The sequence below is a fragment of the Castor canadensis genome, chromosome 14 (assembly GCF_047511655.1).
Source record: "Castor canadensis chromosome 14, mCasCan1.hap1v2, whole genome shotgun sequence".
Lineage (NCBI taxonomy): Eukaryota > Metazoa > Chordata > Mammalia > Rodentia > Castoridae > Castor > Castor canadensis.
The window spans coordinates 114,241,995-114,488,247 of NC_133399.1; the positions used below are offsets into that span (position 1 = coordinate 114,241,995).

At 47.5% G+C, this 246,253-nt stretch overlaps 2 protein-coding genes and 2 long non-coding RNA genes across 13 annotated transcripts; 1 reads left to right on the forward strand and 3 right to left on the reverse strand.

Annotated features, from left to right (window-relative positions):
- The first annotated feature begins 62,273 nt into the window (after positions 1 to 62,273).
- LOC141416476 (uncharacterized) lies at positions 62,274 to 64,916 on the forward strand. 2 transcript variants are annotated; one of them, XR_012441196.1, is made up of 3 exons: positions 62,274 to 62,406; positions 63,709 to 63,897; positions 64,627 to 64,916. It is a non-coding gene; the product is annotated as an uncharacterized lncRNA (long non-coding RNA). The 2 variants fall into 2 exon arrangements; XR_012441197.1 differs by lacking the exon at positions 62,274 to 62,406 and adding an exon at positions 62,762 to 63,018.
- Positions 64,917 to 68,020: 3,104 nt separating this feature from the next.
- Positions 68,021 to 96,693, reverse strand: LOC141416948 (uncharacterized). Its single transcript, XR_012441593.1, has 4 exons — positions 96,096 to 96,693; positions 72,817 to 73,530; positions 72,422 to 72,514; positions 68,021 to 69,033 (listed from the first exon to the last, which is right to left on the reverse strand). It is a non-coding gene; the product is annotated as an uncharacterized lncRNA (long non-coding RNA).
- Positions 96,694 to 102,863: 6,170 nt separating this feature from the next.
- Positions 102,864 to 184,157, reverse strand: Myom2 (myomesin 2). Of its 2 annotated transcripts, none has more exons than XM_074055301.1 (37): positions 183,493 to 184,157; positions 177,857 to 177,974; positions 176,715 to 176,870; positions 172,836 to 172,974; positions 172,152 to 172,309; positions 171,203 to 171,295; positions 162,670 to 162,758; positions 162,523 to 162,573; positions 160,641 to 160,805; positions 156,893 to 157,054; positions 154,730 to 154,871; positions 152,226 to 152,425; positions 151,026 to 151,079; positions 146,452 to 146,579; positions 143,361 to 143,544; positions 142,100 to 142,274; positions 140,464 to 140,585; positions 138,096 to 138,283; positions 137,012 to 137,138; positions 135,436 to 135,614; positions 133,048 to 133,162; positions 131,666 to 131,822; positions 131,479 to 131,585; positions 129,130 to 129,174; positions 128,527 to 128,663; positions 123,677 to 123,821; positions 123,504 to 123,563; positions 122,037 to 122,104; positions 118,495 to 118,608; positions 118,219 to 118,306; positions 117,718 to 117,756; positions 113,317 to 113,422; positions 106,547 to 106,710; positions 106,327 to 106,363; positions 105,251 to 105,273; positions 104,693 to 104,748; positions 102,864 to 103,885 (listed from the first exon to the last, which is right to left on the reverse strand). In XM_074055301.1, the coding sequence occupies exons 2-37, from the start codon at positions 177,961 to 177,963 to the stop codon at positions 103,571 to 103,573; spliced, it is 4,395 nt and encodes a 1,464-aa protein (XP_073911402.1). In that variant the 5' UTR covers positions 177,964 to 177,974; positions 183,493 to 184,157; the 3' UTR covers positions 102,864 to 103,570. The 2 variants fall into 2 exon arrangements, with proteins under 2 accessions (XP_073911402.1, XP_073911403.1); XM_074055302.1 differs by lacking the exon at positions 183,493 to 184,157 and adding an exon at positions 178,136 to 178,236.
- Positions 184,158 to 211,208: 27,051 nt separating this feature from the next.
- Positions 211,209 to 233,762, reverse strand: Kbtbd11 (kelch repeat and BTB domain containing 11). Of its 8 annotated transcripts, none has more exons than XM_074055307.1 (4): positions 224,828 to 232,820; positions 222,552 to 223,518; positions 219,862 to 221,139; positions 211,209 to 217,864 (listed from the first exon to the last, which is right to left on the reverse strand). In XM_074055307.1, exon 4 carries the CDS (start codon positions 217,156 to 217,158, stop codon positions 215,206 to 215,208), a length of 1,953 nt encoding a protein of 650 aa, XP_073911408.1. In that variant the 5' UTR covers positions 217,159 to 217,864; positions 219,862 to 221,139; positions 222,552 to 223,518; positions 224,828 to 232,820; the 3' UTR covers positions 211,209 to 215,205. The 8 variants fall into 8 exon arrangements, with proteins under 8 accessions (XP_073911408.1, XP_073911407.1, XP_073911411.1 ...); XM_074055306.1 differs by having other exon boundaries at positions 222,552 to 222,664; positions 223,364 to 232,820; XM_074055310.1 differs by lacking the exon at positions 219,862 to 221,139 and having other exon boundaries at positions 222,552 to 222,664; positions 223,364 to 232,820.
- Positions 233,763 to 246,253: the final 12,491 nt, after the last annotated feature.

Sequence of the window (246,253 nt, forward strand, 5' to 3'; positions counted from 1 at the left end):
TTCAGATTGGCCACGTCTGGCTTGGGGACCACCCTGACCTGGCCAGGAACCACCCACACCCCTCCCCACTTATTGATTATTGGGCGGGAATCACCGGGTTCTGCCCTTTCAATGGGTTACTGTAGGTTTTAAAAGTAAAGGGGGAAGGGAAGCAAGCTCTCTCGCCCTCCAGATTCCACCTGTGCCCACCATGCTCCCCTTTGAATTTCCTTTCCCTGACTTTTAATAAACTCCATTTATACCCACATGTCCTACCATGGATTCCCTGCAGGACACAAGGAATTTGGAAGTCTTCTAGTTGCAGACTCCACCCCACTGCCAACATCTTCAGTAGATACAAGAAAGTCCATATAAGTAGCAAGACCCATTGAAATAGTCCTAATAGCTGTCATCTATGGTGTGCTGCTATTGATTTTAAAAACAAACAAAAACACTCCAGAGTTTGTAACTCATTAAACCTTGTCAGGGTCAACAACAGACAACCCAAAGAAAGTGAGTTAGACACAAAGAGCCCAGCACAGTGCATGCCCTGAGTGCACTGCTGGGCCTGGAAATTGTCAGACTGGCAACTGGGGTGAAATGATGCAATCAGGAATTGTTGAATGACATCTCTGGGTTCCAGCCTCAGCTCTCTTCCCTCCTCCTCTACTTAAAACACAGGTCCACTGGGGGAGGTCCTTCCTCATGCCAGCAAGCCCACTGTCCCTGTGCACAGCAAGAGTTCAAGACATCCACCTGGATGTAACCAGCCAGGAGTGCGTCCCCTCCACCCAGAGGACAGTGAAGACAGTGACCCACAAGGCCAACAGATGTGCCATGGGCAAAGAGCAGTCCACCCCAAGAACATGACATGCAAGGGTTGAAACCAAAGGGAACACTACCAAGGAGCAAACAGCAACCATCAGTCTTCTGAATTACTCCCCAAGAAAGCCATCTTACTTTCACTAATGCAAAACTGAGTTTTGTGGCTATGGAGGAACACCTCTTCAATTCAGACAAACATTAACAACAGTCAGTATTCAAAGCCGAGTGTCCTGATGTGTCCATGGCACAATTCTTTGTTAGCAGGGCAGACCTAGGAGATCCTTGCCACAGAGGGGGCCCTGTGACTTCTGGGGACCCTTCCCACCCCAGTCCTGCTGGCAGTTCCTCATGGTGTCATCACCCCTGTGCTTACTCTGGGGCTGAAAGAATCTTCATGACTTGGTTGCTGGAGGTCGTTGATCTCATATGGAGAAACAGGACATTTTATCCATCTTTGTCATTAATTTGGAAACAAAATGAATCACCAAAGTGAAAAGTGGAATGTAGTTATCTACTTCCATTAAGCAAGCAAGTGGTTTGTGGGGGAGGGGGTTGTCACTGCCCAGCAGGGGTTAAACCTTGACCCTGCTCTGGGAAGCAGTGAGCCTTCCTCGCCTTCTGCTCAGAGTCCACAGGCCACAGGGATGCGAATTCCTGCATCCACACGCAGAATAATCTCTGAGCACCTGTCCGTGGTTCAGGATGACAGAGAGAAAAACAGCAGGTTTTGTCCTGTGGGCAGTGACAGGCCAGGGCCACTGAGACAGAATGACTGCTCTCCTTCAACCTCCCCTCAGTGGTCAAGACAAGGACTGACAAAAGCTGTCCCGAGCGAGGACAGGGATACACGATGGGGTTGCCAGCTCCCTAGGCTCCTTGCCCACCTGTTCCAGGATGACACATCCAAGTGTCCAACGTCTCCACACTGAGGTGGCCTGACTTCCTGCTTTGAAATTTTTCTGTGTAAAACAACTTACTGTGATGTAGAAGTACAATTTTGTAGGTAGAACATACATATAATTTTGAGGTTTCCACAAAACTTATTGTCACTTGACTTGCATGTCACTTACTTATTCATTCATTCATTCATTTTTGTCAGAGACCAAATGTTGTCCAATTCCATGAGGAAACATATCTACAGGACCAGAATTTAGGACGCAGGAGTTTCCACCTCACAACTATCATGTGTCCTGGAAAAGAGTTGTTTCCATGGCCAGACATGGTGGCTCATGCCTGTAATCCTGATCACTTGGGAGGCAGAGATAGGGAGGATAACAGTTCAAAACTAGCCTGGGCAAAAAGTCGGCAAGACCCCACGTCTTGGTGCGGCTGCATGCACCTGTCATCCCAGCCACGAGAGGGAGCACAAATGGGAGGGTCATGGTTCTGGCCAGCCTGGACATAAAGTGAGACCCTATCTCAAAAATAACCAAAGCAGAAAAGGCTGATGAAGTGGAACAAGTGGTAGAGCACCTACCCAGCAAGGGCCCTGAGTTCAAACACCACACCACCAATAATAAAAGAGTCATTTCCTGTTTAGAACGATGCACAGAACTGAAGTCCTAAAATCTGAGGAGGCCATCAGCTTTCGGAGAACAGGGAGGAGAAAGTTGGTAAAAAGATTCATGTGGTCCATCTACACCCTTCAGAGGCAGACGCACCAAAATTACCTGAAATAAGAGAGCTGATATTTTAATACTATTTCTTTGAAAGCAGACATTTTAAATCCACTGGAATTGCATGCATTTGCTATCATTTCCACTTTCTTGAGCAGGGATGAGACCCCTCTTCGTAACTGGTACAAACGTATCCTGAGTCCTAACTCCAGATGTCATGCCTGGTACTCGGAACCTTTCCAGTGTAACTGGCTTCTGCTTCCATAGGTAGATATTCGTTCAGCCAGGTGCGTAGGAAATCAGTGTAAAGAAGCAAGTAAACACAGAGTGCCTGCAGCAGCAGCCATTCCACCCTCCCTCCCCAGGGACTGGACACCCACAGCAGGTGGGCGGGCAAAGGAGGAGCAGCGACCCACCTACTGGGCAGAAGGCGCCATCCATGGGGACCTGTCCAATACTCAAGGATGCTCAAGCAGTAAGGATCAAATGTTTTTGGCTCCCAAAGCAAACTCTTTCCCTAGAACAAAGAGGAAGTGGACAATTCTGGAAGAACTCAACAAACATTTAACAAACCCCCGCTGTAGGAAAGTTGTCATGGATAGAGATAAATAAAAGTCACTCTCTCTTTTGATAAATGGAAACCAGCCTGTCTTCACATTCCAACCCCAGGACAGCAAGAACCAGACTGCATCAGACACACAAACCCTGTGGGACAAGAGTCAAAAGAGAACCCACATCATGACAGAGACAGAGAAAGACCAAGGGGCCATGTACAGAAATCTGAATTTCTCACTTCTACTCTTTGCTCAGCCAACTAAGCTACTCGGGCTGAGTGGTGAGCGTCCCATTAGTGGAGACAGACTCATAATGGCGAGCTTCCAAGTCCAAGTGAGAGAATTGCAGACCACGCTATTTATTGGTAATGCAACCCTTGCAACTTAATTAAATATGCATTTCTTAATGACCGAGAAATCTCCAAAATTCCACAAGACCGGCATGTTCAGCAATCTTTGGGACATTTCCCTTTCAACTCGGTGTCAGGGAACACAGTCAGGTGACACTCATGCATTAAAACACCTATAATCACCTCACTCAGAATAACGACAGGACTGAGAGCTGGACGTCACACTTGGGTTCTGAGCCATGATCTCCAGCAACAGGCCACAGGAGGTTTAGAACTTTCTTCTGCTGCTGTGTAGAGCAAAGTCCCAGCAAGTCCACTCTGCATCTCTACCGTGGGGAATTATTATGTATACTGCTGTTTGGGGGGATTTCTTATAAAATGCAAAGACTCTGGTAAAATGTGGGGTTTGGGGGGAGTGACTGGCACCTGGAACACCAGGTCTGTTGCACCAGGCTAATGGGGGAAGCAGCTGGTCACAGGCCTCTGACCCCAGAGTCACACCTGTGGCCTCTGAAATGTTGCCTTGAGCAACTGTGTTTTGTCCTCTGTGAGGCACATTTGATGACAGCAGGCGGGGTCAGCTTCCAGGGCCTGGGACACTTAGTGCTTGATCCCCTCTTCTAATGTTGCCATCTTGACATTCTCAATCATTTTTGAGCAAGTGGACCCCCCGGACCCCTCCAAATATGGTCCACTTCTGTCTTTCAGGATTGTAAGTACTAGACTGTGAGCACTGACTAAATGCCAGACCTGGGGTAAATACTCAGTAAATGGATATCTGTTATCATTGTTTCGATAGGCGACTCCTGGGTGACGCCAGGTTCAGGGAGGAGAACGTCACTAAACCAGTCTGTACTGGCCAGGCGCGTGTCGTGCCTGTCCCTGATGGCACTCCCAGGCTGCACAGTTCCTATAAGAAGCTGTTTACTGGCAGAAGCGGGTAACAGCACTAGGACTTTTACAAGGCTCGGCAGAGAAGGGATTGTGCGCTGTGATCCAAAATGAGCACTGACCTTGCTGAGCCATTGCAGGGCTGCAACTTTCCACTGTGTGTTGACCTTAATTCCCAGCGGGAAAATCATTTCCTCCAGTGATCCCACACAAGGCTGGACATGGCCTACTCAGCAGCTTTCACTCCACAAACTCTCCCTCTTTCAGCATGGAAAGCCACTATGGCCATCTGCCTAGGTGGACAGCTCTGCAGGACCATGGGGACCACAGCCAGGCTCTGGAAGGTGGCTTGCCCTGGAAGGCCAGCACCTGTGTCCACAGCTGGCTCTGACATTGTACCATGAACAGCCCCAGGAGAGGGAGGACAGGAGGTCCCTGCCATAGACCTGCGGCAGCAGAGAGGACAGAGGTGTTTGCTGCCCGAGCATTCATCCTTCAAGTCACTGCCAGCCTTGAGGATTTTCTTACCTGGGAACCTGCTAGCGCTGCTTTTCACACCAGTGTGAGGCTGGGCTCTTCGTGCCACATTTCATCAATGACATGACACAAAGCCAAGTGTGTCCTTCTAGAACACGAGGCCCAAGTGGCCATCTCACTGCCTCCGCCCATGGCCAGGTGAAGAAGCCCCACAGTAGGGTCCCCACATCAGTGTGCGTCAGCAGAGGCCCTGCCACCCAAGCCTGACATGGAGACTTGGGAGACTCTGCTACCAGACTTCCAGAGGCCCAAAGAGGAGAGTTGCAGGGTCTTGGAATCAGAGGTGGGCCTTGACCAGGGGATTCCATTACTAAGCAGGAGAGTCTAATGCAGGACTTAATTAACACTTGATCCACACGAGGGTTTTCATGATAGATCTTTCAGGATAAAAATGCTAACATTCACCATTTCCTGAGTTCTGTGGAGAAATCCGCTGACTCTGCCTTGGCCAGCACTGAGCTGACAACATTCTCTTTCATTTCTGTGTCCTCACAAAGGGGAAGGAGAGTTAATCAAGAGCCAGCCTGCTGTGGTTCAGGCGTTACAGACAACAAGGAACAAAACTGCCACCTTTCGGGCAGGTTCCATGAGTTAAGTGTTCACAGGTGCGGGAAGACTTTGCAAGGGGCTCGAGGACTGTCTCAGAAGCATCACAGTTCCCTGACACACTAATGTGGTTTAAATTTCACCAGAGAACATAGACCTAATACAAAAACAGCAATATTACGAACAACAGGTCACGCTAAGGGAAGGTCACATATGGCGGGAAGTAAAAGAAGGATACTTCCTATACAAGAATGAACACAGAATTTTTTAAACCTGTTGAAATCACCATAAGAAGAAGACTAAGGTAGAAAGAAGAAAAATAAAGGAGGTGAACCAATTAGGGTTATAACACATGTATACATGGAAATGTCACAAGGAAACTCCCTGTATAGCTATCTTTAACAAGCAAAAATGTCATTTTTTTTTCTCTTTTACAAAATCAGAGAACAGGAGGGTGAAAAAGGTCCTATGGGGGTGGGGGGGGGTACTAGTGGGAGGACAATGATGTGAAGAAAGGTGCAGACAGGTGAATATGGTGCAAATACTGTGTACACATGCATGTAAATAGAAAAATCACACCTGTTGAACCTATTCCAGGAATGAGAAGGGATAAAGGAAAATGATGGAGGGAGAGGGTGAATTCAAGTATGATATATTTGATACATTGTAAGAACTTTTGTAAGTGCCACAATGTATCCCGAGCACAACAATAAATAAATAAATAAGCTTCACCACAGAACTTCTTCCTTAAAGGTATTAACTAGAGGGAGGAGTATTATTTAATATGCATAAAGCAAAAAAAAAAAAAAGCCACGCCTCTCCTCACACACCCAAGCACCTCAAAGCAGTGACCCACCCGCCCACGCGGGTGCTGGCGCTGATCCGGAACAGGGTCACTCTGCTCACCTCCATGGACCGCGCAGGACACGGCCCAGCGTGGAGCAATGGCGCCACCTGCTGGCTGCAGAAGTTGTTGCGGCTGGGTTTTGTGGGGCTTTTGGGTTTTACCTGATTTTGCCTACTCTCTGTTTCTGTTCGTGGTCTCATCATTTCTTTCCCATTTGGAAGACATGAGAAGAGATTTATCTCCACTAGGTGTACTTCTGGGAAGGGTGCAGGGCTGTAGTGCCCGGGCACAGCCATGATGTCCCATAAGACATCCATCCAGGACGGGTAGCAGAATGTAGAGTTACCTGTTTTCGTGTTCTTTTAGCATTTGCATGGTAAGAAAATATGCTTTAATGACTTCCTTTATTCATATAAAATTGAATGTCCTAACAAAGCACCAATGTGTTAAAGTTCATGATAACTGCATCAATTTACCCTTATGTAAATATTTCTAGACACTCTGCTTTGTTCCCAACAGTATGTCAAGGAATGCCAGCCTAAAGCTGAAGGTCTAATTCTAAGACTACAGAAGTTCTTAAGCACTCCACCCAGGGTGTGGAGACACAGGTTTCATCTTCTCTTCTAAGCCAAGTAGAAAAACATCAGTCTAAGTTTTTGTGCATTCTGTGTTAGAAATTGTGTCTGGTAATCGTGTCCTGTTTTGTCTTGTGCCACACCTTACAACAATTTGTTTAATAAGAAAATATCTTATTTCCTAGAATTAAGGACCTGAGGATTGGGAAGTGCCCACCTTCTCCTGGGAGTGACACACATCCCCTTGGGACCACGGCTGTGCCACTATGCTCTGTGTCCTTGCTTGGACTTTGATGTTGGAACCTGGAAGAGTTCTAGCCAGAATGGATACACATTACGACAGGACTGGCCCTTCCTGCAAAGCTCCATGAGACAAACAACTGGGCTGTGCATGGATGTGCGTGTGTGCGTGCTATGTGCATCTGTTGTGTAAAGGTGTTACATGGTTGTAGTGTGTTTGCACAGGTGTGTTCTGTGTGTGCATTTGTGTGTGTGCACACATGCTTATGTGTTCCTGTTAATGACTGCATTTCATCGAGAACATGCCTACTGTATAAATCTTTATCAAGCATCACTGTAGGCATTGGATATAACTTTATTTCTTCTTCTACTGCATTCTAGATCAGGCTCACACCTGTAATCCCAGCTACTCCAGAGGCAGAGATGTAAAGCATCACCTTCAAGGCCAGCCAGGGCAAAAGGTAATGAGACCCCATCTCAATCAATAAACTGGACATGGTGGTTCACACTTGCCATCCCAGCCATGCAGGAGGCCAGAAGTAGGAGGATCGGGGTCTGAAGCTGGCCCTGGCAAAAATGCAAGACTACTTGAAAATAACTAAAACCCAAAAAGAGCAGGGGGTGTGGCTCACGCGGTGAAGTGAATACCTAGGGAGCAAAAAGCCTTAAGTTCGAACCCCAGTACTACAGAAAAAGAAACAGATACACTCTTCAATACAAGGTCAGGCGATGGTGCAAAATTAAAGAGGCAGAAGCCCTCTGAGTATCTCTCCTCTGCTCCCGTAACTGTGCCATTCAGAATGGACGTGCACTGTGCTTCCATTCAAGCCACAGTGAGCCTTGGACTGGGTGGCCGTGTGCATGAGATACTACATACATGGTGGCACGAGGGTGAGGACACATGGGCTCCATAGGTGCAGTTGCTGACAGACAGCAGCGGGCACTGCCTGCCTAGGAGTCACACACGGTTCTGATGGCTGCATGGTGGCACCTGCTCCCTCATCCCTGCTGCAAACCCGCAATCCCAGCAACTCACTGTCTCCCGCTCACATCAGGCGTCCCCTCAACACGCTTGGGTTTTTATTTGCTCCGAGCAAACTTTACTTGCCTCATGCTACATGTCGGGCCAGTGTCACAATGAGGAACAAAATGTGTGTGGTCTCTGCACTTTTTGTGCTTATGAGCCAGTGGGTAAACTCAGACAGACAACTTGTGGTGTCTTGTCTTGTACTGACACTTAATTGCTCCCTGTCTGGTGACTGTCACCCTGAATATGGAAGGCGTCAGGGGACAATCACATCCTGCGTTTTCATATCCTTCACGGGCACAGGGCTGCTCCTTATTCAATAAGTGCCGAGCATCTAGTAACATGGCAGGCCTCGGGGATGAAGCAGTGAACAAAACTAGGTTTCTTTCCCTGTGTAGTGGGAGATTCCAACGACTACACAGTGATAATGGAACAGAAAAGAACCCTCAAAGCACAGGACGAACAGGGCTAAGGGAAAAAGTAGACGGGCCCGGATCCCATGAGAGGAATGCTGGAGCCGTGGAGCGTGCAGGAGGACACGCGGAGCCCAGAGAGGAGGAGGAAGGAAGGGACCATGTGTTCTAGACAAGGAGAAACGAAGCAGAGACTGCCATGCCTGTTAAAGAAATACTGCGGAAAGACAGCGCACTTAGAGCTGAGTCCTGCCACCAGCCACTGACCCTGTGCTCTGTTCGATGAGCCACGAATGAGCAAGTGGTTGTAGCGTTGACGACCTGGGCCTTGGAGTGGTAAAGGCACCAGAGGCCCATGGATTGGATCCCAGCCCTCAGAACGATGGGCCCAGGCCTGGAAGCCAGAGGTTTGTAGCTCTAAGGGCTCGAGTTGGTGGCTCACTGCCCTGGGTTCCAATGACAGTGGCCTAGCATTCCATGGCCAGTGAAATCCTTGGCTCCAGGTGGCAGGAGTGACAGCAGCAGCAGGCTAGTGTTACAGATCCTGGCTGGGTCCAGACACAGGGATCCTCAGCTCCTACAGCAGCTCCTGTGGCAGTCCAGGGCCTAGGGCATTGGGACCGGGCCTGCAAGTTATACCAGCTCCATGGACCTGCAGTTTCTCTTCTCTGGCTTCCCAGCCTCTCTTGCCTTGGTTGTATGAGCACGACCCCTGGTCCCTCAGCATCTCTTCTCCCCATCCCTTCTACCCTAGCCACTCTCTGCAGCCCACTAGCTGCCCACTCAAGCCACAGCCACTCATTCTCACCCCTGCTCCTGCCCTTCTTCACTCTGTCCCCCTTCATGTTAGCAGCTCAGCCCACACCACCTAGAATCAGGAGCAGGCAAAAAATAAAAAAACACTTGGGGGAAGCCTTTTATTAGGCCTGATGTTGCAAAACCTAGAGGCAGCACAGGCGGGTGTCTCCTGGCTGACTCCAAAACTGAGCCTAAAAGCCTCAGTGTGACAAAGGTGTTTTATACCAATCACCGCAGAACCCTTCATGCAAACGAAGGGCTATGTTTGCACTAATCACAAAAGTCCCTCATGCAAATGAAGTACTATGTTTCTATCAATCAGAGGCCTTCTGATGGGTCATCAGGAAGTGCCCATCCCCAGTCTGGATGGAAATGGCTATAGAGGCATCAGAGCTCACCAAGGCTTCTGTTGGCACAAAGTCTAGCACAGGTTGTATGAAATAGTCATGACTTAGGACAGAGCCTTTGGGACCTGGACTTGTCCCTTGGGAACAAGCAGCTGGGGTAGGGAGGCTGACTGGGGGTTCAGCTGGGCCCTGTCCACCTGGGCCTGCAGATGCTTTCCCAGTATGGAGGCCTCCGTCCTCAGCTTAAGTGCAACTGAGGTGGTGTTGCAGTGAAGGAGACAAAGCAGGGCCTGGTAGGCCTTTAGGGTCACCACTGGCCATCCTCTCCTGTCCAAAGTCATTCCCTGCCCAGGTTCCAGGGAAAGGAGAGGCACAGATGCCACCACAAATGGAAACCATGAATAAGCCCACCCAGAGCCTCACAACAGGCCCAGCCAGCTCTGCAGAGGAGCAGCCCAGAGATGTACAGGCACCCAGCTTGCTCAGAGCCATCCCTGAAATGATGGCTGTCCATGAGCTGTGAGGGTTCCAGCAGGGGGAGAGGTGGCCAGCATCACATGAGGTGTACAGGTGCCTGCACTGCAGAGGTCAGCGGGCTCTCAGTGACCCGGCACTTTGGGAGGATTGGAGTGTCCTGCAGCCCAGGAAGGAGCCAACAGAGCTCCAAGCAGAAAAGCAAGGCTGACCCTGGCCTCCCATCTCTCACCTCTGATTAATCAGATGTCTGAAAAACACGAGACTCGGGGAAGATGTAGATGACTACTTGTGAACCACTGGGAGTGAAACAGCGACCTGAACTCCCAGCTGGAGGGGACGCTCTTCCTCCACCAAGCAGGGAAACGCTGACTTCGCAGCCCCAGGTTTCTGAGGAGAAACTCAAGAGACTTGCTACGGAACCAAGAAAAGGGGCTGTGGGTGCCACAGCCTCTACAAACAGGGCCGTGGTTGGGGTCCTGTGTGTCCTCCAGAAGGTCATGTGCTGAAGGTTTTGTCCCCACGGAGTTGTCATTAGGAGGTCTGTAGACCCTTAGGACATGTCTTAAACACCAGCTACATGCCCTGGGAGGAGACTGTGGGACCCAGGCCTGTCCTCTCTCTTCTCCTTCCTGGCCAAGAAGTGAGCAGTCTTGATCCGTTACACACTCCCCACCGTTTGCCATCCGACACCCTACCAGAGGCCTAAAATCCCTAAAAATCAATGGACCTTCTGAAAACCACAAGCCATAACAAACCTTTTCTCTCTGTCCTTTAATTGTTGTGGTTCTTTGTTATGCTGATGGGAAACGACTGACACACAGGTAGGTCAGTTTTCTCTGTGTCAGGTGCTGTAACACCTAGCACAGCCCTGGGCTGGGCAGGTCTCCCTCACTGTGCCCACAGGGGACCCTGTAGATTTCTTTTTATGGCACTAGCCACACAGTCCTCAGGGGCACCCATGTATCTCGTCACTAGCTCCTGAAGGCTCACAGTTGCCTCTTGTATACCTCTGTGCTCAGAGTCACATTCATTTATCCATTCAACCAGCTGTGCAAAAAGGACAGGCTGCACCTGCTCCCTTTGTCTAAGTGGAGAGTCTCCTGGGCCACCCCCCGGGTAAGTAGCTACTCCCCGTCATGACCTACCCGTGTGTCACCAACTTCATGGAGACTCAGGGTCCTTTCTTCTCAAACCTGCAGAATCTTCATTGTCAGCAATCTGGTCAGTCGGGACTAGGACTAGGTCTGACTCATGTAGAAAAATGGCTGTGGCTGAAACAAGATGGGGCTTTACTCTCACTCACATAACAAGGCCTGTCGGGAGGCCACCACAGCTGGCTTGGCCACTCCTTGTGGTCTTCAGAGACCCAGGACTCTTCCAGTCTTGGCTGTGCCCATGTCGAGCATCCTTGTGGCTCAGGATAGGATCCAGAGCCTTGCTAACCACTATGAGCTACACGTAGACCCCAAGGAGAGGTCTCTCACAAAGCGTTAGAAATGCCTGCTTACCCATCAAGTCCAAGGGTGACCCTTCTTTTAAAATAAGATGAAACAAAACATCAGGTTCCGCTACTAAGCAATAAGGTTAAATCCGCCCCTCCAAATCCAGGTTTCCCAGTGTGACAGCACCAAGTGGTGGCTGGACCAGGAGGGTCCTTGTGCACTGATGGGGCTAAGACCTGTAAAAGGAGCTTCTCCATGTGGTCAGCCAGTCTCCAGCTTGCTTTACCGGACTCCTTTGCCCTCCACCTTCCACCTCTGAGGACAAGACAGCAAGAAGCCCCTTGCCAGACACCAGCACCTTGAACTTGGACTTCCACCTCCAGAAGACAGAGAAAATAAAGTTCTTTGTAAGCTACCCATACTCAGGTGTCATGCTATAGCAACACAAAAGGACTAAGACCAAAGGATATTGACTTGACGGCCACCGAAAGTCCCAACCAGGCACGTTCCATACTCAGTCAACACCCCTAACCTCATTCTCACTCTTGCATGGCTGAGACTCTGTCCACTCACCATCCTGACGTCCTGCCCAGGGTCCCAGGCAGAGTGGGTGTCGGTAACCACCCAGCACACGCAGTATGGGTGTCCTTAATCCCATACTGAATTGGGTGAGTGGCCAGGCTATCCAGGCTTCCACAGAGCCTTAACTAAGCATTCTGTCCACAGAAACCCTGTATCATGTCCATGTGGTGTAGACAGACTTTACGTCAATGTCCTGTCTTGTTTCCTGTGGTTTCCTTTGACAAACAGTTTTATGACCACGAAGGCTACTCGGTTTGAGACTGACGATGCTGTAAGTCTTCTTCGCTGTGCCTTTGCCTCGGTGATTTCCTTCCTGAGCCTTGTGCTTATCAAACAACTGGGTATTTCCCAGACATTCCCAAAGCCATGTGCCAGGGTTACCACAAAGCTGAATTTGCTAGCAAGGGAACCAGAAACGTATTTTATGAGAGTAATTAAACAGGCTTCATTTATAAGTCTCACACAACCTCTAAAAATTTGATGGTCAGTGCCCTTACCAATTAATCAATAAAAACTTGCATTTGTTATTAATTTAGGCAGGATTTACTGGTGGAAATAAATAATTTTAATTAGAAAAACATTTTAAAGAACTAACTAGAGCACTGAAGTACCTTGGTTGTAGGAAAGACTTCTATGTATTTTCTTTCTTTATAAGTTGCTTTGACTCCCCAACAGCTAGAAACTGATATTTCAGTGTATGCTGGTCCTTCACTTCTCGACATACAAACCACCCCAAAACCCATGCTCTGAGACCCACCTTTGGCCATGGAGTCAACAGTGCAGGTCAGCTGACCCAGTCAGGCCCAGCTGACCTCAGCTGCCCATTTGTGCCTCTGTGGTCATCTCTCGGCTCACTGTGGGACTGGGCAGTCAGGCTGCCTAACTCATAGTCTGCAGCTAGCTGCTGGGGACAATGGGGTATCCAGGATGCAGGACTTAGTTCCAGCCAGCTGGTCTGGCCTGTGCACACTGCCACATAGCCCCAGCCAATGAGAGAAGCATTTCTCAATGTCTGAAGGCCCAGCCTTCAGACAGAGCAGGCACAGAGTCACCTCTTCCCGACTCCACTAAGCCAAACACCTCTCAAGACACCCAGGACTTGAGGATTGGAGAAATAGACTCCAGCTCTCCAAGACCTGCAAGGAGCCTGAATACAGGGTCAGGAGAGTAGAGGCCACCCTTGCACTCTGCCTTTGTCCACACAGCATCCATTGCTGCTCCCATTTCTTCAATATGCAAAACACACTCAAAACCCACTGACACACCACAAACTCATCCAACTGTACCTCTGCCTCGAAGCCAGAAATTTACCATGTGCCCCAGGCCAGGTGAAACTGCCCTAATCCTCAGACCTAACAATTGCCAAGAAAAGGCATCAGGGCTTCCAGAAAATAGAAGAGTGTCACTGGGAGGTGAGTGACGAGATGCTTCTCAGATAGGATGGTTTTTAAATTGTTTGTTTGTTTGAGATAAGGTCTTGCTGTGCCACCCCTGCTGGTCTCAAACTCCTGGGCTCAGGTAAGTTTGAACCATCCTCCTGCCTGAACCTCCTGCTGGCTGTGACTATCAGTGTATGTCACCGTGTCTGGCTGGGACTTTTTAAAAAAGCATTAATCATAAAACAAAGGAAGCAAATTAATAACCTCTGCCCAGGAACAGATGGATTTAGAAAACAAAAACAGAAGACAAGCCATGGACGTGAATTAACAATCCCTGCAAATAAAACCAAAAGTAGACATATGTCTATAGTATAAAAATATTCCTACAAATCAATAATAAGCAGAGTGACTAGCTATTGTTGTGTAATGGACAAAATATTTGAATGGATGCTTCAAAAAAAACAGAAGAAAAGGCATAAATTGACAATGATTCAACCACATTCTCATTAGGGAAATGCGAATTACAGCTGCACTGGGGTACCATGTCTTCTAACAGCCAGGATTGGAATGGTTGGCAACACTGATCCAGTGACAAGAATTTGTGACAACTACAGCTTCCCACGGGGCTGGTGGGTGTGCAAAGTGGTACAGCCACCTGGAAGCACTTGTCAGTGAACTTTGGAAACACAGCTTCCCTGTAAGTTGACAGCTGTACACCTACACAAGAGGAAGAAAAGTTGTGTCCACACAGAGCCTTGTATGACAGTGTTCATAAGAGTAGAAATTTTCGGGGGATGTCCATGAACTGTGTACACGTCCCATCAAATGTGTGCATTCATACAGGAGAGTACCACTCAGGAGTGAAGGAAACACAGCTGTTAATGCAGAGGACGCTCAAAGCATGACATTCAAAGAAGAAAGACACGAAAGGTGTGCGAATCTATACAGCGTTAAAGAACAGAACCGGGCATGTCACCATGTCATGTGACAGACATGGTGCACGTCTGTCATCCCGGCGCTGGGGAGGCAAGGCAAAGGTGATCAGGATTTTGCAGTCAGTCTGGGCCACCGAGCGAGACGCTGCCCCCCCAGTAAAGAACAGGTGAATATAATGCGTTGTGACATGAGTAAAAAAGCTGCATAAATCGCAGTGACTAATTATGGGTGAAGGAGCTGAAGCAGAAAGCAAGAGTGAGCGATCAGGAAGGAAACTGGGGATTTCACGGGATTCACACTCGGCCTTATCCGTTACAGTTCTTAGGGATATGCCCCACACCCTGGGTTGGATTTATGCCCTACCAGATTTTGCTTTGCTTTGCTTTGTAGCTTCTTAGGCTATTTTACTGGGTGAAGAGGCTGATAGCGCATTCTCCCACGCCCCAGCAAGCTCTGGCTGCCCTCAGTCCCTCTGAGCTCTGGTTGTTGCTGAAGCCCAGCTCCTCGGAGGTTGTCACGCCACTGAGGTACTCGCCTGGGACATGAGCGTCTGTCTGGGGCCCCTTGTGCTGTACTGAGCTCTCCAGCCTGCTCTCACCTTCCCCATTCCACAATGACAGTTCTGTCCCCTGCCGAGGATCTGGGCCACATCACTCCACCTCTCCCAGGTTCCCACAATGATTGATCTGAAGCTGGCCATTCCTGGGCTTCCTGCTCTTCCCATCACTCCTGACCACACTGCCTGAAAGCCCATCAATAAGACATGTTACAGGCTGTCCAGTGCAGTGACAATCTTTACATCCTTTCAGCATGGCTGTCATTCAACAGGAGTGTGTGCTTCTGAATAGTCAAGACCTTATCTGAGAACAGGGATTATGGTGGCTTCTCACCTGCTCCTTCATCACCTGCTGAGATGCCCGCCATACTGAGGTGCCCAGTAAATACCCCAAGCATTAGAGGAACGACCCACTCAGGACTGCACATGTGGAAATAAGCCTCAAGCGTGTTCACGATCTGCCTTAACCCACTAAGATCAGCAGGTACCGTGCCACGATTCAGATTGGCAAATGTCTTGTGAGATGAAAGTCAAAGAACCCAAGTGTTTCTTTTCATGTGCTTAGCTCTTAGCACGGGGGAAAGGATGGAGTTGTGACCAAGCATCTCCCAATAGCCTCCCAAAGGAATAAACATCATCACCCTGACATGTACTCAAGCCATGCCTTAAGATAAAAACCCTCCAGTAAATCAGTGAGAAGGAGAGAGAATGAAACCTCTTACACACAGTAATTTTCAAAAAAGGGTTTGTAGAGTTGTGTGTGTGTGTGCGTGCGTGTAAGGATGGTCACAGGAGGAGACTTAGGAACAGGTGATCTTTAACAGGAGACAGGAATTAATGATTAAATCAAGAGAATAGATTCCATCCCATAAAACAAGTATAACTCAGCAATCCTTGGGAAAACTCCAATATACTTAATGCAGACACGCAAATCCTTGCTATATAAAGATTAAAAATGTCCCGATTCTGCCTCGTGTCTAATCTTGCTAAGGGACATTTAAACCAGCCAAAGTTGGCTTAGCAGCAGGGAGCATCCTGGTGTTGTAGGGTCAGGGTGTCAGCCTGTGCATCCAGGACAGGGAAGGCACAGGTGAGTGACATGGGCAAGGGTGAGGGGCACATCCATTGTAAGTCTACCTTGATACCTCGATCATGAGGGATGTAATTGAGTATCTACAATCATGGCATTTGCTTAAGTCAGAAAATTGCAAGAATGTTGACTAAGACGACATACAAAATTCCTAACTTTCTGCAAGTCTGTCATTAATTTTCAATGAGTATAAAGGGAAACTTGTCTACAAAATTGAATGAAGAGTAGAAATACACACATGGAGACTTTCCAGTCTCTCAAGTCTGCTCTGTTCAGTAACTCAGAATACAGGCAGCACTGTCAATATAATTCTAACTCCCAATCTGAGCCATAAATTCCCATTTTGAATGTGTTCATTAGAAAGAGAATGAACCAGAACCACAGCAGAAGACATGTCATGGTGACAATCACCAAAAGTCAGAATGCTTGAAAATAAAGAATTCAGATTGCCACTGGAAACAGTCTCTCAGAAATGCCACGTCCCACAAATGCACTTTTTCTACTGGAACTACTGTATCTGTGCAAATTTTTTTATCCCATTTTCATGAATAAATATGTGCTTAAGAACTGTTAATATAGCTGACCACACTTAAACTCCAATTTTACTCTACCCATGCCAGGACACGATGTTAATCAGAACAGTAAGTGAATTTCAATGTTTGCCTGGGGTGAAATTTATTTTCCTAAGAAATATAGCATTTCTATTTAAATGGGCCATCTGTTACAGACTTCTTACAGAATTAAAAGTTGAGTACCACATTTTATCATTCCGTCTCTGTCCTTCATTTTCCTTCTCTCTTGGTAAAGAGTGCATGAGAACGTTAGAGATGACAGTCACCGTAAGCCGTGCATTCTGTATTGATAATTCTTAAATATGGAAAAGTAGTAGAAAATATTTCGAAGTAAATATTGGTAGTACTGGATCTGACCCTCAGTCTAGCTGGTTATGTCGCAGGCATGTTGACTGTGAAAGATGTCAAGGAAGCATTAATCCTGTCATCTCACACATAGTCACTCTTAGTGACTTGGGAATGAGGACTACCCTCCATCAATTCCACAGTCATCCATCCACTGAGCCCTGTTCACTTGAGCCTGGGTTTACTACCTCTGTCATGCAAATCACCACAACCTGGTAGTTTCCAAAACATCCTGGAAGCACAGGATGGAGGTATGGCAGGAGGACAGATTTTCAGAAGCCCACAGCTCAGCCCACCAAAGTCACTGCTCTGATCAGCAAAGACAAAGAGAAAAATTTGACAGCAATGGAGATCCCTCAAGGAGCTCAGCATGGAGGGAATCCCCCCACCCTCATCCAAATATACGTATGTCCAATCTGCAGACAGAGCCTGATCACCATGGAACTTCCTGTGGGTCTGAAAGTCCTCCTGCAGCCTGACACCTGAGTGCTGCATCACAGATAACCCCAGAAAGTAGAAGCTGTTAGGATAACTCTGTTCCTTAGGATGGAGACTATGTTCAGAAATAAAAGCATTGCAGTGGCACATTGCTGCTTGGCCATCCCCAAGGTGCCATGATTCTGACATTTGTGCTTTGGAGTCCACCTAGAACCCCGCAGTGTTCCTGCAACCTGTCCAAGTAAAGAGAGCACAGGGCCATTCGGGGCCAACTCTGGATCACCCTAGAGGACAGTGGGAAGCCATTTGCCCTCCAAGGGAGGACAGCCATCATGGAGAATCCAACAACCCTGGAACTGAATCACGAAGAAGACCACAGGCACTGCCATAGACCCAGCTAAGCTCCAGCCCCCTCAGCCCCAACACGGCAGTACTAGGAGGAGCCATCCAGGAAAGGACCCCAGCCCCAGCCAGCCCAACCTGGAGCAGTGAGTAGGAAACCAGTGGTTATTGATAAAGCATGGAGTGTGGGAGAAGACAAGAGACAACCTAGGCAAATGTTATGGAAGCAGAGAGGTGTATTAAGGAAGCTCACTGACTAAAGGGATGGCAAAGTCAAAGCCAAGTTGTGACCAAAAAAAGCAATGCTTCTGATGTGCGAAGGTTTGTGAAAGATCCACACTGATAGCTGATATTCATCAATTCTTAATTGGGGCATTTTAACACCTGCTGTCATTTCTAATTCTGCAGGGCAGTGGGGTGTCCTCATCTGCTGTGATACACACTGGTCCTTTGTTTGTTTGTTTTTCTCTTTTTTATTGGTGTATATTAATCATACAAAGGAGTTTCATGGTGATATTTACACATGTACAAATAATGTACTTTGATAAAATTTACCACCTCTATTGCTTTTTTGTATCCCCTGTCTCCCTTTTTTGAGTTTAGCAAATTTCATTATTCTGTTTTCAAACATGTGTATGAAGTACTTTGGTCATATTCTCTCTCCCCACTGCCCTCTCCTTTCACCTCCCTCCCACACACACACATACCCCTGTCCCTGTACTCCTTTGGATAGAGACGATCTGTGTTCAGGCATCATGACTGGAGTTTTCTAAACCCCTATTAATCTGGGTGAGGGGTTTGCTTAGTAGTCCAAAATATCATCTTTAAAGGGAACTCAGTGAGTATGCAAAGTCCCCAAGCAGCCTGTGTCACAAAAGCCTGTGCTCAGGGCACAGGGGAGCCTAAAGCACATGAATCCCAGAAGAACCTTCAGGGGATTTGCAGGGCCCCATTTCTTATAACCTCCACTAACCCCAGCTTCACCTTCACATTCTTAGTAGAAGCAGTGGAGGAGAAATTGCCCAGAGTCCTTCGGTAGCATTTTGCTCCCAATGTCACAGATGCAGCATTAACCTGCGAGGGCATATCGCCACATAGGTCACTGCTGACTCCACCGTGGCCTTCCTCACTGCACATGTCACTCTTGGTCCTCCTGTCCACACACAGCGTGGCTGCCACTGATGCAGAAACACATGTCTCACATCTCTTCACTGTCGTGGAGCCAGCCATTTCCATCAGCTAAGCAAGGAAGTCACTGAACCAAATGTGTGTTGGGGTTGGTGACAAGTTTTCGAGGACAGACCTCTGGCCATGGTAAGGACACAGCCTCTGACTTTGAGGCAGAAGCTGTCTCGGAGCTTTGACCAGAAGCACCACTTGCACCACACCATACCCTGCAGGCTCCAGGCTGCTGCTGGAGGGCAAGCCATTGAGAGCAACAGGGGACAAAAAGGACAACCACCCGGGGTGGGGGATACTGGACACATGGCTGGAATTTGAACATGTCAAAGGTAAAGAGGGCAGGATTTGCTGTGGAAGCCACTGAAAGAGAACAGAAGTCAAATATGGCTGTTAGGTTTTGGCTGAGTGACAGGAAGAGTTCTGTCACTGTCATTGAGGAAGGTGGGAAGAGCAGGTTAGTAGAGGGAGAGCATCTAGAGGGGGTCTGGACTGTCCAATGGGAGACAGATTCAGCCCCTGGAAGCAGAGCCACACTTGTGCATTTGATGAGCACACGTGCTCTCAGCATACCCCAAAGGCAAAAGCTTTGTGAGGTCACCGCTATGCCAATAAAAAAAGAAAGTTCTCAGAACAGTCTGGATTCCAAGATGGCGGCTAGAGGGAGGAAGCAGAAAGAGAGCCTCCTATAGTGAAATCTTGGAGAGACGCTGGAGACACACTTGCAGGCATAATCACTGAGAAGAGGCAAAACTTTGACCCCTCCACACCTCCAGCCAGCACAGAGAATCTCCACTTCACGTTCAACGGAGAAACAAGGAGGGCCCCCAGGCTGCCAGTCATCCGCCCCCAGACGGCTTGGGAAGACACGTACAGGGTGAGCTTCATGGTACGCGGTACTCCCACAGAAAAGCCTGGGCCAGAGCAGCATAGCCCCCTGGACAGACTGACCTCCACCCGGGGAAAAAAAAAGAAACTGAGTAATAAGCAATAAGAGCAATAAAGACACGCAGGAAAGAGGGTGGGGCACCCTGAGCGCTGAAGATTGGGGGAAGGGAATTCTTCCTGGGACTGTAAATAAACAAGCTGGGTGGGCCGGAGAGGCTCTGGCAGGAGTGGGGGCGCACGCCCAGCAACCAGGAGCAGGAAAGCTGGTGAGAGTGGCAGAAGGAGGAAAACTCCACAGGAGAGGAGGGAAGACCCACTTCCCACGTGAGCTGTAAACAAACATGGCGGCTGGCAGGAGCAGCAGCACCGCCCAGTAATCAGGAGCAGGAAAGCTTGTAAAAGTGGCGGTGGGAGGAAAACTCCACAGGAGAGGGGGGAAGACCCACCTCCCACATGAACTGTAAATAAACAGCAGGCCTGAGAACGCGGGTGCAGTGTCACCTTTCCCAGTGCTTGGAAAGGGGAAAGCCTGTAGCAGCCTGGTATCCCGCACAGGAGAACTGAGCAAACAAAGCCTGCAGGGCCAGGTGAGTGCTAAACTCACCCCAGAGATCTGCATAAATAACGCCGCCAGCAACAGCAGGCTGACAGCAGTGGGCAAGCAAGCTACAGCCACAGATACCATTCTCAGAACTGTCTCCAGACTCTTTTTCTTTCTTTTTCTCCCTACCTTTGATGAGAGAACAACCGAATTACACCTGCTTGCTGAAAAACTTACTGAAACTGTATTGCATTTGACTTGGAACACTTGGTGGGGTTTTTTTTGTGCATGTGTGTGTAGTTTTGTTCTACTTTATGCATCTCCTTTGATGAGACAACTACAGAACAACATCTGAGGCACCATCTCCAGGATTGGAGACTGAGACTGACACCCAAATTATTAAGACTGAAACTTCATTGCATTTGAACTTGGAGGTTTTTTGGTTTTTTGGTGTTTTGGTTTTTTTTTTTTTAATTTTCTATTTTCCATTTTATTTTAATTCATTTTTATATATAGATATTTCTTTCATTTACTTATTTTTTATTTTTATTCTTATCTTTATTTTTTTTTTTTGATTTTCAATCCTCTCTCTATCTTTCTAATGCCTGTTCAGCTTACTGTCAATTAGTACACTAAAGCTTCCTGTTTCTACCTTTGAAACCTTCTTGTCTGAAACCTTGTTCTGTTTTCTCCTTCTTGTCTGTGTATTTGTTTTTCCCTTTTCTTTAACTTCTTGCTTTCCATCTCAGCTCACCCTTCCATTCTAAATATTACCATTGTTATTATTACAAGCTAGAAAATACTTAATTGCACACAGTACAGGGACAGTAAAAACACCAAAGACAATGACGGGAAGACAGAAAAAACAGGGAAACCAGTTTCTCCACAGCAAAAAATTAGTACAGGAACCAGAGGGGAATGAAGAACACAGATACTCAGATCCAGACTCCAACAAAATGAAGATAAACTATGCCAAAGGACCCAATGAAGCCCACAAGAATAATTTAAAAGAAGACATACTACAGGTACTCAATGAGAATTTTATAGAGATGATACTGGATAGGGCCAACCAAAATGTACAGGAGACACTCAAGAAATTCCAAGACAACAAAAATAGAGAATTTGAAAAAGCAAAAGAAGAAATAAAGGAAACCATGGAAGCACTGTATAAACACCAAAGTGAAACAGAGAACACAATGAATAAATGGATAAATGAACTCAGGACCAAAATAGACAACATTAAAGAGGAAACCACCCAGGATATGGAAATCCTCAGAGAAAAGAACGAAACAGAACTGCAAAAAAAAACAGAAGGCCAATCCAGCAGAATAGAACAAACAGAAGACAGAATCTCAGAACTTGAAGATGAAATGGTAATTAAAGGAAAAATGGAAGAACTATTAGTTAAACAACTCAAGACTTGTGAAAAGAAAATGCAAGAACTCATCAACTCCATCAAAAGACCAAACTTGAGAATCATGGCATCGAAGAAGGAGAAGAAGTGCAAGCGAAGGGAATGCGTAATATATTCAACAAAATAATAACGGAAAATTTCCCAAATCGAGAGAAAGATATTCCCATACAGATGCAAGAGGCCTCCAGGACACCAAACAGACCAGATCAAAATAGAACTACTCCATGACATATCATCATTAAAACAACCAGTACAGAAACTAAGGAAAGAATATTGAAGGCTGTAAGAGAGAAAAAACAAGTAACATACAAAGGTAAACCCATCAAAATCACAGCAGACTTCTCAACAGAAACATTAAAAGCAAGAAGAGCGTGGGGTGAGATCTTCCGGGCACTGAATGAAAATAACTTCAACCCCAGGATACTCTACCCAGCAAAGCTATCATTCAAAATAGATGGAGCAATAAAAGTCGTCCATGATAAGCAGAAACTAAAACAATATGTGACCACAAAGCCACCATTACAAAAGATTCTGCAAGGGATTCTGAACACAGAAAGTGAAACCCAACTTAACCATGGAAAGACAGGCAGCACCAAACCACAGGAAAAGAAAAAGCAAGAAAGTAGAGAGTAACATCAAGTTAGGTAAACACAATCAAACCTTCAAACAACTAAGACAACTAAATGACAGGAATCACCACATACCTATCAGTACTAACACTTAATGTTAACAGACTTAATTCACCCATCAAAAGGCACCGTTTGATGAAATGGATTAAAAAGGAAGATCCAACAATTTGTTGCTTACAGGAGACTCATCTCACTAACAGAAATAAGCATAGGCTAAGGGTGAAAGGCTAGAAGAAGATTTACCAAGCCAATGGCCCCCGAAAACAGGCAGGAGTAGCAATACTTATCTCTGACAAAGTAGACTTCAAACCTACATTGATCAAACGAGATAAAGAAGGACATTCCATACTAATAAAAGGGGAAATAGACCAAAAGGAAATAATAATCATCAATCTGTATGCACCCAATGTCAACACACCCAATTTCATCAAACATACCCTGAAAGACCTAAAAGCATATATAAATGCCAAACAGTGGTCATGGGAGACTTTAACACCCCATTATCATCAATAGATAGGTCATCCAAACAAATAATCAATAAAGAAATCCAAGATCTAAAATATGCAATAGATCAAATGGACCTAGTAGATGTCTACGGAACATTTCATCCAACTTCTACACATATACATTTTTCTCAGAAGCCCAGGGAACCTTCTCCAAAATAGATCATATCCTAGGGCACAAAGCAAGTCTCAGCAAATATAAGAAAATAGAAATTATACCGTGCATACTATCTGATCACAATGCAGTAAAAGTAGAACTCAACAATAAAAGTAAAGACAAAAAACATGCAAACAGCTGGAAACTAAGTAACTCATTACTTAATGAAGAATGTATCATTGATGAAATAAAAGAGGAAATTGAAAAGTTTCTGGAAGTCAATGAAAATGAAAACACAACCTACCAGAACCTATGGGACACAGCTAAGGCAGTCCTGACAGGAAAGTTTATAGCCATGAGTGCATATATTAAAAAGATTGAAAGATCCCAAATCAATGACCTAATGATACATCTCAAACTCCTAGAAAAACAAGAACAAGCAAATCCCAAAACAAATAGAAGGAGAGAAATAATAAAAACAAGAGCTGAAATCAACGAAATAGAAACCAAAAAAACCATACAAAGAATTAATGAAACAAAAAGTTGGTCAAAATGTCCTTATTTGCAGACAACATGATCCTATACCTTAAAGACCCAAAAAACTCTACTCAGAAGCTTCTAGACATCATCAATAGCTGCAGCAAGGTAGCAGGATATAAAATCAACATAGAAAAATCATTAGCATTTCTATACACTAACAATAAGCAAATGGAAAAAGAATGTATGAAAACAATTCCATTTACAATAGCCTCAAAAAAAATCAAATACCTAGGTGTAAACCTAACAAAAGATGTGAAAGACCTCTACAAGGAAAACTATACACTTCTGAAGAAAGAGATTGAGGAAGACTATAGAAAGTGGAGAGATCTCTCATGCTCATGGATTGGTAGAATCAACATAGTAAAAATGTCGATACTCCCCAAAGTAATCTACATGTTTAATGCAATTCCCATCAAAATTCCAATGACATTCATTAAAGAGATTGAAAAATCTACTGTTAAATTTATATGGAAACACAAGAGGCCACGAATAGCCAAGGCAATACTCAGTCAAAAGAACAATGCAGGAGGTATCACAATACCTGACTTCAAACTATATTACAAAGCAATAACAATAAAAACAGCATGGTACTGGCACAAAAACAGACATGAAGACCAGTGGAACAGAATAGAGGACCCAGATATGAAGCCACACAACTATAACCTACTTGTCTTTGACAAAGGAGCTAAAAATATATGATGGAGAAATAGCAGCCTCTTCAACAAAAACTGCTGGGAAAACTGGTTAGCAGTCTGCAAAAAACTGAAACTAGATCCATGTATATCACCCTATACCAAGATTAACTCAAAATGGATCAAGGATCTTAATATCAGACCCCAAACTCTTAAGTTGATACAGGAAAGAGTAGGAAATACTCTGGAGTTAGTAGGTATAGGTAAGAACTTTCTCAACGAAACCCCAGCAGCACAGCAACTAAGAGATAGCATAGATAAATGGGACTTCATATAACTAAAAAGCTTCTGTTCATCAAAAGAAATGGTCTCTAAACTGAAGAGAACACCCACAGAGTGGGAGAAAATATTTGCCAATTATACATCAGACAAAGGACTGATAACCAGAATATATAGGGAACTCAAAAAACTAAATTCTCCCAAAACTAATGAACCAATAAAGAAATGGGCAAGTGAACTAAACAGAACTTTCTCAAAAGAAGAAATTCGAATGGCCAAAAAACACATGAAAAAATGCTCACCATCTCTAGCAATAAAGGAAATGCAATTAAAACCACACTAAGATCCCACCTCACCCCTGTTAGAACAGCCATCATTAGCAACACCACCAACAACAGGTGTTGGTGAGGATGTGGGGAAAAAGGAACCCTCTTACACTGTTGGTGGGAATGTAGACTAGTACAACCACTCTGGAAAAAAATTTGGAGGCTACTGAAAAAGCTAGACATTGATCTACCATTTGATCCAGCAATACCACTCTTGGGGATAAACCCAAAAGACTGTGACACAGGTTACTCCAGAGGCACCTGCACATCCATGTTTATTGCGGCACTATTCACAATAGCCAAGTTATGGAAACAGCCAAGATGCCCCACCACTGACGAATGGATCAAGAAAATGAGGTATCTATACACAATGGAATTTTATGCAGCCATGAAGAAGAACAAAATGTTATCATTCACTGGTAAATGGATGGAATTGGAGAACATCATTCTGAGTGAGGTTAGCCTGGCCCAAAAGACCAAAAATCGTATGTTCTCCCTCATATGTGGACATTAGATCAAGGGCAAACACAACAAGGGGATTGGACTTTGAGCACATGATAAAAGCGAGAGCACACAAGGGAGGGGTGGGGATAGGTAAGACACCTAAAAAACAAGATAGCATTTGTTGCCCTCAACGCAGAGAAACTAAAGCAAATACCTTAAAAGCAACTGAGGCCAATAGGAAAAGGGGAACAGGAACTAGAGAAAAGGTGAGATCAAAAAGAATTAACGTAGAAGGTAACACCCACTCACAGGAAATCAATGTGAGTCAATTCCCTGTATAGCTATCCTTATCTCAACCAGCAAAAACCCTTGTTCCTTCCTATTATTGCTTATACTCTCTCTTCAACAAAATTAGAGATAAGGACAAAATAGTTTCTGCTGGGTATTGAGGGGGTGGGGAGGAGGGGGAGGGGGCGGAGTGGGTGGTAAGGGAGGGGGTGGGGGCAGGGGGGAGAAATGACCCAAGCCTTGTATGCACATATGAATAATAAAAGAAAAAAAAAGAGCAGTCTGGAGCGTTAAGGCTGTGCATGTGAGAAGGCTGAGCAAGGAGGAAGGAGTTCTCCAGCTTTCAAGTGCCATGGGGAACTCTGGTCCCCTCAAGACCACCAATGGTTCCAGGGAAACCCTTGCAGGATGGGACTCCAGGAGGAACACTGATCAGTAGAGTTTAGGGGAATTCAGAGAGTATGATCTTTCACCACAGGAAAAACCTCCTTTAGAAAGAAAAAAGAATGTTTTCCCAAGAAAGCCAAAGGCTCAAATTTCCAACGGCCATTTTCCAAGATGGAACTTTTGTCACACTTATAACGGGAGACTGTAACCCTGAGGAGCACCACGAAGTGGCCAGACAATGGGTCACGAGCTAAATGGAAGTCCTTGGCGATGGCCAGGAAATAGAGGGAAGCTGAGACCGTGAGGATAATTCTGCCTGGATGTGACGGGATAGGAGGCTGATGTCAACGATGATGATAAAATTCTGCAATTAACCCTCGCCTTCTGTTGTGTTCAAGACCGCATTCTTGTTCTCCAACCAAAATGTGTAGAATGAACACTGGTTGGGGGAAGAGGAGATGAAGAAGGACCCTTGCCTGTAGTGACCTGGGCATCATAAAGGACATGAAAGGACACTCCAGGAAATCACAGAGACACACAGCTGATGAAATCCTTGGAGAACTGGCAGCTTTGCCCTTCTAACGCCCTCCAGAGATTCAAATTCACCTTGATGCCAGCAATGGACACTGTGCTGTCCACCTGGCAGATTTGTGACAGCGTTTCACCCAGGAATGTCAAGACTGCTAATTCCTGAGCCAGGGACATAGGGTTTGGAGAGCACCCCAAGGCTCCCAGTGCAGGGATTGCATAATGAACTTTGGAGCAGCTCTTTGACAACTCGGCCCTATAGAAACAGTCAGAATGCAACATTGGTGCTGACCACCCCATGTCCTCCCTGGTGCTCAGAGACCACAAGTGGCTGCAGACTCCCCTCGTTGGTACCGCAACAGCTCCTGCAAGGTACTGCAGCAGGCCACAGAGTCCTGACAGAAAGTGGTAAACACTTTCACTCCAGAACTCCAGGACCTTTCAAGAGAATCAAAATAGCAGCACATAGCCAGACAGGACAGCATCTCTCCTCACAAAATGTCCACGACCCTCCTATACCTGCTGACACACAAATTGGTCTCATCAGCTTCTAATTGATGTCATATTTTAATTAAATTCAAATCTGACTGCAAACAAAATTCAGAGTAGTCTTAAAATTATCACAGTATGACTGACAGTGATTCTTTCATGTGTGTTCTAAAATACTTTGTGGTGTTGTGTAAGGGTTGCTGTTTTTGTTGCTTGGGTTTTGTTGTTTTTGTTGGAAAAGCAGAACTATGGGACGTGGAGTAAGGTTGAAGGGGTAAAACTCTCTACTAGAAATCCTGGTTTAAAATACCGACTCTGCCTCCTATTTTCTTGTGCAAATACTTACCTGTCTGTGGCTTCCCCTTACCTTCCATGTCTGTACGGCAGGATGCTCCCGGCCTCACATCACACAGGAAGTCCTGAGTGCCAGGACTCGATGTGACAAGGAGTCTGGCAGGGTCACCAGCTCATTGCCAGCATGACGGGCCCAGGCCAGCAGAAAGGACGGTCTAGCTCTCGTGCAGAGGGGTGGGCACCCTGTGAGTCCTGCCTGGACTCTGCAGAGTCTGTGACAGGCTTCCACCGTCCATGTGCACCTGGACATGTGTTCAACAGGAAAACGAAGTGGCACTCTTCTACTGCTCACTGAAAATTCACTCTAAAACTGCACAAAGTGGCTTCTTTTCAAATTGTACAAATGTGAAAAATGACTCCTGGGACAGGGGGCAAGAAGAATTAAATAAGAATTAAAACACCTGCTCTTAGAGAAGTTGAATGTGGTCCCCAATACACACACACTTACACACACATACACCAAAACACGTAAAACACACCACACTAGGCACACACACACATACAAGACATGTACCACAAAGACACTAGGCACACACCACACGTGCACACATACTATGCACACATACCACATCACTGCCACTGTCCTGCAGAGAGTAGGAGTGGGGCCCATGACCAGAGGACGACTCCAGGATGCTTGGCCACTGGAACTGATGCATTCGTGAGAGGAACACCCAGGAGTCACATTCTTCCAAACCCTGTGGAAGAGCTGAGCTGTCTGACCCACCATCCCCCACTTCTTGCCAATATTGGCTTCAGCCAGAACAGAGCCATGGCCCTCAACAGCCCAGCTCCACACAGCAGTGAGTGCCTGGTTCCTGAGGTCAAAGTCAAGCCCACAAGGTTGTGCTTCCTACAGCCTTAAGGCAGCACACCCCAAGGTCAACAGACCACCTGAATTCCTCCTAATAGTCACAATGGATCCCTAACTGTCCCAGGGTCATCTCCCTGCATGAACAAGAAATCATACCATCAATGACACTTGCTACCGTGTGTTGAGTTGACTCAGCCAGATAGGTGGGTTGATTGCCGGGCACCATAAGCAGGAGGCCAAACATGCTGGAATAAAGTCCCCAGTCCCCTCTGCCACATGTTCAGCAGGCTAGGGCTAGGCACTGGGCTCAGGTCAGGAATGTAGCCAGCTGTAGCCCCACTGTGGTGCTTCTGTTGTCAACAGCATTCATCAACGGTGAGTTGAATGGATGGGTCCCGGACCCCATAGGAATGGAAATGCAGACTGGAGCACAGTCATGCATCAGTGTTCTGCTGAGAACACATGTGGCTGAAGGGGTCACTGGCAGAGACAGTCCTCCTCGGGCCTCAGGTATCCTGTCCATCATGGCCTGAAGGAGGGCACCCAACCTCAAGCCTTGGCTGTCCTCGGACCCGAACCAGTCTCCAGCACATCCTACAAGGCCCCAAGGGGCTAAAACAACCCTGTGACTGTTCGCTCTCAGGTAGCAGGGCTGGCTGCTGAGAAAACCAATTCAGGGACACTTAGCTGCATGCAGCCCACTCCATAGGGAGCAACGAGCATGGGGCACCCCGTATTCCCGCTCCTGGACTGGCCCTGGTGCACCGTGAGAAGCGGTGAGCTGTGCTCAGGCCCCTTGTCTGCTGCTCCTGTCCCCGCAGCTGCGCAAGGCAACTGCCTGCTTGCTTCCCCCTCTTTGGAGTCTGGTCTCCCTTTGCCACCTCCACTGAGGCCACAGATTCAAATGGTATTCTTGCATTCTTAACCTTGCAAGTCAGAGAACCAGGTTTACATATGCTTTAAATGGATTTGAAAACCATTGTCATTTCAGATAGATCAAAGATTAAAAATTGGGGCCAACCAAAATTAAGACAAGATAACTTATTTCTACCCATTTTGAGGGGGTTGTTTTGGGTTTTTTTTATGTTGTTTTTCTGGCCTGCTTGGACATGCATCAATTTAGCACATAAAAGCACTTAGTGGCCCTCTCTCTCTCGTAAGTCTCTGGAGTTTTGTTTTCAAGATTTTCCTAGAAGTTTGTGAAGAAGTTGCCTGAAATATGTCCAGAACCGTAAGCTTATCGTGGGTAGTTTGGTCATTCTTCCAATTCCAGTAGCAGGGTAACAGGCTTTCTGAAATATGTCTTCTCTCAGGCTCCACACAGTCTGCTCTCGTTTCTAAAATGTGTGTTTCTCTTCCATTCCTTTTCTGAGTTCTCAGTTCCCATCTGACATCTATCTGCTGTTTGGAGATCATGCCGGCTGCCTGGGTGCCTATCTCTGCTTTCTTTACTCCTGCCTCATGACATGTTCCTGTATCTGCAAGTTTCCACTTAAGCTTCTTCTGTGCTGTTTTGGTTTGGGCTTGGGATTTTTGCTTTCTTGGTGTTTTATTTTTCAGACAGGGTGGCACTACAGAACCCAAGCTGCCCTGGTCTGTTGATCTTCCTGCCTCAGCCTCCCTACTGCTTAGATTCTATTTTTGATTAATGGCAGAATGGTGGGCTTGCCTCCTAGAACACTGATCTCCTAAAACACCAGCCCTGAGAACACCTTCCTCCTGGTCACCTGTCTCCCGACACTGCACTGAGGCTTCCTCGAATGTCTACCAGCCAGCCATTTGGTCTTAAGGCAGGAAATCGAGTGGAACTTTTATTTGCAAAGAAGACAAGGAGTTGCCTAGAACTCTTTGAGGTAATTCTTCTGAACATCCCTGAACATCACAGGGGGTATGTGGTCCCAGTGAAGCCACAGATCCTTGTAGAAATAAGAGATCCACTTGCTTCTAAGATCAAGGGACAAAGCTCTCTCGCTCTCGCTCTCGCTCTCTCTGTCTCTCTCTCTCTCTCTCTGTGTCTCTCTCTCTCTCTCTCTCCCCGCTTCCCTCCTCCTTCTCCCCACACTCAAAGCCTTCCATTACTGATTCAGTAGGATTGGGCTTGAACTCACGTATGGAAGACCCTTTCCCAAAGAGGTCGAGTACATGGTGTGGTTATTTCTAAGTAATAGAATCCAGTCCGTATGGCTTGTCTTCACTTTAAGCCTGGAGTCTCAGACATTCTGATGGTGTAGGTGGCCCTAGAATCCTCACGAATCTACCTTCCACCCACTCTGATGCGTGTGCCTCACCAGGCATCCAGGACACCAGCCACTTGTTACTCATCAGGTCCTATCCATGGGAAGACACCCCAGAGTGGAGTAGAACAAGTTCCTGCAGACAATCAGATTGTCTGCACATTAAATTCTAGCACAGGCCTGAAGAGCTGAAATATGTGTGAAACAAAAGGGAAACCATCCCTGCCAGGTGAAGCCAACCCTTCAGGTAGTCACTGCCTACAGAAGTAAGAAGCTCCACGTAGAGAGGAGTTACTTTGCACAGGACCATGTCAATCATCCAGAAAAGACCGAACCTAGAACCACAGATGACTGTGCCCTGAGATCCACCTGCTCCTGCACAACCCAAAATTTGGGTGGGGAATTAAGAGATGTGACAAAAGCCACCAGCCATGCCCTTTGCAGTCTTCAATGGCAGCATGGGGCCTGTGAATATCCAGGTGAGCTGCATCTGGCTGTGAGTCTGTTTCCTGTTGTAACATGCAGCATCCTCCTTCTGTCACCAGCACAGGTGAGAATGCATCCATCAACCAGCACCAGGAGCAGAGGAGACCTGCATGGCAGTGCTGGACACTGTGGCCTCATGAAGTTGAGCTTGGCAAAAACTCTACTAATCGCCTATGGGATCCAAGACCCCATAAGAGGGACGGTGGAAACTTCCATGTCACACAGAGTCCATTGTAGAGCTGGAATCACAGCACGGTCTGGAAGATATAAAGGAGTATATTTGGGAGTTCGTGCCAATGACTGCTTTGGTGTTAATACTTCCAAAATGGCATAAATTATTCACTTTGAATTTCTGCACAGTACTGTCCTTCTACACATGACAGCAGCAAAGTAGATCAAATAGAAAATGTTGGATATAAAAATGCAATTAATGAAATTCAATTTGCAACTCACTACTTCTTGACTACGCTGAATAATTTTTGTTTCATGATGAACAGTGGGGTCATGTGAGTAAACAAGGCATAGCTAGGATTGCAGTTTTTCATAGGTCACTATTTAAAACCCTCTGGGCCCTGTAGTCTGAGACAATGTCCGAAATCATGCAGACTGATGCTATTCTACCTTAAGGGGGATTCCACTGCATCTGTGCGCTTATTTTACTTTGTTTTGAATTGTGAGTATTAAGTCAGGAAACATATGTCCCATGGATAACAGTTTTGTGAGACAAACTTCAGCTGAGAAGCTAGAGTGTGCTACTGGAGTACCTGAAATCCCAGAGGAAATTACTGCTGGGATCATATTTAGAAAGTTAATTTAAACTGCACTATTCACAATAGCCAAGCTTTGGAAACACCCCAGATGCCCCACAGCTGACAAAATGTGGTATATATACACAACTAAGAAAATGTGGTCTTTGTGCACAATGAAGTATTACCCATCCATAAAGAAGAATGACATGATGTCACTTGCAGGTAAATGGATGGAACTGGAAAACATAAAGTTAAGCAAAGTAAGTCAGGCTCAGAAGGACAAAGGTGGCACGTTTTCCCTCATATGTGGACGCTAGACCTAAAAGATCAGCACACACATGAAGTCGGTGCTGCTTCTGTTTGCCCACCCATTCTCACTTGCATGTCTTCACGTCTTTGCCAACTATTTCCTACTGATGCTGATGCGGTTGTGTTCCATGGGTCAATCCATGAGATGTCATCAGGCTTGAGTTTGTGCTTGGAGAAACTAGGCACGATTGTGGCTCTTGGCATCTAACTTGGCTTGTCTGCCTGAGCGCCTTTTCTGCCCATTAACTCATGTAATTTAAGTTTCCTTCCTGTCTCCTCATTGCTGTGGCACAGCAGGGTGCTTTATAAATTAGGCAAGAAAGGAACAGTTCATCCACATGCACAAGTTGCAGAACTTTCTGTTTGCTTTCTCATTCACAAGTCCCATTTTGGTGAGCATGTGTGCATCGAGGTGGAAAAATAGGCTTCAAAGAACAGGGTAAAGCAAGGGTGCTTCCTACTTCACTTGCTCCATCAAAAGTCCTTCGTGGGCTTCTGTGTGCTGGGAGCATACTCCTTACTGTCACTGTCACCATCCCACCCTCTCGGTACACATGCACACACGCACACACATGCACACACACATGCACACACACATGCACGTGCACACACACATGCACACATGCACGCACATGCACACACGCACACACGCACATGCACACACGCATGCACACACACATGCACACACGCACGCACACACATGCACACACTCACGCACACAAATGCACACACGCATGCACACACACATGCACGTGCACACACATGCATGCACATACACACACATGCACGTGCACAGATGCACACACATGCACACACATGCATGTGTGCGCACACACATGCATGCACACACACATGCACGTGCACACACATGCACACATGCACACACACACACAAATGCACACACATGCACGTGCACACACACATGCACACACGCACACACATGTACACACACATGCACGTGCACACACACATGCACATGCACACACACACATGCACGTGCACACACACACATGCACACACGCACACACACATGCACACACGCATGCACACACACATGCACACACACACACATGCACGTGCACAAATGCGCACACATGCGCACATGCATGCACATGCACGTGCACACACACATGCACACACGCACACACACACATGCGCACACACACGTGCACCTGCACACACACACATGCACGCATCCACATGCAGACACTCCTGGAGGATAGAGGAGCTTCCAGTCCCCATGGAATTAAGGAATTTGGGAGCATGGTGTCGGGAATCAGAACTAGAAAGGCACTGGGTGTCTCAGCTATAAAAGGCTCTTGTGGACACCACCCTCACCTTGTGTGGGGTGGCAGGGCCATCACTGGGCCACCATCACCACCACCACCCCCAGCACCTGCCTCAGTAAATGTTGATCAAACTGTTTACAAGTAACAGTTAGGCCTGGCAATTTCAACACAGTGTACTGACAGATGGAAACTAAGATTTAATCACAACAGCTGGATGAAGAACACGTTAGACAGTTCTTCAAATTATTCCCCTTTGGCCCTGAGTAGGGAACAAGGCCGGTGAAGACATGAGGTTTCTGGTTTCACTGCAATCTAACTTTCCACTCTGAAAATGGAAAGCTTTCTGGGTTTTAAGATTTGCCAGGAGGAGGTGGACAAATGGGACGGAGAGTCTTACCTAACTATGTCTTCCCTTGTCTGAAGAGCAGACTTCTGAGGAAGCTTGGGATCGCTGGACATTGGACAACTGCTCTCTATTCATTTAGTTATGAGAAAAGAATGGAGCAGGCGGGCTGGCCACAGACACCCATGGAAGAGATCCTTCTGTGACATATTTGAGACTCAGAAATGTGGAGGGAAATCCTGCACAACAGGAAACTGGGAATCCAACAGAGGTTACTGCTCAGGTCCTCTAAGGGACCTATGGCTGTCTCTGCTTCTGAGTCCCCACAGCAATGTGTACCTCTGCCTCTGAGCTCCTCTCATTAAATCCTTGAGAATTGAATGTGCTATAATAATATTGGGACTGGACATAACCATGGCAGAATCTGTTTGTTCACTCAACACTTCTCTCTTTAAAAAGAAGCCATGATACTTATCTCTGACAAAGTAGACTTCAAACCTACATTGATCAAATGAGATAAAGAAGGACATTCCACACTAATAAAAGGGGAAATAGACCAAAAGGAAATAATAATTATCAACCTGTATGTACCCAATGTCAACACACCCAATTTCACCAAACATACCCTGAAAGACCTAAAAGCATATATTAACGCCAACACAGTGGTTGTGGGAGACTTTAACACCCCATTATCATCAATAGATAGGTCATCCAAACAAAAACTCAATAAAGAAATCCAAGATCTAAAATATGCAATAGATCAAGTGGACCTAGTAGATGTCTACAGAACATTTCATCCAACCTCTACACAATATACATTCTTCTCAGCAGCCCATGGAACCTTCTCCAAAATAGATCATATCCTAGAGCACAAAGCAAGCCTCAGCAAATATAAGAAAATAGAAATTATACCATGCATTCTATCTGATCACAATGCAGTAAAACTAGGACTCAACAACAAAAGTAAAGACAAAAAACATGCAAACAGCTGGAAACTAAATAACTCATTACTTAATGAAGAATGGACCATCGATGAAATAAAAGAGGAAATTAAAAGTTCCTGGAAGTCAATGAAAATGAAAACACAACCTACCGGAACCTATGGGACACAGCTAAGGCAGTCCTGAGAGGAAAGTTTATAGCCATGAGTGCATATATTAAAAAGATTGAAAGATCCCAAATCAATGACTTAATGATACATCTCAAACTCCTAGAAAAACAAGAACAAGCAAATCCCAAAACAAATAGAAGGAGAGAAATAATAAAAATAAGAGCTGAAATCCACAAAATAGAAACCAAAAAAACCATACAAAGAATTACTGAAACAAAAAGTTGGTTCTTTGAAAAAATAAACAAGATCGATAGACCCCTAGCAAACCTGACTAAAATGAGGAGAGAAAAAACCCAAATTAGTAGAATCAGTAATGCAAAAGGGGAGATAACAACAAATACCATGCAGTCCAGGAAATCATCAGAGACTACTTTGAGAACCTATATTCAAATAAATTTGAAAATCTTAAAGAAATGGACAGATTTCTAGATACATATGATCATCCAAAACTGAATCAAGAGGAAATTAATCACCTGAATAGATCTATAACACAAAATGAAATTGAAGCAGCAATCAAGAGTCTCCCCAAAAAGAAAAGTCCAGGACCTGATGGATTCTCTGCTGAATTCTATCAGACCTTTAAAGAAGAACTGATACCAACCCTCCTTAAACTGTTCCACAAAATAGAAAGGGAAGGAAAACTGCCAAACACATTTTATGAAACCAGTATTACACTTATCCCAAAACCAGGCAAAGACACCTCCAAAAAGGAGAACTATAGGCCAATCTCCTTAATGAACATTGACACAAAAATCCTCAACAAAATAATGGCAAACCGAATTCAACAACACATCAAAAAGATTATTCACCATGACCAAGTAGGCTTCATCCCAGGGATGCAGGGGTGGTTCAACATACGAAAATCAATAAACGTAATAAACCACATTAACAGAAGCAAAGACAAAAACCACTTGATCATCTCAATAGATGCAGAAAAAGCCTTTGATAAGATCCAACACCATTTCATGATAAAAGCTCTAAGAAAACTAGGAATAGAAGGAAAGTTCCTCAACATTATAAAAGCTATATATGACAAACCTACAGCCAGCATTATACTTAACGGAGAAAAACTGAAACCATTCCCTCTAAAATCAGGAACCAGACAAGGATGCCCACTATCTCCACTCCTATTCAACATAGTACTGGAATTCCTAGCCAGAGCAATTAGGCAAGAAGAAGGAATAAAAGGAATACAAATAGGTAAAGAAACTGTCAAAATATCCCTATTTGCAGACGACATGATCCTATACCTTACAGACCCAAAAAACTCTACTCAGAAGCTTCTAGACATCATCAATAGCTATAGCAAGGTAGCAGGATATAAAATCAACATAGAAAAATCATTAGCATTTCTATACACTAACAATGAGCAAACTGAAAAAAAATATATGAAAACAATTTCATTTACAAAAGCCTCAAACAAAATCAAATACCTAGGTGTAAACCTAACAAAAGATGTGAAAGACCTCTACAAGGAAAACTATACACTTCTGAAGAAAGAGATTGAGGAAGACTATAGAAAGTGGAGAGATCTCCCATGCTCATGGATTGGTAGAACCAACATAGTAAAAATGTCGATACTCCCCAAAGTAATCTACATGTTTAATGCAATTCCCATCAAAATTCCAATGACATTCATTAAAGAGATCAAAAAATCTACTGTTAAATTTATATGGAAACACAAGAGGCCACGAATAGCCAAGGCAACACTCAGTCAAAAGAACAATGCAGGAGGTATCACAATACCTGACTTCAAACTATATTACAAAGCAGTAGCAATAAAAACAGCATGGTACTGGCACAAAAACAGACATGAAGACCAGTGGAACAGAATAGAGGACCCAGATATGAACCCACACAACTATAACCAACTTGTCTTTGACAAAGGAGCTAAAAATATACGATGGAGAAATAGCAGCCTCTTCAACAAAAACTGCTGGGAAAACTGGTTAGCAGTCTGCAAAAAACTGAAACTAGATCCATGTATATCACCCTATACCAAGATTAACTCAAAATGGATCAAGGATCTTAATATCAGACCCCAAACTCTTAAGTTGATACAGGAAAGAGTAGGAAATACTCTGGAGTTAGTAGGTATAGGTAAGAACTTTCTCAATGAAACCCCAGCAGCACAGCAACTAAGAGATAGCATAGATAAATGGGACCTCATAAAACTAAAAAGCTTCTGTTCATCAAAAGAAATGGTCTCTAAACTGAAGAGAACACCCACAGAGTGGGAGAAAATATTTGCCAACTATACATCAGACAAAGGACTGATAACTAGAATATATAGGGAACTTAAAAATCTAAATTCTCCCAAAACTAATGAACCAATAAAGAAATGGGCAAGTGAACTAAACAGAACTTTCTCAAAAGAAGAAATTCAAATGGCCAAAAAACACATGAAAAAATGCTCACCATCTCTAGCAATAAAGAAAATGCAAATTAAAACCACGCTAAGATTCCACCTCACCCCTGTTAGAACAGCCATCATCAGCAACACCACCAACAACAGGTGTTGGCGAGGATGCGGGGAAAAAGGAACCCTCTTACACTGTTGGTGGGAATGTAAACTAGTACAACCACTCTGGAAAAAAATTTGGAGGCTACTTAAAAAGTTAGACATTGATCTACCATTTGATCCAGCAATCCCACTCTTGGGGATAAACCCAAAAGACTGTGACACAGGTTACTCCAGAAGCACCTGCACACCCATGTTTATTGCGGCACTATTCACAATAGCCAAGTTATGGAAACAGCCAAGATGCCCCAGCACTGACGAATGGATTAAGAAAATGTGGTATCTATACACAATGGAATTTTATGCAGCCATGAAGAAGAACGAAATGTTATCATTCGCTGGTAAATGGATGGAATTGGAGAACATCATTCTGAGTGAGGTTAGCCTGGCCCAAAAGACCAAAAATCGTATGTTCTCCCTCATATGTGGACATTAGATCAAGGGCAAACACAACAAGGGGATTGGACTTTGAGCACATGATAAAAACGAGAGCACACAAGGGAGGGGTGAGGATAGGTAAGACACCAAAAAATTAGCTAGCATTTGTTGCCCTTAACACAGAAAAACTAATGCAGATACCTTAAAAGCAACTGAGGCCAATAGGAAAAGGGGACTAGGAACTAGAGAAAAGGTTAGATCAAAAAGAATTAACCTAGAAGGTAACACCCACGCACAGGAAATCAATGTGAGTCAATGCCCTGTATAGCTACCCTTATCTCAACCAGCAAAAACCCTTGTTCCTTCCTATTATTGCTTATACTCTCTCTTCAACAAAATTAGAAATAAGGGCAAAATAGTTTCTGCTGGGTATTGAGGGGGTGGGGGGGAGCGGGAGGGGGTGGAGTGGGTGGTAAGGGAGGGGGTGGGGGCAGGGGGAGAAGTGACCCAAGCCTTGTATGCACATATGAATAATAAAAGAAAAAAAAAAGAAGCCATGTCTTTATGTCCTTTCTTTCCTACTCATTTCTTTCATCATTTTCCTGAGCTGCCCTCCTTTATTCATTCCAATTTGTCCTGAAGAAGAGGTGCAGAGCACTTGATCTCCACCCTGACATGATTACATGGGTCATCGTGGGAGAGCAGCTGGAGGAGTGACTGAGGTCACTCAGGAAGGTGGAACAGCACCTTCCTGCCAGGATCTAATTTCCCACCAGCTAAGGAAGGGCTGAGTGGGAGCAGAAAGGTGAGCAGGTGAAGGACGAGGTTCAAGGGGACTGAGGCGGTGAAAATTGCAACCAGGGTTATAGTTGAGTGTACTTGTGGTCACCAAGTCAGACTTCACTGCAGATGAAAGTCTGTGTTCAGGTGAGTGTCAGTAAGTGAAAGACTCCACTGAGGTTGACTGGTGTTGGTAAGTCCCCACTCATTCTCAAAGGCTCCACCAATCCGATGTCCTGTAAATCAGTGAACCACAGAACTGAAAGCATCAACGCTCTGTTACCAGAAGAGTGCAGCCTTCCCTGGTCCCTGGACAGCGGGATGACAGAGCTTGGGGGCTGCAATGTAACACCAGGCCTGTAAGATTCAGGGCTTGCCTAGTGGTAAGACAAGCCAGCCCACCTGGACCCAGGCCTCAGAAACATGCTGCCCTGGTGAAGTAAGATAAGGTAACATAGTCTAACAGGACTACCAAAATCCTTTTCATGTAGATTTAGATTATGGTCTCAGTATTTTGTACATGGATAAGACAGAGGAGAAAAAGCCCACTCCTGTAAACACAAGGTATTAAAATGAAAGTTAGAGACAGGGTGCTGCCAAAACAAACAAGACAAGGTTCAGTTGATGGGTGCCCCATGTGACTTCAGACCCAGATGAGAGAAGTCACAGGCTCCATAACGAATGCTGACCTACTTGACTGGCCACATTCAATTCAGCACTACTGGTGAAGGAAGGTCACAGCCTCTGCAGTCAGGGTGGGATTTACCAGGCTTTGTTTCTGTGACTACACAGACCAAGGAGCAGAGAGAGCACAGGCCATGCATCCCCAGAACCGGACCTTGTGTCCATTCATGTTTACGTCTTAAGGCCAGTTCCTCAAAGTAGCCCATGGTGTGCACCACAGTTTATGTGCAAGGTCAAGCCATGCTATACTATTTATAATAGAAAAATAAACAAGGAAAATCAACCTAAATACCCAACACTAAGGCCTGAGCCAAAAGCTGTCAAAATGATTCTGAGGAAATAGAATAAATAAAAGCCAAAAAAGGAAAGCAAGTGAAAAAAATGACCACAAGACTTTTATTTTGGAGGAGAGAAAGTCCTTAGAGATACCCAACACTTTCCTGTATCTCCACAAGACTGAAACAAAACAAAAACACACAGATGCAAGGAGAGGTTGGGGGCATGGAAAGGAAAGGAACGGAGTACTACAGTAAATGGTTAGAGACCAGGTGAAATCCAGAAATATCGAACTTTAGATTTGCAAAAGAAGCAAAGGATCCTGACACTGGGCTCTGGGCAACACAGCATGGAAATAGGAAAATCCTCTGCAGTGGAGCTTTAAACAAAAAAAAACAAAATAAACAAGCATGACCACAATTTAAACAACTCTGGAACATGGCTAACAGATAAAGTCTATGAATCTTTGGTGCAGACAAAAATCTGACATACAAATTGAATACATAGAAACAATAACTGTGCATGTAAATGGTCATAACTCTCCAGTTAGCACATGAGGACCAGCTATGGGATTAAAGAAATAATACCCAACTGCAAAGCTCACTTCGCTGGCAAGGACAGAAGATGGTATTGAGAACAAACAGAACTGACAAGCTGGAGTAGCTACATTCACATCTGACTAGGCAGACATCAAGCCAAAACTTCAGAAGAGATGAAGAAGGTCATGACATACTACATATTACATCAAGAAGATATAATTATTGTGAATATATATACACTGAAAATTGGTTCATACAACTTTAAAAAAAAAAAGCCACCATGGGACATAAAGGGACACTAAGTCCAGATACAATAATAGTCTGTGATTTCAGTACCGCACTGTCATCACTAGGTAGATTAGCCAGACAAAAATGGAAAAAGAAAGTTCAGAGTTCAAGTGCACAGCAGATCAAAAAGAATTAACAGACATCTACAGATTACTCCATCACCGGCTGTGGAATACAAATTCTCAGGAGCCCCTGGAACTTTCTCCAAAATAGACCATATTTCAGAACATAAAGCAAGCCTTTTAAAAATACTAAACAATTAAATAATTTATTATATGTTATCATGTAATGAAATAAAACTGGGAGTCAACAGTAAGAGAAATCACAGCAACTCTAAAAACACATGGATGTTGAACAAAACTTTGGAATGATCAGTGAGTCACTGAAGATACCAGGAGAAAAATTTTAAATCCTAAATCAAATGAAAATGAAAACACCACTTACCAGACCATGTGGCAAACAGCAAAGTCAGTTCTAAGAGGGAATTATGTAGCTATAAGTACCCAGAATAAAAAATAAGAGAGATTAACCTGACATGGTAGCTCAAGAATGTAATCCTAGGTAATTGGGAGGCGAAGATCAGGATTGTGGTTTGAGGCCAGCCTGGGTTAAAAGTTTGCAAAACCGTATCTCAACAAACGGCTGGGTGCAAAGGCACAAGCCTGTCATCCAGCTACGTGAGTAAGCAGAAATAGGAAGGTCACATTCCAGGTCAACCCGGAAATGAAGTGAGACACTATCTCAAAAACAACCAACACAAACAAGATGGCAGCATGGCTTGAGCAGGAGCACACCTGTGTAGCAAGTGTGAGGCCCTGAGTTCAACCCCCAGTACTTCCAAAAAAATAACAAACAAAGAGAGATCTCAAATAAATAACAATTCGCCTCAAGGTCTTAGAAAAACAAGATCCAACCAAATCCAAAATTAGTAGTAAGAAAGAAATAACAAAGATTAGAACTGAAATTAATGAAACAGAACAATACAAAGGATCAATGGAAAGATAAACAAGATTGACAAACCACTAGCCAAACTAATCAAAGGAAAGAGAAGGGAGACACAAATTAATAAAATTGCAAAGTGAAGTAAGCCAGACTCAGAAAAACAAGTATCAAATGTTTTTCTCTCAAATGTGGAGTTAGGGGAGGGGTAGGACATTAACATAAAAGTGGGAAGATCAGGGATGTGGACAGGGACCAGTGGGAGGAGGAAGGGGCTGTAAATGGGTAATGGAGGGAGCCAACAAGATCCAAGTACGGATCCTGTACAGAAAGGTTAAAATAACATCCATTACTCTCCACCCTCAATACATTAATATGAAAATAATGTCTAAAAATTTCCTCTTTGTTGATTCTCTTGTGTTTGATAAATGAGGACTAGAACAGAGTCTGGTGATATCTAATTGTGTTACAGTCAAGGGCAGGGCCTCCACATCTAGGATGTGAGCCCTGTCTGCATAATATCATGCCTAGATTTACTTTTTTTGTAGACTTACTTTTATTATGAGAAGTTGGACATGTGGTTTTTCTGTGCTTTTTTCCCCATTTGGTTTGGTCCAGAGAGCATCCTTCTAGTCTAGCACTGTGAAACCCTCCTCCTGAAAGTAAGATTTTTCCAATTCACTTCCAGTTCATCCATATGTTGATAGCCACTGGAGTACACAGTAGAGAGTTGTCTGAGGTTTTCAAACCCCAGGAGATTGTAGGAATTGTGAGGCAGAGGGTGAGGATGTGGGTATTTATATAGGTATTATTAGATGACAGATAGATGATAGATGATAGATAGATAGATAGATAGATAGATAAAGTAGACAGACAGACAGTGGTGGATAGGCACAGATATGTATGGTTTTGCTCATGGCAAATCTGTGGAGTTTAAGTTCTGTACATAGGTTCTCTCACTTCTTTCGGGACATAGGCTGCAGTTAGTTTTGTATTGTTTTCAAGGCTTCAACATTTCTGTACTGAAATGGAATACTAAGAGGATCAACAGAGGTACAGCTTGTCAGATGCTGATTCGAAATCCATGACAGTCATGACATGTGGTCCTACCTGCCTCCCTGGGAAAGAGAAGCTCTGAGAAGAACCAAGAGTGTCAACTGGGGGATTCTCCCTGAACTCGCTCTGGAAACAGCACACCCATAAGAAAGACATTGCCTGGAGAGGAGCACAGGGAAACCATGGGAGTCAAAGTCCTCTTTCCTTCAGTGTTGGATGAGCAGGGCATTCGAGGCACAGCTCTGGCAGAACCAAGGCTCTAGAATAGACTTAGGCTCCCCTAAGATGGGGAGAGGGAAGTAAGTCTGTGTTCACTCCATGGGGTCCCAGCTCCGCAGCACATGGTCACATTGGGTTTCTGATGGGATTCGGATTGAATCAGTAGACTGCGTAGAGCAGATGGCCTCCCCATTGTGAGTGAACTTTGTCCCCACAGTTGAAGGAAAAGATCAACAGGGTCAACAGGCTGGCCTCCCATGCAAGAGCGACACTACCCACCTGCTTGCTTGAGCAGAAACACGTTCTTTCCTGCCTTTGAACTTGAACTGAAACATCAAGCTCGGGCCTACTGCCTTCAGACTGGAATGACGCCATTGGGTCTCCCAGTTCTCCAACTGGCAGTCATCCTCCACCACCATGTGGGCTTGTGTGTGTGTCTGTGTGTCTATGTCTGTGTCTGTGTTTCTGTGTGTGTCTGTGTGTCTATGCCTGTGTGTCTGTGTCTCTGTGTGTGTCTGTGTGTGTGTCTGTGTGTGTCTGTGTGTGTCCGTATCTGTGTATCTGTGTGTGTCTGTGTGTGTGTCTGTATCTGTGTGTGTGTCTGTGTGTCTGCGACTGTGTGTGTGTCTGTGTGTGTCTGTATCTGTGTGTGTGTGTCTGTCTGTATCTGTGTATGTGTCTGTGTGTCTGTGTGTGTGTCTGTGTGTGTCTGTGTGTCTGTGTGTGTCTGTGTGTGTGTGTGTCTGTATCTGTGTGTGTGTGTGTCTGTGTCTGTGTCTCTGTGTGTGTGTCTGCATCTGTGTGTGTCTGTGTGTGTCTGTGTGTGTGTGTCTGCATCTGTGTATCTGTGTGTGTCTGTGTGTGTCTGTATCTGTGTGTGTGTCTGTGTGTCTGCCAGGCAGATGTCTTTACTGTCTGCTCATCATGTTTGCCGTTAATTCTGCAACTGTCATTTCACAGTCATTGCTTCGTCTTCTGCACATCACACGTTTAGTCCCAGAGTGCATCTTCATGGCTTATGACTACTAGAAGCACATTTAGAAAATGGAGTGCTCAGCCATGTTTGCCTTCTGCTATGGATTTTATGAACTGCTAAGCCTCACTCTGCCTTGTTCTGGAATGAAGCATCTCATCTAAGTTTGATTTTGACAGTGTGAATCCACGGAAAACCTTCCCCAGTCTCATTGGGATTATTGGGGTCAAGAGTGTCCATGTCTTCATTCCTCTGCAAGGTTTCTATCCTTGGGGCCAGGACTTCAGAAACAACAACCAGGACCAAGTTCAACCCTCGACCAGTGCAGACGGAGGGCACTTAACCATATCAGGCCAGTTCAAGTTAATGGGTTTAGCACTTGCCACAGTAGAGGCTGCCTGACAGACACACAGTGGAAACTGATGTCATTCTGTCCTGTCCTCTCTTGCAGCCTAAACAAGCTGGCAAGGCATGTGCTCGCCACTCCTTGATGCCTCCTCATTTCTGATTAAAATCTCAGCAAGCAATAGCAGCAGTTTAGTGAAAACAAGCATCTGATCCAACCCTGCTGTTCTGTGGCTGAGGTGACTCAGGAACAGAAAGTCAAAGATCGCTCAGCCAGGGCTGCCAGTCACAGACCAGGGACCAGGGCCAGGCCTCAGGTCACTTGGTTCCAACGAGAGTCTGGGAAGAAAGAGACCACACAGGCCCTGGCCTTGGATTCCTGCACCCAGTGAGAAACCACAGGTGCTTTTTTTATCTTAATTATTTTTGTTCCTAAGCAAATAATTAACTATTAATCTTTTTTTGACCAATTAAGCTGCATTTTCTCATTTTAAGAATTCTCATTAGCTGTAATGGTCTAGCCTGCTGGAACTTAATGTTGCTTTCTTTATTAAAATGTTTATTTTGAATGCCTAAAGACAGCTTGACAGGGAGAGGAAACAGCTCCCATCAGATCTGGGTAATTTGTTGCTGCACACCACGATCGTAGGTGCTATTCCAATATCTTCTTTATGAAACGGCAATTTTTCCACATTTCGCAAACTTGGAAGAGATATGACCTGAGAAATTTCAAGCTACAGGGTATGAAATGGTGTCTGAAAGTGTTTTCCAAGTTTAAGTGCTCCGCCCAGGCTTTATTGAGGCACAATAAAAGCCTGTGTTTCTCTCCCCTGGAGCAGCAGGGGACCCAGCCCTGTATAAGTAGGTGACATCTCACCTTTCCTTTGTGCTCGTATAACAGGGCAGAGAGAGTAGAGGCCAGGCCTGTCCCAGGACAGCTAAGCCGTGACTTTGGCTTCACGACACTTCATATCTTTCTTTGTTCACAGCAGCAGGTCACCATCTTCAAATCCTAACTTACTTGAAGGCACTAACACCGTAAGAGCTAGATCTCGACCTGCTTTGGTGTGCCCACCATGTCAAAGGCCATTCTAGCCACCACCCCCACCTCCGCCCCCACCCCCACCCCAGCAGAACAAAAACGTCTCTAAGCCTCAGGATGTGACTATACAGCACACTGAAATGGCAGACAGAATTCACAATCTTCGTTCAGCAGATGAGTTGCCACCCAGCTGGCTCAGAGCCACCCTAGAACTGTTTTCAGGGGTGGAACTGTGGTGCAGAACACTGCGTGCTGCCCCCGGCCCAGTGGACAAGCAGGAGCTGTCAGTGCTACCCACTGTCCCTCACCCCAGTGTCCTAGCTCTGCTGGAGAAGTGGAGCAGGAATGGGAGCTACCTCATCTGGACCTGATCTTGGAAAGAGGACAAATAGCCCCCTGAGACTCCATCACTGAAATGTGAGACCCTCAGCCCAGGTCAGTGTGGGGCTCCTCCCAGCACCACAGTTTCCTGGTGTTATCCAGGCTTTCAGTAAGAAAAGCCAGGGAGTTTTCTCTTTTTTTGCACTACTGGGGCTTGAACTCAAGGCCTTCACCTTGAGCCACTCCACCAGCCTTCACCTTGAGCCACTCCACCAGCCTTTTTTTTTTTTATAATCGGAATTTTTGAGATAGGATCTCATGAACTATTTACCAGGCTGGCTTCAACCCACAATCCTCCTTATTTCTGCCTCCTGAGTAGCTAGGATTCCAGGTGTGAGCCACCAACACCTGGCTTGGGAGTTTTTTATGATAAAATCGGAGCTAGCAATGATTTCTCCTGCACAGGTGTTTTACCATCAGAATGCATCTTTCTGCTCACTGGAGTGGATAGACAGAGCCTTGCTGCACACCAGGATGAGTGTCAGGTACACACACCCAAAAGTGAATCTGTAACATAGAATAATTCTAACTAAAAATCAGAAAAGCCTCTATTGTAGCTTTTCTGACCCCAATATGGTAAAGCCATGATTACTTTATCCACCAAATGTTTCTGATCCATCACCTCTGAATAAGGAATCTAGAAGACAGGTCATAGAACTAAAGAAAGAAAGGCAAATGAGGGGAATTAAAGAAAACAATAAAAATAAGAGCCATTCAAAGATGCTTACACATGAGCAGGTTGATTTTTGCTAGGCAACTGCAGAATAAGTCCTTCTTTAATAACCACAGGTAACACACCGTATACACCATGTAGCAAGTGTTGTTACAATGAAGCCATTTTTAATGCAACACTACTCTTACAATTGTTCCCTGGGCAAACTTTGAGACTTTCCACAACACAGAAATAAAAACTCACTCTTAGCTCTCAAGGGACTGAGTAACCCATAGGAGAGATATCTTATTACCTACGTAGGTGATGCTTGATATTGAGTGAGATGAAAAGGTTGCATTAAAATACAGAGATGCCATGGGACTGAGGTCACCTCCCCCCAGGGACATCATCCTCTTACCATTGGAAACTGGAAACTGAACCATGAAGTTTCACATTTACCATACAGCATAAGCAGCCCATGTGAGATGTGGGGATTCTTACCAAGAAATGCAGTAAAAATGATAATTTTTCCAAGAACGGAGTCCTCAGAAATGCAGTGTCCCAAAATAAAACATTGAATTGTCTTTCTAGAAATTCTGTTCACACCAGAAACAAATCCATACTGCAGAGGAACTGAAAGAGCATAAGCGAACTTTTACTTGAATTAGCTGAAGATTCTTAGTACAGAAAAATGTTCTAGCTAACAACAGATGGCAGAAAAGGCAAATTCCCCTTTAAGAGAGCAAACATTTTAAAGTTCTGATTTACACAAGAGCAATTAATATACTAATTATAAACACAAGCCCTCCATCTTTTAGGTTGAGCCTTACCCACAGTTAGCCTTCGTCACCTCCACATTCTGTGGAATCTGACACTACAACTTGCCCCAAAAAGTGTCTGTGCACACCAATGGCAGCAACACTGGCATTAGCCAATGGAGGGCATGCTCTCCACCACCTCGGTCCTCCAACAGCCTTACCAGTCTTTCACTGTTTACTGAGCTCCTTACTCTGTCCTCAGGGCGAAGCAGAGCTGGTCCATCCCTCGTGGGGCTTAACTATAAGGAAGATGAGTACACAACAAAATGTATCACCTAGGAAGAATGATGAACAGTAAGTGGGTGTCCCTCATAAAAGTAGTTATTGGGGGAAGGAGGGAGCGGGGAGGTGGCACAAACAATGTATACACATGTAAGTAAATGTAAAAAACACAAAATAAAAGGAGAAAAGAAAGAAACAAACAAAAAAGTACAGTACTTGGAGATGGCATGATGGTACATACCTGTGATCCCAGCACTTAATAGAGATCATGAGTTGGAGGCCAGCCTGAGCTATAGTGAGACCCTGTCTCAAAAAAGCAACACAAGGAAGGAAGGAAGGAGGGAAGGAGGGAGGGAGGGAGATTGTCCCCATTCTATAAAGGAAGGACCTAGGCACAAAGTAACTTCCTTGAGGACAGAGGTCCTGAGATGCAGCCAGGGAGCCAGAACTTGCTTCATAGTTGGTCAGATTCTACAGCTGAACTCCTGACATTGGGACTTCATGCTTCACCACGAGGCAATCTGTATGACATCCTATGACTTAGGATCAGTTACTAATCAACTCTTTCAAGAGCATGTATCGAGCACCTCTCATAGGTCAAACATTGGAATACAGAAATGGATAAACATGGGCTTTGCCTCCTTGTGACTTCAGAAGAAGAAGAAGGAAAACAGTCAGGCAGGCTGATGGCAGCAGGTCTAGCAGGCCTGAGGTGCTGGGCACTGTGCTGCTGTCTGACCGACACTGCTCATTGCACATTGGAGCCATTTTTGCAAGAATAAACTAAAGGGATGAACGTCCATTACAAAGGGACATAGCAGGCACATAGACAACCTCTTAGTGGACATGCCAGTGGGAGGTACCATGTCTGTGACCAGCCTCCTCTCTGTTTTCATCAAATGACCTCAGCCAGCTCATCTCTGAAGCCACCAATTCTCTACCTTAAAAAGACACTGATTGGGGGGAGATTCCAAGATGGTAACTAGATGGAGGAACCAGAAAGTGTGCTTCCTAAAGTAAACCTTGGGAGAGATGCTGGAGATACACCTGGCAGGAAAAACTACCAAGAAGAAGCAAAATTCAACACCTCCACACCCCCAGCCCACACATAGCATCCCCACTCCACATTAAACAGAGAAACCAGGAGGGCTCTCACGCCACCAGAAGCTAGCGCCTAACCTGCTTGGGAGATGAAGACCACCAGGAACCAGAGGGAAATGAAGAAAACAGATGCCCAGATCCAGACACCAACAAAACGAAGATAAACTATGCCAAAGAACCCAATGAAGCCCACAAGAACAGTCTAAAAGAAGAAATCCTGCAAGTAATCAATGAGAATTTAATGGAGATTATACTGATGGTCAACCGAAATGTACAGGAGGCACTCAAGGAACTCCAAGACAACAAAAATAGAGAATTTGAGAAAGCACAAGAGCAAATAAAAGAAACTACAGAAGCACAGTATAAACACTAAAGTGAAACAAGGAACACAATAAATAAAGAGATAAATGAACTCAGGACGAAAATAGACAATATTAAAGAGGAAAAAACTCAGGATATGGAAAACCTCAGATAAAAGAATGAAACAGAAATGCAAAACAAAATGGAAGGCCAATCCAGCAGACTAGAACAAACAGAAGACAGAATCTCAGAACTTGAAGATGAAATGGTAATTAAAGGAAAAACCAAAGAACTATTAGTTAAATAACTAAAGACCTGGGAAAAGAAAATTCAAGAACTTACGACAAAGCTAAATCAATTCTATCAATTTTACAGGCTTTTATGACCAACATATTTGTGGTATTCTTTTTTGATCAGAACATTTCTCCCTTGTTTTTATTTTTTACCTTATCCCAATTACTTGTTTCTATTTTATAGTTACTATATTTTATGAATTCTAGTCATAAACTGTCTTAAATTCTTTATACAAGGATGCAGGTAGTAAAATCAACATATGAAAAAAAAACATAGTAAATATTTCAAAATTAAAATAATAAATCTTGAAATGTTAGCATTCGTTCATGGTGGGGATTGTCAAACAAGGTATATCAGTTGTCTGTTGCTGTGTAACAAACCACTCCAACCTAAAATAAAAACATTATGTTATTTCTAAAAAAAAAAAAAAAAAAAAAGAACTCACCGACTCCATCAAAAGACCAAACCTGAGAATCATGGGCATCAAAGAAGGAGAAGAGGTGCAAGCAAAAGAAATGCACAATATATTCAACAAAATAATAACAGAAAATTGCACAAATCTTGAGAAAACTATGCCCATACAGGTACAGGAGGCCTCCAGAACACCAAGCAGACCTGACCAAAGCAGAACCACCACATGGCATATTATCATGAAAACAACAAGTTCAGACACTAGGGAAAGAATATTGAAGGCTGTAAGAGAGAAAAAACAAGTAACGCACAAAGGTAAACCCATCAAAATCACAGCAGACTTCTCAACAGAAACATTAAAAGCAAGAAGAGCGTGGGGTGAGATCTTCCAGGTACTGAATGAAAATAACTTCAACCCCAGGATACTCTACCCAGCAAAACTATCATTCAAAATAGATGGAGCAATAAAAGTCTTCCATGATAAGCAGAAACTAAAACAATATGTGTCCACAAAGCCACCACTACAAAGGATTCTTCAAGGGATTCTGCACATGGAAAGTGAAACCCAACTTAACCATGAAAAGGCAGGCAGCACAAAACCACAGGAAAAGAAAAAGCAAGACAGTAGAGAGTAACATCAAGTTAGGTACACACAATCAAAGCTTCAAACAGCTAAGACAACTAAATGACACGAATCACCACACACCTATCATTACTAACGCTTAATGTTAACAGACTTAATTCCCCCATCAAAAGGCACCGCTTGACAAAGTGGATTAAAAAGGAAGATCCAACAATTTGTTGCTTACAGGAGACCCATCTCACTGACAGAAATAAGCATAGGCTTAGGATGAAAGGCTGGAAGAAGATTTACCAAGCCAATGGCCCCCGAAAGCAGGCAGGAGTAGCAATACTTATCTCTGACAAAGTAGACTTCAAACCTACATTGATCAAACGAGATAAAGAAGGACATTCCATACTAATAAAAGGAGAAATAGACCAAAAGGAAATAATAATCATCAATCTGTACGCACCCAATGTCAACGCACCCAATTTCATCAAACATACCCTGAAAGACCTAAAAGCATATATAAACGCCACACAGTGGTTGTGGGAGACTTGAACACCCCATTATCATCATAGATAGGTCATCCCAAAAAAAAAATCAATAGAGAAATCCAAGATCTAAAATATACAATAGATCAAATGGACCTAGTTGATGTCTACAGAACATTTCATCCAACTTAAAGAAATGGACAGATTTCTAGATACATCTGACCATCCAAAACTGAACCAAGTGGAAATTGATCACCTGAATAGATCTATAACACAAAATGAAATTGAAGCAGCAATCAAGAGTCTCCCAAAAGAGAAAAGTCCAGGACCTGATGGATTCTCTGCTGAATTCTATCAGACCTTTAAGGAAGAACTGATACCAACCCTCCTTAAACTGTTCCACGAAATAGAAAGGGAAGGAAAACTGCCGAACACATTTTATGAAGCCAGTATTACACTTATCCCAAAACCAGGCAAAAACACCTCCAAAAAGGAGAACAATAGGCCAATCTCCTTAATGAACTTTGACACAAAAATCCTCAACAAAATAATGGCAAACCGAATTCAGCAACACATCAAAAAGATTATTCACCACGACAAAGTAGGCTTCATCCCAGGGATGCATGGGTGGTTCAACATACGAAAATCAATAAACGTAATAAACCACATTAACAGAAGCAAAGACAAAAACCACTTGATCATCTCAATAGATGCAGAGAAAGCCTTTGATAAGATCCAACACCATTTCATGATAAAAGCTCTAAGAAAACTAGAAATAGAAGGAAAGTACCTCAACATTATAAAAGCTATATATGACAAACCTACAGCCAGCATTATACTTAATGGAGAAAAATTAAAACCATTCCCTCTAAAATCAGGAACCAGACAAGGATGCCCACTATCTCCACTGCTATTCAACATAGTACTGGAATTCCTAGCCAGAGCAATTAGGCAAGAAGAAGGAATAAAAGGAGTACAAATAGGTAAAGAAACTGTCAAAATATCCCTATTTGCAGACAAAATGATCCTATACCTTAAAGACCCAAAAACTCTACTCAGAAGCTTCAGGACATCATCAATAGCTACAGCAAGGTAGCAGGTATAAAATCAACATAGATAAATCATTAGCATTTCTATACACTAACAATGAGCAAACTGAAAAAGAATGTATGAAAACAATTCCATTTACAATAGCCTCAAAAAAATTCAAATACCAAGGTGTAAACCTAACAAAAGATGTGAAAGACCTCTACAAGGAAAACTATAAACTTCTGAAGAAAGAGATTGAGGAAGACTATAGAAAGTGGAGAGATCTCCCATGCTCATGGATTGGTAGAATCAACATAGTAAAAATGTCGATACTCCCAAAAGTAATCTACATGTTTAATGCAATTCCCATCAAAATTCCAATGACATTCATTAAAGAGATCAAAAAATCTACTGTTAAATTTATATGGAAACACAAGAGGCCACGAATAGCCAAGGCAATACTCAGTCAAAAGAACAATGCAGGAGGTATCACAATACCTGACTTCAAACTATATTACAAAGCAATAACAATAAAAACAGCATGGTACTGGCACAAAAACAGACATGAAGACCAGTGGAACAGAATAGAGGACCCAGATATGAACCCACACAACTATAACCAACTTGTCTTTGACAAAGGAGCTAAAAATATATGATGGAGAAATAGCAGCCTCTTCAACAAAAACTGCTGGGAAAACTGGTTAGCAGTCTGCAAAAAACTGAAACTAGATCCACATATATCACCCTATACCAAGATTAACTCAAAATGGATCAAGGATCTTAATATCAGACCCCAAACTCTTAAGTTGATACAAGAAAGAGTAGGAAATACTCTGGAGTTAGTAGGTATAGGTAAGAACTTTCTCAACGAAACCCCAGCAGCATAGCAACTAAGAGATAACATAGATAAATGGGACCTCATAAAGCTAAAAAGCTTCTGTTCATCAAAAGAAATGGTCTCTAAACTGAAGAGAACACCCACAGAGTGGGAGAAAATATTTGTCAGCTACACATCAGACAAAGGACTGATAACCAGAATATACAGGGAACTTAAAAAACTAAATTCTCCCAAAACTAATGAACCAATAAAGAAATGGGCAAGTGAACTAAACAGAACTTTCTCAAAAGAAGAAATTCAAATGGCCAAAAAACACATGAAAAAATGCTCACCATCTCTAGCAATAAAGAAAATGCAAATTAAAACCACACTAAGATTCCACCTCACCCCTGTTAGAATAGCCATCATCAGCAACACCACCAACAACAGGTGTTGGTGAGGATGCGGGGAAAAAGGAACCCTCTTACACTGCTGGTGGAAATGTAAACTAGTACAACCACTCTGGAAAAAAATTTGGAGGCTACTTAAAAAGCTGGACATCGATCTACCATTTGATCCAGCAATACCACTCTTAGGGATATACCCAAAAGACTGTGACACAGGTTACTCCAGAGGCACCTGCACACCCATGTTGATTGCGGCACTATTCACAATAGCCAAGTTATGGAAACAGCCAAGATGCCCCAGCACTGACGAATGGATTAAGAAAATGTGGTATCTATACACAATGGAATTCTATGCAGCCATGAAGAAGAACGAAATGTTATCATTCGCTGGTAAATGGATGGAATTGGAGAACATCATTCTGAGTGAGGTTAGCCTGGCCCAAAAGACCAAAAATCGTATGTTCTCCCTCATATGTGGACATTAGATCAAGGGCAAACACAACAAGGGGATTGGACTTTGATCACATGATAAAGCAAGAGCACACAAGGGAGGGGTGAGGATAGGCAAGAAACCAAAAAAAAAACAAACTAGCTAGCATTTGTTGCCCTCAGTGCAGAGAAATTAAAGCAGATACCTTAAAAGCAACTGAGGCCAATAGGAAAAGGGACCAGGAACTAGAGAAAAGGTAAGATCAAAAAGAATTAACCTAGAAGGTAACACACGCGCACAGGAAATCAATGTGAGTCAACTCCCTGTATAGCTATCCTTATCTCAACCAGCAAAAACCCTTGTTCCTTCCTATTATTGCTTATACTCTCTCTTCAACAAAATTAGGGATAAGGGCAAAATAGTTTCTGCCTGGTAGCGAGGGGGAGAGGAAGGGGGTGGGGGGAAGGGGGAAGAAATGACCCAAACATTTTATGCACATATGAATAAAAGAAAAAAAAAGGCACTGATTAAATATGAAATTTTAAACCAATCCTTTCCATGATTGGCCCTGAGAGCACAAAGCGGTTCCCAGGTCTATCCAAACAGATTACTTTGAGGTCAATTTTTCATTTGTCCTTTTTGCTTCATTGAATCCTAATAATTATTTAAGAAGAAAACACAACATAGCAGTTTACAAACACACTCTAAGTTCCCACCTGGCCGAGCTTTTTAATTAATCCTCTTCCTTCTGCTCAACCTCTCAGCTCTGTCTCCTGAGATGGGCTTCTCAGCCCGTGCTGGGGATGTGGGAGCATCCTTCTCAGTTTAATCTCCTTCCTCCCAGCTCTCTACTCACACTGTCGGGATAAATAACTTCAACTTGCAGACGATGATAAACATAGATCAAAAACAACAAAGGAAGCAAATTACTTCCCACCTTCCATGCAGCATGGTAGAACTCTTCACTCCACGACAGCCTGATTTACAGGTGCACAGCACCCACCTCGGGACACGATGACTGCCACAATGCGGGCTGTGGGCACTGAACACAGAGGAAATTAACCAGGTGCCCGGTTTGAATAAAGTCCTTTAAAATGCAGCACCTGCCCAGGTGGGTCTGTGGGGAATTTGGGAACAGTGAGCCATGGGTGGGGTGACACAGAAGAGTCCTCGACTCAAGCCTTTTGGCCCCACCTGACAGCACACAGAGTACTGCACTTCCACTCCTGGTGAAGCTCCTTCGGTTTCTCTCCTGCCTCTCTGCAACCTGCATAGGGACAGCAGTTTTTAATATAAAGCAACTTGTGCTCATTTCCCCTCAATGTCCCCAAACCTAGGGGCCATCAGAGCAGCCAGGCAAGCTTCCCATCTCAGTTAACACCTGAAGCATCACACAGACCCAAGCAGTTTGCAGAAGGAATCTGTGATCAGACTGCCTGGCCAGCGTGCAGGCAGCACAGGTGGCCTCAGGGCCTGTCTGCCTCTCACCTGGCTCCGGCACAGCTTGCACAGCACACAGCCCAGGGAAGAGCCTTCCTTGAGCCACCTGTGCCTCCCTTCTGCTCTGGCTGGCCTGGGAGCCCCTCAAACTTGTCTAAAGAGAGAGCCTGTGGGGTCTGAGGTCTGCTTCACCGCCCTCCAGCCAAGTCTCTGTGACCACAGGGAAGCCAAGAAGTCTGCCACATTGAGGACCAGGAATGTCTGACTCATTTAAGATCCAACTCCTGAGTGTTCTGTGTGCTGTTTCTTTGTGGATTTTCTAAGCTGATCAGTTGAACGTTAAACTTCTGAGAGAAGGGAATCTTACTCAAGACTCTGTTCACAGATTCTGAAGAGCATCAGCATTTTTAAAATACTTACTGAAAGAAAGAAGTATTGGCCCTTACGTTTATTACAAAAGGAATCCCCGTACACCACTGGTGGGAATGTAAATTACTGCAACCACTATGGAACTCAAAACCCTAAAATTAGACCTACCACGTGATCCAGCCATACAATCCTAAGCATATACCCAAAGGAATGTAAGTCTGCATAGGATGCAGACACCTGCACACCCATGTGTACAGCCGTTCAGTTCACCATAGCCAAGCCAGGGAATCTGCCCTTCGACTGACAAGGGGACAAGGAAAATGTGGCATATGTAGACAATGGAGTGTTCAGCCTTACGAAGAATGAGATGACGTCATTTTCAGGAACATGGGTGGAAGTGGAGATCATCACATGAAGTGAAATACACAGTCAGACAAGTGTCACATGATCACATTTTCTTCATATGCAGAATCTAGGTGGGGAGAAGGACAACGTGAAAGCAGAAGGTAGATTTTAGGGAAGAAGAAGAAGTTTGGGAATGAGGGGCAGATCGGGGAACTAACAGGATCAAAGCACATAACATGCCTGTATGAATGTCACAATAAAACTCATTATTTCACAAGATTAATATATGCTAATAAAAAAGAAATTCCCTGGGGGAAAAAAGAAGTTAACCCCAATGGCCTGAAATGAAAAGGTACTCACTTTACCCGTTTCTCAGTAACGGTAAGAATTACTCACTGGGGTGGATGAAGTCACATGCATGCAAAGAAGACCCAAAGTGCCTGTGCTTGCATCACACAAAGTTAAGGTAAAATCTGCGTGTTCCTCATGACAACTTCTGCTCGTCCATCTGGTAAGTCACCAGACCCTCTGGGTTAATCTCAGTGCTGCCAGAAGTCTGGGATCCAGCATGTGCTCGGTGTGCTCATCCCACTGAGGAGGGGAAGGGTGTGAGCATGGTGCCTTGTGCCGTCCTCCACGGTGTGACAGAGCCTCCAGTGCACAGGGTTTGGAAACGCTACCTGGATGCTGGGTTGACTATGGAATTCTACGAGTCGCTTCTCCTTGGGCGTTACCTGTCCAGAGCAGGGGCAAGAGCTCTGATTACACAGGAGTGCTAGCTGACAGGCAATTCGAACCTCATGTTTTGAAAGAAAGTTTAATATACATTACAGCAACTACACAACCAAGTCTGGTGACAACGTTCACTGACAGCTGTGGGACGTGAGAGGACATCTGCCTTCAGGAAGGTGCAGAGAGACAGTCAAAGGGCCCCTTTCTGATGTTTTTGTTTTGTTTTTATGTGCTGCAGATCAAACCCAGGGCCTTGCACAGCCTAGGCAAGTGTTCTACCACTGAGCTACTCCCCAGCCCTTAAGTGGCTACACTGTGTGTCTGTGTTGATCCAGAGTGGAAACAGACTGACAGTTTCACAGGAAAACGTGGACATAGAAGAAACTATTCAGCAGCGTGGGACACCCGTTTTCTTTTATTTCTGTTGTAAGTATTATGAGCTTCCCAACAGAAAAGGTTTAAGTTAAAATTTTATTCCTGTGAGGAAAGTCAGAGTCAGTGTTGCTGAGTTTATGTAGAGAATAAACAACCTCCACTGTCCTCTTTAACTCTAATTACTCATGAACTTTGACCTTCTCCAAGAAATGGGATACATCCAGGCCTTGGTTCTCTGCAATAATGATTTTTACCCTTCCCCGTTTATCAAGAGCCATCTATATGTCGCACACAAGAAACCTGAAACCTGAAAACTGCTATGCGACAGCACAAGCCATTGTCACCGTGGTTAAACTCCAAGAGTTTAGTGAGCAAGGGAGAGAATGAAGAAAGACAGGGAGCAGTGAGGAGGTTAATGAGGCACCCGATCCAGGGTGTACCTTGTGCTCTTAAGGACCCGCCAGGAGCCAACCTGAATGGAGTTCAGGGAAAAATTTCTCACTAATTGGTTTGCTACGTACTTTTCGGGGTTGTTACCTTTCAGCCTCTCTGAAAGCAATGGGGCAGATCCTCTGGTTTGCAGTTACCATGCAACAGTGCCTCCTAAGAGGAGCTTCTCACATGGTGGACCCCACCAGACTGTACATGTGAGTTTGTGGCATTTAAGGAGCTCTTTTTGCTGGTCTATATTTTGAATAGATCCAAAAAATACTTAAAACAAAACAGGCTGGGGGCATGGCTCAAGTAATAGAGCACCTGCCTAGCAAGCTTAAGGCCCTGAGTTCAAACCCCACTGCTACTAAATATATATATACATATTGATAGGACAGGAATTAATCTGAAGTGCTAAGAGATTATCTCTGTGTGTTGGGAATTGGGTCAATTTTGTTCTCCCTTTTTGCTTATCTGTACTTCAAGTTTTCATCTATAATTAAAAGTACAAAAATAAATAAATAAATAAATAAAATAGGAGCTCTTTAGAATATGGGAGCCTATTATATAAAAGGGAACAGTATGTATATATCCTGTAAGCCCTGTACTATGTTTGCTGCAGAATAGTATAAGCACACATACAATTTTACTTAATAGGAACCTAAGATGTAATAGGAAATAATAGGCGTCTCTTCTCTTCTGCCTCCACTGGGTTAAAGCAGTTACAACAGCTAGTTGTAATAATGAAATATTTACACACATAAACAGAATGACTATTTTCATAGAATTTGGAAGCAAAGTCAGACGTGCAATGGAGCCAGGTAGTACCGTTCTTAGTGATTAAAACACATTTGAAATACTGAATTGTCAAAGCTAAATAATTTCCAACTCAGAGTTTCATGCCTGAAAATGCCTCATTTTATGAATCACTAGCAAGAGCTAGTGATTCATCTCTCATGGATGCTGGAGACAAGAGACAGCTGGCTCAGAGACAGGTAAGAGCTTCGGTGGGGCAATCATCAAGCCGTCAGCATGCATGATGGTTCCTTGAGACACGATTCCCACAGAACATGCACAGGTGGCCAGGGCACCCCTGCACACTCAGAGGGTCACAGACAGGAGCCCTGAGCTCATATGGCCAGCCTGCCTGAGCTTGGCACTGGTGTAAGTCATGATTTTTACTGTTGCAGATATCGATCCTGCTCCTTCCTCCAAAGGTAAGCCCTGGCTTTATCCTCCATAATGTTAAAAAATGTGTGCATCTTATAAAACAGCTTAGAACAAAATGCCGCTGAAGCATTTCCTGCAAATGTGAAGATGTACGAAAGACCCATCAAAACCACATCCCAACAACCACAACAACCCAAAATTCAGTACAAATTCCTGGTAGTAAAAATATTCACTTGTCGATTGCTTCCTAAGAGCCAGGTGACATACAAACATTTTAAATACTTAATAGATGTGGCCAACTGTAACAGCACAGCAGTGTAGATTCTATTAATTACTTTGTTCCAGTGAGGGGCAGGAGGCTGGCTAGAGGGAAATAACCTGCTGAGCGGGACCTGCTTAATAAGACTCACCCAAGACTGGGCGTGCATATGGCGTCATGTGCTATTTGGGACACACTTGCACAAACGGTGCCTGACATTGTAGAAGTTTGTTAAATGCCTATTGGGTGAAGACACATTCACAACATAGTCAAGCAGATAGAACGAGAATGATACTATTTGCAGAGCAAGTATCAGACATGGATGAGAAAAATACTTTGTAGAGTTCGTAACAGTAAGCTTCATCTGTGAGCCTCTAGATGTATTTTTAGGTTGTTACAATCCGTACCAAGTGCTGTTAAAGGATCAAAACAAACACAAAATCTGTCACCTTTGGATTTTAATCAGCTTTGAAATGTGGTCTTGTACTGCACAGAGCACACAAAAAAAAAGCCACCCCTGGACCTCCTGACACTCTCCTCATCATTGTCCTTTGAATCAAGCCATTACAAGGCCTGTAGACATTCTCAGGTCTCCTTTGTGCAGAGAAATACATTGTAAGTGTGGGGTTTCACCCACAAGCTTCCCACTCATCTCCTGCCATTTGAAAATGAAGGGAAGTGACGATTAGGAGATAAGAGCCCTTATTTTGGAATCATATTACTGAGTGTGCCTTTCTGAATTCAAGGAATTGTTAGCATCTCAAAATGGGGGTTAAGATGTGTGTGCTTATTGAACTAGTATGGGAATTAAGTAAGACAGTATCGACAAGTAACTCAGTAGACTTCCCAGCATGTATATTAAGTGTTCAATAAATGTTTAAAGTAAGAAATACAAAGGACCTCCAGCTGCCACATTTGAAGGTTCAGCCACAACCTCCTGTTTTCCTCCTTGACTCTTTTACCCTCCTCTTTGCCATTTTAAGTGATCTGACCTCCCTACTTCCTCAAGTTTCTCTTGAACCGGGCACCCCACCAATCATGGAATAAGGAAGTCTAAATTTAAATAACATGAACCAGTGCTAAACCTCAATGTGAGGCTTCAAGGAGAAACAAGCCCTCCTCAACAGGGAACAAGAGAAGTGGAAATTTTAGCACAATGCTAAATCAGACCCATAGTAAAAGGCCAAGAGCAAAAAATAAAAAGTTCTGAAAACACAGTATATTTAGGCTACAAATTTACCACAAAAAAAAGAGTATACACTGAAATGGTATAGATGTACAGGCACAGTGGAAACATTGCCACCAGACAAGCAAAGGGTTAAATTATGTGACTGTGAGACACTGTGACACGACTGGTTTTGTACAATGGGTTTGATGTGTAATAGGGAGATTGTCTGGTAGAGAGAATAACAAACAGATTTTCTCATCAGCCCAACTCTGACCTTAGCAACAGTCTGTTTGGTGCAAGTCTGACTAATAGATTTTAAATCCAACTTGGGTATATAGCACAAGAGGGCAATTACTCCAGGATGGGGCTTCTGGTTGGGGGATTAGCCATGCAGCTTACTTCCCCCTCATCCTCCTGTTTGACTTTGGGATGTTCCTTAGCCCTGCTTTGAAGGATGGAGAGGAGATGGAATCCAAGTCGGACACTGCTGCTCCTTGTTAGTAGTACTTGTCAAAAGTTTGCTGGGGTGGGGGTGGAAATGAGTGGGGAAAATCTAACTCTATGGTTTCAGTGCTCCAAGTCACCCTGCCCCCACTAGCATGGATAAGGAGAGGTGGCTGCATTTATTCCTATTAGTCATAATCTGTAGGGAAGGAGATTTGATGGCCGAGTATGGTTTAAAAGAGCATCCTCAGAAGAATCACACTGCTCACTCCTGAGCCCACGAGAGTAAGAGCACTAATGACAATATTTGTTAGTTCATAATGAGGGAAACTCAATTATCACAGAGTCGGAAGCAAGCAATTTTCCAGATCTCAGGGAAGACCCCAGGAGAACACAAATGCATTTGAAATCTAAGTAAGGAGACATTAAAAACATAAATTAAGTATGAGGTTCAGACACTGCCTACTCAAAAGCATTTAATATGGTAGAAATCCAAACTTCCTCACCTTGCAGGAAGCACATGAAGACGTATGATGCCTCATGTCGGGTGGCTTGGTAAATTAAAATGCACTGTATTTGTGATTTCAGACTCTGCCTGAGAAGTCATTCTAAGCTATTTTAAGGCATGACTATTGTCATCTGTTGGAGTCTTGGGACCTTCTCTCCGTTCTCAGCATCTGTGGTTGGGAATACAGTGATATAGAAGGCATACTGCATCTTTTCCCAGGTGTGGGTCCCTTCTCAGAAGCATCGGGAAGGCTCTTGAAACCCTGTGGACATGGTGCTGAACACTACACTGAAAACCTTCTCCCTCCACAGCTACATCAATAGGCAAGAAGACTCCGTTCCACCTGGGCTCACATCTTCAAGCCACCTCAGCACACACAGATGTAGAATGCCTGTGCGCCTGGAAACACAGGCCTTGGAACAGGCAGTACGGTCCAGAGATAACCCCAGCCAACAAAGCAGCAGCAGGTTCATGTCAGTGGTCTGAGAATGTTTTTAAGTGGGATTAAATAATGATCATATTTAAATCACAAGAGAACTTGATGTTTAACACGTGGGCCAAATAATCATCTACTTCTCATTGGGCAAGTCTATCATCATTCTGTTTGAAAGTTGATGGATTGGATAAAACTCCCCTACAGCATGCTTTAACATGGGAGAGGATGTCAGGGAAGCCCTCAATGGAAAATCCATTTTCCTGAAAAGGTTCAGAGACCCTGAGATCCCCAAAGGGCCTGATCAGGACCACAGAGCTCTGTCACCCTCCTTGGCTTCATTTGAGCACCAGCTTGATTCCTCCTTCAAGAAAAAGGATGACTGGGAAGCAAGCCCTCAGCTCTCGCTCAGCTGCCTGCCATCCTGAGCCTGGGGCTGAGGTGATGGAGCTTCAGGCTGGCACTGGGTGGAGGAACCTGAGTCACACCAACAAGAGTGCTCTGTAGAGTGGTAACAACCAGCCCCACGAGCAGGAAACACACCCTCATGGTGCTAACCCGCTGGCAGCTCAGGGTTGCTTGGTACTTGAGAATATGTTGGCATTACACAGATAATAAAGCAGAAGCTTATTTGCTTTTATTTTATCAAATCTCATGTATTTATCAGATTCCTGTATTTACATGATTTGTATTTAGGTCAGTGAAAGCACTCCATAAGATACTGAAATGGTGCATGGATACAAGTCATTGTCCAAACCTATAGAAAGTCCAATGCCAAGACTGAACCTAAGGTAGACTATGGATTCTGGGTGATGGCAAATGTCAATGTGGGTTCATTGATTGCAACAAATGTACCACATCAAGGTGATGTTGAAAATGGGGTGTAGAGAAATTCTCTGTACCTCCAGCAATTTCACTGTGGACCCAACACTTCTCTAAGGAATAAAATCTTTTTAAAGATTGGGTAAGTGCACAAGTCAGAAGTGTGCAACTCTATGTTATTGCAAAATGAACACAGCCAAGTAGCCACCATTTGCATCCAGAAATAAACTCTGACTGGATGTCTACATATAGACCTCACGTTGCTCTTCCTCTTTCCATGGCCTCTGGGTCCAGCTCTGTCCTGGGTGATGAGTATACAGTGTTAGGACTGCAATAGGAACCCAGGAGTGAACCTGGGGTCAAGTGGGGGAGGCTTCAAAAACTGCTGTCTCTCCAGAATGAAATGGCTCTATGTCATGAGTGAGCTATGACAGAAACATGGACAGACATGCTTGTGTCTTTCCACAATGTCAGAATTTATTGAATAACAACAAATTCACAAACTACATCAATTTTGTAGCATTTGATTTGCCAATTACTACTGATGTCACTTGATGATAGCCATGGACAATTGGCAAACAGTTTCTTTTATTCCAATCTTAATTACTAATATTAACTCTCAGATCAAACATTACACCCTATGCAATGATACATAGGTTACAGAATGGCTAAGAAAGAGTTAAAGCAGCTATAGTGTTCAAAGAGACCTTGCCTAAAGCAAGAGCAGAGATCTCACACAGATGCACAGTTGATGCAGGTAGTTAGATTAGATATTAACCCAGTGACTGAGCGGTGAGACCTGGTGTGTCCAAATGCAGAGCTAATTCTAGGTGCAATGTTGATTCAAGGTAGAGCTGCTCCCAAGCTTACTGGATCAGGACTCTGGGTGTGTAGATTCAAGTAGGTCATGTCAAACAAAGGGACTGAGTTTAGCTGAAGCGTGGGAACAGAGTCAGGAGTTCATCAGATGTCAGTCCTTGAAGTGTGCACCAGAGGGTCTGGTGACAGCTCACCGTGTGCCACCATACCACAGAGTCGGGTGGCCCTCCATGCCCCAGGTGAAGATGCAGCATTATTCTTGGGAGTTGGTGGGCCTGGTTTTTCTGATATGGCTTTATATGCTCATGTGTCCATGTGTTTCTGATTTGGATTGATAAGTTCATAGGTGGTAATCATCTATTTGCATAAATAAGTTACTTATCAGCACGTCCCATGGTTTGTGCTGGGCAATGGGTGGTTGTTTCCGTACACAAACAAGATGCGAGTCATTCTGCCTCAGCATTTGTGCTCAAAGTGGAGCACACTGCTGGTTTATAACATAACGCAGAGAAACTAAAGCAGATACCTTAAAAGCAACTGAGACCAATAGGAAAAGGGGAACAGGAACTAGAGAAAAGGTGAGATCAAATTATCTAATTATCAAATTAGATAAAGAACTATCTTTATTATTCAAAAGTGTTTCTGCAAAGCCAAAAAATGGGCCTAAATGACTCCATTCTGTGTCTGGACTCCATGTTCTGTAGTCTCTCACCTAACACACACGCACAGGAAATTAATGTGAGTCGACTCCCTGTATAGCTATCCTTATCTCAACTAGCAAAAACCCTTGTTCCTTCCTATTATTGCTTATACTCTCTCTACAACAAAATTAGAGATAAGGACAAAATAGTTTCTGCTGGGTATTGAGGGGTTGGGGGGGAGAGGGAGGGGGCGGAGTGGGTGGTAAGGGAGGGGGTGGGGGCAGGGGGAGAAATGACCCAAGCCTTGTATGCACATATGAATAATAAAACAATAAAAAAAAAGAAAGTACTGCTGTATACAGTGTGGAGTCGTTAGAGCAGGGCGTGACTCGAAAGCTACCTTACACCTACCATATGGGGTCACTTGGGTCAAGACAGGATCTGAAAGCTACTGCTCTGCACCGTGTGGAGTAACTCTGGAGCAGGGCACAGCCTGCTCTCCACACTCTCCAAAGTGAGACTTGGGCACCGCAGCAGACAGAAAGGAAGGTATTCGTGAGCTGGAAGGGGAAAGGGGGACTGGGGATTTGATGTCACGTACCTCTCAGGGCAGCACAGTTCCCCTGCAGAAACAAAGCATAAGCATTGTTCTAGGCAACAAGGGAATTTCCTGACTTCAACTCAGACTGATAATAAGGTTGGTATTTATTAATTATACTGCTGGAATATCTAATTCTAGATTGAAAATGACAGTCCCTTTATGACTCCAGAGATGCCCAAATCAAGGCAGCCTCATTAATCTAACAAATGAGAGTAAGGTGCAGACCTTCCTTGTCTGCATCATTATCAAATAACTGCCTGGGTTTTAATGAAGTTTTGAAAAATCCGCACAGCCAAGCTCAGCAGCTCTTGCTGACACGGTGCTGAGTGCCTATTTGTTTATCAGCTCCTGGCAGCCTTTAATCGCTCTTCCTAACCAGGAGCCGTCTGAGTTCATGTTAATTAGACATTCAGTTCTAGCTCTGTGGAGGTTGCTGCTGCCTTAAGGGGGACTGTACAAGATGGTGCCCACCCCCTCAGGCTAGGAGTGCTACATTTGCCTTTGTTATCAAGAAATCAAGAATGCTAAGACCAAATGAAGGGCACCCTGCCTTTCACTGGACAGTTGCCTGTGAGGTTAGCTCCACACAGATATTAGCACCCTTCCCTGTTTCTTACATGTGTCATGTGTGCCTCCAGTCCTAGCAGCTGCTGGCATCTCCTTTCCTGGGAACAGACTTTCCACTTTCACAAAAACAGAAGCGTTGGGCTCCAGGGTCCTTCATCCTCAGGAAATGGTTCTGTAACCAGCCAATGGAAGACCCAGAACCTGAGCTCAGCAATGACTCTGGGGTCGGAAGATTCTGTAACAGCAGAAGAAGGTCCTCAGTGAGTACGTGGGTTGTGGCTGTTCTTGTAGGATCACCTGCATTTCAGGAACAAACAGTTCTCACTGTTGATTCATTTCATGCCTTATCTCCTATGCCTCCCCCTTTCCCCACTGTGAGACTCCTGAAGGGTTTCTTGCCCTTACCCATCCCTTGGCCCGACAACTGGGTTCGCGACAGTGAGTCACATAAATAAATAAATAAAGTAACCTAGCATGAGCTGGCACTCTCCACTGAGCGACAACCAGCCAGGTGAGACGCCAGCAGGTCAGACATGCAGAGACAACACCCTGCTGCTGTGTGTGAGCTCACCTGGAGCCAGCCCATGGTGGGTACATCATTCAAACTGCTGTACAAATTTCAAGTGGAAGCTAGTTTCCAAAATTGCATAAAATACTTCAACAGCAACTTCGAAAGCTCCGTCACTAAGCAAGCAATCTGTTAGCCTGAAGTTGACTTAAGGAAGTGAAGGGGACAAATGACAGAAAGAACAAAGTTTGCCGATTTTTCATCACTGTGTCAGAAATTCCTTCTCATCAGAATCATACCAAAGAAAAATATTTTCTCTATGGTTAGGATTATTATCAAATTAGATAAAGAACTATCTTTATTATTCAAAAGTGTTTCTGCAAAGCCAACAAATGGGCCTAAACGACTCCATTCTGTGTCTGGACTCCATGTTCTGTAGTCTCTCACCTAACCGTGCTCATCTTTTTCACACCGGACCCAGGCAGTACCTTCTCTGCTCTATTCTGAGAAGCAACAGTACCCAGGGACTTGGAAAACGTCTCCAGGCCAAACCTCACCCCAGTCGAGGTGCTGTTCTACTCAGGATGCCACCCCGCCATCTGCCAAAGGACCAATATCCACCTGCTCCACTCCCCCTCCATGTTCCTACAACCCCCACCTCGCAAAAGCCCTTAAAACCTCACACCAATTACCCCACAGAGCTGATACTGCCTGTGGTGTCTGGCCCCTTTCCTCACTTGGAAAGTGAATAAAACTTTGCCTCTGCTTTAACTCTTGCCTTTGGGAAATCGTTCCCACCCCACACAGTGCTCACACAACTGGGACCTAACCATTCTGGTGGCCCAATGGCAAGATTCTTCCTCTGTTCCACTGCCCCAATCACAGGACAAAACTGTTGATAATTTGCTGAGTCTCATTTTCATTTGGGGTCTCAAGGGGAAGACATGTCTTCATACATGACGGCAGTTTTTCGTAGGCTTAAGACTTAAAACTCCAATAGGGTCTGTCATCACCCTCTAGGTGAGGTCTGTGGGGGAGAAGGAAAACATTCCTCACCAGTCCTCATATCTTCATTTCAGGACTTTCTCTGCAGCTTTCAGGATGGTAAAACTCAGGAAGTCCCTCTGGGTTGTTCTGAGAGGGGACACTTCTTCTGAACTCTTGGCCTAAAAATATCCAGACCCCCCCACCCAGATCCACTCCCCTCTTCTTCCTTTTAGTTATCATTATGGGCAACACTTTAATGTCACTCTTACTTGAACTTTTCTGCTGTAATTCTGTGCCCTTAATACTCTAAGCTCCTGGACCGATTTTGCCATTCCACTCTCTGCCGGGATAGAAAACCAGCTGCTCTCCTAGGACATTTTTTACGCTGCTGGTTAAAGTCCAAGCTGATTCACAAGGCTCCCATCTGTCTCCCCTCGCTACCAATTACAAGAAACTCTCTAGACTATCATAACAGTCGCTGAGGGTACCAAAGAGAGAGACAGGAAAAAATTCCCATTTGCTTGTTTGCTTGTCTTCCTTTTGTGCTCATTTTTATAGCATGTCTTTCATTCCATCCGAAAGCCCTGTGGAAAAATCTTGTGGGTTCCACAGAGAAAGATAAAAAACACCAGGTTCCCATCCCTAGGTCAACCAAGCTGTGGTCTCTGAGTGAGCTCTACAGGACCCTGTGGGAGGGAAAAGATAAAAGGACTCACCAGGCAGCAGCAGCAGTGACCCCAGCAGAGGGTTCCTGTCACAGGCAGGAGGGATCCTTGGACCCATGAGTTTTACAGACTAAGAGCACAAAAAGAGGGGAAAAGGATAGGAGGTAGAGAGGATGGAAGAGCACGGGTAAAAGATGCAGAAGACCCTAGGATGTGGATTTCAGGCTGCCCCATTGCTCACAGCCCAGACCCCAGAATGGAGCACAGAGCCACAGCTCTGCCCTTCCTCTCTGGTTCAATGGAAAACCACAGTGCAGAGGACGGAAATAACTCTGGGTACCCACACACCCACACATTCCCTCTGCAGAGGCCTGGCCTTACAGGTATCTTGTCTGCCAGGACCCAGGTATGGGGTATGCATTTGGGCTAAGGAAGCTGACGGACAACCACCCCTTTGGATCCTATTTTTGTCCATGGGGAAGATAAAAAGTAAAGGATGAGTGTCCTAACTCAAAACGCTCCATGTCACAAGTCAGGGACAGTTATAAAAATTTTAAGATCTGTTACTATCTATATAAAAAAAAAACTGTAAGTTCCTTCTTTCTACCCTTTAGGGAAAATTATAAGTAACTTATGACTAAAAGCTCTGACACTACTCTAAATTAATAAAGTTGTTTACATGTGCTATTTTAATATTAATTTTTAATTAATTCCATCAAGCATTGAACAAAAGCTTCTTTTGTCTCTGGAATTCCAGAAAACAACTAACTAATTACTGTGGCTGATATTCAAGGTTATTTCTCATTTTTATGTACACTTAAATTGATTTTCTTGGCATGCCTAATTTAAAACTTTGTGTGTGTGTGTGTGCTTGTGTGTGTGTGTGTGTGTCTCCAGGATGGTTCTTAAACTGCTAAGATAAAGTTAATCTGTAAAACCTGCTGTCTCTTCAAAAAACATCACCTAAAGTTCTTATCTCCTAAGGTCTGGAGAAAGTGCAGACATCCGAGTATTAACCACCAGGCTCGAGAGCAAAAAGGGCCACTTTGGACTCAACCAGCACCTTGCAGAAGGGGTCTTGAATTTGGTTGTGTGGACAAATGACCCTCATCTGTTTTATTCCATCATACATATAATTTTAATTGAGTTCTCTTTGACAATATGTGGGTCTATCAACAAAGATATTTTCTGTGAATTGTTTTTTCCTTCCTGGTTCTTCATTAAAATATAAGCTTACTAAGGGTATTTCATTTTATTAGGAAAAAAAGTTTTGTCTGAGTTCAAAAGTTTCAAAAAGTTATTTTAAAATGCTTTTAAACAACTAAAGACTTTGTAGAGTAAGCTTTGTCCTAAAGCACTGTTCCAAAACCGAAAAAAGTTTTGTAAATGCCGCAATGTACCCCCAGAACAATAATTTTTTAAAAAATGAAAAAAAAGAGGTTAGAGGAAAAAAACAGAGCCATTGTACAAAATGTTTTTAAAAACCACTTCATAAATTTGGTTAAGTAACTATAATTTTAAGTGACTTTAATACATTTGGTGCCCTATACGTCTGTGACTAAAAATATGTGGTGCTGTGTATCTAAATTTTATGACAATGTACAAATATTTGTGGAACTGAAGAATGTAAGTTTAATACAATGTAAAATGTCCAGCCAATGCTATCTTTTATCCAAGATACATTGTATCTAGATCTGCTACTGATGAAAATGGTCAGCAGGACCCCTGACATTTCTGCCGCTGATGGTCATTCCGCCCCGTGGGAGAAGTCTGCCATTTGGGCATCCCGCAGTTCAACACCTGACCTACAACTGTTTCCCCTGGCAGGAAGAGCATGGTTGTATATATGAAATGCACTTGTGCATTGACAAGTAGGGGTATTTGGGGTCACTGGACTGTCCCCTAACTTTAGGGAGATCTGAGGTTTTGATTTTTGCCAGTGCCTAATGCATTATTTTACATACCAAAGAATCTAAATTTAACTCCCAGGAGAAAAGTTAAATTAATATGTACATATGACATCTGTGTAGCTGTGATGCTGATTGTTGCTTGCTCCTTTGTATATTAAGTGTATTTATTTTCCCCAAATATATAAGCCTTCTAAAATACAAACCCAAGGAAAAACATTCCTAAGCAGGTGTTCTCCAAATTAAAATTGTTAATGAGGTTAGCCATTTACAGGTTTGTTACATGTGCTCCTAACTTAACGAGGGGAGCGTGATGGTGCTGGTTTAATGTGTAAATATAAGTACTGTCTAAAAATGCCGTGTGAAATGGAAATTAGACCATTCTGTCAGTTGCTAAACTGTTCTTCAAATTTTTAACCACAGCTATTCTGTTTTGTTACACATGTTCCAGTGTTTCTGGAACATTTACAATCAAACCCATGAAAAATGACACTAACAAGTACTTATCTATTGAAAGAGTTAGCTTTTAAAATATTGCATTTGGTGTTCTTTTTTTATTTTCCTTATAAAATTTTGTGACTACTATGAATTGTTGTTCTACATAGGTACAACTTCTAACAATAACAACTTAAACAACATTTTTAAAGATATTCAGACATCACCTTTAAAACAAATGAAATTGAACTTAATGAACTCCACGTAAGCCCAGCCTAAGAACCACTTCTTCTGAACTTCGTTGTTGCTTAAATTCGGACAATCTTATTGACACTGACTCCCACCTGATCCATTTGAAGTGGGATCAGAGCAAATCAACTGGGCATCTCATCCTAGAAATGAAAAAATCCCCACTAGGACAATGCTTATCCTCCCACTTCCGTCGAGAGGGATGACGAAGCAGGCTCCATTTATGGTTTGCTCGGGGCTGCACTCTCTCCACCCTCTCTGAAGGAATCTGCCATTGCTGTGCAGCAGAGATGCAAGAGCAGACCTTGTGCAACTTCTCCAGCCGCCACACGTCGGGAGTCAAGAGGGAAAAGCAGCAGTTAAATTCACTCCCACCATAGATCATCATTGAGCACAGCAGATGCCATTTCGGCACTGTCAGTGTAGAAATGGTTAATGACTTCTCTCATATGTGTTGCAGCTGCTTTTGTGGAGGACGCAATTATTATCTTAGCAATTGAAGCATGCTTGGCTCCAAATAGTACCAACTCCCAGCGTCACCTCCCGACGCCCTGCACGTGCCTCTGCCCAGTGTCCTCTATGTGTCCTTGACAAGCAGGATTTACACCCATCACTGTCGTGACAAGCTCCTCAGTAAAAGCAACTCTGGGGGAAAAGAACAAAACAGTATTTCCACAAAGCTGTAATTCTATGACTATTCCTAGTCTAAAACATCTGACCACTAATCATGAAAAAACTATAAGTAGATCCAGCATTCATCACCAGAAAAAAAATAGAAAGAATAAGTGTGCTACAACAAACAGAAGTCCATGAATTAGAAGACTTAAAACCCATCACAGTTTCTCTGGTTCTTTGAAAAACAGAGCTGTGCAAGAAAACATTTGAGGTGGCAAAGAATCAAGTTAGATTGTGAGAGTGAATTGCGTATCTTTGCATCGTGTGTTTGGAACATGTGAGTGGAACAGAAGGACATGTCACCCACCAAGCCCTCGTGACTCACCACTGTACATAAAGCAACCAGTCAGCCGTGGGGACAGAAGCAGCCATGTTGGAGATGCACCAATGGAGCCCCATGGTGTGGAATTTTCTCAGGGGTCCTCATCCACCCAGTCTCCTTTCCCAGGACAAAGTGAATCTGGAATTTCATGTGATTTGGAGACATTTGGAAGCTTCACCTTGGTGGCTGAAGCCATCTGTGGTGACATTTCCAGGCACTGTGTGGAAGTGGAACAAGGCTGCCCTAGGCAGGTGGAGCCTGTCCTGTCTCCAGGTAAACAGTCATGGTCTAAATGTTGGAAAAGTGAGGCAACTATTCCCTGTGTGTGTGACACCACTGCCTTTCCAAAGAGACTTTGAGGACTGATTGTCTTAAAAGCTATGAAACACATAAACAAACATTCACAAAATAGTAGCTCAAAGAACTTCTTTTGGCCTTGCTGGAGTGAGATGTAACTTTCTGTCTTCAACAATGAGAACATTGGGTACAATCTGTGAAGCAACACAGAATGCTGACATTGAAGACAGACACAATCACAGACACAGTCTGTGATTCCTGAGAGCAGGAGCAGCTGAGCCTGGGGTTCCCTGGGGCCTTCCAGACATTCACCCGTGTCACAGAGGAGGGAGAAAGACCCCTAGGAGCACATGGAAGTCATGCCACAGGAGACACAGCCAGAATTTTGGGGTCTGTGGAAGGTTTGGAGCAGAGAAACAGCAGGCACAGAAATGGCTCCAGAAACTTGCCCCTTTGCCAAAAGTTGAGGCAGACGTGTGGAGGGAAACCAGGAGGATGGCGAGTGGACACTGGGATGCAGAGGATAGAGTGAGTCCCACCACGTGTGAGCACTAGGCACGAGCTTTGAGAAGGAAAAGCCTCAATGCCACAGTGAGAGCCAGACTCTTCAAGTTAGAAGATCACATCCTCGGAAGGAGGGGAGGAGGCCACGAGGTCCAGGTGACGCTCACTTTTATTTCATGGTTAGAATGTGCCGGACACCTTTGCTCTGTTGCTTCATTTCACATAGTGTCAGCACCCAATTTTACTAACTCAAAAGTACAATGTAAAACACGCTTAAGGACAGAAATAGCAGCCAGGGAGGATGGGTACAGAGGAGGCGCACCCTGGTCTTTTGGAGTAGTCTATGTCACGAGGAACACTGGCTCCCACAGTTAGGATTGAAGCACCTGCAAGAGCAGAAGGAGGCTTTGCATAAAGAAATAGCTTAGTGAAGGCAGTGACTAAGGAAAGGCCACCCCTCCCCACTGCTGCCACTGACTACAGGTGTCAAATTATGGGTACCTGGGGTCAGAGGTTCTGTGAGAGATGGATTATCGGGGCTGAGGGCACCACATGGTCAGAGCCCCCATCTCTACACAGCAGAAGCAAGATCTTTCCAAAGTTTAGCATAAATATACCAGTGCTGTCCTCTGGAAAACCATTTCATCTTTCTAAATCTGAGCAACGGATTGTCTCAGGAGACTTACGGTCTAACTGGGAGAAGAATATTTTAAATTTCAAGTGCATTTCTTATTGCATGTAGCCTACAACATGTCTCGCACACAGTAGGGGCTCGATCCATTTTCACTAAATTTAATTCAGAAAATTCATAGTCTCCATCTACCCAGCTTCCCAGCATACTATTTCAATATTTCATCATAAAAAATACCCTATAAATCTGAAAAGAAGTAGCATGGTTGAGAATGTCTTTAAATTTTTGAGAGGTAATTCATGGTTATTTCTGTAGATAACAGATGTGGTGATGCTCACATTTGGCTGAAATCATGGTGTGCGAGTCACAGGAAATGATTTGTGTGACTGTCATCTGTCCCATCTATGAATCACAATTTCTCCTACAGACTGTTCTCAGCCCATACTCCAAAAATGAACATAAATCTCAAAACAGTAGATTCGCATAGGCAAGCTTAGTGTGGCTGAGCAGAAATACATGCATATTCATGAAGAAAAAGAGTGGATAAAGAGCACAGAAAGACGTATAGATAAGGATGCAGAGAAGACAGTCATCCATCCTGGACTCATGGTGCCTGCCGCCATGTACGGATGTGTTCCTTACAGGAGGGTTTGACAGTTTTACTTAATAATTCTCTGGTTTGCTTTTCTTTGTTTGCTTGTTTGCACTTTGAAAGGCAAATATGCTACATAATTTCTGAAGGATGAATTAGAAGGATGAATCACAACCATTCCTTATGAACTCAAACCTGAGAAGAAAGCAGTGCTTTCCAAAATATATACAGCCATATGGAGTTTGTTCCTCTAATTTTTAACAAAATCCAGCCACACTGCAATCATCACATAGCAAGCCTGTATTCCTTTCAACAGACTGTCATAGACAATCTTGCTTTTTCCCCAATTTCTATGTACACCCACATGCGTACATAGACAATTTCATGCTGATGGATTCTTGCTTGCCTTCTCTTTCTGCCGTAACTCTGCACCCACCAGCATTCAGTCACCCTCTCCTGCAGACGCCCACCTCCTCTCAAAGTAACAGCCTCGAAGCTTCCACGCGTACTTTGCTCCAAGCTCTTGTGATATGATCCAGCAGACTTCCACCGATGCATGCATGTGCTTTTATGTAACAGTCCTCTACGGGCTTCTGGTCAGTATCTTCTTTGCAAACATGAGCTAACGTTTTCCCTATCTGTCTCCATCTTTTCACTGTGCAGAAACCCCAGTGAATTAATTGCTGTACATCAAGTGCACATTTCGGGGCCGCATAAGGTCACCAGGCGTGTTCACCCACCTGATGGAAATCCACTGCCCACAGGGTGCTACAATGGACACCCTTTTCATGCAGTCATTTGGGTACTTGTGTTTCTGTAGGATACAGTCTCAGAAGTGAGCTGCCACGTGACAGGACACACATATTTAATTCAGGTAGAATTTGACAACTTCCTCTAAAAACCAGGTTGCAACAATTTATATTTCTGGAAATAATGTGAGTGCCCAGTGTCCTCCCCCACCCCCATACACTTCCTGCAAGTGCAAAGCATTTTTGCTGCTTACAGTTTTTACCTGTTTGTGCCAGGCATGATGGTGCATGCAGGCTGAGGCAGGAAGATCTCCAGTTCAAGGCCAGCCCGGTGAAGGTAGCAGCAAGACCCTGTTCTGAAATCAAAATAAAAACAAAAGGTCTCAAGTGGTAGAGCACAGCCTAGCATGTGTAAGGTCCTGGGTTCAAGCCTCAGCACTGCAAAAAAAAAAAATTACCACTTTGATGTACACTAAGTGGTATCCCACTGATAGGTTCGTTGGGGTTTTCCTGTCAAACTGTGGGTTTGGCACATTAACTCGTGCATTGCCCTCCTACCACGGGCTCTGCCCAGCCTCCATTTTTTCTATTTCACAAGTTGTCTTTTTCTTTGAGTTTTCAAAAACTACTCACATATGACCCAAGTGAGCAAACGCACCTTTCCATGTCCATCACTTCTGGGCACTTTGTTCTCAGAATCCTCGTGGCGTGGCCTCACTTCTTCCTCTCATGGAGTTCGGTGTTGGCTAAGACAGAATCTCAAACTCCAAGTACTAAAGCAGGAATTTTGTTCTTAGGACTCTGACGAGCCCAAGCTTGGTGATGTAACCCTGATGAAAGGTTTCGTCTTTGTTTCAGAAACAGCCCTCTGGTGTTAACTCATCCTCTCCTGTCCTCTGGTCTCCACGCCCAAAGCAGCCATCATTCTGAGCCATGTTCAGGTGTCCGCACATCTCTCATTCTGTGCTTATCACATGTTCTCTGAGGTTACAGACTGAATTGTGTCACCCCCCCCCGACAAATCCACATGCTGACTTCTGACTCGGCAGCTCTCAGCAGGTGGCAAGGGCTAAAGCAGAGTGGAGGTTGTCCTGATCCCATAGAAAGAAGAGACGCCACATTTTCTACATCCTTTATCTCAAGATGAATGCTTGATTGAGTTCTTCACATTGCAAACATGCATCAAAACACTACCGTTCTCTTCTGTCTCACCTTCCCAGCAGGATAATGAAATGCCAGAGATAAAGAGCAAAGACTTATTTTGGCCACAGTTTTGGAGATTCCAGTTCAAGATGAGTTGTTCCTATTGCATTGGCCTGTGGTGAGACACAATGGCGAGTGTGTGGCAGAGCTGAGCTGCTCACCGCACAGCCTGGAAGCAAAAAGAGGAAGAGGATGCGGATGAGGACAAGGAAGAGGAAGAGGCCAGGGTTGCACTACCCCCTTCTAGAGCTCCTCCACAGCCCACTAGCACCACCCTGGGGACTAAGCTTTAGCACACTGGCCTTAAGGGACACACAAACAAGAGCATCCCCTAGATATATACAGTTGTCATTCATCAGTAAAAATTGAAATGAATAAACAAGAGAAATGATAGAATTCACAAAGAAAATTACACTCAGTAATGCAATTTAACCATTCCAAAACGCATAGGTATTTTAAAACTGTGTGTTGTATACAAATAATACACACAACTTTATATGAGTTTAAAAAGAAAAACAAATTCTAAAAGTAAAAAAGAAGCTTCAGAGCTGTTCACACCTAGAGAAACTCCCTGTGAGGTCCAGGGAGAAGACAGGCAGGACCAGCCTGGGAGACCAGCCCTGCGCCCTGACCCCCAGGCTGTGACAAACACATTTCTGTGTGGTGTGTAGCAGCCTTGGCCCCTCGGCATGCTGACGAATGGAAATACGTCCTCGCACTCGTGGATACGTCTTAGAACATAGCATTTGCTCTTAGACTCATTCTATAAGGTAGCATCTTTGGGAGTTCCTGCAATGTTCCAGCACCAGCATATTCTGGGGCAAAGTCCCGCCAACTATGTGGGTCCCTGGTTCTTTCAGAGCAGCTGTGGGACCACTTGTTCATGGGATGAGACCATTTGTTGCTTGCCCTTTAACTCAGTGACAGATGTGTTCGCTCTCCTGACCAACCTCAGGACTGTGCGTGTTAACTCTCTCTGGGCTTTAAGAGAATTTAAGGTTGCAAATGACTTCTCAGCAGTTCTGATTGGTTTTGAACTGAATAAAAACACATAGAAATCTGGGGGAGAATGAGTGTTTTTCTTTAGTGAAATCTTCCCTTCTAAGAACCTGGAATGCATGTCCATTTTGTCAGAACGGTTATTAGAGTTTTCCAAAATCTGTAGGATGTTTGCTGCTTCTGTGCCCCATTTATTTAGATTACTGATCAAATCAATGTTTGCTAAATGTTACTGTGAGTGGACCCTTTTCTCCTGCCTTTCTCTAGATGTTTAATGAAATGTTATACACTGTTGAACATTAATTTTGAATACAACCTGCTCTGCAAAGATTTTTAATTCTAGTTTCTGTGTAAGCAGAGTCCCTTATTCTACACAGACAGTGACAAAATGGGAAAAGTAGGCAGTGTGCTCACCTGTGTTGTGTCCCCTTGGTTGTTTAAATGCATTGCATCATTCTGATCAGAAACCTTTCATGAATAATATGGCAACTGTGGGATGGCCTACCCAACTCCTGATCTCAATTGAAATTTTTTAGTGTTTTGCTGCTTTGATGATCTTGCTCACTCTGAGTTTGCGTTCTGTCACAAATACTCAGTCTATTCCTATTAACAGGGTGGCATGTAATGTTTTTGTCATGATATTATTTTATTACCATTTTATTGCTGTACTGGGATACACTGTGACATTTATAAAAGTCCTTACAGCATGTCATAGTTGAATTCACCCCTCCATCATTCTCCTTTATCCCCCCTTTCCCATTCCCAGAATAGTTTCAAGAGGTCTTTTTTTTCCATTTTCATACATGAGTCGTGACCACTTCCACCCTCCTACACCCTTGCCTTATATCCTCCTCCATCCCACTGGTACCAACCTCCAGATAAGATCTGTTTTGCCTTCCTGTCCTCCATTTTTCAAAAAAGGTATTTTTGTTTAAGATAGCTCTACAGGGAGTTTCACTGTGACATTTTCATGTATATATATATATATTATATGTATTAGAACTCAAATTGGTTCATGTGCTCTGTTTTTCTCCTTTCTGCCTTACTTCCCTTCTTGTGGTGATTTCAACAGGTTCCATGTAGTGATTGCATTCATATGTACTTTTTGGGAGTGCTGGGAGTTGAACCCAGGGCCTTGTGCATGCTAAGTAAGGACTCTACCACTGAGCTACATCCCTGCCCTTCCTTCTATCCCTAACCCACAGAAAGGCGTCTCAGGACTGCTGACCATGTTTTAACAAGCACATTTTAGCAACTCATGGTGTGACTATCTGAATTTTACCTTTTAATTTGTTGATGAGTGAACCATGCAGACATCTCCTGTACTGTATTTTCACTCTGGAAGTAAGCCCAACAGGCCAAAATATGCTATCCCATTCTTCCTGTACTACATTCTGTGTACACAACTTTTATTTGGAATTTTATATTTCTAGACTTAGGATCAATCAACCTAGACTTTTATCTTCATGGGCTTTTGATAATCAGGCTCGCTGACTAATAGCACAAATTATTCTGATGACAGAAGTTAGAATTGTCTGTCCTTCAAAGTAAGTTGGGTATTAATGACAAAGCATTTGATTCTGCTGACTTTTCCAGTCTCTGAACTGCATGTAGCCTGTTCAAGATCTCCACTGCTTAGAATTTCATGATTTCATTTTGCAAAAAAAGTTGTTTTCTCTGGGTTTTTAACTTTGTGCAATGGGGCTATATAAGACGTTTATATCTGGTGCCACAATTTCCTCCTCATTTCAAATCTAACATGCTTTTCCTCATTTTCTTTTTTCATCGGCTTTAGGAGATGTTACTTACTTCCATTGTTACCTTTTCTACTGTGAAAATTACCTTTCTAATATGCTATTTCCATTTCAGTAACTCGAGCTTCTTGCCTATTACTTCTGGAGAGAAAATTTTGGTCCTGGGTTTTTTATTATTTTGTTATTCTTTTGTACTTAATTCATTTGCGGTTAAATTATTGTGAATTAAAAATCTCCACTAGAAGTTTTATTTGGGAGAGTGCAGATTTTGCTGTTTCCCAGGGATTTAACATCAAACATACTCTATAAACTGTGGGATTCAGTGTCATTCTACGTGACCACGTGGCTCAATTTGCTAGTTGTTGAGGGCATTTTAAAATCACCATTTTTGCTATTCTAATTTTAGCTTTTTCACAGACCCTTGAGATGGGGGAGAATAAAAGTCTTTTTAAGCAACGTTAAGTTGTTACCTGTTTGTTGCAGGGAGGTAAGTCCTGATTGAAGCAGAATGCGGTGACAAAAAAAGCACTGCAGGAAATGTTGAGACGGACCCTGTTGTGTGGGGAGAAGGACTGGCTGGAGAGTCTGGCAGCTGACAACAGGACTGGGACATTTGCTTCCCTATCCCTAGCACAAAGAAGACAAATCCCAGACAACTGCATTTAGCAGTCAGAGGTGACAGGCAGATTTGAGTGCTCCCCAGAGCTGGCCTGTCAACTAAATAGACACCCAGGTTCGGACTACTAACGGTATCTTTCCATCTGTCTGAAAATCTCCACCTCGCTAAGAAAAAATAAGTGTAAGACCGAACACTTATGGAAGCAGCTGTTGGGCTCCAGATTACCAAAGAGAAAACTGAGGCACCCAGTTCAAAATGCTCACAGGTGGGCACCTGTCCTAGTAGTCATAGTACCTGCTGCTCCAGGACCCCGGCTTGCTCCTCTCCGCTGCACACCTGGCCATGATCAGAGCACCTACTGTGCATCCCCCGGTGCAGTTTGACAAGGACCCCACTCTCTGCTTCACTGTGTGCCTGCAAAACTGAAAGGATGCCTTAAATAATCCCTGGGTCGTTTGTAAACCAGGGACACCCTATGTCCTGCAGACACTGCCCAGGGGCCACTTTTCCAAACCTGAAGGGCACAGGAGAACTGTGAAGAGTGAACAATGCACTGTCTTTCTGAATTTTCTCAGATGGACAAATGCTTACCTGGAAGGAATGACCACAAAGCCTGAGGATCAGACTGTTAAGCTACACGGTGGCCCTTTGGAGCTCACGGCAGGTTTTACACCCTTTTTATTGCAGTAACCTCCACGGAGAGCAGCTCTGAAGCGAAGCTACTTTCCCATAACTGTCCTTGCCTTTTATTGTCTTTTCAAAAATACCAAGATATCAGACTGCAATATACACATAAATCAAGTTTTAATTGGAGTGACAGTGACTATTCCCACTTACATGGTGAAGATAATGAACGATGTACGCTGCCCTTTGTCAGAGTGAAAGATTTATAGTTCATTTTCATGGCATTTTAATCATTTCGTTCTGTTTTTTTTTTTAATTCAGCATATTAATTTGGAGAGACTCACTGGAACATTTAAAGTCCCCGTGAACTTGGAGAGAAACATGAAGCCAGCCACTTTCCTTACTCATCATAAGACAGCTGGGAAGGCAGACCTCGTGTGTGTACGTTGAACGTGGAAATGCCCAGAATGCATGCCAGGGATCACCCAGCAAGCAGCTTGAGGAAGAGGCTAATTTTATGCACTGTTATTGATCTGCAAGAAGAAGGAGAGACCCACAGAAGTACCTGACCTGATTCGCTTTAGTGGGCATTCTGCAGGAGTGAGCTCTGTGTTAGCTGGTTCTTTGGATTTTGCAGGAATCATGAGTTGAGTGGTGAGAGATGTAAAAGCCAGAACAAAAGGAAAATCAACTGTGAGGCACAGGATCACATGAAAACTGCAGCGATTCCCACTGTCAGAGGGGGTTTGGAGAGCTCCTCCTGGAAGGGCTTCCCAGGGAGTGGAGAGCGCTGCTGAGGGAGATGCCTTGCTATGTGGGCCTGAAATGGCTCTCCTGCACCCTCTGCCTGCGGAGGGTGCTTATTGTCTGCAATAAGATTCTCCCTCACCAAGCTTCGTAAGTGCAAAGAAGTGACAAAGTGCAAGTACCACGGCACAGATGAAAAGGGGTAAGAAGGTGCGGACGAGGGAAAGAAATATCCCCATGCACCCGCTTCCCTTCTCTTTCTCCACCCCACAGAGGATGGGGACACTGTGGTGCTGGCGAGGGAATTGCTACCCCTCCCTCCTCCAGGGCAACGCATCCTTAGTGACCCCTAAACGCTGACCAGTGGAGAGACTGGAACTCCTGATGTTCTAGTAAAACAATAACTCCTACCACGTCAATCAGCACTAAATGTCACTTTCCAAATGCAGTTTAGCAAACAGCACCCCTAACCCACATTGAGCCAGAAAACAATCTAGACTTCCCCCATCTTGAATTTGATGAACAGTCAGTACTCATGCTTCTGACAGGATTATTACAACTCCTGTGTGCTTAAAATATGCAATATTTTCATGGATATTTCCCTTTGGCTGAAGGGTCATTTAATTTTATTTCATTAACATTAACTTAAATTCAAGAGAAACTGAGTGAGCGCAACATTTATTGGGATAAAACTTATTTATTGGGGAAATGTACCACCATTCTCCATGAGACTGTAAGACTAAGCAAGGTTAAGCGCAGGCAAGCCCATCTGTCTTACAGTCTGGCTTGGTAAATGGGACAAGAAAAGGGGAGCAATAGTGCACTTTGTCTCCCCGAGGGAAGCTAATTGTACGCAGCATGCAACAATAAGATAATTACAACCTTGCTGACTCTTCTCTGCTAATGTGTCAGCCTGCATACTGATTGCCAGTCTTTCACAACAAAATATTGATTCTTTCACAATGAAAGCTCACAGGAAATCCGTCGCTGGGTGAGACGCTAGTGGGCAGCATTACCTAGCAGACTGCACATGCCATCATCATCCCCGGGACAAACTTCCCCAGCTCCTACTCACAGGGAAGCGGTGCTCCTCCCCCATAGCGGTCAACTCTCATTTTCGCCTCTAAAGAATGGGCCTCTGTCGTCCACCATTTCCATGTGTTAAGAGGATCTATGACCTAATCTCAGGAGGTCACCATCATCGCCACCATCAGATTCACAATCGCCATCACCACCATCACCATCACCACCATCATCACCACCATCACAACCATCACCATCACCATCATCACCATAATTACCATCACCACTATCACCATCACCCTTAATACCACCATCATCATCACTATCAACCTTACCACCACCATCACTATCACCCTCACCACCATCACTAAATTACCATCACCTACAGCCTGTAACAGGGACAATTAGGGGTTTTTTCTGCAGTATAAGGGTCTGAAATATGCTTGTTATACAGATACTTGTGTCATATCACCAGCTCTAGAATTTTTTAAAGATCATAAAAACACAAATTAAAATCAAATTCAGTAGACTTCCAGATGAATAAGTGAAAAACATAAGCACTTCACAATAGAAGGCCTATATTTAGATAGAATAATGTTCGAAGTGTCTGTTTCAGTGGCAATTTTTTGAGACAGGGTCTCACCATGTAGTCCAGGTTGACCAGGAACTCACAATTCTCTCTTAGCCTCCCAAGTGCGAAATTACAAGTCTACACCACCACACCCAACTCAGTGGTAATTAAATATAATTTTCCAGATTTGATGAGCTGAACATTTTTAAAGAAAAGGGCTGACTAAACTATGAGAAGGTATTGGCTTTCACATATTATTTTCCAAACAGATCTTGATTTATAGTTCAAAGTGAATTATTCCCTAAGAAGGAATAATTCGTTAACTTTTGGTGCTATCTGGACTTCGTTTATTGCGAATGAACTTCTGCAAGTAATTTAATAAGTTCTATTTAAATGAGTGAAAATTACAGGACTACCTCCATTACTCTGTCAAAATTAAAAGTGTTCATAGAGAAAAAAAACTAAAATTAAAGAGATCTGACTGAAAAGTAAATTCCAGTAATAGAAGAAAGGCAATATAAATGATGCACACAGATCAACCTGCTAATTCTAGTATCTACATTGGCATCACATCTGTAGAAAGAGAGAAAGGTAAATATACAATATGGCAGTGTGAAAAAATAGTTGAAACCATAGATCATTTGTAGGATGTGCCTTCTGCAAAGACACATGGCTACAAACTAAGAGCCCAAGAAAATCAGTGATGCCATAGTTGGTGTCATAGCAGTGGAATGACAGGAATTTTTATTAAGCAGAAACTGCTTTCAAATACCTATTACTTCAAAATTCTGGGGAATCCTGTTGTCAATCCCCATTCCTTTTATACTCATTTTTTATCAACTTGCTAAGAGCCTTCCTTTCATCCTAACTGCCTCCAGAACAGGCAGAAGTGAATGCCAGGTGCTGGGCTGTCTGGCCTTCTCGGCATCACACAAATAAGCATAGATCAGAGGCCCCAAAATTCTCCCCTACCATGCACAAAACAAGTTGATTCAAAGACGCCTGGCACACCATGAACTTTATATTGCGAATTGGTTTCTTGGCAGGGTACACCTCACAGGCTCTTTTATCCTGAAAAAATTATAGGCACTTTGATCTTTAGAATTTTGCTTGACTGAGATTTCTAATACCTGTCTGGTAGTATCTACCATGTTAAATAAAGAGGAGTCTTCACTGTGAAGCTTGGTTAACAGAGGAAGTTTCAGAGGTGAGGCTGGGGAAAGGACACACAGGAGGGCTAAGAATAGCACGTCACATGACGTATAAGAATTGGTGCCAAGGTAGACATTTAGACTAAGGACTTTCCTCCTTTTGCTCCTCTCTGGTTATCTACAAGTCTGACTTTACCCAGTGTGACTGTGTTTATAGGATAGCAGCTGCCATGACACTGCCAGTGGACATCAGTGACCCAGCTCACTTGATCCCCAGTGACCAAGATCATCATCTTTGAAGCAGAGCCCTGCTCCGTGGGACCTGACTTCCTCAAGTGACCCCTCCTTCCTTTCATGTCCAAAGAGTTGTTATTTTCATATTGTCATCATGTCCTGGATGATGGGTCATCTACTGAAGTACTCTGAAGCATCTGCGCTTCTGCCTGGCATGGTGGCTTCTGTCCTCTGTCTAGGGCACACCTGCAGGAGGAAGGTGACTTCCCACAGCTTCTGGAGAGGTCAGACCCATCTTACCTGCCTGGCTTCCTATCTCCAGTTCCTATTCAATAGTAGACACTCAATGAAGGATGCTTCGTAAATTCTTCTTTGATTCTTTAAAAGCCACGTGTCACTGAACAAGTTACAAATCAACCGAGCTGTCCAGTTAACTTTGGTTGTGTTCTGGCCATCATTTTCTGATGCGCTGTTCTGGTCTCTCAGTCTTCGAGGGACTCTTGGTCCATGCACATGACCTTCTTAACAGGACATGTTTGGCTTGTCAGGGAGCAAATCCCCCTTGCTCTTAGCAGGTCTCATTCATAATACCGACTTTGCACTAATTTCATTTCAGAAGATTATCTGCCTACAGACTTTAGCGTAGTCACCTCGTTAGAAATCAGGACTCACCTATTCTCCCTCCCCTAAAAATGTCCCTGTCTTCTGAGTAAGAATCATTCTCTTCAGGTGTATACTCACAGTCTGGGGCCATGCCCATCCTGGTGGGAAGAAGCCAGGAGTCCATGTTCAAACAATTATTTTACTCACTTGGCAATGCTCCTGTGTCAGCACCCCAGGAAAGTTAGTGGGTGACGGTTTTGTTTTTAGGTTCCCCACACCACCGCATCCTGCAGGTGAGTCATCTTATTATTCTGCCTTTGAATCTCTGCCATGATTACTTTCAAGGCCCATTATGATTCTTCCTCAGCCCCCACTCCCAGGAATTCTTGCCTGGAATTCTGGGCCTGTGGGCAGGTTGTGTTTTGTGACTTTCTACCCACAGGCACTCTCAACACCCTTCATGTCCGCACTGCCTGTCCAGAAACTGAGATGCTTACAACACCGAGTGCTTCCTGGAGTCCCACCTGTCCATGTGGTCCTTGTTTCTGCTTTACCAACTTCTGTCTGTGCAGTAGATAGATGAACACGAAAGCCCACTCTGTCCACTTGGGCCAGAGTTTCCAGTCATACCTCACAAGACGCAAGGCACACACAGTGGTGTTCCCGAAAAATAATGAATTACACATTCTGGCGTTTCTCCCCAAAATGTGCAAAGTCAGGCAAGAGTAAAAGCGAGAATCCACAAATCATCACTAAATGTTTTAAAGTGAAAATCAAGCTGACTGGAGTGAATGTTTAGAATCCCTACTCTTTCTAGATACACTTTTGTAATGTCCAGGAAGGCGACCAGGTTTTCACCAAGTGCTGTCTGTGTTCTCATCTCTGCCCAGCATGCAGGGGCATCTACAGTACAGCTGGCCCCTGCCTCACCACACTGAGGCTGTGATCACACACACCTCTGTCAATATGCAGACTACACGTCCAAGTTCTGTCCACCTGCCCTTTCCTCCCAACAGGTTATTTTGGTGCAAAGTGATGAAGTGATATGCCCCTCCACCAAGGGACCTGGGAAAGAAACCCAAGAGTCCCCATCACCAGGACCAAATTGGTCGGGAATGTCAGGGTCTCGGGAGCACACCGTTAGTTGTGCTGACCCACAGGGGATGGGTCAGGACATAGCTTGCAAGGGCCCAGCAGGGATTGGGGTGCTCCTGCCAGGACTCAGGGTAGAATTGCTCTGAGCCCCAGAGCTGGCTAGCAGAAAAGGAGCTGGAACCACTCAGGGAATCTGCTTGCCCTATCCCCCAAGGACAAAGAGGATGTCACCCTAGGCCACATAAGAGAGTCTCTTTGGAGGGTAACTCACCTGAGTCACCCAGTGGTGGCTGCCATTTGAAGGATGGTCAAAAAACCCAATGGACCAAAGAAAGCCAGGTGTGAGCCTGGCTCCTCACCCACGGTGGGTCTGCAGGCTCTGCACCTGTGAGACAGTCTTGTAGGAGCCAGCATCGCCCTCATTTGTACACTTTTCTGCATGTGCCTAGAGGAGCAGAACTGAGCGAGGTACACAATTGAGTCAGAATCACACTTACTGTGTAACCCCTTCAGAGCCCAGGGCAGCTCACGGGTGGGAGGGCCGCAGATGAGGTGTGGGACCTGCGTCCAGATGGCACCCCGTGGGGTGGTAGGATATTTTGTAGGTTCATAGGGGAGCTGCCACTGCAGCGCAAAAGTACAAATGTTTTCATTCCCTGGGTGTGTGTTTCTCAAAGTCAGTGACCTTGAGGACACATGTGCAGTGTGCAGATTCTGCCAAGCTGTGCAATTTGTCTGGAGGCTTGGTCTGTTGCACTTTGTCTTGTTCTGTTTTTAAATATTCCACCTTCCTCACACAGGGGACAAAGTCCTTTCCACTCTCGCGCTTTGGGACATCCCAACTGTGCTGCCCTGGCGCAGAGCCCTCCAGCACTGCGGCCAGCACCTGCGTCAGCTTGCCCCACACCAAGGGTGTCCACAGAGGGCTCTGCCTTCCCTGTGGGTGACTCTGTACAAGAACAAGGAAGAAATTAGCACAAGTTCATCAAATGGCTGAAAGACTTGCTAGTGCCAGCAACACAAGCTGTGGAAAATGTGACCTTTCATTCTTGCTTCATGTTTCTGAAGCTGACAGCTCATTCAACACAGATTTGGGACACTTTCAGGGGAATCACAGAAGAGGTTTTTTTATCAGTTCTTTAGTAATTAAGCATAACCTAAACTTGAGAAGACCAGAGCCACTTTCCTTCTCTTTACCTTTCCTAAAACAACAAAGGACTTGTCACACCCAGAATCTTACCCATTTCCTTAAAACTTGTTCAAATGTCTCACCATCTTTCGATGTCTCCGAGCCAAGAAATAAATTTATTCCCATCTTTAATCATTGAGTAGGAGTTCACCAGGGCGTTCAGTTTCGTATGCTAATTTTCCCTCAGTTTCCATCTTTATTTTCTTTGGTTTAATTTCTCTCAACTTCATGTTACCGTGCTGCACATATTTTATAAATTGTCTCTAAACAGTTTTGAAATAAGGGAAGGGTACGTTGGATAGATTTGTAATAGGTGATGGGTGGCATAAACCAATGGTATAGGTGGGTGACAGAAAGGAACAAGTGGAAAGGTAGATGGATGGTAAATAGATAGATAGATAGATAGATGACAGATAGGCAGATGACAGATAAATAGATGGATAAATAGATAATAGATATAAATAGATAGATGATAGATAGTAGATAGATAATAGATGGATAGATAGATGATTGATAGATAGATGGTAAATAGATGATAGATAGATAGATAGATGATAGATAGATAGATGATAGATAGATGACAGATAGATGGTAAATAGATGTTAGATAGATAGATGATAGTCAAGCGATGGATGGATACATACACGCATAAGTGATAGAATAATTTAAGGTGTTGTTGACCCTCTGGACCTAAGTGGAAGGACCAACACACAAGCCAGTTTCTCAGCATTTGTTAGTCAGTTTATGGCTGAGACAAAGAGGAAATCGGAATAAAACTGAGCAGAAAATTGTTTTTTTTAAATCCGTCTCTATTATTTTCTTAAACACTTGCTGCTTTCCATGTCTTAAATATGAGAATTAAACTCATGCTCTACGAAAGCAAACGCTATGCAAAGCCTGGCACGCAGTGTGTCCCTGAGCTGCACGCATGAAAAGCGTGAGTCACGTCAACCTAGGCCTTGCCTGGGGACCGGCTTCCTTTGTGCACTGTTGAAGTAAGCGAAATCCCGCCTGCTGCACTTTCAGGTCCGCGCGAGCCTCAGATGTCACCTCACGTCCTTGTCCCAATGCCTTGGACATTAATGTCGTTTTACCTAAGAACTAGGATCTCAGCACCACGTGCATAAATCAGATCAACCAAAGCCTGCCTTCCCGCCTTTCCTAAGAGGCCGAATTACGGACTGTTTGTTGATAGAGCAGGCGTGAAGTCCACAGTGGGACGGAATGAGGGCGGCTTGTCCTGCATCCCACGGGGAAAGTTAAAGACACACAGTTTCTGCTCTGCTTGGACATTCTTCCACCATCTCTGCTAAATTATTTTATATCTGCAATATAATATATGACAAATATTTGAGATAAGGGAACTTATGTCGCTGCAAACCATCCGAGTTCTCTCAAGGCTTTGCCACCACAAATAAAAAATGCTTACTTTTAACATAATTAATTTTACATTTATGTAGTCTATAACTATATCCTATTTTATGTATCATATACTTACATATATATAAGTAATACAGATAGAGAAATGGGTATGTGTTTATGATTCACAGCGGGGCAGATTTCTCTCACTTACGAGAGTGTGAGTTGCACCTCCCCGTGGCATTTCCACCCTCACACCCAGCGCGCTTTGGTCTTGCTCGCTCCTCTGCTTCTCCTTCTTGTCCCCCGCCCTCCTTGTAAGCAGTGTTAGCTGACTCACTGTTCCGTTTTCACACACGTGCTCTTCCATCACAGACGCCCTCCCTTCTCCTTCCCTCCCCTCATGTTGCACACTCATGTCATTCTTCTCTTTGATGTAAATCCCACATATGACAGGGAAAATGTTCGTCCTTCTCAGTCTGGCTTATTTCACTGAGCATCAGGAGCTCCAGTTCCATCCATTTCCCTGAGGTTGACAGAATCTCATTCTTCTTCAGGACTGAATAATACTCCATCGGGTGAATATACCACATTTTCTTTATCATTCGTCAGTTGATGGAGAGCTAGGCAGATTCCATATTTTGGCTATTATGAATAGTGCTGCTACAAACAGGGGTATGCAGGTATCAGATTTATTTTTAAATAATAAAAGACAATAAAATGTACAAAAAAAATTTGATTCACAAAAATAAACCTAGCTCAGAGCACTTGGTGAGCTTGTACATGACCCTGGATCTCATCCTAGCACTATGTTGAAAGAAAAAAAAGAATGGAAGAATGACACCCAAGCACGTACATCTCACCCCCTTCTTGGCTTTCTCCTCACTTCTCCACTTTCACATAAGTTAACACAAATTCCACTGATAAAGTTCCATTTTTAAAAAGTGTTTTTTAACAGCAGTCAAACAAAGCTGCAAACATTACTTTTTCTTTAGGACAAGAAGAGCTATGCTGGGCTAGACAGAATCCCGCAGAGAGAGGCTTCTGACTCCAAAAGGCAATTGCCCCGATGTCCTGAAGCCAATGCCAGCAGCCTGACACCCTGCAGTGCTGGATCACTCCTGCACTTGGAGTCACTGCTGGACCTCGGTGTATTTATAGGATATCCAGTTACATAAGACACACAAATGTAAATGTCTAGGCGATTGCGCTGACGGGGCGGTCTGCGGCTGAATGAGGCAGGACACCTGGTGTCCACGCTGCATAAGCTCCTGCTGATGTCCGCAGCCACCCTCACCCCCTCCATCACTGCCAGAGGGCTGGCACAAATATCCCCCACACAGCAAGCTCTTCCTTATCCCCCAGCCCAGGACTGATGCTGCTCTAAAAATACTCGTAAATACGCAGTGACAACACTGGATAAGCAACAGTCTTTCAAAGTGTGTAACATTTTCATTTAGGGCAGAGATTGTTAAAATCACATTCTTTTTAAAGAGGATCAATGTCTGCTCTTGACACGAGGATTTCAGGCTATCAGAAGTTGAACGAAGATGTCAGCTCCCTGGCGTAGTAAGTCGGGGAGCCCTGGAAATGTCTGGCTCGAGCTCAGTGAGAGGGAGTAGTGCAAAGTACCTGTTAAGTCTGAAGCTGAGGAAGTTTGGGAATTCTCACCTGTCAAGATCTACGTGATTCAAAGAGTCACACGATCGTGGCTTTCCAGGTCACACCTGCCACATCTTTGCTGGGATGGCATGCATCTGCTATTCCAGTCTCACGGAAGTGCTGCAGGAGGACAACCAGCTCAGCTGCACAAACGGACTCCAAGTCAGAGACCGCTGAGACCATGGACATGGAGACCGAGCACTGATCACAGCTGCTTTATGAGCAAGCAATGGGCTACAGCTTAGATTGTTTTCGTCATAAAACAAACGAGGGTTTAACAGTTAGTGCTGAACTCTCAGGATTTGAAGCTTGAAAGCAAACAACCACAGCAGACGAGGGTGGCAACCCATCAACCCGACCTTCTTCCTTCCACCAGCTGGGAGGATGCTGGCAACGTGGAGTGACAAAAGTGCCCAGAGGAGTCAGAAGCAGTCCAGCTAACCAGGTGGATGCCACAGGACAGCTGGGAAGATGGAGGCCATGCTCTCCTCACAGCATCCGCACAGACCCCTTTGCCCAACATCTGGGCGAGAATGACAGAGGATGCAGTGACCAGAAGAGATGGCAGGACATTTACCCCTCTGATGTGGGGAAAGTGAGGCAAGGAGCCTTCCGTTCAGGACAGTCATGGCTGCGGAGTGAACCACGGTGCCAGCTCGGACCACAAATGAACCAAGGCCTGTTTTCATTCCACCTGGGGAAGCTGGCAGCTTTCTCCTCTTCATACACTGAAGTGTACGTCTGCGCCCGAGCCTCTCCCCTTCTGCCATCTTGTCCCACCTCCTGCAAACCATGCCACCCCACCTGATGAGCTCCTTGTGATAGTCAATCTCCACTGTCAGCTCCACTGGATTGAGAGGCACCTAGAAGATTAGTGAAGCCCATCGCTGGTGGTGTCTATGGAGTTTTTCCAGAGGGGATTAACTGAGGGGAAAAGGCCCCCCAAATGTGGATGACACCACTCCTTAGGGTGGGGCCTAATCACGACAGACTGAAACCATGAGCCAAAGTGAAGCTTTCCTCCCTTAAGTTGTGGTATCAGGTATTCAGTCACAGCAACAAAAAATGGACCGATACACACATTGTCAGTCGTGAACCTGGGTCAAAGGCAAACATCTTGACCATGTCCCCTGGAGCTGGCCCCAAAGCCATCATCCCCTTCATCTTTGTCCTGAGAGCACTGAGTCTGCCTCTGCTGCAGCACACCTGCGATCTCATGGCCTCCTCACCTGTCTGTACGCCTGCCTCCCGGGAAGGAGGGAAGAAGGCTGAGTGACACTAAGGACTCACGTTCGAAGAGCAGTCATCCCGATTCAGCATGAGACTCCTCAGGAGGAGGGGTAAGGAAGCCCAAAGGCTGGACGCTGTGTCCTGAAGCGGCAGGTGGATGTGGATCACATGGCCTTAGGAGGCCAGCTAAAGCAAGTGGCCACACAGGCCTCCCCTTCTGCTCCCCTCAGGCCACAGGAGGAAAAGGCAAGGAGAGAAAAATGGTGAATCCCAGCTTAGTTTGCTTTGCCCAAGTCTACTTCCCCCAGTTGTTGGCATGGAATTCACCTTCCCCTGGGATTCTGGGGATGGCTTGTGGCAGAGCACAAGGCTCGTTCTAGAAAACGCACTGCTGCCTGACAGAGAGAGCAGTGGCTTTGGGGTCTGAGCCACACAGGAGCTGTGTATGAAACACCTGTGATGTGTATGAACAGTGATCCTCCTGTCTCTTTCTGAGTATCTGGGATTACAGGTGTGCACAATCATGCCTGGCCCCATGAGTATTTCTTATTGCAGATGCTAAATGCATCAGAAGCAAGATAAACTTATTGAGACTTGAACGGCTAGGTCTGTACTACACTAGGGAGATTTTTCTATCTCTGAATATATACAATGGACTTCAGGTGTATTCTTCAACCCTTTTAAGTGATATCCTCATCCACAATTTTGTTCACAGCTTGTTATGATGTAAATCTCTTTATGTCAATCCCCATCTTTATCAGCCCTCATTTTACTTAAATTATTCCAGTAGCCCTCCAATTCTGCACCATCACCTCGCTGTGGAGTGGCCAATTGCACTGTCCCACAAATAAGAAGCCTGGGGTCCATGTCTCGTGCTGAAACTCAGGACTTCCTCACCCTACAAAGTCTGGGCTCTGTTCTTGCCTGCACACTGAATGGGACCAAAGAGATGAAAACCCATAAAATATTCACTGTTACCACCCCCCCCAAAGAACACTTTGAGGGCATGGCCCTGAATTGATTTTAAAAACATTGTGTTTCAAAATGGCTTCCTCACTTCAACCTGTCTCTCCATAATTGGCACTCTCGCTGATGACAGTAATAAAATCACTGCCAATATCTGAGTGTCTCCTGAACGTCAGTCTCTGTGCTACAATGCTTAAAGTCACCTCCTGTACTGAACACCAGTATCTAGACCACAGGAAATATGAATTTGATGGTGTTTAAAGTTATTGACTAAAATGCCTGCATAGGATGATTTTTCTTTTCAATTGTATGGCATATTTAAAATGCATGGCATGATATTTTGATGTAGATATACCTAGTGAAATGACTACAGTCAAGAAAATTGCCTGCCTCCTATTGTGTCCCGTCATTATCTTTACTGTGCGACAATGGTGCCTAAAATCTACTCTCTTGACGGGTTTTCAGTATTCAATTCAATATTTTAACCACAGTCTTCATTCTGTATGTTAAATTTTGGGCTCATTAATCCTATGTAACTGTAAGGTGATTAGGATTTGTCTGAGAAAGGATTTATCTCTTCATGTTTGAAAGATAAAATTACTGGATGTAGTAGTCTCAGAGGTTTATTTATTTGTTTATTTTCAGTACTTCGCATATCTCTTTTCACTCCATTTTGCTTGCAAAAGTTTCTGCTGAAAAATCCAGTTACAATCTCAGGTGTGTTCCTTTGTACGTAACAAGTCAATTTTTTCTGCTGGTTTCCAATGTCTGTCTGTCTTCAGGTTCTCCGATCCTGTTTTCCACTGATTATAGCCTGCTGTCAAACCCTCTGGTGAATCCTTTAGTTCAGTTAGTGCATTCTTCCACTCTATGGTTTGTGTTTGAGACTTGTTTAGATTTCCTATCCTTTTTTGTGGTCCTGGGGTTTGAACTCAGTGCCTCACTATTGCTAGGCAGGTGTTCTGCCACTTGAGCCACTCTGCCAGCCCATTTTCTCTTTTTGTCAAAATTCTCACTTTGTCAATGCATTGCCCTTCTGACCTCAGTGAACATCCTCATGAGTGTGATTTGGAATTCTTTACTGGATATATCACTTATCTCCATTTCGTTAGGGTTAGTTTCAAAAGGTTTGCACTGTTCTTTTATTTGGAACAGGTTTTCTTGTTTCTTCATCTTCCTTGACTCTGTGCTGGTCTCCACACATTGGATGAGACAATGCTTCTTCTCCCGTCCTGTCAGATTGGCCTCGTGTAGCAGATGAGCCTCACCAGTCAGCCCAGCCAGTGATTCTGGACGCCTCTCAAGCCTTTGTTGTCTAAACCACTGTCTTTTTCACAGTAGTCCTAGGAAATAAGGATGTACCACATCTTACAGGATTGGACTCAAGATACAACTTGAAAAGTTGGGTGCTTAGTGAATGTCCCAGGAGTTTCTATCCTCAGGGGAAGCTGAGAGCTGGAGTTTATCTCTCACTCACTCTGCACTAAGTCAGGGACAGGATGTGTGGGAAATGGCCACACTCTCAACTAGACCCCGCACTCTGATCCCAGGCAGTGGAAGTTCTTGTGAACCTGCTTCAAAGCCATGCTGTGCTCTCTGCGATTTTCACAGCTTGTGAATGCTGAGTGCCTCTGCTTCCAGAGCAGGTGTTTTGAGAGGCAGTCCCTCAGCAGGGAGGTGAAAACACTGAGCTACGTGATGTGTGCACAAAGTCTTTCCTGGAAAAATCTGCAAGGCAGGATGAATGTCAGAACAAACAGAGGAGAAGTCAAGAGATGGCCACTCCTCCTTGGGCAGGCTCCTGGAGGACTGAGGTGACCTTCCCCAGAAGCTCCATGGTGTGGACTCATAGGAGCCTTACCTTCAGGCAGCAAGTGGAAAAGACAGACCCCTTCCAGGGAGAAACTGGAGCGGTGGCTGTAGCCTGTTCTCCAGATTGACCATGGAGCATGTACCCTCAGAAGTGTCTGCACACCCATTTAAACCCACTCCTTTGTTTTCTGTGGTCCAGGGAGACTCATGAAAGCCAAGTTTGCTTCCAGACCTGGGGGATTTAAAAGCCAAACTTTCCAAGACAAATTATAACCTTTTGGGTACTATATCTGTTGTCCATGCCCTCTTCAGGGAGTACTTTTGGGGTTCCCTCCCCTACCTGTCTGGTGTGGACAGTCATGGATTCCTACTGTGTAGGATTTCTCAAGTCCCTCTGGCTTTCTTTCAGTGGAAATTCATCTGTGCACAGACCTTTTAGTCTGTGTGCTTGTGGAAGAAGGGAGAGGCAGGAGCTCCTGTCTCACCAACTCGCCGAGGTCTCTTCTCCACGTCAGTGGGGTTGGAAGACTCCACACAGCTTTCTGTTTATCCAACTGTGTGGGGGGTTATAGTTACTGTTTTTGCTGCTTTTCTCTGTGATAATACAGACAATTCAACCTTGGCAAAGGGTTATGCATTACCTCCTGTGGGCCAAAGACTCCATTAAACACCAATGCTTCCTCAACAGCACAGTTCTGAAGTATTTCTTTTCTCTGGTTTTGAAAAAAAAAAGGCAAGGAAAATATTTTTTCCATGACTCTTAGGTCTAACTTGTTTACAGGTTGGTAATGGGAACATATTGAGAACCCTACTAAAATTTAGAAAGAGAAATTCTTTTATTTCACTCCTAAAGTCTACAGTAGACAAATAGGTGTTAGGAACTACACATAAGGAAATGCATCTTATTTGCATTTGTTTAAAGGGGCAGAATCATCTCAAAGGTCTGTGCAACCCATATCCATGCTCCTAAGGTAGGAATTCCTCTGTGGCCTCAATTTCAGTCCTCAGGTACCTGGAAAAGAGGCTGATGAGAGTGAGCAGGGAGCACCAGGCAGCTGGGGGAGAAGTCAATCCATTTGCAGTTTCTGAACATCAAAGATATCTCACCAATCACAAACCCCAGCTACAGGGGTGGCCAATGGCCAGCCTTCCCCAGCTGCAGCACAGCAGGCTTGGTCCTCCAGCTCTGAGTCCCCTGCACTCCCCCTGCAGCTAGTCACTGGGCTGCGAGGCTCTACTCCTCCCTCCCTTCTCCACCTCTGTGGCTGATGCCCAAGGAGCATGTCCCCTACCCATGCTCCAGATAGACCTCTTGGATGCACTGACTGAATATCCCGGCTCAGAACCAAAGCCCTGACGTCCACAGACATTCAGGTTGGGAAGAGATATATCACAGCTAGCGGCTGATTTCTTCAAGTACGGTGAGCGCCCTTGATTCTCCTATCAGGATAGTGGTTAGAAAGCAACATTTATGGGATCCTGTATGTGACATGCATGAGTTAAGTATTTTACAAATGCAGTCACATGTAGTCCTCACAAAAAACAGAGAAAAATGGTGACGTCGGCCATATTTACAATGCAAACTCAAAGAAAGAGGGCGGCTGGCCTCCATCACAGAACTAACAAGGGGCTGCAGAACACAGCACCCCGTTACACCCACGCCTGCACCCCATTACTCAGACTGTGTCCTCAGAGCTCAGCGCCCTGTGCATGACTATTTTGTGTTATATCCAAGTCTTGTCTCTCTCTGCCAAGGTTAGGAGTGAATTTTCACCGAAAATAAGTGCAGGCTGGATTTGAGCTCAAATCTAGAAGAGGTGACAGGAACAGGAGCCACCTCTGTCCCTCCCCAGCCCCTAAAACATGCGGCAATGATGACAACCTCCAGGCAAGCAGCTGGCTGGCTCACTGTGTGCTAACTGAATTCTGGCTGTGAATCATTGCAGTGTTTAATGTCTGTCACAGAAACATTTGAGGAAAGAGTGCTGACTGCCAAAATAGTTCAGTCTTCTTCAGACCCCTGTACAAAGAATGAGCTCACAAATTAAAGCCACCCTGTGGGGATACTTGAGTCTGAACGAAGACAAACAGCAATTTCATTGAGCGCCATGCATGTCTGCATTTGCAGGAGCCCCAGAGGCCCACAACCTCTAGACACCGTTCAGCTCAGATGGAACACGATCGGTCACTGGTCTGCACTGATATGCATTAGGCCACAGTTCCTTTCTGTCACACCAAGTGTACAGCAGCTTCTGGGGTGTGTCAGAGGTCCCAGACATCCATCTTTGTCCACCATGTTGGCACACTCTCCACAAGTCATAGTCGACCTAGCCAAACTTAAAATCTAGTTTTAATTCCAACTAGAGGTCCCATTAAGCCATTATCACTAAATACATATATATGTGTGTACATATATATATACATCAAAGGAACTGAGATAAAAAAAATAGGATAGAAGAAAAATAAATGACACAGCGAGAAAGTTAGCACCCAGCACACGTACATCTCGAAGACTACAAGCCTCTCATTAGAATGAGGTAGAGCTGTTGACACTGGGTTTTTCTGCAGCCTTATAGGAGTATAACTGACAAATAATAACTCTGTATACTGAAGGTGTGTACCTCGATATGTTGACACATTGCAAGATTGTCACCATAATCAGGCTAGTTAATAAACTTACGACTTCTCTTTTTAATAGTGAATCATTCCTACGGTTTGCAGGTTTGAATGGCCATATGTTTATAAAGAACTCATTGTCTGTTTGCATATCTGTCTGGGATGGAACGTACAATAGCAATGTAGTAAAGAAAGCCCATTTTCTTGCTCAGATTAATTGAGGCTACACCATTGTACAGATGCTGCTGGTTGGCTCGAACAGAGAAATGGAAGGTGTGGGGGGCCTGCAGGAAAACGTGGCGAAAAGCAAAGAGAGCAGAAAACAGGTGATGTGTGATGAGAACGCCAGCTTTTCCTCAGCTGTGAGGACTCCAAGCCCCATTGAAGGACAGTTCTCACAACAGGGGGGTCAAATATGAACAGGGTGACAGACTACCAAAAACCGTCAGTTAATCAAACAGTATGAACAATTAAGTTAAAAAGTGATTTCTGTGCAGAAATTGACACATGGTGTCTTAGACATCTGTTGTGTTAAAGGACAGAGTGGACAAAGCAACTGGCAATTGTGTTTAGAGCCTGGAGAATAAACACCACAACCCTGAACTCAGGAGTCAGGAGTCTGAACACACGAGGAGGATGTCTTATCGTTTACAAAGTCACTATTTAAGTAAAAACACAATTTTGCAAACTTCCTTTATAGAAAAAAACCCTGAGTTTTCCCATTTGAGAAACACGACTGACAAGGATAAAGTAGGAAAAAACTCCCTCCTACAACCCCCTACCAAGGTTGCTTCTTCGATGGTTTTGGTGTTTGAAGGACCGAGAAGCCCCGTGGCAGGAAGAGGGGACGGGGAGGAAGAGCTGGGCCTTGGCTAGGCTGGGCTCGCCGTGACAGCTAAGACACACTCAAGCTAAGGACGGATCTCAAGACCAAAGAAACAGAATCAAAAGCTGAAAGTCACCATTGACAAAAATGAGAACAGCCAAAATCCAGACTGACAGCACCAAACGCTGGCAAGGATGCAGCACCAGGAGCCTTCGCTTGTGCTGGGGGGAATGTGAAATGGTACAGCCCACGAAACTGAACCCACTTGCCGCACGATCCAGCAGTCATACTTCTCAGTATTTACCCAAAGGAGTTGAAAACTCATGCTTATATTCATGCAAAACCCCGCACACAAAGTTTACAGCAAGTCTACTCATAACTGCCAAAACCTGAAGGCTACAGACATGTGCTTCAGTGGGCGAATGGAAAATAGACTGGCTCATCCAGAACACGGGACATATTCAGCAATGAGAAGAAGTGTACTGATGGGAGGTGTGGCTCAGTGGTAGTATGCCTGCCTAACAAGCACAAAGACCTGAGTTCAAGCCCCAGTACTGCCAGGAAGAAGGGAAGGAAAGAAGGAAAAGGGAAGTGACTTCTGTCACTTGTGAGATTTTTTTTAACACAGACACTTAGCACTGAGGAGTGGGGAGGAAGCCCCAAAATCTAATGTGAGATGTCTACTGTCACATAATTCCTTTACCCGTGTCCTGGACGGTTCATTTGCAAATCCATCAAGACACATAAAGCTGGTAAGAATTGTAAAAAATGAAATGAACTTGCTGTTTGTAGACTGCACAGTTGTCAGCATAGCAAACCAAAGCCAATCTGCCGGTTGTTGGAACTGACCACAGAAGGAAGTGAGTGTGAGGACATTTGTCCTACAGCCAAGGCTGTGCCCTATGATATCCATGTGTGCAGGAATCCTAAGCAACAGGAACTCCGCACACAGCTGACATGCATAAATTAAGTGGTCATTTTGGAGAGCAATGTGACCACACTTTGAAGACAATGGTGCTTAATTCACCCAACAATTGTACTTTTGCATCTAGAACCCAGAAAGCTCTTCTAAATATACACAAAGACATGAGTAAGGATGGGCACTTAAAATACGGTTTTCAATATCAAAAAATAAGAAACAACCTAGTGCTCTCTCTAAAGGAACTGCATACGTAACTGAAGAGCAAACAGTAAGAGAATTCTGCGCTCTAACTTCAGCAGAACAAGGTGAATTCTGGAGAAGATGGAAGGAAAAGGTAGATTGTGTGTGGGTGGGTGCCCCTGCTTTACAATTTTCTTTTTTTTTTTTTCTTTTTAATTTCTAAAATTCTCTTTTTTTATTATTATTCCTATGTGCATACAAGGCTTGGGTCATTTCTCCCCCCTGCCCCTACCCCCTCCCTTACCACCCACTCCGCCCCCTCCCTCTCCCCCCCACCCCCTCAATACCCAGCAGAAACTATTTTGCCCTTATCTCTAATTTTGTTGAAGAGAGAGTATACTGCTTTACAATTTTCCAAAGTGTTCAGTTTTAAATTTTTAATATAAAACATAAGTAGATTGGCGTATAATAAACCTGAAAAGGAGAAAGGAAGGGAAGAAAAGCCAAGGGGAGGAGGGCAACCCATCGCCATGATTCTCCCTTAAAGCTTACCATACAGCACAGCGCTCGCGATGTGGTTAGACACAGGCAGGGCCAGCTCGACCTGGCTGGTAAAGTTCAATTGACGCAAATGCTTCTTTCCACGTATACCATGACCAGACGCTGGCGACCGCAAGTTTCCTCAACCTTTCCAGCGGCGCACAGCAGGCTAACAGGGATGCAGCCAGCAGAGGCTCCTGTGCTGGCTTCGCTTGTTTACACTTTCAGCAAGACCACCTGCCATAGAGGAGGGGAGGCAGTGAGTGACACAGGCGCTCTGCTCTCGGTGGGGGGCTTCAACGTGCAGGGACAACAAACAGGCTTCCTGTGTTGACTGACTGCACGTAAAAAATGGTTCTTTAAGTCTACAGGGAAACAGATGGTGGTGAGGGCTGATTCTTCTTCCAGGATCTTGTTCACATTCATTATTGAGCTTGGTAAAATCTCTCCTGGTGGAAAATTCCAGATAAAACTGACCTGTGTGCAGATCCATGAGCCTCATATTGCCTGCCCACATCCGGCCTCCCCAGCTAAGGGAGTGAATTCTTGCTGTAAGGAGCCAGTGTCCATCTGACTCTGCTTCACTAGCGCCTGGTGACACCCTCACAGCCTCTGGGGTGGAGGAGCGTGATGCCCGAGTCTCACATGCTTGTGGAATGAGTCCTGGCACGAAGGAAGGATGTCACCACTTGGATAGAGGAGGGACTGCAATGGTGACGGGTGCAAAGTTTTCCAAAAGCATCCATCACTCAGGTAGGCCAGTGGGCAGATAGAGGGACCTGTTTCTTTTCCTTTTTCAGTCTTTAGAAGGGAAAGCATGGAAGTAGGGGCCTGTGAGTCTTCTCCTATTTGAGCAAGAGCACTAGGGGAATCTTGAAACCAGAGTCCCTCTGGAAGCAGATGGCACCCTTCGGTGGCCTGGAAGGAGCGTGTCTCCCCCCCACCTGCTGGCCAGGCCCCCAGGCTAGACCATCTGGATGTGCAAAATGGCCTTCCCAGGGTGTCCACAACCAGAATCCAACCTCTTCCCTGAGCCCCCTCCAGTGAGCTTTGAGCTCACAGGCACTAGAGTCCTCAAAAGACAGTCTGACTTTTCTCCTGGATTCTAAGACGTGTGTGTGTGTATGTGTGTGTGTGTGTGTGTGTGTGTGTGTGTGAGATGGCCCCGTGGGCCATCAGCCATCCTGACACCCAAGCTGGTTCTCCATTCCAGCTGCTTGAGCCATACTTCTATCCTTGCTGGACTCCTCAGACATCACTGCAGCCTTTCTGAGTCAGCCCTGAGAGAGAGCTGTGCCAAGGCGATCTGTTTCTCGCCCTGCAGGAGCTCAGAAACCAGCCCTCCTTTACCTTGTGATGATCTGGCTTTACAGTCTGACTAGGGTGTGGAAAGACAGAAGTATGACGCCCTGATTGTTGCTGCTACAGACTGGTGTCCAGATTGGCAGAGGAGCCTGTGCTGTCACTGAGCCAGGAGACTTCAAACAGACCTGGGATTCCTGCCAGCAAGTGACCAGCACAGAAGGCCAGGAAGCTTGAGGATGGCTGTTCTGCAACACCCACCTCTGAGCTGCGTGACAGTGCTCGGCTGTCAGCTCAGCAAAGGCAGAATTGGGGTGTTGTATTTAGCAGTCACCAAAAGGCAAACGAAATTACGATACCCTAAAACCCTGAGAGGTGCCTTGGGACACCTTTGAACAACAGTTAGATGATCTGAAATAAAAAGCGAGGGTCCCGTGAACAGATGGAAGGTCATCTTATGGGAATGGCCAGTATCTGAGACAAGCTAACCTGGTTGAGTGGGGATGGAGGGTACTGGTGTGTTCGGGAATCGTGAAGGATGCAGGTGAAGTCCCTGTGCACACATGGCTGAAGCTCTTGAAGACAGCTGGTCCCACTCTTACAGATTAAGGAAACTGAGACACAGAGAAGAAATGCCATCTGCTCGAGGCACCCACCAGGCTCCAACTGAGCTGAGCTAAGCAAACAGTCCGCATTCTTCCTACACATCACACTGGGGGTTCTCCGTGATTTCAGCAAAATATTAAAAGAAATGAAAGGAACGATGCTTGTGTTACCAAGGAAGCAGATGACCCTCTTTAATAAAATTAAAGCAGAAAAGTCAATGTGTTTGCTTGAGGGCTGAAGAGGGGAGCAAAGTGATAAAGTTGGGGAAAGAGGGGCAAAGGGATACCGTGCTGTTCCTTTCGGGTCCGTAAAGCTGAACGGATTTAAGGTTCTCTTTTTTAATTTTCATTGTTAATATACTCTCTTAATAGGTTCCTTTAATATGCCTTTTTAATAAGCTCTCTTTGTTTAAAAATATGCCCATGATTCTGCAGGTAAAATGTAGGATTTAATCCATTTTAAGCCAGTGAAAAATGAGACTATCATATGTGATCTTTCATTCCATTCATTACTTGACTACACCTCAAAGAGTCAATTAACTGTTTTTTAAGATGACAGAGCTAACCGTGTTTACTCACTGTAAAACAGAAGCTGAGAGACCTTTCTAGTGCCTACAGCCCGCTGCCCCTCCCAAATCTACAGACTGGAAAGGTCTTTTTAAAAATCCAGAAGAAATGATGAAGGACAAAGAAGGACACCTGGGCAAACTCAGCTCCCTGAAGGCCCAGGAGGTCCTGCCTGGTCCCCTCCCCCGGCTGGGTGACAGCTTTGTAGCATCTCTTGCTTAATGTGAAAACTCCCCATGCCATGATTTCCAGTTTGAAAAGTGAGGGAGCCTGCTGCCTTCGACGTGCCTCTTTGAATCATGACATATTTAAAATTCATACCCCAAACTTAACAAGCAGAGAGCTCACACATTTTTATGGCTTCGGTGATGTAATAAGAATGTGAACAGCTCACAAGGTGTGTTTTATTCCTTCTAAGAAGATTAAGAAGCTAGATGATTGCCTTCAGAATGACCTGCTATTTCCTGGACACACTAATTTGCCAGGCCTGTCCTTGTCACTGGGGTGACTCTGATGCCTGTGAACAATCTTCATTGGCTAAGCCCTGCGTCTACACCAAGGAGGCCACGGGCCAGCGAGCAGCACTGGGAAGCTGTTGTCTGAGCGCCATCTAGTGGTTCCTCGGGGTGTGACCACAGGAAGCCAGGCTGGAGGAATCTTTCAAGTTCATTAACTTACTAAGGAGAATGGCTAAAAGACAGAACCAGTTCCTCTGAGGGCATGGTTTTCTTACTTTATCCCCAAGCCAGAACAGAGAGAAACTGGCAGCTTCCACAGGAAAGGAACTGAGCTAGACCTGGAGCAAATTTCACCACAAAAGCCAAGAGAACAGAGCTGCTCAGAGTCCAGTCAGGCCTGGCTTCCTGTGAGCCTGGAGCGCCAAGCCCTGCCGAGAACCCAGCCCTGGGCAGTGTTCATTGACATCCTTTCCCAGCAGACAGGCGGCCTCAAAGCTGACACAGGGGAAGCAGGGTTTGAGAAGAAAACCCCAGGCAGCACTGCCCTTCAGCCAGGCATGGGCTTGGGCAAGACTGGCTGGCGTCTGTCCCCCTGCCAGGGCCACACTTATGCTCCATGCCACAGCCTGGGAGGCCAGCTGGGCACTCCAGTGCCTGTGAGCTGCTGCAGGGGTGAACACTACAGAAATCGTGGCTCCCAGGCTGTTTGAAACTGGATCACACTATGTGTGCATAGGGTGGACATAAGCATCAAATAGCAGGTCACATAAAACCGAGTTTGGGGACCACTTCATATTGCAAGCATGAATGTTATCTGTAACGTAGTCATGAAAGTAGAAATTTGTAATCATTGCCAAAAGTGTATCCAAAATTCCTTTGTCTATTGTTAGGGTTTGAAGCATTTTAGAAAGAAATGAGATCCAGTCCCGGTTCTTTTGGTGGGACTGGGGTTTGAACTCAGGGCTTTATCCTTGCAAAGTAGTCATTGCATGGAGAGAAAGTGTAAGCACAGAAAGGGATGAGCTCTCAGTAGCTCTATGACTGTGTGTGAGTGATGTGAGAAGAGGCCGTGGACCTCACATAAAATCTTCCCAGAAGACGAATGGTAAACAAAGGTCAGGATGGAGCCCAGGAAGGAACCCCACATGTACGGTCAACTGGTTTTTGACAAATGTTCCAAGAACATATGATGAAGGAAGAACGGTCTTTTCAATAAATGTTATGGGAAAACTGGGGAATGACACTGGACCTTTTCTCACACCGTGTAGAAAAGTCTGCTCAGCCTGGTAAGGACCCTTCAAGTGTAAGACCTCAAACTGTGCAACCAATACAAGAAAACACAAGAGAAGTGATGGCAATGTGCAGCTTTTCCCGAGAGCCCAAAGCCCAGTCGCCATCAGTGGACAGTCAAGACGTCCTTCCCAGGTACGACTTCTTCACATGCGATCCTCAAGGGAGCAGAAACAGTGTCCAAATCTTCAGACGTCCGTCAGCATAACTACTGCAGCTGAGGGTGTGGGACCAGAGCACCAAATGACCTCAGCACCCAGATCGAGGTTTCTGATTCCATTCTCCATCAAGAGGAGTCAGAGTCCTTAGAAACACAGCTGTTCTAGGACTGGGGCAGGAAAAGGACACTGAGTAGCATGGGCGTGGAAGACTGATGTGTTCAACAAGTGTTGGGTCACAGGACCTGAGATGAAAGAGGGCCCCCTGGACTCTGTGGCCAGTGCCAGACCAATCTGACCAATAGGATACAACGCAGTGTTGGCTTGTCACCCGAAGTGTAAAGTAGAGCACGTGCACTGTGTGAATGAGAGTAAATGGCTAAGTAAGAAGTAAGGAGGGAAAATGGATTTTCTTGCAAAAGGGTTCCAAATATTCTACTTAGATCCTCGCTGCTCTAAGACGTAGAGTCTAATTCCACACTCTGTGCCCTCAGCAGGGGGTGGGGGGAGATGCTGACTCACATCCCCAGAAGAGACTAGGAAAGAAATCCGTGACTTCACCTGGAGAAGCTCACTGACGCTGCTCCCCAGGGGTGCGGCTTGACATGCCCGGGTGCACATGGGTGCCAGACACCCTGACTCAACGTGATGCTTTCTCCCAAATGCACACAGCCTCCCTCTACCCATGAAAAAGGGCGTCCCTCACACTGGATAGAAGAATGCTCCACAGGACACGTGGCCAGAATCCCTCAGTCATCAAAGCAAGAGACAGGACAGACTTCTGTCTCAAAGCAGGGGAGAGGGGGAGGTGACAACTAACGTGGCTGGTGTCATGGGTGGGATTCTGGGACAGGACATGGCACTGGTAGAAAACCAGATGCCATCCGGAGCTGAGGTGACAGTAACACACCCACTTTTTTGTGACAACTGCACCATGGAAATGTATGCTATGACAAGGACATTGTCACAGGGGTGTGTGAGCTCCCCGCATTGTCCTCACAAGTTTCTGTTTATCTAAGACTATGTGAAATCAAAGGCTGATATTTTAAATGTTAGGAGGAAAACTGGAGATAGTAAAATGATCACTGGTTCTTGGAGGTGGAGGGAGGATTTTCAGACCAATGAGGCGTCTGTGTAGGGCACAGTGACACACGTAGTGGATACATGTTCCTGACCAAAGCCAGTGCTGTGGTGCAGAGGATCTGAGTTTGTCTCCCAAGGACTCACGGTCGGCAGCGTGGTCCTAGGGTGGCTGTGCTGGGGGCGGTGGGACACCTGGTTGGTTCTCTCCAGGGTGAGCAGGTGCACCTTGCCCAGCTTGGCTTCCTGAGTGCACGTATGACCTCTGCTTGCACGCCCTTCCTCCACGGGGTGACATCCACCCTGAGAGCCTCCCCAGAGCCGAGTTGATGTCTACTCTGTCCTTGAACCTCTGTGTGACACCGAATGTCCTTGTAGCACGGGAAGTGGACTGACACCTGGACCACGGACTGTGGGTGATTGTGACACATCAACACAGGATGATCAATTGTGACAAATGCAATACTCCGTCGGGGTTGTTTTGTTTTGCTTTGTTGTTTTTAACCACGGGATCTCCCTATGTGACCCAGGTTGGCCTTGAACTCGTTATCCTCCTGTCTCGGCCTCCTGAATACTAGCATTACAGGTGCACACCACCACGCCTGGCTCCATCAGAATTTTAACTTGGAGTACATGAGTGGGAGCAGGAATGTGAAAGACTTTTTTGTCCCTTCGTCTCAATTTTCCTCTGGTCTTAAACTGCTCTTCAAAAAGTCTGTTTTTACAATATATGTGGTTTAAGAAATTCACAATGATTTAAATTCTTTCCTGCAAACCACAATTGCTAGACAGAAAAGAGTGCTCAAAATGAAAGCTAATTCTGTTTAACTAAACACATGTTGAGTACAGAAAAGTGTCCGTGCCTATGCTGGCAAGGATGCTTCTGGAGTTGCACATGAGAGAAAAAAAAAATCTTCTGCCCCTGGCCAAAACTCACTCTGCTGCTTCAGGACCTGCTCCACTGACCTCTGTGGCATTAAGAATGAGTTTAAACTTCAGAACAGCTATGGTCACCTTAGAAAAATGTAACAAAATGTCATAAAACTGGGATTGTCCCTAATGACCCAGAGCGATAAAATGTTCTTAACGACCCAAGCCTTTTCTGCACTAAAGTAACTATTACACTGAAATCCTTGGGCGGGAGTTTCATGCCAGAGGAATCTCAGCCTCTTTCCAAAAAACACGAAGTTCAAAGAAAAGACTTGTTCACCTTGTTCTCTCTCCATGGCTGTGACAATTGTCCCTTCAGACGAGTGTCTTCCTCCCTTTGGACCTCCTCCCTAATTAGCTAGCACACTAAGAACAAAGTCAGCCACACAGTTTGTTTTCCTCTGCAGAGGCTCTTTACTCCATGTACGAAATCCAAGTAACATTTCTGACGTCCACAAGACACACGCTTCTCAGGAATTGGGATGTGGCAGGTCCCTGTAGGCCGGGTGCCCAGTCCCACAGGGGGTTCTGCACCTCGCCTGGCTCTCTGGACTCTAAGTGCACCGTCCACATGCTGTGAAGGTGCGTGAAAATCCACACTGAAGCAAGCCCGGAGAGGAAGATAGGGTTAGGTAGGATTTGGGTACAGAGAAACCACAAGTTGCTTTTTAAAGTATTATCAGCCTATCGTGAAAGAAAACAGTATAACCAGGTAGCAGACCTCCACAGTGGGGTTCTGGAGCTGCCAGGCCCTGCAGGCACCAGCATCGCCCACCACTGGGCAGTGGCAGCTCCCCACAATACCACATGCTGGACACACTTGGCATTGCTCCCATGTGCCTGTGACTGTGACCATGTGAGCTGTCCCCTCCCCACCTGCTCATTCGCCTCATGTCCATGCAAACTGTTCACCCTGCAGAAAATTAGCTCTCCGCTTAGACATAAAATAATAACCACGAATGCAAAACTCAGAAGCCTAGTGTGCCATTGGCTATCTGCCCACACATGACATCGCTCAGGTCCTGGCACTCATTCAGCACAGCACACAGCATTCCTACAACTCCCAGGCTTTTTCTCCCGGAGCTGGAAAACAGCCCTTATTCAGATGCAGAAGTGGACGCAGGGATGAGCTTGGGTTTGGCCTGCTGGGGCAGAGAGGCCTCTGGGATCTTCTCCCCATGCTTGTACACACTGACAGTGACATCAATCTTCTCTCCTCCGTATTTGTTCTTGACGCTCATGCTGTACTTGCCGGAGTCCTCAGAGGTCACCCCCGTGATGGTCATGCTGACGTACTTGGCCTGCTCCACTTTCACCGAGAAGTGCCCGCTCAGCTCAATGTCTCTGTCGTTCTTGAACCAAACCACTTCGGGGTCAGGGTTTCCAAACACCGTGCAGGTCAGGTTCAAGGTCTTCGGAGGGAAAGGTGGACAGAGAAAAAGAGTTAGAAAAAGGCAGGTCCTCTGCTCCCTGAGGGGGGTAGCTGCTCTTAGTCATGCTTAGTGACATTATTCAGTCAACAGCCCTTTGTAGACTCAGGCACCAAAGGGAGCCAGGACAGAGGGGCCAGTGCCACACAGCTCATGAGAAAACTAGTGGAAATAGGTTTGACTGAATTTACTCCCAGGACTAACCCTCGCTGAGTCAGTCAAACAGGTGAAGGTGGGGAAATCCCCCAGTTTGCAGTCCGTTCCTAAATTCCCTATCTATTTAGACATATGGATCCCTCTTATCAATTCCTCTGGCAAATCCAGAGATCGTGTGAAGCAGTAACTGGGGCTCCAAAACGCTTGCTTGACGCCTGCTCAGCACCTGCCTTGGTCCACGATGGAGGGCAAACACCGCCCATATCCCAGTGATGTCATTTATGTGAGGCCCATGATGATTCCTGCCTGGGGCTCTCTGGGCTTCCAATAGCTGCTGAGGAGAAGCCTATACATTTTCCATTTGGACCTAAAAAATCTCTCGTGTTTTGGTGTCCCTATGACATTGAGTTAGAACCACTGAGCAGCCAGGGAAACTCCACTTGGCTATCCATACACCACTGACGGACAAGGAATTAAGTGGTTCCCGTTCTGTATCCCAACATGACCTTGGGAACTGGAGCAGAGACTTTTTCCTTTTGTTTGCTAAAAGTCGGGGCTGTTCACACAAGAAACGGGTGGCTTACACCTTCACACACGTGGGTGTGGGGGTGCAGCCTTCCTCCTTGTTCTTACCTTGCCTTCCATTATGGTCACCACATCAGGTAAGCCACCAATCACCTTGCCACGATCTGTAAGAGGAGGAACTGGGTTGAGCAGCATGGACAGGCCATTCCCGCAGGAGGCCTGCATGGCACCACGTGGCACCGTGTGGAAGCAGGGAGGGGTGTGCACACCCCAGGGAAAGGACATGATAGAAAAGTATAGGTATATCCACTGTGGAGGAAGAGACCAGAGGCCACGGGAATACAGACAAGGGGTAAATTACACTGTAAGGGGATGGGGTGACACTCCAGAAAATACAATGCCAGCCTGCTGGGGGGAGGAGGCCTCACAGCAGAAAGGAGGCAGGGAAGGCTGCATCCTGACTTGTCAGAAGGATGGGGTGTGGACATTTGGGGAGCAAGATCTCGCATGGTTGGGTGGGGGCAGGAAAGAGAAACAGGCCAGGCAAGGAGTGCGGTCAGGAGCAGGATGCACTCAAACCCGGACAGGAAGGATGCTGACTGTTCTCTGCTGCACAAAGTTAGTCCTGTGAGGTACCCTCCCTCTGCCCATCTAACGTGTACTTACTCTTCTCTGCAAATGCAGCTGCCCTGGAAATGACAGGGAAGAGAGAGGAGAGAATAAAGAGAGAGCACTGAGAAATGGAGCTGACAAAAGTGCCCCACACATTCCAGAGGTAGGCTAACGTGAGAGCAAAGAAAGAAGAAAATATGCTGGCTTCTCAGAATGCAGACCCTCCACCCCCACCCCCCAGGGCCAGAGGGGCCGTATCTATGCAGTCATCCCCCCATCCCTCTGTATCCAAGGGACACAGGCTCCAGGGCTGGCCCCAAAGACACAAAAACACGTCCCTTATATAAGTGACACAGTTTTTGCATGAAACCTGCGCACACCCTCCCACATGCTCTATGTCTTCTCTGGATTACTTGGAATGCCAATACAATGTAACTGCTATGAAAACAGTTGTTACATTGTATTGTTTAGGAAATGAGGACAAGAAAAAAGTCTATAGGTGTCCAGCACAGATGCAATTTTTTTTTTAAGTTCTTAGTCCTGTCTGCCTGGATTTGCAAGTACATAACCTGCAGATTGACTGTGTGTTCTTCCTGAAATCATCCTTGGCCATTTTGAGATGAGAAATGTGTCATCCAGAGGGAAGACGCAAGGAAGACTAATGTGCACCTCGAGGTTGTAGGAGGGGTCATTTTGCACCCAAGTCACCAAATGGTATTGGACACTTCAGGTATTTTTGAACTGAGTTTCTATCTTACTGGTCAACCACCCACTCAATGAAGGTACTAAATAACTTCATAAGGGCCAACAGCTGATCTCAGCTTTGGATACCCCGAGGCTCAGACTTGTTTGAGAATCTCAAACCATTCTTTGAGAAAGTTGATCTGTGTAACAGGTCACTGTGATTGTCACGTTTTCAGAAATTTGTCACTTTAATCATTTAAGGTACCCCAGGTTCCTAATGCCCCTAGAAAGTCAAGTCATAGGTGCGTTTCTAGTTCAGAAGAATGCCGGCTCTTCTGCTGCTGAATTACTTAAACTGCACTAAGATGTTCCCGTCCACAGCCAGAATGATTCCCCATCAACCAGACTCTCTCTGACAGAATAAAAACCAAACGTGTGCATCTTACTTGAGCTGCTGGAATTCTGCAAAGGCGTCGTCAAACGCTGGAAGGGAAAATTTCACAGTCAGTAAGTGCTTCAGACATTCAGTTCATGAAAACTGATAGTAACTGATAGTGAGTTTACAGAGCTAGCTTTCTCTGAATGAAAATTATAAAACCAGATGGATCATTTGCTGATCTCCTCTTCCCAGCACAAGGGGCAGGTGCCAACGCCTGCTTCTCCTACCTTGTCCAGACAGGTCGAGGGAGCGCTGGTGGTTGTCTTTGCCATCAAAGATCTCAAAAGTGTATTTCCCTTTGTCCTTCTCCGTGGGCTCACAGATCTGCAGCCATGCCATCTCCTCGCTCCCTCCAATCCTCATGTGCTCACTGGATGAAATCTTAGCATCTCTTTAAAAAAAAGTGACAGGGTCGTGTTCAGGTCACAGTGGCAGTCCTAACATTTCCATATGAGGAGGCCGCTCTTAAGCACTTGCTAATGTTAATAGTACAATAGATTTTTCTGGCTTTAACAAATTTACTAAGCATATCAGTAACTCAGACCTGACACCTCTTAAGATCAAATAATACTTAATTTTAAAGATACATTATCAATTAATATACACTTGTCACAGCATGATGGACTTCAAAACGCTCCGTACAGAATGGATCTTCCTCGCTGCATTAAACAATGGATGACGGTGTGGTCCAGCAATCCCACTGCTGGGTCTGTACAAAAAAGGGTTTAGAAGAGTGGACACACACGTGCCCAGCCACGTCTGCAGCAACACTTCTCACAACAGCCAGCCTGTGAGCCCACGTGTCCACTGAAGATGAGCTGATATGTGAACTGTGTTCTATCCATATGGTGGGATATTATTCAGCCTTAAAAGGGAAGGGAATTCTGGCACATTCTACAATATGCGTGAATCCTCAGGACGCTATGCTAAGTAAAATGAGCAGTGAGTAAGAGAACACTGTACGCTTCCAGCCCTGTGAGGTCCCTGGAGTTGTCACACTCAGAGTCAGAAAGAGGATGAGGAATGCCAGGGGAGGGGATGGCGGATTCGTGTTTAATGGGGACAGAGGTTCAGTTTTATAAATGGCCCACTCTGGATGTGGACAGTGATGGTGGCTGTACACTTACAAACGGCTACAGTGGTAAATTTTGTATACATGTACACTCCCACAACGTGTAAGGTTTGGGTAAAAATGAAGTCAGTGCCTCCTGACTCCACCACATCCACCACAGGCCAAGCTGACCCACTTACTGTAGACAAGAGATGACCTTGCAGAAGTTGCAGCACAGGCTCATGAGGTCAGCGTTTCAGGGCCACACAGGCTGGAACGCAGACCCCTTCTCTCATCACCAGCTCCACGGTGAGAGCTGGATGACTTCGGCCAGGTGGGGGGTTTGCAGAGCAAACCATGGCTTGTAAGCCTGGTCTGTAAGCAGCCATGGCTTAGCTGTGTTTCTTACCCCCGCCAACCTCCGTGTGCTCCCTGGCTCACCAGGTAAAAGATTTCTCCAGCCCTCCTCACCAAGACAGCCTCCTGCCTCATGTTCCATGGCCATATATCAAGCCCACAGTAAAAACACATTCTCTGGAGACAGAAGTAGCTCAGGTGGGTGACACTCATCTGTGTGTCCACAGACCACATTAACACAGAACACCAGAGTACCCACAGGGGTGAAGTTGGAGAAGAGTGGGGAGGAAACTGGGGCAGCTCCAAGAGAAGCCAAGAAGTGGGGCTGAAGGCCATCAGGTCAGAGCGCGTGAATGTGGACAGCAGAGCACTCCTAGCAGGAGGGCACATGGGATCCCGCGCTCTCAGGAAGGCAGAGCCCTGTGGGGGTCAGGGCCAGGAGGGCTGCCTGTGGCTTCTGTCCTGAGCTCCTGGAATTGGCTCCAGAGGACTCAGCCTCTCTGAACCTCTGTGTAAGGGACAAAGTAACGCCCACTTCACAGGGCTGTTCTAGGAATTCAGTGAGATGTGCCAATGCCTGGCACAGCCCACATCCAGAACTTGTTAGTTCACCCTCTTCTATCAGTGCCCCAGAAGCAAGGGGACAGGGAATCAAACTGCACAATCCCAAAAGGTCCCTCAGCCCAAGGGGGTCCGTTCTGCAAGTGACTGACCAGAGCCTGGTTAAGGGAGACCTGAGCAGCACAACCCTTTCCTTTGCCAGCTGTTTGTCTGCAGTCCACCCAGGCCACTAGGTGAGCAGGAGGGGTTATTCCCTCAAGACCCCATGACAGCAAGGTCAGCAGTCAGGAACCATGGGGCTTGAGAATGCCAAGTGCCCACAGTCCAGGCTGCCCCCCAGCAGGCCTGGCTCTTCCCTGCAGATAGCATGAGGCAGGTGTTACCCTGAGTGGCACCTGCACAACACCAGGCCTCCTGTTAGCTCACAGCAAGATCTCCATTACTAAAGTGATGGACAGGCCATTCCAGGACTCAGACCTCCCATCCCTACACACAAAGAAAAATCAGACTTCACACAGTGATTCTCGGTTCTGCAGAAAAGAAAAAAATCGTTCACTACAAATGCACTGTGTGATGGACTGGCCACTCCGTCCCCAATTCCAAACTGCCAAGAACAGTGAGAAGCCAAACAAATGGACATGGGCACCAGAAGAAAGGTCACAGCTTGGTTAAGGCAGCCTTCTTTGTCCCCAAAGGCACTTGAAGTCAATAGACAAATCAGCAAATCAGCAACCATAGACCTGTGGGGAGCTGAACCAGCTGTAATAGTTTATTGACAACACATAAGCCCTCCAAGAAAACAGCCAATCAACAAGCATACCAAGCCTCTCCGAGCACAGAAGCACGGTGCCCAGGACTGAGGCCTGGTCTTCCTGCCACCCTCTTTGTTGAGCTGTCCACACGAGGGTCAGGCTTGGCTCTTTACAGTTCACAGGGACACACACAGAAGCAGGTATCACCAATGATGCCGTTGGTGACTCTGATGCCAGAAGAGGAGTTTCTGTGAGTGGACTCGAGGATGAGGCCTGAGCTCTGTCCCCCACACTGCATCCCGCCCACAGTGACCAGGTGCTGCTTCAGGATTGTGATGTGCTCCCTGTCTTTCGAAAGGGGACGTTCAGCCACACCAGGAATCTGCCCTCTGCTCGGAAAGCTGTGTGACCAGCCCTGGCTCCTGAGAGCCAGCAGTGACTACACAGCCTGCTTACTTCCAGTACACCACGTGCTATGTGTGTCTGAGGGCTGGGGACGATGACCTCCATCAACTCAAGTCACTCTTCCTCCAGGAGCTAAATTATCCATGGATGGGCTGTGCCTATGCAGAGGTAGAAAGGCATTCAAACGTCTGCTGTGAGAGACGGAGGAAAGAAAGCAAGACTAAAATCCCTTCAGGAAAAGACAGATAAAAACAGACCAATCATCTTAAGCTGACACCCTGGAAATCAATATGGTGTTCCCCAGAAAACTGGATTGTTCTCCATACAACCCAGCTATACCACTCCTGGGCATGTAACAGAGACACCTGAACATCCATGTTTACAGTAGCACTATTCACAATACCTAAACTAATGTTAGGTAGCTAATGAGTGGATAAAGAAAATGTGGTACATGTACACAATGGGATATTACTCAGCCATAAAGAAGATTGAAATTACATTATTTGCAGGAAAATGGATGGAACCAGAGACCACTCTAAGTGAAATAAGGCAGATCCAAAAGACAAATGTTGTACATCTCAGGTGCAGAATCTAGACCTTAGAAAATGAATGAAAGGACTATAAACTGGGACTGTTTGGGGTGATGAAAGGAGAGGGCATAGGGGGTGAATATGATGGAACTATGAGCTCACTAAATTGTTTTTAAAGGCGGGATGGAAAAATAAGTAAAAAGAAAGATGGCGGATTTGAGCATGGCACATTGTGCACATGCATGAAAACACCAGTGTTTATACAATTAATTCACACTAACAGAAAGAGAAACCTTAAGCTGATAGACCACCAAGTTCCCACCTCATCAGCCACGCCACACACAGGTGCTCTAACACTTGAGTCATTCCCCAAGCCTTTCTGCTTTAGGTTATTTTTTAGATAGGGCTTTGCACTTTTGCCCAGGCTGGCCTTGGACTGAGATTCTCTTACCTCTGCCTCCCAACACAGCTGCCTGCACCACCACGCCCGAACTATACAGGATATTTTGATGAAACAAGTAGAACTAAAAGTGGTGGCTCATGCTTGTAACCCTAACTACATTGGAGGCAGAAATCAGGAGGATCAGAGTTTGAGACAAGCCTTGACAAAAAGTTAATGAGACCCCAATAAGCTAGGTATGGTAGCTCACGCCTGTCATCCCAACTCCACAGGAAGCATAAACAGAGGGTTGCAGGCCAGGCCAGCCCAGGCAAAAACACAAGACCCTGTTCAAAAAATAACTCAAGCAAAAAGGGCCGGGGGTGTGACTCTCCCTCTCTCCGGTAGCTCAAGGGTCCTCTGAGAATTCAGGGGATTTTGCTCAATCTCTACACTGATGTAAAATGTACTACCTGAGGACACAGGTGATGGTTTTGCTGGTTTTGTTTTTTCTTTTCTATGGAGACACAGAGAATTGCTTCAGTGACTGGGTCCCTTTGTGGTCAGTACTTTACCAACTGAGGTCTAGCCACGTCTGTGTGGTGGCCCAATTCCGCCCTGCACAGGAAAACAAAACCCTCTCTCTGGAGACCACTTTTGCTGAGTCCCTTCTGCTTCTAAATCACACAGAATAATTTCCAGCCCTTTCTGTGAGGTGGCACTGGCTACATTTCTTGACATACGACTCGACATTTTGGAACCGGAGAACAAACTTCCTTGCTTATGTTGGCAATTTGCAAAATTCTCCTCGCACCATATCGATCCTGTGTCTCCTGTGGACTGGCTTGACGTCAAAAGCCATCTCACATCTCAGCATTCATCCATTTTACTCTCCTTCCAGCTGCTGGTTGTAACTCGCTTCATAGTGAAAAACTGGAATTTCACCCAATGTCATGTTTTAGTGGTGGAAAATAAACCCATAATATAGTTCAATAGGTTGATATTGATATTATTCAGTAGTAAAATAATAAAATGAGCTAAAAGTCACATATTGTTTGCTTACCTATCGATTCAAGGTCTAAGGGTCATATTTGCTTATAAACGTTCTAAGAAAAATACCTGCTCTGTTGTATAACAAGTTACGTTTGGGAGGAGGAGATGTGGGCGTAGTGTAGTCTTATGAGTCTGGGATTTGCAGTGATATTTCCTTCCCTAGTGACCGCTCTGATCCAGCATTAAGGGTGGGTCAGACCTGTGGCCTTTGCCCTGTCTGTCTGTCATCAGCCCCCATCAGCCTTGCTGCTTCTGAGGCATTTGGGGACAGGGGCTCAGACGAGCTAGCATTCAGTTCGCCTCTTCACTCACTAGTTGTACAACTTCGTACAAAGCGACTCACATCTCTTGCACTAGGCCTCGGTGTGCACATGTGTGACTTGGAGGTGTCAATGTCCAAGTCATGGGGTGTTGACGAGGAATGATGTGCTCAGTGTTTAACTCAAAGTGGCTGCATGCCGGTGCTGACACAGAGCAAATCCACACACCTGTGCGCTCATGAAGGTGTGCACAGGCCCGAGCTTAATCTCTGCACCCCAGACCCAGCACACAGCACGGTCCTGTGAAAAGCCTGACAGTGTGAGGAAGGGCAGCCTGCCCTGGGCACAGCTTGTTCATGATGTAACATGAGACACACACAATGACCTGGAGTAGCCCACCACAAGACAAGCAGCCATAAGCCAGGAAGCAGAGAGAAGGGGGCGATGGATTTGATATCTCAGCCGGAAACAGGTTTACTCATTGCCTTAAAAACAAATCCTTATAACAATCACATCACAGAAATGACCAGAGTTTCGGTGCCCTGCCTTTAACACACACTCCTAACCAAGTCCTCAACGCCAACCTGTCGTGACTCCATCTGACACTGACACTGACGTCTCCAAAACACAGAATGCACGACGAGCCCAGATGCACTGGAGCCCGGATATGCATTATTTTATGTCCAAAGGTAACATCCAAGACAAATGCGTGGCACGTTAAAATGTGAACAGGGAAAAATCCAAGAACATATGTCCCCTTCAGAACTACAATTTAATCACAAATAGATTTGTCTAGACAAAATAATATTTTTAAAAATGAGATAATCATAACCACAACTTTCTGTCAAAGTATTCGCAGTGTGGCACTCTGGGGACAGTTCCCCGAGCAGCAGCAGATCTGGTTGTGACACCATTTACAATGGACCTGAAGATGCTGCCCTGGGGCCCTCAGGTTAGAGATGAGGTGGACAGAAAGGCAAAGCCCTGCTCTGCTGCCCCACCTCAGGCCCACCCTGGTCTGTGGATTGTCCTATAGGGATGGTGACCCTGACACAGAGAGGTCCCTCTCGCTGGCTGGTCTCAGCATGAGCCTGGAACACAGATCTGAAGAGCCAGACCAGAAGAGCCAGACCCCTGGGGGAGGAGCTGGCAGGATCTCCCCATGGGTGACTCATGGGGGCATCTCCTAGCATCTGTTTTAAGCAGTCAGTCCTGTCCCACAGGGAGAAGCATGACAGGGAGAAGCAAGCTGTTTACACAGCTTGGTCTTGACCCTTCTTCATTTTGATTACTGGGCTTGTTAGGGTCCTTGTCTTTTTACTCAATCTAGTGGGAACCTGTTGGCGGGAATCTGAGCCTGGTTTCTGAGCAGCAATTTGCTCACTCCCACATGAAACATGATACGAGCAGGGCCACCTCTGGTGCTCACCAGACTTGAGGAATTCGTCCCCAACACCTTTGAGCATTTTCTTTCTTGCTCTTTCACCCAGGCCCTCCCCGCTGCTGGTCAGCCATGCACAGCCAAAGGTTCTCTCAACTACTGGGAACTGCAAAGCCCCCAGGGCACGGAAGGAGCTGGGCATTTGCTGCTGAACGCCATGTATAGCCACGAGCCTGGCACGGCCACAGTCACTTGACCCCATACTTACTTGTGATACCAGTTGACTTTCATTTCCTCTGTGAAGTACTTCATGAAACACTGGAGTCTGATTCCTTCTGGGGTGCAGAGTATCTTCAGGGGAGAGGCAGATAATCCTGCAGAGGACAAAATGTGTCAGAACTTGGAGAATCATGTGTGCTGTGCTATCAGGAAAGCGGCCATGGCCAGACAGTGTAGGCGTGTCCATCTGCACAGGCATCCTTGTGTTCTTGTGCCTCCTTCTCTGCCACCTGCATTCATTAAACAAGCGTTTGTCACACCAGAACACTTTGAAGAGCCCTTGCTGAATACCAGGAAAGACACATCATTTTTGAACAGAAACTGTCTGCCCCTTAGCAGCCTGGTTTAAATGACAGGTGAAATAATGTAAATTACAATGTAGCATGGAAAATGCCATATTAACTGATCAGATCTTAAGCACTGAAGAAAAGGGAGATGAGGAGTTAGCAGAGTTGAATGCAATGGTACACGCCTGTAAGCCCAGCACTCAGGCTGAGGCAGGAGGATTGCAGGTTCCAGGCCAGCCTGGGCTACAAAGTGAGATCCTGTCTCAAAAAACCAAGGGCTAAAGCTAACCAAAAGATGCAAGAGAAAGACCAAAATTAATAAAATCAGCGATCGAAAAGGGGATATCATAACAAATATCAATGCAATCCAGATGATCATTATGGAATACTTTGAAAACTTAGATTCTAACAAACTGGAAAAGCGAGAAGTAAATAGATTTCTAGATGCATCTGACCTACCAAAATTGAACCAAGAGGATGTAAACCACTCAAATAGACCTAGAACAAACAATGAGAATGAAGCTGTAATAAATAGTCTACCAGACCTTCCAGGAAAAACCAACACCAACACCCCTCAAACTAGTCCATGAAAAAAGGAAAGGAATGCTACCAAGCTCATTCTGTGTGACAGTTTCCCACTGATCCCAAAATCAGACAAAGACACAACAATAAAAGAAAATTCTAGACCAATTCCCTTGATGAACACAGACCCAACACCTCTCAGAATACTGGCAAACAGAATTCAACAGCACATAAAACGGATCACACACCATGACCAAGTTGGTTTTATTCGAGCGATGAAAGTGTAACACAGCACATCCACTGAACCCAAGTCAAAAAACACAACCATCTCCATTGCTGCAGGATAAACCTTTGACAAAATTCAACCTCTTTTCATGACAAAAGCTCTGAAGAAACTAGGAACAGAAGACACAGTCCTCAACATAATTAAGGCTATGAGACACCTACAGTGAACGTCATACCAAACGGGGAAAAACTGAAACCATTTCCTCTACAGTCAGAAAGAGACCAGGGCCTCCACACTCCCACTCTTACTCAACACGAGGATGCTACGGGTTGCACAAGAAGGTGAAGGTGCTTAGTAACACTGAACTAAATACTTAAGACGCAAAATTTGTGTTTTCCCCCACAATGAAAAAGTAAATTAAAAAAAAAAATAAGTAACAGGCTTTGTGGTCACTTTTGTTGAGGGCAGTCAGTAAAGACTGCACAGCCCAGTCCCCAGCTTGACTCCCCAAACTTCTGCTTTCTCCATCTTGAAAGTCAGCTTTGAAAGGTGCAGAAGTTTCAGCAATGTACACACAGGAAACGCACCTCGTACGTGGCCTGGTGCAGGTGTGCCCAGCTTAGTTGTGTATTTAATAGCTGGCACCCATAGCATTACAGAACTTCAGGTCTGTGTGTGAACTTGGCTCTCGTCCAGCCCAAGTCCCTCCCTATGTGGACGGAGGCAGAGCAACTCCAACTACACCTGCGTCCGTAGTTATGAGCAACGAACTTGCCTGAGAGCTAAGCTTGTCCTTTGACCTTTGGACCACGAAGAGTAAGCCACTTTGTCCCGTGGCCCCAGGCCTGTGAAGCACCATCTGCTCTGTCATCGCACCACAGCCACTGGGGATGCTCTGGGTGGGATGCAGTGTCCAGAGGGTGGAGCCTGAAAAGCTAAAGTGAGGCTCCCATTTTTACCCGAGATCCCAGCTGGTCCTGATATTCAGACAAAACACTGGGGGTCCAAAAGAGGAACTGATTGTTCCCAAAGGTGAAAAATGCACAGGCTGTTGGTCTTAGAAACAAGAGGACACACTTCCCCATTCCCAGTAGTCAGAGAAGGGAAATTAGGTTTTAAAGCCAAAACAGAAAATGAGCAAATGCTTGTGCTTCAAAAAACACAAGAGAGCTGTGTGACAGCTCTTTTCTGCACTGACCTCTACGGTGACACTCGCTACATCAACCTGCCATGCCCTGGCTGCTGCATGGACCTCAGTGTGTGACCCTGGATGCCTCCCTGGGGTGTAGCTGGGAACCTCTCAGCAAGGCAGATACCCACTCCGGCAGCCTGGTGTGTGACATAGCCTTCCCAACCAACAGTCACTCAGCTGTCAGTGCACCACACACCAGGACTGGGTGCGCCTTGCCTTCCAATGTCTCAAGAAATGAGGCAAGCTCAACCGCATCCATGTCCATCACAAGCTAGACCAAAGTGAGGATCCTGAAAGCCTGTAGAGCCACTGTGAGAGGTGACAGGAGCCCATCAAAAGCCTACACAGAGCCAGCTGCCAGACTTAAGGCTTATGAACAGGGGCCATGACGCTGTAAGCAACCAAAAGAGGTTTGTGGAGAAAACAACAAGGATGACACCTGGAATGTTCCCAGGACAGCTGTAAATCGGCAAGGCTTTGTGAACTGTGGGCAGTGCCTCCATGGGAAAGAGGCTCAGCCAAGCAAATAGACAGGTTGAGTGTCTGTGTGTGCAAGAGAGCGAGTATGCACGAGTGGTAGGGGTGTGAGTGTGTGTGCATGTGCACCTATGCATGTGATCTGTGTGTGAGAGTGAGTGTGCATGAATTGTTTGGGGTATGAGTTGTGTGTTGAATGTGTGAGTCATTTGTGAACACGAGTTGTGTGTGCATTTGTACATATGAGTTGTGCATGCAAGAGTGTGTGTGTGTGTATGTGTGTGTCTCAGAGGAGACTGAAACAGCAACCATGGCTATTCCTCTAGCACACAGGTGGTGACAACCACACAGGATTTCACAGAACAAATGACTTCCAGCTTGAATGGAGCAGGCGCCTGGGGGTTAGCCTTATGTGTAGTAGGGCCCCCCCACCCACAGGAGGCTTGTTCCTGGGTCCCAAAGACTCCACTGCACCCTGCAAATGGGTCACTGAGGGGACACCCAACAGCATCAGGGAGGGCTGGGGCCAGGAGGGTAAGAGCCAGGCTCCTTTTCCTCTGAAATGTCACACAATGACTCCAGCAGAGCACATGAGCTCTAGGAAAGTCAAGGTGTCTAGTGATGGGGGGACTTCTGTGCCTGAGCTCTCCACCCTATCTAACTCCCTATATAATGCCATCCGTCCAGTGACGCCTGACTTGATTGATAGGGAGCATGAAAACCCCACCATCTTCACTGTCTGGTACCTTTCAGTGCCCTGGACTTGCTGTCAAGACATGGTGCTGCCTACTGTGAACTATGTCACACAGAGTAACTCCACAGCGTGCAAGAGCAAAGCTGCTCTGCAAAGGGCATGACTTACCTTCCCAGAGTGGTGCGCACACCCACAATAGTACATGACCCACTGATAGCCAGTCATAATAAAACCCATTCAAAATGGGTTTGACTGAACAAAAGTGGACTGTCCACCTCGCAGAGCTGTTTTGAGAAAGCAATGAAAAGTAAGCAGACCCTGATTTTCTCAAGAATGCCAGAGAGGCTTTGGGGGTCCTGGTGCTGCTGGCTCAGCACCCACAAGTGACCACTGCCTGCCTCGGCCTTGGTTGCTTCATCAGAAAGCATGAATTTTCCAATAGAAGTATGTACCTGTTAGCAGATCCCACTTTACAGAGATGAGCTATTATTATTGAGTTATAATCAAGATCTTTGCTCTTATCGTTTCCATGGAAGGTCAAATGGAGAGAGAATGTAGTTGCAAAGGTAAAAATAGTTTAATGATTATGACACAAAGTCAGAGTTTTAAAAATTCATTATTGCTTTCAACATTTGAAATAAAGACACCAAATGCAATTTTGGACACCACCCCAATGAACCAAAGATTCAAGATTGGTTCAAGATTCAATTCAAGATTGAAGCAGTGACTGCAGGGCAAGGGCAGACTGAGTTTTAAAGAAAAAGACGGGCTGTGGCTGTGACATGCCAAGCTCTGAAGAAAGCATCGCAGAGGCTGTGGGTGACTGTCCTCCTGCAGCCGTCAGCCCAAGGTCCTTGGACACCATCCAGCCCAGAACCTGGCACAGGCCGTGCACTGCAGCCTTTGGCTCTCCTTTGAGGGGTGAATGCCTTCCCCATGAAATGGAGATTTTAATCACCAAACGATTCGATAACCAGAGGGCATTTACTCACCACAGACTCGACTCATTGCCAAGACCATATCCTCGTGCACTAGAAGGGAAGGAAAAAGTTCTATCATGAGGTATAACTTTAACAGGAAGCAGCATTTTCAGTGCTTAATTAAGTTAACATAGAAAATTGTGACACTCATTTGAAAAATGAGTCATTAAAATGGTGGTATCTGTCCATAAAAGGTTATGTGTGCAACAAATCCTTGCCGCCATTCACTTGTTAAATGTGGACAAAGGTTTACTCAGCAGACATCTACCTGTGCACTGAAGTGAATCACTTCATCCAGGCTTCTGTCATTTTAATTGCATTAGTCACAGGACAAAGCTTGGCTTCTGATGAGGGATTGAAATGATGTCTCACGTAAGCCAAGATAGTATCATGCATTATTCTAACATTGAGACAGCTTCTTACGGCAACCCAAGTGCAGTGTGTTTTCTCCCATCTCTCATCCCGTGGGCAAAACGGATTTCCATCCAGTGGGATAAAGAAGATTGCCTTTACCTTTGCCAGCTATTTCAAGGACAGATACATCTTGACCTCTGTCATCTTTCAAGGTTGCCTTGTATTCACCATGGTCTTTCTTGGACAACTACAAGTAAAACACATCCCATATTTATGTAAAATCAGTACTGTGAAACAAAATGCCGTAAGTACTAACACATTTTCCTTACAAACCATGGGAATTTGGGTACAAAGTGGAAGACAATGCAGAATCAGCAAATTATTTGGTAGGGCTATCTTCCTTGTGTCTTTCATCTTATACTTGGTACACCATACCTTTGGTATGAGCAGTTGACAGACCCCCTTCTCCAGGTTTGGTGGGGTCTCAGTTTCATACAGCACATCATCCTTGAGCCATTTGAAAACCGTTTCTTTCTTGGTATTTGCAACCTACAAAACAGAAATCCTAAGCAGGTTATATGGAACACTCTGGTTCACAAAGGTACAAACCACAGCCCTAAAAACATTTAGGGTATAAACCACGCCCTAAAAAATACACCAATTTTCATTCCAGATGGTCACAGGCGGAGGTTCGTGGAAAAGCTGTCACTTCTAAAAGTGACAAATCACAAGGAGGACAGATGACCCTCATCTTTCTGGCCATGAAATTAGATGGTGTAAGAATCTTTTGGTTACGATGAAATGCCACTAATAAGGACAAGTTGTAATCAATACACTTTGATTTATAAATAATATAAACTTCTTAAAAGTCTATAAAAGTGCCTAGTGACTATTCTTTGGCAAAGTGACAGACCGTCCAGGGATAATGAAAACAGAGAGGACATTCCTTTGCAGAGTCCCACACAACTCCGTCTCTGGCTTCAGCTTCACCAGAAGCTAAATTTTGCAGAGCTTCAGGTAATTAAGCATTGTGACTCTCATGCTCCACCCAGCATGTCTTGTGGAGGAGAAAGCATTTGCTTCTGTGTGGTGGGGCGTAAGGCTCATACTGGACACCAGGAGGCTGACGGTCCTGCTGCACCCCATGAAGTGATGTCAAGGTAGAAATGACAAGTGGTTTCATGGTGTGACTGACTCTGATAGAGGAGGGCTATGTGTTTAATTTGTACACTACAGCGGTGTAATCGGTGGCCGTGGATATAATCCCGTAAAGCGGGGATTATGCCTTAGTCACCCTTGTCCCCCAGTGGGGAGCCTGCCTGGAACAGAGAAGTCATCCCGTAATGACTGAGGAACAGGTGGAGGAGATGCACATGCTGGCCTGGGAGTAAGGCTTCTCAACCAGCAAGAGTGACCACACCTCTGGGAGTGGACAGGAGTCTCACAGTTGTTCCTTTGTGCCAGCATTGTGTCATCCCCATTTCCATTTGCAGTTCAGCCACAACAGCTACCAGTCCGAGTTCAGTTTTCCCCTCAGCATTCATCAGAGATTTCTACACTGTTGGCCTTGTGTGCTAACGGGGCCTTCCAAGACCTTCGACCTCTGTCTGTGAAGCAAATCCTTAGTCTACTTGTCCCCTGGAGGGGTCTCATCTCCCTACATAACTTCTTTGCCCCTTCTCTGAACCTCCTGTGACTTCTCTCTAACATATAGAAGCTGGAAGTGCACAGGACCATCAGAGAGAGAGTAACAAGGTCACTGCTCCCATGTCACAAGCCACACCTGTCCCACCACGTAGGGAGAGCGCCTCAACCATCCTCCATGCTGGGTAAGACATTTACAATAGGTTTTTTTAAACATTTCCTTTTTGAGTGACTTTATGTAAAGTTTTAACATTGCCTGTGCCTCACATACATTACTCTCCACGTATGTGTCATGAAAACAAAGTCTGACACCCATCTGCCACAGCATCGTTGACCACAAAGCCATGTTGGAACACGGATTCCAGAACTGCAGGGTGGACGAGGACGCGCACGGAAAACACGTGAGTCAAATTGCAACTACTCACGTTGCAAGTCCTATTTATTCAGTTTCCCTAAATTCTGTGCTTAAAGATTTAGGAATCCCATTAGTCAGGGAGCTCGAGGTGCCTTTAAATATTTATAGATGGTGATACACCATTGAGATGCCATCGTGGCCCCCACATTCTCTGTGCCTGCCCTGGGGTACGTGAATGCCTGTGTGCCCCGGAGCTGTGGTCAGAAAAAAACAAAACCAGAGCGACAGTCCCTGCTCGTGCTGGGTTCTAAGTGGATGACCATCTAACGAACTGATCTGTGTAGTGTTGTCTAGAAATTCCACGTATGGCAATCACTTGAGAAAATCGCTGTTTTTCCAGCACAACCAGGGGAAGGACACAGGCCTCTTTCTCTCCAGGGGCGCAGGGCCCTCTTCCCCTTAACCATCTGTTACACTTTTCATTTGCTGAGCAAGACCTGTTCAAGTCTCCCTCTTTTCTTCTTCAAATCTTTCTCTCTGGGTCTTCCTTTAAACATGCTAATGCAGAAACTCCCTATCAAAAAGTTTAAGCATTTTTCTATAATTTATGACAACTTGGAGGGCATTAAATATAAAACCTTTAGCTCCCGTTTTCACTAAAAAAAGAGTAATAAATAGGAAATTGAAGATTAACTGTCAGCACTAAGGATGGCTAGGAAAACAGTGAGGAAATTAATTTAACCCCATGAATTACACGAGGAGTATCTGTTAAGCATTCACCTAGCTCAAACCCCGCACTCCACCCTCCTAATCAACCCTAACCCTAACCCTCCAGCTCTGCCCTCGGGGACTGGCCCCCACCTGTTCTGCCAGCCTCACATTTGCTTTGTGTAAAATGTACACAACATAAGATTTGCCCTTCTGTCACATTTAAGCGTATGGTTCCGCTCCTGCTCTGGGTCTTCCTGCCCCTATACAACTGGCGCTCTCAGTCCCCTTGCCCCACTCTGGAGTCCTCACCTTGTTGAAATTGCCATCTCTGAGGACAAAACAATGCACTGTTTATCCTATCCTCCCCAGCCCCTAATGCAGCGGAATCTGAGACTACAGCTCAGCAACAACTAAAGCTCAACATGTTACTGAATTATTAACACAAAACTTAACGCGTGTCTCATTCCCAAAACACGTCTTCTATTTCCTGATGAAGTCACACATGATGACGTCATGCTTTCTCACAAATTCACCTGCTAAAATGTTCAGTAAATATTTGTATGAAATACTCTGCCAAGATAAAAGGATATGTTTTCAAGTGGGGGTGGGAGGTAAATGGTAAGGGAGAGCAAGGGAAGGGGTTGAACCAACCAAAGTAAAGGAGACTCACAGCAGGGACACATTGAAAAACCCCTGTGAACATCGACTGAGATAGAAATAATTTAAGACAGGACTGTAAAATAGGTTCAGTGTGGGGGGTACTTGTGGGATGGAGGCAGGTGAAGGAAGGAATATTAGGGTGAGGGTATTTGGTTGATGGACATCATATACTTATATGAAATAGAACAAAGAAACCTCTTATAACAGTTTTAAGTGGGGTGGGGAGGGGGTCAAGGGGGAGGCTGGTGGGGGTGATCTAACCAATATACAATATAAGCCTGTTATGGACTTATCACAATGAATTCCCCCTGTACAGCAAATATATCCTAATGAAAAATTAATGGAATAAAATTAAATTAAATATATACCTCCTTGAACCTCCTTTGCATGTCACAACACTGCAATCTCATGAAGAAGAGACAAGTTTCTAAAAGCTGAAAAGTCCACTGGACCCAAAAGCAACTAGGTCTGTCCATACCTAACCAACTATGGCTCAGGAAACTGACCGTGCCGATGGGATCTGAGCACAGCCAGTCCCTGAACGGCCTCTCCACTGGGAATAAGAATGAGAGCCTGACCTCTCTCTCTCAACCTCCCTCTCTCTCACCTTACAGACAAGCCGGACCTCACAGGCTTCTGTAATGTCCCAGTGCAAATACTCAGCAAAATGAGGACCTAGAGAGCAAGGGGGGTGAAATTTGAGAAAAGGAAAGAAATTACATAAATAAGTAAATAAATATACGTCACAAAGATACCAAGCAGGCACACAGGTCATTCTTATTCTCGCTCTAGAGATGATCTGCTTTCAATCTTACTGAAAATGTATCCTTTCATAACAAACTTCACAATCACTTTCACTCCAAAAGATATTTTTAAAATGCAAACACATATGTATGGCGTTGTGTATCTGTGTGCATGTGTGTGTAGGCATGTACATGTGTGTATATGTATGTGTGTACACACACTTATTCACTGTATAGTTTGATACTTTTCATGGTCATGAAGTCAGCGCCTGTCAACACTGCTCTCCATTGGAACCTGCTCCCTACTGGGCACATTCTGATCCCTGCCTCCTGCGGGCTGTGCCATCTACCCCTCGTTAGGGGAAGAATGTTGAAATCATTAAATTCTCTTTCTCAAGGCATGTCTCTAACTGAATATTCAATAGCACACTAGATAAAGTCTATAAAGCAAGAGAACAGAGACAAGACGAAAAAAGAGCAGCTTGACCTAGCAACTCTGAAATCAAAGATGGGTTTACCTATGTTTTTCAAAAATATCAATCATTTCTACTTACAATAAATGTAGAAGTAAGCCATATGCTAATTATGCCATTGTCTCATTCAACACAAAATACAAAGCAGGTTTAGAAAGTATATAGTGAGCTGGCTTTACTACTTCAAGTAGTAAAATGCCTGCCTTGCAAGCGCGAGGCCCTGAGTTCAAATCTGGTGCCACAAAAAAAAGTATGCAGTGATTTCTTTCATAGAAGTACAATCTACAGGATTGGCTCAGGTGGAGCATGCAATTTAAATGGTGTCCCCTTTGAAAGGCCCTGGGGGAAGACCAGAGAAGGAACAGAGTGGACACTGGGAAAACCACATTCACACAGAGAGTGGAGTTGGTGAGGTGGGAGGTAAGATCTGGCGAAGCGGGGTACAGGTGAGCGTGCCCCAGTGGAGTTATTAACGTGTACTACGCAAAAGAGCACCTGAAATAAATGAGTGCTGCGGAAGAACTTTCCCCGCTGCGGGGTACAGGAGAGACTAGTTAGTGGCAATCGGCCCACAGCCTGGTCAGACGTCACTTCCTTCACGGGGATAAGGGCAGGAAATATGAACATAAAACTGTGGGAAGGGGGCTTTTAAATTAGAAGCAAGAAAATACATTGTGGAAAGACACAAAAAGGAGAAAGGAGAGCAGGGCATCCAAATTGCCACAGTACAAACTGGCCTAACTCTTGATCATCTCAAATGCCCTCAGAGTCGCTGGCATGGTGCAGGGTCCGCCCCGAATGAATATTCAAAGGTCAGTCTGTTCTGTGTGAGTGGGGGGGAGACAGTGGACTGCTTACCTTGCTTCCTGAGATACTCTTTCCTTTGAAACTCAGCTTCTTCGAGGACGGCCCTGAACGCTAAATTCAATATTGAAGAAAAAGAGAGATGAAATAGGTCTGCTTCTCTCCAGCCCAAAAAACTGTCTTAGAAGTCTCTCTGGTGGACATGTAAAATGTGCAAGGTAGCATACCATCGCCGATAAGGACCAGGGAAGATTGACTTTTGGCTTTTCCATCTTGAATCTGCACGGTGTAGGTACCTTCGTTTTCAATAGTAAACCGATCCATTACCATCTCAATAAGGCCAGTTGACTTGTCACATTTAATCCTGTGTATCTGGAAGCAATCAAGCAACAGGGACAATTATATAGTGACATCCCTTCTCTATAGGTAATAGCTGCACCGGATATTATAGCTTAAGGAATTGCAACACAGGAAACAGAATGAACTTTTATCATAAACCAACCATCAAATGCAAACTTTCAAGCTTCAGTTCTGTGACCAAGCCAGGCTTGGGGTGAGGGCCCCCTGGCAGCACAAAACGCCCCACACGTCTTCCCAGGAAGGAGCATCAGTGTAAGACACTCAAACTCCATGGGAGAAGATGAGAGCTGGTAACGGAGCCCCGCACAGAGGGTGACACGCAAGGGTCCCCGCACAGAGGGTGACACGCAAGGGTTCCCCACAGCAGCGTCGTCCTCAGCTCCCCAGGACGCACAGCTACAGTATTCCCATGGCTGCCACAGCCGGAAGCAGCCTGAGGTGAAGAAAGAGAATGTGACCTCCAGCAAGTGCCCCGCCTTATCTCTCTGTGACTTTCGAGGTGCCACAGGCTGCAGACATAACACGGGAGGGTGTCATCTACAGACGTCTGCTCTTTTTGGAAGAGCACGGAAACACTTCCTGCTGTCACAGCTCCAGCACTTCATGCTTCCCGCAGCCACTGCCCTGATTTCTGAGCCTGAGCCCCATTTCCTTGTGACTAGCCCCAGGGGAGACTTGCCCTGTGCCCTTGGGGCAAGGCTGGGTGCCCTGCCATGGGCTCGGTCTCCACAGTCAGCATGGACCCACAGAAGCAACCCCGTCCAACTGTCTCCTCGACACCTGTCTATCCTGCTAGCGGTAAGTCCTTGAGAAGGAGGGGTAAGTCTTCCTTATCTCTGTCACCTCACACAGTGCTAGGTAGCGCCTAGCCAACGATAAATACCAAATAACCAAATAAATGTCTGTCGCATTACTAGAGAGAGCCCATGCATATTAGCCTGCTTGCTGCCTGTGGCATTGCATGGTCTGTAGTCCCCCAATACTGGAGTGACACTGAGCAGAGCTTTTGGGGACATCCTTACTCCTCATGCAGCCCCCACCCTTGCTCATGGAGTGTGAAACTGCTCCTCTGTGTGCACGGCCCAAGGACATAGAGATGAGGTAGTGTGACCTCTGGCCTCAGGGACACAGTCTCGTGTGGAGATAAATGGATGTGAAGTCACACCACACAGCGGTTGAGGACCCATGTGAGAGGCGCCATTCTGGGTGAGGTCCAGCGGAGGCAGGTGGAGAGACCAGAATATCCTTTCAGCTCCAAGACCTGGGAAGCCCCTGGTCAGGCTAAGACCTTCCTTTGAAAATCAAGTGTCAACTGTGACTGTCTTAAGGGTCCTTCCTCCATCCCTTGTGCCTTCTCTCTCCACTTTCCTTTGACTCCATCCCTCACACCCCCACTACACAGGTAAGCAGGCACCTGAAGTGGCACCTTCAATGCTACCACCCATCCAAGCTCAGCTTGCCCAGACACTGCCTCTCCTTACGAACTAACAGGCACAGGAAATTTCCATGGGGCTAACGGATTGTATTTCATTCCACCCTTGGGTAATGCGTTAAAATTAAGCAGGAGCTCTGAAGGCAGAAGGGCCACATCCAAATGAGTGCCTCATCCTAACCGCAGCAGTGACAGGGAGGGGTGACAAGAAGGGTACCAACTCAGGACACTTCCTATAAAATCACAGGACTGACTCTGCTGGCCCTGACCACCCACACACCCCCAGAATAACAACAGGACAGCAGCCTTTGCTGTGGACGCCTCCTGATCAGAAGACTTCCTGATCTGAATCATGATCTGACATGTGAGTGTATGAGGCCTTTGGAGCAAGATGAGCAGAATAAAAACTAATAACCCATGGTGACATGGGGGACCCACCCTGTTGACACCACACTTCATAACCCCTACCTTAAGGACAATCCCAAAGAGAACTTCTATCTGTAGCCAGAAAACCAGCAATCATTTTCTGAAGAATCACATGTACTTATTTTCACAATGTTCTTCTTTCTCGTTGAGGTTGCCAATATCACAAGAGAGACTCAAACTTCACTCGGAGCTTCTCTCTCTGTTTGTTTCTTTTTCTAAGTTCTCCTGGACACTCGAGGCTCTGTTGACTGACCCCGGCATGTCCCAAGATCACACCTGGCTCCTCTACCTCACTTACGTCCCCAGCTCTCAGGACACAGAGGCAGCCTGGGTCCCCTTGCCTCTGAGTTCTTCTTCTATCCTCTACTCTGCAATCTGTCCCAACTACTTCAGTCTCTCCAAATCCCTGGTTTTCCTGAGGATTTCCTGACTGTCTTCATATCCCTCCTTCCATATTTTTCCTTTCATTCTCTAATTGAAGTTGTATTTGTCCAACTCTCTGATGGCCTGCCTGGGGACAAGGCTTATGTCTGGCCTTTGTGTCCCACTGCTGTGTGACCATGGCAGCAAACCATATCTGCTGCTGTCCACTGGGAGGGAAGATGGATAACCAAGTTCCTATTGGTTAACAGTGAGCTTCAGTTTCAGAAAATATGAAACATGACTTCCCGTTTGTAAGTGAATAAAGCCTGCTCCACCCTCCTCAGGCTTTATCTCCAGTAAACACAATAAAGTGAACTTTGCGGTTAGAAATCCAATGTTACTTCAATATACCAAGCAAACATGATCACTGAGATTTTTTAATGGGAACAGGAAGAGGAAATTGGTATGTCTGATGTGATAGAGAAGAGCAGAAATGAAGGCAAGAGCAGGACCTTAGCCAATTTTTGAGAGAGAGAGAGAGAGAGAACCTTAAGGAATGGTATTGATGACATGAAGACAAGGTGACGCTGGGTCCCTGTCCTTGGAGGCTCAGGCAGTTCCTGAAGGCACCAAACACAGAGCAGGTGGACAAGAATCCAGGAGCAAGCTCTACCCTGGTCCTGGAATCACCATAATGACTTGATATCAAGAGCAAATTTCAAGTTGCCTGGACAAATGTCCTGTCCTTATTAATCTGACACCATGCTCTCTTCAGAAACCTTAAGTAGAGAACCATGGGAACTTGCTCTAATTAGCTCTGAGCGATACAAAGACACAATTCTCCCCAGCCAGGTGCCTCCCAATGCAGCATGCTTTTCAATTTTCTCAGCTACTGCACCACAGTGTCTGAGAAGGTTTTAGGAAATAATTAGGCTTCTTGATAAGCCATTATGCAGCAAGATGAAGTTAAATGGTTTTACAAGGGGCATAAATACAGGCTTTTATGTGACGTTCACAAAGTAGCATCAATCTTCAAATGTAAAAGTCACCTGTGGATTGCTAATTAAAGAAGTGAAATAGAACAGCCATATTCCAAAAGAGTCGTGAGGATGCAAAGACATCCGTTTTTAAAGCAAGCTCTCCACAGCAGTAAGAAAGCTAATCACAAGATGCTCTGAAATGAGGTGCAATTACTCTGAATTCCATTTCATTTCATAGCATGAGCTCTGCACAGAGACTGCCCCAATTACCTCCACAGGCAGAGCTGCCCCAAACACAGGATGCAGCCCTCAGCTTTTCCAAGGCCCAAAGAAATGATGCACTTACACTCACCCTTCTCCAGCCACTGTCCCGTCTGTTTGTCTTATCTGTCATGGTTCTCATGGAATGGAAACCATGTGATTCTTGTCCATACAAGACATCTGACTCATAGACAGTGTCCGACTCACAGAGCTTCGCTAAATGCTCTTAGGCAGGAAGGCTGGCCCGAGGACAAGGAGTCCAGCACAGAGAAAGGGTGTGTGTGCTGCCCACACGGCGTGGCGAGTTCTCAACTTGAGCTTTGTTTGTGGCGTGAACAACCAAATAAGACCTTCAGGACTAGGCCATGTAAGCATGCCAACACCACCACAATGGCCAGCCAGGTAAAAAAGGGCAGAAGAGGAAAAGATGGCAGAGTTTGAAAGAGCCCAACCCTACTCCTGAGCCACACAGACCATCACACAGCTCATGCTGTGACTGGGTCCCCCAGCATGTATAATTAAGTAGACATATATCTAAACATTGGCGATGTCTTCTCAAATATCCCACAGCCAAAAACAGAAGACTGCACTAATTTAAAGATTCATATTATACAATTAAGAATAGATGTGGATGTGGCAATGCCTACTTGCAATGCCAGCATTGTGCCTTAGCCAAGGCAGAATGATCATGAGTTTGAGACCAGTCTGGGCTCCACAGAAGACCCTATGACCCTATCTCAAAAAAACATCAACAGCAGAACAAAAGCAAAAGTGCTTGTATTGTAGCATTGTATGTGTTTTTGACAGTTCTGTTTCTTCCTTTGTCTGGATCAGATCCACCCCAGAAGGGAGCTAAACGGTCCAAGTGTCCGCCTGGTGTCCTCAGTGGGAAAACTGCAGGGCTAGCATGCAGAGAACCATTTCTCGCAATAGGGCAAAAACTGCAAGTCTTCAGAAGCATTATCAAGTCTAAATAAACTGGTTCATCAAGGTCATTTCCCCATGTGACCCCAACCTTTCCCTAAGGCCAACCTTCAAGTCTCTAGACATGGTTTGTCATTTTTAATTCCAACAATGATTTCAAAGACTGGCAAAGTCTTGGTTAACCCAGAGGGAACCCCTGAACGCTGCAGGAACTCACCCCGGCCACCAACCTTCTGCACCCCACTTTCCACAGGGATGGGAACAAACACGGAGAGGTGACAATAAGCACCTGGCCTGCTCGACAAACTCCGGCTTGCTCCCAGGAACTCACCTCACTGTCAGAGACTTCCCTGTCATTGATAATGAATCGGAACTTGGCGTCGGGTGACAGGTGCTCAGCCTGGAGCCAGAAGCGAACCTGGCCCTTATCAAAAATCTCGTAAGCTAACTCTGACTTCAGAGGAATCGCTACAGGAAGAAAAGAAATCACCAGTCAATAACGTACAGACACTTGTGAGGAAGAAGTACTGCCTGTGATGGGAAAAAAAACGTTTTGAGAATGTGAAACCCTGGGGGCATTACACTGGGGTGTTACGGGAACCAGAGCTTAACAGTAAGGCTCCAGTTAGCCTGCCATTGTGCTGAAGCCTCATCACATCCACGGGCTCCCTGTGAGCTTTCTGGATGTTATCGGCGGCTGAAGATGCACGTGTTCGGCACAATTCAGCATCCAAGGAACGTGTTTGATGGCCATCTCACTTGGATTGGGATTGGTTAGGCAGGTTTTCACAGTATAAGCTAGCACTTGTTCTAAATGGGTAGTCAGAGGCCTAAGAAAGGCCGTCCCCCCAAAGCCAGCTCCTCGTGGAGCTCCTGATGCTGGAGCCCCAGGGTTTGCAGCTGTGCGCACGAGTGAGGCAGGAGGCAGACTTACTTGGGTTCTTGATCTCGTTGCTCAGGATCATCAACCGCTCAAGCTCTAGAATTAAAAAAAACATTTTCGTGGGTTTTGACCTGTGCATTCAGAAGTTTGCAAACAACAGCAAGGCAAAACAGGAGCAGAGAGGTTGCACCACCAGCATTTGTTTTGAGGACATGAAGGAAATTTGAACTAAAAGTGAGAAGGGAGCTAGCAGAGGGTGTGACCCTTCAACACATTCACAGGAGACTGGAACTGGGGTCTTCTGTATCTACAGAACCCACTTGCTAAGGGATAGCTGAGGGCAAGGCAGGCTGAGCTCAGGAGGCTGGGGCTGGGAGGCACGTTCCTGGAATCTAGAAGAGTCCACAGACAGAGGACAAGGGAACATGACCAGGGTGACCACTCAGACTCTAACTCCATGGGCCCTCTTCCCTAAGGCTGTCCTGCTGGCTGGAATGTGTATGGTCAGTGATTTCCTTCTTCTTCCAAAATTTCCTTCTCTAATTTTATTAATGTGAAGTGCACATCCCTCTCACCCATCCAGAACCTCACCATGGCACATTACCATGAGTGGAAAGGAAAAACAGGGTGCACCACTTATGAGAAGGTTTGAGCAAACTAACAAAAATTAAAGCTCTAAGCCACTTCTCCATCCCTTCCCCTTCCCTCCCTCCTTCCTTCCTTCCCTCCTTTCCTTCCTTTCTTTCTTCTTTCCTTCCTTCCTTCCCTCCTTCTCTTTCTTTCTTCCTAAAATTAGGATTCAGAAATGGGGTCATGGTCACGTGTATGAACATTTATTTGAAGTGAAAAGCGAAGTCAGACTTTTCTGGTGATTGGCGTCACAGTGAGCACCAGTTAGTTGTCCCTGTTAGATCTCCTGATGGAAATGTCGGTAAATCAAATGCACTTACATGTTCAGCTCCAAGGCTTGGCTTCAAATAGACTGAAATCTACTTATATCAAAAACCATGGTGGAAATTTCATCCTTTGCAACTATTTAACACTGAAATAAAAGGCACGTATCTAAATGAAAAGGCGCGTATGTAAACTTAAGAAGGCAGAGGAATGCATCACTCTTCAGAATTTGTCAAGGATGCTACGTGCATACAAAATTGCTGGAAGACCCCTGAGCCAGGGTCACCAGAGGCAGATTAGGAAGCCCCTGCTTGTCTGTGGCAGTGCACTGAGGACCCCAGAAGGGAGGGACAATGGAGCCCCTTTACTGCATCCTATTCAGTTCACGTGAGTTTACCCAGATTTAATCAACACTGAGCCTCGTGAGGATCTGTGTCTCAGGTGCTCCTCTCCTCCCAATTCCTCTGCTGTGGTTTGAGTGTGCACCCAAAAGTTCATAGGCTAAGCTCTTAATTCCCCATGCAGCAGCGTTGCTGGTGCAGCTGGATTAATGCTGCTCTCACAGGAGTGTGTTTGTTACAGGACAAGTGGAGTCCTTATAAAAGATGAATTCAGTGCTCTCACTCTCTCCCCTACCCCCATCCCCATGTGATTCCATCCACCAAGGAACAACACAGCAGATGCAACCCCTGGGTTGTGCACTCCCCAGCCTCCAGAACCACGAGCCAAACAGATCTCTTCATTATGAGTCACCCAGCCTGTGCTATTCTCTGACAGTGGCACAAATGAATGAGACACCACCCTCAGCCCCCATCCTGGGCCAGGTATCCTGGCCACACCTGAGCCTGTTGTCCACCAGACCTGACAACTCAAGGACTTGGGGCAGCTGGCACCCTACATCTTAACAGAGGACTCAGAGACCGGCAGAGATCTGAAATCACCCCCTCTTCCCTTCGAAGTGCAGGACTGACTGGGGAAGGGGTGCAGGCTGGACAGGAGCCCATGAGGTCATGCAGTTACAGGAGCAGCACCGCTCCTTTAGCCTGAGTCAGATCTGTGCACCACCTAAGATAACTGCTGCATCCCCCTAGCCACACCTCCCTCTGCTGTCCTCCACTGGTAAAGAAACAAGAGAGCGTGGCCATGACAGGTGAAAATTATCCACACCCATTAAGAGGTTTCTTCAAAGAAGGGAGGAGTCCTCCGTGGGGTGTGTCTCACTAGTTCCAAGGGCTTTTTTACTGATACACAACTTTCTGAACACCAAGCTCTGGAACTGCTCATGTGACTGACCCTAGAGCTTGGGTTCTGATGTACACACTGGAGCTGCACACAGCGTGTCCTGAAGTAGTGACTGCGTGGTGCAGAAACGCTTGGATTTGCTTCGTTTCCAAAGTAACTTTGGCTCACATAAAATTCCCCAAACATGCACCCTTTTTGTAGTTAAATGTGTCTTTAGAAGTGCAATAAAACCAGCAAATCAGCTCTGTGTCATGAAGATTATACCTGCTTCATCCAGAACAAAACTGGAGGATACGCCATCAGTGTCACTCACGGACACAGAATAGGTCCCTATGTCCACTTTGTCTGGATTCTTAAAGTACAGCTTCGAACTGAAAACAAAGAAGAGAAGTGCCTGTGAGTCTGTCTGTCTCCAGACACTCCCAGCACCCGATTTCACAGTGTGACTTACTGATCGCCCTCGGTGTGGACCCTGAACCGGTCCTCATCAGCGATATCCTCGTAGGACTTGCACCACGTGAACTGGGAGGCATCGGTCATCTCCTGGCAGTCAAAGCCCAGGTAGATGTTGCCCTTCTCATCCACACCGGCACTGATGTCCTTCGTGCCTGCAGAGAGAGAAGGCCAGGAGCCTCAGGAACGTGGTGTTCTTAGGGTTCTTTTTCTGGAGAGAAGGTGGCACATGCAGAGAGCTTATTTTACGCTGAATCATCAGGCCTTCTTTAGTGTCTACCCAGGACTGACTGAGATAGCCACGAAAGAGCACACACTTGAGACAACTGGTGGATGTGCCAGGGTCTGGCCAGCCATGCTGTTAAGTCATCACACTCTGTCCACTTCCTCTCCTGTGCCCTTCACACTCTAGAAAGCCCTGGGGCTGCTTGCGGGACTAACACCATCTCTCTCTGAGGTCTCTTTTGCACCCCCTATACACACACAGCCATGTTCAGACCACCGCATTTCACCCCCACAGGCACTTCATTCTCCACCATGGCTGTTTTGTTTCTCCCCAGGCAGAGAGAATGTTTGATCTTTATTTGCTACATTCTGACCAAGGTGACACCTGGACCAAAGCCTGCCAGTCACAATCACCTCCTAGAAATTAGGGACAGGGGGAGACACAGCTCAGCTCTGCCAGCTGGCAAGTGGAACTGATGCCAGGTAAGATAGAAGGTTACCAAAAAGATAGAGAAGCAGAACAGCACAATAATCAAAACAAATGGCCATAGAGGAGGGTGAGACTGGGGGAGGCAGACCCTGAGGTCTCAGCTTGTAAGCCCCATCACCTCCCACCTCCCAGGTGAACCCCCTCCCCCAGAGTATCCTGAGAGCTGGTCTTAGTCCCCCGGTAATCCCTGTGCAAGGTCACCTCAAAGGGTTTTTAGTTCATTGCTACCAAGGAAATCACCAGTGGCTTCATAACTTTCTGATAAAAATTCAAGCAGTGATTCAAACAATACCTTCCTTCCTGTGAATTATTTGTCCTCTCCAGAACAACCTCTACCCACAGTGCAGCCAATCAAACAAGCTCTCCTCCTGCCCAAGGATTTAGAACATACGCAGATCCCGAGCGCAACCTTCCTTCACTTACTAACCCAATCTGCTTAAAAACACAGCAGAGCATCATCCACCCAACCATTCATGCATCCAAACATACATCCATACATGCATGCATAACACATACATAACATACATAACACCTACATACATAACACCTACGCAACTGCAGGACACATACACTTACAACGCATATGCATCGTGCTCGCTCACTCCCCCACATCACTGCTGTTCTGTAACCTCCGAAATTCTGGGGGGCGAGAGGTGCAGGCTCACCTGGCCGGGCCTCCACCAGCACTGGTTCCGATGTGTCTGACGGCTTCCCTGGCCCGCTAGCATTCACAGCCCGCACTCTGAAGACATACGTGTGGCCTTGCAGCAGGTCACAGACCTTGAAACCACAAAGGAAACACGAGTGAGGGCAGATGACATGAAGACCACTTTGCTTTTGTTCACGTTTTATGGTGAACACATCTTCTCTCTAAAGAGAACTCCTTTTTCTGGCGGAAAAGCTGTACATGGTGAACTGGAGGAGCAGAAGACAGTGGAGAGTCATGCCCATGCACAACCTCGCTTACAGGAGTAGACATACTGGGTGCATCCTGTTTTATTCCTCTTTCTCTGCACAGTCTGATGCAGAATTAGGTCCTATCAACTAGTCGTTCGTATTTAACATAGTTCTACGGGACTAAGCATTATTTTCAGTGTGGTTTTTAACTGCAAAATCACCCTCTGCACACAGAAATTAAACCAGTCTCTTCTTATATACCCATCGGTGTGGGAGCTATCATCTGTATCATGGCTGGATGCTTACAAGTTCAACTGTTTTGTGAAGAAATGCTCACCGTCCTGGCCAAAAAGGAAATGTAAATCAAAACCACATTAAGATTCCACATCACCCCTGTTAGAATGGCTGTCATGAGGAACACAGCAACAAATGTCAGTGAGGATGTGGGAAAAAGGATCCCTCCTACACTGCAGTGAGAATGTAAATCAGTACAACCACTTTGGAAAACAGTATGGAGGCTCCTCAAAAAACTAAAGATAGATCTGCTATATGATTCAGCAATCCCACTACGAGGGATAAACCCAAAGGAATGTGAGTCGGGTTACAATAAAGACTGCACACCCATGTTTACTGCAGTGCTATTCACAATAACCAAGCTATGGAAATAGCCAAGATGCCCCACTACTGATGAATGGATTGATAAAATGTGGTATTTATATATAATGGAATTCTAGAAAGTCACAAAGAAGAGTGAAATTTTTCATTTGCAGGTAAATGAATGGAACTGGAGAACATCATCTTAAGTGAAGTTAGCAGGCTCAGAAGGCCAAAAACTACATGTTTTCTCTCATATGTGGAAAATAGACCCAATATGAAAACAAGCAATATTATGAAAAACAGGTCACACTAAGGGGAGGTCACTAATGAGAAAGGGAAGGTGAAAGAAGGAAGTTAAGAAGGTGAATATGGGTGATGTACTCTCTATACAAGCATGAATACAGAATTTTTAAACCTGTTGAAAGCACCATAAGAAGGGGAATATGGTAGAAAGGAGAAAATAGAGGGGATGAACCAATTCAGGTTATAATACATATATACATGAAAATGTCATAAGGAAACTCTCTGTATAGCTATCTTAAACATGTTTTTTTATGTAAAAAATGAGCAAAAGGAAAAGCAGATCCTGTTGGGGGGGTGGCACCAATGGGAGGGGGAGGATAACAGGGAAAGGGTGTAGGAGGGGAATATGGTGGAAATACTCTGTTCTCATGTATGAAAATGGAAAAATGAGACCTGTTGCAGCTATTCCAGGAATGGGGGTAGGAGAGATAAAGGAGAATGATGGAGGGGGTGAATTTAACTAAGATATATTGTAGGGACTTTTGTAAATGTCACAATATAACATTTAACAATAATTATTAAATAAATAAATAAATGTTCCTATTTACCAAAAGAAACTCCTTCACACTGAGAAACTGTCCTGCAGAGGGTGCTACCAAGTGTGCCTCATCCGTGTGCAGCGCTGCCTGGGGCAGCTGTGGCCTTTCTTGAAGGAACAGGGTGCTGGCTTCTGCATCTAAGCTGCACCCCAGCCCACCTCCAAAAGGAGCAGACCTCTGGATCAGGACAGCTGAACAGACTTGTTAAGGCACTTGAACTATGGGGTCCAAGGACAGTTGTCACAAGGGACCCAGTGAACGGCAAACCGCAAGTGTACATAGAAAAACTTGGAGAGAGAGAGGATGGAGCAATGTTTGTTGTGTGCGCATGCGTGCGTGCGTGAAGTCAAATAGACTTCTGCTGGTGATGGCAGGACCCTGGTAAGTGCAATGTGCAGCTTGAAGTGGAAGGACGGAGTGTGACGTTAATCACTCCTGCCCAGGGCACGTACGAGCGCGGTGGCACTGTAACGGTGTGGGGAGAAAATAGGTCAGCACAGGTTCCTGGCACAGGTGTGCATGATGGGAGGCGTCACCTCCTCCGGCTCATCACTGTCCTCTGCTGGAGCCTCTGCAGACGGACCCTGAGGTGAAGGCTGTCTCTGGGACCCGTACAAGGTCCCAAGAGTGTTTGAGTAGTTCACCTGGGGACTCTGAGCCAGTTTTCTACAGGAATCAAAAACGCTATCAGAGAAAAGGAAAAAATGAACACATCACCTTTAAATAACGATTTGGGGTTGCCGCCTCATTTACGGTCTTCCATTCTCCTGAATCCTCTTCCTTAAAATCCACCAAGTACCCAGACACGGGACTGCTGCCCGTATACACCGGGGCCTTCCAAAGCATCACCAGCGACGTGTCCCGGACCTCGCAGAAAGTCAAGTCATAGGCGGGACCTGGAATGCCACATGGAACCTGTGCCCTTACCACTCGGCAAAGCCCAACTCCCCGCCTGGACCCACTGCTGCCTGCAGAGGCCTCCCACACGGGCATCATCCTTTCTAGAATGTGCTCGTGAACCTGACACTGGTGCTGCAGGAGAGTCCAGCTGTGTCCCTGCATCCCCACACACCAGGCATCTGGGGGATGGTGAGTATAATTCACAGGTCCACATCGTTCTCAGCCAGCAGGTGAGCATCGGGGAGAAAAGGTGCAGGGAAGGGAGGTATTCGTGTGGCCACCTCTGGGCTGGAACCTCCCCTCCCGGCGGCTAGCACACGGTCACAGCTCTGCTCTCCAGAGACCTGTAAGTCCACAGGCATCTGACATTGACTCCCCAAGTCCACATGAGCTTTGGGTGGTAAAAGGAAAGGTGCAGTGGCCCAGCTTCTTCATGACTAGGTCCCACTGGGTCTCATGTGCTGCTGAGCCAGTTCTGGAAACTAGATGTCTTTTACCAATGGCTTTTCTAAAGGACCAAAAATAATTTAAACAAGTAGGAAAGAAAAAAGGAAGGAGGAAGAGAGGGAGAGGAAGGAAGGAAGGAGGGAGGGAGGGAGGGAAAGAGAAAGAGAGAAAGGAGAAAGGAGACAAGAGAGAAAGGGAAGGAAGGAAGGAGGGAGGGAAGGAGGGAAGGAAGAGAGAGAAAGGAGAAAGAGAGAGGGGAAGAGAGGAAGAAAGGGAGGGAGGGAGGAAGGAAGCAGTGTAATCTGTAGACAGTCTGACGTCTGACGGGGAGCTTTCTCAGCTTCACCTTTTAGCATTTTCTTTTTCAGAATATAAGCAAGTTACCTTTGCATTTAGTCTGAAGGGTTGGATACAAAGAAACCAAAGCTGTTTTAAAATGTAGAGTTATAGATTAATGTGGACCTGTGCCTTTCAGAACCGTAGGCCCAAGCCCCTGCAGGGCCACAGCTGACACACAGAGGGAAGCCCAGATGCTATCTGATTCTCAGCCTGTAGCTGGGCTACCTCAGTTTCCCTCCTGCCTGGGACTTTCTTCTTCCCTCCACTTCTCTCAGCTCCTTAGAAGCAGGTCCTGGTAATTGGTCAGGTACTACGTGCACATGGTCAATCCTGGGACACTGTCCCTGCCTCTGCTGCCTGACTTAACGGTCCCTTCCATGTTCTGCCTCCCAGCTTGCATTGAGATTTATCCCCTCCTCCCATCACCTGCTCCTGTCTGTGCCCAGCACAGACTTCAGACACTGCTGGTCCCAACGCCACAGTCTGTGTCACGTGAATGGTCACCAGATCATTGTGACAAACAGGTGGTGATGAGCAGGCCCCTGTGGCCAGCCCCCTGGTGAGGCAGTGTGTCCAAGAGGACAGCGCACCCAGAAGGACAGCTCACCGGGTTCTGGCATTGTCCAGGCCTCACACTTGAAGTGCTCGCTGGGGTCTGATGGCTGCCCGATTCCGGCCAGGTTGACGGCAGCAATTTTGAATTCATACAAGGAACCTTCTGTCAAGCCCTCCACCTGTGCAGATTTTGTTTCAGTTAATACAGGAAATAAAGGATAAGTTACGATCCACTGGGGAAACAAAGTGTTTGTGATGGATTTGTAAAGTGAAATATAAGTGAAAGGACTGTGTCAGCAAATGAGACTAAGTCACTCGGCCACTAAGGCCATTTTTGCACCTGGCAAGTCACAGTCACCATGCTAACCTCCATTCGCTTCATAAACGCTCCTATGGGGACGACAGCACACTTGCCTAAAGGACAGGATTGCAGCTCTAGACTGTACCCCAAGTCCCTCACTTCCCAGCCTGTACATCTCCTGTGAGACAGCTCATTCCGTAGGAGTAATGGGGTGAGCTCCAGGTGAGCTGAGCTCCAGGTGAGCTGAGCTGAGCCCCAGGGTTGCTGAGCCCAGGTCAGGTGAGACAATGCTCAGAGGAGGAACCAAAGGCTTGAACAAGTGAAAAAGAAACCCAGTTTGCGTCTGGATTCGACACCAGCTCTGTCACTCTCGGCACCTGAGTGTAATATGCACCATGGCACAAGACTGCAGAGGCAGGGTTTCCAAGAAAGGCTGGACAGCAATCCAAGAGCAGCACCATCCTCTCAGAAGCACCTGCTCAGCTCCACCTCTGTCCCAAGCCCTGAGCCCTGAGCCCTGAGCCAAGGGTAGAAACACACCTGGGCTGGTAACCCTGCCCTCCAAGGTTCAAGCTTAGAATAAGAGACAGGGTGGTTGTTGACTGCCTGTCAGACTCACTCAATTACTCTCTGCTCCTCCATTGTTTCTCAGAAGAAAGTTTCCTAAGGTACTTGCAGTCCCCAAACTGCAGGCTGTCATGACACTGGGATTTAATCCACTTCTGGTTCCGTACCAAACCACCTAACGCCACTGAACTCTGAACACTGAATGAAGGCGTCTGTCCAGAGTGCAGAGGACACCCAGGCAAAAATAAACAAACAAATAAAAACCAACCGTTATGATCCTCTCTTGGATGGGTGACGAATTGACCTCATGCCAGTTCTTGTGGTGAGCCTCGCGCTTGTCTAAGTAATATCCCAGGATGGCCGAGCCACCACTGAATTTAGGCACCTTCCAGCCAAGGGTCATCGAGTGGCCGTCGCAGTTCAGAAGCGTGATCCCGTACGGATGGGATGGGACAGCTGCAAGTACACACAGCGTGGAAGTTACCAGGGCCAGAGAAGTGTGCTCCCAACCTCACCGTGCGGCTGGCTCCAGAGCAGGGGAGGGGAGTGGGGGCCAGGGACCCGGTGCAGTGTCCCCGCACCTCTGGACTCGCCTTAACCACTGCTGCTGTTCTCATGTCTTCCTTTAAAGGGAGTGAGTAATTTGCACTCCCATGTTTATTGCAGCGCCATTCACAAGAGCTAAACTATGGAAACAGCCCAGATGCTCCACTATCGATGAGTGGATTAAGAAAATGTGGTATTTCTACACAGTGAATTTTATTCAGCCACAAAGAATGAAATTGTGTTGTTTGCAGGTAAATGAATGGAACTAGAGAGCTTCATGGAAGCCAGGCTCAAAGAGTCAAAGGTGGCATTTTTTCCCTCATATGTGAAGCTGGACCTGTAAGTCACGTTTCTATAAATAATATTATGCTCATATGTGTGTGTGTGTGTGTGTGTGTGTGAGAGAGAGGCCAAGATTGTATTAGTGTCTATCTGTGGGGACTACAGGAGGTGGGAGAGGGAAAGAAAACGTTAGAGAATGAGAAATATTAAAGAACCCATCCATATATGAATGCAATGTAACCGTTGAAAAATCAGGGAGCATGGAGAGAAAGAGTTAAGCAATGGGGGGTTAATCTGACTTAAAGCATGATATATACAGGCCTCAAATACTAAGGCAAAACCCCCTTGGATCACCAATACCCACTTTTAAGAAGATGAAGGGCAGGAGGGTAAAATAAGTCTTTTCTGGGAGTGGGTACCAGTGAGAGGGGATGGGTGTAAGGAAAGGTGAATGAGGGAGAATATGGTGGGTGTATTTCGTATTCATACATGAAAACAGGAGAATGAAACCCGCTGGAATTGTTCTAAGAAGGGGAGGAGCGGGGGGAGGGAGAAGGATGGAGGGGTGAATCTAAGATACATCGTAAGCACACATGTAACTCTCACAATGCATCCTTCCCCTCCCCTCCCCCTTACAACTATCATATGCTAATAAAAAATTCACAAGTAAATGGAGGGAACAGGTAAAAATTTAACTGTGCTTTCTAAAGGTATTTAGCAGTATCTCACAGATACGAGGACAGCAAAGTGTGTAATTCCGGTGTAGACCCTGGAGAAAAGTTTCCCTCTCTGGTCCCTGAAGAACGACCTCTGTGCAGGGCCAGAGGGGAAAAGTGTGACTGATTCTGGCAACTCAGAGAGTGCCAGTGTCCTGCAGGGGAGCAGGTCTGAGCTTCCCTCCCCGGCTTAAGTGCCATGTCTGGAGGGCATCTTCTGCTCCTACCAGCTAGAGCAGGAACATGGCCCTGCTTTCCCCTGGTCCTGCAGACAGTAGGTACATTGTCCTCTGTGACTGACGGGCAGGTGAGCCCTAAGAAACGCTTGAATCCTGGGCTTCCTTTCCTCCAGCAGGAATGGTGTCAAAAGGCAAATGGGAAGCCTGGAAGTCCCTGCAGGGGAGGTTGAGATTGCTCCTGCACCACCTGCAGTTACCAGACTCCACAGTCCAGGAAAATCTTAACTTCCAAAAATGTAGGTCAGTTTAATTGGAGATGAAATAAGCTTCTCCCAGAAGTGAAAGGACAGGACTGTGATTGAAAGTGTGTCGGATGTGACATTTGTGTTTCCAGAATATAATCAGCGACACAGAGTGCTTGAGAGGAAAGAACCACAGTGACAATTGTGAGACACTGAGCTCTGCACATCAGCTTTTCTAGGGACTGCACCAAGATTTTAGATCCAAATTGTCTTGTTTGATCAAAATGATAGACATTTTAAAACATGGCTATTCCTGGATAAAGCTACAAAGTGACACAGACAGGTGGAACCCTAAAATGTGTCCTACATGCATGTATTCTGAAAAGAGAAATTCTTGCACTACCACAGGTATTTTAGTGTGAGTGCCAGCATTTGGGAGCGAGTGGGACCTGCAGACATTTCCATCTTTGATCTGTATTTCGGGAGTGCTCGATCACTTCACACTGGCACCTCCAGCACCAGCAGCCAGTGAGAGGCATTCCAGCAGAATCACACGCGCTGTTAACAACCTCCATCCCCTTTTCCTCTGGTCACGGTGCAAATGGCATCATTATAAAATGACTACAAAAAATGACAAAATGCAGAGGCTCGCCAGCCCGTGCTGTACATACTGAGGGCCGCCTGGACCTTGATGGCGTCAGACTCCTGGGAGTTCTCGCTGGTGCCCACGGCGTTGACGGCCTTCACCCGGAAGATGTACTGCTCGCCAGTGGTTAGGCCGTGCACCACGAACCTGAGGGACACAAGTCAGGACATAGCTCATTTTACTTTTGCCCCTAGAGCAGAAGGAAAGAGCATTTTGAGCACCGCATAAAACATTCTCACTCAGACCAACAGGAAGTTTCAGGGCCTCGTGTCTGCACCTGTGCACCCTGCGTTTTCAATATCTGTGAATTAATTCACATTCAGGAAGGCACGCCCCACTTAGTGCTAGAGTCACTGGTTCTGAGGCTGCTTTGTTTCTACATTTTCTGGTTCCATCGGCCATAAGATAATATCAAGGTCCTGACCTGCAGGACCCCCCTGGATCTAAAGCTGACAGAAGGGATGACATCCTAGAGGGCAGAGACCAAGACCTGGAAGTCACACAGATGAGGCTGGAGTTCTGGCTTTGACACCTCCCAGACTTCATGTTCTCAGCCCTAAAACGCTTCATTTCCCATCTCGGGAACCAGGTTTAGACCTGCCTCACTTGGCAGTGAGCATCAAATGAGAACCAATATGGAAAGAACTTAGCCCAGCTGCCCTGCGCTGGCAAGAGCCTGGTAAATCTAAGCAATTAGTATTTACCATTTATAGTCAACAAAATATATAATCCACTTCAAAATCCCTGCACGAGAATCTGCATAAGTCTCTCACTCTGATGGATCTTTTGTATTGCTGGCCACGGATTGTCCAGCTGTCACTTGCCTCAATTATACCCCTTCTTTGCTAGCCACAGCTTTTTACGATGTCCTTTTAAAAAACAGACTTAAAGGGGGAAAATGGCAAAGCTGTCAGTACCAACCTACCCACAGAGGGATCCCATCAGCCACCTATGCTTTCTTTTGAAGTGCAGCATGAAAAAAAAAAACAAACGCAGACATCTCTACACCCCCAGCAGGATGCAGGAGTAAATGAATCCCAGATGCAAAGCTCTGTCTCGTCCTGGCTGGAGAATGGGTCTGTGTGTTGTGTGAACAAAGCAGGGCTGAGCCCACTCTGTACAAGTATTGTGATGTCACACTAAATCCCATAAATATGCACAATTGTTATTACATGCTAAAACTTTTTAAATGTGAAAGGAGTTGGGAAATTTTAGCTAGCATTACACGTGGTATACATGCCCTGAGTCATCACACTGCACCCATAAATTTGTATCATTGCTATTTAAGATAGAAGAAAGAATTCAAAACATCAACACAATAAAACCACTTTGCATCATCGTAGCCAGCTCCAGCCCCATTCACAGAAAGGCCCTGTGTACTAATTATGTCAGAAACATGCAGGCTGTGAAACCTCCCCATCCACAAACAAATCCCCTCAGGGGAGAGGAGCAGGGGTGGTGGCCAGCCCACCATGTGGTCAGCCCTCCAGAGTTCTACACCCCTCACCAGCTCCCCAGCAAACAGAGGTGTCCACAGGGCGTCCCAGGTAAGTTCTGCCTTGGCTGCTCACCCTGGCAGCCACTCGGTGCTCTGTGCTTTGCTTCTGCCCCCCTCCCCCGGAGCAGTGCACTGGCCTCGGGGACAAAAGGCAAGAGGGCACCTGTTGTATCCAATGGGCTTGTGGTTGCACGGCTCCCACAGGTTGGTCCCTGCCACACAGCAGTCCACGTAGTAGCCCAGCAGGTCCTCTTCGTGCTTCGGCCTGTCCCACTGCACCACGACTGACGTCTTGGTGTTCCGGGAAGCAAGCACCCTCCCCGGGGCAGAAGGAACCACTGCGGGGAGGCAGGAAGATGGGGAGGCAGGTCAGAGCAAGCTACCCCAGAGACACAGGGGTGCAAGCTAGGTTGGAGGTTCTGGATAAGGGCATAAGGGCTGGGCACAGCAGGGGAGGTGGGACAGCCTGCCACTCCCAGTATACCCCTGACTCTGAAGGAAAATAATTACCACCAAGAAATCTGCACCTCCATCGAGCTGCCAGAAAGGGTCAGGGGCCTGAAGAGTTTGCCTGACTACATAAGGCCATATTGAAATGTGTCAGATTCTTGGGGCTCTGTAAAGCGACTCAGAATTAAGTCACAATTCAACCCTCAGGCCTCCCCATCTCATGTCAGGCCCCAGTGGACTGTGGTCACCGGTCCTTTAGCGCCGATGTCACTACTGACCCAGAGCCAGCTGCCTGGGTTACCAGCCACCTCAGCCACCAACTGGATCGGCCAGACACCTGGGCTTTATCCCCATGCCTGTTAATTATTGTCACTTTTCCATGTGCCAGGAAGTGAATACAGGCCAGGCCTCTGCTGAGAGGGGCAGTGTGTCAGCCCGTAGTTCTGGATTTGAATTCTAAGGCCTTCAGTTAAACCAGAACCAGACCAGAACCAGGGAGGACCAGAAGCAGCCTGACTCTAGTCCTGGTGCCAGCCTGTCACCTGCTGGTTTTGATATCAACCTTTCTTGTAAAACACAGCATGAGGGGGAGGGGAGTGGAGTCCCAGCTAGGCTGTCAGAACAGGAATTCCGGGCACCAGACCCGTCTTGTGCAAAAGCATCAGGTTCCAGCAGGCCTCCTGTTAGGGCCACACCTGGCATAGACCAATTCGGAATTCCTGTGAGTTGCATTTGAAATCTTCCTGCAAGCCAGAGGGTGAGAAACTTCTACATTTAGGCCTGGGGTTTTTTAGGTGACCGTGGGGGGACATACTTTTCAACCTTTGTTGGTTTCGTGGAAAGAAGACAGAACTCTGAAGCCCCGTTGAGAGCCACCACACACAGCGACAGCTGTGTCCTTGTGAAATGAGGTTTTGGGCAGTGGCACTGACCATGACCCAGGTGGACTTCATCCATTCTCCAGCACGGCTCACCTGTTGTGTCCTGCGCCTGGATGGGAGCCGTTATCTCCGAGGGGTCGCTCAGGCCGTGCTTGTTGGCTGACAACACCCGGAACACGTAGGACTTTCCCTCAGCGAGGTCGAAGACGGCGTATCGTGGGGACCTCACGGCCGTCTGGGCATTAACTCGCTGCCAGCTGCCACTGCCCACCACAGACTGAGGGAGGCAGAGAAGGGGAATGAGGCAGGAGCCCAAGGTGAGGGGGAAACGGCAATTCAGGGACAAGAAGTCGGTTGTGAATTTTACAACCGTGATGCCAATTTGGAGAAATAGGTAAGAACTTGCCTGAGTTTGGAATTTTACTAAAAAATGTCTCCATTAAAGGAAGTAAACTGCAGAAAATATACAGGAACTAGTGTGTTGGTTGCAGTCTGAGTAAAACAGAACGAACTGTAAATAATGAAAGATAAATGAGAACATTCATAAAATTCCATTGCTACTCAGTGGTTCATATGTAATAATGTGTACCAGATTGCAGCTACTTACAGTAGTGAAAAAGTTTAGTCACCAACAGCAGAAGGCATGTGACAGTGTGCTCAGATACTGGAAAACATATAGCTGCTTAAATCATTGCATAAGGACACAACTCTAATGAGAGGAATATGTCATTTTGTGATGCAATGCAAAGTGCATAAAAAGCTTGTGGCAGGGATGAGTATGGTGACTCATGCCTGTAATCCCAACTAAGAGGGAGGCAGAGGTAGGAGGATTGAGGTCTGAGGCAGGAAAACTCAGACCTAACCTGGAAAATAAACTAATGCAAAAGGGGCTGGGGTGGGGGCGGGGTAATGGTTCAAGTGGTAGAGCACCTGCCTAGCAAGCACAAGACCCCTGAACTGCCAAAAACCAAAGCTTGTGGAGGAAGACTGAGTGTTCTGCATCACATGTTAAGAGTGGCTATTTTATATGATGAATTATTGGTGATTTTAACTCTGTTCTGCACAACTTCTCTGTAGTCTAACAAATTCCTACACTACATGTACAATTCTCATCCTTGGGATATTTAAAAACTCAGTTATGTTTGGGTTTTTTTCCTACAAAGATAAAATTCTCTTTTTGAAAGTAATTTGGGGGCAAGAAAAGAGGATGTACATTGATCCTGCTGACACCTACTGACAATAACCGGGAGAGTGTCAGACAGCGACCCGGGCTCTGGAAGTCAGGTTCATGGTTAAAGCATAAGTCTTCTTTCATTTTGGCAAGAGCAGAAGCCACTTTTTAGGAAGTGTTCATGGAAGCCGGTGCCCATGAAAAGGCTCCACTGGCGTCCTGAGGGTCACTCCCCTCTTGGCTCTGTAAGTCCTGTCTAGACAGCAGAAGGGCCACAGAAGATACTCAGCCCAGGCAGGCCAGAGGAAAAAAAACCATCCTGTACAAAGAGCAAGACCCTGAAGGAGTGTAGGCTGCCACGCCTTGTAGCACGTGTCTACAAGCCCAAGAAGGGCTTGGGGCCAAACCCAATTCCTGAGTCATCTGTCCTCTTAGGGCCTGCTGGCCGCATACCTGGGCACTACACAGCAGGTGCCAGGCCTGCCACCTCACACACAGGGCATCACAGAGCTCATCACCCACACATGGAGGATCACTCTTTGCATTGTGACCCACCCAGAGGAGAGAACGCTCGGCTGCAGCACACTTGGAGGGACACCCAGGGCTCACTTAGGGGAAATTCCATGTTGGCACCATGCACTCCAATGTGAGCTGATGGACAGGCCAAAGCCAAAGGTATTGTTTATGTCACTGCAGTTCACACTGCCTCGTGCATGGGCTTAGCACAGACAGAACATTCAGGAGCCATGGAGAGAGGAGCGAGCTGTGACTAGTGACTATTCCCACAGTCCTCTGGGGGACGTGAGAGGAACAAGTCACCCCAAGATCACACTATCGAGACTGGGATGGACCAGTCCCCATAAGCTGATTGCAGAAGAGTCCATGGCATTTGTCCCCACACCTGGTGTCTCCCAGCTCCAGTGCTAAGTGAAAATTCCAGCCCCACCAGGTCCCCACTGTGCACAGCACCCGGGGTCCAGACAGCATTGCTCACTGCAGCTGTGTGGGAGATCCCTCATCTCTATCAAACCACATGTCTGCTGGGCCACCACCACTGGCAGCCGAACAGGTCCCCAACAGGCTGGCTCCAAGATGGAGTCCTCCTTCTATGTGTGTCTGTGATGCTTGACACTTCCAGTGAGCTGAGAAATGAGGGGCCGAGGAAGTGCCTCCATCTGAGGATAGCTTCACTTGTGCTTTCATAAGACTAACAACCACATTGCCATCCAGTTACTGTGGTCAGCTCACCAAGCATGGCAGATAAACAGGGAAGCCGGGGGAGTCTGAAATACTCACTCCCATTCTGCTTCTGCTGTGCTTGTAGCATGTGCTCATGTAAGTGTCATGTCCCCTGCTGTATGTCTGAATTACATATTCCATTCTATTTCATATTCTGATATAAATTCAGTATCACAAAACAACCATACAGGGTTTGAAGGACTCTAAAGAGTAATAAGAAAAAATGCAGTGTTGGTTTTTCATTTGTGGCGTTGGCTGCACGTGTGTACATGTATGTGGGTGTGTGTGTGTGCCCTGAGCTGAAAAGTACAATCCATGTTGTAATTTGTGTCTCCAGGTCAACAAAGCCTTCTCAGCTGGCACAGCTCCCTCTACAAGATTGCCACCCAGTGGCCACTCGGCTTGCGTGCAAAACTTGAGTATGGGTGACCTGCTGCTTCCCAGGGACCCCTACTGTCTTCTGAAGCAGGAAGGAGAGTGCGGAGCCAGCAAGCCCAGCTCCTGGCTGGACCATGGGGGACCCAGAGGCCAGAATGCCGAGCACCAGCCCTGCTCACACAGGAGGGAGCAAAGCCCAACTTGAATACCTTTTCCCTCTAGTCAGTTTCCTTCGCAGAACAGCCCCTGTGGTCACAGCTCTGCCCCCACCTCCCGTAGCCTCATCTTAAGTGGCAGCATCGTGAGCTGTAGTGACTGATGGGGTCTCCGCCCCGCCATCAAGCACAGCACATGAGGCAGCGTGAGGTGGGCTTTGTCAGGAGCCTGGCGGCGTACCTTCTCGATGAAGTACATTAGCGGCTCCTTGCCCCGGGGAGTGGGGGGGTCCCAGCTGAGGACCACATAATTTCTGCTGATCTCACAGGCTTGCACGTTGGTGGGAGGTCCCGGAATCTGAACATCACCTGCAGGAGAAATGAACCTAGTGAGTCCCTGGACCCTCTGTCTCTCAGGTGCGGCCCCGAGCTCCAAAGGCTATGCTGCATTTTGCTTTGAAAAGCAAACAAACCCAGGACAGTTTTCTCAGAGTGAAAAAAACCAGTTATGGATCATCCTGTTCTTTTTATTTCTAATATCAACCAGCTCATAACAGCCTTGTCCAAAAGTCTGTTGGCATTTCTTCCAGATACTGGAAAAGATTTGCTCAGAAGAAGTGAGGAATCCAACCAGAACCAAGCCCTGACTGCAGGGGATCGGTATAGACGTGCAGGCACCAACTCCGCAGTGTGGAGGCTCTGCAGAGGTGACCAGGCCCTGATGATGACCCCAGCTGCTGGCTCCACACTGCGCACCTCCAAAGCACTTCAGTTAGACAGCACCTGCTATGGCACCTGCTTTTTCCTCCCTTGGAAGGCGTGTGAATGAGGCAAGTGCTGTGGTCCTACATCTGCAAACTTGAACTTATGAAATGATGTCAATAAGCTCATTGCAAATAACTGTAATGGAGTTTTTGCAATGAGGCCCCTGCTGCACCTGCCTCTCTTCCCACCCATGTCTTCTCGAAGTCAGTGTGAGGTGTTAGAGACTGGTGCTTCTTTATGAGAGAGTCTCATGGAGAGGAGATTTTCCAGACCCCTGGTTCCTTTAATTGTGATACAAAATATTGTAAGCTTCCAACTGGATTAGCACATGATTAAAATGGCTTGAACCATCCCTAGGACAACACTGTGCCCTTCACAATATCCAGTTGCCCCCTTGGGACCCAACTGCAGGCGAGGGATTGAACAGCCACATGGAAACAGTCACAAAACAAGATTGGGTTTCATTTCATGAGTCCTGTTACAGGGAGCAGCAACTTCAGAAGGAACTGGACCTGATCTAGGATCATCCAGACACTGTGTTGAATTTCAAACAAAGAGTTGGTGTGTCTCTGGGAAAGTACAGGGACAGACATGACTGCATGGAGTGGGGAGCAGCCCAGGACTCTGGCTGGCCTCCTTCAAGCCACACATGTGCGTCCACACCCACAGAGATCCAAGCAAGGACGTTAAAGTGGGAAGATGCCAAAATCCCAAAACTGCATTATCGTATAGAGTACCCAATGGCTAAGGGAGCAAACCAGGAGGACAGTGGGCACAGGGCACGAGCAGAGTGTGACCAGCAAGCAGAATCACACTTCGGAACAAACACATTGCCCTGGTTTTAGGCTCACAGTCTCTGGGAGCAGAGGAAGTGGAGTAAGAAACACTTTATTTGATGCCAAAGTAAAAAGTAAGAACCCAGTCCTTGTGAGCAGGGAGCCCCTCACAGAGACAGAATCTTTGAGTTCTTAAGACTTCCTGCAGCACCTTGGGGAAACAATAGCAAGACCCTAGCAGATCTGCAGGCAGCTCAACCCAGTCAGGGGAGGCCAGAAGGGCAATGAGCTGCATGCAGGTGCCTGGACCTGAGGGAAAATGACCAAAGGCTGCCCCAGGGCACCTGTCACTGTGGGCCAGGCACTGTTATAGTGATGTTACCTTTGACCTCCACTTCCTACCAGCAGGCTCTGGAGCCCTGTCCCAGTGAGCCATGGCGACACTGGGTAAAAATGGTGAGTGGATCCATGCCTCAGTGTGGAGCAGACTTTTGTGCATCAGAAGTAAGTTTCAGAATAAAGTGGTTTGCTTGCAACAATATTACATATACCACTATGTGTGTGTGTGTGTTATTTTCATCTGGTTATTATTATAAAGGCTTCTACATCCATCATTTTATTTGGCTCGGGGAATATGACAGGATCCTGCTCCAACCTAATAATGCAGAATGCAAGTCCAGATCCTTCCTGATCACACAGCCTCTGAGTGACCAAACTGGAGTCCCAGCCTAGGGCTTCTGATTCCAAACCTATGCTTTGGTCTCTCAACAACCCAAAGAAACCACGGCCACCCCAGGAGACATTGGTCTAAGCCAATGAAGCCCAAGACTGATGTGGAACTTGTAGAAGCCCCGAGATGCCAGATTCGAGGGGAGGAACAACCAGTAGTGAGGACGGCATGTTCCCCAGCAAACAGTACATGAGCTACAAATGATCCTGTCGGGGACTGTTCATTGAAGGCTCGGACACAGAAGAAAAAAAACAACCCCACTATATTCTACAAGAGCCTCTCCTGGTCTTACGGAGAATACAAAATTCATTTTCAGTGGAATAATTTTTAAAATACTGGGAAAGGTGAATAATATTAAGGAAAGAACCTTGATAAAAGCTAAAACGTTTGAAGGAAGGCACTAACAATCCAAGACCAAGATGATCAGAAAGACAGTGAGAAAGTTTAAAATACCCTAGGAGCACATTTTAACCAGCAAGAGAACTGAGTTTCTATTTCATTAAAACAGGTGCTAAAGCAATACTTAAAAAATACTTTAAAAAATTAGCTAAGTGAAGAAAAGAAAAAAAGGAAGTCCTTCATAGCAAGTTTCTGAATCTAGACACAGTTTGCTTAAAAACATTGTAAAATCTCTTTCCCTCTCTCTAAAAATCTTTTAACATAAAGGAGGTGTTGTTTAAAATGACCAGGATGAACAGATTAACCTTCTGACTCTTGTCACCATACCAGATTCTTATTTGCACAGCCAGTTTACTTGTGACCATGGACATTGTTCCGTGTACAAAACCTCACAACAGGACGGGAAACCCCATGAAGCTGAACTCCAGCATGAACCCAGGTCCCCGGTTTCACAATCCTCCATCCAGGTGTCTCGCCCTCCACCTTCCATGACCAGCAGCGCCTAGGAAATGTTCCAGACTATGAATAAAACACCATGATATCCAAGAATGAAGCAAACATAATGTTAAATGGGGGAAAATCAGTTTACATGGAGAAAAATAGAAAAAGGAACTTCCTAGTACCAAGGTCAGAACCAGGGAGCCAGCAAACTGCCGTCCCTAGGAAAGCAGACACCATCAGAAACCAGAGCCCTCACCTTTGTAACCTGGACCTCCACTCGCAGCTAGCTTGCGATCTCTAGCTTGCGATTTCTCCATCTGTAGAACCATGTCCCAACCCATTGCTGCCTATATTTTTAAAAATGGCTCACCTCCTCAAAAAGGCATAGTGGAAAGATTCCTGCCTTGGAAAGTTGGCCTTGCTATTTCACACACCCACTACTTTCCACAGGGACCTTTACAGAATTCAACTTTCATCACAGCTATGCAGCTTGAAGCAATTCACAGCTGCTCATTGGTACCATTGCTACCAGGTGCAAATTACTTTGTGTCCACCTGGGTGATCCAGCCAGCATCTCTCTACTGATCCTATCCCCCCATGAGGGTGACAGAAATGGCTTCTCCCCTGTCATGCCAAAAACTCACATTTTGTACAGGCTGGTCTTTGCAAGACCATCTTCTCTTCCAATATAGCTTGGAGCCATTTCTCAGTCAAATACATATGTTTTAACCATCAACACAAGATCAACAGCTTATTATGTATGGGGCATGGGTCAACCCCACCCAGGTTGTTTCCTCTCTTAGTTATTTATCAAGCACCTCCCTGGCTTCTGAGTTCTGGAGGCACAGATGTGGCTAAGGCCTCAGGGTCATCTCCACAGAAGTCTGTGCTCTCCATGAGGACCTTACTCCTCTTCCTGAGAAGAGTTAAGACTCATGCTCCTTCTGAGGTCACGAGGGAGAAGACACGATGAACAAGTGCCCATACACTGCAAGCATGAAAACCAGCCAGCAGACCTCCCTGGGCCTGCCACCATCTTGGGGAAGGGACATGTCAGATGGCATGACTTTAAGGAAGAGCTGGAAAGTCCCTCTGCTTAGCCAAGGACTCATGGAATCTTACTTGCTAATGTTTTTCACTCACTACACTCTGTGATCTGACAAAAGTCCAACTAAAATCTCTGAATTTCTGATTTAAAATGTTAGTCCTCCCTCTTAACCAGTATTTCTAGATGTCTCTGGGAGGAACAGTGAGAAGAAATTTTCACAAAACCAAACATAAATAAGAGAAGTATAAATTTTCAAACCAAGAGCATCATTTGACAGGAAAGTCTCAATGCATTTCAGTTAAAATGTTGGAATAAAATTTTTGCTTAAAAACAGTTAAAAAAAGAAAATGAGATTCTTCCACCAATGGACTCTGAGAAAGAATCCAGCACCAGCAAGTAACCAGCCTCAGCTTTGGTTTGGTTTGCATGTGTGAATCCTCGCAGAAATAGTGGAGTCCATGACTTAATCTTCATCCTTTCCCCTTGCTAACTTTCCTTAACTTTCACAGTCACTGAGCGTGCAGGCTGGAATTTTATTTTACATTTTCACACATAGAGTGTGTCCAATGTGTGTTCTTTCACCCAGCTCCTGTCTCTTAGCCACCACCCTCAACCCGTGGAGTGCCCGCAGCCGCAGAAGTGCAAGAGATCCTCACCTTCAAGGTCATCCTGGTACATGATGATTTCCTTCTCTCCCTCCAAATGAATTCCTGCAGAGAGAAAAGGTGACACTGAATTTGACACCCAAGGTTCCCTAAGGAAGCAAGTTTTTCCCTAATCCAGGGCAAGGTCTGAGCTGATGAGGACTCTGCAGTAATCACAGTTGAAAGTTTAGAAGAGCCCCCGGCAATAGTTAGCAATTTGCAGTTCTTTGTAGTGGATTGAAAGGACTGCAGAGGTAAGGAAAATGTCGTGACTCACTTACAGCCATGACAAAGGGCCAATCCCATTAAAGAATTGTCATTGTGTAAGATTAAAACTCAGACATACAGCAGCTTTGATTTCAAAGCCTTCTAAGTCCCCTTAGGTGTTGAAATTGTGTCATCAAGAACTGAAAGGTCCCTTCTGAGCCAATTTAACTGCTTTTACATTATCTGTTAAGCACAGGTGTCAGATGGCCATCCCCATCCTAAAGACACATTGGTGGAGACATCAGAGAACAGGAAAATAGAGCCTGGCAGCTGTGTTCGGCACTCAACGGCGTTCTTGAGGCTCACACGCAGTGGGGCAACAGAGAGCACTAATGTGGGAGGTACCTGAGCAGAGGAAAGACGGTGAATATAGCTGATGGAATTCTATACAAGTATGAACAGGGAGCCCTCAGACCTGCTGAACTCACCGTAAGAAGGGGACTAAGGTAGAAAGGAGAATAATGGGGGAGGAACCAATTTAGGTATAACATATGTACATGGAAATGTCACAAGGACACTCCCTGTGTAACCATCATAAATAAATAAAATGTCTTTTTTCAAAAATGTAGGGCAGGGAGGTAAAACAAGTCCTGTCTAGGGGTTGGTATCAGTGGGATGGGGGAGGCATAGGAAAGGGTGCAGGAAGGCATGTATGGTAGAAGTACTGTGTACACATGTATGAAAATGGAGCAATGAGACTTGTCAAGACTGCTCTAAGAAGAGGGGAGGAGGAATAAAGGAGAAAGAGGGAGGGGTGACTGTAACTAAGATACAGTGTAAGCACTTTTGTAAATGTCACCATGCACCCCCAGTACCATATAAATAAATCAATAAGTTTATAAATAAGTTTTTAAACTGACCATGAAAACAGCAACAACAAAGAATGAGACACACACAAATGGCCCACAGGTTCCCACTGCTGAAACCTGAAGGCCAATGGCCTACCTTGTAACCTTTTGAGGTCAGCAGGGTCAAGGGCAGCCACCGTGTCAGAAACCCTGGAAGGCCGGCTAATGCCTGAGTTGTTGACCGCCCTCACACGGAACACGTAAGACCTTCCTTCAAAAAGTCCCGTCACAGGGTATTTGCAGATCTTCACAGGGGCGTCATTGCACTGAACCCAATTGTTGGTTCCCACTTCACATCTTCAGACAAAAAAGAGAGAAAAAAAGGATTTACAGGTGTAGCCACATACATCGATTTTTCACAGAGAAATGTCTCACATTGACAAAATCCACGCTGTAAAAATATTGACATATAAATAGTAATATAACAAACTTCAAAAGAAAGAGCTACTCAGAAAATTTAATATCTATCTGTATATAGGTAGATATCCACTTGTAGAGATAGATAGACAGATAGATAGATAGCAGATAATATAGAAGATAGATAATGGATGGATAGATGGACAGATAAATAATGGATAGATGGATAGATAGACAAATAATGGATGAATGGATGGATGAATGGTAGACAGGTAGGTGGGTGGGTAGGTAGGTAGGTAAGTAGGTAGATACATACATAGATAGATACACAGACAGAATTCCTAGCGTGAGCGAGTTCATGCCATCAAATATATTTAGTCAAAATCTCCCCAGAAGGTTATTTCACATCTATCTTTGACAGTTCTGTTTCCCACGTAGGTAGCAAAGTCACCAGTGCTCTTCACTCCAGGTTCTCCTGGTGCTTAGGGCACAAACCACCTTCCCTCAGGGCCCAGTGCACATCTCACTAGAACTGAGCCGGGGATGAATTCTCACTAGGATGCTGGCTCAGTCTACTGAACAAAAGAGCATTTCTCATGTGGAATTGGGAGGTCTTTTGAAGATATTAAGTCCTGACCAGAAACCTGGAAATGCAGGGACAAGATTAACCTGGGTTTTTCACAGGTAAGTACAAAACCTTCACGTTAAATCCCCCAGAAGAAAACAGCAAGGTCAGAAAATTAGTGACTTTGAGCAGAGCACTACAGCCTCAGAGTTATGTGATCGTGTTAAAGAGAACTAACACCCCCCGCCAAGATCCACAATTCTTGATCAAATTTCTCTGGTCCACCAAGCCTGTCCCCCATTAATCAGAACCCAGGGACTCGACTCAGATCAAAAACTGGCAGCGCTCACGGAAGGGTCAAGGCCAGAAGGGGAAGTACCCCACGTTCTAGGATGTTCTGCTGCTTCAGTGTTTGTATGAGAGGGAAGCAGTGTGGACTTTTAGCTGATGGGGTGTGAAATCATTTGGACAACATGGCTGGAAAGTCATCAGATGCCCCTTGAGAATGGAAGATAGTTTTTGGCTGGTTGATTTGCTTTTTAATTCGCTCTGCAGATGTGTCCCTAACACCTCCAAATATCATCTCAATGGTGAATAATTTAGCTAAACCAGCAGTTTTGTTAGTAAAGAAGAGAATTTCATCTGCCTAAGCCAAAAACAAAAATCCTGCCATTTTTTTCTGAAAGGGGCACCTTATTTTACTGTGTAATACAGTAAAACAATCTTAAATTCCTACCAGGAACCCTCCCTTATAGCCCAGTGACTTGTACCTATCTCACTTCCAAACTCACGTTCTTTGACTACAATTTCTTCCGATGATTAAAATTTACATTTGAAGCATAAATTCCACATCTAATAAATTCCTGGCTCCACTCAACATCCTTCCCAGGCTCTGAGAGTTATGCCAATAAAGGAAAATCAAAGAGATTAAATAAATTGGGTTTGATCTAAATTTAATTCCAACACTTTGTGCTTTGGAGCACCAATTCTTTACATTAGAAACAAAATACACTTTTTTTTCTTTTGAGGCACTGGGGTTGAACTCAGGACCTCACACATCCTAGGCAGGTGTTTTTACCCACTTGAGCCACTCCACCAACCCTTTTTTGTGTTGGGTTTTTTCAAGATGGGGGTCTCATGAACTACTTGTCCCAGCTGGCTTTGAACCTCAATGCTCCTGATCTTTGCCTCCCAAGTAGCTAGGATTACAGGTGTGAGCCACTGGTGCCCAGCAGAAGACACCTTCTTAATAAAGAAAGAGGACAGAACTGTAGTGAACTGAGCTGGTGGTCTTCTATGGAGAGGAGGTAGCTGAGCACCCACCCTGCTACTCCTAAGCCCAGTCCTGCTGGGGCCATGGTCCTGGCCCTCAACAGCACAGGCCACTAGGTTCAGAGCCTGCATGGAGACCCAAGGTGCACTGATACTGGGTTGCCACAGGCCAAAGCACCTTCAATTTCAACAAAAAGAAACCGGTGGGGTTACCCTGGGCTCTGCCTATTGAGCAATATTTACCGATTACCTAGTGAACAGCATTGAATAACCAAACAGCAGTGATCACTAGAGCCAGTCGAGGTGGCAATGTCAACTTATGTTAATAAATATGTGCAAACGTGTGTCCCACTAAAGCATTTGCTCAAGCAGTGTTCCCACCCCTGGACGAGTGCCCACGCACTCACCGATCGATGAAGTACCCAATGACAGGGCTCTCAGTTGTCGTATTGGGTGGCTTCCAGGTCACGATGACATAGTCCCGGTTGGCATCGTAGCACTTCAGGTCCATGGGTGCCCCGGGAGCCCCTGTGACCAGTGGGTCAGCATCTGGGAGACACATGTGCCCGTCACAAACAGTGTGGGGTCACTGCAAAGGCTGTCCACAGCCCTCCAAACTCAGATGCCCCCTGCTCGGTTTGAGCCCCTGTGACCCCTCGTGTTCAAATTACTTGGATACTTTTTTACTCTGGTGGGTTGGTGTCAAGAAATTTAAAGACATTTATACATGTTTTAAAAACAGAGAACATTTCATCATCTAAAAAATGCTCAAGTCTGATTTTTCATAATTGGATCTAAAATTAAAGTTCACCTCTTAGTCCCATGTGGTCACATCATGATACACAGTCAGACTCGGTCCTTTTAACACCTGAGAAGTATCACCTTAGACACTTGCATATTTCAAAATCTTTAGACCACAGAGGATTTAATTCTTTTTCTAAAACGTGTGGTTAAATGTTTGTGTCAAACTATCCATTCATTTCACAGATGGCTTAAGATCATAAGATCATAACACAATCGGGTTTGTTTTCAGATCTTAATTACAGTTACACTGAAGTCCAGAAGAGCCATTCAGAAAGTTAACACACTGGACCTTTAATTTCCTTGTCTAAAATGCAGATTCACTCAGTAGCCATGGCTGTCAGAACCACAGCTGGGTAAGCGTTACAGGGTATCTTGTTCTTCTTCTCAGCAAGGTGTTCTTGACATTGGGCCAGATAGTTTCTCTGACATTCAAAATCTTCAGAAAGTAATCAGAATGGTTAAGCTCCCTGGTTTGTACATTATTTTCTTCCTGCTGTGTGCTGAGTAAGCACGGCAATTTAAGACAGTTGTGAAGATTGCATTTTTATGGGGCAAAACATTTCTTATATGCCAGAGGCACACAAGAAAATGGAAGGTGCATTTGAATGATGACCTAATAAAAACTGCCCAGCTCTGTGGAGGGGTCTAAAATCACAGACTGGCAACCTTGTGCGATCAGGCAAGATGTGCAAAGGTCAGACGTGCATTTTTGTTATCTAATGAGAGAGCCCTTCCTCTAAGCTCTGCTCTAACTACTGCTATGGTGAAAAAAGTCCCCAACTGATGGCATTCCTACGTCACTCTCGCCCAGAGCTGCAGGCAGTGGACAATGGACAGAACTCTGGAGCCCGGGTAAGAACAGAGCAGCCACTCAGGACAGACAACAGGGCACCCCAAGAGGACCTCGTGAGGATGAGGGACAACAGCCAGCCAGCCACAAGTGGGCCCTTGTGTCTCTGCAGTAAGGCCAGCTGAGCCCCAGGAAGGTGCTGCCCGGAGGGCAGTGTAGGGAGGGCTGGTGGATGCTGAGAAAGGAGACAGACCTTTTCCAGCTCAATGCACGTGGCTCCACAAAGGGACCTGTCAGGCTGTGACGCCAACAGAAATTAAGTCCCGGCTCCACCACCTTGGAGACAAGGTCAGGCCTCTGAGCCTCCCTGTCTTTGCATGAAACACTGAGAATGGTAGTAGTTTCTTACACAGTCACTATGAGAATTTCAGATCGCCCATGGATGTGTATGTATGCACACACCCATGCACATGTATGTACACACAAATGGCAGGTGCTTCTGCATGTGCTGGCTCAAAGTATATGTGCATAATGCCTGGTACTGTGCCTGGTGCACAATGAACTTTTCCTTTCACACACTGGGATTCAGAGCACCGCTCCCTGAGCCCATGGCAAGGACAGAATCAGGACATGGAGCTTCCTGACCCAGGACACTGGGTAACTACCACCTGCTGTATTTTGACAGTTAGCAGTGGTGAAAGCAGCTGAAGTCTCAATCAGAGGCTGATCAGCTGTGTCCAGAGTGAACATGGGGCACACTCGCTCTTAGGCTCCATTCATAAGTTCCAGCAATGGGACAAGTGCTAGGGACACAGAGGCCACACTTCTGATCTACACTGATCACCTGCTCGCTGTCTGACTACAGAGCTCTGGGAAGACCCGATTCCTCTCAGAGAGACTTACAATGAGCAGGACTCCTGTCCACCTCAGCCAGTCCTCCCCACAATGCATACTCAGCCCACACCCCCCAGCGCACCTCTGACAAACAGGAAAGCACTGTGATCGCTGACGCCTCCCCGCGACACGATCCTCAATGTGTACAGACCCTCATCGTCCTTGTTCAGGTGGCTGAAGGACAGTGAGGCCTGACCTTCTCCGAAGAACATCTTTGTCCACTTTGACTCTTTCACCAACACATCTGAAAGAGCAACACAATTCAAGGTTTGCTTCAGAAGTCATCCAAGGGCTCAAATAAGTCTATGTGGACATGGGAGCCAGCACCCAGAGGGACAGGACCCAGCCAGACCTCAAGGAATGCAGCCTCAGCTTCATAAAGTCTGAAAGCTACTTCATGCAAAACTCACACACAAACGAAGCACCAAAGAGGAAAAGACTTTCAGCCCAGAACCCAGCACCATGGGAGGAGCCCAGAGACAGGGCCCTAGCTCTGCCCGTTCACCATCCTGTCCACTCACTCCTTCACAACACAAAGCTGCCCCAAGCCCTGTCCTCTGCTACCCTACCAGGACTCCAAGAGCTCCCACCTGGACACTGCTTGGGACAGAAAATGCTCACCCCAGAGGCTGCCTCGGGAAGGTCCCCACCACTGAGTCTGAGAAATTAACAATAAAATTCCAACATTGATGGATCAAAAGCAAGACATTGAAAGACAACTCGTAAAGGAAGACATGCAAATGATGAATAAGCTTGTGAAAACAATGCTTAGGCTGGGCGCCACTGGCTCATGCCTGCCATCCCAGCCACCAGGAAGCATAAATAGTAAGATCCTGGTCCAAGCGAGCCCTGGCAAAAGTTATTGAGACCCCCATCTCAATCAATATCCAGGTGTGGTGGGTCACATCTGTAATTCCAGCTATGTGGGTAGCATAAATAGGAGGATCATATAGACAGCAAGACCCTATTTGAAAAAATAACTGAAAAAAGGGGCTGGGAATGTGGCTTGAGTGGTAGAGCACCTGCCTAGCAAGTTCAAGGTCCTGAGTTCGAACTCAAACAAATAAAAATACCCAACAGGACATTAAATAATACATTATTTTCTGCCTGCTAAATTTGACAAATATGGGGGGAAAAAAGAATAATATCCACCATTGAAAAGAGCAGAAAGACACCTTTCCCCCTGTGGCGGAGGAAGGGAGTGGACATACATCATAGCCCTGAAGTGCTGAATGCAGTTTGGACACCACAGACCCAAGAATCTGTCCCTAGGTAATAAGCAAAGGTACATGGTGAGGATTTATTTCAGAAACATTTATAACAGAAAACATACAGACCAAATGTTCCAATCACGAACATTCTGCTATTCTGCTATTCTGGTGCCACAGAATAGCAGTCCCAGAAACATGCGTGAAAATGAGATTTCTGTCAGAAGTATGCTCCCCATTTTAATGTACACATGTGGACAATATACATATCTTATAGCAAGTTGATCACCGTGACTTTGTAGTTGGAGACATTATAATTTGGGGGACACAAAGATATTGCACTTGGTATAAGAAAGAAAGAGCTATCTTTACAACTTCATCTTCAAGCCTTGGTATACACCAGACATGAACGTTACTTGGGGACGCTGTGGCCCACAGTGTATCGAAGCAGTTACGAGGCCAAAGCCTCTGTGAGCAGCATGGCAAAGGGGTAATAAAAATAAATATTTTAAGCTGTTTCATCCACTTTATCTTCCTGCATAGCTAATGGGATCAAAGGACAATAACTGTGCTAAATGAGGAGTTTGCACAGCAGCCATTCAAGGTAAGTGCAATAAGATACAATGTAATACAATGTAACCCAACGTAGTGCAAAACATAATCAAAAAGGGATTTGTGGGGGTGATAAGCAGATAGTGCAGACTGAGGGAGAGGCTCCCTCATTCTCTAACTGGTTGAGTGCGCTCTGTCATTGGGTCCCATAGGTCAGATGCCAGCTTAGTTTTCTCTGGGTGAAACAGGTGAGGACCCAGAAACTCTGAGGGTTCAGTGAGTTCTCTGTCCAGCAGGCCTGAGGTGGGGGCCACAGTGACATGCGTCTCACAGCTACATTGCGTTCCCAAACAATGCAGTGCAAGCCCTTGGAACACTGCTAAAAACAGAACAAAAGAGAACAGCAATACTAGCATAAGCACAGTTTGCTGTGTTGGAATTAAGTAACTCAGAGCCCTCTGTGTAACCATGTGCATTGAGTTAATTCGAATTAGCATAAGATGGTCCTTTCTATCATTTTTTTTATCCTTGACATGGATGGATAACACACTGATGTCAGGCTCTGGGCACCAAATTTGCAATGTCATATTGAGATTATTCCCGGAGCACACTCAGTCCTACTCCACACAGCCTGGGTGGCCTCATCAGAGTTCCCCCCACCCTGCCCCGCTTTCCATGGCAATGACCCCACGATGAAACCTCTCCACCTTGACCTCCTGCAACCTCTCTCCATGTCTCTCCTTCTCCATGTCTTTCTCTGTGTGTCTCTGTTCTCTGTCTCTATCTCTGTATGTGTGTCTCTCTTTCTTTCTTTCTCTGTCTCTCACTCTCTCTAGCTTTCTAGAGAGAGATTTTCTCTCTCCTTCTGTTCCTGCCTCAGACAGCATTGGCCTTGGCCTTCCCTTGGTCAAACAGAAGCTCACAGGTCACAACGCCCTCACAAACCTAACAGTTCTCTCCCGGTCTTGTGCATGAGGTCAGACGTGTAACCTCTGTCTGGAGCATGTCATCACTTCTGCCTCAGCTCAGCACCCAGGAACTCTTCCTCTGCACCATCTGTCAATAACCTTATCTTTTTCAGGAAGTTCTCCCGTCCCTCCAAAACACCTTTGGCTCAACTTCAGCTGATATACAGCCAGAGCCACACTTGGCAAATCATCACAACCTGCTTTACAGTGCACTTCACGTGCTTTAAAAAAAACATTGCTTTCCAATATTGCATATTTAAGGCTTGTAGAGTAGCTCAAGTGGTAGAGCACTTACCAAGTAAGGGTGAGGCCCTGAGTTCAAACCCCAGTGCTACCAAAATGTGTGAGTGTGTGTGTGTGTGTGTGTGTGTATACACACACATTGCCAATATTGCGGATTTTCCTGAACTAGGCTGCAAACCTCTTGTGAGCAGAAATATACCTGTTTCTTTATAAGTCTCAGCAACACATCAAGCTCTGGACAGACAAACAGGCAAAATAGACAGTGTGACTTAACCCACAGGAAAAGTTCCCTTCTGAAGCATCAGCCCGGAGAAGAGGAGGAGGAGTGAGCTCCCTCACACACACATGGGCTGACTGTGAGGCCGACAGCAGCCAAGGCACTGGGGAAGACCCCAGCTCAGCTGACCTCCTGCTTGACTCTGCCTCCTCCCCTGTCAGTGGAGTGCACCCCACACCCAGCATAGGGAGATTAAGCGAATTATCACACTCAGATCGCATGAGGCTCACAACAAAGTCTAGTGAAAGTCAGTTGCTGTTTCAGTGATGGAAACATGAGCATTCACTCTTGCTAATCCAGCTGAGACCTTCCTTGGAGCTATGAGTATCTCTGAGGGCTCACCTGGATTCAGTGTCCCTGAATCCTCCAGGATTTTCCAGGGTGAAGTTCTAGGTCAGTGTCAGGTTCAAGGTCTCCCCAACCCCTGGGTTTGCTTCACTGCCTACAGCTAACATGCTGGTAGAGGTAAAGGCCAAATGAGCTCCAATGTTAAAAGATCGCTCCTGCCCAAGGATTCGCAGGTGGCAGTGCTGGGGGCACCACGTCACTGGCATCCCCAGGCTTGGGAGCCACGGCACTCACCATCACGGTACCACTCAGCCCGAGGCTGCACCCTCTTCAGGTCTGGTGTCACCAGCAGCGTGCACTTGAGCGTGAGTGTCTCCCCTTCTCTTCTGAAGGTGACCCCGAATTTCTCCAAAAACTGAACCTCGAAGTGCGTGTATGGAATCACAGAGGACAGGGGCACTGCGGAGAGGGCAGCAGACACAGTTAGGCTGGGACATAGGACACTTGCTTCCTCAAAGGAGCGTGCTGTGCCTGAGGGTCTGTGTCCCCCATGCTGATGTCCTGGATCTGAACCCCCAGTGGTGTCAGGAGGTGATTAGGGTTAGATGAGCCCATGGTGGGATAGTGTCCTTATGAGAAGAGGAGGACACAGCGAGAGGCATGGACCAAAAACCAGGAGGTGGCCAGCCTCCCCAGAGCCCACCTGGCAGCACAGGAATCAGACTTGCAGCCCCCAGAGCCTGAGGAGTGAGGGTCTCCGTTAGTCCCCCAGCCTGTGGTGTATACACAGCCTCAGAGTCTGTCTTGTCGCTAAAGGCATGGCCATGCAGGGGCCACAGTGGACAAGAGCCACGAGCTCACTGCAGGAGCACCTCCCACCTTGGCACACAGGATGGATGTTGAAACAATCATGGCTTTTTCACCATCAGATACCCTGTGGCATTTTCACTGCCAGAATGTCAATCAGCACCAAATGAATGAACTAGATCCAGAGGATGACAGAGTAAACCTCAAGTGTGTATGCTGCTGGGGGGGGGTGGGGTACATTTGTATCAGAAGAAAATCAACAGTAATTCCAGTGCTGGACATCGAACCCAGGACCTTGCACATTCTGGGCAAGTGCTCTGCTACTGAGCTCCACCTCAGCCCTTAGTTTTTTGAGACTGAGACTCAACCTGACCTCGAACTCATGGTCCTCCTGCCCCCACCTCCAGAGGACTAGGATTACAAGCACGTACTATCATGCCTGGCAATTGTAAATATGTTAAACCAAAAAAAAAAAAAAAACCTATGATTTATAAATATGTGCTTGAAAGGAAAGTTCAAAACGAGATACAAACTTCAAGACGGTGACACCTACGATTCTTAAAAATCAGCTCAAGCCCTGTTGACCTGTGTGCTTCAAATGGGTTAATTTTGTACCTCATCACAGAGCCAATGCAGGCCACTGTGACAAAGGAGACTGGGTGGTGACAGATGGCTCCTGCACTTGGGGGACATGTGTTTGGGGGGGCATTAACAGAGAATGGGTGCGGAGACATGCACTACAGGATGCATCCCACACATAAGAAAAAAGTGCGTCAGACCTGCAGGGCGGAACAGAGCCGAGAAGACTTCGTGCCCGCCTCCCTGGACCTGAGGTGGCTGCACCTTACAAAAGATGGAGCGACATCCAGGGAAAGAGGGCATCCTTAGCACAAAATGTGGCACCATCATGCACTCAGGTCAAGAATCTGGATTGATCTCTTTTTCCAATTCAGAACTGAAAAGTCTCCAAGTGATGGGTTTACCACCGTTTAAAATCACCAGCTTCCCACAGAATGACAGGGGAGGAAACTGTCACACAGAAACACTGGCCAGGAAAACCTGGAAGAGGCTTTTGAAATGTAATTTTTTTTTAATACTTGAGCTAGATATTCCTGTTACGCCAGCTGCTCAGGAGGCAGAGATAGGAGGGTTCTGAGCTTGAGGCCAACCTGGGCAAAGTTAGTGAGACCATATCTCAAAAGCAAAAACAAAAGCAAAAGGACCGGGGTGTAGCTCAAGTGGTAGAGCACTTGTCTAGCAAAGGTGAGGCCCCGAGTTCAATCCCCAGGACTGATATTAAAAATATTTTTAAATTGTGTACTATGACACTAAACATCTTTCTGGACAAAAGACATCCAAATCTACTTACAACCGATTGGGAGTCCCACGGAGTGGAATGGCTCTTCATCTCCTCGGAACCCTGCGGGGATAGTTGGGTGAATGTAACCAAGAGAGACCACGGGCTCCCTCCCCCGACAGGCGCGACCCGGGCTCCCTCCCCAAAAGCAGCACGCACTTCTCACCACCACCGCGGCATTGGTTGATACTTGTCCATGACAGTTGGTGGCCACTGCCGAGTAGGTGGCTGTGTCATCAAAGTTGGCCCTTGGAGAGAAAAGGCAAGTGTGTAGGACTGCTCTGGCAGAGGATGACCTGAACTTGAACAAAAGCACTCCTCGAAAGCAAGTCATGTGATGACCTGGATCGTTTGTTGTGAGTGATTTGCTCTATCTTGGAACAGCAAGAGGCACACAGTGTTGTATTAATTATAGACGCAGATGAGCATCTGAGCCCTGAGCACCCTTGGCTTTGACCTTGAGAGAGAACAGGTGTGAACACTTTAGAAAATCCTTCATCTTATTCCCAAGAAGCCTCTGTTCCACTCCGGTCCTGTTTTTCTACTCCTGCAGAATCGTGGTCTTATCTTGTCAATGGGAGGTTTCTGTGACCTCCAACCCTAGCAGAATCACTCTGAGCTACCTGATTCAGGAGCAAGGAATTTACTGTGCAAGAAAGCAGAGCCTTGGGTCGGTGCGGCCCCTGTGCACCTGCCTGGGAGCTGAGAGAGAGCTGGTTCACAGTGACCCAGGAGCCACACTTGGTCCCACGCTGGTAGACAGTGCCTGTCATGGTCCACACCCTGAACATGATAACTTGAGAAGGTGGCTGAGAGCTCGTCACACCACAGACAGGAACCAGAGCTGTGTGTTGCACAAGGCAGAGGTTCTAAGGTATGGGCAGAGTGCCATTAACTTCCAGAAGTGAGCAACGCCCTGTTAGACAGGAGACGAGATTCTATAACCTGCCTCACTTCCACCAGGAATCATGTGTCCACTGGCAAGGGGAGATTAAGTCCAGAACCCCAAACACACATGCCCAGGTATGAAATGCCTGGGCTGGACCCTCCCGTGACATCACTGCACGCCTGGGAAGACCTTGACCAAAATGTCAGACCCCACCCCTCAGGTGCAGAGCTCCCGCTGCCCCACATCTGCCCTGCCAGAGACAGAGCTGCTTTCATGGTTGTGCACCACGTGACCGTGTACCACGTGACTGTGTACCATGTGACTGTGCATGTGACTTGTACCATGTGGCTGTACACACCATGACTGTGTACCACATGCCTGTGTACCAGGTGGCTCTGCACCACATGACCATGTACTATGTGACTGTACCACGTGACTGCACCACGTCGGTGTGTACCAGGCGGCTGTGCACCACAAGGGTGCAGCTGTGCACTGCCTTCCTTCAGCTTCCCCAGAGGGAAGTGAGCAGCAGGTGCTGCTGCTGACTGGGACTTGCTCACTGCAGCACAGAATACTATTATCCTTCCATGATGCTGTCACAAGCCCTGGAAAACAGACTTCACGGTCCTATTAACATGTGAGAAGCTAACACTTTGAGAAGTTGGGAAAACAAGGTCCACACATCTGCACAATTTGCATTCTTGCTGCTGGTTTCTCTCCAAGAGGTGGACCCTGTGCGAGATCCCACTGGGGGAAAAGAAATAACGCTGAAAAAAATCTCACTTTTCAGAAAGAAAATTCAATAAAGAATTTTACTTAATTCATTCTTAAATTCATTATGAAAATTACCTTAAAATTCATTAAGAAGCCAATGTTCCCAGGAAGACCCACTGCTGGAAGTCATTGGTACTTTTATTTTCTAGGAACTGAAAATATTCAGTGTCCCCAGTAAGGGGGAGAGAGGTTTCAGAGACCCATGCTACCAACTGGGATCCGTCCTTTCCCCCAGGAGTTCCTCCGAGCCAGCCTGGCCTCCCTTAAACACCATGACTCACGGCGGGGACCGCACAGCATGGCTGCCCAAGTGCGGCATGTCCAGTTCACCTCAAAGGAACACACGCTCGACCGACTGCAGAGCCCAGTGGCAAATCCACAGTGACCTGAGCTCCTTAGGACCCACTCTGCCGTGCAATTTCCAATCACACAGCAGGTACAGCCACAGCCCCAGGGGCAAGGTAACATGCGTGTAGAACACGTTTTAAACGTCCCACCGTGTGGATGCGCCAAGCGTCAGCACCGCTGTGACCTACCTGGAGTAGCGCGCAGAGCACACCTGGGCTGGGGAGGGGAGGGGGTGACTTCCCTGTGGTGCCTGTGGGCACTGCTTGCTGTGTTTACTCCGTGTCTGTGTTACTTCTTCTGAACAAGGACACCATTATATTTTCCTACATACATTCTCCAAACAGAAAGATATTCTTCTGGGATTAGCCCTAAGCCTTGCTCTACAACAACCCTGCCCATGCCCTGCAGATGAGAAAATGCTTGGCCAGCAACCCAAAGGCGAGGCTCAAGTATTGCAAAGCCAGGGCACACTGGGAAGACAGCATTCTGTGAGGATGGGGGAAGCAGGGGTGATGGAAACCTGCTGACCTGGACCCATCCAGGGACTGCACGGCCACACAGGCTCAGCCTGGGGCAGCATTCTAAGAAAGTGTCCGGCCCCAGGATGAAGGCCAGTCTTGGCCCAGCCAGTCACCCTTGTCCATGGGCTGAGTGAGGAAGAGATGTATACCTAGCCTGTGAGACCCCAGGCAACAGCACACAGCTGGCCCAGTGTGACCTGCAGCTGCCACAAACCTCACCTCCAACCGCCCAGAAATCCTTCTGGGTATTTAGCATAATGGTTTCCAAACTGTGTTCCTGAGTTTTCAAGGTTCAAACTCCTCAATGCAATGCAAATTTCCTCTTCAATATGCACTTTAGCAACGTTTAAAACAGACCTAAAAGCCAGTACTCAGGTGCATTTTCTACTCCTTACACTTCAGCTCAGTAACAGGAATTTTGGAACTTCATTTGTTTATGCTTGGGCCTCAGGCAAAGCATCTACTGCCTGGGTTTAATTGAATAATGTCCCAAGATTTCAAAGCAAAACTTATTTCCATCTGCAACTACTCTCTAGTGAACTGGAATTTTTTTTTTTAATCTTGGGTATCAGAATAAAATGCACAAGGATTCTGTGACTGTTACACACACACAGCCGTTAGCCCCGAGTTCTTGCTTCAAATCTGTGCTATCTTAGGTCAGAATGATGGCCCTTATCTGATGACTTTATAATAAATAAATCATGCACATTTTAAACTCCTGAAGTACATTTACTGAGACTTTACAATGGGCGACATTGATTGGAAACCTGTTGCAGTTTTATAATGCTATACTAATAGCATGTATTGTCAATTAAAATGGAGTAGCTGAGGGGCTGGGTGTGGTAGCTCACATCTGTAATCCCAGCTACTTGGGAGATGGAAACAGGAAGATCACAGTTCAAGGATGGCCTCAGCAAAAAGTCAGCCACAAATATCTCAAGCAAGCTGGGCTTGCTCAGCTGCTCAGGAGGCATGTGTACAAGGATCTCTGTCTAAAACCAGCACTGGGCCAATCTAAAAAAAAGAAAGACCCTATCTAAAAAGTATTCTAAAGCAAACAGTTGGAAACATGGCTCCCAAGGCCTGGAGTTCAGACCCCAGTACTGATAGGTACCAGACACAAGCAGTGGCCACAAGAGGAAGAAAATCATTTGTAATGAAACCCTCAAATCCACAGGTGACCAGTCTCTGCTAAGACTGAAGTACCCTGGGTCAGCCAGTCACCTAAAGCTTCATCCTTTCTTTACTCAAGAATAAGCCACCCCCTAAACATCAGCTGGGCCTGGGGCTGGGAGTGTAAGTTAACCAGACAAAGATCCAGGCCCAGGAGCCCCTCCCAAGGGCCAAATGGACCTGGGCCTGAGAATTCCTCAGTGACCAGTCCAGCTCTGAATGCACTGATGTTCTTTCCTAGTTAACTTTACTGTCACTTTCCCTATTCCATATCTTGCCTGAATTCTTCTCTGGACAGGAACTGAGGTTTTCACCAGAGCTAAACTTTCCTATAACAATAACACCAAAAAACCCATTAGCTGAACTTCTGGACCAGACCTTCAAAGCTATTCTCTCTTCTGTCTCCTGCACAAGGCCTCCCTGCCTCACATTCCTGCAGAACAGCCGGGGTTTCCTCTGAGGCCAGCACTGAGGGCTGTTCTGCTCCAGAGCAGGGAGGAGCTGGTCAAGGGTGCAGGCAAAGGACAAATTTGTCACAGGATGGACGAGGTGGAGATCAGAGTCTGCGCCTGCGAGAAGGATGCCAGCAGCAGAGCAGGGCAGCTGCCCATGCAACCTCTCCACAGGCTCCAGCTCCATCTGGGCCTTGAACATGGAGCAGTGCCACCTATCACATTAGCACTGACCCGCTGGTCAATTAACCCATTAGCATGGTCCAGACCTGGAGCGCAGTGCAGAGCTCCACCTTCCACAGGCCGAGTACAAAGGCACCGGGTCCTGAGAAGCAATTACCCAGAGCCAGGACCCACAGGTCCCATGCATTTGCAAGGAAGCCAGTGAGGGTGATAGGCAGCAGCTAGACATAAGTGGTAGCTACAAGAGGAAAAAAGGAGACATTATTGTGACTCGACTTCCCAAGTCCACAAGGACAGGTAGCCAGGCTGCCACAGGATGCTCTGAAGGGAACCACTCACTGAAAGCTTAAACCTCTCATTACCCAGGAGTAATTCACATCTTACACATCAGCCAGGCCTGGGGCTGGGCGTTTACACAGGTAAATTTAACAAAACAAAGACCCAGGTCTAAGAGCTGGAGAGAGCAGAGGAAACTCTCGATTAGAGCAAGGCTGGTAGTTTACACAGGTAATCTCTCTCACTTAACAAGACAGCAACCCAAACCCAATCATCCCATAGGGCAAATAAACCCAAAGCTACAACTTCTTCAATAAATACTCCAACTTTAAACCTGACCTGTTCTGACCCTGGAGACAGCCAGCCCACTTTCAGCCTGTTGAAAGCGTATTCCCTTCCTAATAAACTTTACTGTTACTTTCACTGAATCTTTGCGTCTTGTTTGAAATCTTCTCCTGCCAGACACAAGAACCCAGGTTTTTATCAGCACTACTGTTCCAGTAACAAGGGTATCCAGGCCTACTGACTGGTGTGGGGGTCCACAGTGGGTGCCTCCAGCTGGCCTGCTGGTGGACAACAGGTTAGAACTTCTGTTCCTCTTTACCTCATTCCTTGTGAATACGGTGTCCTATGCAAAATATACTGGAACAGAGGTACACACACAGCTTGTAAGGAGCATATGGACATGTATACTGAGAAAAGAACAAGAACTTGTCCTCAGCTGGAGATGTGGGCAGCAGGACACCTGGTGTGGAGGCTGAATGGGCTGGAAGAGCAGGGGACTTCTCCCATATCAGATTTTCCCCAAAGGTGACTTGGAGACAGAGCTCTAACCCAAGCCAGCACCATGTCCCATTAGGACTCACTCTCCCACTTCTTCCCCAGGCTACACGAGAGAAAACATTCAGCAAACCCACAGTCTAATTCTGGCATTTATTTCATGCTTCAAGAACTTGCAAGGGTTTTATTTTCTGCTTGGATGGGTTCCTAAAGCAGAGGGAGAGTTTTCTTTGGTCTCAAGCTTCCATGGGGCCCTCTTGTCTCCCCAAGTCTCACTGTGATGCTCCCCTGACACAGCTCATGTGAGAAACTTATATTGTTTCATCTGTCTTAGAGACAGGCGGACCACAGGTGAAGTGAATTCCTCGTGGGCAGCCAAGCTCCAGTGACCCACATGGTAAGCAGCGTTGACACTGAACTCATAGTTTAGCTTCAAGTTCAAATTAAAACTTAAATATCAAAGGCTACAAAGAAAATATAAGGAAAGTTTAGTCCTAAAAACATTCTGGAAGGAATGGTCAGTGGTCATGTTACTAATGAAAAGCAAGCTAGATCACTGCAAATCTTCCTAATGATTTGAGAACAACATAAAAATTCCTTGAAGAAGTGGGACTCACAGTATGGGTCCCAAGAGAAAATCTTACAAGCATATAAAATAGTGTCAGTCACAAGTTTAAATTCAGATAGTACCAAAGGGTGAGCCTGCTCCTCAGCACTTTGAGAATTCAGCAACACTGGCCAAATATTATTCATAGGAGCAAATGTCACTGTAAGGCAAGGAAGAGCTCATTCGCAAGCCAGTGCAGGGATGGGCAGTGAATTCCACACCCTGAAAATGACCTCAGATCAGATGACACGTAGCTCAGCACTTTGGAATGAACAGCTGAGCTGAGCTGAGCTGAGCTGAGCTGTAATTTGTGGGGTCTCCTCTTGCTCTTTTCCTGAAGAAAGTTAATGTTTCATCTGCTAAAAACACCCCGGTAGGGATAAGAATACTGACAGAGAGGTTGGTGTTGGGACTTTCACTTTCCCAAATTTCTCAAATATTTGCATGTTTCTGCACAAAGCAAGTCTATCACAGGATCTTGACCGTGGTCTTCTGGGGTCCAGTACCAAGCTAGCCATAGTCTATGCATGCACTGAAAGCCTTCTTATGCCCAATGCACAGTTTAAGTGTTGCCAAAGTGTGTCTTTTTCATTTGTGATAAAAGGAAATCACTTTTCTGCTTAAAACAATGATTAAAATACATCTTGGAAGCAGGCTAATCACTAACTCAAACTGACCTACCCACCCCACCAGTCAGAGCGTGCTCAGCCCAGAAAGCAAACATGGCAGAAGTCACTGCACTCCTTGGGTGAAAGCAAATGTCCTCTTCCAGACACTGGTTTATTACCTATTGGAACGCCCACAAAGTTTGGATATGGAAGGAGAGAGTCACTGTCTGAAGAGGGCAGCCAAAGGCACACATGTGACTGCCCTCCTAGAGATCCAGACAGGAGATCCACCCTTTGCTGAACCCACCTCTCCCCATGGCTGCTCCCCCCAGAGCTGGCACCCTCATCCCCAAGTGCACCTTCTCTGGAGCCCCCTACAGCCCCCAGCTCCCTCCCTAAGAGTTCATCTGTGCCCCCAGCCTATTGTATGTCAGAGGAACCCTTTTGAGATAAAGCCAGAACTGGCCCTCTCTCCTCAGCCTCTGGAATTAGCCCTTCTCCTTCCAGCAAAGCCAGCACCCTTGCCTGGCTCACAGAGTCCCTGGCCACGTCTCTGAACTGTTGTCTCCTGCCCAGCCTCCAGTCCCAGTGGCCCATGCACCTCTCAGAACCTGCCAGGGACTCCTTTGCCTGAATACTCACAGCTCCTGCCCAGCACCCCATCACCATCAAGCCTTGTGCACACGACTCTTCCCAGGAAGGTTGGCCCTGGCCCCATTTCAGCCTATGGCCCCAGCCTCCTCTCACAGCTGTGAGATTCACCTACACCCTGTGCAGGAGTGATGTCTTGGGTCAAAGGATAGCCAGCTCGGCTTTGATGGTGGGGAATGTAATGGCACCTGGTGCACAGGAAGTTCTCAGTGAACAGCAGAAGCAGCCAACCAGCCAAGAGGCCAGGGCCTGGAGCTTTTCTGGAGAGGCTCAAATCTACCTGGAGAAAGACGGTGATGACCCCTCTCAGATTTTAACCTGAGCACCACCTTCAATCCTTGCTCCATCCAGACTACCTGCAGAGGAGCCCTGTCACAGGAGGGAGAGGCTGGGTCCCTGCTGCAGAAGAGGAGTGACAACCACAGAGTGAAGGCCATGTCACCACCATATGACAACCTCCAGGCCATAAGGATGGGCCTCAGGAAGAGGCCAGCTCAGGCCTTGGCCCCAGCCCAAGTGGGAAAACAGGCGTTGCTGGGAAGGAGACACAGAGGGGGACATGAGGAAGCTCCAGGGGCAGGAGAGAAACCCAACCGAGGCCCTTGGAGACAGAGACTAACAGACAGCTATGAACTCAGCTGAGTCAGGCTCCTCGAGGCCTCCTCTGACCAGGCTGTCCCTGGGCAGGGCCTCAAGAACAAGAGTCCTGCTGGATCAGCTTAGCTCTAACCCTCCATCCATGCTGGATCCCCCGCCATAACTGAACAGGCTCCTCTTCCCCCTCCACCCCATATGGAATCTGATCCCCCTGCCCTGGGGTCAGCAAGAACCCTCCTAGGTTGGTTTAGGCAGAACCCCTTCCCCCAAGGTCTCCTCTGAGTGACTTTCCACCCCAACTCCACCTGCTCCCTGGCTCTGACCCTTGCTCCTAGCTGTGCTGGGAGCTGAGCCCACTCCCCCCCACTGCAAGGCGCCTGCTTGGCCTCAGCAGTCCCTCTCCCTCGAATGACGTCTTCTCTACTGTCCTTAGTGAGTGTCAGAATAATTCTTCCTTAATAAAACCCAACATATAAAAGCTTTTTAATTAAAAAAGAAGAAAATACTTTCATTACAACATGCATTCGGGTGAAAGCAGGGAGAATAAATATGTGTGCATATGAGTATATGTACACATACGTCTATGTGCACCAGTGTCTTGTGTGACACGTGTGTGACGTCATGTGATTCTTCCAATCTCCTCTGGAAATTACAGATGCCTTCACATCTGGCTGTGCAGCCCAAGCTGGCCTTGAACTCTCAATCCTCCTGCCTCAGACTCCCAAGCGCTGTGATTACAAGTGTGTGTCACCACACTTGGCTTTCGATTTCTTTTGAGTTTGGATGTTGATTATGGGACCTGGCCTCGGCACATGCTACCCGAGGATGCTCACCTGTTGATCTCCAGCGTGTGCACGCCGTACTTGCTCTCAATCCTGTACTTCCCTGGCTCGCCTGCCTGGCAGATCAGACTGCCATCTTTGTACCTGGTTATGGGAAACATCCATTTTAGGTTAAAGGCAGATTTATTTTTACAGCTTTGTCCTGTGTCCTTATTTCCCTCAAGTGTTTGCTAGTCTTTTTCCCTGCCCCTTCCCAGAACCACAAAGGTAGGGCGAGAACCTGCAAGGCTCTGACTCACACCATTCAGGAAATCCTTGACCTATAGCAGATTGTGCTGCAAACATCTGCTTGAACTTCTGGGATTTTCAGAAGTTATTCCATGTTAAAAAAAAAAAAAAAAAGTATAGCTACTCTAGCTAGGTCCCAGACTGTCCCATCAGGGGAACTGGAACACACTTGCTGAGGGAGTTCTGTCCTCTACCTGTATAGCAGAACGCAGCCGCCCACAGGATGGGCCTCCCCGGCACCCCCAGCCTCCTGGAACCACAGCTGGATGGAGCTTCCAGGTTCTGAAACTGCAGCTGGGAGTCCCAATCCAGGGCCCAGGTGGATGCTAGGTTCCAGCCCCAGATTTTGAAACAAGACCAGTCTGTGGGCTTAAGGATTTAATCCTCGAATTTTCACAGCCCCCAGCATGAGTCCTGCATAACTAAAGCAGACTCATGGACTTCCCACTCAGAATCAGCGATGATGCCCTGGCCTGGACAAGGGCCATGCCTCCAAAAAAAGGGTCGTTTCAGGGAACTGACTTTGAAGCAAAACACTCTGAAAAGCCTTAAAATTAAAATGGCAGCATACCATTTAAATGGACATTTCATAGGGGTTTTACACACATTTCCCCTCATGGGCTTCTGGCCTCAGTGCTAAGCCAGGCTCAGGCCTGCTCTCTCTCCACGAGCACCTTCCTCCAAGCAAAGGAGCCTGAGCCCAGCCGCTCACCATTGCACCACGGGCGTGGGGAAGCCTTGCACAGTGAAGCAGAGCCTCACAGACATCTTCTCCCAGACGGTATGGGACCTCAGCCGCACCAGGATCTCCGGAGCCCTGCTCATCCGCTCCTCAAACGAGTGTCTCTCCCATGCCAGCTTGTCCTCCACCTGCCCAGAGAAGTGAGGACGGTCAGGGTGTGGAAAGGCCTGCCACAGGATGGGTGACTCCATGTTCTGTAGTCTCTCACCTAACCGTGCTCATCTTTTTCACACCGGACCCAGGCAGTACCTTCTCTGCTCTATTCTGAGAAGCAACAGTACCCAGGGACTTGGAAAACGTCTCCAGGCCAAACCTCACCCCAGTCGAGGTGCTGTTCTACTCAGGATGCCACTCCACCATCTGCCAAAGGACCAATATCCACCTGCTCCACTCCCCCTCCATGTTCCTACAACCCCACCTCGCAAAAGCCCTTAAAACCTCACACCAATTACCCCACAGAGCTGATACTGCCTGTGGTGTCTGGCCCCTTTCCTCACTTGGAAAGTGAATAAAACTTTGCCTCTGCTTTAACTCTTGCCTTTGGGAAATCGTTCACACCCTGTACACCAGCCACGCAACTGGAACCTAACACACCGTGGGTGACAAGGCAAACCTCACTCCACCCATGCATCTCAGAGAGCACAGAGCCCCTACCATCTGCTGCAGGGAGTATCTGTCCAGCTTGTCTCGGGCCTGGGATCGGGCCAGATGAATATTCTCCTCCAGCTGGGCCAGCTCACTGAGGAAGCGCTGCCTCTTGGCCTCGCCATAAGCAGCCACATGGGATTGGTACCTGCAGGAGCCGAGAAGCTGCATTAGTCTCAAGATGCGTGACAGGTGTCAAGATGCACTGACAGACCAGGCAGGCCTCCCAGGATGCCCCTGGGGTGCAAGAAAATAACAGAAGAAAGGCTATTTGCACTTATGTTACCTCTTTCAAGAGTGTATTTGGTGAGTGCGCCAATGATGCACAGACGTTGCAAAGGGCGTGTGTGACTTATTAGTAAAGCAATGCCATCACTCATGGTTCTGATTCCTCCACCAGGAGAGGCACTATTGAAGTAGGTGGCCACACTTTAGAACTGTCAGGAGCTGCCGCCATGAAGGCTGTACTCTTGTCTGGCCACACTGAGCACGCCAGAAGGTATACCTTGGTATTGGAGTTCACAAGCAGCAAAACGCTGGCCTGGAACCCAGGAAGTTCGTCTGAATATCCTGGAAGCAGGGATTGGTTAGCTCTCCGTTATATGCACCAGACGCACGTGTAGGAGACACTCAGCAGAGGCTGCGTGCGTGGGGATCAAACGCATCACCTTTTTTGGTTTAAAGGGTTTGGCTACCTGGGGGAAAGGGGGTCTGATTCTTAGGCGCTGCTGGGCTGGGGGTGCTTGTGTTGCAGTTCTGAGTGATGAGATAATTTAAGGAAATGCTGAGCCCGCTGATAATTTAAGGAAATGCTGAGCCCGGTGGGTTTCCTCCTGGCAGCATACAAACACCACTGTCTCCCAGGAGGCTGCCATGTCCAAACAATCTGAGGTGAATTAAAGCCTTTAACAGACACAGATAAGAAATACATCTGTATCCTACAAAAGTGAAAGTACAGAAGGAGAGACTCCCAGCTGGGTGGCTCTCCTGTAATCCTAGCTACTCAGATGGCAGAGATCAGGAGGATCACAGTTCAAAACCAGCCCTGGGTAAACAGTTTGAGAGACCTTATCTTGAAAAACAAAATCACAAAAAAGGGCTGGTGGAGTGGCTGAAGGTGTAGGCCCTGAGTTCGAGCCCCAATTCACAAAAAAATAAGCCTCCCATCTTTGATCTATAAGTACAGAGATGATGGACGCCCCAAAGCCTCTTTGTGACCTCACACCTCCCCCAGCCCTGCCAGGTCCAGGGCTGCTTCCAAACCTGGGCTACATTTGGAGCCTGAGGCCAGCAACTTGGGGAAGCTGTGTGGTACAGCCTGGGAAGAAGACTGTACAGGACCCAGAGCTGGGAGACCATCAGGCTCTGCCACCAAGAAGCTTTGCAGTCAGATTGTGGGAGGGGAGGGGCCTCATGACCTTGTCTGTCCAGAGTTGTAGGGAACATTGTCCCAGGTCGGCAGTGGTGATGCTCAGCCTGCAACAGGTACAGTGCTCTCATCCAGAGTTCCATCTCATGGGACAAAGACCCCTCCCTTGGATGCCACCCCACTCCTCAACTCTACATCAAGCCACAGCTGTTCTCCCTTGCAAAGTGGGAGCCACACCCGTGAGCATCTACACAGTACAGTGGCCTGTGCCTGAGCCTCAACCAAGAGAGGAAATGCTTGCTTGCTTCACACCAGTACCGGGTATGTAGGACGAGTCCCAGAAATGTGTCCCCTAAGATTTTCTGTTGGAAGTGAGTCCCACCGAGTGACAAGGACAGGGCAGACAGATCTCCACGCCTGCTACCAACAGTCAAGAGATGCTCAAAGGAACACAATCCTGTCTCCAAGCTGTGTGAGAGCCCCATGTGCTCTTCACACTCAAGACTCTGGGCTTGTCCCCAGTCTGCAGCCTCACTGTCCCCTGACGTTTTATGACTCAGAATAAACATCCAGGCTGCAGTTCCTTCTCCCACCCCCTCCTCAGAGCAGCATATCAGGAAAATGTCCCTGCCTATCTGTGACCAGCCCAGCATGACTCCAGCCTCTGTCCAGAACCATGCCACACATCAGTAAGTGACAAGCCCCCAGGACAGGCAGGGCTCAGGGAGGACCATTTTCCCTAGGACAGCAGAAAAGGCATCTGAGAGACATTTGTGATGGCCATCTCTTCCAGAAGGGTAGCTGATGGTTTTCAGAGTGTGACATCTCTTCAGTGTTTATTTTACATGAGGTCGTAGGCAATGACACCAACTGAAGAGCCCAGAATTTCATCCTTCTGAAAAGACGGATTTGTAAGGGATGCTGAAGCAGCGTCTGCAGGGCGGTATGGGTAAATAACGCTCCAGGCTGGTAAGAGTGGAGGGAGCGGGAGTCTCGTAGTGCTCAATGCGCCTGGCCACTCACAGGCGCCCCAAGCACTCCACTCATGTCTACATTCAAAGGAGAGAACAGTAATTCCAAAAAGACCTGTCACGGGGAAAATACACACTGGGTTATGAGAATAAAACGGTGTGAGGCCAAGAAGAAGCCCACCATTTCACTGCACGTCAGTGGGTCAGCACAGGGCTGGCTGACCGCACTCCTGCGTCCATACACCCGGCCACAGGATTGACATTTCAGGTGGGCTGAGGGGCTCAATAAGACAGGACGGGCCATTGCAACTCCCAGTGTGGCAGTCAGAATGCCTACTGCCAGCCACAAACAGAAGATTTCCAACAGGCTGTCACAAAGTCATTTTTGCTGAAGCTGTATGAATTATGGTGGCCAGTGTGACCATTCAAGTTGACAGACGTTTATTTTCCCTATTCTACCAGAGGGCAGACTGAGGGACAGGAAGCTTCCTGTTGTGTTCAAGGTCACACCGGTGTCTGACACAGAGTGACACAGCTCCAGCCTCTGACGCCCATCCTCCAAACTTGTGTATAGGCAGAACTCTTTTAAAAACAAACTCCTGCTTAAAATTCCGGAGAGCGTGATGTCCACACTTTGAAGTGATCCTATAACCAAACAAGTCTTCACTTTGCAGTTAATTCTGTTTTCGTGGCACAATGTCACTAGGGCATTTAAAAGAGAACTCAAATTTTTAAGGAGAAGCTAAATCTCTTCTGCTGTGCATCACTGCACAGGTTGCTCCACCCTTATGCAACTTTCGAGAAGAAACGTTTGTCCAGCCTCGTTTTTCCTTCAGGTTCAGAGTGTTTCGCAGACACAGAGAAGAATTTCTAGAACTGGCTGGGGAGTGGGGGACAGCAGGAATAAACATGTCGCTGCTGCTTTCGTTCTTAAAAGTCTGGAGCAGACTTTTAAGTCAGCTGGTTTTTCACGCTGGCAACCATTTTAGAGCTGACGTTCTTGTCCATCCATCTCTTTCCCTCACCAGGCAACCTGCTGAGCCGACTCCATTGAAATGGGAAGGGTCACTGCTTACGGAACCGTCACAGCGCTCAGTGTCCACAGGGACAGCTGTCTGGAGGATAAACTTGCTGGAATTGACAACCGCACACCACTGTTCAACAGCCACAGAGGATGGGGATGGAAAATGAGAGCTGCCAACCTCAAGTGGCCGCAAAGGCCTTGACCCAGTGCAGAGTGTGCTGGAGCCCGAGGCCACGCCCACCACCTCCAAGTGACGGAGGCCACGCCCACCACCTCCACGTGTCTGAGGCCACGCCCACTGCCTCCAGGTGACTGAGGCTGCACCCCCAGGCTGCAGAGGGTTGGGGAGTCATCTCATTTTGAGGCCTGGCTGCCAGCGTGGTGGAGAATTGGCGCGTGCTGGAGCAGGCTTGGCTGTGTGCTCTGAGCCTCCCCGGCTAGCGCCCTGCCCGTCTCTGCCCCGGGTGCCCAGCCCGCAGCTGAGTTGAGTGCTGACCCTCGGCAGCCAGGCCACGAGTGGTTACCTGTGTTCATTGTCACGCTCATCCTCTTCCGACGCGCTCAGCCGCTTTGCACACAGCCGGCAGGTGGTCCCCCCGGTAGAGCTCTGGCTGGAAGCTCTCTGCGCAGATGACCGCTGTGTAAGGGACCTCTGCGTAGATGACTGCGTGGATGCTCGCCTGGACAGCGTGAAAACGTTCCGGTGTACAAGATCAGTACAATTTATCCCAGCAAACATGGCTTCCTTCTAGGCTCCACGCCCCCACGTGCACGTGCACATGGACACATGGCACACACCCATATGCACACATGGCTACACACTTCCACATGCACACAAACCCAAACCTAGTCCTGAGTGTCACGCCTTCCCTCCCTCTGTGCACTCCCCGGTGCTCCCTGTGGCTGTGCCCTTCCCTTCCTGCCAGCCATGCCTCTCACAGTCTTTCCTGGCTTAAAGCCACGATTATATATAAATCAAGGAATCTCCACCCCACTGAGGCTGTTGGGAGAGCTGCAAATGTTTGGCTATGTTTGTTACAAGGGATGGCAACTAACTGAGTGCCACAAGGTTTCTAAATATAGGGTGCTGGTGACATGTGGCAGGCACCTGGGCAGAGAACACTAGAGGTCGCTTCCTTCCTCCCACAGAACTTTACTGAAGTGGCAGATACACAGCCACACAGTGTCAGCATGGCAAATGGCACAGCCCAGAGGAAATGTCATCCTTCAGGGGCTGGGAAAGGAAGGAGTGACTGACCCCAGCTGCATTTGCAGGCAATAAGTCACGTGTCACACAGGTATCAGAGACCTAGTCAAGTTATCGTTAATATGGAAGTCCTTTCCATCTTTGCCTTGCCTCCACGAGCCCTGCCTGCAAACAGTCTTTTTGTTTTTCTCATTGTCCTGTATTTTTGGTGATCCTACTGCTAGAAGATATTTGAGGAAGAGAAAAACAATGAAGTCCCTTTGCAATTGCCACCAGAGGCTCAGCCAGTCCCTAAGATGCACAAGACCTGGTGTGGAACTCCACCCAGTGTGGCCACACAGGCGGTCAGCCTCATGGCACGGACAGGGTCCAGTTCATCTCTAGGGTGCAGGGGACCTGTGAGACATCAGACCCCCCCAATCAGAACTCAGCCAGTCTAGCCCGAGCATGTCAGCTTACTTTTTCGAAGCGTACTCATCCAGAAGGTATCTTGTTTGAATGTTACGATATGACTGGTCAAAGTGCTTGTGTCTCTTCTGGTAGAAAGGCACCGCCACCAAGGACATCTTGGGAGTTCCTGCGTGTGAGAAAGAAGAGAAGCACGTGAGCTCCTTTTCGCACAGAGCCAGGCCCGGCCATGTTTGACCTCACATTCTACATCATTCCAAAGAAAAGAATGGACTCTGACAAACCCCATTGGAGGAGGGAGAGGGAGGGAATGAAGGAAAGTTTACACACATGGAAGAGTCAGGAAACCTGCAAACTCCTTGGGCTGGATCCAGTTTCATAAAACTCAGAAGTGTAGGCTACATGTTCCATTTAATTGTAAAGTCAACAATATCTATATTTATAGCATACCTACTGGGTCATGGCAATGCCAAAAGCTATGTGAGTAGGGAGGATAAAAATAATTAAAACACAGATTAGAGAAATAACAAATACTTGGCATACAAGAGAAGGTATGATAAGAGCCACAGGTGACGACAGGAGATAGAGGATGACCTGGAAAGGAGAAGAGAGGGCAGCCAGGGAGGCCAGGCAGCAGGGGCATTGGAGAAGGGCCTTAATGGACAGGTGGCCCCAGAGGTGGGGGAAGGGGAGGAGGGGTATCCAAGTACAGAGATGAGGCTGTGGGTTCCATCACCCCAAAGGCTAATCCACTTGGGAGGCTTCTGGGTCTGCTGGAGGTGAAGGGCTTGACAAAGGCATCAGTCCCTCCCAATGCCATGGGTTGCTGGTGGATGAGCTTGGGGAAGAGGCAGGAAAGGGGGCACCAAGCCATCCTCAAAGCCTCAGGAATGTGGGGAAATGAGCAAGTTTGAGTGAAATTCTCCCAAAACAAGAAATCTTTGCCATCCATCCTTGCCTCTGGGAATTTGGAGCATTGTGAGTGTTACATATGGCCATTGGTTGCACCTGTCATCCCCAATAAATAAAACCCCAATATTCTGAATCATTTGGTCAGCTCATAAAAAGTCATGTAGAGATGGATTTCTGTCTCTGTGATCATTAACTTCCCAGGTAGACCCAAAAGAACTCCAAACTGAGTTTCACTTACGTCTTCAGTGTTTAAATTGGAATAACCTGCCCTGATTTAGAGAAGAAACTGTTAGGCCAGGCTCCATGGCCGCCCCAAGGATGCCACTCAGATGGGACAGTAAGGCTGGACATCCAGGGCTACTCAGAGAGGAAATCACCTTCGCTTCTGATTGCCATAAGTGTTCAGCCATCTGAACTACTGAGTTACAGTCAGGCATAGTGGCTCATACCTGTCTGTAGTCCCAGCTACTGGGGAGGTGGCGATTGGGAGGACCAAGGCTTGAGGCCAGCCTGGGCAAAAAGCTAGCAAGATCCCATCTCCACAAAAAAGCTGTGTGAGGTGTGCATATGGTATCCACTTAGAATCCCAACTAGTTGGGAGGCATAGGTAGGATTTAGGTCCAAGGTCAATCCCAAGTAAAAAGTTGGAGATTCTAACTGAAAAAATAAAAATAAAAATATCTATGAACATGGTTCAAGTGTTAGAGTGCTTGCCTAGTGAGTGGGAGGCCATGAGTTCAAATCTGTTCTGTAGAAAAAAGAACAGAAAAAGATAATCTACCGAATTACATAGTCTCGTGGTGAATTTCACTTGGATTGTGACTCCCTAGAATAGCACAGTGACAGATTCTTGGGAATTTTCCAAACCCTACTCCACAGGGAAAACAAAACACCAGAACCGAAGAGCCAAACCGTGCATGGCCACCCCCTCAAAGGTATCCAACCTCTGGGTCAGAGTCTGCATACTTCACACACTCACACCTCGGTGTCCCTCTTAAAACTCCTCGACTAGCCACCTCCCGTCCCTGGAGTCTCAACAGAGGCTCTGCAGTGGGCTCGTATACACTGGATTTGTCAGAACACAGACCCAACAAAGGGAGCAACCAAGACCTGCCTCTGCACACACCCAGGTTGGAAGGAGAAAGCTGAGGTCAAGTGCATTTGGATGTCTGATGAACCTAGGATCAAACTGAGTCCAGCATCGTGCTGTGGCCTTGGGCTAACTTCTAATCTCTTCAGCTCTGGTATTTCACACGAATCTCCATGTGCTTGACAGCGGGACCAGTCCCAGGTGTCTGTCTCTACTGTATGGCTGTTGTTACATGGAAGTCTATAGATAGGAAAAGGTGCCACAAAGATCCTCAACATGTTAAATCGTCATGGGATTCTCCAACGAGTTGGCCAATGGGGACCCATCTGTATGTGTGTGGTGTCTGTGTGTTCTCTGTGTGCGTTCTGTATGTGTGTGTGTGTTTGTTTTCTGGGAACTAAAGGCAGGCCAGAGCTAGAGAGGTGTCCACCTGGCAGCCAGTTCCTTCCCTGAGGTCTCTTCTCTGACGGACCTGCCCTGATGGAAGAGAGTCCTCTGCCGCAGAAGTCATAGCAGTGTGACACTATGGTGGCTATTGCACACTTGAGTAGGTCGGTGCCCTTGCCTGGGACGTAGGATGACTCTGATCTTTGTAGCCAATGTAGCTGTCCTTGAACCAGCTCGGGATGGCCTGTCCAACACCACACACCAAGAAGCACTCTGTATCACTGAGTCTACTGACACACTGCCGGTGGGCTGGAAGTCTTCAAACACTTCATGTGCGAAGCGCACGTACTTTGTAGTGATTAGCGAGAAATAGCTGGCTCCAAGTGTGCACACTTCCCGCCATCCTCACCTACTCGCAGACTCTCTCCAGGCGCCTTCGTCCAGGGCAACAGCCCTGTCTTGCCCTGATTCCCACACTTTCTCTGGTCACTTAGTGATACGTGCTCAGAGCATGAAATTCAGGAGCTTTTGGGGTTCTCTAAATGCAGTCACCTTCGGTTCATCTATGTTTTTAATCCAGTCATTGGGAGCCCCTGATATGTACAGGCCAAGCCTGAATCCAGGAACCACTGGGCTTCAAGGAAGAAACACCTTGGAGCTCCTGGCTTGGGGACATAGCAAGCTCAATCTGTGCCCTTGACCCCTGTGCCAGGTGCCCTCAACTCCACCCACCTCCTTGGACTTTTACCAGACTCACATCTGCCCAGACTGCAGGACAACAAGTCCACATGGGCCCACAGGTGTACTACAACCACCATTCCTTCTCTGGGGACCTCATACTTCAGAAACCATGACTGAGGCTGGGCTTCTCCCCCATCCGGGGCCAGAGAACCTTCTGGAGGCATTTCCCCTCTGCTCAGCATGGGGTTGAGGCTGCAGTCTGGGAGTCACGGGGTGCTGTGAGAACCGGGGCCTGGAGAGAACTCACCCACACTCGCTGTACTATAAGTACCTCACACTGTGAAGAGACATACTCTCCACTCTCTACCTACAAAGCCACTTTCCTTTTGAAGAAATCTCAGGCATGTGTTGAGGGTCCCACACCCATGAAAGATGAGGAAGAGCCAGGCTCTGATGGAGTCCCCGGGTGCAGTGGCTCTAGCAGGCCTGGATTCCTGGGAATCCGAGACTGTACCCCCAACCCCATGCACTGCCCTGGGGCCTCCGTTCACACCACTGCAAAACCAGTGACTGAATAAGTGCTGACAGCATTCTTGTAGCCTCCAGCAGTACGTATTGCGTCCATAACTGTGCTTAAGTGACACTGGAGGTGACGCTGCCCTGCCAGCACCTACCATCCCGGATGAGCAGACCCCGCCCAGATCACGCACAGCCGAGGCGCCAGCTGGTCTTCTGGCTGCTCTTACCCTCTTTCCTCCTTGGCCCAGCTCTGGGATGACACATTTGGGGACTATGACACCACCCTGTCCTCGAGCCTGTCCTCGAGCAAGCGGGGCAGTGTATCTGTGAGGTGCCTACTCCTGTCCTTCCTGAGAAGAACACTGGGAACTCCTCTCTCATGTCACCAAGCATGGTTTTAATCTGCAAATTCCAGTTCAATGCACTGACTCCATTTAACGAAAGAAACTGTTGACACGGTTCAAAAATGTCAAAATTGACAGACGCTCTGCATGAGAGCAATTCCGGGGGGAGGGGGAGGACGGAGAGGGAGGGTGGGTTGGCACACAGAGGTGGCCCCCAGTGGCGAAGCCCTGGGTTCTTGAGATGGGGTTTTTGGGGAACTATTTATCCAGAGGTTTATTCAAGCTACTCATCACCAAAATAACCACTTATTACAAAAAAATAACAAACCGAAATGACCCAATGAGAGCATTGGTGATGAAGCAAACATGGCTGGATGTCTCATCTTGGAATCTAAATTCTCCAGCTCCCTCTGTCAACCCTTGAGAGGCCTCCTAGGTGAGTGGGAAGCTCCACCCTGTAGCTTCGGGGAGACTGACTTGTTTCACTAAAGCTTGAAGAGTGTTAAATTAGGAAAAAAAAGTGTTCCCACTCAGCTTCCTGCCTGGGCAAAACTTCCAGCCACACAGAGCCAACATACTTCCCGAATTGAGAATTCAATCAACAGTTACCAAAATCCCGTGAAATTTTACCCACACAGTCCTCTCATTTTGCAGAAAATAGGTCCTTAGGTTAAGGTCCCTAGTTCATGTAAGTTTCTTGCAAATTCTCTGCAAGCATAACATTCTAAACCTCCCCCCTCCCCAGAGGACACTTTGTACCTCACCCCCAATTTTTCTTGGCCTGTCATCTGTACATTTGACTTTGAAGTGTCAAAGTCCATGTGCACACCAAATTGCAGCAACCACAGAGGAGAAAGGGGTGTCACACAGGAGTTGGCCTGGTCCCCAGGAACTAAGCCCTTGGCTCCGGGGACAGGTTTTATCCTAGGACCCAGTTGATAAAATATCACTTTTAAAGTGTCTTCGTTCCACGTGCTCTTTGGTTCCTGTTTTTCTTCTGCTCATAGGAAAGAATGTGAAGCGAGGAGACAGGAAAAGTTGGTTGCTTCCAACACTCACACCCTCTTTCCTCTCCACTGCCAGCCTGGCCCTCAAGTGCAGCCTCCACTGGCAGCGCCTGCAGAGCCCACAGCTCGCTCACTCTCTTTTGCTCTGAGCTGAAAGTCTGCAGGACACTAACTCCTCAAAAGGCACCAGGAAGAAAACAACCCAGAGAAAACTTTCTTCCCAGCAAACCCTTGAGACTCCTGCCAGGAAGAATTGTTTCTTTCCCATCCCCTAAACAGCCCTTGTTTTCTTTTTTACCTAAGAGAATAGCCCCATTTTTATTTTATCACTTTTCTAGAGTCCCCTCTCCTCACTCATTTCTAAGCTCCTCGTGACAATCACAGGCACCAATCCACTGATGCCAGGGAGGTAATGGGGAGGTAAGGACAATGCAGAAAACCCAGAGGGGATCTGACCTACTGTGAAGGGACCTCAAATAGCATGACAGTTAAGACCAAGGCTGTGGGAAAGAAAAAAAAAAAAAAAACAGTAGTTGAGCACAGAGCTTCATCCAACACATGCAGACTTCAGGTGGAATTATTCACTTTTTTCCCCAGCAGTAAAGCATGTCTGCAGTGGAGGGAACTAAGTAACTCTTCAACCTGAACTTGACCCACGTGGGAAATGGGAGTGCAAGCAACTTTGCACACCATGGTTCCTCCCCCGAAAGCCACAACCGGGAAAAGGCAAGAAGAAAAAGCACTCACCCAGAGCTGAGGAGCCTGGCAGAGCAGAGAGCAGCTGTGGCCCACAGTGGCTGCACTCCCCAGGCTGTGGCTGAGGACAGCAGAGCTAATTTCTCCCTCCAAAGTGGCATCCTATCCTCCCATTTATGGCTGGAGAAGACGCTATATTTAGGCACAAGACTGCCACTCCTAAACCCATACCTGCATCATAAATCACCAGCCTGCTCTGCAGAGGAGAAATGCCAGGTGCAAAGAGAGATCAGATTAGAAAGTGAAGAGACTCCAGTCTGAGCCCAAGTGCTCAGTTCTATCCCCTCAGCTACTGTCCACACCCGCACGCCATGCTTCAGACCCACTTCTCAGCTATGTTCTCAGTCCATGCTGTGAGGTCGCTGGGTCTCAGTCCTGAGCCTCAATGAGCACCCATCCCACCTGTTATCCAGGGCACCTGGATCCATGGGTGCTATCAGCCTTGGGTGGAGAAAGGAGTGGCCCTGTGCATTTTCTGAGAGTAAGTACGTGAGTGTTAGTTTCAGAAACTATCCCGATTTGCATCTGATTTTATCATGAGATTCTCCAGCAGGAACTGCCCATCTGAGCAAGAAGCAGGCCTGCTAAGCAAGCTGGGTCTTTGGTTTCTTTGTTTTTGTGGCACTAAGCTTTGAACTCAGGGCCTCCCACTTGCAAGGCAGGCGCTCTACCACTTGAGCCACACCCCAGCCTGAGTTGGGTCTTATTTATAATCATAGGCTGTGTGTGATCACTGACCTGCACAGATAACTGCAGGGGTCTGTCTTTCAGCACAGCATGTATCCAAATATAAATAACACACACCTGGCATGGTCACATCGCCAAGAGGAGGGGCCCAGGGAATGGCATGGCCTGAGGATCCAGAGAGCTGAATTCAGATTACAGCCTGGGAACTTCAGCAAGCCTGCCAGCCTCACGGAGCTCTCTCATCTCCATATGCAAAATGTGCAATAGCAACAATCCTGTAAACTTTTGTGGAAGTTAAAGAAAAGTGAAAAGTCCCTGGGAGCCTTAACCATAAACAAGAATCAGCAGAGGAAGTCAAAGAATGTTCAAACTATTAGAACGACACAGAGTAAGAGCCATCACTGCCCTCATCTGAGCACCCATTGGACACTTAATCAGGGAGCATTTTTTCCCTTACTCCCCTTACTACACCAATGACCTGTGTGTGGCTCTAGCTTAACATCACAGCAGCCATCTTGGGTCATAACTGCCATGATGGCCCCAAGCAGCCTTGATCAGGTTTTCCAGAAAACTATTAAAGAAGAAAGAAAAGGCAAGTTTATCTAGCAAAAATACCCTGGATGTCAGGAGGGCCCAGGAGGGAGGGAGCACAGAGAGGGGAAAGGGTCTTGCTGCTCAGGTAGACATCCCAAGAGTTTTGTCAAGGCCTGCCTCCTGCTCACAGTGTGACCACAGGAATGTTGCCTGGCCTCTATTTCCTGGTGTCTCCAATGGGTCCCCTGCATTGCCTCCTCAGGAAAGAGGATGGAAGGATATAGCCTGTGGCAAACATGCATCAGGTCCTGCTGTGACAAGGGCTAGCCCACAGCACCCAGTTCTCCCTCTAGAAGAGTGTGGCGGTCCATGGCTTTGTCTCTGCATCAATGCATAGTGCATGTCCACAGGGCCTCTAGGATAGAGCAATGGTGACAGCATGCACGTGTTGTTTTCATCTGCCACAGTGGCACATGGACTTCATGATCATCCTAGGAGAAATGGAACCTCCTGAGAGCCAATGACCGGACTAGGGTCAGCAGAAAGGAAGTGCTGGTTAGCTGACAGGTTGCATACTCCCAATTCTGTATGTCTCTGCACATATCACCGTAATTGTTGACAACATTTTCCTTTATTACACTAAGAGGCAGAGTCGGCCTAAACACTGAAAAATTGACCCCACTGTGAGCCCAAAGTTTCTAGCTCTGTTCTGATGTGTCCTCCTTCCCCTCTGGCTGCTGTCCCTTAATTCGGCCCATTTCTTTCACCTGTTGTGTGCTCTGCTAACACTGGGCATGCACCCTGGATAAGGCAGCAGCAGCAGCTGTGGTAGTGGACACCATCATGCGGTGTGGACACTGTTGTATGGTGTGGACACTGTGGCCATGGGTGCCATTGTGTGATGAGGACCACATGGCTGTGAGAAACATTGTACAGTGGGCATCACTGAGCAATGGGGACACTGTGGATGTGGACACCACTGTGCAGTGGGGTTGCTATACTGGTGGACAGTGATGGGCAGTGGGGACGCTGTGGCAATAGACACTGGGTGAGATGCCTTCTAGAGCATCTCCCCTTTGTATTTACCCTAAGTCAACCAAGCACACGTCCACAGAAAACCACTGTCAGTAATGAAGGTCTTGAGCCAACTCAAATTATTACAAAGTTACTGTGTTTCTTCCATTTCTGAAATATTTCCAGGAACCGTTGGAGAGAAAGCGCTTATTTCCTTAATTTGTTTTTCTCCATTTTACATCACTTTGACTTTATTTTGTGCCTCTTTAGTGACTCACTTAAGGCTAATGTCTTTGTGACATACATAGCAAATATCTTTGTGTCACTTCAAGTCCAAGTGAGGGTGTCCCTAGCTATGACATGTTACCCCAACACACAGCAGGGCACCCAGCAAATCATGGCCCCTTCTCCCTAAATCACAGCACAGTCTGACTGTGTGCTCAACACAGGAGTCTGATAAGCCAGCAAGTGAAAAATGAGGGAGCCTGAAAAACTTGCCTGTTAACTATAACAGCTCCAAGTGGCTCACTACTCAAGGGAGTGCACAGAATCTGCAAAGCTAAGTGACATTTAGTGGTTGCCTCAATGAAAAGTCATCAATGTGCATTTTTGCACGTGTGCACACACACATATATACTTTTTCTCCGTGGAACTGGCATTTGAAATCAGGGCCTACACTAAGAGCCACTCCACCAGCCCTTTTCTGTGATGGGTTCTTTTTGAGATAGGATCCTATGAACTATTTCCCAGGGTTGGCTCTGAACCATGATCCTCCTGATCTCGGCTTCCTGAGTAGCTAGGATTACATGGGTGAGCCACCAGCACCTGGCTATACACACACACACACACACACACACACACACACACACATACATACTTTAAAATTTTTTAAACACATATTTCTTGAGCATTCATGTTGTCAGTGTGTCTGCCTGTTTGGATGCTCTCACTAACTCTACAGAGTTGGTAGACACGATGTCAGAATTAGACCTCCAGTTTTATCCATGAGGAGATTGCTCCTAGTAGGATAACAGACTCACCAAGAGCAACTAAAAGTCAAGATAAAATATACATATAGACAGAGAATGAGATTAGCAGGCAGATGAATGAATGGATAGGCAAGTGGATAGATAGATGAGAGAGAAGTGGTAGATAAAGATGAAGAAAGGAAAGGAGGAAAGAAGGAGAAGAGGGAGAGAAGGAGGAAGGGAGGGAGGTCCATCACAGCAGCCAGGGTCAGGGTCAAGGCCCAGTCAGCATCATCAAACTCCTCTTGCCAGCTAGCAGAATCGTCACAAAGGTGCCACCTCAGTGGGGTCATGACTGACTTTGTGTTGAGGCTCTCACATGGTCTGAAAGCCTTGAAAATGAGGCTTTAATGCATCTAGATGCTTGCACAAACCCATAAGTGCATCAAGAACTAAGCTCAAGAATGTTTATAGGAATACAAGTACAACCAGCAAAATCAAGTCAGAGAGGGCCACAAAGCATACAACTTCAATAAAATTCAGTCTCTTCACATAGCACCCAAAATGCCCAAGTTTCAGTGGAAAATTACTTCCCCTGGCTTAACTTCATCTCCTGCACCACAAAGTCAACTAAAGCCAGAGTGCAGGACTCCATCAACTCCTGTCACCGTATGACAAACACACCCCTGAGCTAAGCATCCAGGTCCCCGCCAGCTGGAGACACTCATCCAAACCACTCCTGACATCTGCAAGGTCATCTCTGCAGCCTGCCCATGACCCTCTCTTGGGGACATGCCTAACACTCCCTGTCCTCCAGTCCATCCTATTGCTCAGCTGGGTCCTTTGTCATCACTATCGAATATCCTTTATATGTCACAAAGGGCTACGAGAACATCCCTTTCTCAGCCCCCTTCTCCTCCAGAAACCACTGTTCCTGTCACAGCCAGACTTTCTGGAAGAGGTGTGCACAGTCACACTTTCCTGTTTCTTCCCTGTGGCTTCTTCTGGCCTACCTGGTGACACAGATCAGGGGCTCATCTCCCCTGGGCATCCTGGAGCAGGTGTCAAGCCCTGTTAAATACTGTCAAAGCACTATTAGTGTTAACAAAAAGCTGTCTCTGGAGGCACCCCTTTAATATTCATTTATTTAAATAAGCCAAGATATCAAGGGCTGGGATGATTTGACCCCTAACAGATGACTGTTAGATCTTCTTGCAGCCCCAGCTTCTGTGAGCAGAGGACATCAGAGCCAAGCAGCACCTCTCTCTCAGACAGCAGTCTGTCCTCATAGGCCTGGCTGCTTTGAACACTTCAGGGACACCTTGAGGAAGTTACACAGCAACCACAGCTGCTTGCTGCTGAAGCACAACCGCAGTTCTGAAAGCTCTGACCCACAACTCTTTCACACAGCCTAAGCTGGACATTTTTGTTTGTTTGTTTCTTGTTTTTTTGTTGTCAGAAGCTATTTCTTCCCAGGGCAGAAGGGGAGCCCTTCCTCTGATGGCCCAGAAGAAATCTGTGATTGGTGCAAACACAGTCTTTCATTTGCATGAGAAACTTCTGTGATTGGTGCAAACACAGTCCTTCATTTGCATGTAGCAGTGAGAAGGTGGCGGAAGAGTTCCAAAGAGCAGAATGGGGTGCTGAGGCAGCAAAAATGGCAAAGGCTGTGAAGAGCTGAAGATGAGAAACTGTGATCTCTGGTCACTAAAAGAGCTCCAGGAAGCTGCCAAGACTTACAAGCCAAGGGTTCCAACACCCTTGGCTGGCGAGCTGTAACACCGGCTGCTATAGGGCTGAGGGTCCCAGCACCCAGTGCCCATTCAGGAGCTGTGACACTAGCAGCTGCTGCCTGCTGCTGCTGCTGCTGCTGTCAGAAGCCCAGGCTTACAACAGCTCCCAAGTGCCCAGCTGCTAGTGGTTAAAACCCAGAGCAATAAGCCTCTGGCCTCTAAGGCCCTTAGATCTCAGGACCTGGAGCCATAGCCCCTGGTCGGCCCATCCAGCCCCAGGGCCTTGGGCAGTCAAGGATCCAGGACTCAAAGAGCGTCTCCTCACCTACCCACAATTCCTCTCCAGGAAGAGCAGGAGGACTCTGGCCACCCAACTGGTAACACTGCAGCCATGTCACATCACTCACTAACATAACTCCAGGTCACCAGGGACCTCCATGTCACCAAACCAAAGGACAGTGTCAGCTCTCAAGTTTCCTGACTTCTCACCAGCCGTTGACCCACCTAACCACCTCCCTAATCAGCTTCTTTGGCCTCTGTGACATGTGCTGCCCGCTTTCTTTCTATGTCTGTCTTTTCCCTTTTCCTCTACCTTTTACTGGTTCGACTCCTTCACCCACCCTTGCATGTGGAGGTCCCTTCCCTTTGGATTCTGTTCTCCCTCTCTAGCAACTCACCCATGCCCAGTACCGGGATGGCTTCACGACCTGGACACCTTCCGGAGACACTGAGTGACATTGAGTGACTTCCATTCTCCTTTTGAACAACGCAATGGGAACTATGTTCAACTAGTCAACTTGACCCCTCCCGCTGTTCCCACACACGCTGCTCCCCACACCAGCCCTCCATCCAGTGCATGCTCCCCACCCCATGAGCAGCACCAGCTGGCAATTTTTAATACGTCCCACTCAGTTCTGAGTGGTTTTTCTCCTAAATATCACTCAAATCTACCCCATTATCATGAACCAGTCCTTTCTGCTGACCTCCTGCATGGAGACCGTGCAGCCGGCTCTGGATCCCAGGGCAGTGTAGCCTCCAGAGGAACTCAGTCATGTCTCACAACGCAGGTCAGACAAGTCACCCCAATGCTTGGAAACCATTCCTGTCTTATGATGAGGACCGGCACACTCACCTCGTGAGGCTGCCTGACCAGCTCACCATGTGGGGAGCAAGAGCCTTCTATCCCCACCCAGGGGTCTTCTACACCCCTCTGATCCCTCCCTCACCAGTCCCTCCCCTGTTCAAACTTTATAGCACAGACACTGGCCTTGCAGCTGCCCTTTCTAACTCCAGCTCAGGCTCCTTTGTTATACATTCCCCACCGAGCGACAGCCCTTCTTTCAGAGTCTGGACTTGTACCCCCAAGTCTGTCACAGGGACTGGTCCGCCATTCTCGTCCACCAGACTGTGAGCACTGGGATTTTCTGACTGTAAAAGTCCCAGGGACTATCTTAGACCTGGCACACAAAGTACACCCCAAAAATACTTGCTTTCCAAAGGAACAAACCTAATAGACTAACTGGCGTGCCTCCATTAACAGCAGCCAGAAATTCAGTGCTGATAGACTGGAGTTCTTCCCAAGTCTAAAACAATTAGGATGCTTGGTGTTTTGACATTACCCAGCGTCTCTGTAATGGAACCCAAAGGTTTTCCATATTATGTCAATCAAAACATATCCTAGGGAACCCATCAACAGATCTCAGCTGTGTACCTTGCAGGTGTCATGTGTGCGATCTGTTGGCACCACCTCCGCTATGTTCCTTGGAGTTGTGTGCCCAGATCACAGCGGCACACAGCCCAGAATGCAGAGCAGCAGGAGGCTTGCTGCTCAGACAGGGAAGGTGCATCAGAACAGGCAGGGATGAAAGTGCTCTTGGCTGTCAGGAAACCACAGAGGATCTGAAGACCCGGTGCGTGACACAGGGGAAAGCTTGACACTTAAATCACTTGCGATTTGTCCAGGGAGCCACACATTTCCTTATGTTGATGTGACCAGTGGTGCAATAATCCTGCAGGATGGTGAACCGTGAGCCCCCCACCCCACCCCACCCTCGTGCTAGGCTGAGCCTTGTGACGGAATATGTTCTGTCTTCCCGGATGGCCAGGAGACCATGCTGGTCCAGACCTGCACCCTCACTTTGGCTGAAACCCGGCACACTGCAGAAACTCAGCAGTTATATTTTCACAAATGTGAAAGCTTGCCTTTATCCTGTGAATTCTGACGGCAGCTGTCCGTCTTCAGTCAGGACTGCATTTGACCCTCAGCTAACGAGGAGTTTATCTCTAGTGGGGATTCAGCAACCACACTGAGACTGGAGGATGCTGGGTCTGACCAGAGAGGCCTGAGCTGTTTGTTCATTTGTTGCGGAGGCGTGTGCCCTTGGAGAAGCTCTTTAGCCGCCCTGGGCCTTGGCATCCTCATTCGTAAAGTGAGAGTTGGATTAGATGCTCCTGGTTTAAGCCCCAGCGGGCTCTCAGTTCAACCCTGAACGGCAGTGGTCAGGCCCAGGGCTGGCTGCACAGGCACGAGTGACCAGCTGCCTGGCCCCAGATAGGATCCAGGAAACAGGAACCAGGCATGCCAGTGAGATTCCATTATGAAAGCACTTAGAGCTCAAAGATTGCGACGGTGCACCGAGCCACATGTTCACAAAACACTGTAGCTGTCATGAAATCAAACTGTGAGAGTGCTCGCGGCTGGCCGGGAGGCCCTTTCCGGGCAGAGCATGAGGCGAACTGTGTGCCCTGTCCCCGAGAAGAGGGTGAGGTGAGCAGTGGGTCACCCCCTCCAGCCCTCATGTTACCTCTGAGGCCCAGAGAGATTGAACAGGCTGGGGCACATGGCGGAGAATTCAGTTATCTTGACTTCTGGGCCTCTCTGACTCAGCCTCCCGGGAGAAGCAAGGGGTACACAAAGCCAGGCCACAGTCGAGGCACAGCACCTGACTGGGGGGAGCCCAGGTCCAGGAAGTACGACAAGTGAGTTGTCACCAGAATGCTGAGTGGCTTCATCTCTGTTTCTAGTCACAGTTCTGGGCCAATGCCGTGACCTTGGCAGCTGGGGAAGCAGGGAGCGAGGAATGAGGGTGCGACACGGGGAGCAGAGAGACTGGCCGGTAGCAAGGTGTGTGAACAAGGCTGGGCAACGAGCGACCCAGCAGCCTCAGCTTCAGCAGCGGTAGCCTCCCCCCGGGGTCAGGTTCTGTGGTCACAAAGCCAAAACCACGCTTCATGTCTGCTTCCCTGGGCTTCCTGGGAAACTGCCATGGGTCCAGGTAAAGCTCCAGACGCAGCCACCGGCAGCTTCAGGCATTTCTCATCCTCCCAACACGACAGAGAATCATGGCGGTTCAACCAACAGGAAAAAGTGAGGCAAGGGAGTCTCCTTCTCAGGGCTAAGAACGCCATAGGCCTCAGACAGCTCGGCCTTTGGATTTCTCAGCCTAGAAGGAGGCTCCTGAGAGGCCCTGTCTCAAGGACAGGTCTCAGGTTCCTGTGCCCATCCATTGTGGGATGCAGCTGCTGTCCCAGGACACCTGCCCTAGATAACCTAGAGCATAAACACCTCATAAGTCACTTGAGTCAGCTGTCCCCACACCTGTAACACACCTGGAAGCAACTGGCCACAGGCTGAGTAGATCAGACAGTAGCCAAGCTAGAGGAGGTCAGTTAGGTATGAACTGATACCCAACACTGGCCCTGACTGACTGTCACCTGCCAGTTCTGTGACCTGGAAGCTTCCTAATACCCCAAAGGAGTTGACAGGAAGTGGTAAGAAAAGGGCTCTGTAAGATCTATCTCTTCCCAGACACCTGTCCTAACTACGCTGTCATCCAAACTGAGACCATCCCCAACGTGAAAGGAGGGGCTAGTGACCACTACTCTTGCCCAAGAAGCAGATAACCTCTGTCACCCTCATCACAACCAGAAAAATCAGCACATGATGACCACTCCAAGAATGGCAGTAGCTGTTATTTTAGGCCATTGTTGAACATTTGTGTTCCCCAAAATGCACATGTTGAGACCTCATTCCCCAGGTGGTGGTGTTGGGAGACAAGGCCTTTGGGAGGCCGTGAGGTCATGGGGGGGCCTGTGATGAGGTCATGGGGGAACCCGTGGTGAGAGTCCTTATAAAGAAGTCTCAGATTGCCACCTGTCCTTCCACCCTGTGAGGCACAGCGAGAAAGCGTCGTTTATGGGTCAGGAACCAGTCCTCAGCAGTCGGGATCTGGTGAGACCCTGGGAAGGAATGTCTGCTGTGTGTAAGGCACCCCGTTTATGGTGTTTTGTGAGATCAGCCTGAACAGACAAAGACTTTTTGTGTTTTGAAGAGCTGTACACATTTTAGGAGTCTAAACGCACTCCATTAGAGTGAAATTTAGGGGTGTTCTCTCTCTGTGTGATCAACTTCTTCCTCCAAGAGACCTTTATTTTTATTTTTTTCTTCCAGTTGTGTGATTAAAAGCTGAGTGAGCACAGAATTTTCCCCAGTCTCTGCACTTCCCTGTTCCATTGTCCTTACAGATATAGGGCCATCCCCGAAGTGTGGACTTTGTCGTTCCTTTTTCTTTCTTTCTTTCTTTCTTTTTCTTTTGTGGTACTGGGCCTACACCTTGAGCCACTCCACCAGCCCTCTTTTTTGTGAAGGGTTTTTTCAAGATAAGGTCTCAAGAACTATTTTCCCGGGCTGTCTTTGAAACTGATCTCTGCTTCCTAAGTAGCTAGGATCCCAGGCATGAGCACCGGCACCCAGCTTGTCGTTCTTCAAGCTTATTTCTTCTGCTCATATGCAGATTACAGACCCAAAACAAATGCAGTAATATTATTGGACATGGGTCACACACTAAGGGGAGAATGTGCACGGGAGGAATAGGAAAAAGGAAGGAAACTGAAACTTGAATATGGTTAATGTGCTACTTGTTTGGGAGTGAATATAGTAATCTTAAACTGGCAGAGGCCACTATGGGAAGGGGACTAGGAAGTAGTGAAGAGGTCTGGTAGAGATGAACCAATGTGGGTTGCAATGCACAAGTGCATGGAAGCAAACTAGGAATCTCTCTGTATAGTTATCTTTATCTCAAATTAGCAAAGACACTACGTCTTTCTTATTATCTCTTTTTTCTCTTCAACAAAATTGGAGAAGAGGGCAGCACAGGATCTGCCCAGAAGCGGGAGAGAGAAGGGGAGGCAGGAGGAGGAGGAGAGGGGAGTGGCCCAAACAAGGTATAACATGTAAGTAAATGTAAAAATGATAGAAGAAAGGAAAAAAAAAACAGACCACTTCTTCTGTTTCATAGGCTTTGTTCCTTCAGAGTAGCCTGAGTACAAATGAACAGATGTGGTCAAAAAACCCTAAGTTAACATGCAGGTTATTTATGTAGAGTTATAATTTCTGTCAGTTAGAGCTACACTTGCAGCCATTATGCCGTGAGTCTAAGAGTTTTCAAATACTCATAAATTAAAAGATAATCTTTCTGAGCCAAGTTGGAGAGAGGCTTCAGAAAATCGAGCATTTATTTTCAAAAGCAAGAATAAAGGTTCTTGCTACTCCACCCAGAAAGTCAGAGCTGTCTCATCCTCTTTGTATTGTTGCTAACTGTAGCTGGGAAAGGGTGACTAATAGACCCCTGAAAGTGCCCCTTGATTTGGGCTTCTAACAGATGACAGTTGAACTGAGGTAAGAGAAGTGGTGACATGGAAAACGGAACCTGCTTAGTGCTATGAAAAGCAAAGAGCATCCACTGCAAAAGTGGGTGTAAATTTACCCAAAACCCACAACATATAAACATCCATTATCAAGTGGCTGAAACCACTCCAGTTTTTAAATTCTATGTTGAATTTGGTTATTAATTATCAACACATCACAAAGTGCCCTTTTTTGAAGCCAAAAGTTCTCAAACCTTCCAGCCTAAGGAAATTTTATGTACCCTTAAAGATTATTTATATCCAGGCAGGCTCACACCTATTATCTTAGCTACTTGGGAGGCTGAGACCAGGAAAATTGTGGTTCAAAGCCAGCCCAGACAAATACTTCTCGAGACCCCATCTCCAAAATAACCAGAGCAAAATGAACCAGAGCTGTGGCTCAAGTTGTAGAGTGCCTGCTTTGCAAATGTAAAGACACACACACACACACACACACACACACATATATAGATATATAGATATTGGCCAGCTCAGTGGCTCATGCCTGTAATCATAGCTACTCAGGAGAAAGAGATCAAGAAGGTGGAGGTCTGAGGCCAGTCCAGGGAAAAAGTTAGTGAGACCCCCATCACAACAAGCAAGCTGGGCATAGTGGTTCCCACTTGCATCCTTACTATTCAGATAGGATTGGAGTCCAAACCTGGCCCCCACAAAAAGCTCAAGACCCTATCTGAAAAATAAAAGCAAAAGGGCTGGTGGCATGGCTCCAGTGGTAGAGCGCTGGCTCAGCAAATGCAGGCCCCGAGTTCAAACCCGGGTGTGGATCTAGGCCTGGAGAGGCAGAGGCTCTTGAAAGTCTCTGCAGGTCCAGAGGCTCTGCCGAACAAATGCTGCCAAAGTGCGTGTTCAGGTGTGTCCACTAGAGGGAGTGAAAACCACTCACTGGTCTTCACCCTTCCATGGGGAAAACCTCTATGGGTGTCAATTCTTTGAAGGAGAAATTGAAGAGCGCTGGACAGAAGAGAGGAAAACACACGAATTAAATATTATTATACCAATAATCTGTTGCAATTTTGAAAAAAATTATATTCGTCCTAACTTGGCATCACTAGCCAGTCACAGTAATTGTGTCCAACAGACAACGAAGGTGTTTAAAAAAAAAAGACAGAGGCTGGTAGGGGAGGTCAGAAGACAGGGACAAAGTCACAGTCCGATGGGGAGCGAGGTCTACTCTCTGTAGCACAGCAGGGACTACAGCCAACAGTGCTCCATTGTACATTTCAAAATAGCCATAAGAAAAGACTTCTGATGTTCTCTGCACAGAGAAGTCAGGTGTTTAAGGTGGCAGATATGCCAGCTTCTCTTACTTGGTCATTACACATCATATAAGTGTGTCAAACCATCACGCTGTCCCCCATAAATATGTGAAAGCATTTTGCATCATTTTTTTTAATTCAAGTTGACCACTGGCAGGCTAGTTATTTGTAACAATGCTGACACTGAAAATGAGTTTTAAAGAGTCTGCATGCACACACACCACACACAGTCACACACACACACACACATACACACGGTGACAGCTCATTCATGGGTCCACCTGGCTTGCATGAAGGTAATTTTTTAGATGACATTGACATTAAATTGGTAACTTTGAATTAAGCATATGCCCCTCCATAAAGCCAGTGGGCCTCACTGCATCTGATGACGGCCCTCAGAAGCAGAGAAGCTGGCCAGCAGTGACCATGGTCTGAGGGAAATTACACTGCAGTATTGTTTTCATGGTTTACTTTATTCCACCCAATTTGTCCAAACTATGACACGTTGAACCAAATAATTTCATCCCAAGAAAGTACAAGGAACTTACTTTTGAGTCACATCCATCTCCGAACTCAAGCTTGTAGTGCAGGAGTCACGGGGCAGGCACACTGGACCCTGCCCCCGAGGGCGGGACTCCTGTCTGCAGCGAAGCCTCACTTGGGTGCAGGAGAAGGAGAACCCCAAAGAGGGACATCCTCCAACCTGAGTGGGGCGTCCAGGGAGCCCCAGGGAGCAGCCAGCACCCTGTGAACACCACCCAGAGACAGAAGAGAAAATCCTGTGAAATCATACAGCTTGATCCTACCCTCCTCCCAGGACTTCAGAAAAGTTATTCTTGTTCTTTCTCTTTCTGTCTGTCTTTCTTTTTCTCTGTGGGATCGGGATTTGAAGTCAGGTCTTTGCACTTGTAAAGCAGGTGCTCTTCTGCTTGAGCAACTCCTCCAGTCTATTTTCTCTGGTTACTTTTTGGAGATGGGGCCTTGAGAACGATTTGCCCAGGCTGGAGTTGTACTGTTGTTCTCCTGATCTCAGCCTCCCAAGTAGCTAGCATTATAGGTGTGAGCCACAAGTGCTTGGCTTCTTGTTCTTATAAATTTGTTGTATAAAAATGGGGAACAGAAACTTATCAATCCCACAAAATCCCTATGTAAAGAAAATAAAAAATAAAGGAACCACTTAGAGATAATAACACCACACCAGGAAGACACACTCAAAGAAACAGCTAGTAAAGACATGAAGAAAAAGATGCAGGCGGAGTGGCTTGAGTGGCAGAGCACCTGCCTAGCACGCATGGAGCCCTGAGTTCAAACCCCAGTACCACCAAGAGAAAGAAAGAAAAGTACACAATATGTGAAAGAACACATTAAAGAAATAGAACTCCATGATAAGTTAACACCACAAGGAAAATTGGGGGAAAATTTTTATCATTTTAGAAATAAAGCCATAAGGAATACAACAGTAAAAACAAGAAATAAATAATCCTCATGCAAGAGTAATAGAAGTCAAAAAGAGATAAGCAAATTTAAAATAAAAAGAAATGCACTTTGGAGTCGTGTGCCATTTGTCACTAAATATTGACTCAGAATGACCAGTACCAAGACACAGTCCCCCAACGAGGCCATGTGGGCGTCCACTGCACCCCTGGGCAGCCACGCTGTAGGGGAGAGAAGACACTTGTCCTCCTACACATGCAAGCTGGTAAATGAAAGCCAAAGGGTGAAACATCGCCCCTACTCCTGCTCTCTGTTTCAGCTGGACCAGGTGCTCAGCCTCGGCGCATGGCTTCCTGAAACATTTCTAGAGTGTCCACGGGTTCGTCCTGTCCTTGAACACTTCCGAGAGGGCTCTGGTGCCACTTTGACCCTACTGTCCACATTTCTTGGTCTATAGGAAATTGACATACATAGCCTGGAGCGACAGTATTTCTCTTAATTCTGGTGACTCCTGAAGCTTCTTTTATCATTGCTTCTGTACGCGAGGAGATGGAGGTTTGCACGGGTGACGTACATCTTGGGGCTCACACATGGAAGTAAGAAAGTTCAAAGTCGACCTAAGACGGACTGGAAGTGTGAGCTCCTTACACCCTTCTGTCACCAGGCCTGCTCCAGCTGAGCCAGGCCTGTCACCAGTGCCTGTGGGAGCCCTAATGTGGAAGCCCTAAACCTGAAGTGAGTGTATTGGTGTCAGAGCCTACAGGAGGCAAAGGCCAAGGTTAAGTGAGGTCATGGGGTGGAGCCCTGACCTGTAGGACTGGTGTCCTTATAAGAGCAGGAAGCCAACGCCCTTTCCTCATTCAAGGACAGAGAGGAGTCACACCTGCAAGCCAGGAAGCAGCTCTCACATGGAACCAAGTCTGCTGGGGGCTTGACCTTGGATTTGCAGCTGGCAAACCATGAGAAATCAGCAACCAGATGACAGCGCTTTGTTATAGCAGTGGGAGCTGACACACCGACCGTGGCAGAGTTTGTTTGAGTCTCAGTTCTCCTGCCATCTCACAAGATGTATTTTACAAAGGTGAGTGGCCCTGATTGGGTGTGTACACAGGAGGACTCATGCCCTCAGGGTAGGGGGCTGTGGACAGAAGGCTTCAGGTCTGTCCACCACACCTGCCAAGCAGCAGTGCTCAGGCCAAAATGCTTCTGTGTTTTAAAGGGTTGTGAAAACAGAAACAAAGAAAACCTTCTCCACAAAATGGAAATGCTTGCTACTGGCCTTGTCCAAAGCTTGCCTTCCCTGGTCCAGGTGGTCCAAGTCACAGATTTGTTTATTTGCTTTTCCTGCTTTAGGAGCAGAGCCTGGCCTGTCACACAAAAAAAACAAGTTCAGAACAGGTTCCAAAGTCACCTCAGCCTGGGATGCTTGTGGCCCTGCCTGAAAAGCAGCATCTCTTCCTGTGGCCTGCTCTGATATCTGTACAGACTTCACACACACTTTAAAATCCTCGGCACCCTGCATTTGACACAAGTCCGAGTGTGAGCAAGCAAAGATCAGAACTGTGGCATGAATGCAGCAAGAACGCCAAGTCCCCAGAGCAAGGAAGTGTGGCACCTGGAGCTGAGCGAACTGTCCTCCAAATAAAGTTAAAAGCCAATGATGTTTTAACGGCAAAACAGCTCTGAGGTATGTGAACTTCTATTTGTAAACTACAAATGAAATATTTTAGAGATAAAGGCTTGAGAGCATTGGAAAATGTCACGAACAATGCATCATTAACTGTTTACAAAAGTACTAGTAAGGAAAAAAATCCAGAATGCTAATTCTTCTTTTTGTCTCCAAATGTCAGTTGGATTCACTGCTACCTGACTCTCAACCATCTCGTTTCGACATTCCAAACATACACACAAGGAGGACACCAGCCTGTTATTTCAGTGCAATTAAAGTAACCTATGATATCCAGGCAATTTAGTTTGCTTGTTTGAGAGCTCTGGGAATGGCCACCTGAGGGCACAGCTCGTAGTGTTTATTTGTTCTTGTCAACCAAGACAAGAGTTGGCTGGATCAGTAGATTTTCCCAGAAGCAAAATTCTGTGTTGAAATAGCTGAGCCACACGAGTTAGAGGTACTGCATACTTGTCTATTTATTTAGGAGGAAAACAGAACTACAGTCATGCAAAGGCCATGATGTTTGTAGAATCAACTCATCTCCCTAGTGTGGGCCTCGTAGAATCCCAGAAAGAGAAAATAATTCTAGTGATGGTTGGGTACAGTCCATCATTACAGATAAGAAAACATCCACACAGAGCCGGCAGCACCACATCTGCAGCTCCTGGGCCCCAATCCACCAGGTTCAGCCTCCAGGAAACCTAGAGACAATGTCCTGGCTTCCTCAGGCCAAGGCACAAAAATCCTTAACTTTTACCACAGTCTGCTGCTCCTGGAGTCCAAACGTGACTTTAAATTCAAGGGCAGTTGCAATATGGAAACATTGTCCCCAAGAGGAAAGGATGCATAGAGATGTACCTCCAGGAAGCATCGCAAAGTCTTGCCAACCTAAATGATGGTCAGAGAGAGATTCTCTAGAGAACACTGATACTTATTTAGGAACACACATGCCACAGTGAGCCTGAGCCTGTTCAAGGAGGCAGGGCGGGGGAGTTACTAACAGGAAACTGAGGGAGGAGGCTGCATCGGCATTTCAGGACAGTCATCCTTAGCCGTGGGATTAATAAGGAGGCAGGTGCCATACAAGGCTCAACGTCCTTCCAGAGCATTTTCTGGACAGGGCTCAGAGTCTGGTTCTGTAGCCCAACACAGTGGATTCAGATCCTGGTGAGTGCAAAGCCAAAACAAGCACTGCAGAGAAACAAAAGAATGGAGAAAGCTGTATTTATTACCTGCAGCAGGTGAGAAGAGCCCCGGAGTTATTTCCAAAGGGTTGCCTTCCTAGCAGCACAGAGGCTTTATGGGGGCACCTACACATATTCATACAGGAACACCTTCGGGGTGGGCACAGTCATCAGCATGTTCAGTTTAAGGCCACAGTTCAAGAAGGAAAGGTGGTAATCATATTTTGGGGCTTGCATGGCTCAAGGTCGTGGAGCATATGTCACTAGAAAAGGGCAGGCGTTCACCTCATGCTTAATGTCGCTGTGGATTACAAAAGCTAACCTTTCTTAAGTCTTTTTTGGGGGGAGGTGGTTCTGGGGTTTGAACTCAGGGCCTCACACCTGCTTTGCAGGTGCTCTACCACTTGGGCCACTCAACCAGCCCTGACCTTTCTTACAATCTTTTCAGGTTGCTCTATTTTTTCCAGTGGTGGAGATGGAACCCAGAGACTTGCAAGCCTTCCACCACTGAACTGTACCCCAGACAGGCTGCTAATTTTTAAGCTGCTAATGCTACATAGAATTTTTCTGGCCTGTCCTGAATAATTCTGGGATGGTATTTGGGATTCTCCAAAGAGCATAAACTCCCTATGGATCCAAGGATCCGCCAGGCCCCTCATTTGCTTTCAATCCATCAAAACTGAATGTAAGCCAGGTGTTGGTGCCTCACACCTGTAATCCCAGCTACTTAGGAGGCTGGGAAGAGAGGTCATAAGATCCCATCTCCAAAATAACCAGAGCAAAATGAACTGGAGGTGTGGCTCAAGGGGTAGAGTGACTGCTTTGCAAGTGGGAAGTCCTGAGTTCAAACTCCAGTCCCACCAAAAAAAAAAAAAAAAGAATGTGCAGTTTACACCCCAGCAGGCACACCCTGCAGCCGCTGTATTCTCAGCACAAACACCGTCACTGTGGAATCTCCCCCTCACAGCATGCATTTCGAGGAAGATAAAAACTCATCTCAGGTCTTCAATGAGCAAGCACGATTGCAGAAATGCCATGAAAGTAATACCAGATGTACCTGAAGTGCGTCCGAGAGTATCTCACCCGCTTCAATTTGTTTTTAGCAGCTGTGCTGTGATTTAAAACGTTTTTTACTTTTTTCTCTAAGTCAATGCTTCGGAGGTGCAATGCTTCAAACTCACCAGGAGGCGGCAGTGTCGGTCATGGCTCTGAACCTCACCGACCTTGACCTGCGATTTCTACAGCTGAGAGATGAAGAAAACCAGGGCCTCACTCTGAGTTGCATCGCTTCAGAGCCAGCAAAGCCATTCTCTGCATTTAATGCTGCTTACTTGTTTTCCAAGAAGAATCCGGGCCTGCCAGAAATGGCACAGAGTCTGGGGCTGGAGGTGTGGCTCACATCATATAGCATCTGCCTAGCAAGCAGAAGACCTGAGTTCAAGGCCCAGTAAAGCCAAAAGAAGAAATAAAGAAATGGCAGAGTTCTTTTAACGACAGACAAAACTGCCAAAAAAGAAAACCCTCCTCTTATACTCCCTAGAAGCCCACAGGTGCTGCAGGCTGAGCTTCTGTGTCCCCAAATCCATGTGCTGAGGCCCTGGTGCAGGCAATGGTGTCTGCGGTGGGGTCCAGGGTGGACAGAGCTCAGGGTGACCCAGTGTGGAGGTGTGCATGGCGCCTGTCACGGCAGGCCACAGTGACAGGTGGAACTAGGTACCAGGGAGGCAGCGCTGGTCCCCAGATGCTTCCTCTTCCTTTCTCTCTGCTCCTGGGCCACCACGAGGTGAGCAGATGCCTCCACTGGACTGAAGACTCTGCAACCATGAGGCACAAAAATCCTCCCTCCTCAGGTACTGGTCACAGCAACATAAAAGTGACTCATGCAGGGCCCATCTGTGTGTGTCCTGCTATGTGCACCCTGTTGCTGAGAATGTGGGCCTCACACATGCAGTCACCGGGAATAAGGACGGGCAGCTGGAAGGCAAAGAACTGCTTCCTCAGCCACGATTCCTAAAGCAGAGAGTGAGTGAAGAAGTAGGCAAATGGCAACAGAGGATTGATGAGTGTCCTAACAAATGGCCCAACCACTAACTTCTACTGAGAATGAGATTACAGAATGACCAACTGGACTGGTCACAAGCTGTCCTGTGCTGTGATGGCCAGCACAAAGGGTGGGGCTTGAAAATGATATTGGATCGCTGACCTCGAGTTCGTGTCTGGACAAAGTTGATGATTGAAGATGCTGGACCAGGAGTTAATAGTGAAGCAAGCACAAAGTTTTTGATAGGATAGCAAAGCTCCCACGTGGACAGGAGAAGCTTAGGAAAGCCAAGCCACAGTATAGCAGGAGTCTTGCAGTGATGCAGGGCTCTGCCTGACTTAGGTCCTCCTGTCCTATCTTGAAAGTGTATTTGTGATTGGTTGGTGCCTAGTCAACTCTCCACTGAACCCAGGTACCTGTCTGTCCCCATCCTTATGGAACAGCACATTCTGGGAAGGTCAGGTCAGCTTGTCCTGGCCGTGGGGCCCATCACCCATGTCTTGCAGCTGCATTTTGTTACTTTGGTGAGAGGTTTGTTATTTCTCTGAAAAGCACTTTGTCTTTCATGCCCTTTCAGATGTCTGCTTCTAAAATGTCTCCCTTAATGTATGAAAACAATTCCATTTACAATAGCCTCAAACAAAATCAAATGCCTAGGTGTAAACCTAACAAAAGATGTGAAAGACCTCTACAAGGAAAACTATACACTTCTGAAGAAAGAGATTGAGGAAGACTATAGAAAGTGGAGAGATCTCCCATGCTCATGGATTGGTAGAATCAACATAGTAAAAATGTCGATACTCCCCAAAGTAATCTACATGTTTAATGCAATTCCCATCAAAATTCCAATGACATTCATTAAAGAGATTGAAAAATCTACCATGAAATTTATATGGAAACACAAGAGGCCATGAATAGCCAAGGCAATACTCAGTCAAAAGAACAATGCAGGAGGTATCACAATACCTGACTTCAAACTATATTACAAAGCAATAACAATAAAAACAGCATGGTACTGGCACAAAAACAGACATGAAGACAGTGGAACAGAATAGAGGACCCAGATATGAAGCCACACAACTATGAGCAACTTATCTTTGACAAAGGAGCTAAAAATATACAATGGAGAAATAGCAGCCTCTTCAACAAAAACTGCTGGGAAAACTGGTTAGCAGTCTGCAAAAAACTGAAACTAGATCCATGTATATCACCCTATACCAAGATTAACTCAAAATGGATCAAGGATCTTAATATCAGACCCCAAACTCTTAAGTTGATACAAGAAAGAGTAGGAAATACTCTGGAGTTAGTAGGTATAGGTAAGAACTTTCTCAATGAAACCCCAGCAGCTCAGCAACTAAGAGATAGCATAGATAAATGGGACCTCATAAAACTAAAAAGCTTCTGTTCATCAAAAGAAATGGTCTCTAAACTGAAGAGAACACCCACAGAGTGGGAGAAAATATTTGCCAGCTACACATCAGACAAAGGACTGATAACCAGAATATACAGGGAACTTAAAAAACTAAATTCTCCCAAAACTAATGAACCAATAAAGAAATGGGCAAGTGAACTAAACAGAACTTTCTCAAAAGAAGAAATTCAAATGGCCAGAAAACACATGAAAAAATGCTCACCATCTCTAGAAATAAAGGAAATGCAAATTAAAACCACGCTAAGATTCCACCTCACCCCTGTTAGAATAGCCATCATCAGCAACACCACCAACAACAGGTGTTGGCGAGGATGCGGGGAAAAAGGAACCCTCTTACACTGTTGGTGGGAATGTAAACTAGTACACCCACTCTGGAAAAAAATTTGGAGGCTACTTAAAAAGCTAGACATTGATCTACCATATGATCCAGCAATACCACTCTTGGGGATAGACCCAAAAGACTGTGACACAGGTTACTCCAGAGGCACCTGCACACCCATGTTTATTGCGGCACTATTCACAATAGCCAAGTTATGGAAACAGCCAAGATGCCCCAGCACTGACGAACGGATTAAGAAAATGTGGTATCTATACACAATGGAATTTTATGCAGCCATGAAGAAGAACGAAATGTTATCATTCGCTGGTAAATGGATGGAATTGGAGAACATCATTCTGATTGAGGTTAGCCTGGCTCAAAAGACCAAAAATCGTATGTTCTCCCTCATATGTGGACATTAGATCAAGGGCAAACACAACAAGGGGATTGGACTTTGAGCACATGATAAAAGCGAGAGCACACAAGGGAGGGGTGAGGATAGGTAAGACACCTAAAAAACTAGCTAGCATTTGTTGCCCTTAATGCAGAGAAACTAAAGCAGATACCTTAAAGCAACTGAGGCCAATAGGAAAAGGGGACCAGGAACTAGAGAAAAGGTGAGATCAAAAAGAATTAACCTAGAAGATAACACACACGCACAGGAAATTAATGTGAGTCAATGCCCTGTATAGCTATCCTTATCTCAACCAGCAAAACCCCTTGTTCCTTCCTATTATTGCTTATACTCTCTCTACAACAAAATTAGAGATAAGGGCAAAATAGTTTCTGCTGGGTATTGAGGGGGGGAGCGGGAGGGGGCGGAGTGGGTGGTAAGGGAGGGGGTGGGGGCAGGGGGGAGAAATGAACCAAGCCTTGTATGCACATATGAATAATAAAAGAAAAATGAAAAAAAAAAAAGACAATGTCTCCCTTATCCAAAATGGAGTCACCACTGTCATCTGTTGGGACAGTCCCCACCAGGGGCTCTGAAGAGGCCTTGGGGAGGTAACTGGCTAAACTGGCTGGGACTAGGGCGTATTAGGATGCAAACCTGTTCTGAGGAAGTCACTTTCATGTCTGCATCCCATACCCAGCACCTCACACCTTGCTGTTCCTCTCTCCCAACCACAACTCAAGGACTGATTGAAATCATGACTTTTGGCACTCATCCCTTCCTAGAAACCTCTGACACATTAAACCCAGGCGGAGGGGCTTATGAGTTGTGCCACTAAGTGACCAGTTACAGAAAGGCACTGAGAGTTAAAGACAGACAAGAGACTAACAGAGATAGACTGAGAGAGAGAGAGAGAGAACCCAGGAAAGGACCAGATGACTCAGGTCAATGAAAGAGCCAGGACTTTAGTGACAGGTCCCTCAGCTGTCAGGTTTGGCCATCTCATGATGGGGACACAGCCAGCCACCTCCAAGGAAGCCCTTTCATAGAGAACAGAGTGTAAGGAGTTAACTAACAAATATCCTTTCCCACACTGGAGCGACCACTTTCAGCAGCAGAAGCCACTGGGATTTTCCTAATTCGCTCCCAGTGCCACGATGGCAGAGGAGGAAGCTGAGAGGAAGTCGTTGGAGGGCTGAGCAGAGAAAGAGCGTTTGTGTGCCCGGCAGCACACGGCCATCGTCCCACACAGAGCAGGACAACGGGCGGCTTCTCTGTCTGTTTTGCTGTCCTCTCTTGGACAGAGGAAGAAAGCGCCTTGTGTACCGAGAGAGGCCTGGGGTCAGTGATGTCAGGGACAAAAATCCCTGGAAGTAAAAGGGGCAGAAAGGCAGGAAGAGTGTGGAGAGAGAGCAGAGCAAGGTGACGGAGCAGGTTTCCGCAGACTCTGCAGAGCTTCTCTGCATGTGTCAGGAGTCCTGAGCCAGCTGTCCCCAGGGTCAGACCCGTCACCCCTGGCTGCAGGGTTTGCAGCCTGTGGAGACCTGAGCACCCGGCTTGCTGTGGTGATCACTGGGGATGCTGTAAATTACTGGGGGTTCCCATATGCTGAGGGTTGATGTGAAAGCAAGATGTGGCACTTGTCATGGTCTAGCTCACACAAAGGGAAACTGAGTCAGGGCAGTAGATGGAACCCCATTTCTGTCAGACAAAGTTTCTACTCAAATCTCAGCCACTTAGCGTGCTTAGGTGTCAAAATGTCTAAACAGCAGGGCTGCAGGGCAGCCGGGCAGCTGGAGATGAACCCAACGCTTGACCTCATTGTTCCCAGGAAATCCCTGGAAGGAAAAAGCTTTTTCCCACAGAATTTGTACCAAGTTATCCACATAAAGGGCCAGAGGGTCTGTTGTCCAAAACCCAAGAGAAAATGTGACTGTCTGCTTTCCACCTACATTGTACGCAAGTGATGATGCAATGTTGAAAATTGATCAGTAGAGCAGGCGAGTGTTTTCAGAATATTATTTTCTTCTGAGACCGAATGCAGGACCAGCTGTACCATATACCGTTCCACGTTTACGGTTATGTCACAGGAGCCAAAGGGTGACGTAAGACTTGCAGGAAAATGCATGGACTGAAATTTGAATCCCTCTGGTCTCCAAGCACCCCGCCAGGTCAGGACACTCCAAGGTCAGGACACCCACGACTGCCCAGCTCTGACCTGGGGAGTACAGAGGGCAGGGAGGTATTTACAAGAACGCAGGGGCATGAAGGACCCAGCAGACCTCTGTAACCCTCCAGCAATGCTGTTCTGTGGACAGAGCAGACCTTGAGCCACCTCCCCCTGCCTCATCACTCAGCTTCAGTCGTTTGGCTGAACGTCCAAGTAAATTTTTCCTGATAGCCTTTCTGGGTTTTGTTTTCTGAAGGCCATGTAGAGTTATAAGGAAACACTGTTACACCCTGATGCAGCTTAAGGTTTGCACTGCCTTTCATTAGAGCTTGCTCACTCCACTGGGTCAGATCAGACACGGCCACCTCTAGTGTCATGTCCTGTGTCCCCCCTGCTCACACACACACCCTGGCACCCCAAGAAGGTTTGCTATTGTTTGCACCTAGTCTGTACCACTTGCTTGGGTAATTGACTTGGACATCCATTTCCACAGCTGTGCCAGATGTTGTGGTACACACCTGTAATCCCGGCAGAGGCAGAGGCGGGAGGATTGTGAGCTGGGACTAGCCCAGGCAAAGTTAGTGAGACCCTGTCTTAAAAAAATAAAACAGAAATAAAAAGGGCTGGGGGTGAGGCTCAACTAGTAGAGGTGCCTGGGTTCCACCCTCGTACCCCCCAAAAATAGAAGAATATCTTCAGAAGTTTCTTATACACAATATGTTATTTGCTTTTACAAGAACCTTACAATTAAGAAATGAGAGCATTTATGTTATTGTCTACTGTTAACAAATGTTAAATTTTCCCTTGTCGAACTGTTAAAAGAGTCATCCCAAAACAAACCATCAGGAAAAAATTAATGGATTTGACATTCAAGTTAAGGATGACCATTCAACAAAAGACCTCCCCACAACTAACGGGTTGAGATGCTAACGGGTGGCTGAGAGAACGGGTTTACATCACTAAGTCCTGCAGAGCAGAAAGACCCCCGGCCTCAAGAAGCATGCATGGAGGGAGATGAATGAAAGGGCCGAGGGGTGGGAGGGCTGATAAGGCATTCTGCCCCCCCCGTGAGGACGAATGGAAACTGAACACACTGTGGCCCCATCTGAGGGGGAGGGACAGGGCCCCGGAAGCAAGTGCTACTGAGGAAGGGCCTCGCGCCTGTTCCTGGGGTGGGCAGACCCTGCACAGGCACGTGGACGTGGTGTCACGTGGTGTAGACCTGTGGCTTTATGTCCAAGATCCCAGGGATGTCCCCAGAAACCTCGCCCCGGGGCCTAGGACGACGTCTATTGCCACACTGGTATGGACACACCTTGAGGGCCACCCCAAGACAAATGAGGAACAGGCGAGCTTATGCCAGGCAGGCCAGGTTCTTTATGGGTCTCTCTGGCTGCAGCAGAGTTGGTTTGTTGAGCTGAGCTGAGACACCAGCCGGGGCACTAAGGCAGCCACGTCCAGCAGTGCTAAGTACATCCGCCTGGTACAGATGTCCACATCACAGCTGGCACAGACGTGGGGACCCTTGGGATGGACACCACGGCCCTGCCTCCACTACTCCCAGTAGAGACCCAGATGGGCTGAAGTCCAACATCCCGCCTGGAGGACCTAGGTGTTCTCGGTACAAGAATCTAGGGAGATCCTGGGAGGAGGACGGGAAGGCCAATCTTGTCATTGTCATAGGATTGGCAGGAGCTCAGCAGGGAAGTTCTGCTCTCCAGCCCCTCAGAGAATGTCACTACAGCACAGCAGGAATCTTGCAGTGCACAGTTATTCCCATTGGTTACAAAACATTAAACACTGTATCCATTTGAATGAAAACCTTCCAAAAGAGAGCTACAAGAAACACCTCCTGACATGCACAGGAATCTCAAAAACACTGCTGTGGGAAGGAGACAGCTGCACAGTGGATACCCCATGCTTTAAAAAAAAAACTTAGTCTTATTAGCATATATTAATTAATTGTACAGGCGGTCTCACTGTGACATTTCCGTTTACACTTACAAAGAACCTGGGTTAGGTTCATCATTCTCCCTCATCCCCCTCCCCCACTTAGAACGATCTCGACAGGTGTCATTGCTCTATTTCCATCCCTAGGCTTTTTCCACAACATTCATACACAGGCAAACTGACCTCAGATTACCAAGGGCAGGTCAGCAGCCCCCAAGGCCAGAGCTGCGGGGATGGACGGCAAAGAAGCATGAGGGGGAGTTCAGGGGTAAGAATTGCTCTTTATTTTGGCTGTAGTGTGATTACTTGAACGTATTTAGCTTTGTATATATGCATTTTGCAGAAGCCATGAATTGTGTGCTGCAATGAGTGTATTTGATCAAGGTAAATCACACCTTGATAAAGTTGATCTAAAAGTCACAAAAGCCTGGAAAAGGCATATCTGCACAAAAACCCATACACAGATTCTTATAGCAGTTTTCCTCCTCATTACCCAAACTCGAAGCAGTCAGGTTGTCCTGCAGTATGTGAATGAATAAATGAACTGGCACATCCAGTCAGGGAAATATTACACAGCACTAAAAAGAAACGCAGTCTCCAGCCATGAAAAGCCACAGAGGAAGTGAAGACTTTTCCATTTCTCAATGACACAATATAAAGTTTATTGGTATATATTGACCTGATTCGTGCTCTGTCACTCACCCTGAAGCTTTTTAAGGGCAGGTTTCCAACAGAAAAGTCATAAACCCTCTCTCAATAGTGTGTGAACTCGACTCACGTTCATGTTGGGGTGGGGGGCAATGGGTGGCAAAGACGCCTGGAGTTGCTGTCAGCCAGATGTTGAGTGTGAGCAAGGAATCAGGAAAATAAAACACAGGGAGATGAGTGGGGCAGGCGGGGGGTGGCTCAAGTGGTAGAACAGCTGCCTAGCAAGTACAAGCAAGGCCCTGAGTTCAAACCCCAGTACCACCAAAAAAGAAAAAAAATTCTCCAGTCTCACTGAACAAGAATATTAGATTTATAAGAATTTCATCTGCCCCAAATATTGTTAGAAGACCCATCACCTCCACCTCTGTGCAAAAAGCCTGGGGTTTTCTGGCATCACAGGTAATTTAATATTCTGGTGTGTTACCAACATCCTCACCTCAGGGGGGAAACACTGAGGCTCTGGAAAGTTCAAGTTCATTGGTACAGAAAACGCATGCAAGGAACAAAAGACAGCAACCTCAGGCTGCTGGGCCTCATCCGGCCCTCAGCAGCCATCCTTTTCCCCAAGAGGAGGTGAAGATTTAAGAGGAAAAATAGTTTTTAAAGATCTGTTACAATTTAACAGTGGCTTCTCCGTGCTCCTGTCAGGTACAAACCAAAGAACTTTGGTCTGCAAGTGCTCTCAGACTGATTTCCCATTTGTAGAAAGTTCCATGGGGGTGGAGAAAGGCTGTGGGGGCCAAGGAAGACAGAGGACCGACCGCAGGGAGCCTGCCTTGGAGGAGACTTGGGTGGTGATGATTGATCATAATTTCTGATGGGTTTAAGATGCGACTTACCATCTGGTGGCAGTGACTGAGTGGTCTGAACTGCGAATGCATAGGATCAAGTACGCCATCCTCTTCCCCAGCCTCCGGGTCTGGCCTCTGCATCATTGCCACAGAGTCTTCTTCTCCATCTCGGGCATAGACCTGACCAGGCCTGGTGGTGCTGGGCAGGTGCCCGTCCCCTCCTCCACCCATTGCAGGGTCTGTGGTGCCAGTGGGTTATAGTCAAAGCCACCGGGCTAGCAAACGTAGGGCCTGGTTTGGCAGCAGCCCCTTGCCTAACCTTCTGACCCTCTCTGCAGCCCCAGAACCAAACGCAGCTGTGTGGGTGACCTCAAAGCTCCAAGAGGCTCTAGACCATGGAATTGTCCTCATGTCACACACAGAAAGGCCCCGCTCCTAAACACAGGCATGCCCTTAGGGGACAAAACCTGCACTCATTTCCAGGTGGAAGGGAGGGAATCTGTCGTCTTTCCAAGCTCACTGTTCTCCCCGTGAAGGAATATGGGAACTGCCCCCGCTTCGATGCTGGGCTCCCCACGGGGCCCTCTGCTTATGCTCCCCCCTCCCCCACCTCTGCCCCATGAGAAGCAGGACCTCTGTGACCTCCTGAGGATTTGTGGGCTCCCATCTCAGGAGGACGCTGCAGCAGCCTCTGCCCAGGACTGGGTGAGTCCCTTCATCCGGGGACATTCACAGCCCATCTGCTGTGGAGCCTGCCCAAGTGGTGACCAACAAGTGGCTGGGTCTCCTCTGTGTGGCTGCTGAGCCTGTACTGCTGGAACTGATCTTCCTGGGGGTGGGCAGGAGGTGGTGAGTGTCAGGTCCCCTCCAGCCCTGGTGCTTTGGATATCAGTGGGAGGAGGTGGTGCTGGTGGAGGGGAAGGGAGCACCAGGAGAGACCTGAGAAGCTGCAGGTCCCTCCAAATCTGCCCCAGGAGGAGGGTATGACTGGGGCACTGACTTGTCTTGTGTTTTGTTTCATGAGTTTGCTGTGGAGAGAGACTTGCCCCGCCCCCACGTCAACCAGTCCTTCACACAGCACGTCCCTCACACAGATCCACCCAGCCCAAGTCCAGGGACAGCCACCCCCTTCTCTGACTTCCAGACACCAGCTGGGATTTCCCATGCCCTAAATCACCCCAGATCCAGGGACCCAGCACCAGAGCCCACTGGAATTAGTCAAGCCAGTGGATCTTGAGCTGTGTTCCTCCTTACCTTGTTTCCCAGGGAGGTCCCTGTTCCCACTCTGGCCTTGCTCCCCTCACCCCTGCCTTGTCCACCCTGGTGTCCCCCACCCCGGCCCTGTGTGGCATGTGGTGATCCTCACTCCATTCTCTTCCTGTGGCCACACTGTCTTCCCCATCCTGCACACAGTGTGCACATCCTCAGAAAAGCAGACTTCTCTAGCAATCGGGGCCATGACCTGGCTGACCAAGGAGACAGGTAAAGGGAGAGAGGACAGGCACATCACATCATGAGGCAGCTGCGTGGAGACACCTGCCTGCGATTTCAGATTCTGAGCTGGAGGGACCTTCAGGGGCCACAGAGAGGACGGCTCAGTGCGCAGATGGGAGGCTAGCCCTGGGTCTCCATTCAAGTTCCCGTGAGGACACACCTCACTGGGGTTCTGCCACTGGGAGAGGGAGAAGCAGGCACAGCAGGATTTCAGGGACACTGGCATTTTCCACAGTTTATTTCATCTTGGCATAGATTGACATACGTACAAGGTTTTACATATTTATGCCTAGGATTTTAAAACTCAAGCATTATAAATACATCAACTACACACACAGTAGCAGCCGGCCTTAAACGGATGTAGCTCATCTTAGTTGGTGGCAGCAGGTATACTAGTGAGGACTAGTTAGCGAGTACCAGTCAGCTCTTTGCCAAGCACTGGGGAGTGTGGATCTCACATCGGAACACATTTAGACTTCACTTTAATCCAACTCAACACACAAAGCCATGCAAAGCACCTGCCGAGACAGGTCTCTTGCCAGGTGCCTGAGCATCGCACAGTCCAGACCTCCTCATGGACACAGAAAAGGCGTGAGTGGCATGACTGCTGAAAGAAACCTGGATGCAAGGAGAACACCTGCACACTTCCTCTTTTAGTTCAGTCACTATCTTTTCATGAATGATAATATTGCAAAAGAAAGGGAAAACTTCAAGACGATATGTAACATCAAAATGAAACTTTCTATAAGCTGGGGAAGCTTGTAAAACGAAACACAGCACACAAGAGCACTCTGGCTTCACTGGCCACTAAGATGTTACAAATGTGTCCTGATTGTGTCCTCTCTTGACTTCAGCAGAGAGCAAAAGACCTCATTCAATTTCAACATGTTACAGGAAGTTTCCTAAAACACCAACAGATAACACAGTTACCAGAGTTACTAAAATGGCACCAGAAATTAACAAAGGGAGCACATAGTTCCTTTCTTGCTTTAGCATTTGTAGCAAAAGTGATACAGCTTACAATTTTAACTAAGTAGCAAATGACTTTCCACAGCATTCATTTCATTAAGGGAAAAGGAACTAGTGCCTCCTTTGCCTCAAAATCCAAGTTCATGAAGTGACTGAGAGGCAATATCAGAGGTGGGGCCTGTTCCCATGACAAAAATCAAAACAGAAAGAAAATAAAGCCGTATTAAGCTTGGTCCCTTGGGTTCCAAATGAACTTCGGTGGACAATACAAATCGTTGCTTTGTCGACTAACCAAAAGATCAAGCTTTCGGGGACTTCACATCTTCCCCTTAAACTGGCACTGCTCTTTATAAGGTTTGGAAATGACAGCATGCAGGGGTTAATTTCATGAGAGTTATGGATGGAGGTCACAAATGCATCAGCCTCATGTGACTCTGAACTGATGGTCAGGGATATTTTCACGCTAACCGTTTTTCTAAAGGCTGTTGGACCTCGACTTAGAACACCATGTTGGATAAGAAAGGACGCTGCCTTGGGCCGTCACACACCTAGGGACAAGTCTCAGTGATAGGCCTCCCCCAGCACCTTCAAATTACTACCTTAGACGTGTGGCTTTTCTGTTTGCTCAATACGCATTCTTGCTCCGCACCCCAGTGGCTGGTCGGTCCCCAGAAGCAAAACAAAATGGTGCTTGTGAGGAGTCAGGGCCTCTGGCATTTGTTTCCTGTGATAGCACTAACTGGAAATATGACACTTAATATTATCTACGTTTTCAAAACAGGTTGGCCAGACAGCCATGAACGGTTAACGAATTCTCGGGTTCATTCCTTTCACTGGTTCTACAGCTTCCTGCGTGCCATGTGACAGGAGTCTCTGCCAGTCCTCACAGGAAGACACCAACCTGGCACAGACTCTGCTTTCTTAGGGGAGTGACAAAACAGTGATAAAGACAGAACTGCAACCAGGCAAGGTGCTGTGCGGCTGCCCACACCTGACACCCAACGCTCTGCTCTCCTGGGAGATTCCACCCTGGGTGCCCAGTTTCGACAGTGACCACCACCAGAATGATCTCTCAAGAAAACCACAGTGGTAAGCGTTTTATGAGTTTGATACTGAAGGAACGAACATATTAGCCTGGACCCATTTCATATAAAAAATGAGCATTAGTAAGAAAATTCTAGAGGAAATGTACACATTATAGAATGTACATTTCTTTAAAAGAACACAAGTTGTTTCCTCTTTCTATAAGCATTTCTTCTACTGCCATTTCTCCAGCATACTCCTAAAAGCCAGTATGTCAGACTTAGGACTATCCCAAGATGATTACACATCTAATAAGATGTCTTTGACTTGGAGGAATCACGAGCAAGCAGACAAACCCCAGAATATACTCTAACTGAAACTGTGAATTCCATTCCCCTTGTCATGCATAAAATTCAGGCTGATCACTTCTAAACACACTTAATTGAGGCCTTTCCTAACCACAGACTCTAAAAGCATAACCTATTTCCCAATCCCTACTGTTTCCTACAGAGGCAGCAATTCCCACCGCTGGGTTAGCAAGCCAATCCTGTTAGGGTAAGAAGGACTCCATTTAATTGCGCTCCAGCCTTTCAGTGTGTACGAGGACGGACTGCACTGAGAATCCAAATCCGTCTGCCGGTGTTTGTGAGCTGTGTATTTTGTCCTCGTACTCTTAATAAACAGAAAGTCCTGTCCCTACATATTTGAGAAATAAATGCCCTAAGAAATAAGGAAAATCAACTGATTCGTTTTCGACCCTTGCACTTTGTCAAAGTAGCAAGTCTCAAGTCAATTCTGTTAGTGTACTTTGGAACTCAAAGCTGGACAAATGACACTTGCCTAACTACATCCAAGATACATGTTATTTCCTTTTGTGTCCTTAATATGCATGTCACCCTGCCGTGTTTCCCTAGAATGACTGTAAAACTGCATGCGCTCCTTCTGAAGTATGTTTCAACACATAGTTAAAACATGATCAAACAGTGGCTTCAAAATGTGCCTTCATCATTTGTTTTTAGAACTGTCAAAACATGATTTTATCTTTCTGTTTACAGGAACAACAGTCCTGTTTAGGATGGACACACAGCACCCAGTGCTGCAGCTCTAAATCATACAAAAGTCCTTGCTGGTGGGCTTTTCCTGATCAGTGAGCTTATTAAAATTCAAATGGTGGTAAGTCATAGCTGTGGTTACCAGCACCTTCTCCCTGAAGAACACAGTCGACCTCAGGATGTGGATGGTAGAGCTGGCCTGGCAAAGTGTGGATGGCACGGCTGGAGGCATATGTCTATGGCTTGGCACAGGAAATACTTCCCGTGACTGAGGAACTAAAACCATGTTGGTATCAGAGATTTACCTGTAATGTTTGGTAAACTACTCTTTTTTGGAGTTGAGCCTACCAAAATTTGGGCACATAGTAGCATAAACTTTTTGAATAGATCACAAAGGTCTTTACTTATCAGTTACAATTTTACCTCAATCAAAAAAAAAAAGTTTCAAAGCCAGCCCCTGGCAAATAGTTCTGGAGACCCTATCTCAAAATTAAAAAATCACAAAGGGCTGGCAGAATGGTAACAGTGCCTGCCTAGCAAGCGTGAGGCCTTGAGTGCCGCAAAAAAAAAAAAAAGAAAGAAAGAAAGAAAGAAAGAAGTGAAGTCCCCAAGTTGCACTAGCCTAGGCCTACTTCTGGGCCCACTCTGGCTCTGTGGCCTTCTAGGCCACCTGGTAAGGACGGAATTCTGCAGAGGCAAGTCTGGCCCCTCCTCTCCGCTCAGCAGCCCAGGGCACACCCCAGGCACCAGCTACACCTGCGTGCACCCTGCTGACTCCTGGGCCCACCCCTGCACCCTGCTGACTCCTGGGCCCACCCCTGCACCCTGCAGCTCCAACTGTTGACTCCACCCCTTCCTCCCTCAGGTATCCTGCAGCTGACCTGCTAGGCTATTTGCATACGTGTTATGCCGTGGAGCCCACTGAGCAAAGTGAAGCAAAAAGGAATCCTGAAAGGAAAAGCAGCTCTTAAGACAGCGTTGCAAAAACGTCATCAGGGCGTGCGAAGCTTCTACCCTCAAAGCCTGTACAAGGTGCAGCGTGGCCACCAGCTCACCCCACCACTCTCCCTCGTTCCTCGCCCTCCCCTTCCCACTGAGGACCCCAGCCCACGGGGACCGTGCCTTTGGTCCCACGGCCTCCCAAAGGAGATGCCCAGTTCACCCCCACCTGCCCTAGGCTGCACCCTGCTCCCCCCGGTCCGACTTCTCAGGCAGGTTGAGCACAAACGGGAAAAGCACACCCCGGACGTCCAGGGGGGCTCCAAGTGACTCCGGCTCGAAAGTGCCACCGGTCCCCGTGTCGCCGCTGGGCTCGCCGTCCTGAGAGGGCACGAAGCGCCAGGTGCCCGCACGGCTCACGCAGTAGATGGTGCCGTCCAGGGCTGCGCAGCGGAAGGGCTGCAGGCCAGCGGGGGCGCCCGGGGGGCGCAGGTGCGCCGCGCACTGGCTCCACTGCTTGGCCAGGCAGTGGTAGCGAAAGACGCTGACCCCGCCGCCCGGCCCGGCCGCGGCCTGCGTGTCGCCGCCACGGCTCCCGCATAGGTCGAAGCGGTAGATGAAGCCGTCGAGGGCCACCATGTCGGCGGAGCGCTCGCGGCTGCTGCTGCACGGGCACTCCTGCCACTCGTCGCGCCGGGGGTCGTACTTGAGCAGGCGATAGAAGAGCGAGCCCCCGGATACGTAGATCTCGCCGTTGCAGGTGGTGGCCTCGTGGGCCACGGCAAAGGCGCCCCGGGGCAGCGGGGCCATGGGGGCCCAGCGGTCGGCACGCGGGTCGTAGCGCTCCACGCTGAGCAGGCACTCGCCGCCCACGGCGTACAGGTGGCCGTCCAGGGCCAGCAGCTGCAGCTGCGAGCGCGCCTGGCGCAGCGGCCGCACGGTGCTCCAGCGATCAGTAGCCGGGTTGTAGCAGAAGACCTGGTCGGACGGTCGCGCGCGGCCATCGGGGCCCGCGGGCGCCACGCCGCCGGCTACGAAGAGGTAGTTGTAGAGCACGCAGAGGCCGCAGCCGCGCGCCGGGGCGCCCTCGGGCAGCCGCGTCAGCTCGCGCCACTCGCCGGGCCCCGCGCGGAAGCAGTAGACGGCCGCGTCGCCGCGCGTCTCCGCGTCCCCCGACGGGCTCTGCGGGCGGCTCCCCGCGCGCTCCCCGGCCGGCCCGAGCGCGGCGGCCAGCAGGCAGGCGCGGCCGGAGCGCAGGCGGCGGCGCAGCAGCAGGTCGCGCTCGGCCCCCGACAGGCGCCCGAACACGGCGGGCTCGCGCAGCACCTCCAGGTAGTGGTCGCTCATGAAGCGGTAGGCGGCGTCGCGCAGCTCCGCCAGCCGCTGCCGCTTGGCCGCGCTCAGCACCTCGTAGCAGTTGGCCAGGCTCAGCTGCGGCGCCACGGCGTCGGTGGCGCGCTGCGCGGCACCGGGCAGCTGCAGGCGGCGCGCGCCGGCCACCACCTCGGCCACGTTGTCGGGCCGCACGCCCGCCATGCGACCGCTGTACGCGTCGGCCAGCAGCAGGCGCAGCGCCGCGAAGCTCACGCCCTGCACCCGCAGCACGTCCCGGGAGGCGCGCGCGCGGAAGTAGTCGCTGCGCGCCGCCAGCACCGCCTTGTGCGCCCGCAGCCGGCGGCCGGCCACCTCGATGACCAGGTCGGGCTCCCCGTGCGCGGGCCCCACCCCGGGGGACACAGGCACGAGCTCCCCGAGCTCGTCCAAGGACGCGGGCTCTTCCGGGGACTCGGGCTCCGGTGGCGACGCGAGCTCTTCCGGGCGCGCGCGCTCCTCGGGGGACACGGACTCTTCCGGGGACGTGAGCTCCTCCGGGGACGCGGCGCCCGCGCTGCTCACCTCCCACTGCGTCTCCACCACGCGCCGGCCGCTGCGGCTGGAGGTCGTGGAGGCGGCGGCGCCCTCGGCGGCGGCGGCGCGCGACTGCGGCGGGGAGTCGTCCCCGGAGCGGAAGCACAGCGACGCGCGGAGACTGCAGGGTGTCTGCGCTGGGGACGCAGCGTCCTCCCCCGCGGCCGGCAGCGGCAGGCTGTCCTCTCCGGGCGTCCCGGCCTGGCTGCGCGCTCCGTGGGCCCCGCGGACGCGGTCATCTCCCGGGTAGAGGACGCAGGGGGCCACCGAGTTCTCCATGGGCGGGCTGTGTCCTGCGCCACCCGCACGCCCACTGCCCGCTCAGCGGCCCCTCAAGCCTGCTCACCGCTGAGCGTTGCCCTGGGGTCGCTAGTTCACACCCTTTTCCTGGCACGCGATCAGATTTCACTCATGTCCCCACTTTTTTTTTCTTCGCTGCTCACGCCGCACCCTTCTCGCCCTTCCCACTCCTCTCCCGCGAGGAGGGCTGCCCGGCTCTCACTGATCCAGCATTGGCCAGCGCCCACTGCTTCAGTCCGCCAGGGGACAGTCCTGGGCTGCAGCGCTGGCTTGTGGGGGCGCCTTCTCTGCGGAACTGGTGCCTGGCGCGCCAAGGCATGCACTTCAGTCAGTGTGTACCCACCTTATCGCTTCGCGTCACATCCCTGCCGCCCCAAGGACAAACAAATCCCCGAGGACTGTGGCCCAAACTCTAGAACCCTGAGTTCGACTCCATTTTCTTGTAATTAAACCCAAAGGTCAGCTGGAGGGTATGTGCCTGTGCGGTGGCCTCGCAGCACCGCAGGTCTGCATCCACACCGGTCACTTGGGGAGTCACATTCCACTTGTCAGGCGGGTGTCAGGAAACGCAGTTCCTGTGCACATCGGCGGCCTTCCTCGTTTGTCGTCAGGACCTGCTGCCTCTCTCGCTTCCTTTGTCCAATGTCAGCTGTTTCCATTTTCTTTCCCCATAGGCTTCGCGCTCCTGTTTATGGAAAAAGAGAGGGAAGACGAATTTCATCGGTGAGCACGATCAGTCCAGGTTACTAGGGTCCTCTGCGCCACTCCCCCGGTTTCCTATTACACACTGGGTTCTGGTGGTCTCCAGCACCATAAATTTCCACTGAGAGTTGGTGAACAGGATATGCAGAATTCTTTAGGAAAAACAAAAGCATCCTTTTCACTTCCTCTCCTGATTTGAAGGACTAGGAAGCCCAGTTTACCCAAACATGGTTTTAAATATGTTAGATTGAACCCAATGATGCTGTGAGTTCTATAAAAGTGTCAAGGTTCAAAGCTAGACGGGACCAAAGGTTCTAAAGACCTCATCTCAATGGAAAAAAAGCTGGGTGTGGTGGTATATGCCTGTCATTCCCATGATGGCAAGAAGCCAAAATAGGAGAATCATCTACCAGGACTGCCTGGGCAAAAAGCAAGAGGGTGTCTCTGAAATAACCAGAGCAAAAAAAAAAAAAAAATTCAAACCCCAGTACCACCAATAAATAAAATGCAAATTAAAAGCCAACTCCTTTTTGTTAGTAAGAAAGTACAGCTGGGCTATGTATGTCTGATTTGGTCCTCTTTCAGTCTTTTCAGCGCAACTGTTTCTCATTCAGTTACAACACATCTTTGTTGAAAGGCGCTAGGACGCTCCTCTGAAATCTGCCTGGACAGATAAACTGCAGGCCTCCACATTTTACACCTATTTGCTCATTCTTGGAATTGAGTTGACAAACCTCAGAGAAGCAATGATCCAAACAGCCTAAATGCGGGGGAGGGGGAGAAGCCAAAGCAAAGCACCTGAAGAAAGGGGAGCAAGTGCCCTGCAAAGGACACAACAAAGTATCTTCCTTAAAAGGTGGCGCTTCAGTGGAACTGGGAACCTGCTGGAGGACACCTGAGTAAAGGGGAGCTAAGTTGCACTGTTTCCCAAAGGAAATGGGTATGATGGTGCTCACCTGTGACCTCAGCTACTAGAAAGGAGGTCAGGAAGATCGAGGTTCCAGGCTTGCTAAAAAGGATTTAACAAGACCCCATCTCAACCAAGAAGGTGGGTGTGGTAGTGTAAGCCTGTGACCCCAGGCTATAGGGAGGAGGATTAAGGTCTGAGACCCTGGGCAAAAAAAGAAAAAAAGAAAAAAAGAGGAGACCCTACCTGAAAAATAAAGGAAAAAGAGATGGCCACTTGTGGCTCAAGTGGTAGGATGCTCACCCGACAAACATGAGGCTCTGAGTTCACCTCAACGCCACAGTCCCCAAAAAAGAATTTTGGTGAGAAAAACATCCATAATGCTAACATGCCCCAAGCTCATTGCTCTGTAGAATGTGTGCTGTCCTCTCAATGAGCTAAAGTGGTCCTCACCTTCTGACGCTCTGCTTACCACACATCATGGTCCCCATAAGTGCTCAGGACGAACCAGGCACATCTGCCTGGCCTGCCTTCCTGCCACTTTGTCCACCGAGAAGACTTGCTCATTCCTCTCAGAAGTGAAAGTCTTCAAGTTGGAAATGTGAGACGTTCAATTCCCTTCCTGCTGGGTCCCTCACGGGTGACATGTGGCACCCATGCTGTGTGCAGGACACTGGTGTAGGATCCTTGGGGAATGATGTTGGGAAGGTTAGAATAAGCTGCATCCCTGGTCCTAGGATGTGTGGGTCACAGAGGATGCTGACCCAACACGGGACACACCCACCAGATGGCCTCCCACTCCAAGGCGTCACTGCCTCATGATGAGATGAGGACAAAACCTGTGCAGAGGAGATGGCTTCAGGTGCCTTTTCCTCTTAGCTTAGTCACCCAAGGGCAAGAGAATTAGGACATACTGCCCGTTGCACACAGACTACACAGGAACCTTAATGTCTGAAACAAAATCAAAGCTGGGTGCCTGGTCCCTTACCCTAGCACTGCTTCTGTAAAATATAGAAGACCTTAGAAAACCAATCTAGTTCTTTTTTTCTTTCACCCTGGGGTCTCAGAAGTACCTGGTTCTCTGGCCGATGTCACTGGAATGCACAGGCAGAGAAGCCTGAGTGTCTTCTTGTCCAGTCACAGCCTCAGCCCTCAACAGATGCTGAAAGCTAGATTTGGAATTCTGTCCTTTAAAATCCGGAAGACACCGTGTAAAGGCTGAGAGAACGTGCAGCATGTATCTTATTGTAACTTCACCTAACAAGTCTCTGTGCTGAAGTAGGTGTGGTCTGAGGCTGTGGGCCGTCCTATCTCAATAGCAGGTGCCCTTTCCTTCCGAGAAGGAAGTCATCTGGGTCCCTGGGATGGACTGGCTCTTACCCACTCACCCAGGAAAGGCAAAACCCCATCACCTGGGAAAGTCGATCGCTGTGTTCTTAGCTCTGTTGCCTTTCCTCCCAACACATGCATTATTAAATGTCTTTTTGAGGGATACTTCTGGCAGAGGTGTGGTTTTCCATGTCCCACTGAATGTGCTCACTGTCCCCATGTGTCCCTCAGCATGGGTGTCAGGACCCCTACTCAGTAGTCTGAGCATGGCTCAGCTGCAGTCACACTGTGAATCCCCAGCAGGGCCTCTCTCAGCCATCCCTAAGCCAGCAAGGCTGTCCACCATACCCCAGTGAAGTTGGTGCTGGATACATAAATGTCAGACATGTTACAAGGTCTTTGATGACCATGCAACCCAGCTGTCCTCCACTGAGGCCAGGGCTGCACTTCTGAGCTCTGCTTCCCCAGCGTGGGGAACAGTGGCTGTCATATAAGATTTCAAACATACAGAACAATAAAGAGAACAGTATGGTCAAAAAAAAAAAAAAAAGTTCTGAGAAATCAGCAACTCTGCTGAGACCATTTATGTCAAATTCCTGTGAACTTCTGGAAGCCAGGATCTTCCAAAAGGCTTTGTGCCTGGCTTTGGAACCAGAGTTGCTCCACGGTGCTCTGGAGGCCCCACAGGGTGCCACCCTCATCGCTGTGCAATGACTGAGCTCCTGCCTGACCAAGGCATCAGAGGACCATCCTCCTAGGTGAGGCTCACGGAGCATCTCCCGAGCAGCAGGTCTGCAGGTGTCACAGCTGGATGGTGACAGTGAGCAGTCCAGCTCACAGCTGGATGAGAGATGGGAAGAGGCTTCCTTCCCACTGCCGTTGGGAGTCATTTCACAAGAACGCAAGAGCATGCCTTAGAATATCAGGTTTTTTTGGTTTTGGTGGTTCTGGGGTTCAACCTCAGGACTTTGCACTTGCCAGGCAGATGCTGTAGCACTCAAGCCACAACTCCAGTCCTATAACTTAATCAGAGTAAGCCAGGCTCAGAAAACCAAATACTGCATGTTTTCTCTCATATGCGGAATTTAGTACAAAAAATGTTACATATATTTATATGAACACATATAAATGATTCTAATTGTGGCACTGTGGGGGGGAGCGAGTGAGAAGTGGGAGCGGGAAAGAGAGTGATGCAGGTGAATGATACCAAGATACATTGTGTCACTGGGAGCTGGTGGCTCACGCCTGGGATCCTAGCAACTCAGGAGGAAGAGATTAGGAGGATCAAGGTAAAGGCCCTGAGTTCAAGCCTCAGTACTGCAAAAAAAAAAAAAAAAGATACATTGTGTCTGTGTACGAAGCTAGTATAATGGAACCACTAAAAACTTTATAAAATGAGGAAGGGGAAAAGAAAAAATAGAGGGGTTTATAATTTGATCAAAGTACAATACATGCATGTATGAAAATCTACAATGAATATACACTAAAACCCTTTCTACAAAGAATATACACTAATAAAGTTTTTTTTTTTCAAGTTTCTGTTTGTTTCTTCACTAGCGATTTGCCAGTATGGACATTAGGCTCCACATTTAAGGTGGATTTTAGCTTATTCAAACTTGCACATCATACTTTATTGTAATACCAGTTGCTTAAAAGAGTCTTTCTTTCAAATAGTGATAGCCGGCTTACTTTTCTGTCGTCAGTAGACTGAGGGAGCATATGCAAACTCGTGTGGTATCACCTGCTCAAAAGACACTTTCCTGGTGTCTTCCACATCACTCCTGTCTCCCCCACACCTGGTCACAGGTTCCCTGGGAACGGGGCCTCAGACTATGGTGCTGCCTCATAGCCAGAATTTACAGTCAAGAGCCAATAAACTGAGACCTGGCTCCACAGACTGGTAGATGGGACACAGAGCCATTGGTCCCCAGCACGCACCGTCATCTCATCCTCCACCTGCCAGAGCCTCCCCAGTGCTGAGGAGCTCAGGGAATGACCTGGAATGGCCTGCACCTGAGGGACCACACGGGGCATTGGGGGCTGTGTGTTTGCATTTAGGGCCTCTGCCCAGGCAATTCGCTGCCTCACGGGCCCATCCTCCTCCAAGCAGGGGCAATTCTTCCTTAAACTCCTTGCTCCAGTTACTACTGTCATTGTCACTGCTCCTTTGGGCATGGAGGACATCTCATTTAGCTCCTTAAGTGGGTGCCAATTTGTGTGTGTGTGTGTGTGTGTGTGTGACCATAAAAAGTGGAAATTATAGAATCAAAAATGATCTTCACTGGGCCACCCCAGCACGGGGCAGGCTCTGAAAAGGTGGATGAATGAATGATATTGACTAGAGAAACAAAAGAGAACTTGGAAAGCACCCAGATAAGACCATGTAAAAGCAAGTCCTTAGACACATGTAGCACAGCGTGCACTAAGCAATTACCCGGGAAACATGACAGGTCCCGCCAGGGGTGTTTCTCAGTTCGTGGGCATCTGTGGATGCTGCGCTGCAGGCAGCTTTCTGCACCTCTTGGAGACTGGGCTGATGTCTAGTTTCTAAAACAAACACATACTGCTTTCGAAATCATAAAAAGTTGCAGATCTTAAAATACAGACTATCTTTATAAAGAACCTTAAATCCATAAAGGATGAAAACAAGGGCAGGGGTTGGGATGGTGGTGTTTTACTCTTTTTATGTTTTTTTTAAATCATGAGCGTGTATGATTCTTAAGTCCTGTTCCTGGAACACAAAGACCACGATGTTCTCAGAACAAAATCTCTCGTCACGTCCATCTCCAGCTGCCTAGGCTGCTTCTGCTCCTTCTGAGTGCAAGGTCTCTCCCAGACCTCCCCACTCTCCCTGGGCCAGTGGTGTGGTCCGAACATCCTTTCTGCCCTCACCTGTCCTGAGTACACCTGGGGAAGTCACAGGTAACAAGGTGTCATGGTTTTCCACTGTGTGCATTACTGTCACTGATCTCCAAACCACCAAACCCAGGGCAGGTGTCACTCCCCCATTTACAGCTCAAAAAGTCAATGCTTAGGGTGGGGACATTTCCCCAAAGCTGTGCTTCAGCAAGGGACAAGTCAGCTCTCCTGAACAGGTGCAGCTGCATTCCAAGAACACGAGTATTCTCTGGGAAAATATCATAGCACCTTCCAGAAGGAAGAATAGGCTTTGAAGTCAGAATTCCTAAAGCAAAATCACCCTGGGCAAATTGTGTACATTTCTGGGTGTCTCCCTGTGGGACCCACCTGTCATTCTGTAAGGTTAAGCGAGCTGATGCGCTGATGTTGGTGTGGCTCCAGTCTGTCTGCATGTGTCTCAGGTACTCTGGTTGGTGTCCAGCACATGGAGACATGAATGTCCTGTCACCAGCTGAGACCCAAGGTGATTAGCATACTCATCTCTAAAATGGAAATGGTGACCCAGTGGTGCTGCTGTGTCACTCCCTCGGTGTCCCCTTGGGGGAGAGTTCTATCCCTTGAACATTCCGTAGGCCTGTGGTACTGCCTGTCACAAGACCATGACTACAGCCACAGCAGTGGACACCAGCACCAGCCCCAGCACAAACAGCAGGCCTACACCTGAGCCATGCACCAGCCTTCAGGGTGATGCAGGGGACAGTGCCTTGCCTCCATGTGCCACCAACTGGAATCGTGGGAAAGCTCGTCTTCAGTAGAAAGAAAGAAACTCAACACACAGGTAAAAGTCTAAGAAAAGGGAAGAGCAGGAACTAACTCCTGGGCCAGGTCACACCCAAAGGATGGCTTTACCCGGCACTCAGGCTTCTGAGGTCTGTGACCTGAGAAATCCTGCTCTGGCTGAAGCCAGCACGAGTGGGACTGCAGTTCCTGGAAATTGAAATGGTTCTAACTGAAATCAAAAGCTGGCCCCCCTTGGGTGCCCTAGGTTAAATGGGGTACTTTTATAAGAAGCCCAGCACAGGAGAGCTTCTGCTCCCAGGAAGCCTTCACCAGCACAAATGACAGTTTTTACCAATGACAACCAATCTCTAAATTACAGAATGCTCCCCTACTTGGACGAGGAGGAGCCAGCACCCCAGGAGCACTCACCACGCTCCCACAGCTGTGTCCTCATCCCACCACTGAGGCGTCACTTCTTTTTGGCTAACAGGGCCACAGGAGAGAACAAGCTAACTCCCACTGACCAAGAAGCTAGGGGATTCCAGCACCCATGGTCTCACCCCCAGATGGGTGCCGAGACACTGGCTGGGATCAGGTCACTCAGTGTGGGAGGGAAGACAAGATGTCAGTCTTTGTGCCTGGGCTCTTACCTGTCACCAGCTGTGAGCTATCTGGAGGAACCTGTAAACCATGCAGAGGTTACAGTCAGGTTATGAAAAATCGACTTACTGATGCATCCCTTTATCAGATTATGGAGTATTTAAAATTCAAGAGTTCTGAGAAAAGGCTCTGGTACTCAGAGTAGGCTGAGTAGCCTGTATCCTAGCTACTCAGGAGGCACAGATCGGGAGCATCACAGTTCAAGGCCAGCCCAGGCAAAAAGCAAGATGCTATCTCAAAAATATCCAACACACACAGACACACACAGACACACACCACAACACACACGGGGCTGGTAGAATGGTAGAGCACCTGCCTAGCACATGTGAGGCTCTGAGTTCAAACCCCAGCACTTCAAAAAAAAAAAAAAAGAGTTCTGAGATAAACACAGCACTGAGCCCCATCACTCACAAGAAGTTCCTGATGTGGTAATCTACCCCAAGTACCACTCCTGAAGGCAGAGGAGGCACATAAAACCCGCTGCAGGGGATGGGAGCATGTGTGCAGACTTGGTCTGCAGTGAGACTAGACACGGCAGGTCTGCCAACCTCATTTCCAGCTGCAACAGGGTTGAACTCACTGGAATCAGACTCTGAAATATGGAAAGAAAAAAATGTTTGAAAGTAAATCTGTGTGTTCATTCAAAAGGTGAGCGTTTGTTAAATTCTAGACTTCTGTCAGGTCCTCAGGGTGCAGAGAATTCTGAAATCCCAGCAGTTGCCTTTCCTGTGGTTCAGATCCAAGAATTACAGACTCAGCCAAACATAAAGTCTGAGCACACAGACCCTACCCAGAATCAGAGAGGCACACAAATTGCTAAACTATCCTGAATTTCTAGCTATGAGATCCAATTCCGAGCAGCATTTGGGTCAAGCTAAGGTTGAATGACCTACCAATGACGGTGCTGGCATCAGAAATGAGAGGTTAACTGGGCTGAATAAAGCCTGCAGCTGCCCAGCCATCTACTCAGACTCCATGGTTATTCAACACTGGTGAATAATTAGCAATATTCATTAGCGGATGTACATGGAGCCAGGCAGGAGCCATGTGGAGTTAGTCCTGGCCCCCATGGAGCTCACAGTCATGTGAAGAGGCAAACCGTCCACATTCCAGTGGACGACACACCATGGTCAGTCGCACAAGCAGAACACAAACAAGGCCTAAGAGACCCTGATGGAAAGATGTGGCCCTGATCTGGGACAGGACAGACTCCACCAAGAATAGGCAATTTATGCTGAACCCTCAGAGCACAGTCTAACCAGCTCCCAACTGAGAATGACTGGTGGGACGACAAGAAGCCAGGGGGTTTGCAGACAGACCCTGGGTGACCAGAGTCTTGTCACCTCGATCACAGGGGAATCAGCGATGGCTTTTAAAGAAGACAGCAGGGATGTGATGGACTTAGCAAGATGGCTGAGTCCTTTCATACAAAAACAAAGAGCTAACCTACTTTCAGTCTGTGCTACAATCACTACATGTTGAAATGAATGAATAGGTTTACAGCTGTCACTCAGCTAATCTCAGAACCACAATTTTGAATTTTGAAAGTTTTCAGCTTGCAGAAAGTCACCATAGAGTGCCACTTTTGCATGCTTTTTAAACATAAAAATGCTGTATGTCTTTAACAGAAGTGGAAAGAAACAGGAAGGAAAGTGAGGCAGGATGGGGCCTTCTACAGGGGAAGGGGCCAGGGTGCTTCCACTGCTGTGGGTTTCTCGTAAAAGTTCAACATCAAAGGCCAAACCATACCCTCTGAACCTCAGTGGGACACCTAAGTGTTTGCTTCTATTACATGGTTTGTGGTGTTTAAAATGCTACTCCATGGGCTTACACAGCCACCTTGACCCATCAATGAAGTGATCTAGCTATGTTAAAATCTAGTGCAAGGTGTGTGATCTTAGATAAAATAAGTAAAATGACAGTATTCAACAGACTTCATTGTTCTCAACGCTGGGTAAGTTGAGTGACTTATCAGTTACTGACAGTTCCAGGAACTCTAAATAAAAACTGTCATTTCTAAAGTGCTAAGTTCTTGGTTTTATAATAGCAAGACTTGGGATAGCAGAGTTGGATCTGTCAGGAACATGCCCCCCTGTTTACCCACCATGGCTGGTACAACCTCCAGCTTCTGTGCTCTGCTCTGTTTGGGTTAAGAGTTGACAGAGTCCCTCACTCACGGCCTCATCAAAACTGTCTGCATGGTTCTCACACATAGGATGGTATCAAGCTGGAACTTCCTGCTCAGAGTTAGCATTTCCCCAGCAATAAGCATCAGTTAACTGCTTCAGGTGCTGGGACGACACCTGATTCCGTTCACCTCAGGTACAGCTCTGAGAGCTGCACTTCCTGTTTGGATGTCCAGCAGAAACCACCCAGCAGAGATGAGAGGTGAAGACAGCAGGAGAGATGCAGGAGAGCCTCACTGTCTTTTCTCCACCAACTAGGTGGCTGGACACAAGCATCGATTTGTTTGTTCATTGATGTTGCCATCTTAATCACTGTGTTCAAGGGGAAATCAAGACCTGTGGTCTGACGGGTAGGAGCACACTTAGTGTAAGAAGACACAGTGTCCTGTCCGGGTCCTGAGATAGCTGGGTACTGCTACAGATGCACCCTGTTTCTACGATTACGCCGAGAATGAATTGGAGCAACTGCGTTATCACTTTCTTCCACAAGCTCACTGAACAACTTTGGCACAGATTAAGGTTGCCAACATACGATCTTTACTTCCCTTTTTTTCCCTAAAATGCAGGTTTGAAGTTAATGGCTGCAGTGCATCCAGGGTGAGAGTGACCCATTCAGTCTCAGATTACTTTGAAAAGCAAGGGTCCCACTTCAGCAAATGCAAAGTCAGACATCCTCACCAGAGCCATGAGGCTGCAGGAGCTCCGGTGTAGATTTTCCATCCCTCCGAAAGTCCCCAAGTGCACAGAACAGGTGTAAAGCAGTAAGACTGGCAGTTGTACTAAGACCAGGCGGCGTGGGAAAGGGGTAAAGCAGTGAGACTAGGTGGTGTGACCCTGGCAATATGTCTCTGCAGAGAACCCCGTGCAGCTTGGTCTTCTTTCCCAATGGGCCCCTTAGGAGGAATACTTAAACCACGTGGTAGGGTGGTAGGGGGTCCCGGCATTAGTGCCACCTCCCTGGGAACAAGGCCTCACAGAGAGTATGCCCAATGCTCTGTGGCCTCCTACCAAGAAGTCTGTGTTTAGCCACTGGTCACCTTCTCTTTTGGGAACCAGTCCTGCCACTTGGACAGGCCCTTGGGGATGGGAATCCTACAAAGGGACTTCTGCTTTCACACAGGAACTTCTGTAGACCCAAAAACATACTGTGGACAACGCTGTGTATGAGAACACCATACTCACCAAAGGGCAGCAGAAGAGACAGCCAGACACAGTGCGGGACGGAGCAGGAGAGCATCAAGAATGTCAAATTCCATGCTCTGAAAGGTGACACAGCAATCGACCCAGGCAGATAGTGGCCTCCAGCAGATTCCTGCTGCCTGGGGTCACATACAGCCTACATACCATAGGGGACCAGCCGCCCTTCCAAACCAAGCCTGGCCACAGGAGAATCAAGCCCGGCAGCTGGCACTGGGAGTTTGCTTCTGACAACCCGATCTCTGCATTGTTATTGCTTCCTGCACCACACGAAGCTTCTTTGCCTGGCTGTACTGAGTTTGACTTAGCCTGTGTCTCCCTGTCCCCTCATCTTCATGTCCTAAAGGTGAAGTCTCTCCTACAGTGAATAATTAGGTCTTATTTTTAAAATCTATTCAGCCACTCACCAGAGCACCCTACCACTATCTCATTTTCTTGTCTTTGTTCCTTTCTCGCTCTCCCTCTGTCCGCCTTGGTCACCAGGTGATTTTCTCCGGGTAAGCTGATTGCTGAGTTTTTACCTGTGGTGTATCCACTGGAGGTTTTGCTGTCTGTGATTACCATAAAGCTCACCTGTGAGGCAGTCCCCTGGGAACTGTCAGAACAAAGCCTCAGTGGCTCCTCAGTGACAGCAGGGCCTTCAGGAGTTCTAAGAGCTGTTTTCACAGCAGCCCTGCAGGGAGTAGAGACTCAGGGATGGCATGAATCCCAGGAGATCCACAGAAAACTCATGACACTTTTAAGCACTTGTATGGGATGAAATGCTGTCAGCTCTGCCTAAATGGAACTGACACAGAACAAGAAGAAAACAGGCCACTGGATTCTCAAGGTACTACAGGTGGGACCCAGGCCAAGAAAAGGTATCAGCTGTAAACAGGCATTCCCATGGAAAAGAGTGACTCAGAGAACTGAACCAAAAGCCAAGAGCCCTGAGAGTCAGCCCCAGAAATTGGAGTGAGCCCCAGAAATCAGGATGAGCCCCAGCCTGTGTGCACACTTGGTCCATCTGCAATTCAGGACTGCTACAAGCCAGCAACCCCACCTGTCTCCTGTCTGCCCCCCACCTTCTGAAAAGGTTAATGGTGGTTAATCTCAGGTGTTCACTTGGGTAAACCACAATGTTCGGATACTCAGTCAAACACCTGCTGCATGACACTAAGCATTTTTTGAAGTCAAGGTTAACACCTGAATCAGCAGACTCAGCCAAGCAGGCTGCATTCCAGAAGCTGGCTAGGCCTGGTCTAGTTGATTGAAAGCTTCAGAGAAAGAGACAGAGGTGTCTTCAGAGGAGGGAATTCAACCCCAGATGCCTTCAGACTTAAACACGCCAACTCGTCCCTTGTCCAATCACCTGTCCTATAACTGAATGCTTGGGACTGGATAATTTATAAAGAATAGAGGATTACTGAGTCAAATCCTGGGCTGGGAAGTCCAAGGGACTGGCACCAGGACCTGCTCAGTTCTAGTATGGATCTCAAGTTCCCTCAACTCGTGACAGCAAGCCACGGCAAGCTGCCTGCAGGAGAGGCACACCACCAGGGTGCACTTGCTTCACATGGCTGTGGGTCAGGGGTCATGGGTCCTGGGAAAGGGAAAACTTGCACAGGACAGGCATCCATCCCTTAAAGACTAAACTGCCTCTACAGGCCTCAGTTACTGAAGACCACGTCTCAATGTGAGTTCTGTGGGGACAAACCACATCCAGACCTCAGACTTGGGCTCCAGCCAGCTGTCCTGGCCTGCACACTGGGGCTTGCATCTCCATCTGCACCAGCCAGTTCTTTAAATCAATTAACCAACCCATCATCGCACAGGCACATGCACACAATATACTCACACATACATATGCACACACATGTACACAGAGATAAATGCACATGTGTGCACACACACACACACTCACTCACCCACTCACCATTTGCTGTGTGTGTGGTCAGGGAACACTGACCAGTTCCACACAGCAGTTACCCCGTGCTGCCCGTCACACCGTGTGCGGTCAAAGTCTCACCTCCTGGGTGGACAGGACTTCAGAAAGCAACACGTTCCCCTCTGGTTTTAATAAGAAGGACTTAAGCCTGAAGGCCAGCTCTGACATCATGAGGATAAGATTTGGGGACTGTGGTCTTTGTCTCATGGGAGGCAGTGAACTTGCCCATTGTAGACCAGACTGTGGCCAGTGATACTTTCCAAAGATGGTCCTGTTGATGTGTCCTTGGGGAGTGAGATGACATGACTCTCTCCAGAGTGTTGGCATACCTGTCCTTCCCCCCGACCCAGCAGGTGTGGCTGTGATGGAAGTGACACCATGTGACTGTCAAGACTCCTTTAAAAAGGCAGTCCAAGTTCTACCTGGCTCTGCTTTCTTGGGACACAGTCCTTAGGGACCAGGACTCAGCATGGAAGAGGTCTGGCAGCACGCACACTCTGAGCCAGAGAGCGGTGGACAGAACAGAGTGACACCGCGGCATGCCCTAGGGCTCCCAGCCACTGCAGCCGGTGTTTGAACCACCTCTGCCCAGACCTCCCACAAGTGAATACCAGCTTCCTGTGATTCGAGCCTGGTCTTCAAACTCCGGAATTTGGTGCTAGATGGCAGAGGCAAGCTGTACCCACCCACACTGCAAAATGAGTGCTGTTGTTCTAAGCCACCAAGTTTGTGGGACGGTCTGTTAAACAGCCACAGTAACCAGAACAAAGGTTTTGAGGCTCAAATAGAGAACTGTGCACTGCATCCCATGGCAACAGGGAACTACTGAGGGCTCAGCATCATAAGATTTGTGTTTTAAATGACACTGAATACGCACCAGGAACCAACCAGAGAAGTTGTTGCCATGCCCACTTAGAGCCCAGCACAGCAGCAGAGACGAGGAAGACAAGGGCTATACATACGGCAGAAGTAGATGCCAAGGCCGTGTGACTCCAAGACCTTATAACAGAACAATGACAATGACACCGAACTTGGTGCAGGACCCCTCATTTACAAAACAATTTATCTGCACCATCCCACTTCATGATTTCACTGACTTGGGGTCTCGGTTTTGTAAACTGATCCACCTGCTATTCCATCCAGTCCTCAAGTGCAAAATTCCCACAATTGACATGAGTTAGTGATTAAAACTAGCTTACCTTGCAGACCCAAGACCATTTGCCCCAGGGGCTCCCCAATAGCTTTCCCCGCTGGACCATTTCAGGCTGCAGGGCCTTTGCACATGACTTTCCTGCAAATGCCCACACCACCTTCTCAACCTTCAGATCTCATCCCCAAATCCTTTGTTACAAGCTTTTGTGGGGACTTACTCCTTTCCTTCAGGCACTAGCCTGTTTATTACACTTGCATTAACATGACCGTGCTGATGTGCCTGACCCACTGGAGGCATCAACAAACACTCATGAGATAAGGAAATAAAGGCTGAATACTTCAAGCAACACATGCACAGGACATGCAGGGCTTCAGTTCCATTCCTAGCAGGAGCCTGGTCATTGGCTAAACACAAACTCCTAAAATTTTTTCTGTTATCCTAAAAGTTAAGTGCTCTGCAAAAACTGCACTAGCCCCAACACTGTAATTTCAGCAGCATCACAATAACGCTCAGAGAAGAGCCGAAATCAAGGCCACTGCTGAGACAGTAACTCCTGACCCCCAGAGCAGGACAGACACTGCCCTTCGCGACCCCGACGTGAAGGAGGATGGCTAGTCTCTGGGGGAAAATGACTGCTCTCAGGCAGCTGTGAAGCGCCCTGGCAGAGGTGTGCCCTGGTGGTGGGTGGACACAGGCCGGCTCCGAGGCCTCAGTACCGAGCCCAAACGCTTCCAGACCTGCAGGAGCTGTGTTACTATGGAGCGGTTTTGCGGTTGGTGCTTAGTCAACCACACATCTAATCGCAGATGGAGGCGCCTGCAAAGGGAAAGCCTCTTTGTTTGGGAATCAGGCAAAGACCAGGAGAGAGACCTTTGGGGTCCCACTGTCAACGCCATGACTGGGGCACATGTGAAATCCAACCAGAGCAACAGGCTCTCTGCAGCAGCGTTCAGAGCTGATGTGGCGACCCCCAGACTTCCATCCTCCCAGGGCAAAGCCCTCCGAAGGTCAGCTCAGGGCCCGACTCCACCAGGGCCAGACCACAGCAAAATGGAGCCATGCTGCTGGCAAGGTCTTGGGTCGGTTGTCTAGGGTCCACAACATTTAGCTGTGTCCTCTGCTCCTCCTCCGCCCTACATGGCCTCAAACACTGTAAGCAAAATATTGTAACTGTTTCCTTTCTGTGCTTGCTAGTGACAAGACGGGCCGCGCCCCGCAGCTGGCAGGGAAGCTCCAAAGACTTCACCCCACTGAGAGCTTTGCTCCGTGATAACCGGAAGGGAGCTTTGGTATGCCAATAAGAAATGCCACAGCGCGCAGGGACGCCAGGCGGTCTCCCGGCAGCGCTGGCTCACTGGAAAGCTCCTTCTGCAACAGCAGGGCGTGGGGAGGAGGGTTCTAATAATAGGAACTATTAACTCAGGATGAAAGGCTGAAGGGCTCCATTGACATCCACTGGGTTCCTAATTAGAGCCTCAGTAATTGCGATTCAGCGGGAAGTTGGGGGTGGGGGACTGGGAACCCGCAGGGAAGGGCGAACTGTTCTCTGGGCGCCCCGGACTTCAAAATGGGCTCTCTCGTGGGCCGAGTAGGAAGAAGAGTAGGAAGAAAGACGCTATGGCACTGGTGTGCCCTTCTTCTAGCCCCTTCAATAGATATGGGACGGGCACAGGGAGTGGTTTTGTGGGAAGCCAAGACGGGTGGGCTTGTTTTAAAGCCCTTTTGGAGAAAAAGGCAAAGTCAGGAGCACTGCGGGATTCGCGCAGGAGCGCGGGGGTCCCTGGGCCGCAAAGGGGGGCGGGGGGAGGGACGGCAGGAGCGCTGCGGGGAAACCCCGTGCCCTGCGCAAAGCCCTCAGCTCCAGGCTGCTTAGCTGACGGCGCAGGCTCATTTAAATGCAGCGCGCTTTCTTGCCGGCAGTACCGCTCCCCGCCGTGATGGCAGGCACGTACCCGCACAGGCCACCGAGCGTCCCTCGCCGACTGGCTCCGGGAAAGAAAGGAGTGGCGTGCAGTGGCCGCGCACCCTGCTCACCCCGTTCAGTGGCAGGAGGCGGCGCGGGACCAAGCTCGGCCCAAACCTGTAGCCAGTTCTGCGCGCTTAGGCCAAGTCTGGAGAGGCCGAGGTCCCGCACGCTGTGGTGCAGCGGGTCCCCAGAAGGAGACCGGGCGCACGGCGCAGGGGGTTGGAGCGGCTGCTCCCCACTTCGTTCGGGGCCCCGCGGGAGCTCGGCACGGACTGGGCCGCAGGAAGGGCACGCACTGGCCGCGGGCGGCTCATTGTCTCCGGCGGCGCGCGCCGCCCTCCCACGCCCCGCCGCGCGCGCCCTAGAGAGACGTGGACAACAAGCACCCACTCACGGCCACACTCGATCCCCCGGAGCAGGGATTACCTCCCACGACCCCCACGGCACTGCCCCTTCCATTTCCCCCCCCCACCGAGCTGGAGCAGCCCCCGCCTCCTGCCGCCCTCCCCCCGCCGTCCCTGGGCCCTCTCGATCGGCGCCCCCGCCAGCCGCTCCAGGTCCCTCCATCCTCTATCTCCTGGGGCGCCTCGGCGGCCGCCACCCGGCCCCTACCTCGCCGCTCTGCGCTCTCCCTCCACCCCTGCGCCCACCCGAGCGCAGGACGCGCAGCCTAGCCGGGGGTCTCCGGCGCGCATGCGTACGGGCCGCTTCCCGCGCACCTGTGTGAGCGCGGGTTGGGGGAGGGGGGTTGTGTGAGGCCTGCGCGCACCTGTGCGAGCGCCGCGATCCTCGGGTCCTTCCTGCCGCCTGTCTGCCCCAGGCTCCTCCGAACCCGGGCAGGCCGCCGGATTGGGCAACGGCCCCGCACTCCCGCGTCCGCCGAGGCCGCCCAGCGCTCCGAGGGCGCGGGAGCTGGGCGGGGGCGGCCGCGGGTCCGGGCGCGCGTGCACCGCCGGGCCGAGCGCGCCACCTCCGGGCTGGGGTCTGCGGAGAGAGGCTGCGGCGCCGAGCGGGCCTCTAGGGCGAGCGCCTTCTGCGCCCGCCCGCCCCGGAGTCTCCGCGATTAACCCCTTGCGGGTCCCGGAGCCCGAGACTCCGCGCTCCCCCCGCGCGCTCCCGGGAGCCGCGGGACCTTCGCACGCCGTGGGCACCGCGGGACCTGGGCCGCGTCCCGCGTCCCGCACCCCGCACCCCGAAGGGCGCGGAGGACATGTGCCCACGGCCCGAGGTCCCCTGTGGCTGCCAGTGCTCGGGCACCAAGGGCCGCACGCTGTTGCTTGACCTCCGGCCACCCCATTTCCTTTGGATTTTTGTAAAAGTAGGGATGGCGCGCTGTCAACACACTCAGTGGCTAAAAACTTGTTGCCTGCACCCTTACAGATTCTGCCATTTAAAGAAAGTTCGGACACCGAAGCAGACCAGCAGGCGGAACTTTTCCTTGGATCTAGAACCGGGCCTTCCCCTCCCGCAATCCCGGCGGCGCCAGGCCGGAGCTCGTGGCTGTCCCACCCGCTGCCCGCGGAGACAGCGCGACCGAGCGCCGAGCGTGGGTCTGGGGCTGCGGCCGCTCGCTGAGTTCGGTCACCGCTTCACCCCGTGGTCAATGCTGGCTTTAATGGTTGTATGCAGATTGACGATGGGTAAATTTCCATGAGCACATTTCATTCCTCCTTTTTTTCTTTCTTCTCTTTGCTTTTGAGAGTCCCTGCCAGTTAAATGCCAATAGCTGAATTGTCCTAAACCCTTTCATTCAGTTGCCAGGAAAAGCACCCAAGGACTTAGGTTCAAAGGATGCTGAAACCGGCAAACTCCTGGGATTAAAATTACTCATCAGCTGATTGCACAGAAACAGGCCTTCTTTGGGTCAAAATAATTCCATCCTAGTCCGTTTTTTTGTTATTAATTTACTCCACAAATATTGACGTCTCCTGGGATCTTTTTAGTGCTTCACTATTTACATTTGGACAGAGAAAGCATTTAACTTTATTTCCCCATTCTTTAGAGAGAAACTTCTGGAGACTGGCCTGACCCGTGGCTCCAGGCTCCCTCTCGCCCCATACCACCAGCACCCCACTTTCTGCAATCAGTGACGCTGTGCAATCTATCCACCCCCCCACCCCACCCCCACTGATTTGACAAAGGTTGGTGTGTGTACACTAGTTTCTTCATTTTTGAAAGAGTGAAAAAATAAAGCAAGAACTGAAAATATCACCTAGTAGATGAGCTTTGCGTGGGTACCCCACGTTTCCTACTTAAACGATCCATTTCAAAGACAGACTGGAATTCCAATAAAGCCAATAAAATATGCAGAGAAATGTGTTCTGTGGGTTTCTCTGGGAGCTCTTTGTATCCTCCCAAGGCCCTGAAATTGACCTGGGGTATGATAATGACAGGAAGGAAGGGCCTGTCTTACATAATAAAGCAATTTCGACAGTAATAATGTCTCATTAAGTCTCCATGCCTAAGGAAGAACTTAATAGCAGGACAGTCTTAGGAAAGCCTGCAAATAGACCACCATGTGAAACTGTGCCCCCAAAATACAAAGATGACCTGTCTGGAGGCAGTGGTTTACAGTCTGGGATTCTGGGTCCCACTATCTGGGGTCCTGACGGTTTTCTGCTCAGCACGGTGGAGACAGCCAGTGCCAGCATTCGAGTTCCATGGAGGGGACCACAAACCCACCTCCTGCTCTGGTGGGACTCCACCCCTTTCTCTCTGCTTCTGTCTCCTGTTCTGGGCACTGGGTTTAGGGAAGCAGCAGCCCCACACTGGGCACCACTGGGCACCACTGGGCACCTTCCTCTGGGAAGCCCACACCCATCCCTTCTGACTACCATTGCCCCTGATGGGGCCTCAGCACAGAGTAGTTGGCCCCTTCCACGCACAGCACTAGGGAAGGTGGCAGTCATGTTCTGACCTCTCGCCCCTCTCAGGAGAATCAGGTCCTGTTGGGGAACAGGGTGTTTTGTGCCAGGCTGATACCAGACCACAGGCAATCCCCACAATGCTTTTAACAGCCCATAAGATTTCATGCACTCCCTCCCAAAGTAATTAGATTCCAGGAACTGTCAAGAATGGTGCCAGTTGCAATAAGTACTTCCAGCTTCTTGGCACCGAAAAGTAATCAGAAGATGTGTGTTGGTTTGAAACACTCTCCACTGGTTCATTTAAAACCCTCTCCTTGTTGTATAAAAGTGCAGTTGTTCCCGTGGGAGTCCCTGAAGTCAACCTTACCCAATCGGGCCTACCCTGCAGGGCTGATGAGCTCTGTGTTTAAACTCTTGGGAAACTGCTGAGACACAGTGAGCTCTGTTCCCATAGGCTGCAGACCTGCCTCAGAACCTTGTACTCGGGAATGATGTGAAATACCCAAGACACTACTGATTGCAGACTACTGTAGGCACACAGGTGACATGTGACACTACAGGTGGCACCTGGTTTGAGATGATTCCTTCACTCTGCAGATCTGAATGGAGGAGATACTGTACAGCTTAGCTCTGAACACCCCAGGGCCCAGCACTGTGATAGGATGAAGTCACGCTCAGTGGTTATTGAATGAATGAGTGTTTAGACTGAATGCCTGCTGCTCGTGGTCCTGGCCTTGCTCTCCATGGACTGCAGACTCTCCTTCAGCAGCTTGCAACCTCTCAGGAGGCAGGAACAACTTGTTAAGTGTGCAACTGTTACAATCACCAATGTCCTACGTGTTACCTTTACTAGCCGTAACGCCGAGACAATCTTTTATTGGAAAGTGAGTGGAAATAAGCTGTTAATATTTATTTTAAAATACTCTCAAGGACTATCTTCATGATGCTGGAGCAAGATGTCTGCAGCTGACTGATCTCACATGAGTCCGTAAAGGATTTCTGTGAAGTGTAGGTCCAGTCTATGGAATGCTGGGAAGTGGGCTCATTACAATGAGGAGGAGACTTCAGCTCTCAGAGAGTTCCTGTAACTCAGTCAAAACGAGGCAGGAATTCTCATCCTGTCTAGTCCAAAGCTGAGTTGGTATTCATGATGCCTGCAAATGAATCAAGAGGTCAGTGCTACAGAACACAAAGCAAGAGTCCTATGAGCACAAAACCCCAAAGTCGTATACAGAAATCAGCGTGCTAACTGAAATTAGCATTCCCTCATATTTGCAGCTTAAGTTCACCGTGTTGATTTTTCCCCACTCCTTCGTGTCCTGAGTGAAAAATTAAATGTGTAGACTTAAATGTGCCCATGAGCCATGCCTCTTAAAGTGGTTTGACTCATCTGAGATGGCAGGAACCCCGAGTACTTGGTCAGTGGCCAGGTGGGCTCCAGATGGACAGTCCGGAGCAGTGTGGAAGCCTGCACTGCAGACGGTGGAGACCCAGGAGCCAGGACATGCAGGTGCCCACTACCCAGGCTGGCCTCAGGCAGCCAAGGTGCATCTTGTCACACAAACCTGTTTTAAATCACACTGCTGTGACCAAAAAGAATTTTGGCCGTGACTTTGATGCCATGCAAGACTTAAGACAAAATCCGGATAAAAATAAGTCTGATCAATAGCTCTAAAAATAAACTACAGATCTGTGATCACTGATTCTAAAAAGACTACTAAAAAGTCCAATTTTTCAAGTCATCTTTAATACAGGCTTAACTAGTAAATCAGAAGTGTAGATTACACAGGCCCCTTTGATGGTATATTCCTCAACTTAAGTCATTGTGATAAGCTGAAATCCTAACCCCATACCTAAGAATGTGTCCATATTTGGAAACAGGACTTTTGCAGAGGGGATCGGGTTAGAAGGCGGTCCCTAGGGTGAGCTCGAATCCTGTGACTGACGTCCTAATGGAAGAGGAGACTCAGACGTAAGACACACAGAGAAGACATGTTGACACAGGGAGAAAGTCGCACGTGGAGAGAGGCAGGGCTTGGTGTTGGGTGTCTGTGCCACACAGAGAGCTGGGACAGAGGAGGCCCCACCCCCAGGGCCCTCTGAGTGGGCGGGACCTCGGGGCGGGGCGTTGGAGGGGGCGGGACCGGGGACACCTGGACTGAGGCCTGTGCCTGCAGAACCATGGGGAGGTCTGTCTGCTGCCTGCGTCTGTCTGCCATGCTGAAGTCTGTGTCCTTGTTGTACAAGCAGTACTTTCCAAGCTGCCCGGGTGACAAGCATCTTATTTTTGCTTTCTGTTTGTTGTAGACTGTTTTCAATTTACAGTAACAGCAACATTTGAAGAAGGCATCTAAGGGCTAGGGACATTGCTTAGTGTCAGACCGCTTGGAGGCCCTGGGTTCCATCCCTAGCACCTGAAGGGAAGGCAAAAAAACACCATAAAAAATGCAAAGCCAGTACTTGATGTTAACTGGGAGAGGCCACTCTCAGCCCAGTGCTCCTGGGGGGTGAGCCACACTACACCAGGTGCAGGACAGCTGGGAAGGGCCCCTCCTGGAAGGCCTCCATGTGTGTGTTTGTTTCTGAAAGCTGGAATTTCCTCTGCACTCTGTCTTTGCAGTGTCTTGATGAGGAAGTAAGCAAAACACTTGTGAAAATGTAGTGTGTATGTGTGTTGGGGGCAGGGATTCAGTGTTTGAAAACAGGTCTAGACCATTTCCACAAATATAAGTGGAACCTAAGCTCTTGGCAAACAACATCTGGTCTTCCGGACAGACAGACTCATCTCTGTCCAGCTGCTCTCTGGGACTAAAGTGTGACAGTTTGCAAAGTGCCAAGAAAGCACTTCTGAAAAACCCTAAGTCACCCTTGCTGGCCTCTCCTGAAAACCCCAACCTTCCAGGACCCAGGGAGCTCTTGGCTTTGCACTTGCAAAGGTGCCAGCCCTAATTAGCCCCGTGTAGCCTCTGGCTACATTCCCAGTGTCCTGGGAAGTGGGTCAGCACTGGCCCAGGTAGGGGAGGTCCCCCTCCCTCTGTTGCTTCCCCTCCCCCAGCATCCAGAGGCTCTGTTCTCCAGCAGGAGAACCAGGAAGTGAGGAGGGTGGGGAGCACCCCCCCTTCCCAATTTCCCTGGTTTCCCCTCAGGGGCCAGCAGGCCATTTGGAGGCTGAGAGGGGAGCCCTAGGTCTAGGGAATCGCAGAGCTCCCCTCCTGTCTCCCATCTCCATCCTGGAAAGTTTCATTATCTCCTGTGCAGCCCAGGGGATGCCACCAGCTTGGGCCTGCCATTCTCTGGGGAGTGCCATAGCCATCCACCTCCATCTGCCAGTGTCCTTTGCAGCCCCCCATGGTACTTAGGAAACCTAAGCCCCACCTCTGGTGGCCATCAAAGGTTGCATGAGAGTGACTGCTGCCCAGCCTCCCTGTGTGGTCAGGGATGTCCCCTGCCCCCATCCAAGCTTTCTCTACCTCTGCTTCCACCCTCCAAGCCAATGTTTCCCTGAAACCTCTTCTGATCCTTTCCCACCTGGAGGGCAGCTGTGGATAGTTTTCTGGTTACCAGCTCTGACGACAGGATTAACCTTCTCCCAGGGGAAAACGTGACGGTACCCACAGGCACCGGAATGGACGTGCACCTCTGGGTGTGTGTGGCAGAGGAGCTGCCCTGGACACGGGCGCCCACGCAGCCTGAGTTAAGGATCCTTGTGCTATGGTTTGAAGGTTCCCACCCAAGCTCAACTTGAAGCTTAATCCCCACTGTGAATTGTTAGAGGGCAGAAATTTAACCCCAATGTGGCATTTTAAGGTGGGACCTCAAGTGGTGACTGGGCTTAAATGAGGCCATTAGCAAGGGCCCTAATCCAACAGGACTGTGCTTTTTATAAGAGGAGAGGGACCAGCAAATGCTCAGTCCCTCTTGCTATGTGACAGCTGGGATTCTGCAGCGTCCCCAGCACGAAGGCCTCACCAGAGATGGCTGCCCAATCTTGAGCTCTCCAGCCTTCAGAACCGAAACCAAACAAATTTCTTTTCCTATTAAAATTCCCAGTTACAGCAGAGAGTGAACTAAGACACCTCGTGTACAGAAACCCTTTGAGGAACTCAACAGTGAAGCCTACTGAATATGTGGAAATCTGAGTCCAAATTTGCCATTTGTGCAAATCTGTGTGTCCATATGTTCAGTGTGCTTAAAATAAAGTCTACTGGAGGAGCTCCTGCCAGCAGGAGTCATTCTTTCTCGGCTGACTATGAATCCATACTTATCCCTTCCCTACATTTACCACCGCAACTTGCCAACCTTCAGAAGCTTGTATGGGTTTGGTCAGCCCCTGCTCATTTGCATGAAAACTGCATTTCGTTACCTAAATGACAGATTTTAAAAATTCAGACCAGAACAGCAGTGCTAAAACAAGGTAGACACAGTGAGAACAGGAGGACATCTGAAAACAGACCAGGAGTGCCAGATGTGCAAGCAAGGAGAAACCGAGCCATCACTTTCTGAGGGAATGACGACCCCAAAGATGAATCCTCCATTTCTGAGCTCACTGGACTTGGTCCCAGCATGGGCACTGGTGATGTCATGGCTGCCTGGGCCTCACAGGACATCTACAGCTACCCAGTGAACACCGTGCATGCCGTGCCATCCACCTCCCTGTACCTACCCTCTCCCCCACAAGTAGTGATGACTGAAAATCACTCCAGCATAAGTGTTACCCCCGGCCCACCCAGTAGTTAGCGGGGGGGTCATGCCTGGTTCAGACCTATCGACCTGGACATAGAACAGGAATCCCACGTACATTTTTGGACACTATAAAAAAAGCACTTGTTTTCCATTAGGAGAAAATGGATATTAACCCTCTGTCACTTGCCTCCAGAGAACAATTCTCTCCCTGCTCCCCTTCCTGAATGTGTGCCACATGTCCTCTTTGGGCCAAGGTGCTTTGAGGCTCTCCTGTCACTGACTAAGAGCTCTCTAGGTCTTCCTGGTGTGCTCAAGGCCTATGACCAAGGAGGCTTGTCAGTCCAGGACAGGCTGGGCCAAGCCAGCAGTGACGGCCAGCAGCCCCTCAGGGTCTGGGTTGGCCCCTGACCTCACATGTCACCTCCCTGCAATTCTAGAATCCTGTGAACAGTGCTGCTCTTGAGCTCCTCGAAGTGCAGTGACCATGCTCCTCTGTGCAGACCCCACACTGGTGCCCATCTGAACCAGAACTCTCAGAACCCCTGTGTGCATGACTGCTGAGTTAAAAGGGCCCAGACCCCAGGATGTCGCTGACTCGGTGGGTGGTTCTGTTTGGTTTTTGCTCCAGTCCATTTGAATCTGTTTTGTGCTCTGGGCAGAAGCCAAATGGACCAGTTGGACCACGGAGCTGAGCCCAGTGCTATTTTCCATCTTGACTCCCCTGCTCCCCGCCCCCTCATCTTGGGCATCAACCCCAGTCCCTTTGCTGGAGATCCCAAGGACACTCGGACCCCTGACAGCCCCAGCCTGGGCTGCGGTGGAGCCAGAGCCAGGGAACAGCCTCTATGCTCCCTGGCGGGTCACTTTGGCAAGATTCCCAACCTCACTGAGCCACATGTCCCTCCCTTCAGTGTGAAAACCGAATAACCTCACGTGGAGTCATGTTACAGCTACACTGAGCATGAAGGACACTGCCACGTCAGGGAGAGTCCCGGGTGGACAAGCCCCTTTGTGAGTCCTTTGGTTGCTCAGTTACCTTGGGGCAGGCAGGGCATCTGACCCTCATCTTACGGGTGAGAAAATGCCTGTGTCCGTGGGCACACTCGTGTGACCCATCCTGGCAGAAGCCCTCTGATTCTAAGGCTTTACTCCCCTGCTTGTCAAGAGTTAATTCCTTCCCAGAGCCATAGGGAGCCAACGCAGCCCAAGTCCAAGGTGGCCACCAGCTGTCTCCTCTCTTTCCACTCCAATAAATATTGTCTAAACAGCCCTTTGCAGGAGAGCAGCAGTTATTAAGAAGAACAAGCATGTGCCTGTGGGTGAGTGTCAGCTTGTGTGTGTACGTGTGTCTCTGTGGGAGGTGTGTGTTTGTGTCTGTGTGTAGGGGGTATGTGTGTCCATGTGTGTCTGTGTATGTGTGTCTGTGTATGTGGGGGGTATGTATATGCCTGAGTGTGTGCCTGTGTGCCTGTGTGTTTGCGTATGTGTGGGGGGCACGTGTGTGTCTGTGGGGGTACATTTTTGCATGAGTGTGTGCAGGCGTGCCTGTGTGTGCATACGTGTCTGTGTGCATATGTGTCTGTGTATGTGTGTGGGGGGGGTATGTATATGCCTGAGTGTGTGTGTGTGTGTCTGTGGGGGGTACGTGTGTGCCTGAGTGTGTGCATTTGTGCATGTGTGCATGTGTGTGTCTGTGTGCATGTGTGTTTGTGTATGTGGGGGGCACATGTGTGTCTGTGGGGGTACGTGTGTGCCTGAGTGTGTGCATGTGTGTGTCTGTGTGTGTGTGCCTGAGTGTGTGCATGTGTGTGTGTGTTTCTTTTGTGCACGGAGGGGTAGGGGAGAGCCAGAAAGGAGAAGTGGCTTCTGAAAGAGCGAGAGCAGCCTGGCGCGCTGCATCAGCTGACATCACTGGTTTTATGGAACTCTCTCTCTGTCTCCTGGGGAGACTTGGCTTTGGGAAGCAGGGTCTGCATCCCAGCAGGGCCAGGGCTGCAGATGTGAAAGGCTTGAAGAATGAGCAGAGGCCCTGCCTGCCTTCACCCTTGGGCCACAGGACATGTGTTCAAATGCTGGGTTCTCCGGGCCTTACATCGTCCCCCCGCACCCACAAATCCCCAAGGTATGCCCAACAAGACATGTTCCAACCCCGCAAGCTGAGCCAGAGTGTCAAGCCTCCGGCCGTCCTCCACTGGTCTCCTGGTTCTGCTGCACCGGGGACCACTAAGTCCTGGGTTGGGAGCCCTGCCTGCCTCCTCTTCCACAAGGTGGCCTCCGTGCTTGAGGCAGTGTTGGGTGCAGACCACACACATGGACCGGCCTCAGCTGAAGAGTGGAGCTGGTGGAGGCCTTGAGCCAGGGAGGGAAACCCACATCTCAAGTATCGATTCCAGGGAGAGAAAGTCTCCCAGGCTCCAGGGGGAAAATGGCCGGATGGAACCAACCTGCAAAGTATCTGTCTGGTCTTCCGCAAAATGACCACACTCAATGCTCGGCGATGTTCCCTGCTGGCCTCATCTTAGCCAGGCCACCCTTAGTGATGCTCCCATGGGAGGAAGTCCCTTCGCAGTTCCCTCAGGCCACCTGGTGCGGGAGTACTCAGTCCCGCGGCCACAGTTCACTTCCACAGGGCCTGCTGCACGCTGTCCGGTTCTGGGGCCTGCTGAGGGCTGGGATCTGGATGATGGTCGGGCCACCTGCTCCTGCCGCTTCGTGTGCCTGCTCCATCTTGCAGTGGGCAGTTGCTGTAGGGACAGCAACTCCTCGGTTTAATTCACAGGGCAGCGAGAACCTGTAAGAGATGGCAGGCTTGTCTCCCCCTCTTTTACCCGTCAGAACTCGCCCCAGAGCGTGGGATTTGGAGCTCTGATGGCATTAGTGCCTTCGTGAGAGAGGACAGCTGCTTCGTCTCCTGCACGTGAAGACACAGGGAGCAGCCGCCTGCCAGCCGCCTGCCAGCCGCCTGCCAGCCAGAAAGAGCCCTCAGCAGAAGCCCACCGGGCCAGCACCTTCGCCTCCCACCCGTGAGAAATGAGGTGACGGCCGGGGCCCCAGCCTTGTGATGCGTTTCGGCTGCACGAGCCCGGGCAGCTCCTGGCCAGGGGCTCCAAGTTTCCAGGCCAGCGGCATCCAAGTGCTGGTGTTCAAAGGGTCAGTCATGTCCCCCTGCGAAACTCAGCCTTGCTCCGTAGACAGATCTGGTGGTCAGGACTGGCAGAGATTCCACGCCCCACACCCACCCTGTCGGCTACCGGTGACTCCACGCAATGGATCCCCGGCGTCCTGAGGGGACTGTGTGGCCCCTGCACCTCACGGTGACCGCACCTCATGGTGACCTCACCTCACAGTGACCACGCCTCACAGTGACCTCACCTCACAGTGACCGCACCTTACGGTGACCGCACCTCACAGTGACCAAACCACAGTGACCACGCCTCACAGTGACTGCGCCTCACAGTGACCACGATCACAGTGACCACACCTTACGGTGACCATGCCTCATGGTGACCAAACCACACAGTGACCGCACCTGACAGTGACCGTGCTTCACAGTGACTGCGCCTCACAGTGACCACGCCTCACAGTGACCACACCTTACAGTGACTATGCCTCATGGTGACCAAACCACACAGTGACCGCGCCTCACAGTAACCACGCCTCACAGTGACCATTCCTCAGTGACCGCGCCTCACAGTGACCAAACCACACAGTGACCACGCCTCATGGTGACCAAACCACACAGTGATCACGCCTCATGGTGACCAAACCACACAGTGACCGCATCTCACAGTGACCGTGCCTCACGGTGACCGCACCTTATGGTGACTGTGCCTCATGGTGACCAAACCACACAGTGACCACACCTCACGGTGACCGCGCCTCACGGTGACCGCAGAAGCCTCTCTCTCAGCCCCAGTCTGAGGCTGTGTCAGCTGGAGCAGCGTCCATCCCCACGCGCGTTCCCCTCACACTGTGCCCTCCTGGGTGACCCCGGGTTCTTACAGACCAGGTAGCCCAAGGTCATTGGCAAGGTCGTCCAGCCGAAACTCCGTAGATGACATGGACTATACCAGAACGTAGATTTAACGGAGTACTGAGGCGAGACGGTGTGTCGCGCACAGGAGGCAGTCCCCCTCTGCCTGTGGCTTCAAGAGCACTGCTGAATGGGCCGCCATGTCCATTTGTTCCAGTGACACTGCTGGCGCTGCTCTGGGCAGCTGGGGATGACACGCAGCCCGTGTTTGCAGGGTGGATCCCGTGACCTCACGGGATGGGTGGAGACGAGGACCCGGCCGTCCTCAGGCTCCAATCTCTGCGGAAGGAGAGACGCGTGGGGCACTCAGGGGCTCCCACCTGAGCTGTTAACAGGATGGGTCAGGGAAGCAGTGCACGGCTTTGTTCAGCTGCCCCGTCTGTCCACGCCAGGCACACACTTGAGGTACACAGGACCATGGTGAGGAGGGCTTGAGCTGCGGGGTCTATGAGGCCCCTCCGCGGCCACCATGGTGCTCTGCTCACCGTGGCACAGCTCGGAGCCATGCGGCCTGCCCACGGTCTGCAGGCAGGGCGGGGCTGGAGGAATCTCAACACATGCCCGCAGCCATGCTTTCAGGGTCTGTCGTCGAGTGGACCCGACTGCTTTTCCAACCATCAAGGCACGGAATTCACTTGGACATGGGACCTGGGTGGGGACCACGTTTCTGATGGGAGTTGACGCTTCCCACACCTTCTCGTCCTAGTCAGGGCTGCAGTGGCAAAGTGCCACAGCCTGGGTGACTTGTGAGCAACAGAAACGCATTGCTCACTCCTAGGCTGGAGGCCCAAGGGAGGGCCCCTTCCTGGCTGCAGGTGGACTGCTAGCAAGCTCACAGGGTGCAAAGCGGGTGGGAGAGCTCACTGAGGGCCCTTTTCTATGGATATTCATTCCACGCATGAGGACTCAGCCCTTGTAACCGAATCACTTGCCATCCCATGAAGACCATGTTCCCTTCAGAGCTGGGATTTCAAAACCTGAATTTGGAGATGAACGCAAACATTCAGTCCAGAACCTTTCTGCTCGCCAACTGTTCATATCTTCAAGTGGAGCAACTGGGTCTCCATCTGATTGGACTGCAGGAAAATTAAGACCAGGCATCTCCCAGAATGCCATGGTCTGATGTAGTTTTGCTTCCTACATCTTTCAGGCTCATTGTGCAGCTGGCCACCAGGGAGCGCAGCTCTGGGGAGCATCTCCTCATTAGCCTGGCCTGGTGAACACCATAAAGATGCAAGACCCTCCTCCAGGGAGGGTCCTGCCCCTCGATGACCATCTTCTTGCCTCCTGAAGAGCACGGTCCAAGACAAGGCCTCCTGCTTCACTTGGTAACTTTAGTCTAATGTTATCAAATTCCTGATATTCCGACCTCCCCTTTGCTAGGATGGGGAAGCACTGTGGCTCCCAGACTCACATTCATGCTGCCCATCCCGCCACCCAGGGTTCAGGAAACTTTCACAGGTGACCATTGGGAAGAGCCCCAAGCATCCCTGAAAGAACAGAGGTCACCCTCTCCCATCCACAGCCAGGATTCCTTCCCTTGTCCTCTGGGCTCTCCTAATTGGCCTGATGTACCCTCCTCATCCCTCTCATCCAAGGTGAAGGTGTTTCTTCTCCCCTCCTCTGAGGGGCTGGGCTGAGCCCTGGCTGACCCCAGCAGAGACAAGGCCAGGGCATGGAGCACCAGCCCTGAGTCCCCTGGTGAGCCTGTCCTTGCTCTGGCCAGAGGATCTGCTGGTGCTACTGCCAGTGACCCAGAAAGACTTGGGTCTCCTTGCTGGCATCCCTGCACTTGTATTTCCCTAGTCCTGGGGTCTCAGGGCCC

Coding starts and splice junctions, on each gene's coding strand:
- Myom2 (XM_074055301.1), bottom strand. CDS start 177,963: ATGTCCTTGGTGGCGGTGCCTTTCTACCAGAAGAGACACAAGCACTTT. Junction 160,806..162,522: donor CGTGGGACTCCCAATCGGTT/GTAAGTAGATTT, acceptor CCCTCTCCGCAG/TGCCCCTGTCCTCTGTGATT. Junction 143,545..146,451: donor TAATGTACTTCATCGAGAAG/GTACGCCGCCAG, acceptor TGCCTCCCTCAG/TCTGTGGTGGGCAGTGGCAG.
- Kbtbd11 (XM_074055303.1), bottom strand. CDS start 217,158: ATGGAGAACTCGGTGGCCCCCTGCGTCCTCTACCCGGGAGATGACCGC.